The 241,082-nt window shown below is 37.8% G+C and overlaps 3 protein-coding genes across 5 annotated transcripts; 2 read left to right on the top strand and 1 right to left on the bottom strand.

Moving 5' to 3' along the window:
• Positions 1–6,617: 6,617 nt before the first annotated feature.
• LOC148122228 (orexin receptor type 2) lies at positions 6,618–17,062 on the top strand. The gene is made up of 4 exons (XM_087905380.1): positions 6,618–7,180; positions 10,293–10,414; positions 12,397–12,619; positions 14,984–17,062. The coding sequence occupies exons 1-4, from the start codon at positions 6,936–6,938 to the stop codon at positions 15,036–15,038; spliced, it is 645 nt and encodes a 214-aa protein (XP_087761506.1). The 5' UTR covers positions 6,618–6,935; the 3' UTR covers positions 15,039–17,062.
• Positions 17,063–33,555: 16,493 nt separating this feature from the next.
• Positions 33,556–82,982, top strand: Gfral (GDNF family receptor alpha like). 2 transcript variants are annotated; one of them, XM_048424109.3, is made up of 9 exons: positions 33,556–33,577; positions 37,997–38,131; positions 40,899–41,051; positions 50,869–50,925; positions 51,749–52,079; positions 55,206–55,456; positions 79,947–80,039; positions 80,493–80,565; positions 82,821–82,982. In XM_048424109.3, the coding sequence occupies exons 1-9, from the start codon at positions 33,556–33,558 to the stop codon at positions 82,882–82,884; spliced, it is 1,179 nt and encodes a 392-aa protein (XP_048280066.3). In that variant the 3' UTR covers positions 82,885–82,982. The 2 variants fall into 2 exon arrangements, with proteins under 2 accessions (XP_048280066.3, XP_085544653.2); XM_085688527.2 differs by lacking the exon at positions 50,869–50,925 and adding an exon at positions 46,844–47,254.
• Positions 82,983–112,318: 29,336 nt separating this feature from the next.
• On the bottom strand, positions 112,319–236,648 carry Hmgcll1 (3-hydroxy-3-methylglutaryl-CoA lyase like 1). Of its 2 annotated transcripts, XM_048424054.3 has the most exons (9): positions 236,285–236,645; positions 198,382–198,462; positions 198,072–198,179; positions 179,154–179,249; positions 177,282–177,430; positions 165,870–165,933; positions 163,191–163,379; positions 118,705–118,830; positions 112,319–115,280 (listed from the first exon to the last, which is right to left on the bottom strand). In XM_048424054.3, the coding sequence occupies exons 1-9, from the start codon at positions 236,390–236,392 to the stop codon at positions 115,170–115,172; spliced, it is 1,032 nt and encodes a 343-aa protein (XP_048280011.2). In that variant the 5' UTR covers positions 236,393–236,645; the 3' UTR covers positions 112,319–115,169. The 2 variants fall into 2 exon arrangements, with proteins under 2 accessions (XP_048280011.2, XP_085545525.2); XM_085689399.2 differs by lacking the exon at positions 118,705–118,830 and having other exon boundaries at positions 236,285–236,648.
• Between the last annotated feature and the right edge of the window lie 4,434 nt (positions 236,649–241,082).

The following is a 241,082-nucleotide window of genomic DNA, read 5'->3' as shown; positions in this document are numbered from 1 at the left end:
AAAGGAAAGCTTTCATTTTAACATAGTAAAATTACATATAGCAAACAGTTATAAAGCAAGAATTATAGTTACAATATCTATATCTATTTTAACTTTCATCATAATTAAGGAAAACTATAACTATAACTAACCATTCTTCAACTCCATCAAAGACTCCAGAAGGATATAATATTACCTAAGTAAAAAAGAAGTAAGCAACTTCCAAAACTCTAGAAATGACAGAGACATCTCGCTGCCTGTACAGTCACCCAAAGTTCTTTTGTACCATTGGGGCATCCATCTTTGGCCTACAGGCCCATAGTATCCAGCAGACATTTACATGAAGCAGGAAATTTCAAAGGCAGTTCAGTCACTATCTGCTGTGTCCTGCAGAATGTCTAGCAGACTCTTTCATGAGTCAGGAAACCTGAAGGATCATCTCACCTTTAGGCAAGTACACCAGTCCTCTCTCTATGGGTTCTCTGTGTCCAGTTTATGCATCAGTCCAGGCAAGAGCAGTTTCTTGCCCAGATGTCTATCAAACTCCATAAGTAGCCTCTTCGATGCCCATCTTCCTCTTGAAGTAGATTGGTGCTCCCAGGAGCAGACGTGTCTCATTGTCATGAAAAGCCCTAAGTTATTAAAACATTTAAAATGCCATATTCTGTAGTCTTTGAAAGATATGAAGAATGCCTATATAACTGAAATATATCTCTATATATCTAGAAAAATCTAATTAACATGACTACAAGCTTGACTATTATCGATGATTATACATTAACAATTTATATTTCCTAATTATACATTACATTTTTAAATGAACTACACAATCACAATACCTTAATCAAGATCAGAAATACATATACATATAACAAAATTGACCTTAAACTTGTATCAATAAGTCAAGATTTATACCAATGCAAATTATTCATACCTATATCATATCCCCCTTTAAATGTAAAAGAACATTTATAAGCAATATTTGGGAATATGGGCACAATTATTTCTCTCCAAACTGCTTTGTGCTGAATGGGGGTGCTGTTATTCAGGGCTTTCATGGTATAACCTGTGTGCTAGATTCATCTCAGTCAACAGTTGAGCAAAGTAATTTCTTGAGGGTGTTTACAGCAACCTTTCAGGAGGACGGGGTCTATCATACCATATTGGGATAGAAGCAATCCACAGGGTCTCATCCTCTGTGAAAACAAAAGAAGACCCTCCTTTCCAAAGCATCATATTCTTAGACCCAAATCCTAAAGTCAAGATACCTTTAGAACATATATGTTGGTTTAGTTTTGCAGTTCATACAATGAAATGTTTTTCTGTACTTAGCTCCTTCACCGTCAAAAGTTTTAAAGAAAACACAATGTACATAATCCAGACTCTCTGTGAATTTTCCATTTTTACGTGGCTTATTTTTCTTTATTTCTTTTAATCTATAACTATCTGTACTTTGTCTCTTTAAAGACTTTACCCCTTTTTTTAAGGCATTAACTTTATTCTCTATATTCTTTTTCTTCTCTCTCCCAAGCCTACGTATGTCTAAAACTATGATCCATTTAAATGTCTTTTATGTCTGAATCTGTCCTATTATGAATCTGTAATTCTTTATTATCCAGGAGCATTTCTTAAAATGTTAAGCACTTCCTAAAAACTTTAGTTGCACCATGTAGAGATAATATGGTACTGCCTGTTTACTGCCAGTCTAAACCTTAATTGCACTGTTATTAGGATAATTATGATAGTTCGTGCCTGAGACCAGCACAGTTCAGCAGGGCTGAGCTGAACCACTCCTGCCTCAGAGCCTTTTGGAGCCCCTGAGCCACGCACAGTTCCAGGCACACAGCAGTCCACATTGTCATCAAGCAAGCCTTAGCACTTTACTTCAAATGCTCCATTCAAAAGCTCAGACAGAGATTGCGATGGCGGCACAGCCCAGGAAGTGGTTTTTCAAAACCGCCACTTTCTAGTAGACCTGGTCCCGCTGCCTACTCAGGCAGGAAGAGCCGAGCCATGGGCATGGTCTCAGCTACTTTATTCCCGACCCGGAGTGGGCACACAAACGTCCGGGCCCAGAAATGCTCCATAGCCGGAGTTTGCACCAGTGGCTGGGCCCAGGAAATCGCATTTTAAAATGGTGCTTTTTTTCTGCCGATAATGCTGAAACAGGAAATCTCTCTATAGAACGCCCTAGCAAACAGCAAAATCTGTGTTAAACTCTCTTTCCCTTATTTTTAAGCCCTCTCAGGTTTTATGTGGAGTTCATTACCATGCTGGGCGCAACTCTGTAGAAGGAGCAGTGGGCTGATTTTCGTCCCGCCCTGGCTCCTGGTCGCCTGGCTAGCTTTACCCAAAATAATTACACAGAAACTGTATTAATTTAAACACCACTTGACCCATTATCTGTAGCCTCTTCTTGGCTAACTCTTATATCTTGATTCAGCCCATTTCTAATAATCTGTATGTCACCACGAGGTCGTGGCTTACTGGGAAAGATTCAGCATGTCTGACCTGGCAGTTTCATGGCAGGAAGCTCTCTGACTCTGCCTTCTTTCTCCCAGAATTCAGTTCTGTCTTTCCTGCCTACCTATGTTCTGATCAATCAGGCCAAGCAGCTTCTTTATTAATTAACCAATGAAAGCAACAGAAATGCAGAAGACCCTCCTACATCATTATTTCATTTCTTTCTTTCATCATTACATGCTGTTTTGAGCTAATAATTATTGCTCACATTTCCTTTAGAATATATTTTTATATTCAAGATGGTTTACACTGTTTATATGCAGTGTAATGAGCATGTCATACTTGTGGTCTACTTTCTAAAGTTAAATATTATGGAACCCTCAGTGACAGATTGGTGAAAGACCTTTCATAGGGATAATCTTGTGGAATTTGTCTTTTCTGGTCTATTTTTATCATTATTACTACTTTAGTGTATTAAGACATGTATTCAAAATTCTGAGGCCTGGAGTGATAACTCAGTCTGCAGATTGCTTGCCTTCCAAGCATTATAACAAGACTTTAATACCCCAAAAATCGTGCAAAAATATCTGGATGTCATAGAGTATACTTGTAATGCCTGTGTAGGAGATGAGGAACCACAAAATCCCCTAAGGCTAACTATAATGGGGTTCAATTAAAGATGCGACAAATAGCTAAAGGGGAGCTAAAATCTGAGGTTAAAGATGTTTACTTACAATGGGATTCTCTGTCCATTTTTTTATTCTACTCTATATTCTCATTTTTTGCTTGTCTCACTTGTTATATATACTTCTATCCATTACAAAGATTCCAAGTCATATATACCCTTAAAACCAGCAATTCCTCAGCCCTGGCAGGTTCCAGGGCTGGAATTCTTTTGCCCAATAACAAACCAGATAAGTGTTTTTACACACACAGAGACAGATCCATGGGAGTGGCTAGTACACATTGAATGAGCTCCTCAATGAAGAAAGGTTATTAAATCATCAACGAATTGAAGAAAAGAAGGTTAATGTGGTACACTACATTTTTAGGTGATAGATAAAAGGTTTATTTCAGGAAAATTTTGAATATCACATAGATTGTTTAAATCTGCATGCCGTATCTTTTCTCCCAGTAAACATAGAAGCTATCAGGTAACCAGGCAAACTACATAAACAGTTAGGAAGTGTAAACAGAGACTACCCTTCAGTTTCCCAGCTGCCCAGACTGGAATAATCAGACAGAAACTATATTAATTACAACATTGTTTGGCCGATGGTCCAGGAATATTTCTAGCTAGCTCTTATATCTTATATTAACCCATTTCTATTCATCTGTATATATCACTACAAGGCTGTGGCCTACTGCTAAGGTTCTGGCATCTTTCTCCTTCAGCAGCTACCTGATGTCTCCTTGACTCCTCCTACTTTCCTCTCTCTGTCTCTGTTCAGATTTCCCACCTAACTTTGCTAAGCCATGGGCCAAAGCAGCTTTACTCATTAACCAATAAAGGCAACATATATACAGAAGGATATCCCACATCAAGATAGAAATCTTGGCTTTTAATCAGATAACACATACATGAGACCTGCAGGTTTTACTGGCCTTGGTCTGGAGATAGACTTACTGCTCTTAGCAAAGAAGAGACCCAGACCTCCTAATTATCAGTTCTGGTCTAGGCTGTTATCAGTTGTTCTGGTCATGGGGTAAAACCAGAACAACAGCGTGGGCAGGTAGTAATTCTATGTCCTTGGTTATCAGTGACTATCTTAGATGAAATGCTCTATGCCTGGACCCTAAGCACTGGCCAAATGCCTGCTGATAAAGATAATTGCAAAAAGGTAGATCTCTCCGCTTACTTAGGTGAGAGGAATGAAGACAGTTTAGTGAAAACAGTTCCGAACTGTGGGAATTAATTCCCAAATATATAAAAGAAAAGATATCAGCTAGAGCAAAAAACCTACAGCAAATTTCAGCCACTTACAAAGCAATAATGTCAAAGACCCTCCATAGTAAAGAGCACTAGCCTTTTGTTTTAGCCTTTATCAGTTCCCTTAGTTCTGATAAGCTGATCGTGAAAAGGTGGCTGAGCAATTACTATATAATGTTGTGGCTTGTAGCATAACTAGCCAGACAGCCTGGCCTACTTGACAAATTCCAGGCCAATGAGAAACCCTGTCTAAAGAATAAAATGAATATCAACTAAAGAATTTCATTCTAGGTTGTCTTCTGACCTCTAGTCCATGTGCACACACATGCACATAAACAAAGCCGAGCACATACATACACCTGAACAACGCACAAAACTGTTTACTCTCTTTACAATTATAAAAGGATGTGTTTTGAAGTTCATACAAACTAAAGGTATGATCTGAAGTAGTCTACTGCACTTAAGGACACACTGAGCAAGACTTAAGGTCGTGTGCAATTCTTGAGGGTCAGTTGTTGTAATGACTCCAAATGAGTTTTCTGCTGTCCCCCTTGGGCTGCTCAGGTTCTCTGCACAGTTGATAAGTGGAGAATGAGTGGAAGGATTAAGCATCTTCTGTCTCAGATCCTTATCTCGAAGTGGCATTGCCATATTTCTTTCTTCTCATTGCAAAGGCCTCAACTCTGCCCCCCTGTGGCACTTTTTCTTCAAGGGAATGTTTTGATGCTTGAAGAAGTCATCGGGAAGAAAATTGGCTCTCTCCTTCACAGGAACACTCAAAAATAGAATAATCTTTCTGGTTTTATTTAGAAACCACTTCAAGACCACTTAAGCAGGTACTTAACAGGCTTTGTGATAGAATTCTTCTGGGACTTTTTAAGATCCATTGCTATTTTTACAAAAACGGTTCCTAAAACTACATTTTATTTTTTAAATTTATTTATTTATTTTTTATTTTTTTCCATTCAAAAATTTACACTTCCTCCTCTCCTCTCATTTCCCTCCTACTCCCGCACTTCCCCTCCTCCCTCCCCTTCCCTCCTTAAGAGAGGTCAGGGAACCCTGCCCTGTGGGAAGTCCAAGGCCCTTTCCCCTACATTCAGGACTAGGAAGCTTTGCTAAAACTACATTTTATAAGGAGAACCATAGCACTGGAGAGATTCTCAGTAGTTAAAAGCACTAGCTGTTCTTGCAGAGGACCTAGGTTCATTCCAAGCACACACTCGGCAGCTCACCACTATCCAATTCTAGTTCTAGGGAATCCAATACCTTTTCCTGACCTATGCAGGCACTGGGAATACATGTGGTGCACAGGTAGACAAGAGAGAAAACACTCATATGCATAAAATAAAAGTTTAATCACTTTTTAAAAAGTTTTAAAAAGAGAATCACAGAAGAGGGAGAACTTTTAGCTCTTTGTCCCCCAGCGATTTGGTGAAGTGGCCCTGCCCAGATGTGAAGTGTCTCTGTGGCAGCGTGGGTTTTCCTTTGCATCACTGATCTCCTTAACTGAGAATATGGTCAAGTGGGGTCTCATGTAATGAGACTCATCTGTTTGGACCTCAAAGCAAAGCTCCATTCTCAAATAAGCGATTCTCTAACAGACTTTGATCTTGTAGTGTAAACAGCCACGAGTTCCATGTAACCTTCATCCTGAGAGGCCACGGGAACACACTGCTCTGCACAGTGTGCAGCGCAACGATCAAAGTAACAGCTGAATAATTATAGCAGAATCAAGCTGTCTCGGTGGTGTACTTATTGGCACATCTTATCAAAAAAGAAGGCACATTCTGAATTCTGATGTTTTGCGAAGGTCTATCAATTTTCAAGAGATTGTAATTAAGAAAATATTATACTTGGCAGAACTTTCTGCTATTATCAACTAACTGAAAATCAAAGGAAAAGCATGTTGTGTAATGTAATTGCTACAAATTGTGGCTATTTGGAATATTAGTGTAAGACCTGGAAGGATTTTCATTGTATTTGTGTGCTTTATGGAAGGACAAATTGCAAAATTAGTTTCAGGCAATTTTGTAAATGTGAACAGTAAATCACAGAGAATAGTTTGTTTTGTTCCCTCTACACATAGATTTGTTTTGTCTGAAGGAGACACAGGTGCTATGCCTCCGTATGACAGCAGATGGCAGTAACGATGCATCAAAAATTCATTCAAGCTTTTGTTTTGTTTTGGTGTGTGTGTGTGTGTGTCTCTGTCCTTCTATCTGAGTAGTGTTTAAACGTATGTGACACCCAAATCTAGAATTTATAATGAACATTTATAGTTAAAAATTTTCTTAGTATTCTTTTCTCCTTATTTTATTTCTCTTTTTAATAAGGGCCTGTATTCTCTATTGTTATCCTTATACTTTGAAAAAGTCGTCATGCTTTAACAGAACAACAGAAACTTATTTTTAACTTTTTCCCACGCAGACGCTATTTGACATTTGACCAGAAGAATGCTAAGGACATACAGCCAGGACAGTGCTCTGGAGAAGTGGGAATTCTAAATTCCAAACTTCTGTTTCTTAATCTTCACTTCCATGTGGAAATTTGCTAAGTACCAATGAGGGATCCCCTCTCCTTTCAGATCCCAGGAACTTCTTCTGTGGTTCAGAGAAAATGGAAGCAGCAGCAACATGTTTCTCAGCCCCGAGGGTCCGGACAGCAGAGCAAGGCCCGGATTAGCGCTGTGGCAGCTGAGATAAAGCAGATCCGAGCGCGGAGGAAAACAGCCCGGATGCTCATGGTCGTTCTTCTGGTCTTTGCAATTTGCTATCTCCCAATCAGCATTCTCAATGTGCTAAAGAGGTAAAGCCCATGTATTTATTTGAAAATCAGGCAGCTTGGCATTTAATTAAGAACTCCTTTCTTTCTAAACAGACAAAACCCTCTCCTAGGTACTTTATCGGGCCAGTCAACTCAGTTGTTAGAACACTTAAGGCAACATCAGCCTACTAGCAAGCTCGGTCAGTGGAGATTTTCAGTTGAATGGTAGATAAAATAGCTGTTTTCCTAACCTCTCGGGGTTGATTGCTAAGCCTTAGATGGAGGAAACATTCTAATAAAAATCGTGTTTCAATAACTAATTTCATAAATAAAATTACACATTTGAGTTCTTTTTCATGAGAATAAATGGGTTTCCAACATTATTCTCAAATATATAAATGACCACACTACAGTCCTTTCTGTCAAAAAAAATATTTTCAGAATAAAAAGAGATAAGAACAATTTATTTGGGGCACTAAACACAGCAGCCATGAAGTAGATATTTTGTGTTCAACATTAAACCTAGAGAAAGATGTTCATTTCTTGAAATTATTGAAATAATTTCAGTATCGATATTAATATAACATATGTATGTGTTATGTTTATATAATGTAGTATAACATTATATTATACATTCTACATATTATAGAATAATATGGTACCATGTTATATTCATGACAATATAATATATTACCATGTTGTATTGTATCAAACCTGTTGCACACAGACTGGACCCAAGGCAACCTTAATTCTGTTTCTAAAAGTCTTCAAACTTAATCTGTTCCTTTTCCCAAAGTCAGAGTCAGTATCATATTCCTCACAGCTGGGGACCTTAGGGACAGATAGGCTTGGCTAGACTCAGATAAAAGGTGGTATAACCAGCTGAAAAGATTGGCTCTTTATGTTCGTTTAAAGACACTTTTAATGAAGAAGTAGAAAATGAGCTTTTGTTCAGAAACATCATAGCCTTGTATATTACAAGGTTTTGAGAAACCCTGATCTTGAGATCTGTGTCCACTCACAGTACATCATTTCCCCTTTACTTCTGCTAAGTCTCTCCTCTCATGTTATTTCTCACAGAAATCAAATGCAAAAAATATTGTCTTGCTAGTTTCTGTTTCTAATATTGAGTGTAATAGAATTGAATGACACTGAATAAATAGATTCTTCCTTTCTCTTCCCCTCCTCCTCTCTCCCCTCCTGCTTTTTCCTTCTTCCCCTCCTTTATTTACTAGTCTAAATGAACTAGTTTAAGAATGGATTTAGCACTCTGTGAGGTGCACATTTGAATTTCTTCTATCTCTGCTCTTGACCTCTGCCTCTAATCATTTCCAAATGCCATCTTGTCAATAATACTCAGCTTATTATTCTGAATTGAGTACCTTCCTTTCCTGGGGAGAAAAATTTTTATGTTTAATGTTAAAATGTTTCAAGTTTTGAGCAATAAACCTGTTTGTATACACAAACATTTTAAAACAATTTTGAAAATTGTGTTTACTCATGCCATTTTTTAAAAATATGTATATTTAAATTTAGCCTTGCTTTGCATATCAATTTTGCTTTCATTTATTTTTCACACACTGTAAAGTCCTGTCTTCTTTTTCTTGAAATGTAGTCTTTTGCCTGTTTGATTAAAGCTAACTTCCTCCAAGTGATCTAGTATTTCAAAGACTTTGAACTCGCACTTGTATCTTATTGCAGACTGAATTTGTCCACATTCTTTCATTCTATGTGTGGTTTTACAAACTTTTACGGCTCTGTAGAGCATCACTGTGTCCAAGAAATTCATCACTATCATGCACCTTTCTCTTTGGAAAGCAGTCTAAGCTACAAGTCACATGGTCATTGATAAGGCCTCCAGGAGGGAACACATCTCTTCATCCTGGGACAGAGTAGCTGCAAGTGTGTGGCTGGGTTAGTGGACATCACTGTTAAATTCTACCAGAGAAGGGAGAGGGAGATTTCTAAGAATAGAATGTGGTGGGCTTGACTTTTCTTTTTAGTGGTGTGTGTGTGTGTGTGTGTGTGTGTGTGTGTGTTGCTGCACACATATCATAACACAGGTATGAAGGTTAGAGGACAAGAGAAAAATTGTCGGGAGTCAGTTCTTGCTTTCTGCTCTTCATTTCTGCAGCTGTGCTGTGTATTCCGAGGTAGCCGGGCTAGGGGCTTCCAGGAGATTCTCCTGTCTCCACCTGCAAGCTCACAATATGATTGTTAAGATTACAGATGTGCTCTAATATGTCAGGATTTTTATGGGCGTTCTGGGAATCTGAACTCAGGTTAATAAGTCTTTACAGGAATTACTTTTACCCCCTACCTAATCACCCCACACCAGTGAAAGACAACGTTGAAATTGCTCAAAAATGGCCTTTGAGTGTACTGTAATACATTTTCAGTTTAACATAATATATGAAAACTTGAAACTCATGTACCTAAAGACTATCAGAATCTTACTCATTGAAAACCTGTCACTTACTCTATACAAAGATACCTCATGAAAATTTCAATGAGACTGGGAACATTAGAGATTAGGAAATATACATTCATCAGTGCACAAGTGAACGTGGGAAGAATTTAGCAGTCCAATTTTGAACTGCTAATTAAAATATGTGCAATGGGTCTGGGAGATGGCTTAGTGGATAAGAACAGTGGCTGGTCTTCCAGAGGACCAGGGTTCAACTCCCAGCACCTACATGGCTGCTGACCACCATCTATAACTCCAGTTAAAGGAGACCCAGCACCCTTCCATGACTGTTGTGAGTACCAGGCATGCACACAAGTGATGCACAGACTGGTACGCATGATACCATCCATGCATATAGAATAAATTTTTAAAGGTGTACAGAATGGAATAGCAACAAGGTTAGTCAATCCATCTAGAAACAAGAGAACAGGATGGAAAGTCAGCTTCTATCTTGTTGACAAGAGATTTGCGTTTCCTGATTCCAGCCTTTTCCTCTGAGCCGACTTGTATTTTTTTATGTACCCTGCGTACCCTAGAGGTTCTGATGGGTACCCAAAATCATTCTGAAGATACGGGGCTGTCAGTGCAGAGTTCAGGGCCAGTTTATTGCTGTGAAGTTTGTTCACCTTTGAAATTTCAATTATTTAAAGATCCCTCTTGATTTTGTTTCTGTTTCTCTTCCTACAGAGTGTTTGGGATGTTCACACACACCGAAGACAGAGAAACTGTCTATGCTTGGTTCACGTTTTCCCACTGGCTTGTGTATGCTAACAGTGCTGCTAACCCAATCATTTACAACTTTCTCAGTGGTGAGTGTCCAGTGTTTCGTCAGTAGCTTCTCCTCAATGGTGGAGCATCCAGAGCAGATGCTCCGGGACAGTTCTGAAGAGAGATACAGAAGTTAGTGTCTGTTGTGGGAGCTATTGCAGCTCCTGACTGGATTGGTTTTGGATTTCTTCTTTTTGAAAGTGAATACATGGCACGAAGCATTTCAGAGGACGCTGTGCAATATTTTCTCAGAAAACTTAGAATAAGTAGTAAATGGACCAGTGAAAATTTTGAGTATCATACATTTCTTTTATCAAACCTGTGATTAAAAAGTATGAAATACCTTTATCTGTTTTGCATTTATATGTTATTTTTTTGTCAAAATGCATGGCATAATTGAAACTGGATTGAAACCAACCCACTTTCAGATATTTGTATACTTAAGTTCCTTGAAGAATTCTCACTCGCCAAAAAAAACCCAGGATTTCTCACAAATAAAAAATACACATATAAAGCTGATTAAGCACACCTATGCAATATATTTTGCATATATTATTATATATTATGTATATGTATATGCAATGAAATAGGATATCATCTAGCCCCACTTCTTCCCTTCAAATCCTTGTCATGATCTCCCAAACATACATATACCAAGTTCATGTTTGGTTTTGATTGTTTTAATAGTTCACTAAATTCATATAGAACTGCCCATAAGTGTGTAAGTGTGTGCCATCCCCTGGAGCTTCGGAAGCCTACAGGTGGCCTCATCAGAACTATGCTGCAATTATCTACATTTTTGTACTGTTTTGTTCCCAATTACTTGGCTATGTATTTGTTTCCCTTTCTAACTATATAGTCATTTTTATGTTCAAGAAAACTATTTATTGTACATTTAATAAAGAGCATGTGCCTTCCAATTTCATATTGACTTTTTGGTTTGCATGATTTGTCTAAGTACTTAGAACATTTAGATAGAGAAAGACTTGATGGGGAGATAATTACAAATAGAAGATCTATTATAGATCTCAAAAGTTAAAAAATAAAAAAAGGATTTTGTGGTTTTGCTATCAATACATAACAAATGTTTGCATCAGTTTAATTACATTTAAGCTTTGATAACTGCATACATTTACTGAAATGTTACATGACAATCTAGAAATATAATTTTTTATAATTTCACGAATTAAAAAAGTTTAGTTGGTAAAATAAAAGGACAACCAATTTTATTTCAGAAAAGTAAGTTTGTCACTTTTTAAATAATTGCGGCCCACACCTTGGCTGGTGCTCTGACCTGGCACTGGGTAGCTGAAACCTGTACAGAAGTTGGGAGGCAAGTGTTTGAAGCGGAAGGCACAGACCAAAGCAGAGCCCTGGTATGAGGCTAAGTTGGGCCACAGACTATGATCTGGTGTGTGCCTGCCATTGTCCTAGGCCTGGGAATGGTCACCACACTTAGTCCCTCAGAAGCATAGGCCCAGAGAAAAGAAAGAACAGTTTCCACGAACAATCTTCACTCTAATAAAGGTAATCATTTCATCATCTTAAATGCCTAAATCTCACTAAGAGGTCAAAGATAAGTACTTGCTAAGATTCTTCCAGTTCCTTGCTTTTCCTATTTTGTCACACATGGGATATGGAAGCAGGATTTTCATAAAAACTACAATTTATTTTTCCTGTTTTGTGACCTCCCATGGTTTCAGCATCTTTATATTATAGCACATCTCTGTTTATTTACTTATGCACAACGTAGATAGATTTAATTGCTTTTAAAGCAATCAAGTGCCTTACAGAGTTAAAAACTAATGAGAAACACAAGGGTTTTGACTTTAAAGAAAGAAAAAAAACGCCAAGTATTACATAGGAAAATACTTCATCGTTTAATTTCCTTTCTCTATTTCCTTTATTGATACAAAATGCTCCACCTCACTGTTAGTGTGGCTCAAAGGAACCACCTGTGCACTCGGCATTGAGAGCTGTTGATACATAACTCACTCTCTTTTCATTCTCTCTGATCTGCCAGGAAAATTTCGAGAGGAATTTAAAGCTGCCTTTTCTTGCTGTCTTGGGGTTCATCATCGCCAAGGAGATCGGCTCGCAAGGGGACGCACAAGCACAGAGAGCAGGAAGTCCCTAACCACACAGATCAGCAACTTTGATAACGTATCAAAACTCTCAGAGCACGTGGTGCTTACCAGCATAAGCACACTCCCAGCAGCCAACGGGGCAGGACCGCTTCAAAACTGGTAGAATATTTATTGCTATGATGAGGACACCCGACTCAAACTATTCTTTTATACAAACTCTATGAATGGAAGTTTTAGTATCCAGTTGATCTAAACCTAAAATTATTTGTCAATCCATTTTTTTTGAATCGATCACTCTTTGGAAATAACCAAATTTGAAATACTTCCTGAACCATTTACTCGAACATGTTTTACCTTTAAACTGCAGTTGGATATATTTTAGGCTATTTCTTCTTAGTTTTTAGAACTGAAGTTTGTGGCAATTAAGGGTTTGAACATTTCTAATTCTTTTTATAACTCCTTGTTATTTTAATTCCACAACTCAAAATGGTTGCTAAAAATCGCAGAAAATCAATCATTTCTTTGACTGATAAAATAGGTAACAATTATTAACTCAGTTAACAACAGACATATGTTAATTGACTTAATATTTTTTTAAAAAATTCACAAAATCTATCATTACAATGTGCTAACTGGGAGACTATGTCTGAACAGAATAGTATACTATTTGTATATATTCAAAATTTATCGTTGAAAATCATATGAAATATATACTCTTAAGCTTAATTTGCCACTAATTTTATCTTTCATTTACTAAATGTTCTCAGGTTTATAACTTTACAAAAGCTAAGATCTTTGTGTGTGTGTGTGTGTGCAATACAGAATCAAAATGACTGTATTAAATTAAAATTTTTTCAGCAGCAACTACTAATACCTAATTATTTTCATCTCTGGGAAGGATTTAACATTTAAATTAAGAGCTAAAAATCAGATTATTGTATTCTTCGAATTAGGGAGAATGAGTTAGTCAGCCTGGCAGGAGAAAGAATGTGAAGCCATGGTGGTGAACATAGGAAGTGAGGGAAGGGCTGTAGACTCCAGGTCTGGGACAGGGCTTCAAAGCTGAGTCTCAAGCGGCTTGCACTAGGCTAGAGTTTGGTCCCCATCACTGAAAACAAACAACAGCAAATAAATGATACAAGGCTTGTTGTCGTCTATGAGGGAAAAATGCTGAGGATTCTCAGGCCTGGCGGATTAGTCACACAACCAAAGACAGTGGTCCCCACCACACACTGGCAGTACTGTTACAACCCCCAGTCCATCCCCATTAGGTTATACTATACTCTCTGTGTTAGTAATTTTAGCATGCCTGAGGCTAAGAGATGGGAAGTTAGGAAAATAGAAGGCTTGCTACTAACTTATTCACAAATAAAAAGTATAGAGTATACTTTGTATAAATGTAAGTCAGGGAATTGAAATGATAGATTTTTTTCAAATTTATTCTCTGTAAAATTATTCTGATGAAAGTATTCACTTCTAAATTAAAAGTTTGTAAGTATACTTATAACGTTGTTCTCCATCTCATACTGAACAGTAGACACTCTGATTATATCGAAACAGGATGTATTTAATATTTAAGAGAGATTTTATTTGAAAATAATTACATTGTCACATTGCCTTTGCCCAACTCTTCATTCTCAGAGAAAATACAACAAAATTATCCATACTTTCTTTTCAAAAGTTGAGGATTTTGTTACCATGTGCCTTTTAGTACTCTAAGCCAGGACTACCCTCTTACATGAGGTTTATCAAAACTATATGGCTGAGTATTGTGATGTTCTCTATCTATGAAAATGATTACTTTCAGTGTCTCCTTTCTCCCCTTTGAGAACTTTGTCTACCACGTACTACATGAAAGGAGAGCTGTAGTTTTCTGATTGTGGTGGCATTTAGCACTTTAAGATTTGAAAATAAGTTCAAATCCTCTGGATAATAAGCCTTAATGGCCTTGAAACTCAATAAAGATGATATATTGATTTTATCCGATATACTTGGGCTTCATTAAGTCTAAGCTGTTAGACAGTATTAGATCCTAAGATGCCAGTTCTTGTTATATAAACAAGTGGAGAGGTCTTGAGTGGGGATGGGGTGGAGAAGGATGGAAAAATAGAGAAGGAATGGGAAAAAGGGAGGGAGGGAGGGAGAAAGGGAGGAAGAGAGAGAGACAGAGAGAGAGAGAGAGAGAGAGAGAGAGAGAGAGAGAGAGAGAGAGAGATGGAGTAAGGAAAAGAAGTGGGATTGGTATGGTCAATCAAAAGTCAGAATTTTTTTGTTCTAAATTAATGATCCTTAATGTGTCCCTGAACCACCAACACCTGCAGTTCCCAGGAACTAAGATTAAACATGTATCCCAAACTTACTGAACCTGAATGAATGCCTTGGGCTTTATATCCAGAAGTGTATGAGCTTACAAATTCTACAGGTGATTATGACGCACTTTAGCCTTGAGAACTACTGCTCTAAATGGTGTCTCCATTAGCCCAACTTATTAGCCCATGTGAAATAAAGTCTTTTACTGCACAGGTATCTACAGCAGGGAGTACCATCTTCACTACTGTCGGCCTGGCTGGAGGTCTGAGAGAAGAGGCTGAATGTCCATGTGGAGTCTCACCCATGTCATCTCAAAGAGATAATGGTTTACAAAAACAGCTGCCACTGTGTTCTTAGTGTGATGTTAAAGAAGATGGATTTTAAGGCACTTGTGCGCTTTATAAGGGACCTGGATGACTGGAGATTTCATTAAAAGTTCTCAGTTACCGATTTTATTTACTAAAGTTTCTGTTTTATGGAAGCAGCTCATTTTCAAGAATAACTATTGCCTGGAAGAAAACTGTTGAATAAAACTGATACATGAATGAAACTCTGGGAATGGAATCATGAAGTATGTACATATTTCTCAACATTAGGGCCCATGAATTCTGAGTGATTTGAATTCATATGGTGACCTTTGTAGGAGAAATGGTTAAAAAATAAAAGGCGGCCCCAAAACATAGCAGTGTTATTGGGGTGTTTAACTACTTACCTCATTGTGTGCTACTGGCACAGATGAGGGACTTTATTGGAACAGTTTATTTTGGAGCTCAGTTATGCTGAACATTGGACATTGATCTGCCTTTATTTCTATTGTATTTCAAACCTTCAATGTGAGATGTTAATGTCATTAATTTTGTCACTAATAAGGATGGTGTAATAGTTTTATCAAATATATTTGAGATTAATGATTTATGAATTTTTATTGTATCATAAACCTTGACATTTTGAGTTTATTCATTGGGGCTAAATATCATCCCAAGTTTGTGAGAGAAAAAATGTGATTCCTAAATTTTCCACAATGTGGAATTAAGTAGCTGTAAATTATTGGTAAGTTTAGTGCAAAAGTGTTAGGCACAGTAATACTCAATCTTACCCCAGTGCACATTGATTCAGGAAGAATAGCAACTATGTTCATCAGTGACAATATGAATGTGTCTAGAGATGTTATTAACCATAACTGAAATGAGGGCTATTAGCACTTTGATACAATGTAACAATATCAGGTTCGCATTAGCGATGAATCAAACAAGCATCAACGCCATCTCAAAATACATAGATAGTCCTTACAATTAGAGACATTTCAATGAAACTCAATTTTCAACAGGTAACTCTTCTCTTTCATGTCACAACCAAAAGCATAAATTCCATCAGATTATTTTCAAACAGTTTTCACATTGCTTGATGCAAAATAATGAGATTTGGGGGCATCATTATATAAGTATGAAAGTTTTAATTTACAATCCATTCTATTACTTTATGCACAGCAGAAAGCAACAGGAACGTGAAAAGCACTGTTAGTCCTCCAAGTTCAAAGGGAATGTTTTTCCTACAGTTTTCTGCTATTGAAAAGGGGAACAAAAGACTCCCCAACTTGCCACGTATTTCTATTCTTTTAAATTTTCTTTATAGACTTTGGAGTTAGGAAATCTACATTTTTCATGAAACGTGTTTCTATTATTGTATCCATGTATGTATCAGCATGTCAGTTGTTCAACAAGTATACATTTAAAGTCCTTTATGCCTGATTGTACTGTGTTTTCATAACTATCTTTCTTATTCAAACAATGTGGCTATATGTCTCCCATTGTGAAGGTCGAATTATGTAGTTTTTAAGTAAAATATTGCTGAGAAGTCCATAATCACATCTACATTGTCCTGCTGTACTGTGTGAAAAATTATGTTGTTGTTCAATACATAAATTGGATATTTGCTCATAATTATTGTCAAGTCTTTGCAGGTAAGGATTGAATTAACCCTGATGCTGTACTTGATGACCAAAATATTTTCCAATAAGTTTATATAACCAGGGATAATTATGATATAAAGGGTTTTTAATATTGTTTCTAAGAAGGAGGTACTATAATAAAGGCTAATGTTAAATACACAAATATTTCATAAAAGCTATATAAAGCAACAAACTTATAGAACTAAAAATTGAAGCTTTTATCTGAGTCAGAATTTTCCTGTGTTTGTGACTTAGAATATTGATCCCCTTAATTTTCAGATTACTATCATAGCCTGCAAATGCATGAGTTAATTTTCACTAGGTAATTAAACTTTTAAACTAGACCTCTAGTTGACTCTTCTTTTACCCAGTTGATTCTCACAACTTCAGAATCTAGTGCAAATGGTTTAAATTTATAAAATTTATTCTTATTCAAGACATTTTATACTAACCTTTGTGAAAACTTAAAATGATCAAGGTAATCATTTGACTCATACGGAAGGAAGTATGATCGAAATGGCATGTGGCTTCCCTGGAGGAAGAGAGCTATTTTGAAATGAGGTTCCAAGAGGAGTGAGTGGGAATGCTGTGGGCTAATCCACAGTCACACACTAGACACCAGCCCTGAAGAGAGGGAAGAGCATCTGGCCTTCCATTCAAGCCAATGGCCATGTGCCAGGAGTGACAGAGAAATTGTAGAGGGGTACTCCGGTCTTGTCCTCTTCACCTGATTCTGGTTGGTCACCTGTCCTGCTTCTTTCCAAATCCACCCTTGTCCTGCACTCCAAAGCCCCAGATCTGCTCACCACCCTAAAATCCAACTTCATCAGGCTCTCCTTGTCTCCTGAAGTGAACAATGAACAAATTTCAGAAAAATATGAATCAAAGCCCCTAGGAAATGAACATGGAAGTGCTAGTGTCTCTGCAGTAGGCTGCACAGGTCTCTGTGCATCTACCCAGGGAAAGCATAAGAATGTCCTCTGTCAGTTCTATTTTTAGCAATTTGAGGAATCTTCCTACCAATTTCTCCACTGGTGGCATCAGTTTACATTCCCATCAGGAGAGAGAGTTACTGTTTCCCTACATTCTTGCTAACATTTGATGTTTGTTTTCTTGATGGAAACTCTGATGGGGTGATATAGTAAATCAAAGTAGTTTTCATCTGCATTTCCCTCTTGACTAATGATATTGAACACTTTTTCAAATATCTGTTGGTCATTTGTGTTTCTTCTTTTGAGAACTGGAGGATGTTAATGTTCACTTAGTGTTCAAATTTTGCACGTACACACACATAAATGTATATGTGTGTGTGCATTTATACATTTATATACAGATGATGAATATATATATACATACATACATACATACATATCTATGTCTATTCCCTGTCTAATGTATAATTGAGAGAGATTTTCTCCCATTCTGTTATTATGGTGACTGGTAGCTTTGCTGTACAGATTTTAATCGCATATAGTTCTATTTGTTGGTTTTTGACGCTATTTTTTATTCTACTGGAGTTATTTTCAGGAAGCCCTTGTTTGTGCTCATATCACAAAATAAAATGTTTTCCCTCTAGAAATTTTAGACTTTAGGATCTTGATCTAAGTATTTTATTCATTAAGAAACTTTGTACAAGTTGAGATCTAATTTCCACATAAATATTAATTTTTTGCAGCAGCATTTGCTGAGAAGGCTCTTTTTTCAGTGTATTTTGACACCTTTGCCAAAAATCAGGTGGCTATAGCTGTATTGATTCACATCTAAGTCTCCAGCTCCTCTCCAGTGATCTGAAGTCTGTTTTGTGCCAACACCTTGCGTTCACCATGGCTGCAGGATAATTTGAGGTCAGGATTTATGATAGCCCCAGCATTACTTTCTTGTAGGATTGCTTTGTCTATTTGAAGTGTTTTGTCTATCAGTTTGAGGATTTCTCTACAATTCTGTGAAGAATGTCACTGGAGATTATATTAAATATGTAGATTACTTTCTGTGCTATAACAATTTTTGCAATACTCTGCCTATCCATGGGCGTGGAAGGTATTTTGGAAATCTAGTGTCCTGTTCAATTTCTTTTTCTCAGTTCCTTAAAGATCTCATTTTGCTCACCTCCCATTGCTAGATTTATTTATAGGTGTCTTGCCCTTTATATTTATTTCCTATTTATTCATATTATTTTCTTTGTTTATTTACTTTTTAGGTTCTAGGAACCAAATGCATGCTGCTGTCCTTTTTAAGCAAACACTTTACAGTGAGATAAAGTCTTAATTCTTCAATTTTTTTGTTTCGCTTTCTGTTTTGGGTGTTATTATTAATTTTAATGAGGTATTCATCCTAATTCCTTTGTTGAAAAGATGCATTACTGGTTTGTAGAAAAGATATTGATTATCGTATGATTTTGTACCCTACTTAGCTGAAAGTGGCTATCGGGTGTTAGAGATCTGTGATGGCATCTTCAGCTCCTTTTAATGAAATGACCATGTCATGACAAGGGTAGTTTAAACTTTCCTTTCGTCTTTATATTTCTTTTTATGTATGTCTTGTGTTATCTAGTGACTTGGGTCACCTTATTAAAAGTGGAGAGTGTGGGCACATGTCTTCTCCCATGTCTCAGAGCCATCCTCATGCTGGCTGTGGTTTTGTTGTAAAGAACACATAGCCTTTACAGTAAGTACTTCAGTGTATCTCTACAACACATAGTTCCTTTAGAACTTTTATCATAAAGGTATGTTGAATTTCATCAAATATCTTCCTGCATCTATAGAGATGGTTATGTAATCTGTGTGCTGTACTACACTGACCAGACCAGTTGTATATTGAACTGACCCTGTATCTCTGGGGTGAACCCAATGTGTTGGTGAAGTACAGTTATAATGTGTTCTTGAGTTCAGTTTCCAGATATTTTATTCTGAAGTTCTTCATCTGTGTTCATCAGAGAAACTGGATTGTAAGTTTTGTTATTTTGTTGTGCCCTTCTCCAGTTTTGGTTTGAGCAATACTGGCTTTGAAGAATTTGTTTAAGAGTGTTCCTTCCCTCTTTTTGGAAGGGTTCTTTTTTAAAATTGTACTCATTTCTTAATTTTAATTTATTTTTATTTAATTTTTATGAATTTCATGTTGATGGGGTTTCTGTCCTGCCAAGTTACTGCAATCAAGTTCCAAAGAAATCACACAGAAGTCTATATTAATTATAAAATGATTGGCCCATTAGCTCAGGCTTCTTATTAACTCTTATAACTTATATTAGACCATTATTCTAGTATATGTTAGCCACATGGCTCAGTACCTTTTTCAGTGGGGCAGGTCACTTCTTCCTTCTTCTGTGTCTGGGTAGGACAGCAGAGGAAGCTTCCCACTTCCCAGAATTACCCTGCTCTCATTGACCCACCTCTATATCCTGTCTGGTTGTCCTGCCTATACATCCTGCCTGGCTACTGGCCAGTCAGTGTTTATTTAAAAGATAATTGACAGAATATAGACAATTGTCCTGCACCACTTCCCCCTCTTTTTTAAAACAAAAAACAAGATCATCCATGTTGCCTGCACTTTTCTGTGAATACCCAGACCTCGGAACAGGCATGCACTTTCCCAAACCAAGCCCACGAGAATGGATGAATATCCTAAGGGTTGAAACACACAGATACAAAAAGACCTTGCTCATTCACCAAAGAGTAAATGGCAACTTTATTAAACTCAAGTCGGGTATATATACTAGGGGGCTAGAGGGCAAAAGAGCAAAGCCCCCTCCCATCAGGAGCAGTGGAAGAGGATGACAGGTGCCCAGTGCCCAAGGCCAGAAGCAGCTGTGGTGGCAGACACCTGAGGCCTGTGGCTGAAACCTTGTTTACAGGTGGAATTACCATAACAAAAGAGGGCCAAATTCTTTCTTAAGCTAAACCCTCAGGCCAGTGCAAGAGCAGAATAGCCACGGAGCCAGAGGTAAAACGGCCCTGCAAATCACCAAGAACGAAAGGGGGGAAGACCTGTGTACCTACACATCCATACTCCATTTTTTGAGAATGTGGGCATGGTTCTCCAGGCTACTTCCTACTGGTTGGGGGTGCTGATAATCTTATGCGGACCTAAAGATAATTTATAATTATGATCAAGTCCTGAATGGAATATCCTGTGAGTCTTGATCATCTCAGGCAACATCTTGAATCTCTTCTGAATGTAAAACTCTGACATCTAGGCCATCTCTTCCTACCAGAGATTTCTCAGGTGGTCTTCCTTGATCAAACCTGATTTTTCTTAACTCAGAATGAATCCATAGCCTCTCATTTTCTGTGGAAACAAAAGCAAAACCTCTTCTCCAAAGTAACATACCCTTTGATTTCAATTTTGAAATCAAGGTATTTTCAAAATACCTATCTTGGATTAATTTAGCAGCATTGATAAACAAATATATTTTAGAAGCTGTTCTCCTTCCTCAGCATTCAAACAACTCAAAGAGAACATAATAACATACAGTATCCAGACATCTGTGCATTTTTCATCTGTATGTGGCTTTATTTTAACCTCTATTCCTTTTATTTTTAATTTTTGGTTTTTTGAGACAGGTTTTCTGTGTATCTTTGTCCTGAAACTCACTCTGTAGACCAGACTGTCCTTGAACTCACAGAGATCCACCTGTCTCTGCCTCCCAAGTGCTGGGATTAAAGATGTGTGCCAACACACCTTGAACTCACAGAGGTCTGTCTGCCTCTGTCTCCTAAGTGTTGGGATTAAAAGGTGTGCACCACTACATCCAACTACTTTCTTTTTTATTTTAAGGACTTTAGCCTTTTTATTTACTCTCTCAAGCTTACAAATGTTTTTTAACATACTGTAACCATTTAGAGATTTTCTTCTTCTTTTAATCTCTCTTTACTGTGTCTCTCTTTCTCTTGACCAAGTGAGTCTATAATTTACTAAATAATATGGAGAGGATTAAAACCGTGGCTTTGACGGCTAGATCCATCCCATCCTTAGCTATCTGGAACCATGTTTATTGCCACAACTCTATGCTGTTTCAAGGTTCTTGCCAGCAAGCAAGCTGCAACAGTGTGTCCACAAGCAACACTCAGGTGCTATCTCTGTAGCCAGACCTCCTGCCTCAAAGAGTCAGAGTTTGCACTGGTAGGTTGGACCAGAAAGCTGGCATCTTAAAATGGTGCTGCTTTTTTCCTGCTATTGCTGAAAACCAAAAGGCATGCAGTCAGCTTTTATCAACACCATTGAAGTGTTTCATGACAGGACCTCTTAAAGAGCTACAGTATTTTGCAACTAAAGCTGAGTCAGGAAGCCTCTCTTAAATGAGAGTGCTTACCTCTAGCAAGCAGAGCATATCCAAGAAATTGCTGCTACCAAGAAGCCATGCTTTACTCTATTCTTTTCTGTCTAGAATTACTTCCCAAGCTCAATTATAAACTGATTGTCCCATTAGCTCAGGCTTCTGATTAACTCTTATAACTTATATTAGACCATTAATTTAGTGTGTGAATCTATATTTCCATCACTCCCTTTCCAATGTTTAAATTTATGACCTCTTATTCTTTTCTTATTATTGTTACATATATATGTTGCTGAGTTCATTTAGTATTGCTCATATGCATATTGTGGATCTGATCTGATCACCTGGGATTATATCAGGAAGAAAATAATAGAGACTAATTCTTGCCAGCTCTGAAAAGTGTTGACCATGGCGCTTTTTAAAAAGTTTCCTGAGGGTAAGAAGCAGTGAATCCATCTGGTATTGTCATTTCCTTTATGCTGTGACATCTAATTATCTGTCCCATTGCTTGTTGAGGACCTATTTGAGCTGTTTATGTCTTCTTGATTTAATTTCAGGAGATCAAATGTGCTTAGGAATTTATCCATCTCTTTCTGATTTTCTCTTTTAAAGGGGGGTGTAAGTTTACAGCCTATTTCTTCTTTAATGAATCTTTGCATTTTTTTAGCCTTTAAAGGATGCTTTTATTTATTTATTTAGTATGTGTATTACAAGAAACAAAACAGAAGAAGCCAAGAACAAAGTCACCCAGTTTCAAGCTCAACTTGATGTGTCCTAGATCCTACAAGAGTACATACATTTGGGTGACTGAGATTGCAGTGCATGTGTCCTGCTTTCCCCACTTTGTGAATATTCACCAGCTAAAATCCCATGCTGCATGAGAATGTTGATAACCAGGAATACACCAGGCCATCTCAGTCTGTCAGGCAGAATTGCAATCCTTTCTTCCTTGGAAACAAAAATTTTTCTGTATTCAATATCTTTTTTATCAAATACTGTAAGAGCTATACCGGCTTGTTCCTCATTTCCATTAGCTCTGTAGATATTTTCCCATCCTTTCTCTCTCACTTTGCCCGTATGTTTGCCTCAAGGGAGCCAACAATTTCCTCATTTATTTTAGAACATATTCCATTCTATCTCAAGGAGAATATCTATGGAGCTCCCTTCCCATGTCTAAGTGGAGTTGAAAGGGTTTCTTTCTAGTCCTTTCCTTGTTTGGTTTCATAATGGCCAGGAAATACTCTCACTTCTGCATTACCTAAATAATACAGCTCTGCCCTTCTTTAGTCATGTGGCCACATTCTAGTCTCATATTCATATTCACAGCTGTTCTTTCCACTATAAATTTTCGACTTAATATAGTTTATTTTAAAATTATAAGTCAAAAGGAAACTTTCAACCAAGATCAAATGGTGTCACATGGGGCTAAGTTTGCAATGGATTTCCAGCTAGTCTTTCAGAAGTTTACTGTAGATACAAAAAACTTAAAGAACTTATTTCTGTCCTTTGTCATCTCAAGACCTAGCACAGAAAATGGCATCGTTAGAGGATTTTCTTTGGGGTAAGCAGCTCTTTTATGACTCTTCAGGTATTTTAGAATTCATCCTACTATTAACCACAGGACAAACTGTCTTCTATTACAGAAGAAGTGTGTGTGTGTGTGTGTGTGTGTATGTGTGTGTGTGTGTGTGGGTGTGTGTGTGTGTGTGTGTGTGTGTTTATTTTGTATGTATTTTGACACCATAACAACATTCTAAGGAAACATTCTTAGGGCTGGAATAAAACAGGAGATCTGTAGGCTACTTAATCCCACATTTGTAAATATATAAAATGTATATGGTATGTATAATAATTTTCATTCAGCTCTTCACTTTCTCATAATAGCTTTCTTTGCTATCTTCTTCCATTTCATGCTATTTTATTTTTAGATTGCATTTGATACTAAAATTATATTTTAATAAATAAATGAAGTCATGTAGAAACCCAAGAATTAAAATGTACTGAAAATTTAAAGAGATGAATGTTAAACTGTGAAACTGAGAGGTAAATTCACTGTATTTACATACATGTAGTTTCAGAAAATAATTTCTTTTTAAAGTTACTAAGCCTGTATTATAGACATAAGACTTTATCTTTTAAGATATGGGTAAATACAAATGGAGATTTAGGGTCTCAGTCTCAAAGAGTATGACCTGTGCAGATAAGATTGGTCAGATCCAATTCCAAGGATAGGATAGGTTATTTTTGTCCAGGCCTCGTTGGAAGTGTGAATTGCTTTGGTTTATGTATCTCAGGACTCCCAGATGTGATCAGGTAACTCTATACACCATGATAGAGCAGAAGGATAATTTTTACTTGGAAATATTTCCCATAAACCATTTTTGAAATTTCAGATCTATTTTTTTATTTCTTAAGTGTTTTTTCCCCAAATTTTGATGTACATCTCAGTTATTATAATGGTTAGTGTTAACTGTCAAATTGAATAATCTGAAAGTTGGGTCTCTGGGAAACTGCCTTAATTTTGTTAACTGATTTGAGAAGATCTATCCATTCTGGATGACAGCATGGAATGATACAGAACTGTATTTCCAGAGAAAGGGGACTGAGAAACAGCACACACTCATTGTTCTCTGTTCTTGTGGATGGAGCCCGCTGCTTCAAGTTCCTGGTGCTTTCACTTCTTCCACCATAATACACTGTAATCTTAAACTTCATGCCAAAAAAGCCCCTTCTCCCATAAGTTATGTCCATCAGGAAGGTATATCAGGAAAAGAAAGCAACAAGACAAGAATCTAAAACAGGATTTTCTTAAGATTAACAAGTAAGCATTTTGAAAAATGTAAAATCATCTTTTAATGTTACAACATCATTGATCTCTTTGGTGTCCTGTGTCCTTTAAGCACATCATAGCACCAATTTTCTCCCCAAGTCAGTGTAGAACTGGGCCGTTTTTCCCTCTTTTTATTTCTTTCTTTCTTTCTTTATTAAAAATTTCCACCTCCTCTCATCCTCCTGTTTCTCTCCCCTTTCCCCTCTCCCTCCCCCTCGCTCTCCAGTGCTAAGAGAAGTCAGGGTGCCCTGCCCTGTGGAAAGTCCAAGGCCCCTCCTCCATCCATGACTAGGAAGGTGTGCATCCAAACAGACTAGGCCCCCAAAAAGCCAATATATGAAGTAGAATCAAAATCAAGTACATGAAGTGTCATTATCATTGGCTTCTCAGTCAGCCCTCATTGTCAGCCACATTCAGAGAGTTCGATTTGATCACATGTTTTTCTTTCCTACTGAGGTATAGTTACCTGCAGAGAGGTGCCACATTCTATTCGAATGATTCTTGTGCCAACCAGTGCCTAGCACAGGGCCTCTCAGGAAATCTAAAAATCCCTTTCCTGATTAACTAAGGAAGTGACAAGATCTCTGCACTGCATTTCACTTTATTGAATTTTGCAATTCTTAGGGACAAGGGGAGATGAGGTCAATGTCCTACTAGCATTATTTTAAAGATTTCTTTCTATTTCTACATATGTGTCTGTGTCTACATGTGTATGGACCTGTGTTTGGGTTCCAACAGAGGTCAGAAGAGAGCATCAGATCCCCTAGAGTTGGAGTTATTGGTGGTTGTAAGACACCTAATATGGGTGCTGGAAACCAAACTTGGGTCTTTTGGAAAAGCATCAAGTCTTAACCACTGAACAATTACTCTAGCCACCCTTGGTAGTGTTCACTACGGTTAACTTCAATTACTTAAAAAAAATGTATCCTGATTGAGTAAATGTCTTTATCAGGTTGGTCTGTGGACATGCCTGCGATGGATTGTTTGGATTGGCTTCATTTTACAGAGTCCTAGACTACCATGGGAAGTATAATCCCTAGGCAGATCATCCTGGATCGTATAAGAATGTTGAAGAGCATGAGCCAGCAAGCAAGCCAGAGTGAGCCAGCAAACAGTATCCTCAATGACTTAGGCTTCAAATTCCAGCCTTGAGCTCTTGCTCTGCTTAAGCTAAGAATTCCCCTTTCTCTCCAAGTTGCTTTGGTTAGAGCGTTTTATCAGGGCATCAAAATAAAATTAGGTAGTTAACAACAAAAAGTAGTGTTTCCTATTTAGCTAGATATTATATGAAAAGATGTATGATCAAGAGGGTTCAAGTCTCACCCATATCCACCCAATGCAAAAGAATATTTGAAGCTAAATCAAGTTTTTCTTGTCAGAGATTAAAGAGGGGAAACTTTCCTATTCTGCGTAGAAATGCTTCCTTTGAGCTTACCAGCAGATGTAAGGTAGGCTGGTCTGGGCAGAAGCAACACATTGACATCGTGAAGAAGAACTGATCCTATTGCCAGGAGTTGCACATAACTTAAAGAGAAACCAGGCTCTAGCCGGAAATAGCGTTGGGTATGTAAAAACTAATGGGCAGCAAAAGCAAATTTGAAAGTCATGCAATGAAATAAGTGATAAACAACCAAAGGATTGTTAAGGTAGAATTGCATTCTAGAGAGCTTAATAAAAGCCATGTCACCCATGAGTTCGAGACCTGACGTTGCTTTATTGATTAGGTATCAGATAGGTTTCCATGAAATGGCTTATTCTTCTCTCTCTCTCTCTCTCTCTCTCTCTCTCTCTCTCTCTCTCTCTCTCTCCATATGTGTGTGTGTGTGTGTGTGTGTATTTGTGTATTTTTTTTCTTTTTTCATGAGTGTTTTGCCTGAATGTATGTCTGTGCACCACATGTGAGACCAGAAGAGGACATCGTAATCCCTAGAACTAGTGTAGCTGATCCCTATAAATTGCCATAATACCTGGTCCTCTGTGTGAGCCATCAGTGCTCTTAACCATTGAGCAATCTCTGTAGCCTCCTTAACAAATACAATTTGCATCTAAAACAAGTCAGTGGCAACAAGGTTGAAAAATACAAATTTCGTCTAGGTAATTTAATTTGGGGTATACGAGCAGTCATATTGTGTTTGCAATGAGTCCTGGCTATGATCCACTTTAGCAAAAGTGCTCCTACAAGAGCTGAGAGCGCCAAGAACTTCAAACGCATTCACACATTTGTCATTCTTGTTAACAGCTTGCTTTCTTCCTGTGTGGACAGTGAGGCTGAGTTATGAGCTCAGGTAGAAGTTCACTCCATCAAACTTCCTTTCTCATCTTTTCTCCAATTGTAATACAACCTAACCTTTTTCTATCGTGTGCTGACACAATCACCAGAAACTAGCCAGTTTGCAAATCTTATAGCCGAAATATGCTAGCACCTGATCCACAGCTGCCTGCTCTGCAAGTTGCTCTCAGTAATAGTGGTGTTTCTACAGCAGTGTAGTGGATGAGACTCTCTTATTATCTCTCTCTCTCTTTCTCTCTCTCTCTCTCTCTCTGTTTCTCGGTATGTGTCTTTTTCTCTGTGTCTGTGTCTCTGCATCATCTCCCTCTCTGTCTCTCTCTGGGTCTCTTGGTCTCTCTCCTCCCCTTTTCTATCTCCTAGGAGTGTTTTGGTATATTACTATCAGCAAGAGGAAGACAGACACATTTCCGTGAGTTCTCATTGAGGAGCCTCTTACATCAAAATCTGTCCCCAGGTTAAGTCTCTGAAGCTCTTTAGCAGGGCAACTTGTAACAGTGCACCTTCCGGTCTGCTGACATGTTTACATCACACTGTATATCCTACCTTATAATCCTAAACCCTTCTTAGATTTTGTGTATAAGTGGAAAAAGAAACTGTGGGCAACGGATCCAGAAAGGTTGACAATTTGAGACAGTCAATCAATCTAAAAGAATGCTTTTCAGGAATATTGTTAAAAGTACTACTAAATACTGCTCTAACAAGTTCTAAAAACAGTAGAAAACAAAGACAATGAGTAAGCAGCAGCAAATCTTGATATCCAGATTCACAACTTCAAACTGAAATTCATTATTTACTGGATAGGATTCACTTTAAATGCAGAATACAAAGTAGAGTGAATGTCTTAAGGAAGCTGGAGTCTATTCACCTTTCACACAGGGTCCAGAAAAGGGGCTGTGTCTTCACAGTCTGCAGGTGATTCGGGCCTTCCGTTGCAGTCACAAGATTAGAGAAAGTTCTCAGGTTTGAGACTACCCAAAGTGTTATTGAAGCTATATCTGCTAAGTAGAAGTAGGAGAAGAAAAATGAGGAGGAGGAATAGGAGGAGGAGGAGGAGGAGGAGGAGACCAGAACATCTATGTTTGCACTTTTCAGTACCTTTGTGGAGATAGGGACCACTTGCTTCAACTGTCAGTGAGGCCACAGTACAAAGTGTTTAACTGATACCTCAAGTGAGATTTGGGGAGAAAAGTCTCCTAGATATCCACGGGAAAATCAACACTTCTGCAGGATTAAAGTGGGTGTTAAAATACTTGATAGATTGAAAGTTCAGGAAAGTTGTCAGAAAAGTAGATATCTGAGTGACAGAAGTAACTCAAGGACTGGAGAAATGATTCAGCTTTTAAGAACCCTTTGAGAGGACCCAAATTCTGTTACCAGCACCCACCCATATGTCAACTCATAATGCCTGTAATTCCAGCTCCAGGGAGTGTAATGCTAGTGGTCTTCCTTAAGACATGCATTCTCGTGCATATACCTACACAGGATAACTAAACAAATAAAAATAAATAATAAAAAGCAATAATTTGAAGAAAACTATCATGTATAAGAAAATGGCAACAAAAGCATCAAAACAAATATATATTATAATAAGACCAAGTAGTTGACCAACCATACTAAAATTCTAGTTACCAATAGTTTATAACAAGTATATTTAAGTTAGTAAGAAAAATTCTAAATTAAAATTATAAGCAAAGATACTCTGACCATGTACAAACAAAAGTATAGCTAGTGTTAGTTAGGCAAAGTAAAAATGAGGTAAAAACGTGAGAAGGGAGCATTAGGCCAGGATTAAATGTGCAACCCAAAGTCATAAACTTCTACAAATTTGAGAATATATTAACAAAATATAGACACTGTAAATATAAAACAACTGTGTAAAATTCAAATGTTATATAGGAAACTTAAGTAATTACATGTGTATAAATCTATTCATATTTATATATGACTCATCTGTGTAGAATATATTTTGTTCTTAAGATGTTGAAATATTTACAAAAGTTGTTAATTTATTTGGTCATCCAGTAATCCTTGATGAATGCAGACAGAGATGTGATCAGCCATTTTAATGCTAAATGACTAATGTTAGCTCATAAATAGAAGCAATGTTCTACAATGATTGTGATCAACTATAGATTAATCTCATTGTGACCTTGGAAAGTTGCTTATGTTCCATATCTGTTCAATTCCATATCATTTTCCTAATCTTAGGAAAATAATAATTTCTTTGCGTGTTTGAGTATGTGTGTGTGTGTGTACAGTGTGCTACTTATGTTGGTGAAGGTTAGACATGTGTGTGCAGCTGTACATGACATGCTTGAGTGTATGGATGGAAGAGGTCAGAGATCCACCTCAAGTATCTTCTTCAGGTGAAAAAAGGCCTATCACTTAGCCTGGCATTCAACAAGCCCATCTGACTGGCTGGCCAGTTAGCTCCAGGTAACTGCTGTTTCCACTGCACCTGAGGTTACAAGTGGGCTCCACTGTTACCGACATTTACTTGGGCACTGGGGATCCAAACTAAGATCCATATACTTGCACGTTAGGCAAGCATCCTGTTCCCCAATCACAAAAATAAAAGTTTCCACATCATAAAGCACTTTGGAAAAGTAAATGTTGCAGCATAAACCAAATGTCTCAGACCACTATAGTTAATAGTATACACAAATAATAATAGTATGAATATTTTAGCTCAAAACTTAAAAACTTTTTTTTGTTTGTTTGCTAAGAGTTGCTTTTATCACTTGACTTTTAAAACCAAAGGTCAATTGACAAGCTCTGTTCAGAGATACCCAACCTGTGTGCATCTTTTCTATCTAGTAGCATAAAGAGATGCGTTCACTCAGATTCTAATACATTTTCTCACTTATGATTACTATTTTGGAGGGTTATCTGAGAATGTGTTTTTTCCTTTAATTAAAATAGATTCTTTTTCCCATAATATGTTTTGATTACAGGTTATCCTTCCTCTACCCCTCCTAGATCCTCCCCACCTTCTCTTCCAACCATATCCACTCCATTTCTGTCTCTCTTTAGAAAAGAATGGACTTCAAATAGATAATAATAAAATATAACAAAATAAAATATAATGAGATAAAACAAAAACTATCACATTAAAGTTGGATAAGACAAATCAACAGAAGGAAAAGAGCCCAAGAAAAGACACAAGAATCAGATACCCACTCATTCACACTCTTAAGAATCATATAAACACACTGAACTGAAAGTCATAATCTATATTCAGAGGACCTGGTGCAGACCCATGCAGGCCCTGAATATACTGCTTCAGCCTCTGAATTCATGTGAGCTTTGATCGTGTTTATTTTAAGGGCCTTGTTCTCTTGCTGTTCTCCATACGCTCTGGCTATTACACTCTTTCAATCTCCTCTTCTGTAGGGATCCCTAAACTCTGACAGTAGGGAAAATGCATGCTTTTAAAAGATATTTGATTTAAAACAAAATAAAAAACTAAGTGGCATTAATTCAAAATAACTTATATTGCATTATTATTATTATTATTATTATTATTATTGCTGCTTTGTATGAGTGCACATGTGTAGAGGTGAGGACACAACTTGTTTGATTCAGTTTTCATCTCCTACCACGTGGGTCCCTGGGATTGACCTTGGTCATCAGGATTGGCTTTAAGTGCCTTAAACCTCTGAGCCATCTCACTTGTCCACAGCTCAAAATAATGTAAGGAGTGGAAGCTGGAGGCATAGTTCAATAATTTCCCTTAGGTGCAATCCCTGGGGGTGTATACATGTATGTACATGGAATGGGAAGGAAGAAGATGGGACGAGAGTGGGAGATATTGTGAATAGAGGGTGGCATAAAAGGCAGACAGAACACAGCAATAGGGAAAGAGAGAGAGATGATGATGAGTGAGGGAGACAGTGAGGGATGCTGGAAGAATCAGAGAAACAGCACGCTAAAATCAGAATACGGAAAACAGCTATACATACAAACAAGAAAAACACGTAGAATTATGTTCTTATTTCTGTGATCAAAGATCTGAATATTTATTTTAGAAATTAAAGACTTGGGGGCGTGGTGAGAAAACTTAAAATTTTCTGTAGCAAGAAGCCAGGTGTTTGTCATTTGGCGAGAGCTACACAGAACAGATTCCAATTTCATGTGAATGTTGTGGGTGCCATCCAGGAGAGTAGAGTGGAGAAAGTACTACTGATGATGTCTAAAGCCCTGGTAGAGGGCAGACATTAAAATAATGTGATTACAAATAAAGCCAGTGTGGTTGCTATTTGTTCTTATCAATTTGAGTTCACCTGTAATTAACAAAAATCCCAAACTAGAAGGATATACCTACAAGGAATTTTTGCTTAGTTTGATATGGGAAGATCCACTTCTAATACAGATTTTTGAAGTGAGAAAATACACCTTTAATTCAGATCTTTTGAAGTGGAAGACTCACGTCTAATCTGGTCCACACTATTTGCTGGAAGCCTATATAAGGACATGAAAGAAGGAAGCTTATTATATTTTCCTGCTTGCTCTTACTCTTCCTGGCATGCCCATTCTTCACTGGCCTTACAGCCTACTTCTTTAGGATCCCAGTGTATACTCAAGACCAGCTGAGACATCTATCCTAAAAGACTAAGCATCTATGTGATATGTAAAAGTCCAAGAGACCTTCCATGACAGTCATTGTTGGGTTAACTGGACCACAACCTGTAAAGCATTCTAATAAATCCTCTTCCTATACATATATAGAGAGATTCTGTAAGTTTAGTTATTCTAGGGAATCCTGCTTAAGACAGTCAGTCAATTAAGTAATGCTATTTTCTCCAGCGTGGTAACACAAAAATAATTAAACTTAAAGGTCGTTTGTTTTTTTGTTTGTTTTTTAAATGTATTTGAGGATCATAAGAAATGGGTACCAGAATGTAAAATGTGAACAATTGTCTAACATGTGATCAAGATGAGAGGAAGGTACTGAAACCAGCAGGAAAGTGATGAAAATTATATTAGAATTTATATTAAAGTATAATAACATAACAGAATGAGACAACATGAGTCAATAAGAAATCTATATGCTAAGTTTGACCTTTCAGCTATTACCTCACCAAGATATATCCCATTTCATATGCTGTGTTCACGATGGTGTGTTGGTACTTTTCCATCAGGAGGTGGGGTCTAGGTCTATTCCCCGTTGGAACTCAGCAAAATTTTGCAGTTGCCTCCTCCAGAACACTGCAGTGAATTATGTATCCTGATTCTGGAGGCTACACATGAGAGTCACTGCTATATTTTGTGTATCCTTGAGATTTGTCCCCTCTGATTTAATTCATGCACTCAAAAAGAGAGGAGATTAATTTTTATGGAACTATATTTCTCCTATCAAATAAATCACTGGGTGTAATATTGCCATTAGCAGACTTCTGTTTTACAAAACCTACATACAAACATAATATGATTTATAACCATGATGTAATCAATCCATTTTCAGAGAAGTAATGTCTGATATTAAGTCGTTTACTTAAATCTACAGAGATAATTTATAGTGTTTTAATTTCAGTTCATTGGGTTTTAGTAAACTGTATGCATTCTGAAAATAGAATCTGATTTCTCCATAATGTAAAATGAACATTAACAGAATGTAATAAAAAAGAGTAAATTACGAGGCAGTGGGAACACTGATGCCCCTCTTTCATTTGCCCCTCTCTTTTTGTTAATTTCTCGCCAAAGGTAATACTTTAAGTTTACTAAACATAGATATTAAAAGAGATCAGGGTAATACGCGTCACTCAATTTCAAGGAAGTTGTAGATTAAAGTGAGGAATAACTGACGATGTGGTGAATAGTTAGCTTCCTGTGGAGGATTTATGCTTCTCTGAAAGGACTCTTTTTCCACACTGTGGCTGGGTTTTGAAGAAATGGGGACATGCCACAGAAGTGACATAGTTTTTAGTCGTCTTGGGGTTTGAAACATTTGCAAACATGAGACATATCTGTCTCACATTTGAATGCATCTTGGATTTACAATATTTTCATGGGTTGTTTACGCCATTTCTCATTTTCTATGTCCTGAAATTATAAGAAATTGACTTAATGAGACATATTCACGAGTAGGGGCTACCCATGATCAAATGTCTTGGAAGACTGTTATATCCAGGAAGCACAGCTTAGAATTCTAGTCCTTGTGCAGAGAATGCATCATTTCCCCTGTTAATCGGTTTGCAAGCTTTTGTGGAAGCTTAATATCCTGGGTTCACACACTGAGGAGAACAATTGAATTCTAATATAATTAGGAAAGTTCACAGCTCAGAACAAATTGGTGAGGAAATGGTGACATCAGAAGCTGACTCTGACTGGTGGTGCTCTTAGGAAGCAAGAGCAGAAACAGAAACCTTATTTCGGAAATTTCAGTTGGAAAGTTGGTTGGAGTCAGCACTTCTGCCCTTCTCCCAGGTGAACAGCAAAGTTGTCCAACATGATAGTGTTCATCTTCCTGGGTAAGTGAGCTGGGCGCCTAGGCCTGAATTTATTGCAATATCAACTCTTGGTAAACTGAACGCTGTCCGATCTAGGTTAAGCTTATGAAAACAGCCATAAGAAATGCCAATTATATTACCAACGTATGCTTTGATGTTATTTACTGCTTTTGAGAAATGTTCATTTACCTGCAGTCATTTGTTTCCAACTCTATGGAAAATACAAAACAGGAGCATTTCATTGCTCCAGGACATTGCTCCTTCTTGTAAGTAAAATGGCCTAGATGATTTTGAACCACTTATTAAGATCTATTTTCTATATGTGCAAGAACCTTTGAAAAATACACCTATCCAGTATATACTCATAAGTTAAAGATGACAAAGTTTTATTTTTCTATTTAGCTTTAAAAGCAGATTCAAAGGAGAGAGAGAGAGAGAGAGAGAGAGAGAGAGAGAGAGAGAGAGAGAGAAACAGAGACAGAGAAACAGAGAGAGAGAGCAACATAAATTTTCCCTCTAATTTTCAACCTTAATAACCAGGATCAGCTGAGGTGAGCAAAGCTGCTGAACTCTGTATTAAATGCTCTGTCTTTTGAGTAACATTTATGGCCTATAGGTAAAATGTGGGCTCAAGTTTCTTGCATTGGGGCATTGTAAGAGGTTGGTCCAAATAATTTTCCCTTAATATAGAGCCCACAAAAATCTACTTGGTAGATACGTGATTGATGAAGATTAATATTTTCTTCAGGATATGTTAGCATTTATGTATTAATTTCAGAATGAGGGAATAATTATGATTATACTGGATATTAATAAATAAACTGGAATATTTTCTTTGCTATAACTATAGTTGTTGATGAATGGGTCTAAATAAGAGCCAGAAAATAATGTAAGCTATACCAAATTACATTAAAAAGAAAGGGAGAGCAAAATAAATCAATTTCAAGAAAATTAGCCGGGAAGTAAAGGATCATTTGTACATTTTCAATCTCTCCATGGAAATTCTTGTGTTGAGAGGCTTTGCTTCTTCTTCTTCCTATAATGTTTCCTTATTTCTTTATTAGTTTCTAGTATTTATAGCTTCGTTATATAGAAAACTCTAGTAGCTTCAAATTTGTAGCAAAGTATCAGATCACACAAACCATGTCCCTTCTTCCTCAAGGCTTCGGCTGAAAAGGCTATTGTCATTTGCTGTCATCTTTTATTTATTTATTTATTTATTTATTTATTTATTTATTTTGCTGTCATCTTTTACTTCCAAATTAACACAGAAACTAGGTTGTGTGAGAAAAGGAAATTGCTGTTTATGACTGAATATTTCTCTATACATCCCAGCTCTTGTTCTGTATTATATAATTACGTGTTATGATAAAACAAAGTCCTGTTGCCCAAAACTATAGGAGAAATGATGAATTTGTTAATGAACTGTATACATCCTTAAGAGGGTAATAATATACTTTACAACATTCTTTGTCTTACTACTTTTAACATGACTTTTTTTTATTTTAACATCGTAGAATTTTTAACAAATCCCATTTCAAATATCAAGCTGTAAATCATAGCCAGGAATAGGCAGAATATGGGAAGAGAAAGCTGGGCTTTGAATTCTTCTGGGTCAAATTATTGAGATGATTTCTTTAGTCCATTAGGTACATCATTTAAGGATAGAAAATGGTGCAAAATTCAAGTGGAATACTCAAAAAGTAGTTAAAAAGGAGAAAGACATAAAACACATTTGGGGACGAGATCACATAGGATCACTACAAAGAGGACCTGGGGAGGGTGACATGCAGGCAAATATGAGTTTCCTAACTGAGTTGGTCATATGTGCCAACATGACTGCAATATCAGCTTTGGGGACTCTGAGCTAAACACATGAGCCTACCCTCTTAGTGTAGAAACTCAGGAAGAATTATATGGGGCCCAATTAGTTTTCTTGGATTCTTAGAAAACGAGGGTTGCAAAGAGGTAACACAAAAGAAATTTACTTTATACGTTATAACACTATATTGCCACAGAGAATCACAATTAATCCCCTCTTGTGAAATAGGTAGACGCCTTGACTCAAGCAAAGCTTGTAGTTCACATATCTGACTCTACTCAAATTCTTATATTTTTGCATTTATTGAAAAGGCAAGTATCTGTTTTACATGTTTGATAAAAGAAATTGATTTAATTGTAAAATACCTAAATTAGGATTGCTATTTTCTTGATTGCTTTCCGAAAACTTTCCTGAAAATAACTTGTAAATACCTGAATGATTTTTTAGTTATTTATATATACCTCATCTGTTAAGAGCTAAACTGATGTAAATCAATATATACTAATTGAATGCCTGTAAAATGCATCTGTATGTTGAGAATACAACCCTGAATGGTTGTATAATAGACCCTATTACCTGTCTAGTAAACCTAGAGAACATAGTGTTGTAGAGAGGCCCATGAACACACAGTGCAGGGCAAGAAATTCTACACTTTTGGGATTTCTAAGCTTCCAGGGAGACAAAATAGGGGTGCGTGCTCATTTTGGTGATAGAAAAAAAAGTAGAAACTTCAGAGTTTTCCATAACATGGATAATGATCACAATCAGTTTTAAAGGACAACATGTTATCCCAGAGGACAAGAATTAGATTGCTCACTAGAGGTCAGAGGGTAAACTGCAAAGAGGAAAGGCAGCTTGGACCACTGCAGAAGGTTTTATGATGTCTGGGTTGCGTGTGATAAAGAATATGAAAATCATGTCATGAGGAACCACCCAAAGAGACTAAACAAAGAAATGGCAGTGCTAAAAGTGTATTCCATACATAAGGTAACATAAAGGACTGTTCTGAGTCAAACAAATCCAGAGAGCAGGCAATTAGCCAGGGAAAGATGTTCAAAGTGCAGAGGCACAAACTTTGCAGGGAGAGGGATATGGGGCATGAAGTTGGGGATACATTAAGGCATCTTTCATGAATTGTTTGGATGCCTATCCTATCAGTGCCACTGTTGATGAAGTGCAGGAATTCACCATAGAGGATTGATGGAAAGGATAAGGTTAAAGAAATCTGAGTCGGGAGTCTTGTCTACAGCCTGCCTATACAGGAAATACTCTTTATCTAGGCTTCGTATTGAAACTATTAGCATTAAATCATATATTTGAGAATCTTTAGTCTAGATTTTTATATCAAGCCATGAGAGAAAGAGGATTCTCCCTGAAGAGTATGAATAAAACCAAGAAAGTTCTGGAAGCAGAACATAACATGAAAATATATTTTAACTGAGCACTAAGGGGATGACAGGTCTCAGCGGATGGTATAAGGTGGTGAATCATCAAGAGATCTAGAAGAGACCATTTCTAGAGGAAGTGGGAGACTCTAGGCAAACAAATCACCCAAGTGACCAGACACTGACAGATGAGACAAAGTCTTAAAGTGTCATGTGTGATGTTAAGGGAGTGATAAAAGAAATTTGTTAAAAGTGGTTTAGGGACTGGAAAGATGGCTCAGAAGTTAAGAATGCTTGTTGCTCTTCCCAGGTATACAAGTTGGGTTCCCTATGCCCATGTTTGGCAGATTGCAATCACTTTAAAAATCAGCTCCAGGAGATCTGATTCCCTCTTCTGGCCTCCATGGGCACCCCCCCCACACGTACAATGCAATTTAAGTGCACGTACACATAAATTGACATAAATCTGTTTTTAGAAGTGTTTTTGATGAAACAAAATGAATAAAAAAAATCAGAAGTCAAAAAGCAAATAGAAAGTAAGAATGCAGAGCTGGGAAATCATAGACCTTGTCTAATAATCTTACCACAGCGCAGCAACAAGTAAGGACGTGTAAGTATATCTGTGCTCTGTGGGATTAGAATTCTTTGGGTAGAGGCCCAAGAATGCTAGCGCTCCATCTATCTTCAGGATTTTGAGAATTTTCCACACCAATTTCCACACTCCTGCCAAGAGTGTGTAAGGATCTTTCTTCACGTTCTCACCACCATTTGTTGTTTGTTTTCTTGACAAAAGCCATCCTGCCTGATGTGAGATGCAGCACCAATGAATTATGCATTTGTACTTCCTTGATGACTTAAGGGGACTGAACATGTTATCAAACAGAGGGACCATGTGGCGGGAGGAGGAGGATAAGGGAGAAGCCATACAGAGTCAAATAAGACTAAGATACAAGCATACGTATGTATGAAAATGTCACAATGAAATCCATTACACTGTATGATAATTAAAGCAATTAATGAAAATTACCTATTTACAGTAGAGAAATACAGAACTATGGGGAGTGGGGAAGAAAATTTATTTCAGCCTCCTAATAGTTCTGCCATATAGTATTGCCCATAATTTTGTCTTTTGCTGTCAATAGCTTAGATTTGAGGGAATTCAAATTTGGACACCAAACTGTAACCCTGCGAACATGTTGTTGTTTTCTTCTTGTGCTGCTGCTGTTGTTAAAGTTGCGAGGCTAAGCTCAGAAAATGAATCCTCTTCCCAGACAAATGACTGTGCACATTTAAGGCAGCAATGCTTGATTGATACGAACGGCTGTGAGCAGTCATGGAGATCAATGGAAGACACCTGCATTGTTCCAGGTAAAGCCTAGTGTATGAAGTCCAGTTCTAACCATGCTAGTGTCTCCGTCAGAAGAGCTCGAAGGGTTCCACAGGATATTGTAGATGACTTCTCTTCCCTGCCTGGGAGAGAGAACAGAAATAGTGACACCCATAGGAAAGTGACAACTATCTAACCCAGTGCTCACACATTTGCTCAGAATAAAATATTTTAAGATGAGTTCAGAAGATGACAAAAAAAAACCCTTACTTGTTTTGATGATGAAATGCCTACTTGACTAGAAAACATTAAATGTTGTATTAAAATATTATACTTAATATGCCATAAATCAAAAGTTATTTAATATGTTAACAAATAAATGAGTTATTTGCAATACATTATGATAATATTTGAATAATTATTTTATATGTGAAGTGGGGAGAAAAGTACCCAAGTATACAAATAAATAATTCAATTATGTTTTAATGAAAAAACATTTTTGGTTAGAGGCAAATTAATTTTTAACCAGAAGAGATACTGATAATTATAAATGGCTTATTTATTATTCATAAAATGCTAAGTGTTAGGAGAACTTTAACTTTTCATAAAAAAGTTTAGAACCACTTGCATATATTTTAATATAGTTTTAGTAAGAAATACAATAAAATAGGTTACAACAAAAGAGCAAACAAAATAGTTAAACTGACAGGATAACTGAGACTAAACTGCACACCAGTCACCCCATATAAAATCAGTATGAAAATTATTGAACAGCAAGCGTGTGGAGAGCATCATTTAAAACACAGAAAGCTTTAAAGTAGTTTGGGAAGCATTCTATGGGTGAACACACATACACACACACACACACACACACACACACAAATATTTTGTTTAAAAAGTTGCTTCTAATCTTTTCCACAATAGACTTCCTGGTATTCTGACTCTTGCAATCTTTCTGCTCTCCTCCCACATGAAGCTCCCTGAGCCACAGATGCAGGAACTGTGATATAGATGTATCTGCTGGAACTATCTGGGATCTACTGGGGCTGACTGCAGTCTACTGGGGCAGACTGGGATCCGCATGATTTATTGATCTCTGAACTGTATCCAGTTGTGATTTTGTGTGATAGTATCTATTAACTGTGAAGAGGAGCTCCTTGGGACTGGAGAGATGGGTCAGCAGTTAAGAGCACTGGCTACTTTCCAGAAGACCTAGGGTAGATTTTAAACACCCATATGGCATTTCATATTTGTCTATACCTCCAGTTCCAGGGGATCTGATAACTTCTGTTCTCCATTGACACGGGGCATGCATGTTGTACACAGACATACATAGAGTCAAAACACTCAACACACCACACAAACACACACACACACACACACACACACACACACACTTAGAGAGAGGGGAGGAGGAAAACTTCTTTGATGAAGAGTTAATAGCTACATTTATCTGTGGGTAGAAGGATAAGATTTAGTATGTAGTAGGTCTAGCAAATTCAGTAGTGGATATTCTTCTAAGATCCATGATCTCATTAGTCAGGGGAAGTTAGCTAGGTTTCTAGTAACAGGCACGACTGCTTTCCTGTTGAACAGGTCTTCCCTCCAATTAGAAAGCTACTGGGTACACGTGAGTGACACTCACTACATCTTTATGAATATCTTTCCAAAGTCTGTTGGCAAAACAATCTGCCACAGAAATGGCTGTATAAACAGGATTTGAACAGTGGCAAGACTAATAGACACGCTAGTGAGGAAGGGAAAAATCTCAGGAGAATCACTCCTCTAGAAGGAACTACAGGTACCTTATGACTGCTGAGAAGGGAGAGTTGGTCTCTTCAAGAGTTGAGGGGCATAATTGATTGTTCAATACAAAGTATCAGCCTTGAAACATATTCACACAAGCAATAAAAACACACTCAGTAGATTGTTTTTATAAATCTGTGCAAACACATACACACACACACACACACACACACACACACACACACACAGATAACATCGTCCTCTCTGTCTATGTAACAAAACAGAGAATAAAAGACTATCAATTTGAGAGTGGGGTAATTGAAAGAGCAGGAAAGAGAGGATTTGAGAGCAGCTTGAGGAAGGGAAGGGAAGGGAAGGGAAGGGAAGGGAAGGGGGAAACAATGCAATTATATTTTAATAAAAATGAACCTGGAGTCCATGTGTAGCTCAATGGTAGTACATTAACCTGATACATAAGCAGGCAAATTATACTCCTCTTAGGAGGGACGAGGGAGGCAAAATAGAATGAGTAAGGTGTCCCTAGGCGTTGTGGTCAAGTTTCTCTCTTTTCTGTTTGGTATTTGTAATTTCTATGCATTGGAGGACTTCTTAGTAATTACACTAGTAACTCTACCCTTGATCCAGATGCTTTTATATCAAAACCCCTCAATGGTGGATTGCTTAAAAACAGAGTCCAGAATTTATGAGTATTTAACACATCCTGATTCATTCTGATTCATTCAGTGTTTGGGGGACAAACAATATGACTTCTTTGGCAGTTTCTAGGTAACTTAAATACCAAGGGGCCTGGTACTCTGAATACTGTACCCATATCAAATTTAATATTCATAAATTAAAAGGTATCCAATAGCTAATAATATTTCTGTTGACTGTTAAAAATCTTGAGGATAAAGTCACTTTGATGATCCTTTAGCAAACCAAGATAATCTTTCTAAAGTCATTAATTTCTTGGGTTGATGCATTAAAAGCACTTTGGGAAGAAGAACTAAAATTTATATTCAGATTAATATCTTCAGTATTATATGTGATTATGAAACCCAGGTGACTCCTGCAAAATAAATAATTCATCACATTGTAACCTGAGTATCCAGTCTTTGGTGGAAAAAGATTTCCGATTTAAAGAGTGTCTTTGTATCAATGACCTCCACTGTTCAGTGAACAGACTTGTTGGGAAAAAATGCATCAATAAGACAGGTAATATTCGTTCAATCAGTTCTTTATCTCAAACCTAAATCCTCCCCAGTCATTGTGCATTCATTTTTTGTAGCACATTTACTTTATTTCAGTTGCTAATATTCTATTGATATGTATGAATTCAAGCAGGATATTGATATATTTTCTTATGTTATTAATTTTGTTATATGTCTAATGCTGGCTGTTAAAACTAAGTTGAAAAATGCTCTCTTTTCTACACTCTAGAACCGAGAAAGACCTGAAGCTCTTGCTTTCTTCAGTTACTGGTTTGCGTAGTACAATAGCTGCACAATTCATTACGTGATACATAAAAAAGTAAATTTGTATGATTAATTATTATATAATTGACCTAGTTTTTAATGTCACAAGTGAACTTTTGTAGCTTATCATCCATTTTATGTACTTATATTATAGTTTTTTTCCCATGTGACTATGACTTATATTTCTGTAGATCTCTGTAATATGCTGTTCTTAATAGTGTCTGGTTGTCGATTTCATATGTGTAGAAGTTGTACTGTTTTTGTTCATGTGTTGATCTCTCTGTCTCTCTGTCTCTGTCTCTCTTTCTCTCTCTTTCTCTTCCTGTGTGTGTGTTTCTCATATTTTGTGGGGTTGTTCATTTGATTATAGGTTGGCCTTCATTTTCAGCTTTCATTTCTTTAACGCAAAATGATGACAAACACTCACCTGTGTATGAATCAACTGTAAAACTCTCACATTGTTGTTAGATCTTGTATTCTTTGGCTCTTTTGGCCTTTGGTGGCCCACAACCCAGCTCTCAAATAAATCACATGGAGTCTTATTCTTTCTTATAAATGCCCAGTCTTAGCTTGGTTTGTTTCTAGTCAGCTTTACTTAAATTATCCCTTTACCTTTTGCCTCTGGGCTTTTACCTTTCTCTATTTCTGTATATCTTTTCTTTCCTTCTTAATCTGTGTCTGGCTGTATTGCTGTGTGGCTGTCCCTTTCTTTTCTTGCTTATCTATCTTCTCTTCCCAGATTTCTCCTCCTATTTATTCTCTTTGCTGCCAGCCCCATCTATCCTTTCTTCTGCATTGCTATTCGCCACTCAACTCTTTATTAAACCAATCAGTTGTTTTACACAGGCAAAGTAACACAGCTTCACAGAGTTAAACAAATGCAACATAAAAGAATGTAACACATCTTTGCATCATTAAACAAATGTTCCACAGCATAAATAAATGTAATAAATTTTCAAATAACATTCTGCAACACTCCCAAATCAAGGCTCAGGGAACATTGAGGAACAGAGAGTAGAATGACTAAGTGCAGGAGGTGGAGAGGAGGTGTGAAATGCTGCTCTCTGGACATGAGATAGCTAATGCCCATGTCAACTTACACCAGCCATGGTTGCCTGCATAAGACCCACATAAAATAAGGCCTTTTGAAATTCCAGAATAGGTGGAGAAGAAGCTCCCAAGACCTGATCCTTAGCAGAGAAACTATTGGCATTTGATGGCTAATAAGGAAGGGCAATGACCTTAGTTTGGAGATACTGGTGCTAGTAGTTTGTCCATGTTCCCGTGGATATTTCCATGTCCATTTCTCAAATAGAATTAATTTGACTGAGTGATCTACTACTACTACTACAACTACAACAACAACTACTACTACTACTATTACTACAACTACTACTACTACAAAAATGATATAAGAAAAAGAATAGTAATAAAGAATAAAGAAGGTGAAATAGAGTCTGGAGTGAGACAATGAGACAACTTGGTAGGCCTTATGAAAAGTCAGAGAAACCTGTAGGGTGTGGATATGATCAAAATACATTGTAAACATGTATCAGAATTTCAAAAAATAAATAATTATAATAATAAAACTTAGTAATACAAAATAAGAAAAATTTACTTTGCACTCAGTTTTAGCTCATTTTATAAGGAGTCTAGCTAGCAACACTTTTTTTCATTGAATCAATTTGTTCCTTGACAACTTACATACTTCTTTTTCTAAGAGGGAAAAAACAAAACACAATCACAATTAGATCAAAGTAAAATCAAACTCCAACAGTATAATTAATTGTCTCAGTGTCTAAGTGTCTGGGATTCATTCAGAGTCTTCTGACCTCCAAATTGCCTGGGAAATCCACATTTTTGATTCTGCCCTAAACAGGACACACAGCCTCTCTTAGGCTTATTCCATACATACTGCTGTCTTCGGTGGACACCCTATAGTTCTAGCATCACTAATATGCTGGAGCCCCTACTGTAACTCCATAAATAGTCTTCTTCTGGTCCCTCTCTAGGTATTTTGACCTTAGTACCTGATGACAAACATCAGTTTCTCTCCATGATCTCTTCAATCCTTGGATCTCTATTTCCATTTAAGCTGAACCTTTACAAATGACCTCCTGGCTTCTCTGAAAGAATTCCATCATTACCACAGGGTGACAAGCCTCAGCTTCTCTCCATGACTGTTTTGTGCCTTCAAAACCAATACCATGTGATAGCCTCTCACACATTACCAAGCTCAGTTGTCCTCATGAGATATAACCTTTGCTCCCTGAACTACAGCATCTTCTCAGAAGAGTTCACCTGAATGTCCTTTCAAATTATTGTCTCCTCTGCTTCATCACTCCTTTAATGTATAGTTCATTTAAAGGTTGTTAATTGTCAGACACCAGAGCTGTACCTTTCTTGCTGATCTTTAGTTTAATTCTGAAGTCAAGAAACCTATTTCAGACTATCTCAATTCTAATGAAATTAAAAATTTCCAGGCATCACTTTTACAGTGTGCTGTGTGCTATGTGATAGCTATGCACCCACCCACAATGAACATGCACATAGAGTATTTTACAACACAGCAGAGGAAATAATTACAACTTCAAACACTTCATAGAACTGGTAGAAATTCAGTGACATGGGATCCTTAGGGAGGAAAAAAGAAATAAGTGTTGTAACCAAAGGCAATAAAAGGAAATAATAACCATTTGAGGAACAGAAAATTCTTTGCTGTGCTGTATTGTAAGATGGAACAGTATCTCAAGATGATTCGAGAAAGAAACCAGAAGGTATAAATCAGAAAAAGTTGGACTTTCTTGCTTTTCTGACATGATTAGATTTAATGTTTTGCTGCTAGGAGCTGTTGCACATTTTAAACAGAGAAATGCAAAATTGACCTTTTTTTTAAATGTCTCTTTGAGGAATTGGAAGAGAATGAAAAAAAAAGTGAGAGATCACCCTTGTCCAAACTAATGAGAGGTGACACATTTTCAAACTAACACAGAAGTCCTGAGAGTTATAAGATATACTTCAGTGAAAATTGTGAATTATAATCATGAGTACTTGGTGACCAGTTGGAAACGTGTGCAAAAGCATCTAAAAAGTCATGAAGAATAGTAACATTTGTTGGTGAAATTTCACAATCTAATTAAAGAACCCAGAAGTTGACAAGTTGATGAGAAACGCTGTGGCTACTGTAATGCCCTCCATCTCTAATTAATCCCCTTCCTTCCCATCTCCCTACAAATTCTTCTCTACCATCCATATCATTTTCTATTCCTTCTTTCCTTTAGCAATAGGGAGAAAAACTACAAACTATTAAATTTCAAAAGCCAGAATAAAAAGAAGACAGAGAGATTCGTCAACCATTCTAGATGGAAGAAATTTGTACCAAAGGGTGTGGAAATGACATTATTTTGGTAATTAGTGTGTCTTTCTTAGTTTTAGGTTGAAAGTAGACGGAGTTGCAATCATTTGAAATGTTTGTTCAAACAGTGACTCATTTTTTTCCAAGACAGTAAACTCTTCACTTAATGGCTATCCTCATGTCCTTTTCACAAAACATCATCAGTTAGCAAGTGCAGACAAGTTCAGAGAGGTTGAGCTCATTTCACATGAAAAAAAAAAAGTGTTTTTCACAGAAAAGAAATTCGTTTAAGACTGCAGTGTGAAATATGGACAATCCAGGCAAGAGAACCCTTCTATCCAGTGACCTGGAGGTGGAAACTTAAATGATTCCTCAGGTGCATTTTGTTAGGGACCTTTGTAGCGGGCTGCGGCTACAATGAGCACCTAAGAGACTGCTTACGGCTCAGCTTCCAGAGCAAAGGGACACGATAGCTCCATCTCACCATTCATTCTGTTCCGGGCTCACGCTTCCTGCAAACCCTTTGATCACACTGCAGGAAGAAGCATCTTTCTCTTTCCTAAAGCACTCCCCAGCATTTACAAACCTACATGATTAAGTCTGTATATTTTTGATTATGTCAAAGTTTCCAGAATAGTACCTGAACTTATTATACTATCATCAAATTTGTTGTGTAAATACTTAATTTCTCAAAGTTTGAGCATATGTTGATTCATAAAATAGTTAGATTTAGATAATATAGATAGGCGTATCATAATCCCTGGTTCAATGGACATAAATCTTAGTAAAGCCATTTAGTAGCTAACATCATAGAGTTAAACAGACATTCAGTAGAAGTATGTGATTTAACTTGATTTATTTCATGTATAGTTATAGAATTATAGCAAATATATTTAAATAGATGCAAAGCTTATTAGAAAACATTCAATGACCAATATAAGAGGAGCTAATTGCATGAGGCCAGACTTCATTCACATATATTTCACAATGAGTATTTAGGCTTGCACGCTAACATGGTCTCTGTTCTTATTAAAGACTTTGACTTACAGCAATTTACTGTGCGCTCTTGTTTGGAAAATGTTTGAATTCTACAATAGTGTGTGTTTCAAGACATATTCCAGAATTATAATCAAGGACAAGTTTTTATAATGATGCCATAAATAGATTGTAAGTAAACATTTACATAGAATGAAATTAGGAATATTGTGTTTATTTCATATACCTACAAAGCATTTGAAAAAATGAAGCTGTGACGAACACTTGTGTAATAAAACCAATAAAAACAACTTAAAAATAAATAAGGGCAGTATAATTCACTAGAAAAAAGACCACTGAAGGAATACCAATATCCATGATGCTCACTGTGGAAGTCATCTGAGGTACCTTGGAGGAAGATAAACATTTTAAAAACAGACCCCAAAGCCTATACTAAGTGTACTCAACTTTATAATGAAGTTGGATTTCTCATCTTCTTCCTATGGAATGAAAGTGTTATAGGTTACTGGCTCTATGAATAGACTCACAGGAAGGAAAATTACTACTTGAGTATGGCAAAAATATTTTACTTTACTATGTGTAAATATATAATTTTTATATATATTATTTTATAAAATAATAACATATTTTATTACATATAAATTGTAAATATGTATATATTTTTGTTTATCTTGTCTTATTTCATGTGTGTGGATGGGAGTGGATAAATATGTATGGAATTAAATTGTATGAGGAGCTAAGGAAATTAGGGGAAAATACCTAAAAGGAGAGAAATAAGAAAAACATCTGAGAAATCTTTCAACAAAGGCACATTTAAAGAAGGAAATGAAAAGTCTTAAAAATGTATGGGGAAATAATGTATTAAATTTACATATTTAAGGTAATTAAAATTTGTGTCAATTATCAAAATGTAATGAAGACAAAAGCAAATGAAGAGAAAGTATCTCCAAGAGAAACTCAGTACTCTGTTATGGATGTCTGCAATTGAAAACTTGCTGTGTCAATCTTCCTAAATTTCAGATCATTTGAAGGAGATCTTTCAAAATATTTTTCCAATATTTTTGAAAGATATTGAAATATCTATAGAATGTATCTATATTCTTAAAAATACATTAAAGAGTAATGACCACATAAAGAGTAAATTGACCTATTCTTAAACCATTCTTTTACTTTATTCATAGAGCTGGCACTGCCCTCGAATTTGGTGCCACAGTCAAATGTCACAGGAGGGCTCCAGAGGAAAGATGATCCATCCTTAAAGGTTGAAAGAAAGGGTGACTGTGTCACAGCAGTGGCGGCCTGCCAGGAATCCCAGCACTGCACTCTGCTCCATGAGAGCTTTAAGAAAGCCTGTGGCAAAGGAGCAGCACAATGCCACACCCTTAGTGGCCGACTGTTGTGTGTAGCCCTAAGACAGAGCCTGAAGGAGACAGTTTTGTGGGGCTGTGAGTGCACGTTCCCTTTCGAAGGAGACTGCATCCAGATTTGGAAAAGTTTATTTGAAGACGTTTGCATACAGGATACTCAAATCGATCAAAATCCTACCTTCAGTCGAGACAATGAAGATGGACTCAAGGAGGCCTTTGCTTCAGGTTGGTCTTCAGGAGTAATTTAGAAACATTGAACTAAATCACTGACCAAATGCTTAGGAAACATTTGCAATGTGTTAGGTCTATGTAGTGAGAGAAGAAAATCTGTCTTTCATTGAAGAAAATCACTATATTTTAAAATTAAAGAAAGAGGCTGGTGCAGTGGCACATGCCTTTAATTCCAGAACCCAGAAGGCAGAGGTAGGTGAATCTCTGTGAGTTCGAGGATATTCTGATCTACAGAGTGAATTCCAGAAGAACCAGAGTCACATAGTGAGATGTTTTCAGAAAGAGAGAAAGTGAGAGAGAGAGAGAGAGAGAGAGAGAGAGAGAGAGAGAGAGAGAGAAAACAATACATAAAACATAGCAAGAAATAGACCTTAGTGTTTCTACCTTCCCACGGTAAGTTCTAAACCCCTGAGACAAAGGAGCAAATAAACAAAACCACTGCTCTCTAGAAAGGAGTTTTCATGACACCTTTTTGAGAGACAGGCTGTGAAACCCATTTCCATGAATAGGACTAAGATGAATACTTAGCCAAAAAGAAAAAAACATGAAAGGAACATACAGGAAATGATAAGAGAAGCTGAAATACAATGTGGTTGCTACAAGAACTTAGCTGCTTGCACACAACACTGGACTTGCAGAATTTTCTCCTGTTAAGGCAAGGGACTGATCCTTTGTCCTCCTCTTGTGGATCTCTAGTGGATATGACTATTGTCCCAGGTAAATCAGTAACCTGCCGGTTAAACACAATATCTGGAAAAGCACCAGTTAAAATGAGCCCTCACTCAACTATACTCACAACTGTTATATGAGACTTTAATGTTTGTGCAGCGAATGTATGTTGGATGATAGACCAACATAAAAAATGTTAGATTCTAAATAGATTATATTCATGAATCACATGAGATGCATGAACAGTAGTTGAAGTTGGTCCTAAAGTTTTTTGTTCATTTGGCTAGTTGATTTTTTTTTGAGTCATTAACTCAAAAGATACCACTGTCATTCCTTTCATTAATATGGAAAGATTTTGGAAGAAAAGGCTTTAGTGGGGGACAGAGGAAATATCCAGATCCAGATGTGTGCATTTTTGAGTTTCAGTGTTTTCTAGATAGCCAAATGATGACCTCAAGTTCTGAGTATGAAATTTATGTTTGTTTCCATATATGGCATAGGGATATGAAATTTGCATAGAGGGTGAGAACTGAGAGGAAGGGATCATTCATTTATAAATTAAGAGCCTATTGGACTAGTCAAGATTAATACAAGAGGTTTATGGTGTCTTAGATCAGAATGATAGCACGGTGAGATGATGCCAAATTGTCAAGCTGTTGGTACAAGTGGGTCAATGAGAGGAGAATACAGAAGTTGATAAAATCAACAAACATATTCTAACCTGATTCCACACGAAAAGTAAAGAATCATCCATAGCAAAGCAGGGAAGCAGGATGGAGAATACCGAGGCTTCAGTACAGGAAAACCCTCTGTTCCCTGGCTGATTCTTGAAACTGCCTTTGAGGACTTTGTTTACATTAAGTATTAGTAGAGATACAGTCTTCTGTTTTTCTTAATTTGATTTATCATCCATCATATAGAAATACATCTATCAGTTTACTATAAGCATATTATATGAGATTATAATATTTAAATCTAATATTTGAAAGCAGTTAGTTCTAGACAGTGTCATGTTAAGAAACAGAAGACAAATGGGAGCCATTCTGACACTGATTTAGGAAATGCTGTGTAGTTGTTTATGCATTTGTATATGATTGTATAACTCAAGTGAGGTCTGATTGGTGCATAATTGTTTAGCCCCAGGACATACTGACTTTTAGCTGTTATTCAATAATGAACCTACTGTTTAAAATATGCAGGCATAGATATGTATACAAATTTACACACTGCTGAAACGACGTGAGGTTGGCATTTAATATACAGGCATTTTATTGTACTGCTTATGTAAATAGCATACTATCAGAAATGAAGTCCACTTGTTTTATACTAAATGTAAATATTTTGCTGTTAGGGTAATAACTACTCACACAATGAGTTGGTTGTTCTATGCAGGCTGGGAACAAAGCCCCATAGATTAAATGACCTTGAGGGAAGAAGCTTTATTCATCACAGATTGGAAGCAGAAAGCCCAGATAGCCAAGGGTCTTCTCTTGAAGAAGTCTCTCTTCTTCCTTGGCCTCTTGCTATGTCTTTAAGTGACCCTTTCTTGATGTGTGCTAAAGAATGGGTATGGGAAGGGATGGAAGAAGTGTATGGTACATCTTCTTTTAATAACAGTAGCCTACCCAATCAGACCTGTTTCTCATTAGCATGGCCTTATTTGTCCCTTAAAACACCATACACACACATACACACACACATACACACACACACACACACACACACTTGGTATTAGAGCTTTAATATTCGTGCTTGAAAGCAGAGTATAAACATTCAGTCAATAACAATAAAGTGAGTTTGAGTTGTTGGGTAAAAGGTAGTTTCCTGAATAAGCTTTAGTCTATATCATAGACTTGCCAGTTTGTCCAAGTAGTGGTGCTTACTGTATTAATATGTCCATGTCTTAGAAAATCTGTACGACTCACCAAAATCTGGTCTTTGTTCATTTGTTCGCTCTTTGGAGTTTTATTCGATATGGGTTTGTCCCACAGAAATAGAAGTCAGCTCTTCCTCAGAAAGACAGGAGGTTGGATCTTGAAGAAATGATGATTCTTGACCTAATCAATAGAAAAATAAAATTATACAGTTCAGTTAGGGCAGTGCAGCGTCTAAGGAGGTTAGAGCTCGCAGCACTAAGAACTTGCCTATTGTTGTACAATAGTTTGCTTGCAGTGGGCTGATGTGCAAGGACCATAGACGTTCAACAAGGACAAGTTCAGTCTTGCAAGAATGCTTACATCAGAAAAAAGGTTGATTCTTAGTAACAATTGCAAAATAAGTACACTAAATAAATGTTTTAAGATGAAATTCTGATCACATTGTTTTCCTTAACACTCTTTCCACAGGCTTGTTGTTGCTTCTTGTGTTTTATTCTGGCTTTAGTTGTGTTTATTTCCTAGGAAGCCATGAGGTATCAGTCACAAGGACTGCATGTTGCTATTCCCAATATGCCACCTGGTACCCAGTCAAAACCCAGCTAATTCTTGTGGAATCAATGATTCTGTCAATAAAATTTTCTAATTCTACCTGTATGAGTCCCAAGAATTCTTAGAGACTAAGATAATCAGAGGTGGCAATGATTGTAAAACTCCATTTCTACCTGATTTATGGTACTGTTTTTATGAAAATTTCTTTTCCTTTACTTTCTTTTTCTTTCTCTCCTCTCTTTTTTTCAAAGAAAACTCCTTTTTTCTTCAGATATTATTTTCTTTTTGCTTCACTGTACATGGCCTAGAGATGAGTATTAATTTATATTTTCAAGTAACTGAATCCACAAAGCAAGACTTTTTCAATTTTCTGCATGATCTCTCATTATTTTTAAATATCAAGGGTTAAACAAGTGTCATACACATATGTACATATTTGGTTGACTATGCATGCATAGCTTATAGGAAATTTTGAAAACTATTCAATAGTAAAATGGTTTGTTTTCTTTCCAGATAACATGAAAAAGGATAATAAATACAAATGGGATCTAGCGACTCCTTTATACCATGGTAAAGCGTATAAACTATCTTTATATCTACATCATAAACCAGATGATACCATTTAAATGTTATTATCAGAATGTTTAATGATATACAGATATAAAATAATTTGTGTAGTTTAAAGATTGTATGAAACATGCTGCAAAATCATGATATTCTTTCCAGTGAGTATTATGAAAACAATGGTTTTGCCCTTCTATCCTCTATTTATGAAAGTTTTGAGAAATATTCTTCTATTAAAACAAAAGTTTGGGTCAAGTTTAAGTATATTTTGATTATACAAGCCAACTAACTGTTTTTGTGTATGCCTGTAGTGACAGCAGAGGCAGCAGTTATATATGTGATATATATATAATCACATGATATATATATGTATATATATATATATAAAATTAGAATGTGAACATCTTCACAGGCAGAACTATGTAGAACCTTTGCTTAGAATTTCCTACCCATCCCCAATTAACTGTGACCAAACAATGACTTTGACTCCTGACTGTGAGCTCACGATAACTTACATAGTTCAAAACCTATTCCTGAAGAGCTGTTACTTGTTTTTGAGAAACTTAGAGTTAGAGATTTTTTTTCCATTAAAGCTCCATTTTGGTCCTATCCATTTCCCACCAATCTGGGCCACAATAAGCATATAGTATTGATGAAAGATGATTGAAACCACCCTCAAGCCTCAGTAAATTTATACTTTTAAAGAACTCATAGAACCCTGCTACACCTTTGTACTCAGCTTAGAGAATTCTTATAGTTTTGTTTACAGGTTCTATATGTACAACCTTATGCTCATTTTTCTATGACCTAGGCATTTTATTGCTTTCAGGATTCAAACAGATGCAGTCTTGTTTGGAAGTGACAGAGGCATGCATAGGGGATGTGGTTTGTAATGCACAATTGGCCCTTTACCTTAAAGCATGCTCAGCAAATGGAAATCTGTGCGATGTGAAACACTGCCAAGCAGCCATACGGTTCTTCTATCAAAATATGCCTTTTAACACTGCCCAGATGTTGGCTTTTTGTGACTGCGCTCAATCTGATATACCCTGTCAGCAGTCCAAAGAAACTCTTCACAGCAAGCCATGTGCTCTGAACATCGTTCCACCCCCCACTTGCCTCAGTGTAATTCACACTTGCCGAAATGATGAATTATGCAGGTGAGTAAAAACACACATACCTTGCTTTCTTATTTCGGCACTTTATTTATTATAGTCCAGTCCTAACATTTGATCTCCTTCCATTGCTGGAGTTCCCACCATTGTCCAAAACAGTGTAAATAAAGCCAGACAATTCTCATTGTGAATCTGTGGTACATGTGTGGCATCCTTTTTTGAAATTCAAATTTAAAATGCAGAGTAGGATTTTACAATAAAAAAAACCCACTGTGTTGAATTGTGATGGCCTGCATATTTTTAAAGACCGTAGTGTGTGTGTGTGTGTGTGTGTGTGTGTGTGTGTGTGTACGTGCAGACAATAATTTTCATAAATTGGTTATCTTCTTCCACCAGTGGGTTCTACAATTTTAGCTCAGTTTTTCAAGCTTTTTGAAATTGTCTTCCATTCATCTATCTCACTGATCCACAGTCAGCTCTTTAATTAGTCTTTTTTCTTAATGATTTGATTACAGAATCTCTGTTGTTGTTTGGGGTTTTTTTTTAAATCTGTTTTAGATAAGGTCTTCCTATGTATACAAGGTAAACCTTTAGTTGACAATTCCTCTGCCTCAGCCGCCTGAGTACTGTGTTACCAGACTACCAACACGCATGGCCTGTTGTGTTGAAAAAAGCTGTTAATTTTGACAAGGTGACTCTCCAAAATTCAGAATAAATGCTTTTTTCCTCAGCCTGTGAATTGAGAAGAACAAAGTACCTCTGACTATGGCATGAGTATTCCCAGCAAACCTGTGTACTCAATGTCAGAAATGTATTTCTTTCCTGCTTTCTCTAGCTCATACTGTCTGTTATGAAGGAAAGTAAAGCTAGCTGTTTATTTGTCCATTCAAAACATATATGAATTAGGCATCTCTCTAGGCATCAGTTAGAAATGTCTGCCCAGCCGTTTGCTGCAGTCCAAGGAGACAGTTCGTTAGAAAATGTGTAACATATAGAGTTTTGAGTGATGTTCAGATTAAAAGGGTTCTGAGGGAGAAATGTGATACAGTTTAGATATTTGGATCGAGTTTGTTTTCTCAGCCAGATCAAGAATTAAAAGACAGGGAAAAAAAAAAACAGGTAGCAGCAGAGAAAACGCAGGCACTGCAGACAGAATCAGCATTAAGGAAAAGTGTTTACCGGGAATGAGGAAGCACACACATGCAGCAGACACACAGATAAGAGCCTCCACTAAGCAGATGAGAAGCTCGGGAAGCCAAAAAACTTCCAATCTCTTCTTGGGGGCTGGGTTTTTTTTAAGTCTCTGAAGAGTTTTCCTTTCATAACTTAGGGACTGGTCAGTTTAAAGAAGCCAGTCATCTTGGAAATTTACTATGGCACCCTCTGCCTAACTGCCTGCCTACCAAGGAGTCTAACTCCTTGTCTCTCAAAATGAAAGGGAAAAACTGTTGTAAAAATAGGGTCACCTGCATCATGAATGATAACAGAAATGTCATAATTAAGTTGTAACCTCAAAAACAAACAAACAAAAGAATCCAAGAAGGACAGTCAAAAAGTTGCAACTTAAAGAACGCCCCCAAAGGGAGTATTGGCGCTAAATGAAAAAAACGACCGAGTAGTCCTCTTAAATTACTGTCTGAGAGGGCACAAAGCAGTCCAACAGGCAAGACATTGCAATGGCATTGAAAGTGCATGCTTTACTCTACAATACTCTGCAATACTTTGCAATACTCTGATGGAGGATTGGAAGCAGAAAGCGACAGAAAAGGAAGCCAGAATTTAAACAGGGTGAGGCACCAGGGCTTGGGGGCTACTGCCCTGGAGAGGCTCTTGAAGATTTGGAGTGACAATATGAGTAATCTGCACCCTCTTCTAAGACTCCCATTCTAGTGCAAGCTGACATCCAACTGTCCTGTGCAGGTACTCATGCTTAGGAACCACGAATGAATTCAATATGTCTGACTCTTGTCTTCTCATTGAGGTTCTCATTAGCACATGTGATTTTGTGTCCAAGGTGAATTTATCTTTCCAATGATTAGAAACACATGGTTATGTAGACAGTTTGGGATATGAGTAAGAAATGCAGGGGAAAAATGAGAATCAGGAATAAACTGAGAGGGTGTTTTTTACAGGTAGTCCCCAGTGATCTCACACTAGCCTAGGTCTTTCTGCTCCGGCTTCCTAAATCATGGGATTACAGGTTTGTCATGTGTACGCTATGTCTAATTTTTTTGTAATCAAACTTGGTGGTGGTGGTGGGGGTTGGTCACAGTCTATGGCCAAGCGGGGTTCAACCACTTGACCTTAATAAGTCAATTAAAGGAGTCAAATTATTACTGGAAAATAAACAAAAAGGAGACTCAGTCAATGTTACTTCACTGGGAAGAGGAAAGAAAAGCTTCAGTGAAACTCCCCACCTCCAAGTCCACCTTGGGGGAGGCTGAAGCGATATTAACATTTAAATAGAAAACCAAGGTTTTTCATTTATAAGCAGCTCTGATCAAGCTATTGTCCTGCCCATCACTGTCTGACTTCATTCTCATCTGGTAAGGTGACTGGACAGGTCATTAGCATTTGTGAAATCTCTTTTGGGGAGACATGTTCCCCAGCCTTATTTAAATGTCTCAAAATAATTTTGTAAATTCTATTTGGTATAATTAGGAACATGGAAAAAGAATAAAGTACGGTTGAAGGGGAGAACAGAGGGAGGGAGGGAAGCAGAGAAAAATGTAGAGCTCAATAAAAATCAATAAAATAAACTAAAAAGAATAATGTGCATACCATTGTGTAGGAAAACTGGATTGGAAATGCCTTCTTTAAATTTTCCTGGTGGGGGACAGTGTCTAAATTATATGATTAGCTCCAAAATCATATAACCTTTAAAGCTTTTTAATAAATCTCTCAGGTAGTTGACACTGCAAATCATCACCCATTGTGATAAATATATAGTAGTAAAGGACGTCTGCATGAAAGGACAGTACTTTGCAGTTTCACTGCTTTTTTTTCTCCACATTCTGTATAGCAGCACTTGAAAGCACAAAGTTAGCTTTGAACTGGAACCTAGACCTCATTTTGACCCATGTGAGTGTTTCACTAGGTGAGAGAGCATGACATACTAATGGGAAATCTCTCTATTCATAGGCTAATTCCAGTTTCTCACTCTTTTCCTAGGACACACTATCGAACATTCCAGTCAGAATGCTGGCCCCGTGTGACAGGGAAGTGTCATGAAGATGAGACCTGCATGGGCACATTAGGCAAGCAAGATCTTACTTGTTCTGGGAGTGACAGCTGCAAGACCGCCTACCTGGGAACCTTGGGCACAATCCTTCAAGTGCCCTGTGCTTGCAGGAGCATTACGCAGAATGAAGAACCTTTATGCATGACTTTCCAGCACATGCTTCATAGCAGGTCATGTTTCAGTAAGTTATCCAATTGAAAGATTGTTGGGGAGGCTGCTCATCTGTTTCTGGCTGCTCAGTCCCAAAATAATCACACAGAAAACTGCTTGGCCAATAGCTTAAGCATATTTCTAGCTAGCTTTTATACCCTAAACTAACCCGTCTCTATTAATCTGTGCATCATCACGAGATCGTGGCCTATGGCCGAATTTTTGTACCCACAGAGGCGTCTGTCTCTGGCAGCAGCTACATGGCTTCTCCCTGACTCCCCCTACTTTCTCTACATATCTCTTTCAGCCTGGCTTTATTCTGTTAAGCCATTGGCTAAAAGCAGCTTCTTTATTAACCAATGACAATAAAACATATTCACAGCATACAGCACCTTCCATATCAAAAGATTGTCTGTTTAATCTACTTACCTATACACACATCTATCTTGTTTTCTACAATACCATAAAAATGGTAACCAGTCAACCTCCACCAAAACTGTTTATGAAGACAATTGCATTTACTATTTTGGTTATGTTCTGGTTTTGCTTTCTTTCTCATTTATCAGAAAGTGATACACTTTTTAACTTGATAAGCTACTACTGATTATTATTTATTGATTTTAATATGAAAAACATATGACGCTTCATTTAAATGCTAAAAATGTTCATTAGTCACAGTTACATAACAACATTTTTTTAAATTTCCATGCATTTTTTAACTTTTATTATTATTATTATTAAAAATTTCCACTTCCTCCCCTCCTCCCATTTCCCTCCCCCTCCCCCACTCCTCCTCTCTCTCCCTGTTCAGTCCAAAGAGCAGTCAGGGTTCCCTGCCCTGTGGGAAGTCCAAGGTCCTCCCCGCTCCATCCAGGTCTAGGAAGGCGAGCATCCAAACAGACTAGGTTCTCACAAAGCCAGTACATGTAGTAGAATCAAAACCCAATGCCATTGTCCTTGGCTTCTCGGTCAGTCCTCCTAGTCATCCACATTCAGGGAGTCTGGTTTGATCACATGCTCCATCAGTCCCACTCCAGCTGGCCTTGGTGAGTTCCCATTAGATCAGCCCCACCATCACAGTGGGTGGGTGCACCCCTCGCGATTCTGACTTCCTTGCTCATGTTCTCTCTCCTTCTGCTCCTCATAAGGACCTTGGGAGCTCAGTCCAGTGCTCCAGTGTGGGTCCCTGTCTCTATCTCCATCGCCGCCAGATGAGAGTTCAATGATGATATGCAAGATATTCATCAGTGTGGCTATACGATAGGGCCAGTTCAGGCACCCTTTCCTCAGCTGCTCAAGGAACAAGCTGGAGACATCTTCTTGGACACCTGGAAACCCCTCTAGAATTCAGTCTCTTGCCAACCCTAAAATGGCTCCCTTAGCTAAGATCTACAGTTTCTTGCTCCCATATCCACTCTTCCTCCATCCCAACTGTCCCATTCCCCCAAGCTCTCCCCATCCTCACTTAGCTGAACAGATTTAATCACTGGCCTTCGGTGCATTGTGGGGACACTTTTGTCTAGATTTGAGCATGTAGTGACACTCAGACCTCAGGACTCTACTGATCTGGATTGTTCAAGATGGTTTTTAGCAAGCATTGTTGGCTGGTATAGCCTAGCTCTCCTCTGGTGTTTCCTTCAGCAGTACAACTGGTGACGGTTGCATGGTGCAGCAGAATTCCTGGTGACTGAGACCAAATATGCAGGCATTTATTAAGTATCTAACTTTCATACTGTAAATATGCCAGTGAACAACGCAAGCTACATGTCAACCTCAGAATGACTGTGGAAACAAACTACAAAAGCATGTGGTTGTCAAGATGGACTCAACAGGGTTTGTTGATTTTAGATAGGATTTAAACTGTTCTGTGCCTGAAATATATCTTTCCTTTGATTTATTTTTCTCTCCCTTTGGACTTAACAAATCTGTTGATTAACCTCTAATGATAAGATGAAAATTAAATTTCTTTTAAAGTTAATCTTTAAGGTAAGGAAAAGAAAACTGAAATTTAAGGCCTGGGCTTAGTTAGGGTTGGGTATTCTGTCAACATTCTCTTAAAATGCTTGAACTGTTTTATGAAAACAGCTCATGGGACATCCCGGTGAAGCTTGGACTTCAGCTCATGTGTGTTCTGTCTGCTGTCATTCCCTTTTCACCATTGACAGTCAGTTTCCAGAGAGTGACCCGTCTCCCCTTGGTGCCCGAGCCTTACACCCATCTAGTCCAGAGAAGTTGCCTGTGCTCACTGCTTCCTTTCCCTCTTGCACGCTGAACTGTGCACTAGATCTGATGAGGCTTTTGCAACCGGAAGTACTGTGGCACTGCTCAGTCTTATCTCTTACTCATGGCCTATAGCCAGTTCTACTCAGTATTCGAGCTCACATTTTAATCCTCTCATCTCTTTTAGAAAAACTATTGAGTTTCTATCTCAAGTAACCATTCTTATTAGAAAACTTTACATAGAGCCAATGTGGAATAGTCAATTTATAATGTCATTCGCGCTGTTTAGTAAATTGTCCCATCTGAACTAGAGTAGTTTGGATGTTGACTCTCCCTTTCTTGTTGGACAGAATTATTGGTCTCTGTAGAAAATGAAGGCTTTGTGTCTTCCCAGACTCCAGTAGGCATTTCCCACCTACCTGACTGCTGCGTATTCCTGCATAGTTGATGCTTATACTGTGGCAGTATCCCACCTCAATCTGCACATTTTTTATACAGATATCTATATGACTAGTTTCTTCGACTCATAACACCAAATATCAGTAGATTAAGATGGATTTAATTTCTCTCTAACATAAAATAATTATGAAGAGAACAGTTGGAATGAGAATTGAAGTTTATTGAAATTCAGATGTCACCAAGCTATTTAGTGTTCTCCTACTAGATGACTGAATTCTCCTCTGAGTTCATAGAATCCATCCAACACATCCACCCTGCTAATGAAGAAGAATACAGAAACTGCCCTGAATACTATGGTGGGTCAATCCTAAGGGCCTTGTACATCACTTTCACTTTGACGAATCTGCAATGGAAGCTGGGTAACACAATTTACTTCTGTGTCTGGTAGGAAGGAAAATGAATTTGATATATATTTAACCTATCTCTGCCACTGTAGCTCCAACAAAATATATAAAGCTATGACTACCTAATACTGATCCAATTCATTTATCATTATACTGGGAAGTACAAATTCATGTTTGAACATGTCTATCACATATGTCAGAATACAAAGCATAGAGCAAAGGATTATGGGTAGTAGTCTATTTGAAACCATTTTTGAAGAACAGGAGGAGTCAATATTTTGCACAGACATAATAGTATTCTTCTAATTCATTAAACTAAAGTTTGCTCCTTTTGGATCATTCTACAATGATTTGTAAATATACTATGAGACTATGTCATCTTGTCCACTAGAGCAGAATATTTCTTTGCATGGATATAGGGATGGTGAAAATAGACCCTCAGACTTACATCACCTAACCAATTAACTTTACCTTGTTATGGAGTGCCCACTTTCCATCACTAGTATGTATTCTTCCACACACCACTCCCCATCACTTCAATGTTTACAAATTTCCGTATTTGTACTTTTAAATCATAGACCTAGAAATGAACCTAGAAGTAAGACTTACTTCTCGACACTTCTCTTTCCAGACAAAGCAAAATTGATTACCATGCACTTACTGCCTGCAGAAAGGGTTTTTCTTCCACACTGTTCTCTAGAGTCGCCTCTGTTTTTGCAATGTGTGGAAGATGTCCATGAACAGTAATCAGTGACACACGGCTACACTCAACTTTTCCTTGCGTCAGGTTCTAGCTGATCTAATAGTATCCAATAGGAGATGTATTTCAAATGACAAGCAGACCCTCTGTGTGCCATGACCTTGTTCCACAACACAAGAGATGTGTCCTGTAGTTACCCTAGGGGAGCTTATCAGAGACTGTACACTGCACTGAGAAAGAAATTCAGTGTAGCAAGTGACAATTATCATTATCCAAACACACTACTTTAAAACTATTGTTTGGGTTTTAAATTTAAAACCAATCTAGTAATTGGGCTTCCAGGGTTTTGTTTCTGAATTTTTCTCATACCTTACAAAGACTATACACATCTTCAAGATTTTCTGTTAATTGTCAACAAAAGTTCCCCTAATTTTATTTGAAATAATTATTTTGTTATAATGAAGACTCTGATAGCCACAAATACAGCTCCAAGCTGACGGGAATTAATTGACATTGAATTTTTGGTTCTCCAACTTGAAACATCCTCAGAAATATCAACAGAATTTCTTATATAAAACCCATCTCACCCAGATAACTCTTATTGTCTCCAAGTTTGGGAGCCACTGCTCTTACCTTCATGTGGAAAAGTTCAGTCTGCGCTGTTCAGTCTCAGAACCTCTTTAATACTCACTTACAACTCTGAGAATAAGACAGATCAGTGTGTGAAAAGACAAGACTGCTAACAACAAACCCATGCAGTTCCTCAGGAGGCACATTTTGCCCAGTCCTCCCAGATAGCTATGGATACACAATACCCCCTCTAAACAAAACATGAAAGGGTGAATCAATATACCCATAGAAGAAGGAGCATAGAAGTATATATTGTTCCTAGGCAGCAGCCCTGTCCTTGAAGGCAATCAGTGTTCTTTCCTTGTTAGAATTCTTCTAATAATGTTTCCAATTAAAAGCCTCAATCTCTTTTTTTAGAAAACTATGTTTTTTATTTATATTTTAAGAAATCAGATAATATTAACCAGCGTTTTGTAGATTCAGCAAAGATGTAAGCATCTATAGTATTCAGATTATGAGCAACATACACCTTCATTTACATTTTGGAGAATTTTCAACATCACTACCTACCTCAATGACAGTTGAAGTAGTGACATTTAATGAAGGACATGTCAGACAGTACTTAACTCATAACATCTACCAGGCACAGATACTTTATTAGCAGATCTTATCCTATGAATAAAAACTGATTTTTCCTCATGGTTATAAAAACGGCTCTTCATGTGTACTTATAGATAGAGTTAACTGGGTCCTTCTAGCAAATGAAAGTAAGTTCCTTTGAATAAATGAAGCATAAATGGGAAAGGCTACTTAAGTATAGTGATCTCTGTCTCTGGGCATCATGTTTATTGATTGTCCTACATTTAGGTCAGGAAGGAAGGTCTTACCTTACAGATTGTAGAGACTCTAGAACTTACCTCAGTCTTTAATGTTTCATCTTAAGACTGAATTTTTCAGTTCAGATCGTTTTTTTAAAATATTTATTTATTTATTTATTTATTTATTTATTTATTATGTACACAGTATTCAGCCTCCATGCCTGCAGGCCAGAAGAGGGCACCAGATCTCATTACAGATGGTTGTGAGCCACCATGTGGTTGCTGGGAATTGAACTCAGGACCTCCAGAAGAGCAGTCAGTGCTCTTAACCTCTGAGTCATCTCTTCAGCCCTCAGTTCAGATCTTAAGCAGAAGAACCAGGAGCTAACAAATGCTGCTGCCGCCGCACATTGGAATGCAAACACTGGCTGTCTTTGCTTCCTAACACTGCTCTTGCACGCTGGTCTACTTTCCTAAGTTCTAAATAGTAAGTGTCTATTTCAAGTTAATACTTGGAATCATGTCAGTACTGAAAATAGGCCACTATGCTAAAGCAGTTATGTTCTTAAAAGTGTACATCACCTAAGCTGCCTATGTTTTGACTGTATCTACCTGAAAAGATAGAAATGGAAGAAGATTATTTTCAATATTTCTACATTAAGCTTACTTTTATAAAATATTGGGTGCTTATGTATTAATTGGATACACAGTCTTAAGAAAAGACCATTCTGGCCATTCCATACTCTAGCATTTAGTTTCATTTTATAACCTCATTTCTTCATAGCTATAGACATCATAAACACGATAAATAAATGGTTTTTATTTATCATGTTTATCTGCATTCAATAGATAGAAGATTTATTCTTACCTGACAGCATTTGTCTGCTTCTTTCTCAGTGAAGATCTAGCTCCAGAAAACCATTTCATCAGTCTCTGTATCCAGAGTCAGTCTTTTAAACCCACCCATGTATGTGGGATGGTGTGTAGCTCATCATTGTACATTTTTCCGTACTCATAAAAATTTGCTCTCTTTAAGAACAACAAAGTCTGTGAAGATGAATTAATGCAGGGTCAAACTTATCTTTTAAAATATTTGTCTTAATCTTTAGTGTCATGAAATCACTGTCTCGCTGAAAAGGAGGATTATACACTAGAAATAAAATGAGGAGCAAAGTGAACTGCGGAAAACATTCCCATTCGATTTTATCTGTCTTTCTTCTCTCCTCACACACACATGCATACACAAAACACACATACATGCACGCACACACACTCACGCACACAGCTATTTCTTATAGCCAAATCATAAGGCAATGTTCCAGGAACTTTATGTTAAGTTCTGTCTTTAAATAAACCTCTTGAACAAGCCAAAACCACTGACTTTTTCTTGGTGTCTACACAAAACTCTAATTCAAGTTTAGTTTCCTTCAAATTCAGTCCAGGTGCTAAAACAGTCTTCTGGTTTTCAAGGAACTGTCTACAGACCTTCTCTAGTCTATATTAATATTTACTATGCAGTTGCTAAGCATTCAAATATGTTGTATTTTCTGGATTAAAGTGGCTCCATGCTTAATTTGTAGGTCATCAAATTCATAGACACTCGCTTATAAATTTGTTTTTTTCCTTTAGAACTCTGTGATTATTCCTCTAGGATCTTGTTTTCATTATTCGAAAAGGCCTTTGTGTTTTTGAGAGATCAAGCATGTGTATTTTAAGTTAGCAATAAAAAAATAATAAAAACAAACAAACCATTTCTTTAAAATGAATTCAGTTACAAATCAATGTAGAAATGTATAGCCATGGTAAATTCTGTAAGTTTTTCCTTTAATGTATTTTAATTTAAGACTTAGAATTCTAATTGTTTCTTAGGGCTTGGATCTCAGGAGAAAACTGGTGTTTCTATATTTTATTTGCTTTCAAATATAAAATATAAACAGAGAACCTTCTTCTACTTGCTTTCTTTTCAGGCCAACTCTTAAATGTGGATTAGAAACCATGATCAACACAAACAGCACTAATGGTTTATTGTCAGGTTTGAAAATTAATAGAGTTTAGTGCAGAGCATGGCTTTGGAGAGGTAACCCAATACAAGCATGTATCTATTGGGCATGATCGTCATCATCTTTAAGCCAGAATGCTGTCACAAAAATTGTAGAGACAATTCATGGGAAGTATCTGAAACTCAGTGAACAGTGACTTGGTGTAAACTTGAGAAATATGGAAAATCACAGAAATCCGCAGTCTTGGCATTTTCACAGTGATATTGTAGGCTGGTGATAATTTCTACAAACTCTAAGAAGTGGCTTCTGAAATACGGTGTTACAGTTGAGCAACTGTATGGCACGTGTTCTACTGGGACTAAACAGAAATACGTTTATTGTGTATGAAATTATATTTTATATTTATATTTCTGAGGTAAACAGTGAACACTGAATCACTGTTCACTGAGTTCCAGAAACTTTCCTACTAAATCTTCTTGAGAAAAGTTGAGACTGGCCTCATACTCTAAGAAATCCTTCTGCCTCAGTCTTTTTTATTATTATTATTATTTTTTTGTAATTTTATTAAATTATAAAAAGTTTCCATTTACGCCCCTCCTCAAAATGACGAAGGACTGCGAGGGATACTATCACCCACTGATACAAGGGGTCGGATCTAATGAGAGTTTTCCAAGTCTTTTTTATTATTATTATTAAAAATTTCCACCTCCTCCCCTCTTCCCATTTTCCTCCCCCTTCCCCCACCCCCTTCTTCATCCCTCTCCAGTTCTAAGAGAAGTCAGGTGTCCTGCTCTGTGAGAAGACCAAGGCCCTCCCCGCTCCATCCAGGTCTAGGAAGGTGAGCTTTTAGACAGACTAGGCTCCCAAAATGCCTTCATAATATTGGCCTGTGATTAAGTCTGCAGAATACTGTCTTGATTACTGATTGAAGTGGCAGGGTCTAGCTTCCTGTTGGCAGTACCATTTCTGATAGGTGGTCCTCTGTGTTATAAGAAAGAAAGTAGAGTAAGCCATAGGAATCAAACCAATAAGCAATATTCCTTCATGATTTCTGCTTCAGTTCCTGCTTTGAATTCCTGCCCTGACTGACTGTGATGTGGAAGGTCACAGACAACCATAAGACACTATCATACCATCTGCAAATAAATATCATTTGATTTCTTTGCTTCCTCTTTGTGCCCTTTAATTTTCTTATTTTGTCTTATGGCTCTAGCTAGGGTTTCAAGTGCTGTATTGAGAAGGAGTGGGAATAGTGGACAACCCTGTCTCATTTCTTATTCTAATGGAGTTTCTTCCAGTTTTTCACTATTTAGGGTAATGTTGGCTGTGAGTTTTTCTTTTATATATAGTATTAACTTTATATTTATTAATTCGTTTAAGTTAAACCATTCCTTCATCTCAGAATAAAGTCAACATGATTGGGGTAGGTGACTGTGCTTATTAGTTGGTCAACTTAACACAAACTAGAGTCGTTTGGAAAAGCAGGGCCTTAATTCAGATGTTGCCTCTATCCGATTGGTCTATAAGTAAGTCTGTGGGCATTTTCTTGATTATTAATTGATTCAAAAGCGTCCAGCCCAATGTAGGCAGAGTGTTGGCTTGTATGAAAACAAAGCTGAGTGATCCACTGGAAACAAGCCTGTAAGCAGACTTCCTCCATGGCCTCTGCTTCAGGTCTTGTCTCTAGGTTCTTTCATTAAGTTCCTGCCCTGACTTCCCCTCATAATAGACTGTCAGTCATAAAACAAACTAAAGCTTTTTCTCCTCAGATTACATTTAGTCATGGTGTTCATCGCAGCAATATGAAAGCAAACCAAAACAATGACCTTTTTGTTTTACTCTTTTTTTAATTGATTTTTTTATTAAGCTCCACATTTTTATCTGTTCCCCTCCCTGCCTCTCTCCTCTCCTTCTACCCTCTCCCAAGGTCCCCATGCTCTCAACTTACTCGGAAGATCTTGTCTTTTTCTACCTGCCATGTAGAAGAGATCTATGTATGTCTCTCTTAGGGGTTTTATTGTTGTCTGAGTTCTCTCAGATTGTGATTTGTGGGATGGTTTTCTTTGCTTTATGTTTAAAAATCACTTATGAAAGTTTCTCTTAGTATCCTCATTGTTGTCTAAGTTTTCTGGGATTGTGATTTGTAGGCTGGTATTCTTTGCTTTATGTTTAAAAACCACCTATGAGTTAGTACATATGACAGTTGTCTTTCTGTATCTGGGCTACCTTACTCAAAATAATGTTCTATCTCCATCCACTTACCTGCAAAATTCAAGATGTCGGGATTTTTGTTTTGTTTTGTTTTGTTTTTTTCTTCTGTGATCTAATCTATATGAAAAAAGACAAGATCCCCTGAGTAAATTGGAAGCATGGGGACCTTGGGGGAGGGTTGAATGGGGAGGGGAGAAGCAAAAAGGGGAGCAGAAAAAAATGTAGAGTGCAATAAAAATCAATTAAAAATGAAGTTAACTAGAATAAAATGGTCTGGGATAAAAAATAAAAAATAAATAAAAGAAAAAACACTTATGAGTGAGTACATGTAATTGTCTTTCTGAGTCTGGGTAACCTCACTCAGTATGATGTTTTCTAGCTCCATCCATTTTCCTGCAAAATTCAAGATGTCATTATTTTTTCTGTTGTGTAGTATTCCATTGTGTAAATGTACCACATTTTCCTTATCCATTCTTTGGTCGAGGGCCATTTAGGTTGTGTCCAGGTTCTGGTTATGACAAACAATGCTGCTATGAACATAGTTGAGCACATGTCCTTGTGGCACAATTGAGCATCCTTTGGATGTATACCCAAAAGTGGTATTACTGGGTCATGAGGAAGGTCATTTCCTGATTTTCTGAGAAATTGCCACACTAAAATCCAAAGGGGCTGTACCAGTTTGCATTCTTACCAGGAAAGCAGAAGTGTTCTCTTTTCCCCACAACCTCTCTAGCATAAGTTGTCATCAGTGTTTTTGATCTTGACCATTCTTACAGGTGTAAGATGGAATCTCAGAGTTGTTTTGATTTGCATTTCTCTGATGACTAAGGATGTTTTATTCTTATATTCAGTAATAGGCTTTTGATTCTTGGGCCACCAACCAGCTCCCCAGTAATGACACAGAGACTTGTTATTAGTTATGACTGCTCAGACTTATCGTACGCCTTTTGCACTAGCTCTTATAACTTAATCTGTTTCTTTTTATCTACTTTCTGCCTTAGAACTTTTTAGCCTTTCTTTCTGTATATTTTACTTTCACTGCTTCTCATGTCTGGCTGGCTTGCGGCTGCCTGGCTTCTGACTCCAGGCATGTCCCTCTCTTTCTCGCTTGTTCTCTACTCCTTCTTCTCTCAAGAAAAGATTTCTTCCACCACTTAATTTCTCTTCCCACCAGCCCCTCCTATTCTTCTCCTGTGTAGCTATTGGCCATTCAGCTTTTTATTAGACCAATCAGATGTCTTAGGCAGGCAAGGTGAAACAAATGCAAAACATCTTTACATAATTAAACAAATGCAGAATAAACAAACATAACACATCTTTACATTATTAACAAAGGAAGCATAAGCACATATACACAGCTTTACACAGTTAAAGTAATATTCAGAAACATAAACAAATGAAACACATCTTTACAAAGTTAATATTCTATAACATATTTGGTACATTTTTTAAAAAACTGTTTCAAAAATATTCATTAGAGATATTGGTTTGTTCTATTTCTTTTTTTATCTTCACCTGGCTTTGGAATTAGAGTAAGAGCAGCTATATAGAAATTTAGAAGTGCTTCTTTCACTTCTAATTGTCTAATAATTTGAGAAGAATTGGTTTTAGTTCTTTAAAAGTTTGGAAGAATTCTATGAAGCCATTTGGACTTGGACTTTTCTGTAGTCTGAAAGCTTTTTATTACTGTTTCTATCTTCTTATTTGTTATGGTCTGTTTAAGATGTTAATATGCTCTTGGATTAATTTTGATGATTTATAAGTATCAAGAATCCCCATGATTTATTTTAGGCTTTTTAACTTAAGTATATGTTTTCAAATCCTAAGTATTCTATTCTCTTTCAATTTTCATTGGTGCTTGTTAGAGTGTTCCCTTACCAATCTATAATTTTATCAATATGGATCTTTTCTTTCTTTGTTTTGATTAATTTGGCTAAAGGCCTATCAATCTCATTTATTTTTTCATAGAACTAGCTCTAAATTTCATTGATTGCTTGAATTGTTTTTACTTTTGTTTCTACTTCATTGATTTTTTTTGCCTTGGTTTTATTTCTTCCTATCTCTGGTTTGGGATTGGGTTTATTGTTGGTTTTCTAAGCTCCTGAGGTATATCTTTGAGGTATTTATATGTGCTACATTTGATCTTTTAATACAGGTACTTAGTATAGTAAAGTTCCCTGGTGGAACCACTTTCAGTGTGTCCTGGTGTGAAGGCATAAGTCACAAACAATCCCACACCAGCTTGGAATTATGATTAATAGAATGGTTATTTATTTAAAGGGGAAAAACTTACAGATCTTTGTCCCAGACAACAGCCCTCTGCACCATCAGGAAAGGAGTCTAGGAGCCAGAAGCGGAGCCGGAAGCCAGAGAGGGAATGGAGGATAGCCACTGCTTTTTTAAAGAAAGAGAGAGACCATGCATAGTATCTCAGTGGCTATTGGCTGAAGGAGAGGAAGGAGTCCTGCAGCACCTGTGTAGGAGGTCCTTCTGACTATGTGTTGCTTTCATTGGTTGAATAAAGAAACTGCCTTGGCCTTTTGATAGGGCAGAACTTAGATAGGCGGGGAAGATGGAATTGGATTCTTGGAAGAAGAAGGCAGTTTGGCAGATACCATGGTTCTTTTGCCCCAGATGGATGCTGGTTAGAATCTTTCCCTGTAAGCCACAACCTCATGGTGATACACAGATTGGTAGAAATGGGTTAGATCAGGATGTGAGAGTTGGCCAAGAAGGGGCTAGATATAATGGGCCAGGAAGTAATTTAATTAATATAATTTTTGTGTGGTTATTTTGGGGGTTAAGATAGCTGACGGTGGGCCGTGGCCTGCTCCCCCTACTACAGTGTCCCACGGGTTTTGGTCTCTTGTATTTTATTTTCATTTATTCCAGGAATTTTTTTCCTTTTTGATTTTTTCATTCATCTTTCTTTAGTGTGTTATTTAATCTCCATGAGTTTGTGTTATTTCTTATATTTTTGGTTGTGAGCCTAGCCTTTAATGGCTGAGCCATCTCTCCAGCCTAGAGTTTGTGTAATTTCTAAATATTTTTTGCTATTGATTTTGAGCTAAATGAGTCATGGTTGGGGAAGATACACTTGGAATTACCTCAATTACCTCTATTTTCTGAGATTGTTTTATATTCCAGTATGAGAGCTATTTTATAAAAATTTCTATGGGTTCCTGAGAGGAATGTTCAATGTGTGACATTTAGGCAAAATGTTCTTTAGATATCTGTCAATTTCATCTGATCTATGATATCTTTTAACTCTATATTAAATGCATACACGTTTAGGCTTATAAAGTCTTCTTAGTTGATCATTCCCATAATCAAAATGAAGTCTCTTTCAGTGTTAGCTAAAGATAGAATCTAAATTGAGAAAGCACCTTCATAGAATTAGTCGTAGGCAAACTTTTAAGGCATTTTATTGATTGATAATTGATGTGGCATAATCCAGATCACTGTGGTTGGTGCCACCCCTGGGAAGGTGGTTCTGGGAAGGATAAGGAAGTCTGAGTAAGCCTTGAGTTATCAAGTACTCCTTATTCAGTATTCCTCCATGGCCTCTGCATCGGTTTCTGTATCCAGGTTCCTGCCTTAAGCTAAGTTCCGGCCCTGATACCCTCTGATGATGGACTGTCATATAGAATGTGATTAAAAGTGTTAGGGAAATAAACTGTTCATGATATAACCTTCCCATTGTAAAATTGGGCTTGGATAAGAAGTGCTCCTATATTCTAGCTAATATTACATGTTTGCACATCCAAAATACAACCTGAGAGATTTGAGTATGCCTTAATTGCTATGGTAACTCTTTCAGCTTGATAAGATCCTATGGTGCTGAAGGCTATCATCTCTATTGGAGCTCCACAATAAACAAACAGCCAAGAGCATTTCCTTCTAAAGGCTAAATCAAATTTTAAGAAAATTACATCATTTCTTTCTTTGACTGTGTAAAAATACTCATTCTTCCAGGTAACTGAATTGAAATTTGGAGTAAAATGAATGTTCTCTACTGTAGATTATCTTTGTTTTTAAAATTATGAAAATCGTTGTAAGTATTTTGCTCTATCTCCTAATAGCACATGCTAGTTTGTTTTTATTATATGTTTAAATCTATATTACATACTTCTTAATAAGAACCAGTAAACTGGACAGTGGTGATACAGACCTCTCATCCTAGTACTCGGGAGGCAGAAGCAGGTGAATCTTTGTGAGTTTATGGTCAGTCTGGCCTACAGAACTAATTCTAGGAAAACCAAGGCTTCTCAAAGAACCTCTGTCTTTGGGGACAAGAAGGAAAAGAAGGAAGGAAGGATGGAAGGAAGGAAGGAAGGAAGGAAGGAAGGAAGGAAGGAAGAAAGGAAGGAAGGAAGGAAGGAAAAAAAGACAGTTATTTCCATCTAAACTTACTTAGAAAATGGAGTAAAGTTTTGCCATCAGCAAACTCAGTAACTTTACGATTATGTTCCATTATTGCCATATTTTGCTGTCTATGTTTGTGGATTTAAGTCAATGTGAACATGCCTCTTGGTTTTTTATTTTGAAAATATGTGCATAGAAGGCACGTTTTGAGAAACTAGAATCCAGGTTGCATAAAGACCCTGCATCTCCTTACCTCCGAAATTTGACTATGAGTGACAACATGCTAGCTTGGTTTTTAGTTTCATTGGAAAACACTCCAAACAGACACTCTAAGGAATTATCTGGCACATTTTATTTGAGGTTCTTTCAAAATTCAAAGTTCTTTCCAGATAAGATAGATGGAAGGGACAGCCCAAAGACACGTCGATTCCAGTTTGGAAAAATGCTGGCTTTATTTTTGCCACTAACTTTTCTTGCACACAAACTTTTCCAATCAGATCCAGCTGGTTCACATTTTGTCTGCAGACCTGAAACCCAGTGAATTTGGCTTGGCTTCTTATTTTGCAGAAAATGTTTCACACGACTCAAATCTGGAAATACTGAAATATACAAACCCTCAACAGGAACAAGAGGAGAACATCTGTCTCTAACCTTCACTTTTTCCCAACTCTGCTCTTAAAGGCTTAGGTGTTTTTAGGGGAGAAGGAAAAGTCTGCCACCAAGCATGAAATGATGCATGAATCATCCATGACTACCTTGGCTGTGTGGTTATGCCAAAAAATAAAGATTAAAGAGTTGCCACTGATGAGTGAGACAGCTCACATTTTGGCATCACTATAGAGGACAGAAACATTTAAGATCATGGAGGGAAATAAGGGAAAAAAACAAAACAATATTGTTACAATTTGAACAATTACAGTCTTTGTTATGTGAAGGCATTATGTTATCTTTTCCATTTTCCAGCCTATGCTTTCACTGGCTTCATCCAGTCCCCTTATTGCCTATAATTGTGGATGGAATTCAGGCCAAGCCTGCATAAAACAAGCAATCTTTTCTCTATACTTTCTCTGCATCAAGGTTGTGTATGTGAAGTCATAAAAGTCATTTATTATGAGCGTGTGTATTCCTGGCTTAAAAGCCAAGTATTCATGTGACAGCAACATAGTAGTATCAGACTCTTCCCATAAAACACCACATGTGGGCATTTAATAGTTACTGCTCTGGCACCTACACTTGGGGATAGTATCTTAAACGGGGGATTCCTATAGAAAAGGATATCTGGTACTTAAACAAATTCAACTTCTTTGATGAGGCCAGTAAGCAACAAGTAAAGTTTTGCTAGGAATTCACTGGTAATGTCAAAAAGTTTATCGCCTGTTAGTATTAGGTTTCCCAAATTTTCTGTTGGAGTACTTTTCATGAGCCCATCAAAATCCCTACAACATTAAAAGCATTGCAAGAATATTCAAAAATTCCTTCACTGCCCTGTAAACTGTGAGAGCGCTCAAAGAGCTTTTATTCTCTTCATTCATTACCTTCAACAAATCAGCTTTCAAGCAAGATAAAATAGCGTGGGACGGTCTAAGCTTGCCTGATGACCTGCAGGAGTTCGTAGGGATGTCTAAACAATACGCCTCTGTAACACAGACCACAGACACTTTCTCTTCCTCGTTTTCCTCTCTGCAGGTTGTGGGGCTTCTTTGTTTGGTTGGTTGTTTTGTTTTGGGTTACCACCAAGGCTGCCGAAACTTTCCCCACCATCAATATTCTTTGAGTCTACAAAAGTTGGGCTTATAGTCTGTTGTTGCAGCAGCACCTGGGCTTGGTGGCTATAAACTCCCCAGAGTCTTGTGTTGAGGACTTTCAGAAATAACTGTTACTTAAGACCCTAGAGTTCACTAGTTTCTGGTTGTGTCGACTTTGGTTAGAACGCCAGGCACTCTGACAAGTGAAAGGCCACATAAATCAGTTGACAGGGCTTGTCTTCAAGCGGCAATTGGCCATACTGAGCCACTGTGATGTGTTTTGGGGTTCTGCACAAGAAGACTTTGCTGGTGGTATTGTAAGTGTCCAGGCCGCCATGATTCACCCCCCTGATCCTCAGGCTCCCTTCTCCTAGTGCAACAGACTGTCTAAACCTTACAACGGTATTCTGTTTATGCTACATGTGGTAGCTATTACCTTGAAAACATACACGAAGCATGTGTCTACAGCCTTAATAGCTACTTCCAACACTTCTCCACGCCTGCTCTGAGCCAGTCAGTTTCTCTCACTGTTGCATTCTAGCACTTGTACCCTATAATGGATATATTGTTGCTTTTAATTGTTTTTATTCTTTAAATACTGCCAGGTACCTGGCTCAAAAGAACCTTCAACAGGGCGCCATCTTCTACTGATTAGGTACTGGCTTAGTACCCAATAGGATTTTACTATCCCTATGTCTGATTACATGTCTCTACAAATTACGTGGTTTTTGACTCCTATTTTAAAAAACTTAAACCCAGACTTTTTCCTCTCCCTGTCCTTTCTCTACCCCCTCTCTTATTAAGTATTTTAATTTCACTAGCTTATCATACTGAGAGGTTTATATGGCTTATGACAATTTCTCTTTTTTAATATTTTATTTTTTGTGACATTCACATTTGAATACTGTATGTTTGTCATTGTCCCTGTCTTTTTCCTCCCTCCAACTCTCCCCATGCCCCCGACTCCTCAAATTCATTGCTTCTTACCCATAGTTATTATTATTGCTGTGTATGCATACATATATATGCCTATAAATACAAATTATTGCGTTTATTTAGTGCCACTCATATTATATTTTTATAGGGCTGATCAGTTAGGATTGGATCACCCTGACACAGACCAATTCTTCAGTCTTTAATGTCTGTAGTTCTTCATGTCGGAGTGGGACCTTGTAAGAGTTCTCCCACTCACCTTGGCTGATTTGCTTTCTTTCACTCCTGAGCCGTGTGTTTTCAGCCACATCTATTCTGACTGTCCTGAGAATATCAGAAGAGATTTTCAAAATTGCAAATGCCTAGTATCCAACTCACTTTTGAACTACTAAGTCAAAACCTATAATGGCAGGACTTATGAATCTTTGTGTTTAAATACCCCATAATCAACACTAAAGTGTAACTACTATTAAAACATACTTGTCTAAAGAAGAAAAAATAACATGGCTTCTACTTTATGCCAATATCTATATGCTGCCTTACTTAATCTTCATTATTAGCTAGAAAGTATTATCTTAATTTACTTAGTAGATACACTGGATAAAGAAGACTTAAAAACAAAATTAAAATTAGTCCAAGCCAAACATTTAGCAAATTATCAGAAGATTTTAAGGCTAATATAAGATACCAATGGCTGTGTCACCCCTTGCCTCACTAACTCTTATCTATAGTGCTACAACTTATTTTTCTTCCCAATTAACATTAAATATTTGTAGGCTTATGTAAAGTAACATAGTAGTTAGAAAATGCATATTTACAAAGATATCAAATACCTTGAGATACAACCTAAAGAATTTGTGAACAACCACAATGTGATTCTTTTTTTATTGATTTTTATTGAACTATACAGTTTTCTCTGTTCCCCACCCTACCACTCTGCTCCCCTTCAACCCTCTACCAAGGTCTCCATGCTCCCAATTTACTCAGGAAATCTTGTCTTTTTCTTCTTCCCATGTAGATTAGATCTATGTATGTCTCTCTTAGTGTTCTCATTGTTGTTTAGGTTCTCTGGGATTGTGATTTGTGGGCTGATTTTCTTTGCTTTATGTTTAAAAATCACTTGTGAATGAGTACATGTGATAATTATCTTTCTGGGTCTGGGTTACCTCATTCAAAATGATGTTTTCTAGCTCTATCCATTGTGATTCTTAACGATTGGGTTTTTCTCTAAAATTTAAAGCTTATATCTGTATAAAATGCCCTGTATGAGCATAATCAAATATATTCTAGACAAGAACCTGTGTAAAGTTCTCTAAAAACTAACAGCCCACATTTCTGCTTCTCTAAACTCAATGCATTCATTTTCTCCCACTGAAAAGTTAATAATACACGTGTACTAAAGTTTTTCCAGTTCCTTATTAACACTGTCAACAGACAAAGGACCATACCTGTGAGTGTTCCTGAGACACGGAAGTGACTTAGGCTGGAGACTTTAAATTATCCAAGTCCAGTATTTTAAAATAAAGTGAGTTACCCAAAGGGATCATGGGCCTCTCAGGATAACCCCTGCTTTGAGATATGACTGGTCTTCTTTTTCAAGTTCTCAACCACTCAGTCTTTAAGGGCCAGTTTTGTGGCTCAGCACAAGAAAGCACTTGCTGCATAGCCTGATGACCCAAGTTTGATCTTTATAACCCACATAAAGTTGGAAGAAAAGTATGGGCTCTGCAATGCTGTGCTCTTATTTTCACATCTGTGCTGTGACATATAATCAAGAGCGTGCACATGGGCATGCGAGTGCGCGCACGTGCACACACACACACACACACACACACACACACACACACACACACACACAGATTATATGGTTTCCTAAACAGAGAATGTCAAGTCAGAGCTGAACTGGGGTCCTCATGATTTCACAGGGAACGCTTTGCTGACTGAGCTCTGACTTCAGTGTTTAAGTTAACCCTGGCTTTTGGGTTTGTATTGTCACACTTAATCATTCTTCTTATTGATTCCCCAAATTCAAAGTAATAACAAATCCTAAATTTCCTACACAAATCTAGAAGATAGTTTGGATAACAACAAATCTGTCAAAATATTATTTAAGACTATCTTTTCTTTATCCCCTAGTTTGGTATAAAGCAGGAGTAGCAATGTGCATTTATATGATTGATTTGCTTGGCATCAGAGACAGAGAATAGAGTCCTGTACAACAGTGGCTAAAAGAAAGAAAAATCATGAGGCAGGTGTTTGTGTTTACATGTGTCCAGTAAACAAGATTTAAAATTAGTATTTATATTCATGGAAACAGAACATTAAACATGGTATCGTCCTTCTTTCCATTGACCGGTTAAAAAATAAGATTCCTCAATGATTATTCTGTCTTCACCCTAACACACAAATGCCATCCTACCAGTTACATATACCCATGGTTTTCACAATTTTGTTCTTGGATTCCATGATATGCCACCTCGAGAAATTTAATTTTAATTGATGTGTTTCAGTTTACGACATGTACACACACACGTGCGCGCACACATACACGCACACACATTGAGAAACACTTGTATCATAGAAATATGCATGGTTTGTTGTCTTAAAGCAGATTGTTTTCTATCAATCTTATGGTTATGGTGCCCTATATCTCCCAAGTGTGTAAAGATATACAGACCTAGTGTTATGGAAAATAGTTTAATAGTACTGTCTCCTAAAAATCTTTTAAAATATCCTGCCTTTTGAAGTCAGGCTTCTAAAATAGATGACAATGAATCCACTTCAGTAAAATGGTTAGGGAAGATCTCTCCAAGAAGCTGTTCTTTGAGTAGGCACTTGAAAGGGAAGTCTGCTCTAGAGAGAGGCCAAATCAAATGTCAAATGATCTAGCAATAAATGCCATGTTTTTAAAAAGTAAGGAGAAGAAAGGAAAGGGAGGGACAGAAGGGAGTGCTAGAATAGAATAGGCAAGGGTAAGTTGTACTGAAATATCCATAGTACCTGTTGATTAGAGGAAAGAAAGATAAGATATAGGAAGATAATTTGACCATGCTAGGAATGTTTATCAGTGTGGTTCAGATGAAATACAATGATGGTTTTATTTAGTAGATAAAAATTGAGAGTAGAATTCAGATATGTATTTTGGTATGATCAGCACGAGTAATTAGTTAATGTGTCATGTGCTTGAGAGAGAGAGAGGAAGAGTGAGGGTTCTTTCCAGATTTTCTGAGTGATATTGGGTTGTTGCATCATTTACTGAGATAAAAAAAAAATACAATGAAATCAATTAGCTCAGTGTATGGAAATTTGAATTTAGTGTGGTATTAATGGTAGTTGTATGACAAGTAAATGAATATGAAAGAAGACAGCTGGACATGTCTGCAGTTCACTTAAAACCATCTTTTTAGTACTGAATTTCACAGCACTCTGGCATTTAAACCTGAGTGGTAGTAAGAAAAGCCAATAGTGGAAAATAAAGGAAAAATGGCAGTCTTGACAAAAAAATTTCACTTTAACAGCTTACATGAAACCTTTGATACTTGAATTGAGTAGCATGGAATTTTCTGAAGATGATTGCATGAAATTGCATGGAATTTTACAAAGATATCTGAAAATGTATCACTAAGAGTGAGAATAGAGGGATGAGGGCATTTCCTGAGACACAATCACCTAGGGATGGCAGCAGGCTTAGGCATGTTGTACACAGTGTTGAAAAGGTACATAGGATCAAGAACACACCTCCAGTGTCTGTGAGAATTCTGAAAAACAAAATATATAAATTTCCATATTTCTGCATAGAATGTTATTTAAATTTGTTTCTTAGTATAATGTTAAAGTAAATCTAGATTTACCACCAAATATACAAAAATTTTATAATGTAATTAAAAACGTTTGCTTTCTCTAAAATGTAGATTGTGATGAATAAGACAGATGATAAGGGGCTGAGGTAACTATCAATCTCCCAACTTCAGTTTTGTTGTAATAAACCCCCACAATTTATAAACATTAAGGAAGACTGTCAACTTGGCTTCAGTAGCCAAGAAACCTTTGATAACACTAACCTACCTTTCTCATCGACACTCAGTGTCCTGCCAGGGAGCAATATTTAAGTAACATAGTGACTGGGAGATACATTTGCCCTGGGATCCTATCTAATATATATGTCACTGACCTTTTAGATTTTGCTCATGAGTACCATGGGAATGAAATTTAGTGAACGAAATATTTTCTTCTATTTTTTCTAGCCATTAGTAATTATCTTAGTTCTATACATAAAAGACTGCAAGGTTTGTCAGAACAGATTTTTCGTGTACAACGAGTTAAATTGTGATATCAAACCAAAGCAAGGATCCCCAGGAATAGAATTTCCAAAAGGAAATTCATATTATTTGAACAATTAATCAGCCAATGTATATGTATGTATATATACAGAGTCCATGACCATGCCTAAAACTACCAAAATGCCATAGAAGTAACAAGAATCATTTGTTGTTCATGTCATTATATATTAGATATAATTGCATTATCATTTATTTTATTGAAAGCCGATCAAAATTAATTCTTTTTTGTTTGTTTGTTTGTTTGTGTTTTTGTTTTTTATTGTTTTATAAATGATACCATTCAAAATTGCCACTTCCTCCCCTATTTCCCCTCCCTCTCCCCCTCCAGTCCTAAGAGAGAGCAGGGTACCCAGCCCTGTGGGAAGTCCAAGACCCCCCACTCCATCCAAGCCTAGGAGGGTGTGCATTCAACTAGACTAGGATCCCAAAAAGCCAGTACATGCAGTAGAGACAAATCCCAGTGCCATTATTATTGGCTTCTCAGTCAGCCCCCATTGTCAGCCACATTCAGAGAGTCCGGTTTGATCACATGTTCATTCAGTCCCAGTTCAGCTGGCTTTGGTGAGCTCCCATTAGATCAGTCACACTGTCTCAGTGGGTGGACCAAGCCCTTGCGGTCCTGACTTCCTTGCTCATCTACTCCCTCCTTCTGATCTTCAGCTGGACCTTGGGAGCTCAGTCCAGTGTTCCAATGTGGGTCTCTGTCTCTATCTTCATCCATCACCAGACGAAGGTTTTATGGTGATATTCAAGATATTCATCAGTATGACTTTGGGACAAGATCAGTTCAGGCACCCTCTCCTCTGCTGCCCACAGACCTAGCTGGGGACCTCTCCTTGGACCTGGGAAACCCTCTAGAGCCAAGTCTCTTGCCAACCCTAAAATGGCTCCCTTAACTAAGATATTTTCTTCTATGCTCCCATATCTGCCTTTCCTCCATCTCAACCATCCCACTCCCCCAAGCTCTCCCCAATTCTCTCCCCTTCCCCCCCAACCTCATGCTCCCAACTTGCCTGGCAATCTTATCTGCTTCCAATTTCCAGGAGAAGAGACACACACGTGTGTGTGTGTGTGTGTGTGTATGTGTGTGTGTGTGTGTGTGCGTGTGTGTGTATGTGTGTGTGTGTGTGTGTGTGTGTGTTTATTTGAATTCACCTTACTATTTAGCTTCTCTAGGATCATGAACTATAGGCTTAATGCCCTTTGTTTATGGCTAGAATCCCCTAATGAGTGAGTACATACCATATTCGTATTTTGGGGTCTGAGTTATCTCACTCAGGATAGTGTTTTCTGTTTCCATCCATTTGCATGCAAAATTCAAGATGTCATTGTTTTTTACCGCTGAGTAGTACTCTAACGTGTATATGTGCCACACCTTCTTTATCCATTTTTCCATTGAGGGGCATCTAGGTTGTTTCCAGGTTCTGGCTATTACAAATAATGCTGCTATGAACATAGTTGAACAAATGCTTTTGTAGTATGATTGGGCATTTCTTGGGTATATTCCCAGGAGTGGTATTATTGGATCTTGAGGTAGGTTGACTCCCAATTTTCTGAGAAACCGCCACACTGATTTCCAAAGTGGTTGCACAGTTTTGCATTCCCACCAGCAATGGATGAGTTCTTGCCCTCAAGGACCATTAGTATAAATGGTTCAGTGTATAACACAAATAACAAAATTTGCTTCATACACACAGAAAATGGAAAATACCTAAATTGTACATCTGCTAACTTTGTATTCTGACAGGGTGTATTTTCAATTTCTAAGACCTGGAGATGAAAAAATGATATGAACTAAAAATGTTTTCAATGAATTAGAACCTAGAAATCCTGAAAATAAGTTTCTAATGTCAAATCATTGCTTGCATATATTTGTCTTCTTTGGGCTTTTTCTTGTTCCACCCAGAAATTTCTGTTACTGAATTTTCCAGTGAACTGATGGTTATTAAGGGAGAGCTTACAGGCCTGGCAAGAGGCTACGTGGAGTGCAGATTGGCTGCAAGTCTTCGTATTACATCTTCTCATCTACCTTTCTTTATAGGGACTTAACCTTAAATGTCATTGGGTACAAACTTCCTGAGTTTTCTGAACTATACTACTTTTTAAAAAAGAAAACTATCTATTCATAGTTATATTTTTAGGTCCCAAAATGCCTGATACAATCTATAGTAGAGGACAGCCAAGCCTTCCCGTGTGGAGGCTTTCCTTTATCCCCTATTTCTTAAATGTTTGAGTCATCAGACAAATTTGCTTGTGTATTATTCATTTTGCATTCTTATTTCTGTTGATGCTATGTGTGATGAATCAGCTGTAATAGATTCATTAATATTTTATTTTATTTTTTTAAAAAGAAAACTATCTTTTTTATTTTACATACTCATCCCATTTCCTCCACCCACTATCCCCACCCCACCCCCCAACCACTCCTCAGAAAGGGTAAGGCACACTGCTTTGGGAAAGGTCCAAGGTCTTCCCTATTATATCTAGACTGAGCAAGGTAATAAATCCATTAATTAATCATCAGGATTTTATCTTCTTCATGGGTAAAAGTTATTGAAAGCATCTCTTTACCCCACAACCTCTCCATTAGGAAACAACCTTCCTCAAGACCCAGTAATACAACTTTTGGGTATATATCTGAAGGATGCTCAATCGTGCGACAAGAATATGTACTCAACTATATTCATAGCAGCATTGTTTGTCGTAGCCAGAACTTGGAAACAACCTAAATGCCCCTCAACAGAAGAATGGATAAGGAAAATGTAGTACATTAACACAATAGAAAAAATAAAGACATCTTGAATTTTGCAGGAAAATGGATGGAGCTAGAAAACATCATTTTGAGAGAGGTAACCCAGATACAGAAAGATAATTATCACATGTACTCACTCATAGGTGGTTTTTAAACATAAAGCAAAGAAAACCAGCCCACACATCATTATCTCAGAGAACTTAGACAACAATGAGGACCTAAGAGATTAGATCTATGTGATCTCCTGAGTACACTGGAAGCATGGGGACCTTGATAGAGGGTTGAAGGGGAGGGGAGAGGCAGGGAGAGGAGCAGAGAAAAATGTTAAGCTCAATAAAATCAATAAAATGTTAGTAAAAGCAATATATGTCACAGAAAATATATGGTTTTTGACCTGGCCACAAAGAAACATGTCTTTTAGAGTAGTGAGGCCAGCAGCATCTAAAAGGACTGAATTTCTCAGAGATGCCCTTGAAGATTATTAACTCCACGGAGAAGTCAGCAGTAGCCCTGCAGGCAGATAAAAGCCAGTCTCAAGGGCAGAAGCTGGGAGTCTTCAGATTGGGGAGGGTGCAGAGGAGACATGCCAGGGGAATGAAAGCAGCCTGGTTTCAGGTCTGAGCAAAGGGGCTCCACGTGTTGGGAGGCTTTCCTTTGTAGGAAGCCGTTACCAGTGGTTCTTTGGAAAACATGATATCTTTAAAGTACATTGAAATAACACTCGTGTAAAGAAAAACCTTCTCCAAGGGCCAAACAGGAAGTCTAAATATACGGTCCTCTCCATGTGCAAGGCCTATGAGTCTTCCTATAACATGGAACCTCTTTTTCTAATTATGGCCTGTAGAGAAAAGATTTCTTTAGTGATATTGGCTGATTAAATATGACAGGGACACATTATTAAAATTTTAGCATTTCCATATTCATATAAATCTTTGGATTTATGAAATAGTGTTATAGAAGTAGATTACTTTCATTTACTATAGTATGAAAAAATTATCATAATTTGATAAATCTAAAAGATGAATCTTAAATATTCAGTATCAATTTTTATTATTTTCTTTCAGATTACCCAAGTCCTAATGTCAAAGACATTTCCGCATATAAAAGAAAGCATTCAAAGGAAATTACTCTGAGTGGGTTCAAGTCTCCCTTCAATGGTCAGTTAAAGAATCTCTACGAAAATAATGCTTATTGTCTCTAAAAATCCAAAGAATTAAAAAATATTTCTTTTTATTGTTTTGAGATCATAATATAATTACATTATTTCTCCCTTTCCTTTCCTTTCTGCAAACCTTTGCATACACCCCTCCTTGCTCTCTTTCAAATTCATGACCTGACCTCTTTATTTTATTTATTGTTGCTACATACATATAAGTGTATGTACATATATTACTAATATAACTATCTCAGTCTGTATGTTACTGTATTATGTTTTCAGGATTGGTCATTTAGTATTGGAGAGCCGACTGACGTGCTCTTCCTTTGGGAAGACCATTTTTCCAGCTCTCAGAACTCATTAATTGTCTGTGATTCTATAGATAGGTTTGAGACCTTCTGCTCCCCTCATACACATCAGCATACTGAGTGATTTGCTGATCTTTTCTTCCCAGGAGAACTAGTCTATGTTGTTCTGTGCATGATAACTACCTGTGGAATTCTTTTCCTGGTGATGCTCAAATTGAGGTAAGTAAATGTAACTCAGAAAGGGGGTGGGCAGACAACACCCGAGCCTGAAAATGAATGTATTACATATAACTTTATGTGGGACAGGTCTATGGGAACATTATTTAGACTTCAAATGTAAAGAAAATGACCACGGGGGTTTGGTTTAATGATACAATTACAGGTATATATGGATTATGCCCTTCCAGTTAAAATGTTTATCAGTCTTTCACCTGGGCTTTCAAAAAAACCTGAACTATGTTGTTTATAGTTCATGTTATTTAGAAAAATGATCAACTCAGATAAGGTACATATTGTATGATTCAGTTACATTTATCTGAAGACGTATTTTTCACTGTAGCTTCCTATGTATTGACAAGTATTGCTCAAGTTTTAATATATATTCATTGAAAGACATATTCAATGAGACCTCATGTCATACCAATAAAAAGAATGCACCTGATAGCCACCATCTGATATTAATGTACTCTTTGGAAATCCTTTTCCTTAGCTGCTTTCATTGCCAGAATGTGTTGATTTTTATAATTCTCTGGATTTTAAAATATCTTCACTTGTTTAGTATTCCTAAGTAAATAACTGGCTTACTTTTAATTTAAAAGAACAACTGGGAGAGAATGCAGTTGGTATGTTTTATATGAGAGAATAAATAAAAAAAAGTAAAGTGTCATGCTCATTTGCTCATTCATTATACATGAATGCATGAGTATGCTGAATTTGAATATCAATAATCTTTATATGTGCTTCTCTTTGACATTTGGTAACTATAAATAAAAGTTTGCTCAATCAACTTCACAGTACATGTACACATATTGATTTCCCAGAAGCAAACAAAGAAACCTAATTACTGGACTTGACAACCATGCAGGAATAATAAAAACTGAAGTGAGGAGATGAACAGCTATAGCAAGGGGCCGTGTACATGATGACTGAATGCTTTGCCAAAGGACACTAAAATTCATTTATTTTTAAATGCAGCAAAGTTTAAAAATGTAACTACTTCTCAGTTTCAACCCTTCTAATCATTTAACATTTTCTAAACATGTAATTTAACATCTACCAAAACCAATACCACCACAGGCTGCTCCAAGACATTGAATATTGTCTATGAAGATACTGGTTCTGATATATTTTTGGAGGCCAAATAATTAAAAAATAATTTTCTAAGGGCTGAAAAGTTCAGTTAATCAACTTTCCTTTATATAGCTTTAAATATTTGAGAGCATCACTCAATTATTCTGCTTGCCTCGATATTCCACGACAATCACACTGTTTTGAAGGAACGTAGTTGGCTAGCCCAGTGAAACCCATAGAGTTATGGTTCTTGATATTACTTTTTAACCACATACAAAGTTGACATTGGCTAAATGGGCTCATGAGGCCTCAGATACCATATACCACAGATAGACATGCCTTTGGTGTTCCCATGAGTTACCTATAATTACACCTCTATTTGTTAGAAAAAAATACACATTTCTTTTTTAGAGGACAGAGTGTTGTTATTAATATACATAAAATCTTAAATTTACTCTAATATTCATTTTGCTGGTTTGGTTTTGGTTTTTCTGTGGTACTAAAGATTGAACTTAAGTAGACGACTAAGGCAAGGGTTCTACCATTGAGTCACAGGCTTTGTTTTAATGGATATATTTAAGGAAATTATTCATACTACTAAGTAAAAAGTATTGCCCATGTAATTTAAAATTTACACTATACTGTAATCAGACCTAGAGTTAAGAACATGGTAAAAAATCAAAGATAATATTAACAGAACACACACCATCAACCACTAAGCCTCCCCTGGTACTCCTTATAAAGAATCAGACAATGTTTCTAAAAGATTTCAGTCACATGTTTCTGACTGCCTGTCTAACCACTCTTGATACTTACCCTAAGTCACTATGAAGAGTTTCATGTGTGTTTTATATAGTCATACTAAATTAAAATACTCTGTCTTAAGATAAGCTTTCAAGAAACTTACAGTTTTAAACTATAGAGCTCAATATAAATCAATAAAGAATAAATAAAAAGTAAACTTACATACTTGAAAATGGGCCATTAATTAAGATTATTTGAAAACCACAGTAAAATATATGATAGTCCTCAGAGAGGCCTTAGGATATTCAACTCTTGAAACTTTACCTTCAGGAACTTCATTATCCCCATCCTTCAACAAAGACTCCACCCACAAAGATAAGCAACCACATTTGTAATGAACTGACACTGGAATATTAACTTTTTCGCTTATTTTTCTATAGGATAGCAAGCAAAAAAAGAGACCCCTCACCTATTGAAATAGCCGGAGGTGTCATCACTCAGTGAGTCACAGAGCACCATGAACTGCAAGTCTTTGTACAAAAACCAAAGCAAAATTACATTTGCCAACAGTATGATTTAAGATGGATTTGATGATATTAGGTCATTATATACAACAATGCCTGGTACAATAATATAGCATAATGGTCACAGAACCTGTTTTTTTAATATTATTTGAGTAATTTGATGTCATAACTAGTTAATAACATTTCTTTTGAAGGCAAAAAGTGTCATCTAAAAAGTTAGCATTTTTGCTTGAACAGTATCACTGAACATATCAACATCTCTTATATGATTCAACATAATTAGAGCTTGCATTTTTTCCAAACACTCTTATAGTTTCCCATTAACTTGATAAAATGAAAATGCTAGTGAGAATGTTGAATATATTTGATATGTGCTTATTCTAACTCAGTGTCTGATCATTAAACAAATCATTAACATCAAACATATTTGGTTGTATGATTGGTTGCAAAAATAATAACTGATATCCTATGAATTTTATAATTTAAATAGTATTGAATTTTACTTTTAGTCTGGTGTCTAAATATCCATAAATACATAAAGCAATTACAGTGGCTGAAAACAGTCAATGTTCCCTTCAATAATAAATACATAAAACAATTACAGTGGCTGAAAAAAGTCAATGTTCCCTTCAATAATGATGCATTCTGTGCATTTATTTTTCTTTGTTGATTAATCATCATGAAACTCTGTAATAATAAAGCCATACTTAGGTTGCCATTTTCTATATTTTTTATATTGCTACTTTTGTCTGGCTTGCCATTAATGTAATTGTATTTGAAAATATACTTATAAGATAATGAATAAATGCTTTAGAAATGCATACAATTGTATCAGCATTCTTTGTTCAATATCTTAAGGTTGACTTGTCTATAATCATACAAAAATATAAATATTTAATAACCCAAGAACATCATGCTAGTAATTGAAGACACATTTGGAACTGAAGGCAAAATATTTTCCTCTTATTTGGTTTCATTTTTTATTAACTTGAACCTAACATTTAGCTCTGTATATTCAGGGCAACTGAAAAGTCATACTTTACATTTGAAAACAAGACTTGGTAAATCACAAATAACCACAAAGGACTGCCAAATAGGCTACTGCTGCAGTTCTCAACCTGTGGGTCACAACCCCTTTGGGTTTTTAGAAAACAAACAGCAAACAAACAATCCCCTATAAAAACAGGAAACACACATGCAGACTCATATACACTAAGAATTAAAAGCTATAAAAACAGAATTGAAAACCATAATATACAAACACAAGACCATGGAGGTAAATAAATGCTTGAACAAAGCAATATGAGACAAAGAAAAAAATCTACAAAAATATCATTCCTTTCATTTTGTTGAAAATCTACTGCTGAGCCTAGAGTCTGCCCTAAAGTGTGGTTTGTGAACCCAACGAGAGATGCTACGAGAGGAAACTCATTCTTCTATTTCTAAGCCATTGTCATTAAGACACAGCTTCTTGGTAAGGCATGGGAGATTTTACCTTATTGCACCTTTCAGCACTGGTGCCCATCTAGCTTGGAACTGTTCAGGTACCGTGCATACAGTCACAGTTCCTACAAGTTCCTATGTACATCAGTCCTATTGAATCTGGAAGACGTGGTTCACTAGGTGTCCTGCATACTCTTTAGCTATTAAAATCTTTCCACCTTCTCTTCTACCTATTTCCCTAAACCCTGAGGGGATGGGTTCAATGAAGACAAACCATTTGGGACTGAGTATTCCAAGACCTCTACACTTTGCACATTGTCTACTTGTAGGTCTCTGTATTACTATCCACCTACTGCAGGAGAATGCTTCTCTGATGGTAGCTGAGCAAAACAATAATTGATAGACATAAAAGAATATTATTAGAAGTCATTGTGTTGTTACTAAGGCAAAATCTTATCTCCTGGATGAGAAGGGCAATAAAACAGGACAACAGCAGAAGGACACAACATCCAACACTTTAGAAAATTTAAAGTCACCTGTCTCTAGAATATGGTACCTAGCTATTGAGACAGTAGATGTCTGAAACACAAAAAGCCCGTAAAGACTGAAGAATCATCATAAATGTCACTTGAGGGCTCTCCCATATCATAGCTTTCTTTTTAACCCTATCAATTCTTCTGTCCTTGGCAATGCCTTAAGAAACATGCCTATTCTTCTCTGGACCAAGGACCCTTGCTCAGTGTCTCTCTAACACTTAGTTCTCTTTCCCCTTAGACCACTACACCTCACTGTAGCTGCTTCTTCATTGTTTTTCTCAATAAATTGCAAGTACCAGTTATTGCATCTGTGATTTCTATTCCTTAACATCTAGTATACATTCAGTAAACAGTTGTCCAAAGAAGAGATAGCTTCATTTGGAAGGCTCTGGAATGCTATAAATATGTGTTTTGGAACTCTATTCACAGCCTGCCATGACATGACCATTGTCTACTTAAAAAGTCAGCCAACATTTCTCAAAACCTTGCATAAAGCTAGGCCCATTACTTTCAGTCATGGGGCTGTGACTTACAAAGCCATTCCCTTTGGAGGGACTTATAGACAGTTAACAGTACTAGAGAACAGAAATTATAAAGTCCATTGCTCCTGAAGGGTGTGTAGATGCTTGACCATTGCTGGGACAGGGAGTTCTTCCAGCAGTGGTGTAGCTGCCTATAAGCCTCCAGCATGTGTGTCATACTTTCACACACACTCTTTGAAGTAATTCTAGCTAAACTCATTCATTCACCAAACCCTTTCTTTGGTCTGTTGTTGTACCCTATCTGGGATGAATGGATATTTTCATGTCTCCCCAGAAAAGACTGACACAATATGAAGTTTAAAAATAAACAAATTAACTGACAAGATTTCTGAATGAATAAACGTGAACTAGGAAAAAATGTAAACAAAGGGTTGGAAAATTCCAAGACTTACCTCTAGAAGGGATTATAATATTAATCTCATAAGAAACATCTGCAGTTTAGATTCATCATTGGGATGAGTTTGCTCTGACTCGCGGCAGAAGCCTGACAAGGAGGAGCTCAGACATCCCTTGTCCCCCTTGACTCCCTTGCCACTCTGCAGGGGCTAAGCCCTCTCGCCTCCTAGCCCATCCCACCTTTCATCCAGGAACCCCTTCCTTTATTCCTCCCTTCCTTCTCGGGGCCATAAAATCACCCAGCTCAGCTGGCTTGCAGGCTGGGACTGGGCTGGAAATGCAACCAGGCAGGTAGGAGTGCCTGTGTTTCAATAGCCTACCTGCCGGTGGTGGAAAGGTAGGCCCTGCATCAGCTCAACAAGAATCCTGGCCATCAAGGGGCACTGATCCTCTTGCAGAAGATTCATTAGAGGGGGGAACCTGACCCAGTACCAGAAGATCCATTAGAGAACATTTGAAGGAAGAGATGGGCAGATGCCAAGGCAAGAATTCCTCCAACAATCTGAAAAACAACATGAAAACACCAGATCCCAGCGATTTTACCACAGAAGGACTTGAACACCCTGTTCTGGAAGAAGTGGAAAACAGGGTCATTATGAAAGCAATAGAGTCCCTTAAATAAGGTATGAATAACTCACTTAAAGAAGTGGAAGAGAAGTATAACAAAAAGATTGAAGAAATGAGTAAGGAAATGGAAGAGAAATATAACAAAAGGTTTGAAGAAATGAGTAAATCCGTAAATGATACCCTGGGAAACCAAGAAAAAACAATCAAACAGGTAATGGAAACAGTTCAAGGACTGAAAGCTGAAATGGAGGCAATGAAGAAAACACAAATCAAGGACCGGCTGGTTATGGATAATCGAGGTAAACAGAGACTTCAGAAACAAGCATAACCAATAGAATACAAGAGATAGAAGAACGAATCTCAGATTATAAAGACACCATAGAGAAAATAAACGCTCTGACCAAAGAAAACAGCAAATCCAACAAATTCTCATCACAAAACATTCAGGAAATCTGGAACATAATAAAAAAAAACAAATCTAAGAATAATAGGGGTAGAAGAAGGAGAAGAATTGCAGATCAAAGGTACAGAAAATATATTCAACAAAATTATAGAAGAAAACTTTCCCAACCTAAAGAATGATACTCCTATGAAGGTTCAAGAAGCACACAGAACACCGAGTAGACTGGATCAAAAAAAAATCCCCTCGGCATATAATAATCAAAACACAAAGCATTCAGATTAAAGAAAGAGTATTAAGAGCTGGAAAGGAAAAAGGTCAAGTAACTTATAAAGGCAAACCTATCAGACTTATACCAGACTTCTCTATGGAAACCATGAAAGCCAGAAGGTGCTGGATAGAGGTACTGCAGAAACTAAGAGGCCATGGATGCAAGCCCAGGCTACTATACCCAGCCAAGCTATCGTTCACTATCAATGGAGAAAACAAAATATTCCATGATAAAAACAAATTTAAACAGTACGTAGCTACAAATCCAGCCTTACAGAAAGTATTAGAAGGAAAATCACAACCCAAGAAATCCAATATTCCCAACACTGCCTACAATAACTCAGACAGCTAGCAACCCTTCACAAGCACAACTCAAAGAAGGGAAACACATACACTCTACTACCCACCCCCCAAAAATAACCAGAGTCAACAACCACGGGTCATTACTATCACTTAATATCAATGGACTCAATTCACCTATAAAAAGGCACAGACTTAGAGACTGGATACAAAAATATGATCTAACATTCTGCTATTTACAAAAAACACACCTCAACCACAAAGACAGACACCTACTCAGGGTAAAGTGTTGGGAAAAGGTTTTCCCAGCAAATGGACCTAAGAAACAAGCAGGTGTGGCCATTCTAATATCTAACAAAATCAACTTCAAACTAAAATCAAACAGAAGAGACGGAGATGGACATTTCATACTCATAACAGGAACAATCCATCAAGAAGAAGTCTCAATCCTGAATATCAATGCCCCAAATATAAAGCCACCCACTTATGTAAGAGAAACACTTCTAGAACTCAAGACAGTCATCAAACCACACACACAAATAGTAGGAGACTTCAACACACCTCTCTCACCAATGGACAGGTCAATCAGACAGAAACCTAACAGAGAAATAAGAGAATTATTGGAGGTATTGAATCAAATGGACTTAACAGACATTTATAGAACATTCCCCCCAAAGAGGAAAGAATATACTTTCTTCTCTGCAGCTCATGAAACCTTCTCGAAAATAGACCACATACTCGGTAACAAAGCAAACTTCCACAGATACAAAAAAATATTAGTAACCACCTGTGTCTTGTTAGACCACCATGGATTAAAGTTAGAATTCAACAACAACGCTACCCCCAGGAAGCCAACAAAAAAGTTGGAAGTTGAACAGTCAACTACTAAATCACCCCTGGGTTAAAAAAGAAATAAAGAAAGAAATTAAAGTCTTCCTTGAATTTAATGAAAATAAAGACACAACATACTCAAACCTATGGGACACAATGAAAGCAGTGCTAAGAGGAAAGTTCATAGCACTAAGTGACCAATTAAAGAAAACGGAGAAAGCACACATTGGAGACTTAACAGCACACTTGAAAGCTCCAGAAAAAAAAAAGAAGCTTATTCACACAGGAGGAGTAGAAGACTGGAAATAATCAAACTGAGGGCTGAAATCAACAAAATAGAAACACAGAAAACAATCCAAAGAATCAATGAAACAAAAAGCTGGTTCTTGGAGAAAATCAACAAGATTGACAAACCCCTCTCCAAACTAATCAAACGGCAGAGAGAGAACATGCAAATTAATAAGATCAGAAATGAAAAGGGGGACATAACCACAGACACAGAGGAAATTCAGAGAATCTTTAGATCTTACTACAAAAGCCTGTATCCTACAAAATTGGAAAATGTAAAACAAATGGACATTTTTTTAGATAAGTACCATATACCAAAGTTGAACCAAGACCAGGTGAACAATCTAAATAGGCCTGTCAGTCGTGAAGAATTAGAAGCTGTTATCAAAAATCTCCCTACCAAAAAAAAAAGCCCAGGACCAGATGGTTTCAATGCAGAATTCTACCAGAACTTCCAGGAAGAGCTAATACCTACACTCCTTAATGTATTTCACAATATAGAAACAGAGAGTCATTGCCAAACTCTTTTTATGAAACTACAGTTACCTTGATACCAAAACCACACAAAGACACAACCAAGAAAGAGAATTACAGGCCAATCTCACTCATGAACATCAACGCAAAACTTCTCAATAAAATACTGGCAAATCCAATCCAAGAACACATTAGAAAAATTGTCCATTATGATCAAGTGGGTTTCATCCCAGAGATGCAGGGTTGGTTCAACATATGCAAATCTATCAGTGTAATCCATCATATAAATAAACTGAAAGAAAAAACCATATGATCATTTCATAGGATGCTGAAAAGGCATTTGACAAAATTCAACACCCCTTTAAGATAAAGGTGTTGGAGAGATTGGGGATACGAAGATCAGACCTAAATATAATAAAAGCAATATATAGCAAGCCGACAGCTAACATCAAATTGAATGGAGAGAAACTCAAAGCCATTCCACTAAAATCAGGAACACGACAAGGCTGTCCACTCTCTCCATACCTCTTCAATATAGTGCTTGAAGTTCTAGCAATAGCAATAAGACAACATAAGGGGATCAAGGGGATTCGAATTGGAAGGGATGAAGTTAAACTTTCGTTAATTGCAGACGATATGATAGTGTACATAAGCGACCCCAAAAACTCTACCAAAGAACTCCTCCAGCTGATAAACACCTTTAGTAATGTGGCAGGATACAAGATCAACTCCAAAAAATCGGTTGTCCTCCTATACACAAAGGATAAAGAAGCAGAGAGGGAAATCAGAGAAACTTCACCTTTCACGATAGCCACAAATAGCATAAAATATCTTGGGGTAACTCTAACCAAGGAAGTGAAAGACCTATTTGACAAGAACTTTAAGTCTTTGAAGAAAGAAATTGAGGAGGATACCAGAAAATGGAAAGACCTCCCCTGCTCTTAGATTGGGAGAATCAACATAGTAAAAATGGCAATTCTACCAAAAGCAATCTATAGATTCAATGCAATCCCCATCAAAATCCCATCAAACTTCTTCACAGACCTTGAGAGAACAATAATAAAGTTTATACGGCAAAACAAAAAACCCAGGATAGCCAAAACAATCTTACACAATAAAGGAACTTCTGGAGGCATTACCATCCCTGACTTCAAACTCTATTACAGTATTGAAAACAGTTTGGTATTGGCATAACAACAGAGAAGTCGACCTATGGAATCAAATAGAAGACCTGGATATTAACCCACAAACCTATGAACACCTGATTTTTGACAAGGGAGCTAAAGGTATACAATGGAAGAAGGAAAGCATCTTTAACAAATAGTGCTGGCATAACTGGATGTCAACCTGTAGAAGAATGAAAATAGATCCATATCTATCACCATGCACAAAACTCAAGTCCAAATGGATTAAAGACATCAACATTAATCTGACCACTTTGAACATGATAGAAGAGAAAGTGGGAAGTAGTCTACAAGACATAGGCACAGGAGACCACTTCCTAAGTAGAACCCCAGCAGCACAGACAATAAGAAAATCAATGAATAAATGGGAGCTACTTAAACTGAGAAGCTTCTGTAAAGCAAAGGACACTGTCAGTAGGACAAAAAGGCTACCTTCTGACTGGGAGAAGATCTTCACTAACCCCTCATCAGACAAAGGTCTGCTCTACAAAATATACAAAGAACTCAAGAAACTAGACACTAAAACTCTAATTAACCCAATTAAAAAAATGGGGTAGTGAACTGAACAGAGAATTCACAACAGGTGAATTTCGAATGGCCAAAAGGCATTTAAGGTCATGCTCAACCTCCTTAGCAATCAGGGAAATGCAAATCAAAACAACTTTGAGATACCATCTTACACCAGTCAGAATAGCCAAACTCAAAAACACCAATGATAACCTATGCTGGAGAGGATGTGGAGTGAGGGGAATACTCATCCATTGTTGGTGGGAATGCAAACTTGTGCAGCCACTGTGGAAATCAGTGTGGCAGTTTCTCAGGAAACTGGGAGTCAACCTCCCTCAGGACCCAGCAATTCCACTCTTGGGGATATACCCAAAAGATGCCCTATCATACTACAAAAACATTTGTTCAACTATGTTCATAGCACAACTATTTGTAATAGCCAGAACCTGGAAACAACCTAGGTGCTCCTCAATAGAAGAATGGTTAAAGAAGGTTTCGTACATATAAACATTAGGGTTTTACTCAGCGGTAAAAAACAATGACATCTTGAATTTTGCATGCAAATGGATGGAAATAGAAAACTCTTTACTGAGTGAGGTAACCCAGACCCAAAAAGAGGAATATGGTATGTACTCACTCATAAGTGGTTTCTAGCCATAGTTAAAGGTCTTTGAGCCTATAATTCGTGATCCTAGAGAAGCTAAATAAGAAGGTGAACCTGAAGAAAATCATATAGTTATCCTCCTGGATATTTGAAGTAGACAAGATTGCCAGGCAAACTTGGGTGCGTGGGGGGTGGGGGGTGGAAGTAAGGGGAGATGTTAGAGAGAAGGGAGAGGGGGAGGATTGGGGATGGCTTGGGGGAATGGGATGGGGGGGAGGGAGGAAGGATGTATATGGGAGCAGGGAAGTATACATCTCAACTAAGGGAGCCATTTTAGGGTTTGAAAGAGACTTGATTCTGGAGGGGTTCCCAGGCCCAAGGAGAGGTCCCCAGATTGTTCCCTGGGCAGCAGAGGAGAGGGTGCCTCAACTGGCCTTGGCCCATAACCTTACTGATGAATATTTTGCATATCACCATAGAACCTTCACCTGGCAATGGATGGAGATAGAGACAGAGACCCACATTGGAACACTGGACTTAACTCCCTAGGTCCAAATGAGAAGCAGAAGGAGGGAGAATGTGAAGAAGAAAGGCAGAATCAGAGGGAACCTTCATCTGACGATAGATGGAGATAGAGATGGAGACTCACATTGGAGTACTGGACTGAGCCCCCATGGTCCAAATGAGGAGCAGAAGGAGGGAGAACATGAAAAAGGACATCAGCACTGCGAGGGGTGCATTCACCCACTGATACAAGGGGACTGATCGAATGAGAGCTCACCAAGGCCAGCTGGACTGGGACTGAACGAGCATGTGATCTAACCGGAGTTTCTGAATGTGGCTGACATGGGGGCTGACTGTGAAGCCATTGACAATGGCACTGGGTCTTGTTTTGTCTGCATGGACTGGCTTTTTGGGATCCTAGTCTGTTTGGATGCTCACCTTCCTAGACCTGGAGGGAGAGGGGAGGAACTTGAACTTCCCATAGGGCAGGAAACCCTGCCTGCTTTTAGGACTGGAGAGGGAGGAGGAGTGGGAGTGGGGTCGGGAGAGGGAGTGGGGGGAATGGGAGCATATGGGGAGGAGGGGAGGAAGTGGAAATTTTTATAAACAAATTAATAAATAAATTTTTAAAAAAATTCATTCAGTTCATCTTTCTCACTTGAGATTTCAGAAGCATGTGTGATGTTTGGAAGCTGTGGCTGCTTCAACATGTTGCCTAAGGGTCCTGTTTGCTTTACTTTTTTAAGTAATGAAACTTATTTGTTGTTTAATGGAGTGACTCTTTGTGCTTTTTTTGTGCTTTCTTAGAAGAATCTTCCTTGTTTTTAACTTCACGGGGCATTCTAATAAAATGTGTTTTCTGTTGTTTATGAAAAAAAAAGAAACATCTGCAGTGATGAATTTGCTCAACACTCATTTACTGAGCAAATGTGAAATGTCAATCAGTATCCTAAGAATTGGAGGTACAGTTCTGAACACATCAGATCTAAACAAACCCCTCAAACATTTAAAAAATAAAGATACACAAAAGGGTTGTATATGTGCAGTTTAGTCGGAGGCTGCTCGTTTGTTCTTGGCCACCCAGACAGACCCAAAATAGCCACACAGAAACTGCATTAATTAAAACACTGCTTGGCCAATAAGTTAATCGTATTTCTAGCTAGTTCTTGCATCTTAAATTAACCCATTTTTACTATCCTACACATTACCACATGGTTGTGACCTACCTTTAAGGTTCTGTCCAGCATCTGTCTCCTGCAGTGGCTACATGGCATCTTTATGACTCTACCTTTTCCCTCCTCTATCTGCTTGGAATTTCTGCCTTGCCCTATTCTTTACTGTTATAGGCCCAAAGAAGCTTCTTTATCAACCAATGGTTCACAGCATGCAGAGGGGAATCCCACATCAGTGTAGTTCTGTAGTACGTGTATCACGAAAGCTGAAGGAAAGCTGTCCAGAAGAAGAGGAAATTAACTGAGAGGACAGAGAGGGAGAAATAGGCAGGAAGAATGTGCTAAATGTGTAGTATAGACATATATAATTTTAAATAAACAATTTAAAAAATAAAAAATATATAAACTAATTTCTGAGAAGTGACAAATGTGACAAAGAAATGAATAGGTTGGAATGATAGTAAGATACTAACAAGAAAATATTAGATGTGGTATAAGAAAATTGATGGTTTTGTAAACAATTAATACATGAAATGGAAAGGAATTGGGGATTATGCATTTGTAGGAAGTTGAAGTTATAATGATTGTTTTAAGAACATTAAAACAGGCTTTTGATGCCAATGGTTCCACCATGGAATCATTTGGAAAACTACTCCACACATGGGAAAATGAGACTGGGATTGAAAGTCCACCATGTCACTTCATCTTCATAATAACCCTCACCATCACACAGCATGGGTTTCTTGACCTTGGGTTTCAGTTGAGCTTATCCAACGGAGAAAAATGGCATATTAAAAAGATATTTCCCAAATCCCTCAGGCTATTATCCTAGGCTCTCCTCTTGCCATTCACATTCCTTCAGTGTGGAGATTTCTACATGAGTCTGTCATTCTGGATTCCAAAAACCTCTTACTTCATCTCTTTTTCCTTTCTGGTTTGTAATACTAGCATCTAACTTGTTATTAATCCTGGGTCTCAAAGTTACTGTACTGCTCATTGTGATTTTCCTACAACTACTCAAACAGGAGTGAAGACTCCTCAAATCAAGGACACTCAAAGGTCATTAAATAACTTGGAATATAATCCATCTATTTCTTATTAATTCTCTTCTTGATGATAATTCCAGATAAGAACTTGCTGATTCTTTTTATTTATTCAACTTTAAAAAAAATACCAATCCAAATTCCCACTTCCTCCCCTCTTCCCATTCCCTCCACACACCCTTCTTCCATCCCACCCCTCTCTAATACTAAGAGAGGGTAAGGCACTTTGCTTTATGGAAGATCCAAGGCCCTTCCCTCTACATCTAGGCTGAACAAGGTATACATTCAAAGAGAATAGGATACCAAAAAGCTAGTACATGCAGTAGAGATAAATCCCAGTGCCACTGCCAATTGCCCCTCAGTCTTCCCCAGTCATACAACTGTCCACAACTTTCAGAAGGACTAGTTTGGTCCTATGCTTGTTCCTTCCCAGTCCAGATGGAGTTGGTGAGCTCCCCTTAGCTCAGGTAAACTGTTTTAGTGAATGAATCCTCCATGGTCTAGACCTCTCTGCTCATATTCTCATTCCTTCTACTGGACCTTGGAAGCTCAGTCCAGTGCTCTGATGTGAGCCTCTGCCTCTGTTTCCATCTGTTGTTGGACGAAGGTTGTATGGTGACATTTAATCATCAGTCTGACCACAGGACAAGGTCACTTTGGACAACCTCTCCTCTGTTGCTTAGGATCTTAGCTGGGGTCAATGACATCTTGAATTTTGCATGTAAATATATGGAATTAGAAAACACTACCCTGAGTGAGGTAACCCAGAAACAAACAAACAAAAAAATGAATATGGTATGTACTCATTCATAAGTAGATACTAGCTATAAACAAAGGACATTGAGTCTATAGTTCATGATTCTAGAGAAGCTAAGTAATAAGGTGAACCCAAAGAAAACATATATAAACCCTCCTGGAAATTGGAAACAGACAAGATCTCCTGACAAAATTGGGAGCATGGGGGGCAGGGAGTAGAAGGAAGGGGAGAAGGGGAAGAGTAGGGAAGAAGGAGAAGGTTGAGGAGAACTTAAGGGAATGAGATATTTGATGGAGGAAGGACAGATATGAGAACAAGGAAAGAGATATCTTGATTGAGGGGGCCATTGTGAGGTTAGAAAGAAACCTGGCTCTAGAAAAATTTCCAGGAACTTTCTGATTTTTAAGCCTGCAGGATATCGATGTGGGGTTACATAGAAGTCAAGTAGAAAATATGCTGAATTAGATCTGAGCTGGATCTGGTAAAATTTGAGTTTTCTACTCTCTTCCCCACATCCCTTTGCTACCGCTGAGAAGGCCGCTTCACACGGCATTCTCACTGTGGTAACATGTGGGGAAGGTTGAGAGATCTTTTCTCAAAAGACCGTGACAAAGTTCTCTCAAGAACAGTCTTAGTTACTTTTCTATCTCTGTGAAGAGACAACATGACCAAAGTATCTTATAGAAGAAAAGGTTTATTGGGGTTCACAGTTCCAGACGGTCATTTCAGGGGACATGGCTGCAGACAGGCAGGCATGGTGCTGGAGCCAGAGCTGAGCGTTTACATCTTGATCCAGACACAGCAGGCAGAGAAAGAGCAATTTAACTGGGAACACCATGCACTTTTGAAACCTCAAAGTCAACCCCCAGTGACAAGCTTCCTCTAATAAGGCCACACTTCCTAATTCTTCCTGAACAGTTCCACCAACTGGGACCAAGCTTTGAATCATGCTTTATGAGCCTGTGGGTTCATTCAAACCATCCAGGAGCTGCCCGATTACTCCAGTGATAGGATTTTTCCTTCTGCCTGCTTCTGCCTATTCTCCCCTGGTCTGTTTTCCTCCACATCCGCTGGATCTCCTGAGACATTAGCAGCTACCAGCGAGGACTCAGCACGGTCTCCTGGACAGGAGTTCAGGCAGAAGAGAATCACTGCAAAGCTACAGCTCATCTGTGTTTCCTTGTTTTGTTTTGTTTTCTAAATCTGTATCCCATTGTCACTCATGTCAAAATTATTACAAATAAATGGTGAATAGAATACACCTTTTTAAAAAATTTCTAAACTAGTCACAATTGTAAGCCTAGCAAATGTAAGAATAAAATCTAAACAACGGTGCCTACATTTCGTCTTGTACCCGTATCAGCCTGGCTTGCTGTTTCAAATTTCCACTCTCCTTAGAGCTTAAGGTGGTAACTGTCTGAACTGAATAAGGCACGGTACTTGAGTTTCCCAAGTTCTTCCCAAAATACTTCTCTGAGGCATCAGTGTTTGCTCAAATCACACTGACTGCACTCCGACAATAAGCCAGTAAAATGACTGCCGCCAAAGCCTCCTTTGTAGATAAATCTACTGTCATAAATACAGTGAACCAGACATCCACAATGCTCAGTTTTCTGTAACTTTCTGTAAAAAACCACCACAGGCCTTAACCACAGGGACTTGAAGTTTAAGTTAATAAAGATTGGCAGACTTAAATATAAACATACAATTTCATTATGTTGTGGACTTTTTCTGTCTAGTTTATGCAATTATGTTATCTATGAAGTGTAATGAATGATTTTATGTTGAGTGTAATGGATATCTGATATTTTTTGTTATAACAAAGATATAACCAGATAAAATATTTTCTAAATCTTGTATATCTAAGAGCAACTATAGAAACTCTCTGAAGTAAAATATCCATTCTTAAACCTCAAGTTTGCTTTGGATACATGTTCTCAGTGTAAATTAAGCATAGCCTTTGAATCACAAGTAAATATTTTAAAATAAAATTGGCACATGTTGTGGGTAGATATTCTTAAAAGGATTAAGAAAGACACAATATATCCTTTGTTATGTTCTATAACATGGTATTAATAGAAACTCTGTGTGCCTTTGGGGCAGAAGGATGCAAATAGACTCAACATTAAAATATTGTAAGGTATTGCTTGGCAGTTGTGGTGCACACCTTTAATCTCAGCACTTGTTAGGCAGTCAGATCTCTGAGTTCAAGGCCAGCCTAGTCTACAGAGTAAGTTCCAGGACAGTCAGGGCTACACAGAGAAACCTTGTCTTGAAAATTTTTTAAAATATATGTTGAATTTTCTACATAGATATATGTTTCTACATATGTGATTCTATATCTATGTAGAATATACATAGAATATTTTAATCCTAAAAAATTGTATAATTTTTCTATGTTTTATTTTTAGGACTGAGAATTAAGCCCAAGCTCCTGCATATGCTATCAGGCATTCTACTACTGAGCCACTTACACAGCTCTAATTATAGAATTAAAAAAAAATGGTAGTTACTAAGCACAGGAAAAAAATTTCAAAGAATCACAGTATTAGATACAAAGAATTACTAATTGAACAAATATCAATCATATTTCATAATATTCCCATACTCAAAAACCACCAACAGTTTCCTCAGTGATAAGTATTAAAGTTCTGTATTTGCTAAACAAACAGGAATACCCAATTTAAGGCTCCTATTGTTCTTTTGACTTTTTTATATTAAATTCTGTATATTAAGCTCTTGTCAACGATTTTGTTCACATTCCAAGGGTTGCCTCTGCAATCATCAAAGTGTTTCCTTTTTAACTTGGTAATTTTATGGAGTTATATTTACCTATTTTTGCTTTGTTTTTCTATGCTTTGGGGTTTTGGTCAACTCTTTTAATCACAATATACCCAATGAAGTATACAATCTGTGGGAGGAATCTGCCTAAAACAGGTGAGGTTATGATATCAGTCTACATCAGTCTACAGATACACATAGGTCATACTTGGCCCTGTTCTGTGGTTCTGAAGCTTCAATCTTTCTAAAATCACAAGGACAGACTCTTAAACAGATTCCTGGGCTCTACTTCCAAAATTTCTGATTTGGAAATTTGCATTTCCAATAGATCCCACAATATACTAACACTCCTCCTCTGGAGGCCAATGCAAGTAGATCTCAATTCTTTCTGTTCATTTTAATATTCTAACAAACTTTAGACTTTCTGATATCCTCACCCTTTATCAGAGATTATGACTAAATAGGTACATCATGGTCCAGAGTATTGGCATACTTTTTTATTTCCTGGTCTTTTGATAGATCTCTAAGGAGTGAATCAGTCACTGTGCATTCCGTGGGGAGTAAAATTATCAGTCATTTCCTGTGTATACTGAAATATTACTCAGTCCTGAGTAAAAGCCAAGTTCAACTTCATTCTTCAGTTTTGGCTTCCTGTCTATCAGTGTTCCGGTACCATGTTAATTTGACACACAATTTGCACACATCTTGTGGCTGAGAAACAAGGAAAAAGGAAGTCATAGTTGGGAAGTTTCCTACACTTTCTTAGATGCCAATGCTACTTCTAATTTCTTCTTTGGACTCAAGTCCATGCTAGGATCAACCATGAGCAGGTGCTGATGACTGAAAGGGAGGAATCAGTTGTTCAGAAGGGGTGGGGTCATGATGTCCAAGAGGGACTTCTTACCTATCTTTCTTATGCCCCACTCTCTCCGTCAAAACACCTATGATATTTTTGACTTTTTGGCATCACACCTCCTACAGTTTTTGTATTATAAATTTCAATACAGAATGACAATTCAAGTCTGCAAAAGTTGCATCATTATAGGTACAAGTTTTGAAAATTTGGAAATGGCTCTCTTTCTCTAAACAATGCCTGGCTTTCATGTGTATTTGAAAAGGCTAGTGTTGAACTCAAACTGAACAATGGTTGCTTTATTCTGAGACTGGAGTCAACCTGACTCTCCAGTGATAAGTGCTGTTCCCTAAGTCTTTTCAAAGTTGGAGAATATCATGATTTAAGGAAACCAAAATTATACATATATGGTTTAAACTCTTCCATTACTTTTCTCTTACATGCCCACAGTGGTTCAATTGAAAATGGTTAAAGTAAAAGCTACTTTAATCTAAAGTTAATAAAAAATAAATAAGGACATAAGGAAAAGGGAAGTGGGAAGAACTAGGAGTTGAAATCAGGAAGAAGAAAGGATAAAAGAAATAGAATTTTAGAGTTTCAGGATTTGCATCCTCTCCTCACTTTCTATCTTCTGAGATGTCTCTATTGCATAAAAAAGTGATGTGGGGTTCCCCTCTGTATGCTGTGAATACCATTGGTTAATAAAGAAACTGTCTTGGGCCTGCACAGAAAATAGAGGTAGGCAGAGAAAACTAAACTGAATGTTAGGAGAAAGAAGGCGGAATAAGAGAGAAACCATGTAGCTCCAACAGCGCCAGACAGAATTTTACCTAGTAAGCCACAGCCACAAAACGATACACAGATTGCTAGAAATGGATTAAATTAAGATCTAAGTGTTAGCCAATAAGAAGTCAAGCAGTGTTTTAAATAATATAGTTTCTGTATGACTGTTTTGGGGCTGAGCGGCCAGGAACCAAACAGCAGCCTCCATCAATACAAAAGACAAGAAAGTCTTATGTTATGGACAGCACAACAAATTTTAAAAAATAATTTTGTTTCTGTGTTATTGTGGTTACCTCGTTATCATCTGCAAGTCATTTTTGTATGACAACCACAGCTCAGATAGAAGACAACTCGAGGTCAAATAATTTTCCCACATTGGATTTCACTTCTGACCAGAATAACCAATTTATTAAATCCATGTGGCACAGCTCTCTGTTTAATCCAAACATTAAATGCTTTGATTTCTTTAATAAGTGACTTTTTGCCTATGTGATGGATCTACCCTGCACAAAAGGTTCCCTTTACCGTCATCACAAGTCTGGAACTCCTACTTGCAACAGAACTCACTTTGTCTAGATTTACATTTTAATTTCCCCTCATCTGCACTCATTTGCCTTAGTTTTCTCCCTGATTTGCAACAACGATTCTGATAATCAATGCATAAATTGCGTAGTGTGGATTATTGTATGGTAATAAGCAATCATGAGCTCCTAATGATTTTTAATAATAACAAAGTTGGAACTTTGCCCCTTTTGTTTGCTATCATCTTGGTACAGTTTCGCTATTGGTCAGCAGTGGTGACTTCCTGTTGCCTGACCTGGAAGGCTCGGGCTGACAAAATAACTGTCCTCTGGAAACCGAAGCTTGTGATAGTGAACATGTTTACCTTTAAAATTCCCATCTGGAAGAAACATGTGTCTTTCTGTTCAAGTTCCATTGCTCAATACAATTCATGTGTTTGTTTAAATCAGTGAGGATGGGAAGTGAGCTCGAGAGAAGCCAGGGGGATATTGGGGGAATCACAGGGCAGTTTAACAAAATAGGTTACATTTATTTAAGTAATTACTCTACCTGGCACTATTCCAAGATCCATATATTTAATAGACATCAGAGTTTTGTTTGGCATGTACTAAGCTTTTCTTTATTTTACAGATAAATAAGTGAGCTTAGAGAGTCTAAAACATGTTTCAAAGTGATACAGTTAATAAGGGACAGAGCTGGGGCCGAAACTTGATTTTCTTCTCAGTCCAGGCTCTACTGTTTATTACGCTGTATGTGCTCCAGAGCCTCTCCTGGGATGGGAAAGAGACCACACTTTTAAACATGAGAAACTGATAAATAAATGAATGGCTCCCATTAGCACTTCAAGATTAACCTAGTTTGGATGGCTCCTAGCTTCTTCTAACCCTACTTAAGAAATCAATTGCTCCTGGCCCAGAGTTGCTTCTAATAAGCGAGCAATGCCCTCTCGCTGGAAACAAATTAACTACAGCTTGTGTAAACGTATCGGTAAGGGATTCAGAAAAACAGTAAAATGTGGGATCCACTGGGAGGGGTCAAAGAGTTCAGTGACTTTTGAAAAATAAAAATTAGGTACACAGAGTCATTAAAGTACAAAAGAGGATGAAAGGAAGAAGAGAGGCCAAGCTTTCTGTCTTTCTTCCCGCCTTCCTTGTGTTAAGTCAGAAACATTCTAATTTGGCTTGGCGTTCACTCCACTGTTATTGAACAGGTGGCCTCACAGTTGCTGGATCTCATTTCTTTTGCATAAACAATGCTCTTACTTCCCCAGTGCTACTCACCAGTGTGATTTTTTTCTTTCATTTTTTGAGATTTATTTATTTAATTTTTTGTATATGAATATTTTGTCTGTTTATATGTATGTGCGTGACATGCACACCTGTGTCCAAGGAAGTCAGAAAAGGGCATTTGCTCTTCTGGTACTGGAGTTATAGATAGTTTTGAGCCATCATGTGGATGAAGAATTGAACTCCAGTCCTCTGCAAGACCACCAACTACTCCTAACCATTGGACCATTCATCTCTTCAGCCCCTGAGTAATGACTTCTTATGGTGTCACTGAGGGTGGTTAATCAAACAAATTTTGAGATACTGTTATTATTCTTGTGCAACACTTGAGTATGGCAAAGGCCTTGCTTCACAGTGATGAATGTTAAAAAGGATGACTTAGTCAGGCAGTGGTAGCACAAGCCTTTAATCCCAGCATTTAGGAGATAAAGGGAAGTGGTTGTCTGTGAGTTCAAGGCCAGCAATGATGACTTAATTACATAGATACCTTTACACTAATCACGGCAGCATTAAAACATTTTAACAGTATATTCAATTTAACTTTTCATTATTTTTTTTTGACCTGAATTGTACAGAAAAGCAATATCCAAATTTAGTCATTTTTAACTGGAACATTATGGTTAATTTATACTCTGTATTAAAAGGGAAGTATTGGTTAGTCTTGTCAATAGATGATCATTCATAGACAATAACACAGTAGGGGTTTAGAATAATTTTTAAATCGGCATAAAAACTTATGTTTGAAGCTTTTTTGCATGCTTAAATTTTTTTCCAAATCCTTAATAAAGTACATGGTAATTTTCAAAAACTGTACCTATGAAACAAATAAATACTGCTATCCATGCATTGCTATAACAAAAAACTTAAAATTTCCTGGTTTTCAATATATAACCATGTACTAAACATACCTTCAAATGTATTAAAATCTACTACACAGCCTACCATAAAACTAACAGGCCTTCAAACAGGTGGATAACATAATTTTCTTTTTCCTAATGTGTACCAGAAACTAAATTGCATCTTGCCTTCAATAGAAACCCAACCATTCGGTTATGGTAAACTGGCTTGACAGGAAGTTTATCTTAAGACTTATGTAATCCTTGCCTCTTGTGTATCTTGATATTTGGGGAATATATTTTCTGGGGAGAACATATGGTGGAGCAATCTTTCAGGTTACCTGTTCTGACCCCGAGTTTGCATCACGGGAAGAAAATATGCTTCCAATTAAAATTGTCCAGTGGGAATCCTATTCTTTATGAATTCGGGGTGAAGAATAGCTGAGGAGTCTGGGCTGTGTCTGATGCCTGGTGCAAAGCACCTCGAATCAATAAAACTCTTATTAATTCTATCCTAAGTATTTGCTATTGGCTCATATGGACATGATTCTAAGAAAAAGAAACCGTAGATCTGGGAGCTTCTAAGGCAGGTTATTGTAGGGAAGAATGTTGAATATTTCTAAAATGACCTCTGTACTGACAGAAATAATGCCAACTAAATAAAGAGTTGCAGGCCAGAAATTTGTGTATAAGAATCATAAAGAAATTTAAAGACATAATTTATTTCTCTACGTCGTTTTTCTACAAAATAAGACATCAAACTTTGAATTAAGGTTATGTAGCCCATGGCAGAGATGAGGTCCCAACTATTTGAACTCACTTTCAGATCTCATTCAGCCGCCTACACACTACTCCTCCTAACTGAGTCCTGCAGAGTTCTGAGTCTACGGACTATTCTGCAGCATCAGATAAAAGCTGCTTAAGGGAGACTTATCTAGTTTTTGTTTTCTCTTCTCAAAGAATAGTATTTAAGATTCTTCTGGATTTTTTTGTCACCCAGTGCAAAATAACATGACACAAAATCTTGTTAATTATTCACTAGTTTTCTACTGTGTGTCTCTATACTCTGTTTTTTCTGAATAATATTTTACAACCTTTTTGTTTATTATAGTGACTGGCTCTCACTAGAAAATCAGCATTGTGACTAATAATTGAGAAGGGTTGACCTTTATTCTTTTGCTGTAAGATTCTCACCTGCTGGGTGGTGGTGGCACACACGTTTAATCCCAGCATTCAGGAGGCAGAGGCTGGTGGATCTGTGAGTTTGAGGCCAGCCTGGTCTACAAAAGCTAGTTCCAGGACAGGCACCAAAGCTACAGAGAAACCCTGTCTCGAAAAAGAAAAACAAAGCAAAAAGATTCTCACTAATTGCTATGATGTGCATAAGGCTCACATGCCTTCCAGGATTCCATATATTAAAATTCAACCCCGACTGTGGGATAGCACTAAGAGAGAAAGTAAAACTGTTACCCAACTCTGGGTTTAGAAGTGTGGCTTTCAGAAGGCGGCCAGGATTAGAAAATACCTTTAAGGGCACCACTGTGATTGAATGTGGTGTTTTTTTAAAGAGAGGACAACAGAGGAAACACCTATGCACTCATAGGCCCTAGCATTGAATATTTGATGATCTAAGTTACAGCCAGAAGACCATCACCAGAGGTGACCATTCACCCTGAAACCTCCAAAACTTAATGCTTACCTATGTTTCTGTGTATTGGTCCTTTCCTTGTTGTCCCTGTGGCATTAGTTGCAATAAAACCTGGCTCCTGCAGAGATTAGAGCAGATAGTTCTCACTAGCAGCTAGTCTGTAGAAAGATGTAGCCACTGTCTTCTTTATATTAGGTATGTTCCAAGGAACTAGTATACTCAGAAATGTTTGTTAAAATAATGGTGTCTTATCAAATGGTAAAGCAAGCTTCTGTTAGCAATTCTTTAAAACTTACACCATTTTACTTAAGGAATGCACAGGTAAGGGGGGTGACTGCATGGTTTCACTCATTGATCACAATATATAAGAGATTTGAAGCTCTAAATGCAACTTCAATATCTGCCCAAATGAGTTCCTTGAACACTGTATAATTTAGAAGCTCCCTATATACTTGAGTTTACTTGTCCGTCCTTCACCCTTTTCTTCTGTCCTTCTGCCACAAACACCTTCTGTGAATTTCCCAAAATGCATTGTGTGTCTGTCTTCCAGGATTCTTTATATATGTGTTCTCTTCTTACAGAATAGTCTTTGCCTCCTCTTTTCCAATTTTACCACCTTATTCCTCATTCAGCTCTCATCTGAATCATTTAGTATGTCTCCAGGATAGGCATGCACAGTGCTGGGTTTGCACGATTTACTCTGAACTCCTTCACATCACATCATATGTGTAATTTTATTTGAGGAAAATTTCTATAATTGCCTGGTTGTCATTTTACAGGAAACTATTAGTTATTTTACTAATTGCTCTGGCTCCAACACATGATAGAAATTGGCCCCTATTTATCACACTTGACACCGTTGTTTTCCAATGATCCAGTTTCACCCACTCCACACAGGGATCTCTAATTTTGTGAGAAGTGACAATTTTCTCAAGACAAAATGCCTGCGTGTGTAGACTCAACAGTGTGATGTGATCCGGTTGTGCTCGGTTACATTCAGGGTTCCTTGGAGAGCTACAGAAAGATAGATGCAGCAAGATCGCTGCTGCCATCACCTCTCTCCTCGAATGTGAATGGAAATTTTAAGCTATAGTAGCTACCTTGGGATCATGAGGAAAACATGGAATGATGAGAGTTGACTTGCTTCCAAAATATCAAAGACAATTAAGCCAAGATGGCATTACAGAATGATGTCATCACTCACAGGAGCAGGAGGGGACAGAACTGCTTACTTACTAATGCTGTCTGGGAAGAACAAAGCACATAGCCATCCAGAACCTGAAGTGGCTTAGGTGATAAAAATAAGATGATACTGCATGTCTTTGTGATGGGAGCATCTCTGTAAAATCCTGCTAAGAATGTCTCACTGACTTCTAATGAATAAAATCAACTATTCTGAAACAGCTATCTGACTAATAACTATGGTTTCTATATGAACTTTTTCAGGGGCAGGAGTGATGGCTTAAGTAATTAAGAGCACTTACTGCTATTTCAAAAGACCCAGGCTCAGTTCTCAGGACCCATGTGGTAGTCACAGCCACCTGTCACTCCAGGTCCAGGGACCTAACAGCTCTACACACAGCCACATGGTGCACTACATGCACCAGAAAACAATCATACACATAATTTTTTGAATTTTTTTGGTTGGTTTATGGAAAATCAACAAGTCTTTTGCAGATTTTTGACTCACATGTAAAACATATTACAAAAATCAGATATATCTAGAATATTAGTTAATTTTCTGCTGGGCTTCCCATCTTCAGAGAGCTAAACAGGTTTGCAGAAGTAATATGGACTTAGGCCATTGAGATGAGGCTCTTATTCTGCTTATTCTGCCTTATACATCTCAATATTTATTGAGGATTTTATTAAATAAACTTATCATAACATTTCCAAATAAATAAGATGAAAATTATGTTGATTTATTTCTTCATCAATAAATGCTATAGTAAAAGTGTTATAAGAAATCTTCAAAAGATCAATATGGATAGATTGATATATATGGTATAATCTCTGTATTTAAAAGCCTTAGTAAAATGTTTTAAAAGTTGACACAGCACATTATCACATTGGAAAAGAACAAAATATGAATACTGCCATGAGAAGATGTTAAATAAGACTCAGTTTCTTGAGTGAGAAAGTCAGCAAGATCAAGAAAAGAGCATAGTAAGGAAGGCTGGAATCGAAGATAATAAGACTCTAAAAGCTAAAGGGCTGTCCCCAGTAATCCATTCCCTAAAGGTTTCACATCCTTCCCAAAGAGCATCACCTGCTGGAAACCAAGTATTTAAACACATGAGCCCAGGGGGGTCATTTCATATTCAAACCACACCGCCAATGGAGAAAAGAATGACATCATTATATGAATCATGTGTTATATAGCAATGTTTTCTAAGTTGAAGCAGTCCCTTCCGGAAGGAGGGATGTTCATGAGACTCAGGAAACAAGTAAACTTTATATGCATACAAAAACCAACACTTCAAGACTGATGGGGAACCCTCCCCAAAGTTATAGTCACACTATGCAAGTGATGAGGAGGGAGGGTCTTACCAGCCCAGATACACAAAGCAGAGTCCTGAACTTGTTAGCTGCTTACAGGCCATGCAGAAAGTCCCAGGGCTTCAGCTTTCCTAACTTGTTACTTGTATTGGGGTGGGCCTTATGGAAATGCAGCTGGATTTGCATCATTCCTACTCCTGCAAGGACTTCAACATCTACTTACTCCCTTGTTCATCTGCCAAAAGTATAAGACAGTTTACCAGTCTTTTGACATTTACTGACTTTGGGGGATATGGAATATAAAGACTGTCCTGATTAGTTGTGGGGTTTCTGTTGTTCTTGTTGTTTCTTTCTTTCTTTGTTTTGTCAGTATGACTCAAGCCAGGGTGATGTTTAAATAAAAAACAAGGATATAGATACATTGAAGAATGGCCCTATATACTCAAGCCTATGGGGCATTTTCTTTAGTGATGTTTGATGTGGAAGGGCCCAGCCCTCTGTTCCATCCCTGGGCAGGTGGTTTGGGATTCTTCAAGAAAAAAAAAGGGGGGGGAAGTCCGGAAGAGCAAGTCAACACACAGTATTCCTCCATGATTTCAGTTCCTGCCTTGAGTTCCTGCCTTGGCTTCCCCTAATTATGGACTTTAATATGTAAACCACAATAAGCCCATAGTGTGATTTGTCTTAGTCTGTTTGCTATTGCTATGATAAAAATCTTGATGTGATCTTTATCACAGCAATAGCAAACATACTAAGACAAATATTGAGCCTTGTGCTTGATACATGTTTAATCAATAAAATTCTTATAAAATCCCAAGGCAACTCACATTAAACACATTTAGGAGAGGCTGCCTCAGGATGCAGAACTCAGTGGATGCAGCATCCCAATTGAAAAGTACACAATTCTGTGTTTGGGATAAATTGTCTTTTGGATAATATGGCAGTCCTTTTAAAAACAACACAGCCTTCACATAAAACAGAGAGGAGGATGATCTTTTATGAGCACGTCTCTTGGGGTTAACTCATAGTAGAATAAGACTGGGCCATGAGAAAGGATAATAAAATTGATGATACTTAACATTTACTGATCACCGAGTAAGTGCCAGGCACTTTGCCAAACACATAGTATTTTTTTTCATGAAATATTTCTCTTAGCTATACAAAGACTTTTTGTGGGGTATTTGTGTGTGTGTGTGTGTGTGTGTGTGTGTGTGTTTTGCAGGTGAAGGCAGTGCCGTTTAAAGGTATTAGTTGAATTTTACAAGGCTGCATAGCATTGAGTAAAAACCAAGACTAAGAGCGAGCTGCTTGCCTCCAGAGCCTAAAATCAGGTGATTCCATAGAAGCCCCAGGAACAACAGAAACACACTGACCACTAAGTCACTTCTCTAACTATAATGACACTGTTTGCTGCCCATCCTCCTTTCTGCCAGCTGACACCTTCTTTCTCATCTACTTTCTGTCTATTCCCCCAGTGACTTTGTTTTTACTTTTATATTTATTTATTTTTTTAACAGCAGACTCCCTAGCACTCTAGATTTTACAATCTTTCTGCCCCCTCTTCTGTGGTGTTTCCTGAGCCTTGAGTGCAGGAGCTTTGTTGTAGACTTACTCACTGGCACTGGGAACCCCATAATCCGTTATTCTCTGCATTTTGACCAGCTACGGTTTTCTGTAATGGTCTCTGTCGGCTGCAAAGAGACACTTCCTTGATGAGAGATGAGAGCTACACTCCACTATGAGCATAAGGATGAACATTTAGAGTGCAGTTAGGAATTGTTCTGGGTTAGCAAAGTGACAGTAGAAAGTTCTCCTCTAAGGTCTTTAGCCCCACTAGCCCTGGCCAGTCGGCTAGGTTTCCTGTACCAGACATGATGATCTCCTATCAAATGGGCCTTAAGTCCAACTAGACAGCTGTTAGTTACTAAAACTATATGAGACACATTACCACACCTTTAGAGCTACCTTGCCTTGCTCGTTATTGTTTGAGCCATGGGTGTAACAGTTCAGTAGGAACTTGGTTGTCCCTCCGGTGTCATCTTCTATAGCATCTTCGGGTACTGTCAAAGCTAGTTCTCAGGAAGGAGCTTTCCAGGTCAGATCCAGCTTGAATCCTCCATGCCCTGTGCCTGAAATCCATGATGTCTTCAGCAATAGGGAATTTCCTTCAACTCAGGAAAGGCAACCAAGGGCAACAATAATTGACTGTATTGTTTCGGGAGTCTCTTGGATTCCTCTGATCAAGAGACAGCTAAATTGTATTCCATTCCACATTATCATATATCATCCACTGCTTGAAAGATATTTGGGTTGTTTCCATTTTCTAGCTATTTTGAGGGCAGTGATGAACACGGCTGAGCAAATATCTGCAGAGTATAATGTTGTATTCTTTGGACATATGTCAAGGAATGGTATATAGATCATATGGTAGATTTATTTTTAGCTTTCTGAAAAATTCTACACACTGATTACCAGAGTGGCTGGAATTCTGCTAGCAGTGAATAAAGGTTTGCCTTTCCCCGCATCCTTGCCAGCATTTCATATCATTTGTTTTGTTTATTTTTTATCATTCTATCTGGGATAAGAGGAAATATCAAACTTGTTTTGATTTTTTTTTTGCATTTCCCTAACAGCTAGGGATGATAAACCGTGTTCTGGGGTATTTCTTAGCCACACTGATTTCTTCTCTTCAGAACTGTAGCCTATTTTTTGAATGGGTCGGTTTTGTTGTTGTTGTTGCTCTTCTTGACTGTTTTTTGTTTGTTTGTTTGTTTGTCAATGCATTCAGCATCTTAAAAATCCTCAGCTGGCAAAGATTCTCTCCAATTTTACAGGTTATCTCTTCACTCAATTGTCTCTGTCCTTAGTGGTAAAAGTTTTTTTAGCTTCATGAGGTACCACTTGTCTAACCTAAATTCCTGAGCAAATAGAGTCTTAGTCAGAAAATTCTTGCCCACACCTGCATCTTGTAGGATACTGCCTTAGTTTTCTTCTAGCAGTTCCTGCATTTTCAAGTTTTACATTGGGTCCTTAATCCATTTGGAGATAATTCTTTTTTGCAAAGTGATATATAAGGATCTAATATTATGCTTCTACTTAAGAACATATATTCTGACTGGAAAAAAATCAACTCAGCAAGAAAGCAAATAAGTTAAAAATCTACAATAAAAGTTTGGTAAGTTGTTGAAATATTCTGGGTGGGCAGGTCTTCTGTGGGGCCTGCCTTCTTCAGGTTAGGAGCTCCAAAGTGCTTAATCCCAGGCTCACGAATGAGATTCAGGCATTCCGCAATTAGCGCCCTGCTACTTGAACTAAGCCAAGTGAGAATGAAACCAGGTAGTGGGTTACCTGTTACCTTCTGTACATCTGCTCGGTTCTGTTTAGGACTGTTTCTCTGACTGCCCATACCAAGCTTAGCATTCAACAATGATTCAGTAACTTGTAACTGAATGAATGGATGATTAGTATGTACATGCCCACCATGTTTGTGAACAGAAGCTTAAATATCGCGAGACTTCTCTGGCTAGTCCCACTTTGGTCAGTGAGTCTCAAGGGTTACTTTAGATTACACTGCAAAGTTGATGCTGAGCTCTTAATTACAAGGAGTCAGTCATTCAAAGCAGAGTTTCTCTGTGTAGCTTTGGTGTCTGTCCTAGTAGATCGGGCTTGCCACAAACTCACAGAGATTCTCCTGTCTCTGCCTCCTGAGTGCTGGAATTAAAGCTGTGCACCACCACCGCCTGGCTCCAGGTTCTTTTATCTCTTTACAATGAACAGTGGGTTTAGAGACACATCCATATATACAAGAAAGGAATGAGTTCATTACAGGAGAAAGACAGAGGAGCTTGGAAGTGTGCCAGACATCACTGTGTCCTCGTTCTAAGACAACAGAAGGAAGAGACAGGGTGGTGAGGTTCAATAACTTCTTATGGGTAACTTGCCTAGTATCTGCCTCTCCAAGCTCATACAATATTGTCTTTTTTTTTTCCCTGACCATGCTCCCTTCATTGGATGAAGCCCACACAGACTAAAAGCTTCTGGTCTTCCTTGTTGCTGCCTTTCCTATCTCCTCCTCCACTTGCCCCCCCCTTTTTTTTCATTAGATGGAACTCAGCCACCTTGTTTGAGGAGCAGGTCAAAGACACAGGTTAGAGTACGGATCTTGATAAGAAAAAATGCTATAAAATATTTCAACACACAACTTCTGATGTGTATCAGACACCAAGGTGATCCAAAACAAGCAGAACAGCCGAGTATTTACCAACTTAACTGCACAGGTCTTGTTAAAATGCAGGTCGTGGTGCAGTGAGTATTCCTTTCTTAAAAGAGAACCTGGTGACCATGAGCCTTTCAGGACTGAACCCATGGTAAGCAGGACAGATGAAGGTATTTGTGTGTTTTGAGTCTGAAGTTAAAGATATAGGACCAGAAGAGGAAGCCCCAAAGCAGTGGAAGTAAGGAAGGCTGAGTCAGGAAGGATGTAGGATATGGAGGGAATGTTATGTAGTAAAAGCAGAAAATACTTAAAGCAAGTGGGAATGTATCACTGGCTGTGTGGTAAAAATGGAGTGAGAACAGTTATGTGAGTTTCAATTTAGTGTGAATTAGGTGTAGGAGACCATCAGGAGAACAAGTTAAGCTCTGATATGGGGCGGATGCTGTTACTCATTCACCACACAGCAACCTTAGAGTGCTACCATTCTTCATGATCCTTCACTGTATAGCCTCCACCAACGCCTGGTGAGCTTTTGCTACTGCCTCTAAGAGCCCCTATCAATGGACTGGTCCAATGAATTCAAGGCCAGATCAGGATGTTTTGAAATCAAACTTGTGGACCAATAATATCAGCTTCCTGTCTTTGTTCAAACTGATCAACCCTAAATTGGGACAGAAAGACCACCACGAAGACCCATAAAAGCCCCATCCCTCAAGGAAAGACCTGCCTTTGGCTTCCCAAGTCTCCTTGGGCTTTGCAGAGTCGTTTTTCTGTTACTTGGTCTGTGTGTGTTTCCTCGCCTCCCAGTAAAAGTCCTTTTCTCTGAATGATTCTGTCTGCTGCTATGTGCTGTGTTTGAGAATTTCCCCCACTGTTCCTTGATGACATTTTCCCCTACTTTTTAATTTTTTAACTGGTAAAACAAATGAATTTGATCAAGACCTCCTAGATGACAATGCTTTCATATTAAAATCTACACCATTGAAATAAAAAATTATTTCATTTCCTGCCTGTCCCAGAGTAGTTGGAGGCAAGTTTTTCCCTTGGGCTTACAGGCTCACCTCTCTTTTGAATAACATAGCATATATTTCCACCAGAATTTATATTCTGGCCGCTCCCAGACGCGTATTTAGTCTGTCCTCCTGGTCTGGTCCTAGGAGAACAAATGTCTTTGGAAAGGGTCTGTCATGATACTCAACTCAATAAAACATGAGAGGAAGCTTGGGAAGGTGTAAGTGTATACTGCGCTTTGAAGATAACAAATCACAGGAAAAGCAGAAGGCTCTGCACACTGAGAGCTGTGTGGAATGCAAGGCTGGAGGCGCTGCAATGAGCTTGCACTCTTAGGAGCTAGGATCTGCAGGGGAACTACACCGCGGTGTGGAAAAGCCACTTGTAGCATTAATGAGTCACTGCGTTAAACACCAGTGGAAAACCAAATTCTGAATATTTGCCAGGTAAGTGAATTTTAAAAATTATTGTTTCAGGTTTTTCTGCTTACCTACCGTTTTTTGTTTTTTGTTCTTCTCTCATACATTACATCCCAACTTTACCGACAGTTTAAAATATTCTAACGAATGTGACCCATTTATAATATTTTCATACTGTTTATAATATTTATATTTTTATCATTTTACACCAACTTATAATATTTAATACTGTTACAAGAGTGCAATGTTTATGTCTATAAGGCATTCATTGCCAAAACTTAGATTGTTTTATCTTTCTCTCTTTTCTCTTCTCTCATCCTGTCCCCTCTCCTGACTGTTTACTGTGACCCTGTCTTCACACATCAATCCTCTCTCTCTCTCTCTCTCTCTCTCTCTCTCTCTCTCTCTCTCTCTCTTTCTCTCTCTCTCTCTTTCTCTCTCTCTCTCTCCACTTTTGAGCCTACATCACTCATGCACAAAACCCATATCTTCAAGTCCATGAGAGCAAAATGATCATAGATATTTACTGGACTCTTCCTTTTCTATTGTTTTAATTCATATTTGTTTCTGGTTCTGAGTCTTTAGTTTTACTTATTTACAAATATAAAAGGGACAATATATATGAATTATTTACTCAAAGCTGAATCCTTTAACTCATATTGAGAATTATGCATTTCGATGACAGAGTATTCAAAATTATCATAATTAAGAGCATATATGTAGAAATTAAGAGCCATATACGTACACCTAAGAAAGTCTTTATTAAATTTTATATTAAATAGAACGCTAGATGTAACATTGGATTTACTAGAAAATTAGCATCAGATTAAATGCTTGCTTTGAGTTCATAAATGTAAGATTTACAAAACTTTATTTTCAGAGTGCATAATCCTTTCTGCTTGTTGGTTTGTTGAGTGGGGAGAACAAATGCAGTTCCTTACACATCCTAAAAGTGATCTACTACTTAGCAACAGTGCCAGCCCAGAAGCTACAGAGGCCCTGTCTATCACTGAAGAGCAACAAGTCTTTACATTTCAAGTCTAAACATACTTCAAGTTCTAAGATACATAATATATATTTTCCTTAACTTAAGAATAGATGTGAAGAAAGATTACTGTCATTCACATTCCACTGAAAGTTCTATTTGCTTTGTCATTCTTAAGCCTTTCTAGGTAGACTCAAAGCAAAAATTGGTATCAAAGTAAGTGTGGGTGAGCTTTTTGTTTATTTTTTTCCAGGGCTCCTGCAATAATTGAAAATTCTCTTGGTTAGCTGAAATGCATTGGGAGAATTCTTCCTAAGAACTTCAGGCAGGATAGAGAGAGAGAGGGATGACAAAAATAAACTAGTTTGTGTCAATGCAATCAGACAATATCAAGGTATTTAGGAAAGTCAGCTGGTACACTGAGGCAGGGCACGTGTAACTATCTGACACTGTATCTGAGGTTTATATTTACTTCATCCTTCTAAGAACTCAGAGCTTCATTTCAAAACAACAACACTGGTCACTGCTAGTTTGCACAAGTAGTTTGCAGAAGTAGATGTTTTCCCAAATATCTCAAAACTGAGCACTCCATGACTGTGAGTGAGAAAAATCAACTTCCCAAGATAATGGAGGGATAAGCACATTTGATACAGCTGTCTTAGTCAGGGTTTCGATTGCTGTGAAGAGATGCTATGACCACGGCAACTCTTATGAAAGGAAACATTTAATAGAGGGGCTTACAGTGTCAGACATTTAATCCATCATGGTGAGACATGGTGGTGCAGGAGACATGGTGCTGGAGAAGGAGCTAAGGGTCCTACATATTGACCCACAAGCAACAGGAAGTGCTCGGAGACACTGGGCATGGCTTAAGCCTATGAAAGACCTCAAAGCCTGCTTCCACCATGACACATTTCCTCCAGTAAGGCCATACCTACTCCAACAAAGCCATGTCTCATAAGAGTACCACCCCCAGTAAGCTCAAGGGAGCAATTACAAATCTAACGATGCCACCCTGTGTGCAAGAGAGACCTGCAGGAAGATGGTACTGAAGCATATTCATAACTGACTGCATCTTTGCTGCCTCTGCTTCACCCATGTTCCAACCTGAACCCCCAAGCACAGAACTGCTTTCAGTACTCTGGAAGAAAAGCACGCTGTCACCGAGCCTACTGAAGAACCACGTTACAAACTGACAAGCTGGAGCCTTCCGTGGAAATTTATGTTTCTTTGTCAACCCATAGGTTTCTACTCTAAAGGTACTATGTGCTTTTAATGGTATTTTGATTCTAATCAATATCCTTCTTATTTTCTGGAATATTTTCATTTCAATACCTCTACTGCTTTCTAGGATGTCTATGATATTTTATGTTAATGGATGTTTTACCTGCATTTATGCCATGTACAACTTCCCTGTCTAGTACATGCAGAAGCCAGAAGAAGCCATCAGATACCCTGAGCTGGTGTTAAAAATGGTATTTAATCACCATGTGGGTGCTGGGAATTGAATCCAGGTCCTCTGGAAGGACAGTCAGTGCTTTTAACTACTGGGCCATCTCCGGGCCTTGATCTTTGATGTATTAATTTTGTTATCCCTGGCAATTGCTTATTTTGGCACAATAGATAGCATTTCTACCACTTCAACATTAAAATAAGCATCCTAAAGCCAAACCAAAATAAATAGATCTAGGGTACAGCAAGTTAATGGAAACAGAATTTTTATCAGTTAAAAATCATATTAACATTCTTTAAATCACAACAGAATTTCCTTTGCAATTCTGAAGTAAACTAGATATATGGAAATAGACTGGCGTCTGTATCAGCCTCCTGTCATCCTTGTCCCTTAGACACCAAGACAAAAACTAGACCTTAGAGTTTCTCTATGTTTCAATAACACTGAATCTTTTCTACAATTGATATAATTGTAAAACACAGCAAACTGGATGCATGGAGCAAACATGGGAGGTATGATGTATTTTCAGGATATGGCATCTTGCCATTGACCACAGCATCTTGGAGCACAGTAAAGTCATTGAAATAGTTAACAGATGTTAGCCATACTTGAAGTATAAAAGTTCTATTGCTAAAAATTATGTAGGGTCAGATGAAAATTTGGCTCTCAGTCCATAACTTAACAAACTTGGCAAATGGAAAGTCGGGATCCATAGGCAGAAAACACAGCATCAGGGCCACACACTCTGTGTTGTGCCGACGCCCGTAAACTACTAACAATATGTACCCTGTGGTAAGCTGGCTTGACGAAGGATTAACGCAGTACTGGATACTTAGAGAAATCTGAAGTCAGTTTTCACGTCGACTAAGGTAAAAATTAAATGAATTCTGTAAGCACAAATGAGCAGGCTTTGTCCACATCCAGAAGGCTGCCCACCAGGGTTAAGTCTCAGCTTGCAATTCACCCGACGGCTGGTACTGCCTTCCATCTATGTCGTGGTCTACCCAGTGATCATCTTTTCACAGCATCTCTTCTTTCCCAGATCTTTCTTTTATTTTTTTTTTAAAATTAACCTCCACTTCAGAATGAGTTGGCATTAATGATTCTGCGACGAATTGGGACTGAAATGAATCTTTGAACTCTCAAATCCTAAATTCATTCAAGTCGAGCTTTGAAGGTGGCTTGGGCGACTTTGGAGTTTGTGGTTTTATTCACCGCCTTGCAGATAAAGTCGCCAGCTTCCATCACCTTGTAGAGATTCACACCCTGGCAAGGAAAAGGGAAGACACTGAATGGGATGGGAAATTAGAGTAACAGAGAAGAGAGATGGAGCAAATCCTTTTCCTCACTAGTAGTTGCTTACCTGATTAAAATTATGAAACATTGTTTTGGTCATTATCGATTCAGGGTAAGCATTTATTTCCATAAATTATGTAGGCAGTGTTTTATTTCTCCACTTTATTAAGACATCATATGGAGGAGACTCCTCTGAATAATGGTCTAATTCACAAACACCTCTGATGTTTAAGAAGGATACTTATAGAATTTGAAAACAGCCCATAAAGTATTAGGAACGAGAAGCTAAAATAATAATGGATTGGAGAAGTTTATAGTGAGAGACTGAATTGGGAAAAATAATGTTTTTATTACATACAAAGAAACAAACTGGATTAATTTTTATGTATTCCAGGAAAGTTTTCTTCCCCCTTTTCTTTTTTTTCTTTTTTTATTTACCATATGCAGAATCAGAATTGTGACACGTATGAAATGGGGAACTGTAAGTCAGAGAAAATAAACAATATTTAGAATACAATTTTATTTATAATGGCACCTTCTGTGCCTAACACTTTATCTGTGTTAATGATAAATAAAAGCAACTGAGGTTTAGGAAAATCCATGAATGACAGATCAGAGTTGGTGTGAAGGCCAACTTCAAAGCACAATCCCCATCTATGGGCCTTGGAGTAATAACAGTGTTCTGCCCAGTACTTTTTTGTGTCTGGGGTCACATATATGGGTGTGTCCACCATATATTTGCCTACATGCAGCATCTCAAATGCCTTTACATCCTTCTTCAACTAGAAACAGTGAGACAACAAGGAAAATTAATCTTTGCTGGAAAACTGTTAGTAGCTATTTTTAATATGTATGGAAACTGAGTTTCTCCTAAAATTGACAAGAATAAAAATTCACAATGCTTCATAACATGGTCATTTTAATGTTTCTTTCTAGAGATGTTTCAGAACACTCTTTTTATTACTCTTTTAAATAATGGCCAAGAAAATGTTTTGTAAAATGATTCTTTAAAATTACTTTTATCTTTTTTAACATTATGAATATATTTTCAGGGTAGCAGCCTTCTTTTTGATTCGAGAAATTGTTTTTGTCATGGAGCATCCGAGTCTACTTTTTAATTTAAATTCCTAATCCAATGATAGCTAAATAGTTTCATATGTCTTACATTTATGAATTAGATCCAGCAAGGGTTTCATGGAATATTTCAGTCATTAATGTTACTCTAAACTTTGTAAGAATTCCATTTCTAACAAATATGCATAGAATATGCTAATACTATCTCAAGGAAAATTTTTGTTTTGGTATTTCTCTATAATTTCATTTAATTAAGGGATGTGATTATAAAAATACTGTATTTAATCTTAAGTCATTTATCAGATGTCTAGAAAGTAATACTATATTTCGTGTGATTTCACATAGATTATACCTTATTTTGTATTCATGAAGCTTATGTGTACATGGGCAATCACAGATTCATAATTATAAATTTCTGCACTATACTTAAGTCTACGAAGAGAGTATGCCCATATTATTAAAAAGACCAAGTAAGTCATGAGGAAAGAGTAGAAAGAATGTGCCATGGAAATGGCTGTGGAGGTACCGTTCATGTTTTATGTCGTAGGAATAAGAAGCCTCAATAGTCACTGCAAGCAAAGAAGATCAACATCAAAGACCTAAAAACTGGCACAGTATATATGGAGCATGGAAAGAGCCACAGTGCATATGGGTAGCAATGGGCAAACCTGTCACAAATGTTGTTTGTAATGGAGAGGGTACCAAAGGGCCAGAGTGTGGTATGCAGCAAATCTTCTTTTGGAGGAAATACAAGCTCACTGGTAGTTGCTTAAGCAGAATCATAGTATGTGCCTCCTTGCAGTGCAGATAAAGTCTTAAGGTAGTGATGAACTCAAATGCAAGTCTGGAACCACAATTATTACAGGAGATGAACACTTGGCAAAGAGCTAAGATTCTATAATTACTTGCTCTTATAAGTAACTGGGACTGTGGTTCATAGTGACTATAATGTTCCTTAGTATTTAAATCCTCCTCAACTCAACCAGGGTGACATTTGGCTTTCTGGAATTTGGCACTGAAACCTAAACTTACAGGATATGTTTAATGCTATTGTTAATTAGATTTAGTTCATTTCATTTAAGTTCTAAGAAAGGATCCATTTCTCTTCATTTTCAGTCTCTGCCTTCTAAAACAATGATTAGGCCACTGTGTAAATAAGCCAATACTTTTCTACAGAGAAGATAAGCAATAGATTTTGTTGTTTATAGACAACAGCTGTTAGTGTTTGGTGCCAGGTAAAATCTCAATGAATATTTATTGAGCATCTGTATGTTACAGACACTGAGCAAGAATAAGCTATAATGACTGCATTTTGACTGTCCAGAAAACTAGAAGAATAAACATTATCATGATACAACTCTAGGAGGCATGAAGAAATAAAAATACAGAATTCCAAGGACGCACCAAGATCCTTACATCATTACCTGATGATAGTCAGAGTGATGCTAGGAATGGACCAGTTGTTGGTACCTCACTTTCTAGATAAAGTAAGGCATGATGTAAACGACCAGTCAGAACTACATGAAAGCATAAATGAGAGAAGCAGTGAGGAACAGAATGTAATGGCAGATGAGTTGGATGCCGTGGGATATTTGGAGTAATTACAGTGAGACTGGAGAGAAAGCAGGAGAGGGGGGATTTATGTTGTAGCTAACTGATGTTTTTATGGTTTGGATATACAATAATCTCAGAATAGTTTTCTTACATTTCCCAAAAGGTAGAATCTCTCCTATGCTAATATATTTTGTTATAAAGAAATCTTAGTGTTGGTTTCAGCCGGTGTTAGCATAGAAGACCTAACCATTGAATGTACTAGAAAGAGGCTGTTCCTGCCACCTAGTGTCTTACATCTCAAGCTTAATTAACCTTTGCTTTTCCACTGACCATTTGCAAAGTGTCAGAAGTCCGAGACCAACATAATAATCACAGCCTGCCTGGAGATCTCATCTTCTCTGAGGATCCATACAAAACAAACAAACAAACAAACAAACAAAAACAAAACTACAAAGCATTGTAATCACACAACACAAGCTCTCACACAGGAAGTATGCAAAGTCAAAGCGAATAATATTTGGAAAATTATTTCGGAGTTCATAAAACTTTATAGCATGGAATGAGAACACGATTGGTGATTGAACTATAGCAACGAGCACTAACTAAGTCCCTGACATGCTTTCATTGTATTTTCCTTCTGTGCCTTACAGCAAATAGCAAACATGTAGTAAAACTTTGACCTCTGCTGCTTTAAGTTTGAGAAAGTATGCCTATTTGAACCTGAAAAGAAAGCACGGATATTTAAAAGTATGTTAAAAGAACTTACTGTATTGAGTCCTATGCCATTAAGCATATATATCAAGTCCTCAGTGGCTACATTCCCAGAAGCACCTTCTGCATAAGGACAACCACCTAGCCCAGATACAGCAGAGTCCACCACATTAACTCCCATCTGAAAAACAAACCACAACACCTAAGGCATGCACATGTGGAATATGAATCACTCATTTCTATTCAACCAGTCGTGAAGAAATAGCAAGCAAATTTTAAACCTTCTATCTTAACATAGTCACTATTCACTTGATGCTAGAATAGTCCCTGGGCAGCCAGTCCCTTTTCTGAGTTTGTTTGACCAACAAACACTCTGCTAAAGATCTTTGCATCTGTGTCAGTTTTGTACCAAGATATAAAAGTTGGGGTTTTGACTCTGTGTTCCCTATAGCAGCACAGTTGGTGGGGCTACAGCTTGAAGTAAGGTTAATTCATTTATGGTTTTGCATATTATCTGATATCTCTGAAGCATTGCATGAATAACACAAAATATTGCCAACACCACAGCTCGAAATCAAAGTCTCAGAAGACTGGAAACTGTGTGTGGTAGTTAGGGCTGAGGCTAATATCTGCAATAGGCTTGGTAGACCCGATTTTCCTATCCAATTTACCAACGTTATTTTGCACACAAGACTCTTCCTCTGAAAGTAAGAGGTGTTTAAGAGGCAAGGTGTTCATCTCCAACTACAGCAGTTCACACTCATTGCTATCTATCAGTTCTAAGGGTTTAGGTTCATAACTCATAACTCTCACCAAAACCCACAAGAGATTCTCTCATAGCGTCCCCACATCACAGGGAGGAACCACAGGGAGAGTGGGCTCAGGGAATCTGTGTAAGTGCATGGTCTTGTGCAGAATTCTCGGTCGCCAGAGGACCACTCTGCCTCTATCCACAGCCTCTGGAAGCCACACATTTGTGAGGATGGAGTGTTTGGACTTGGGGATGCAGACGACAAAGAGCTTATTAACTGAGACTGTGGAAGATAAAAGCGCAATGATGTCAAGCAAAGTCCCAGGTATCGGCTGTTGATAATAAAAAACAAAAGCTGGATGTGCCATTCCTCTGGGAAAACTGACAAGTCGGCTAATCTATTTAGGGGAATTTAACCCAGCATCCGATGAGACAGACGTTTCAACGGTACCCACTAGAATTATCTATGGTTCCTTAAAAGTGTTAGTGGCAAGTCCTTCCCCGCAAATTAGTTAAACCAGTTTTCTAATATGAATGCCTCCTGCTGTGTCTTTGAGCTGCTCCTGGTGACTTTCTGAAGCCAGAGTCCTTATTCACCCCGCTCCTTTCGATCTTGGGCATGTGCCTGTTTTAATTGTAGGAACGTTCTGCACTCTGCAATACCAAGATGCTAACCATGTGGTGAGGACCAAATGCTGGTCCAAGAAAGGCAGAGGGACGTGGGAGGATTTGAGGTTGAAGAGACTCAAGGTTGTGAGGAGTCAAGGGCAGATAAGGTGCTATTTACCAGCACACACTGTTAGGCATGCAGCAGCCTGCATGTACCTAGGCACATGCCGACACATATGGGCTGCACACAGGCAGACACAGGAACACACAAAGGCCAATGCACTGGCTTCTTGAAAATAGACACATAGGCCTACAGACAAGACACACACATGCACTCAAGCTTCTGAAAGTAGAAGTGAAGGTTTCTGACATCAAGGTCATATTGGTACAACACACACAAAGTGGCATTCTGCCAGGAATAGCTATATAACAGATTACATCACTGCTAACTTCGGGGGTCAATCTGGTATAAGTAACATTGTGATGATTCATAGCCCCTCAGGTGGCTACTATTATGTATCTTATCTAATACCATATAACCACACCAAGGCCATGCTGTTCAAACACAAACTGAACCTTACAACCTTCTGTTCCAAACACTGTTGTAGTGAAAGGAGCGGCGGGCTGCATTCCCGCCTGGCTCCCGCATGGCTAGCTTTACACCCAGAAAAAACAACACATAAACTGTATTAATTTAAACACTGCCTGGCCCATTAGTTTTAGCCTCTTATTGGCTAATTTTTACATCTTGCTTTAACTCATATTTAGTAATCTGTGTAGCACCATGAAGTGGTGACTTACCGGGAAAGATCCTAACCTGCATCTGTCTTGGAGAGGAGAGTCATGGCAACTGCCTGCCTCTGCTTTCTTTCTCCCACAATTCTGTTCTGTCTACTCCGCCTACTTAATTTTCTGTCCTATCAAAGGGCTAAGGCAGTTTCTTTATTAACCAATGAAGGTAACACATAGACAGATGATGACCCTCCTCCATCATACTGTGGTCCTTCAATATTTCAAGTTAAGTGGTTTTAGAAAGAAGAACTATGTACAGGGTAAGATAGAAAAAAGACAAAGCTTCTAGCACGATGGGTGTGAGGTGACACCAGCCTACCTCTTGAATGATTCATTCTTGATGCGTAAAAACCTTGAACCCCACTCATTTTCTAGCTAAAAAGGATCTGGACTTTGTAAGGACAGGTGTCCCAGAAGAAAACACAGCCTATCAAAAACAAAAGCAGTTTTTAATCTTGATTGCTCTGTAGAAGACAATGAAAAGACAAAGTACATTCTTTTTTACATTTCCTTTTTAAAAACTATGCATAGGTGTTTAGCCTGTATCTCTGTATGCACACTGTGTGCATGTACTGTCCAAAAATGAAGACTAGAAAAGCATAGTGGATCCCCTGAGACTGGAGTTACAGGCAGTTGTGAGCTGCCAAGTGGATGCTGGGAATTGAACTGACACACAACTAAACATAAAATAAATGAATAACTTAATGTATAATTTTAAAAGGAAGACTGTAAGAACTGAAAATCAACAAAATTCTAGTTACTGGAAATTTAAATTGAAATTTTATGGTGAACAATTATTATCAATATCCAGGGTTCCAGAAATTCGTTACCAAAGACATCCTGTCCTGGAATGTTTAACATATCATAATGTATAAACAATGAGCTGATTAAAATCAAGTAAAAAGAAGCAATCATCTATGGAAAATTCATCACATTTCTAGAAGGAAAATTATAAAACAATTGAAATGTCACATTAGGAGCAACTTAAAGTGTGTCTATAAAACCGAGTGACAATGCTGCATAAACATAATTAAGGGAGAGAAATGGGCGCTAAAACGAAGCACACTACACAGTCATGATCCCACTTTCTTAAGAATTCGTATGACACACACACACACCAACATGTTAGCAGCATTGGCAATCATACACAGGGTGGTTATTCATTTCTTTCGCCGTTTCCTGTCACCAGGCTGGTTTGGAACTCCACTTGCAGTGGGACATGACCTTGAACTTCAGAACCTACTACCTCAACCACCTGAATACTGAGATGACAAATGTGCGCCACCCGTCCTGGTTTCGTGTGATGCTGGAGACCAAACTTGGAAATTCCCACATGTTAGTCGGGCTTTCTACCAACTCCATCTGCAGCCTACATGGAATCTCTTTTCACTTTAATCCATTGGTTTTATTTTTGTTGTTGTTTTGTTTTGTTTTGTTTTTGTCAGTGACTCACACTGTTCAGTGCATACAAGTAAATAGAAAACAGATCAGTTTTTGCACAAGCTGGTTAGTCAGTATAGGATAATAAAATGGAAATGATTTTCATTAAAAATACCCTGAATTCTCCAGTTAGCATAATTTTGCACAGACTTTTATCTCAGAGTCTAAGACTGCAAGGAGAACCCCCAGCATGCTCCAGTAAAGACAGACGTAACTGGGTTAAAGGCAAACTGGAGAATGCTCTTTGCCTTTTTGCTAGTGATCAAATTAGCTCTGGACACAAATCTCAGGAAGCTATAAACTACAGAGTATATACCAAGTTTAAGTAAGCAGTTTAAACAGAGTTCATTCTTTATATTACTGTTTAAGAGAAATCATCAATATTATATCCCACACTGGGCATAGTGGCACACACCTCTAATTCTAGTCCTCTGAAGGCAGGTGGAACTCTGAGGTGTAGACCAGCCTGGTCTACATAGCAAGTTTCAGGGTAGCAGAACTACATAATGAGACTCTGTCTCAAAAATCAAGTCAAGACAAAACAACCCTCCCTCAAGCACTGAGATGGCTTATCTGGAAAAGGCACTGACCACCAATCTGATTTTGAACCCTGGTAGCCACATAGTGGATGGATTAAAAAAAATCCCAAATTTGTTCTCCGACCCTCACATGTGTGCCACAATGCATGCACCACTCCCCATAAATAAATGTAATTTGAGGCTGGAGAGATGACTCAGTGGTTAAAAGCACTTCTTGTTCTTCCAAAAGACCCATATTGTGTGCCAGGAACCCACACTGAGCAGCTCACAACTGCCTGTAACCCCAGCTACAGGGGAGCTGAAGCCTGCTGCTGGCTTCTTCAGACACCTGCATCTCCATAGCATACAGACACACTTGCAGGCACACAAATAAAAATAAAAAATTAAGAATTGGAGAGCAGGAGAGATGGCTCAGTGGTTAAGAGTGTTGACTCCTCTTTCAGATTAACTAGACTTTGTTGCTAACATCCAAACCGTGTGATTTGTAGATTGTAATGCCAAGATGCCCTCTGCCCTCTGTGAGCACCTGAGCAGACATGGTATACACAAACTCACATAGACACACATAAATAAACAAGTAAATCTGTGATAAACTTAAGTCCCTCTAGAAAATCTTTTTCTTTAAGAAGTGTAACATGACTTTGAAAACTACTTTGTGTCATTCAATAGTCCCTAAATTCTCTCTCAATTATATGTAGTCTTCTAAATAAAAGGCTTTCCAGTGTGAAGTTGGGATGATTAATCTCCATTGCCCACTTGATGGGAGATGCTTGGGAAAGATTATAAGTTTACTGAAGTGAGGAAACCTACGGTGGGCAGCAACACTCTTTAGGCTGGGGTCCTGAACTGAAGAAGGAGGAAGAAGTGAGTCGAGCTTACATCCCTTTCCTCCCTGACTTTGAACACAACGTGATCAGCTATCTTGGCTTCCTGTGTCCTTGACTTTCTTACCATAATGTGTGTAAAGATAAACTTTCTTCTCTTCACTTTTTTTTCCTCAGGCACTTTTGATACAACAGCGAGACAACTGATACAGTAATTTTATCCAGATACTAAATTATACTCAGTTACAGCAATTTAAAATGTAGTACATATGCATAATGAAATACACCCCCAAAAGAATGACATTGTGTCATCTGCAACAACACAAATATAATTGCAGATCTTTTCAAGAAATGAAGCAAACCAAGCATGGGAAACAAATACCACAAGATCTCCTTATGCATGTGCAGGTGACACAAAAAAAGAATTTCCTAGAACAAGGTAGTAGACTGGGAAAGGTGGGGATGAGCAGGGCTTTGATCAATGGCACCAGACTTCAATTAAATGAGAGTAAGAAATATTGTGCAGGATGTGATTACAAATAAGTGATAGGTGTTTAAAAGACAGGAGAATGAATTTTTGAATGTTTTAAACCATGAATGGTGAATGTTGGAGAGACAGATATATTTAATGTGATTTGAACATTGCACAATGTTAGGCCATGTGTGGAGGCGCCTGTCTCGATGTTCAGCACTCAGGAGGCAACTGGTGAATCGGGGAGCCGAGAGCTCTCTAACCGACATAGATAGAATGACTTGTGTCAAAAAGTAAAATGAAACAAACAGAATCGCAATTTGAATACATATTCAAACATTACATGCTACTGCATAAGTATCAATTTTATACACATGTTAAAGTAGAAACAATAAATAGATTACATGCTTTTACTTCTAAAAAAGCTATTGAAGAAATTTCTAGTCAAATTTTGGAAGTGGTGATACCAAACATGTAGACAAATAACAGACAAAGAAACATTTTTTATTTGATTTGATTGTTTTTAATAAATTGAGGGAATATGCTTAGAGTTCATAACTAAAATCCTGTCATCATGCATATTTGAAAATAACGTACAAACCCCTCTTATCTTTATTTCAGAGAGATTATCAGCTTTAGAGGATATCCTGTCTCTCATTAAACACAAAGCTTGATTTAGGACAGGTTCTTGATGAGTGTACAAGGTTATGTGAGTGTGTGTGTGTGTGTGTGTGTGTGTGTGTATAGGGATTGTATTTGTGACATGCATACAACAAGCTTTCGTTACACTGCAATAAAAGCAAAGTATTTTTATTTTCTTATCTCATAAGCAATGTCCATCTTGAGATAAGCAGCCACATGGTGGCAGTATAACATCAGAATCCCCAAGTTCACATGCTGTATCCACAACCCACTGGGTTCCAGTCAGAGAGGATAGCTAATATGTAAAACAATCCATCAAGTAAACAACTGTTTTACATTTAAAACAAATATAAGAGCAATAAGGCTGCAGAATGCATAAGGACGCAGTTAAAATATTCTTTCTGTGTTTGTTCACTTCTTCCTCTGACTTGGAATATTTATTAACTGAAACCAGGATTCCAGTAACTAAACATAAACTCCCGGCAGTTGTGGAACTTAGCATTAGAAACAAAAATGATGAAATCCTATGTCCTATGTGCCAAGAGGTAACTTATGAGAGTCAAAGGAGACCCCAGACCTCAAACACAAAATAAAGCAAAGCAAATAATAGCAAAAACACTCAATTGAAATGTCCTTACGGCCCCCATTTACTCCTTCTCTGACTAATCAATAAACCAACCCTATGACTTAAGCTGTGTTTCCCACCTGCTTGAGTTCTGCAGATCTGTGTGAAATCGATATTAACTGCCATCTCTGGGAAGCAATAAATTGGGCATGGATATATTGTAAGCAGATTGTGCCTTTTCTACAACAGTGGTTGAATTCTGAGGCATGTGGAGTTCACACAACACTCAGACACTTCTTCAGACATGCTAATTAAAGAGGGGTTTATTCTGATGTGGTGCTTATAAGCGATCCTCAATCAACACATATGTGTGTCTGCATAATGGAAATAAAACAAACCATTTTGAGAAATTGAAAATGCATCCTATACTGTTTTCAATAAATCCCATGTGCTCTAAGCTTTTAGGTATTAAAGTCTCAAGGAACACAACATTTTGGCAATGTCTACTTTTTTGAAAAACCATCTACTATTTTGCTCTTTAAAAACTAACTTTCTTTGAAAATTAGCAAAGATATCAGATTTAAAATAATATTTCTAATATTGAAAATTATTCATTTTTGGTAAAGATTACTCAGGGTTAAATGTCCGTACAGTATAAAATAGCACAACTGTATCCATTGGGCCAGGAGAGACAGCTCGGTGGTGAGGTTCCTATTCCAGAGTGCACGACTTTGGATCTCAGCACCCATTCTGGATGGCTAACAACCACCTGTAACTCCTGCCCTAGGGAATCTGACACCTGGTAATTTGACTCCTTGCCATGTTCATCATTACCAGTGTTCTCTCTAGGAAGGACTGCAGTCACCAGTATTATTATTTTCACTAAACCAGACATCACTAGTGGATCACAGCATCCTTTTCAGAAAGACCAGATCTTGCCAAGAAATAATTCTCAGGGCTGGAGAGATGGATCAGTGGTTGTGGTTAAGATCACTGACTGCTCTCCAGAAGACCTGGGTTCAGTTCCTAGCACCCACATGCCTGCTCACAACTGTCTATAACTCTAGTCCCTCGGGATCTGAAATCCTTTAAAAGGGAAAAAAATGCTTCTCAACCGAAAACTTAAATTGCTACTCCATGTTGAACTATGGTACCCCAGGTGACTCCCACTTATTATGTGACTAAATTGTGAAGATGATATAATGCTATGGGAATCACAGATGGCAAACAGTTGACACCATGAATAGTGCTCAATGTCTGAAACAACTGATGCATGTATCAAAACTAGTGTATCAGCCATTCTATGTATATGCATGCAAGTATGCCTCTACATTGAAGAATGGATATGGTCATTGCTAAAGCTTTCATACAACAGACCTCATCTTTGAGATAGAATTTCTTAAAGTTCTACCTCTTTTGTTATAGAAATGAGTTAGGTTATATCAAGCCTTCACAGTTGGCATAGTCATATTGAAATAGAAATTAAATAGGTGTGACTCGGCGGAAAAAATGTGAAACAAGGAAATTCTCATTTTGATAAGACTGAGAATATAGCAAAAGTATTAACAAATATAGAGGCTTATTTTTCAAAGGGATTGTCAACTTCACAATAGCAAAAGCTCCACAACACCAATGTGAAGTGGCTAATAATACATGCCCACTGGATGGATGAAAAGATTTGAGACTCACAGAAGGCAGGTGATGCCTATCACTTTACACATTTAGTAGAAGATAGCCTAAGGAAGGGCCAGTCATACACCGGGGCTGATAGTACTAGTTCATACTAGATCCTCACAGACACTTTACACCCATCCTTTAGAGCGGAAGCATAGGTCTGAGCCCTGGTGTGGGCTGAGAGGTCAGAAAGTCTCCCCTTTCTTGTGAGACTTCCTTCTTCGCAATGTCATCAAGACATTCCAGGGAAAAAAACGCTTGCCCTACTGATTGCATGTCTAGGAGGACAGCCCAAGAAAATCTCAGAGAAGGTTTACATAGAGTTATGTTCAAAGTTGAACATTCTTTGTACTATTTTTTGTAAGTGCGAAATCAGTTCTTGTGTTAAATGTACAAAAAGGAGAAAATAGTTAATAATTTATGTAATAGAAACTATCATGGCATGGTTAATACTTTCAAAGAATACTTAAAGTTTAAATTAATTTTTGAGGAGATAAAAGATAAAATAACAAAAACTCTGCTATAAATTTGCATTTCCAGACTGTACCCAGTTTTCTATAATTGCACGTCCCAGGTACTCAGGGCAAATGGACTTTACTGGTGACTTTACTCTATTCACAATTCTCTTCTTCTGGCAGTACAATAATCACAGGAATATTCTGACCTAGCTAGGATATAGTGAGGAATATCCACTCACGAAATTCAGTTCTGCATGTGATTGTTTTCAGTCTCGCCCATTTTCTCCTTTTAAATTTGTGTTTATCGATTGCACACTACAGTGAGCATCACGTCAGTGTACATGTAAAATACTTGTATACAGTGAATTTTAGTCATACTAAACCCTGTTGTATGCTTGCTCCCCTTACTGTACAGAGTTATCTACTTTGCTTCTTCTTGAGCAAATATTATTAGTTCTATCTCTTTGTTTCCTTATCAGTCACCCATGGTTTCTAGCTAACAAAGTTAATATAAAATATCTATACCAATATCCCTTCAATATGAAGGAATTTAATGAGTGTTTGGTTTCTGTCAATAGATAAATATAAGGCAGTACCTAAACTTCCACACCTTTAACTCTTAAATGATGACTAAGGTTCACGTTACTTCAGTAGCAAGAGACAGAACCGACATAAAAACATCATACATGTCAACACTGAGATGCTAACAAATGCTACTTCCTGACTAGCATGTTATTTCTTGAAATAAGAATATTTAAGTGTCAAAATAGTCTGAGGTTCTAGTTTAATTGAGGATTTCTGTGTTCTATGCCAAAAAATTCAGCATTTCCTCTTATGAACACTAAAAATAAGCATTATTTCAAATCCCAAAATGAAAGTTAATGCATAAACAAGTTTGGATACCCATAATCTTTTGATCCCACAGTGTAAGAATTACAGGTCATTGTCGCTCTTCACCGAAACTCTGTTTCCTCTTCATCCAGGATCCGGCTGCACACTGGCAAACTGCTGCTGTGGCTCAATGCATGAGATTGTGCTTGAGCAGTAGCGTGTGAGCGACTCCATACACGCCATTTCTCATAGCATGTGAGCAACTCCATACACGCCATTTCTCAAACAAGTTTTTTTTTTCCTCAGAAACTATGCGGCTTTTTCCTTTCAAATAATCAAATGCAAATGACATTGAGGCCCTCAGAAATGGTGAACCATAAGCAAGAAAACATCTGGGGTCCTAGATGAGCACAGACCATGCACAAGGAACGAAGAATAGGAGAAGCAAACACTGAGCTGTTATTCGTTTTGACCTAGAGTATGATTTCAGAATATCCAGCTAGAACACAGTTACTAAGCTCTCGGCTACCATCTGCTGCTTGGCTCATTTCTTTTTATTTCCTACATTCTTTGTTTCCTTCTTTTGGATAACTGCTCTTTTGTTAATTGCTATTTTTATGTGTATATTTTGTCTATGATGGTAACAATATTTTTACTTCTAAGTTACTTTGTGAATGACTCTATATGTGTGTGAAATTGTAAAAAATTAACAAGGCAAATAAATTAATAATAAAACAAAAATAATAATATCCTATAACACCTGTAATACCCTTCTTTAATTATAATTACCTTCTAATGATGTAACAATAGATGGACCTCGGAACAATTTGCTTTTAATTTCTTCTTTGTACTTTCATTTATCTTCTTTTTGTTTACATTCCCCATTTTTCACTTCTGCATAGATTATCCCATAATATTTATTCTCTCTCTCTCTCTCTCTCTCTCTCTCTCTCTCTCTCTCTCTCTGTGTGTGTGTGTGTGTGTGTGTGTGTGAATATGAGTGTTATTGCTCACAGATACTAGGAGAGAGCATTAGGTCCTCTGGTGCTGGAGTTACAAGTGATTGTGAGATGCCATGTGGGTTCGGGGAACCTAATTCTGAGTTAATGCCCTTAACTACTGATCTGTCTCTTAGGCCACTGTTAGATCAATTAAATCTCTAAATTTATTTACTATTACATTTCTGAGCTCTCTAAAGAACTTGTATAGGATAAGAAAGGTAGAGACAAGGCTTTGTCTTGGTGAAAACTCATTTGTGTGTGCGTGGGGAGCCGACCAAAAAGAAAGTTAGTTAGGAAAAAAAGTGAGTTAGGGAAAGAGAGCATTAGAACCCCGGAAAGAAAATATTCCCTAAACATTTACAATTCAATAATTAATATTACAGAAAATTAAGAAAGTGGCATTAAGTGGTGGCATCCACTGGTTTTCCATCATTGACAGGCTCTGAAATAGATAACGTCATCATGATGACAGAATACAGCAGAGCTATCAGTAGATTTAAAGACAGATGAAAAGCACACAGCCTAGTGTTTTATCAAGTAGTTTAAGAAGACCAAAACTTTGCAGTGGGTAGCAGTTAATACAGAGACTCATAACTAGTCATGGTGCTGAAAAACACAACTATAATGCTCAGCCCTGAAAATAACATCCATTAAAAAAAATCTCCCTCTGCAAGGATCAGAGTACATCACAGAAATGACGGATGCTCATGCAGGAAGGTGAAAGTGGGGGGAGGACTAGATGTGAAAAAGGAGATCACAGAAGTGGGGGGGAAAGGGTGATGGGGGGAATATACCCATAATGCCTTGTGTACATGTGTGAAATTGTCAAAAATTAAAAGGGTAAATAAATAAGTGATAAAGTAAAAAGACAAACTTCTGTTTGGTAACCTCTGTCACTTGTTGACCACGTCATTTTAATATTGGTGCTTTACCTCCTGGTTTCCCTGGTTGTAAAATGAAGAAGACTGCAGTGGTTTACAGAGCTGAGGGACGTGCTGACACACAGTTCAGCATCTAGCACTCAGCTATGTAGAAGAGGGGTCAGAAAGATCCTAATAACCAGAAGTAGTGGAGGATTTTAAGGAAACAGACACAACAGGAAAGACGCACATAGGAGCTCAAAGAGACTGTGGCTAAGGCACAAAACCTGCACAAGCTCAAGACAAGCAGGGTCCTGACAAGGAGGAGAAGGCAAGGGTGGCAGAAAGTCCCACCCCTAACCTAGAGGCTATTCACAATTGATAGCTGCCGAGAGAGGGAAAGTCGATTCTCTTCAATAGAGTGATGCTGGGCTTATCATAAGCAGGCTCAAAGTCTAGGTGAACCTGAAGTTGGTTGGCCAGGGACTAGGAACAGGGGATGGTTTGGACAATGGGAAAGAATATGATTTTAAAAATTATTGTATGAAATTCTCACAGAATAAATAAAAACATTTGAAAATTAAATAGAAATATGTATGGCATGCCTCCTGGGAAAGAATTATGCTATGCCCAAAAACAAGAGTCATGGATGGAGCTGGCATCTCCGAATGGGAGGAAGGAAGATTATGGACAGCATTTAAATTAGACACCATAGAACAGTTCAAATTCAAAGTATAGAATGGTACCTTACACAGGAAAAAAAATAACAGAGTTCTTATGACGAGTGGCCATAGGACAAACAGGAAGATGAAGAAGTAAATTAATAAGGGAAACTATTATTTGAGATCCTGTGGGGCAGGCAGATAAAAGTTCAGAGCTGTGATAAAGAAACAAGGGTCCTGGATCTTTTGAGAAAAATTGGTGATCAACCTAGTCAAAAATACAGTACTTGAGTCGACACAGTCAGAGTACAGAAAAGATTTGACCATTGCATTCTGGCTCTCTGACGCAAGCTCTCAGCCTAGCTTTCCACTTACAGTATTCCGCTGAGTTTGTGCGAAGCTGGGGGAGGGGTGAGTGACATAATGAAGTGCAAGGAAAGAGGACAGATCTGCATAGCTGTGCAAACTCCCCCCAGTGGTGTAGACCACTGCATGCTTTTATAATAATCTAAAAAAAAAAAAAATCACAGGGCTTTACAGTCAGGTAATCGGCAAACCTCCTGTGCAACTGATCAGTTAACTAATGTTAAGTGAGTCGAGCTGCTCTAGGAAGTTACAGGGTCACAAGGATTTCAGCTACGGGCTGATTCAGAACAGGCCTTATTTCTGGACTGTTTCTGGTAAAGAGGTAAATAGCTTCCAATTTTGAAACAGATGCTGATGTGAGGCCCCTAACAGTTACAGCTGAATGCCAATAAACATAAGCAAAGAGTGGAGCAACAAAGATGGGAACTGATTAAAGGAGAAAAGAACTGGAAGTGCAGTGTTTTTGGATAGAGGGTAAATAGTGCTACCCGTATTGACAAACCAGAGAGGGCCGTGAGGCTATGCAGAGCAGCTGTCTGGAAGAAGTCAAAGCAGCAAGGAATATATTGGCTTGAACATCACTCTTCTGATCCTACACTATATGGCATGATACCTAGACTAAAACAAGCCCTTGTGAAAAGTACTTAAAGTATAACTGGTGAAGTAATTATAGAAATACAAGATATACAAACTCCCAAAAGCAAGCGAGTCTGTGAATGGAGCAACTGGGGTTGATCCAACTCACGAGACAGCGCTGCATATTTGAGGGTAGGAAAAAATAAACATTTATGTTATTTATTCATTACCTGTGTTTACACCCTGTGTGTTTGTGTGTGTGTGTGTGTGTGTGTGTGTGTGTGTGTGTGTGTTGTGTAATGTGGACTGAGGTTGATCACTCCTCACCTGGGGCCATCATATGTTCCACCACAGATTTGGAACAGAGAACAGAGGCAAAGAAATAATCCATTTTTGAGATCTCTTGCGTAAGAACTACTGTTCTTCTAGTGTAAGAAGCACTGTTTCTGTGAACACTGGCAACCCTATACCTTCAGTTCTCTTAGAAAATAAAAGTAGATATATCTACAATTAATTATACATGAAATAGTAAAGTGAGTTGTAAACAAAACAGCATATTCAGAAAACATGTAATTAATGTATGAGCTAATTGTGCATATTTTCTTAGAAAAGACAGATGTAGATGAAGAGTTTTAGTCACATAATTTAAGATGTTTATGTGGTCAAGAAAAAATTCTGTATAATAAGAATACAGAGGAAAATGTAGATTTTAGTTGATTGTGAAATATAACTCTGACCACCTCGTTCTTCTCAAATGTTAGCAACTCAAAATAATTATCTCTCCATTTCTGAAATACTAGGACAATCTAAACTTTATAGAAAGAATTACTTCCATAATGATTGAGGTCATCAACTTTGAAGGCAGACTTTCTACTACTACTAACTACTGACTTTAGTTTGCTCAATATATTATTACTTCTCTATTGCTATGATAAATAGATAGATAGATAGATAGATAGATAGATAGATAGATAGATAGATAGATATAGATATATATATCTAAGAAGCTCAGATCTTATGGCTTTTACAATCTTTCCATTGCACTGATCTTATGTTACCTGAGCCTTAGGTGTATGGGAATTGTTATGGATGCACTAATTGGAACTGGATACTTCATAGTCACTTATTCTTATTCTCTGCATTTTGATTGGTTGTGAATCTGTGCAGTAGCCTCAGTCAGGTGTAAAATGAGGCTTCTTTGATGAAGGAAGAAAATCATATTTATACATGGATATAAAGATAAGTGTTGAAAATATAGTCATACACACACACACACACACACAAACTCATACAGTTTAGGAAGACAGTAATAGTAGTTGTTTCAACTTTAGGTTCTATGACATCTACAGTCATTGGGTAGCTGACAAAGTTTTAAAACCAACTACGATTTCTCCCTTGTTGAGAAAGCCTTAAGCCCTATTAGACAACCCTTAGTAATACTCTAAGTACCACTATACTTAGTGATCTAAGTACCACTATAGCATCATTGGGAGATCTTGTCAGTGCTGGTCATTGTGTTTCACAGGTTTATAGCCGGTAGGACTATGGGTTATTTTTCTCCTGGAAGCTCACATAGTACTGGATGTGAGAGCAAGTCCTCAGGAAAGAGGATGCCAAGTGAGCAAAAGGTTGAGTCCCTAGTCCTGCGTCAGAAGTGTGTGGTATCTTCAGTAATTGGGTCTGATCTTCAAGCTCTGGTTGTTAGCCAGAGGCAATGACAACAGTCTATATTGTTTGGGGGATGACTCTTGGACCAACTTCAACAATTTGAAGGGTTGTTATCCTTGCACGGCACTGAAGTATTTGTTATAAAATCTACAACACCTATGGGAAGCACTATCACTCTGTATGCTGAAACTCCACTAAAACAGTAAATACACACACACACACACACACAGATATATGTATTTTAAACAAACTTAAAAAAATAATATTTCCCTATAGTTTTTTTTCAAAATTTCAAAATTTGTTACTGTTAGTTTTCTCTCCTTCCTCATTCTCCTGAATTTTGTTTTGTTTTGTTTTGTTTGTTTGTTTCTTTGTTGTTGTTGTTTGGTTGGCTGGTTTAGGTTTTTTTTGTTGTTGTTTGTTTGTTTGTTTGTTTGTTTTTTCGAGACAGGGTTTCTCTGTAGCTTTGGAGCCTATCCTGGAACTACCTCTTGTAGACCTCAAACTCACAGAGTTCTGACTGCCTCTGCCTCCCAAGTGCTGGGATTAAAGGCACGTGGCACCACCGCCCAGCCTCATTCTCCTTTTGCGTTGCACCCCCGTCTCTAGTCAAGCCATCCCATTCCCCCCTTTATATTCCGTGTCCTATGATCTCTTTTTCTTAAACACAGTCTTGTCTTCCCTCATAGTCCCTTTCATTTTTTGACTCCTATGATAACTTCAGGTTCTGTACTCAAATATAAAGATTTGAGCTAGGATACCCAAATAGGAGAGCGCACATTTATGTTTGTCTTTTTGGGTCTGAGTTACCTCAAGCAATGGACCATTTTCTAGTTCTGTCCTTTAATTGCAAGTTTCATTATCTCGTACTTTTGCAACTAAATAAGATTCTATTATATATGTAGACAAATACAGTTATACCTATATAGCTCACATTTTCTTATTTTTTGTTTTTTATTTATTCTTTTCTCATACAACACATCCTAACTGCAGTCTCCCATCCCTCCATACTTCCCAGCACCTACCTCTGACCTCCCATCCACCCCAGACACACAGATCCTCAGTTTCCCTTCAGAAAAAGATAGGCCTCCCAGGATATCAATCAAACATTACATAACAAAATGCACTAAAACTATGCACATATCCTCATAATAAGGCAGGATGAGGCAACCTAGTAAGAGGAAAAGGGTCTCAAGAGCAAGCAAAAGAGTCAAAGATACCCCCAATCCCACTGTTAAGAGTCATTCGAAAATCCCTAGCTAAACAGCCACAGCATATATGCAGAGGACCTAGCTCAGACCTGTACAGGCTCCCTGATTGTCACTTCAGTCTCTGTGAGCCCCTATGAGCCCTTTTAAGTTAATTACATGGGCTGTGTTCTCCTGGTGGCCTTGACCCCTCTGGGTCCTTTAATCCTTCCTTCCTGTCTTCTGTGGGGTTTCCTGTGCTCTCCCTAATATTTGGCTGTGGGTCAATATCCATTCAGCTGAGGGATATTTATGGTTTTTTTTTTTCCCATTTTCTAATTACTGTGAATAGAGTGGCAGAGAACATGCCTGATCAAGTGTCTGCGGAGTAGAAGGTTGAGTCTTCTGGGCATGTGCCAAAGAGTGGTATAGCTGGGTCATATCCACTTTTACCTCTGTGACTTCACACCTATTTCCAGAGCGGCTGCGAAAGTTTGCCATCCCACCAACAATGAGCGATGGTTCTTCTTTCCCCACATCATCGCAGGATTCGTTGTCAGCAGTTTCTGTGATCTCAGCCATTCTGACTGGAGTGAGATAAAATCTCAGAGCAGTATTAATATGTATTTCACTGGTTGCTCAGGCTGTAGAACCAAGCACTTCTTAATATATTTCATAGTCAGTTTTTACTTTTCTTTTGAGAACTCTCTGCTCAGATCTGTTACCCATTATGTAAAAAAATGCTGATAATATCTTATTTATTTAGTTTTATTTATTCATTTAATTTTTGGCACTTATAACTTTTAATAAAGATTGTTCTTTCCTCTTGAGGATCAATCAGTGTTTCCCATTGATATGTTTTGTTGGCTGTCTCAAACTCAGAGACATCTGCCTGCCTCTCTGTCTCCCTACTACTAGGATTAAAAGCATGTGTTATTATGCCCAGCTGATTCCCAGTTGATTTTAACTTTAGTTTTTTGTTAGAAAAATATATATATTATAAATTCCATCAGCTTGGATATTCATTATGTAGATAACAGATGATTGGCATTGCAATCATCAAAAAAGTGAAAATTTTGTCAGGAACTGACATCACTGTATTGTTTTTGTTGCTGTTATTGTTTGTTTTCCAGACAGTAACGACACTGGGTGTCTGTTCCAGATTTCTCTGCATACAAACAGTTTTGCATTGCACGTTACTGAGTTGTTAAGACCAGCGCAGGGATCAGTACCACCACTTTCACTGTTGAGGACAGAGGCTTTTGAAAGTGGTCCTTATACGGTTATTAATAGTTTTCAGCGTATAAAACCAAGTGAACTTTAGTAAACACCCAACAAAAAAGCACACACATTTCCTTTGACAAGTATTTCCCATGGCCATTGTTCAAGAATTCTTTTACACAAAAGTCTTGTTTGGGTTCCGTATTTTGTTCCACTTTATAAATTTTGGCAGAAATGTTGCTCCATGGAATCACAAAAGCCCCTGGGTACCCAAACAATCCCAAGCAAAAAGAACAGCACTGGAAAGATTACCATTCCAGATTTCAAGATATATTACAGACTCATTTTTAATTGGGTTGTTTGTTTCCTTGATGCTTTGGGTTTTTTGTTTGGTTGGGGCTTTTGTTGTTTTGTTTTTGTTTTCTTTTAGTTCTTTTTATATTCTAGACACTAATTCTCCATCAAATGCATGGCTGGCAAAGATTCTCTCCCACTCTGTGTGCTTCCTCTTCACTCAACTCCTGTTTCCTTTGCTGGACCGAAATGGTTTAGTTTTATGACAATTATAGTTTTATTTGTCAATTGTTGGCCTTAATTCCTGAGTAAATGGAGTTCTTTTCATAAAGTCCTTTTTAAAATCTATATCCTGCAGAGCACTGCTTATGTTTTCTTTCTCCAGTTTCAGAGCTTCGGGTTTCATTTTGAGACCTCTGATCCACTTGGAGTTTATTTTTGGGCACAGTGATATATAGAGATATGAATCTAATTCTATTCCCCTACATGTGCACATCCAATTTTCCTGGCACCATTTGTTGAAGATTCTGCCTTTTCTCTACCATGTGATTTGAGACTTTATCCCATGTATTTAATTACATGCATTCATACATGGGTGTTTTGTTTTGTTCTATTGGTTTATGTCTGGTTTTGCATCAGGATTTTCTTTGTTACACACTATCTTTGTTATCACAGGTCTATATGTAGCTTGAAATCTGATACGGCTATCCATCCCTTCAGCATTATTCTGTTCATTCAGGTTTGCTTCCATATGAATTTTAAGACATTCTCCTATTTCTGTGAAGACTATCATGGGAACCTTGAGTAGGATTGCCCTGAATCTATAAATTGTTTACAGTAGAATGGTCATTTTTACAATATTAATTCCACCAATCTATGAACACGGGAGGGCTTTCCATCTTAGTTTTCTTCAGTTTCTTCAGAAATTCAAAGTTTTCATTGCAGATGTCTTCCATTCCTTGTTCAGGTTTATTCCTAGATACCTTCTTTTCTAATATTATGAGGGGAAGTTTTTCTACAATATCTCTCTCAGCATATCTGTCTTTAGGATACAGAAAGACTACTGACTTTTAATGTTACTTTTGTATCCTACCACGTTGCTGAAAGTGTTGATTATGTCTAGTTTTCTGGTGGAATCATTTGGCTTCCTTACATACACTGTCATACCTTCTACAAACAGGGATTGTTTCACGTCTTCCCTTTTGTGTATGCCTTTAGTTTCCAATTTATTCTTATTGCTCTATCCAGGCCTTAAAGAACAATATTGAAAATGAGTAGAATAGTGACTAGCCTCTCTCCTTTTAATTTTGATGTCACTGTTTTGAGTTTTTAATCCATTTAGGATAATGCTTTCTTTATTTTTCAGTATCATCCCTCTGGTTCTAGTCTCTCTAGAATTTTTATCATGAAGAAATTTTGGAATTTTGTCTTCTTCTATTGAAAGGATTATCACATTTTAATCCTTAAGTTCATTTATATGACTCATTAAATTTATTGATTGTGTATGCTGGTCCATCTTTGAATCTCTGGGATAAAGTCAACCTGATCATGGTGGGTGATCATCTTTTCTATATTCCTACATTCTGTTTGCAAGTATTTTATTGAGAACTTTTGCATACCTCACAATACAAAGGTAAGTTATGCAAATGTCTATAAGCTAGACATATTTAGATTTTACATGATGGTCACTTTTAATTTGTCAAAAGAATCTTGCACAATATTAGGTTTCATTATGACAGTTTTCACATAAACTTTGTTTTTGTTGTTTCCCTACTCCCTGATTCTCCTCCCCTGTCCCGTCCTCCCTTACATCCTTCTGTAGTCTTGTCCACCATAGACAGGACGTATACATTAATTGATTGAAGTAACATATTTGCGCTTCTGGTAGATTATTTTCCAAATAAAAATTGTGACTGTTTCGAATGCACTTCAAGACAAGGGCACTGCTTGTCATGCTGAAGGTCTCCATACTTCTCAAGAAAACAAAATTCTAAAACAAAGTTCATGTTTGTAAAGCATGGGATCTTTTAAGACCTTGTAGAAAACATTATACACTCTAGGTAGGGAAAAAAACACACACAGAGACACACTTAAAATTATTTACATTGATCTGATCTATGACAGAACACTTGCCTAAACAAGGCATATTGAATTCATTTCATGTTACCATTATCCAAAGTGGCAGGGGCAACATTGACTATTGCTTGTGAGTTCGGTAATTCATGTTTCTTAACATCCTTCAGTGTTGGGGCTCTTTAAACCAACATTTTCTATTGTTTACTGTGATATTGAGTTTTAATGCCAACATTATTTATCATCATAACATTAATATCATTTAGACATTTATCTATGCAAAGTTAGAACATTTCTGTGAGACATAAAATATATACTATAACTTAATTTCATGAAAGAACACTTCACTATGCTTTATTAGATTTTTCCTTGCATGGTGCTTCTACAGAATTTCGAACCAAAAGATCACTTGACTCTTATACCCTATGTGAAAAGAAATACACAATATAATTTGTAGTCAAGCAGTGTAGACATCCTAAAGAATAATAAAAGTAAGTTATTTTTTGTCATCTACATGTTCTTGTCATCTACATGTTCTTTTTAAGCAGTAAAGGGTTTTTTGTTTTTTTTAAATTAAAACAAAAAAGAATGTGGGATGAATTTGTCAGCTTTTTGAAATCTCCAACAGTGAGTGGCAAATGCACTATGCTTTGAAAGTTTGAAAAAAAATGAAACAAGAAAGGGAGCTCACATTGCAGTTCTCCAAATGAAATAACACATTGCGTGCAACAGACTTGACCAATCAGCACTGGGACTGGATGGAGTTGGAGTGTCATACTGCTGGGGTGTGGGCAGAGGGGGAGCAGCTACAATCAAGTACTGTATCTGAAGGTATTGCTAACTCTGAAATGCACAAAAGTTAATTTTGGCATATGGTCAAAACACAATTGTAAGTAATTTTCCTTTCTCCATGTTCCTTTTTCTATATACTTATAGAAATTTAGATTGTTTTGGTATTCTACATAAAATTAAAATCTCTCTTTAAAGATCATAAATTAATAAGCATATTAGTACTTAAAAACTAGCCTAACTTAAACATTTCTATTATAAGATTAGAAAAATATCTACAAAGAAATCATTATATTTTAAATATAGAAACATTTCTTTTAACTATTTAGATTTAAGTAAAAGTGAAGAAATTCTTATTCATATATATGTACATGTATATGTATAACACACATACACAAATAATGTTAAAATGAAGCTACCCTATAACAGTGCAAAAATGTCCCTACTAAACACCAGAGACCAACAAATAAAAAGTCAAGTGAGTTACTTCTTTTGTGGTTATTGGACAAGAGCGCCCATAGACCCACAGACACTATAAGTTATTGTCATTGCTCTTGATTATACTCCAGCCCTTGAAAGAAAGACCCTATCTTTGAACACACTACATACTTAAGTTGTAGAATATGATTAAATCAAACTGGTGTGAACCTGGAGCTAAATCCCTACTGAAGAGCTTTCCTAGTGCTGGAAGGCCTGTGCAAGCTGCCCGTGAAGAAAAGTAATCATCAGTTATACCCAGCTATAAACCCTGAAAGCTACAGTAATGACTAACATGGCCAGGTATGTTTCTTGTACAATAATGGCATGATGTCTTTGAGAGTCAACCAGTAGAAAAGAAGCTCCCAAGTCAGTACTGAATTGATTTCTCCATGCTCTGTGACTCAAGTGTGTTGTGTCTTCAGCAGTAAGACTTACTATTATGTTCTGCAAGATATCCAGGGACAATGACAAAAGCCTGTAATTTGGGGAAGGCTATGGAATTCCACAGGTCAACAACTCAAAAAGAAAGAATCCTGGCCCCAGGATACTTTTTGTTTCTATTTTTGCTAGTACATGGTATCTAGTTAGCATATTGTGCCCCTATTTTAGGGAAACACAATATAAACAATTTTTATATATGTATATGTAGCTTGGGAAGATCCTACAGTAAAAGGTTTTCTTATGACTGTTTCAAAAGGCCTGTAATGTTAGTTATAGGCCTCATTTCCTCTTCAACTGTGTGTTCCCATCATCTACTCACTTAATCCTTCCTCTAACTATTCCTTTCCCCTTTTAATGCCACTGTACTCTATCTCACCTCCCTTGAAAGCTATGACTATCAGTATGAAGGTTTCTCAAAAAGGCAGAAATAGATGTACCATACGATCTAGCTATACCACTTTTGGACTCCACAGTTTACCACAGAGGCACCTGCTCTTCCATAGTCATTATAACAACCAGGAAATATAAATAATCTAGATTTCCATCAACTGATAAATGGACAGTGAAATTTTTGTCGATTGATACAATGATATATCATTTAACTCTTAGGAAAAATGAAATTATGAGTTTCGAGGGCAAGCAAATGGAATTGTAAATGATCATGCTAAGTAAGATGGCTCAGACCCAGATAGACAAGTACCACATATTTTTTTTCATATGAGGATGCCAGCTTTGAACCTTTAGATATATGTGTGTCTACTAGAACAGCCATAGACCCTAGGAAACTAGTAAGGAGCAATGGGAGGGGAAACCAAACACTGACTTTTATGGAAAAGATATATTTTGAAGCCATTTCTAAATATTTGTTTATACCCATAGTGTAGTGCTGCCCTCAGATCTGGTCAGAGAAGCTTCCTTTTATGCAGATTGACAATGAATTCAAAGACTCATAAGTGATGAAGGTGATAAACATACATTGCTACTGAGTGCTTAGTCCTAAACACGACATTGACAATGCCTCCTCCAGAGCTAGGAAGTGTCACAGAAAGAAGTTATGGAAGTGTAAGATTCAGAAGATGAGAAGAAATGTGATGAGACCATTTTCTAGACATGACTGCTGTGCTTACAAACCCACAACATTTGTGAATGCTTTCCCAAGACCTGCCCAAGACTGGACATGTGAATACTCCCTTGTGGATGAAGAAGAACTCACAAGGCCCTACCCCTTTATGTGAAGCTGTACTTTCTATGAAGTCAAGTCCCGCTCTGGTATGGCCACTGATAAGTTGCTCTGACTTAAGTAAATAATCCTTCATTCATGCCACAAGAGTAATCCCTATCAGTGTGTCCCAAGGAGGAAAAGTGTGATTGGAGGGGTAGCTGTTGGGAAGAACAGGTCCAGTGGGACCAGAAAGAAGATAGGAAGATAAAGGGAAATGAACATGATCGAAGTGATTTTATATCTATACAATTGTGGAAGAATAAATATATTAGTAGATCCTATTTGTAATGGTTTGTCTTCTTAAACTATTCCACATCTTCTTTTGCACACAAAGTCCCCCCCCCCCTTTCCATTCATTCACACATAGCGTCATTTGATGCAAGGATTCTCTGGCTTCAAAACCATTGCAATCACCCTTTGTTGCATGCACCACCACTCCCCAGGGAAGAGACCATGTGACTCGGGTATTTTTGAGACTTGGCTTCTCTGAGGCCAAGTAGTGAGGTCCTGCATCCTACTCAATAAGTATCTATGATGAGCGAGATAGATATTTGACTGTGTTGTGTCTCACGTGTTTTGTTATTTTGACTATTATAGAACATTATTACCAGATGTACGTGGAGGAAATTAGTTCTATGAGAAGTTTGATGAGAGGAAAAAAAACAAAGTCTCAGTTGAGGGCGGTAAATGAGGCAACAATGCCACTGGACTCAGGTGACCAGATACTATTCTCTGAGCTGAGCTGACGATTTGCTACAAAGACTTTGTTTGGCCTGTTAAGTTTCTACTCTCTCCGGCATAGTAGTGAACTCTGTTTCTGCTGTAATTGTTTATGACTGGATACATGTGACAACCCTGGATCATTGTCCATTGACTGTTCATGCTGAAGTCATGGGTCTCAGCTCTATTTCTCTCCTCTTTCTGGCATTCATATTTAATCACTCATTATTACCACTTTAAAGCACTGTTCCTGTATGATTGCACTATGTGTGCCCTTTGCATAAGGCCTTCAACATCCTTTTGCAGATTTGCTAAAATCTTCAATTTCATTTGTTTTGTTCTACGCCATGTTAATATAACTTGTAAAGACATGATAGATGCAGGATTTTTCACAATATGAGTCTAAGATGCAAATATCTGCCTCCCACCTAAAACTTTTTTTGGTTTTTAGTCAGATCACCTGAAAGATAAAGTGCAAGATCATCATCCGTTATCAATGAAGCCTTTTAGAATTTGGATGGACCAGAATATACAGTCTTGCCTCTCTGTGTCTCATGTTATGTACGTTTATTCAGAAACTTGCCATTTTCCTGAACTTCATGTTTCAGTAACACAAAATTCCTTGAGCTTCTTCTGCAGTGCGCCTAACTTTCTTGCTTGGAATCCCTGCCGGTGTCTCAATGAGTTTCTTCCTCAATGTAAAGCATTGGCTTCTTTCAAAACATAGTGTTTGGAGTGAACCTTTGGGTTCAGCTAGTAGAGGTCTCATTTTTAAAAGCTATTGCATGTGCATAAGACAAATTCATCCTATGGACTCCCTACACCTATAGTTCAGCTATACATTTAGCTACACAATGTAAGAGACACATCCTGTATGCAAATATTTTCAGCTTTGTTTTCTCTTTTTTTTTCTTTGTTTTTTTTTTTCATGAATGTGTCAGCCAAGTGTGAGGTGTCAGGGAAGACTTGTGTAAAAAGAGTTAGGACTCAGTGGCTATGCCACCCGACAGACTGCATTCTTTCTTTACCTTAAACTGAATGCCAGCTAGAACCACATTTCAAATGAAAACAAGAGGTCAAGTGAAGAAATTCATGAGACCTAGAAGCTGAGGGCTTTCAGTTTTAAACAACTTTGCAAAGACTTCCAGGGTTTGACTTTAGTGGCGAGTGCGCTACTCTCCACACAAGGAAATCAAGTGGGTTTCAAAAACCCCTAGAAGTGATATAAGAAATGAGAGCCTCAATTGCAACTGTTTATCTTGACAGTGTATCCCATTCCTTGCACATAGGTAATTAAGCTTAAGCATATATGCTAGATTCTGAGATTGAGACTAATACTATAATGCACGCTCTTCCTCACTAATCAGTGCTGTAGTTCAAGAAAGGAATAGAGAAACTGTGGGAGCAATGAGCCAGATGACAATAGGTGAGGGTGCCTGTAGTCCCAGAAACAACTGCTCAAGAACTCTTTCTTTTTTTTAATTTAAAATTTTTATTCATTTTACATACCAATCACAGTTCCCCCTCCCTCACCTCCTCCCACAACTCCCTACTTCCACCTATCCCATCCGCATCCACTCCTCAGAAAAGGTAAGGCCTCCCATGAGGAGACAACCAGGCCTGGCACATTAAGTTGAGGCAGGACCAAGACCCTCCCCTCTGCATCAAGGCTGAGCAAGGCATCCCCCACCATAGGGAATGGGCTCCAAAAAGCCAGCTCATGCACCAGGGAGCCCTTCAAACAGACCAAGCTACACAACTGTCGCCCACATGGAGAGAGCCTAGCATGCAAGGAATCTTTCTAAGTTGCAACTTAAAGAATGAATAGGAGTTGTTGAAGTAGAGTGGGGTGAAGGTTGCCATGGAGAGGTACCTTTGCCAATACCTCTAGTACAAAGAGTTTGGTAGTTAAAAAGGACCATGAAACACAAAGCAGCAATGGAAGTTAGCTGAGGTCTATCAAAAACTTAGAATGTTTCAAGAATATGACATTAAGGATGTAATGGAATAGCAAAAAGTATCCATGCACAATCTGAGATGAATCTGACAATACACACTGTAAGTTTATGTTGGATGAAAGTTTGGGGAATTGTTTGAGAATGAATTGTCCAGCATTATCTCCTACTCATATCTCTGAAAAGTTAAAAAACAGTTGAATCTAGAACCTAACACAGTACAGTGCCTTGATGTGATGCTCAGTAACTGTCAGGAGACCTCTTGTGAGGAATACAGCAAGAATCTTTCACGCACAATGTTGCCTGATCCAGAATGACTAATGTTGGGAAAATAATTGACAGCAATTGCTGGCGAGGATGTGGAAGAAAGGGAGCCCTCATTCACTGCTGCTGAGATTGCAAACATAGTGCAGCTACTGTAGAAATCAGTATGATGAATTATCAAAAAACTAAAAAGAGACCTACCAAAAGGTCTTGACATCCTATTTCACAGATACTTGTTTAGCCATGTTCAAAGCCACATGTTCATAATACACAGGGAATGGAAGCAAACTGAGCATCTTTCAGCTGGTGAATAGATAATGAAAATGTGGTGTACATACACAATGGGATGCTATTCAGCTGCAAACAAATGAAATCATGAAATATGCCAATAAATGGATGGAACTAGAAAATATTGTACAGAGTAAGGCAGCCCAGACCCATGTTTTCTTATTCATAGATCCTAACTCTGAAATTTTACTTATGAGTACACAACCTGGAGTAACTTCAGATAACAGGAAAGTACAAAATACCAGAAAAAACTGGGAATGGTGGTGCAAAGCAATAGAATAGAGGTAGAAGGGTGTGGCAGGATAAGAATAAGAAGGTCTAAATCTACATCACTCTCCAGGTCTGATGAGGCCATGGGCTCTAAAGAACCCACTACTATCACTTCTCTAACCCAGCATAATTTCTAACTTATTCTAAATATTTATCTTTATACCCACACATATCAAAAGAATTTCCTTTTTCCTCAGAGAACTTTACAGAAATCCACACAAGTCAAAGTGCAGAGAACAGGTGCCCATTCCCAACTGTCACGTCTACAATACAACCCCTACATTTATGGCTCAAAACCAACAGAGAAAAGGGTTTGGAAAGATGGAGGACCAGATGTCTTCTCCGAGGTGGTGTCTTTTATATACAACCAGGAGGCTGCATCCATGGAATCTCAACAACATGAAATATACAACGCAAGCTGGCATGCCAATGTGGAAGGGAAAAATGCCACTAGTCTTGCCTCTAGAAGAAGAGTCAATGGAATCCAGTGGTTGCTGAGAGAAGTAGAGTCAGTATTCTCCAGGGATGAACCCTCTGATAGGTTGTACAACACCAGATGATAAGCCCTACACACATGTACACAAAGTAGCACTACATTAAGTTATATTTATAAATTCCTGTGTGTATTATATGTAACAATAATAATTAAGCAATACAAGCCCATGATTTTGAGGAGTGGTGGAAACATGGGAGCAGTTACATGGAAGAGAGGACGGGACAAACAACATAAATATAGGACTCATACACTAAAATCTCATAAAATTAAAATATAAACTCATCCTTTAGATTCAGTACAGACTTCAGAAGCCAGCCTTCTATTGGAAAGATAAATGATATTCTTGAGTGATTTTATTGGTTTCAGCTATGGAGGCAAAAAATTGAGAGCTGAAGAATGGAGTCAATGGGAAAAGGCAAGAAAAACCAACACTCCCAGAAGCTATTAAAATTTCAGCTTTACGTATGAGAATACACAGGGAACAGGCAACTTTGGTAGTTTGTCCAAGATAACAGAGTAACATTTAGATCTTAGATGTACATGTTTAAAAGCCCTGCATTTAACCATCATGTGGCATTTTGCTTTTCAAAGGTTAAAACTCAATAGACAGTAACAAAAGGAAAAAAAATTTAGTTTGTCAGAAATGATTGCTATGCATTATTCTCTTTAACTTATATATTTATAAGTGAATTTCTTTATTAATATATTTTTATCTAGACATCATGATTCTTGGGATTAGAAAAGAAAGACTCTTGAGTAGTTTATGTCTGATGGGTAATTATATAGACCTACATTTATATTCAATATTTCTTTCATATTTTTCTTTTCTGAGCTTAAATCCATGGTATTTGTGGTTAGTATATAAAAATTTCAACACATATATTCATTCTGAAAAGAAAGACCTTGTGACAGAAGCACTGGGAAAAGAGATAAACCTGCTAGAAGTGAAAGCCACAAAGCATCGGGAACACAAGATGGGAACAGCAGAGGGACTGACACAAAGTAGGAGAGCTGTTGACTGGCTTCCTTATATCACTCAAAAGTGGCCCCACCCACAGTGGTCTGAGCACTTCCACATCAGCAATTAATCAAGAAAAGGCTCCTGAAAACTCGCCTATGGGTCAATTGATGGAGTCACTACCTTAACTGGTGTTTCTCTTCACAAATGACTTAGAGTTGAGAAAAACAAACCACACAAACAAGGAGTTGGCACCAAGCCCTGTTCTGGGATAGCTTTGTGCCTCTTGTAGGGGCTACAAAATTTAAATCTTTTCTAGAATGTGTTGCTTTTAAAGACAGATGTTTATCTGTTTAGAGACAGAGAGACACATACAATTTCTTACATGTTAGCCTATTCACATCCTAATATATCTATGTAATAACCCTAAAGGTCATTTATCGACATTATAAAATATTTAACTGCTCTGTTATTTGGTTTCTTGGTTATTTGAAATATATAATACAATGAAGGAGAGAAAGGGAGGCTCCTGATCCAGCATGGAGAGCAACAGAGGGAAGAAGAAGAGGGGGTGAAGAGACAGGGGATGAGAGAGCAGCAGTCATGTGCCACTGTTTGCTAATTTTCATTGATCAAATGAAACCAAAGTAAAGGTTGACAAACTATAAAACGCAGGTATAAACAAAGAGTGTCAAGACCACTTCGGTCCCTTCGTCAATGCAGGTGCATATTCATATTTTGGTACCATTGGGAAATAAAGTGCTATTCTGTATTCAAATGCCATTAGGTTATTTACAACTAGATCTGGAAGTTTCATATTTATCATCATGAAGCTTAAAGCCAAATGTCCCTTGTTCAGGAGCACCAAAGATTAACAGATTAGAATGTTTTCCACATGTCCATTTTTACTGTCAAGAGAATTTTAAAGACGTTTTCCAGCTTCCGCAGCTGAACCAGATGTCAGTGGATCCCACAGAGAGATGAAATTGGCAGAGTAGCCTTCTCATAACCTCAGGGTTGTTTTATCAGGGATAAATGCTTAATGTCTAGGAGCCATTTGTTGCTGCAGGCTATAAAGTTTTGGGGTCCCATCTGCCACAATTAAAATATCTGCTGACTTGCGAAACCAGGAGTCTTTCTTACAACTGTTCCCACACAGCACTATAACTGGTGCTGATGTTGGCGTAAGAACTGTAAAAGGTCTCGTTTTCGCCGTGTGTTTCCGGTCTCCGGTTTCAGAAACATCAGCACAGAATATTTCACTAGCCACAGACTGTGTTGTACAAACACATCCGGGGGGCTTTATTTACTCAAGTGGTCTCTTCATTGCATTCTCAAATGTCTGAAGGATCCGATGGGCACTGGCTAGAATAACTTTTAGGGGTAAAGATCAAGTTTTATTAAATTTTCATTGATAGCTTTGTTCAGAAAGTCACGGCCAGAAGCTCAACTGTGACTATAAAGGAATATTTTATCCTCCTCTTTTTGTTCTGTAATTTTAAATTTCTGCCGCTTTAAGTGTGGAAACATATTTTTAAATTAAATAATTCAATGAACATACTTCTACTCCCTACGCAGTTTGGGTAAGTGGAACATTACTAATATGTTGAGTTTTCCTGTAAGCTCTGCCTGGTCATTTACCCCTTTCTTTCAGAAAATTCCAAAAATAATTCCATGTATTTACATAAAGTCCTTTTGTCGAAGGATGGAGATAGAGACAGAGACACATATTGGAACACTGGACTTAACTCCCTAGGTCCAAATGAGAAGCAGAGGGAGGGAGATCGTGAGCAACGAAAGCAGAACCAGAGGGAACCTTCATCCAACGATGGATGGAGATAGAGACGGAGACCCCCCATTGGAGCACTGGACTGAACCCCCAAGGTCCAAATGAAGAGCAGAAGGAAGAAGAACATGAAAAAGGAAGTCAGGACAGCGAAGGGTGTGTTCACTCACTGATACAAGGGGACTGATCGAATGAGAGCGCACCAAGGCCAGCTGGACTGGGACTGAAGGAGCATGTGATCAAACCGGATTCTCTGAATGTGACTGAAATGGGGGCTGACTGAGAAGCCATTGACAATGGCACTGGGTCTTGTTTCGTCTACATGTACTGGCTTTTTGGGATCCTAGTCTGTTTGGATGCTCACCTTCCTAGACTTGGAGGGAGGGGGGAGGAACTTGAACTTCCCACAGGTCAGGAAACCCTGACTGCTCTTGGGAATGGGGAGGGAGGAGGAGAGGGAGTGAGGGGAGTGGGAGAGGGAGGGTATTGGGAGGAGAGGAGGAAGTGGAAATTCTTTAAATAAATAAATAAGAAAAAAAAAGAAAATTCCAAAAATAATTCCATGCATGTATTTACATAAAGTGTTGCAATTTAAAATATTTGAGTGGGGATTTTTTGTCTTATTTGTTCCTTGCAGATTGGAAATACTGCTTTATATGTCCCTTTGAAGTTTCTCATGACATCTTTCAGGTTTTTACTCTTTCCTTTATCATGCCAGCTTGCCAAAAAGCCTGTCTAAAACACCTTCATTTCTGTTAGCATGGGATTATTTGTATTATTTTCTCTAAACTATGTCTTAGTTTCTGTTTTCATAATCCTATTATTGTACACACTGTCTATGTCTAATCATACAATGTATGAGTCATCTAAGTCTGACTTGGTAACTCTTACATTTCCATGGCTATATTAGGGCATTTGTCATATAGGACATCCTATAACAATCATAGGATCTGCTTATAAATATCTACACAGAGAATTGACATAGAATTTATAATTTTTGCATGAATAAATAGATCAACTTAAAGCTGTCATTTGTTCAAATGTTAAGTCTTCCATGCCAGAAATTTAATCTTTCCATGTACCTAAATATTAGTTTTCTCCATAGTATTATTTTACTTATGAAAAATCGAATTTATTGCTAGGTAAGTATCTTATTATTTGATATTTTAATGATTACATAGTGACAAATTTAGTACTTCATCTTGCAATGAGTTTTTGCAGCTAAGCATACCCACACACATAATGATTTTTATGTATTGTGCTTGTGTACTGTGACCTTGTTGTATTTATTGATTTTAATAATTTTCCTAAAATCTCTTTGTAGATTTTGAGTATAGAAATAGGATATCTGGAATGAAAACTTTTATTACAGATTTTTCCTTCTATGTCTTATACTTCTGTTCTGGTTAGAATCTCCTACTTTGTTAAGAATGTCAATGATTTTCTTTGCTTTCATACACTATATTTTGATCATATCACCTTCCCAAGTACTGCCATCTTCATGGCAATAACCAACTTCCTGTTTTCTATCTCTCCCTCTCTTAAAAACAAAATTAAAAGTGAAAATCATTAAAAAAAACAGTAAAACAAACAAAATAAGCAGAACAAAAATTCTCCCTCCCTCTCTCACATGGAGTCCATTTTTTGTTTGACTTCTGGAGATGATTGTGTGAGCGATAACCCAGTGACACTCCTTTGAAGAAAATCGATTTTCCTTTCGGGTATAAATTGCACATAGATCTTAGATAAGGGTGGGAAGAATGTCAATGATTTTCTAAATCATTAGAGATTATCATAAATCTTTTTCTTTCATTTTATTGATAAATTAGTTTTACAACCACTGTTTCTGACTATTTCTACTGATCTATCTAAAAACATTTTATGATTTTAAGAGTCAGAATATCAGAATGTCTTCTGAAACAGTCTTTTGTAGAAATGGTTGCATAAACAAGACCCAAACAATGGCAATTTCAATGGACATGCTAATGTGGAGGGAAAGAAAACCTCATGGATCTTTCCTCTAAACAAAGAACTACAGTCAACAAAAGACTGTTGAGAGAGGAAGAATTAGTCTCTCCAAGGATGAGTGCCTTAATTGGCTATCTAATACAAAATGGCCAGACCTGAAATCATATACCTATCAGCAATACTTTAAATTGATTCTAAAGGCAGATAGAAATGTAGAGCTCAATAAAAATCAATAAAAATGGTTGTATTTATATATGTATGCAGATGTATGCATAACAACAATAATTAAAGAAGAAGAAGCTGTCAATCTGGAGGTTTTGAGGAGTCCAAGGGAGAGGTTGAGAGAGGAAATGTAACAGGAAAATGATAAAATTTTATTTTGTTTCTCAAAAAGATAAAAATTAAAAATGAATAAATTTGGAATGTAGAGAGAAGAAGAATACCTCATGACTGCATTAACATTACATTGGGGTTCTCTGCATCAATAACTGCTTCTAAAGCAGCTTACAAACTTTTTCCCCTTGGCCTAGGGACATGGGTCAATCAATAGAGTGGACCAGGACTTGAGTTTAGATTCCTAGCACCACATAAATGCTAGACACAGCAGCATGCTTCTGGGACCACAGGACTGCAGATCCTGTGAGATACCCTGTATCCAAAAATATGTGGAGAGCAAACAAGAAAGACAAGCATCAGTGACCTCAGTCTTCCACAGGCATGCTCAGATACATGTATGTACAGTTGTGCACATGTGCAGGTACATAACATACAAGGGGAGGGGGATTGTCTAGGAAATAGTTTACATATGGTTTATCTTTCAATGATATGACAACTTCCAAATAATTTGTGGGGAAAAAATTTAGCTCAATGTCATTGACTCATCTTATGTGAAAATCTTGTTCACTAGACCAAGCTTTATTTAGACAAGCTTTCGATGGCATGTTACTGGCTGATAGGGGATTTCAGGTCAGATTCTTTTCATGCTAAATGGATATACTCAATATATTTAGGGGAAGTATACCTTTAGAAAATCATTCCTCCCTAGTATCCTCATATCAAATTTAATGCCAGTGTCCTTGTTTCTCTAACTGAACTCTTTTTCTTGCCTATGACAATGACTTGTGCTGTACAGACCTTGAAGCAAGTGCCTTGATCTCAAGTCTACTTAAGCTAATATGGACCTCAGACACCATCACCAAATTGACCTCTACATTATCTAACCAAAAAACAAAGGATAGAAGGGCCTTGTTCATCTGGCTTGCTCTCCACAGGTAGATCATATATGATGCAACAGTCATTAGTTGCTTTTCTCAATTTGTGATGGAATATCCCAGAGAAGAGAACTAGAAATGTTGCAAAATAAAATGAGTAATAACTGCCACAGCCTGAATACTACGCTGTCTTGGAATTTCCGCTGCCAAACAAAACAGTTCACTTCTTAAAGCAGCCCAAATGAAGCTTTCAGCGCACAGGAAGAACATATTCCATTTCTTTGCCAGAATATAACATAAAGGACCTTTAGTGTACTTCATGATGGAGTCCTCATTCTCCTCTGAAACCCAATAGCCTGGGTCATCATGACTAGCCTTTCTATTGGCATTTTTTTCTTTTGCTTTTCTTCTGGAACTGCACATTAACTCTGCCTGTAGCACTCTGCAGATGCTATAGTCTGCGGTTGCAATATGTTCCACATTTCTCCAGCAAACTAGTTCCAAATGCTCGATAAACAGACAGGTTTCTTATATCCCATTTCTCAATATCAATTGTTTTGTTTTGTGGTTTTGTTGCTGTTGTTTTTCTGTGTAAGGTTTTTTCAGATAGGGCTCATCTGTGTAACCTTGGCTGTCCTGGAACTCACTATGTAGACCAGGCTGGCCTCAAACTCAAGAGATCAGCCTGCCTTTGTCTCCAGACTGCTGGGATTAAAGGCATCTTCCACTATATCCAGTACCAATGATTTTTTATTAGTGACTTGTCATTGTGACTGATTACTTAACAAAAACAACTGAAGAGATTCAAGACTTTCTCAGGATCTTACTCAGGATCTTGTACATTGTGTCAGGCAAGGTGTGGTGATGGGAAAAGGCCCCAGCTGTGGTGACAGAGTGTTAGCTTGAGGGCGGGACAATTTGGACTAAAAGTCAAAACCCAGAAACAATCCTCCAAGCTCACTCATATGAGCTTATATCTTCCAGCTAAGTACCCTGTCCAAATAGTTTCACAATCTCCCCCAAACAGCACCATCATTACGAAGAAGAGTACGAATGTGTGGGCCTGCAGGGAGCATTTCACCTCAAACCTGACGAGCAGGGACAACCATTTGTAGCCTTTCTACATTCTTTACGATGGCCTTTACTATTCAGTCGGCATGTGATCTGCTGAGAGGCTCATTGTAAGCTCATAGCCCGTGTATTGCTGAGGTTTTTGTTAGCTTGACACTGACTACTACCATGTGAGAGGAGAGAAATTCAATTGAGAAAACGCTGCCGTGAGACTGACCTTAAGATAAATCTGTGGGGGCATTTTCTCAAGTAAGAATTAACGTAAGAGGCTGAGCCCACTGTGGGTGCTGGGATCCGGCAGGTAGATTTAGTATGGAGAGCAAACCTGTGGGCAGCATTCTTCTTTGGAAGTGCCCGCCCTGACTCCTTTCACGACAGACTATAAATTGTATGATGAAACAAACCCTCTTGTCACTAATTTGATTTTGGTCCTGGTGTTTATCATGGCAACAGAAGCAAAGCAGGACAACTTGCATTCCTTCCTAAGAGCATGCCTCTATATCGACGCTGCCTCTATGCTTCCATTATAACACTTCCCGCTTACGTTTGAACCCACTTGGTATGGCTCCCTAAATACAGAGTATCAATAAAAATCTGGACAAATTTAATAAATTCCCAAACTATTTTCATGGAACTACATATTCTTTTCCACTACTTTTTCTTAGACATCTTTTTCTGCCTTAAAAATCTTTGTGTCTGTATGACAGCTGTGTAGTGAGGTATGTGTGCCATGGCATGCATGTGGAGGCCAAAGGTCAGCCTTGGGTGTTGCTCCTCATCTTACATCTTGTTTGAGTTGGAATCTCTTGTTATTTGCCACTGTGCAGACCAAGCTGGGGGCTGACAAGCTTGGCATTCTGCTACCTCTGTGACAACGTTGACATAGGTGTGCTGGGATTACAGATACACACTATTATGCCTAGCATTATATAGGTTATAAGTTCTGGGGTTCAAACTCAGATACTTCATGGATGTATGACAATCTTTGTCCTGGTTGAACCATATTCCTAACTTCCTCTCATTTGTGTATTAGTACAGAATTTCATTAGAAAACACAATGTTATCTATATTTATTTGCTTAAATTGAATATTGAACCCTGGAAATTGATCATGCCAAGCAAGGCTCAACAACAAATCATTCCTTAAGTCCCAAGTTATTTATTTTTAAGAAAGTCCTTCTACTTCAACCATGGAAGTCTGAATTTTAAGAGGGCAGGAATAAAAATAATTATAATTATCCATATGTAAGTTAATTGTGCCTAATTCCTTGATTCAATTGAGCTCATTTTAATCTATAACTTTTGCTAAATTAATCAATGACGTACACCTTCATTAAAATCCACTGTGCACTGTGTGATATCTTCAGCAACAGGGATTTGCCTTTAATTCTTGGAGGTGAGTAGGCAATCAAGAGTAGTAGCAACAGCAATAACTAGTTTATATTATTTTGGGTGTCTCTAGTTTCCCCTGCCCCACAGTTCAAAAGGAGGTTTCTCATGCCTGGTACTTGAGGTTTTGGTTTTTGATTTTTGTTATTGCTTTTGTTTTTTAGACAGCCTATGGCTCTTCGGGAGATTATTATCACCTCAACTGGTGTCACTTCATTTTAGGATATAGGTATTCACACACACACACACACACACACACACACACACACACATATACAATTTTAAGAAAATATAAGATAATGATTCCCTATATATTTTTCACATTACCCTCTCTCTTTCTATCTATCTATCCATCTCTATCTATCTATCTATCTATCTATCTATCTATCTATCTATCTATCTATCTATCTATCTCTCCCTCCCCCATCCCTCCCCATTACCCCATTCTCCCCTCTATATCCCCTATATCCTTCTATTTCTGTATGTGGGGCTCTTTCCAACACAGTCCATTTTTACCCTCCTGGTTCTCTGGTTCTGTAGTTACCTCAGGTACAATACTCCCACCTGACGAAAGGGAGTTAGGAACCACAGATGAGAGGGATGCTGTTTATCTTCCTGGTTTGGGTTATTTCACTCAACATATTTTCTAATTCCATCAATTTATCTAGATAGTATCTTGGTGGTAACCAATAGCTGTCTAATTGGAACCAAAGTCTCTTAACAGGGGGGCAATCATGTCTGGCACTATAAATGTAGCCAGCTATATGTAGCTGATAAGGCCATGATCCCACAGGAGAACCTACTACTGCCTCTTTGCTAACCCAGTCTAATTCCCAACTACATAGTAACTATGTATCCTTACACCCACAGATAAACCTAGATCTCGTCCCTTAACAAAGAAGTTTCTTTTTGTAGCAGAAGGAGAGCATTACAGCTATAATTGCAAAACAACTCCAACACCTAAGATTCAGAGGACATACTGGAAGAGAAAACAGAAATGTGAAAAGAACCAGAGGACCAGGAAGTCTGCTCAGAGACTATATCAGGCTGCCTAAACAAGTCCTAAACAATTTCAACACTGGTTAGCATCCCAGCTGCAGATGGTGGCCCCATCTAGATGAAGGTTACAAGCAATTAACGACTGTGAGAATAAGAATTACTACACCCCAGGGAAGAGACCCTGATTGGTTATCCTATGCCAAGTGATCAGTCCTAGAAACATACATGCCAGCACCATTGAATGGACTCAGGCTTGTATTTTTATCTTTATTGGACTGATGTCTTAGTAATAAAAATGACATATTTTGTGGAAATGTAAAATTCATGCTTTATTGGCTTAATCTGTTATCTTTCTAAAATTATGTTGTCTTTCTTACAGCGGAAGTGCATACTAATATACTCTATGGTTACTGGATGTAAACTCTCACATTATTTTCAAGGAGAAGTGCTCCAATATGTCTGTGTAGCAAAAGAAAAAGAGTGCCGGAGAGATGGCTCAGTGGTTAAGAACACTGGCTGCTCTTTCAGAGGACCAGGGTTCTATTCCCAGGACACACACAAGGCAGCTCACAACTGTGTGTCAGTACAGTCCCAGGGGATCACATGCCCTTTTCTGACCTCAAGAGGCTCCAGGCAGAATCCTCACACACACACACACACACACACACACACACACACACACACACATATATATATATATAATTTTTAAAAGATAAAGCAAAAACATGTTGGTCTTTACAGAAAATCTATTCGTATAGGCTCAGACTTTCAGTTGCAAACAGTAAGTTTGAGCTATCTAAACAAATGTCTCCAAGAACGCTTACTGAAACAAAATCACATCAAGAGCCATGAACGTTATTTAGTTTTCTGTAGTTGCCCTGAGAGCAAAGTAAAACGGAAGTAGTCCTCAGACACACTATTTAAAGCACATTCTTCTTTTTTTTAACCCCACGAAATTAGTCTTAAAAATAGTTTCCACATCCTACAGGGAAAAGTTTTCCCCGAGAAATTTCTCAAGGTATCCACATGTTTAAAATAAGTACATTTTAATATTTTATACATGAATAAGCACAGATATCTTAGCTTTATTATTTGGATAATATTCTCATAGATGGCCAGACTGTTTCCAGTCCTGATTTGACGAGGTGGAAACAGTTTACAGTGTTAGATTAAAAAGGTTCAGTATTTGAAAGCAGCCTCACAATGCACAATGCCAGTATTTATTCATTTCACAGTATCAAAGAAGGTTAAATTCGAGTTGGAAAGGCAGTAACAGAGTTCAGTAATTGCAAATCACACACTCTGGAATCCTTCCCTGGAAGCAGCCAACGTTTCCAGTTCTTTATAAATCTCTTCACCATGCAATGGATTCTTCAGTACCAATTACTTGGGTCAAATGTGCTGAGTTATTTCAGGTTGCTCATGGAATCAAAGTATTTACTGATTGACTTCCATATGGTAATTTGTATTCTAATAGGTACAGAGATAAGAAAAGCATTTTTATAGAAGTAAAAATCATTTTACTTTTCAAAATATTAATTTTTATTTTTATTATGTGTATATATGTGATGTGTGGGTGTATGGTGTATGTGTGCAGATGCTGGTGGGTCCCCAGGACCTGGAGTTACAGATGCTTGTAAGGTATCTCACACGGGCTTTGGAAACAGATCTCAGGTCCTCTGCAAGAGCGGCAAGCGTTCTTCAGCACCAAGCCATCTCTCCAGACACATCATTTTCTTCATCATTTAATGAGCTTATGTAAAAATCAAGTTTTACCGCAGCTTATAAATTTAAGTTGTACTGAATTAATTTTTAAATATGTTCAAACAGAATAACTGCCTACTAATAACTTTTCATATTAAATAAATTATTTTTCAGTGGTTTTGTCTTATGCTATCACAAGTACACGTAATTGCTCAGGAAACGTGAAGATTAGAGAAGCCTGTGAAATCAAGGTCCTAGACATAATTTTGCTTTGTTTTGTTTTTACCAATTAAGCAGCGTGGAAGCCTCACATGGTACTATATCCCTGTAATCCCGGCACACAGGTGGAGGCCTTTGCATATTTAAGAAGTTTGAGACTAGCCCCCAATACTCAGGTACGAGGTCCTGCCTGGTAGCAAGTCTTGTAACCTCAGCCCTGGAGAAGTGGGACAGGTGAATTCCTGGGGTTCAATAACAAAGCAGGCTCATGGTGAGCTGCAGTTCTTTCTGAAAGATTCCTTCTCTCAATAAACAAGGTATGAGGAGGGGAGAGAGGAGGAACTGTGGATGGTATGTAAAATGAATAAATTTTTTAAAATAAAATAAATAAACAAGGTTTAAAATTAAGAACGTAGGAAGCAGCTTGTTACTGCCTGTTGAGGAGAATAGCAATATTATATGGGGCTGTCCTTTCCCACCTAGTTTCTTCAAGACTCTTACCATAAAGAGATACAATATATTGTGTCTGTTGAGTCCTCTTTGCAACTTTGGATTAAAACCCATTTAATAATGACATAAAATCATTTAATTGTTCTACTGAATCAAATTTCCAAGTATTTCATTGAAAAATTTTGTATCTATACCCATTAAAATAATTGGTCCAGGATTTTTCCTTTTTTTTTTTTTTGTCTTCATCATTTCTTTTCGTTGTTGTTTTTGAGAGCTTTTCTGGAAAAATCATATTGGAGTCAGTTCTCTGGAGGGTTGGTTGAATTTGGCAGTGAATCTATCTGTTCCAGGAATATTCTTGTTGTGAAATTTTTCATTACTGCTTTAGCCTCATCACTTGTCAGACTATGCTTGGTTGCTTGGTCATCTGCACTCTCTTGGTTCATTTTAATAGGTCACATGTGTTTAGAAATTTATCTGTTCTGTGTTTTTCAACTTGTTGAAATAGTTCAAAATTTTCTCTAATTATTCTCTGACAAAATCTGTGAAATACCCTATGATTTGTCTCCACTTTTATTAAATTGGACTTTCTTTTGACTAGTGAGACCATTTGTTGATTTTGTTATTTTCAAAGAACGAATTCTCTATTGATCCTTTGTATTGTTCTTTAAGCACATTTCTGCACTGATAATCAGTTCTCTACATCTATTAAGTCCATGTTTGGCTAGTTTTCTTTTTCTATGACCAAGAATACATGACTAGATTGTTTATTTGAGATCTTTTTTAAGATGCACTAGCACAAAGACAAAGATTTCCTACTTTTGACCACCATCATTGTGTCTCACAGGTTTTCCTTATTCATGTTTCATTTTAATTTGTTGCTAGGATTTTACAAAAATCATTTCTCCCCTGTTTTCTTTAGTAGCCAACCAATCATTCAAAAATATATTGTTCACTCGCCATAGTTTCTTTTTGTCTCTCTGTTCTTTTAACAATATTTATTCTTGCCTATGGAAGGATACCTTGCTCAGCCTACATACAAGGGGGACGACCTTGGTCCTGCTTCAAGTGATGTGACAAACTTTGTTGACTCCCCATGGGAGGCTTCACCCTCTGTGAGGAATAAATGGGGGTGGGTTGGGGAGAATATTGGGGTAGTATGGAAGAACTGGAAGCAGAAGAAATTGGAATTGGTATGTAAAATATGATTGTTTGAAAAATAAAATAAAATAAAAAAGATTTAGCCTTACCAGGCTTTCACAGTAGTGAAAGCTTTTGTTTATCATGGAATGTCTTTGCTTCTCCTTCAGTTTTTTAAAACAATATTCTGGGTAAAACAATAGTTTGGCAGCCTTGATATATATTTGTCTCTTCTTTCTTTGCCTGAAATTTTCTGCTGAAGTTTTGGTGTTACTCTGATAGGTTTCTCACGATAGCACTCATGTCTCACAGCTTTCTGCTGCACACTTAGATTTTTAATAATTAGATGCTATGGAGGAGGCTCTTTTGGTCTTCTATAGTGAAGAATTTGTCCTTTAGTCCTTCACTTAAATAACCTCCTCAGGACATTTCCCACTTTTTGTTGGTGACTTTTTACCCCTCTGGGATCTGTAACTCTTTTGTCACTTCTTCTTAATTTTCTCTCTCTCTCTCTCTCTCTCTCTCTCTCTCTCTCCCTCTCTCTCTCTCTCCTTGTGATATTGGCTCTCCTCTGTGACCTTACCACTTCTTATTCATGGAGTGGCAGAAGAAGCTTCCCATCTCACCTAAGAAGTCCCCTGCATCCTTTCCCTTGTTGTATATCTGTTTGCTTAGCTGTTTAAAATGCATCAAATGAATGAGCAATATAGAATGTATATATTTATAAATATATTTGCTACCCAATGCTCTGCACTATGTCTTTGCTTCTAAATAAGATACACGCTAAAAAAGAAAAGTGCTGGCTAAGGCAGTAATCGCAATTAAGTGTCACGAGTCTGCCAACCAAGTGTACCAGTATCAAGAAATTCTTCTGGAAATTCTGTGACTTGTCTCAATTTTGCACAATTACATCCTTTGTAACAAGTAGGAAGTGAAAAAAGAGAAAGACTTGGCTTGGTAGTAGAGGAAATCGCTTTAAATCCTCTTTGAGAACCACATAAACCAATTACAATAAGAAAAACTTGTAGTTTGGTGGCATTTTAACATGGTTTAGTAAGAGTCTACATAAAACCATGAATGCTTTTGATGTAAAATTAGGTTAATAATTTAGTCTTTCTAAAAGAGAATAATAAACATATGGAAAGCATTATAAGGAAAGGCACACTAGCTAGAGGTCTATTAAATTTAAGAAAAAGCATGTAGTATTTCTTCATGAGAAATATTGGTCTTTCTGCTTTGTCTCTATGCTAGCAATTAACATGTGACTGTTATTTGTAGCACTGGATGTTATTCGTTTTACCCTACTTTACCCAATTATGAAGGCTCAAAACATTTTAACAGAGAAAAATGAGCAATTGTTTTATATTAAGTAGTTTAACCAATTTGTTAAACTGGTGTTTTATTTAGGGACTTGGGGAATATGAAACAGAGGAAAACTCAGTTTTTACATAAAATTGAAGACACATATATAGGTCCATGTATGTTTCTTCCATTACTAAATTATTGTACATTTTATCACCTTGTTTTCTTGCTCTATTGCTTTTGAGTAGTTATAAATATCCCACACTTATATCTATAATCAGAATAATTTCTCTACATTAAAAATATCTGATAATTATGAATTATTAATGTCCATATACCCATGTGGTCCTATGAATTACATGTTTAAGCAATAAAAAAAAAAACACAATAAAACCTGAGAATCCAGGAAAGGCTCCTCTACTAGTTGACTCACTCTGCTTTCCAGACTGAGGGGGACATTCTTTTTATCACGCCCCTTTGTTTCCTATCACAATAGCCAAGTTTCTGTTTAGTACATGACTCTTCGCCTAATAGTAACTTCTAGTTTGGAACACTGTAAACGGTTTCTCCACCCCTGAATTAAAGCAAATGATATCCACTCCAGCTCCATCACAAATTTTACTAAAAACCACTTCAAAGATTCCATTAAAATGAAGTATGGCCACTGCCTCCTGAAGCCAAGGTTAGCTGTGTCCCTAATGAAGCTGGGCCCTCTCATTTCCCCTACACTGAAACATTAAGATTTTTTTCCAAGATTTTTGGTTCTTGTTATCTAAATTTAAACCTGCTTGTTTTATGGTTGTTGCTGCCATTTCTATTAAAAGTTGGGGCTAAAAATAGTCTCTGATAGATTTTTCTTCATGTAGGACTGTTAAAGACCAGCACCCACATTTGTCTACAGAGACATCCCAACTACACCCATCTGTTTTCAATGAATTTAAAATTATAAAAGACTGAAAGATTGTCTGAATTTTGCACAGCCCCAGAAAGTGGGAGTGTATGTCTTCCTTTAGTTGTCAGTATCTCATCAAACTGTATGCAACCAAAAGTAAAAGTGATACACAGAAAAGAAAAATAAATAAATGATTTTGAAACATTAGCTTCCTTTGCCCACCTCCACTTTTGACCATTTTCTCGATAGTTCACTTAAGCACAATATATTTCTTAATATACAAATTGCTGTGACACTTTTTAATCTGCATGTTTACACTGAAACTCTAAATGAAGTTCTTGGATTTTATGGAGTTGGAAGAATACGACTCCTTTCCCAGGCCCTCTTGCCTCCCTCTCTCTTCTGCCTTCCCTATATACATAGAGCTTATCTATATTAGGATGGGTACGACAGAATATATAATCACAGGTTCCTAGAGCTTTTACAGATTACAAAATCCATTTCTTCTCTGATAAACACACACACACACACATACACACACACACACACACGCACACACACACACACACGCACACAAATTGCCAAGAACTTAGCTTAAACAGAAATAGATTAGACTCCTTTCAGAATGTGACTAGAAATGAAGGCTATGAAATTTATGATGCACAAAGAGAGGACTTCTATCTATCTTCCCTTTATAGTCAATGCCATGAAACATAAGCATGCTTATATTCCTTGCATGGGGAGAATCATGCCATTGTTACTCATCCTTTGATTAAGAGTGTGTTCTTTTGAGGAGTCCTGGACACATAAGAATTTTTTTCATGTTCCCTATGTGCTTGGATATAATGTATAATGTTCCCCTATATGACCAGCATGGGATTCCAATGTACCCCAACGTATGCAAGGAATGCAGAGTATGCCACCCAACTAATCAAGTTCTCTAAACCTCAATCTAATCATCTTTCACCCCATCTTCCCAAGATATTTGCCTCAGTGATTATTTTTTGTGTTCTTGAAACACACACATCCCTGGGAATTATTTCTTCTTATTCTGTAGGTTAATCTTAACAAGTACAAACATATATAATGGCATTCTGAGAAATGCATTGTGACTAGGTTCCATCGCTGTGCGTCATATAATGTATTTACACAAACCACAGAATGGATCACTCTGCATGGCCTCTTGATTTTGTAAAATGAAATATATGAGGTTGTACAAGCATAATATTGCACTGATTCTCAGTGGGTTTTTTAATAAACAGAAGTAAAAGTAAAGCAGCAGTAGGGCTGAGCTTACTACTCAACATTAGAACACCGGCCTAGCATATATGAGGAATCCCCAAGTTTGATGGCCAGCATAAAACACACACAGGGAAAAGAAAGGAAGAAAGAGTATAAAAATGCATAAATCAAAAATATTTGCATATTTTAGTTCTCAACACTAGTTGTAAACACAATATTTTTACAATCATATATCCAAGTATACAATATATTTATACGCACTAGACATGACTTCTGTGGTGTATTGTTATATATTAGCAACATACATGTTTAATAACAGCAGCATCAAAGCACATTAAGGCATCACAATGACCACCAGATCCCTTGGAGACAATAGCTGCTTTTCAGCACTAGTATCATTACATGAGAACATTACTATATGTGCAATTTGTGGTTTACTTAAACGTTCTAAATATTTAATATAAATATAAAATAATAGCAATATATAATATTACTATAATTCTGCAGGTGTGCTTTTCTTAACAATTAAAATCACAATATATATATAAATATTTAGTACCTAAACAAGCAGTATTAATAGGTAGACAATAAAGAATTTTTGTCTATATTCTGAGACTCTACACTAAAAACCTTTATCCCCAATAACCAAACTACCATCCATAGACTAATAAGTATATTATATAAATAAGTTACTACTCATAATGTGAAAATATAGAAATAATGAGTAAATATCAGACTTGTGGAAAAAGCTTAGGGATGTGCTTAGGAGCACATACCCTGAAAAATCATGAGATAATTGTTTTATCTTCTCACATATATAGCACAAGTCAAATAAGCTCCTCCCATTATCTTTAAACATCTGTCAATTACTGTACATGTTGAAATTGTAACAGAAAAATTTACAAACTGACTTTCAGTCTTACCAAAACAAAACTGTAATGGTATTATCTCTGTCAAAATTTTAGCTGTACAAATATCAAATGAGTCTATTTTTATACAATTAAGAAAATTTTAAAATAAAATCATTTAAACTTATTCTTTAGATAATCACACTTAGAATAGCATATAATTTAGTGGTTCTTAGTACTCTAACTTTTTATATATTTTTCCTTAAGCCATATAAAGGGATCTATTTGATTAAAATAAACAAGAGTTCTATTAAAAGCAAGGTTGTGGATTCAGTGGTGGAGTGCTTGCCTATCACACATAAGGCTTTACGTTCAATTCCTAAGTGTGTGTGTGTGTGCATGCAATGTGAGATTGCTAACTTTAGAAAAATGCTTTAATAAAATAGTCTCTGCTCCCACTCCACATATATTCATCATAGAGCAACCCAATTAACAAGAAACCACTTGTTTCATGATCACAACAGTCCATGCTACTGTTTTGTGTCTTTACTACTCAACATGTCATAATATTCAACTACATTAAATTTTATAGTTGAGGTGCATAAACATGGAAATTAGAAGTCATAGATCTAATAGAATTCATACTCTAAAAAATTAAAGACCAGCAACTTGGCCAAATCACAGTAATAAATAGTAGTGAGACCTCCATTTTCCTAAAAAATTATATAGCATTTACAAATATTTCATGTGTGTAGCTTTGTTGAAACATCATACTCACAGAATCTTAATATAAACTATACAATACATATTGTGTAAGCATTACATTTGCATTTAATAAATTTATTTCACTAAAACTCTCAACATATCACATCATATCATAAATAACTCTACATGCCTAAAGCATAGCACACCATAGCACGAGACTACCAATACCTGGAGAGCTGTTAGGATATTTGCGAGGGCTTGTCCATAGGTGTCGTGGCAATGAACAGCAAGAGCCCCTGGAGGGATTTCTTTCATGACACTTCCCAGCATCGTCTTCATGCTGCCTGGAGTGCCCACTCCAATAGTGTCTCCCAAAGAGATCTCATAGCAGCCCATACCATACAACCTTTTTGAGACCTGTGCAAAGGCAAACTTCTGGTAAAAAAATGGAAAGAAGCTGACTCCAACTCTGGGAGCTGTGAGTAAGCATCACCTAAAGATAAAAATTACAGCGATGATGAGTTTGCTCGTGGAAGGTATTTGCTTCAGTTTACCAGTCCTCTTTTATGGTTATTTCAGTGTTAAACCCTAGATCAATATTCTGGATGAAATTGTTGTTATATTGTCTATTCAAGTTTGTTTTCATATATGCCCACCCATCTATCTATTCATATTTAAACTGTAATTTCACATAAATTTCTCAACTGCAATTGACAAGAGGCATTGAAGGTCTACATAGGAAGTATGTGTTTCTTTGGGTATTACATCAGAGGTCATGAAACATCAACAGTAATTTCAACCCTGATGTTAAGTAGCTTAGCAATAACAATCACTTATTATTCCTAGCTTAAATGTTCTATCTCATGGGTGAAGGTGCTCATGTCAGATACATTTCAAGTTATCTTCCAGCCTAACAACCAAGGCTGCAACGAGGAGGCAGTGAGGACTGTGAAAAGACAGCATGGTATTTGGGCAGAGGTTATATAATCAGGCAAGTGCTGATTTGATTATTAGCTCCCACCCAGATCATCCCTTTAGTACTGGGTTGATCATGAGAATAATCTACTTACTGGTGCTTCAATTACTAATTTACCGAATAAAGATAACAAAATGTCCTCATCTAGAATGCTTTCCCAAGCCTTGAGAGTATGTTCTCCATACTTACAATAATCAAGTCATGCTTGGCTTCAAAATAAAATAAGGAAAAGGCTTTCTGTTTATTCAACTTGTGCTTGTCCAGAATCACCTTATTCCAGGGTTGTAATAATAATAATAATAATAATAATAATAATAATAATAATAATAATAATAATAATAAGGTAGCTGATAAGAAAGCAGAGAGGACCAGGACCAGTTGTTTGTTTGTTTGTTTGTTTGCTTGGGCTTTCTTGTCAATATCATGAATATATGCAGAAATCAAACTAAAATAAAACTCTGGACAAAGAAACAAGAATCTGTATCATAGCCTAAAGGACACTGGCCACTGGCCTAGAGCCGTCAAGTTGGGGGAGGAGGGTTTGAGAGCCTTGAGATAAAGTAAGCTTGTAAAGGGTGAGAGGGGAGAGTCTAAAACATGTTTGGAAAAGTACACACACACACAAAGGTTAGTGGGTTCCAAACCACTGACGTGTGAAAGGAAGAGAGCATTCCAAAGCAGGGAAAAAGTCAAATGTTCAAGAGAGTGCCATGAGCAAGCAAAGAACAGGAGCATTAAGTGTGAAGAAGGCTGAGCGTCTGCAAAAGTAATCACATCTCAAATAGTCATTTCAGAAAGAAAAGAATAAATTCACAAAATGTATTAGGCTAGCACAAAGACCTCTGCAGTGTGGCTGCTGATCGTGATTTTTTAATACTTCTAATCTGTCTGCAAGGCTTCAGCAGCACCCCAGTTGTTATGATATAAAAAAATGAGTATGTAGCTCTTTTTTCATAGGGGGACAAACAGTCTGGTGTCTCCAAGAAGTGGACATAAGTCTTAAGGCCCAAAATTAAGTCTTTTGGAAATATTCCTTTAAAAAGACAATATATAATGGTCTGTGCAGATGCATAACACAGTCTTGGATGCAAGTAAAGTGATATAAAATCTAAGCTTCATCATCTCCTAATATATTTGCCTCTGTAATCAAGGACCTTTAATAAAAGACATAATGAGCTAGTCTTCATTTGAAAAATCTTCAGTAATCTTCATAGTTCCAATGAGTGAGCAAGGAAGGAATTACTTCATGTGGACTAAAAATTCAATCTACATAACTTGGGGTTTACTAATGATGTAACATTTACTGTTTCAGTGTTATATTACAAAATTTAAGAAAGTTTACAATCTTAGCAAAAGCTTACATTAATATACTTCATCTATATTTTTATAATTTCCAAACTCATTTCCAAAGTAGAGTATTTGACATTCATTTATATGAATTATTGGTAAAGAAAGAGTTAGAATACAATAAGTAGATTTAATGATCAAATATGCAGATTCTTAATGACTACAGTCTATTTCCATAAATTTTTGTCATAAGAACATAGTCTGTATAGTAATGAAGATCACAAAGCCTAAAACACATGCTATATGTAAGGATGAAGGAGAAAGAGCTGCACACATGTGTGTGCACAACTGTCTGACACTGTGATGGGAAGTGGGAAAGTAGTTCTTTGGCTAAGGTCATGCACAAGCAAGACAGAATTCTTTACTCTTTAAAGTATCTGAATTATGACTCAATTATCACCCACCTTTAACGGTTATAGCTGAGAGGTCTATGTTCAAATGAAATGACTAGCTAAGTAACAAAACACATCTTCAGTGAAAATCTTTTAGCCATACTTCTCTTTGGTCTCTGATACTGAAATTCAATAAACAATAAACTGTCTAAGTTTACCAATACTCATCATTCTACTGGAGATATTTCTTACTTCTGCGACTTTCCGGGGTGTAATGCTTCCTTCATACGGACAGCCCAGGGCACAAGAGACATACCTATATTGAAAATACAGAACAATATGATCTTTCATTTCCAAATTTCCAAATGAATAACAAAAATACATCAAGCTATAGCAGTGGTTCTTGACCCGTGGGTCTTGACCACTTTGATGGATGGAAACCCTCTCCCAGGTCTCCTAAGACCATGCAGTATATCAGATGTTTACATTATGCTTCAAATAATCGCAGTATGGAGTAGCAACAGGAATAATTTTGTCATTGGGGGTCACCACAACATAAGGAACTGTATTAAAGGGTCACAACATTAGGGAGGTTGAGAAACACTGTACTATAGCATCACATAAATATTCAAAGCAAGAAACACTAGTTAAATGTATTTGTTCAGAATGTTGTAAATTACATATTTAAATAGCCAAGTCTCTAGAATTATATAGAGCTAACATACAAAAATGAAGTTTCTCTCCATACATCTGTCTGGATATTCTGACAAAAAATAAGATACAGCCATTATTCGTTTCCAACCTCAGGAAGCAGTCACCACCCCAGAATCCACCTTATTTCTCTCATGAGCTTATCTAAATTGTTTCAAATAGAATAATGTCTAACGGGTTTAAAGGTTCTAGATAAGACATTCTGTGAGCTTCCTCAGGAATTCATTTCCACTTAAAGACGGTGATCCCTTTCCATATTATTATCAAGCTCGATGACAAGACTATTGTAACTATTTTTAGCTTATCTCCAACTCCACTTTATCAAAACATCCTCAGACACTCTTACAATGGAGTGTTAAAATAATGCATCATATGTCTGGTTTTCAGGGTGAAGAAAGACACCTGGGGAGAGGGGGATGATGGAAGTAGGGTTGGATCTACAGCTCTTGGTCTAGGATAAGAAAGCTTCTAGATAGCACATGCTATGTTTACAAAGGAGGCTAGACTTTGAGACTATTCAAAACTATTCTGAGGCACGCAGAATATTCAGAAAAGATCCTGAAAATGAAATTTGATTTATAGAAATCAAGTTTTCATAAAGTGGCCATCAGAGGGAAGGTAGGAGCAAAAAGAGAACATGCTACCATGTTCATTGATCTAAGCTGTGATTCATTAGAAAACTCAAAATGAAATTTCAAACAGAATTTAGATACACACTGAGTGGGCTAGTACACACTGGTTGTCAGATGTAGCTTCATTTGGAGGTATTAATATACATAAAATTTAGGTTTAAGGAATAGAATAGACAAGATGTTTAACAAGCCCATCACACAGTTCGAAGGACAAGGAAGAAGAATTCAAATTTGTTGAAACGTAGCTTGTGCTTCCAGTTCTTATATAAACTTTATCAACATTTTAGATAATTCTTAAAGTATAACCAAGATACATGATAAAAATGGCATAGCACTAGAGAAAGTTGTATAAAAGAGGAGAAATTCCAAACCAAATGGTTATTACAGTATTGTGCAAAAACTGATTGATTACATTTGTTCTAAGTTCCAAACAGTAATATGTGACTAAATATAAGACCTAATAAGATCTAAGGTACCAGTTATATATTTTATATTTTATTTTATTTTATTTTATTTTATTTATTTATTTCTTTTTGACAAGGTTTATCTGTCTAGCTTTGGCTATCCTGGAACTCATTCTGCTGATCAGGCTGGCTTTGAATTCACAGAGATCTGCCTGTCTCTACCTTACAAGTGCTGGGATTAAGGGCATGTGCTACCACAGCCTGCTTCATATTTTCCTTTTAACTAAGTTAAATAAGAAAAATAGTGTCAATAAACAACAGTAAATTCAAATTGTTCAAAACACGCATCCCATGCTTATTCAGCTTGTTGCTAGCTGTGAGTCTGTCCTGCTGGCTCCTAAGGCCTAAATCGCTATATGGGTATTTTCATTCATTTCTCACCAGTGGGCTTCCAAGGTATAACGTTTTCTGGTTTCCCCTCCACTGAACTTTATTTTCATAGGACCTTTCTCAATTTTGTGTGTGCCTTCTTTGACTTATTTATGCAAGGAGTTATTTACTACAAAACACATGCAATATTCCACAAACTATGTCTTTATCTGACTTTAAGATACTTAAATTGTACAATGGGAGAAAAAGCATCTTCAACAGATGGTGCTGGCATAACTGGATGTGGACATGTGGAAGAATGAAAATAGATCCACATCTATTACCATGCACAAAACTCAAGACCATGTGTATCAAAGACCTCAGCATAAATTCAGTTACACTGATTCTAACACAAGAAAAAATGGGAAGTAGACTTGAACACATAGGCACAGTAGACTACTTCCTAAATATAATACCAGTAGCATAGTTACTGAGAGCAATAATTACTAAATAGGAACTCCTGAAACCGAGAAGCTTCTGTAAGGCAAAGGATATGGTAAATAAAATAAAACGGCAGCCTACAGAATGGGAAAAGATCTTCACCAATCCCACATCCGACAAAGGGCTGATCTCCAAAATATATAAATAACTGAATGAAATAGGCATAAAATACCAAATAATCCAATTAAAAATGGGTACAGATCTAAACAGATAGTTCTCAATGGAAGAAACTCAAATGCCAAAAGATATTTAAGGAATTGCTCAACATCCTTAGCCATCTATGAAATGCAAATCACAAAATGACTCTGAGATATCATTTTATACCTGTCAGAATAACTAAGATCAAAAACACTGATGACAGTTTATGCTGGATTAGATGTGGATTAAGGGGTATTGGTGGGAGTGCAAACTTGTACAGTCACTTTGGAAATCAGTATGGCAGTTTCTGAGAAATTTGGAAATCAATCTACCTCAAGACCCAGTGATACCACTCTTGGGCATGTACCCAAGTGATGCACATTCATACCACAAGGACACTTGCTCAACAGTATTCATAGAGGCATTATTCATTAATAACCAGAACCTGGAAACAATGTAGATGCCTCTCACCCAAAAACAATGGATAAACAAAATGTGGCACATTTATACAATGGAGTATTTATTACTCATCAGAAAAAAAATGCCAACTTGGGATTTGCAAGCAAATGGATGGAACTAGAAAAAAAATCCCAGACTCATAAAGATAAACATGGTATATACTCACTCATGAGTGGATAATAGACATAAAGAAAAGGATAGCCAGACTACAATCTACAACTCTGAGAAGCTAGGTAACAAGGAGGACCCTAAGAGAGACATACATGGATGCCCCTTGGTAGGGGAAATAGATAAGATTTTCTGAGTAAATTGGGAGTACAGGGGTTAGGGGAACTGAGGAAAGGAAGGGACAGGTGAAGGGGAGGAAGGAGAAGAACCTAGGGGAATGGATGGTTGAGTTGGGGAGGGACAGAGAGGAAGAGCAAGGAAAGAGATATCCTAATAGAGAGAGCCATTATGGGGTTAGGGAGAAATTTTGTGCTAGGGAAACTCCCAGGAATCCACAAGGATGATACAGCTAAGACTACAAGTAATAGTGGAGAGGCTGCCTGAACTAGCCTTCCCCTATAATCGGATTGATGACCACCCTAATTGTCATTATAGAACCTTCATCCAGCAACTGATGAAAGTTCCAAAGCTAAGCACTGGGCCAACCTCCAGAAGTCCAGGCTAAAAGAGGGAGGAGGAATTATATAAGCAAATGGGTAAGAAACATGATTAGGAAACCCACAGAGACAGCTGACCTGAGCTAGTGGGAGCTCACTGTCCCTAAACTGAGAGTTGGGGAACCTGTATAGGACCAATCTAAGCCCTCTAAATGTGGGTGACAGTTCTGTGGCTTAGGCAGCCTGTGGGACCACTGGCAGTGGGATCAGTATTTTACCCTAGTGCATGAACTGACATTTTGGAACCCATTTCCTATAGTGGGATACCTTGCTTGCTTGATGTGGAGACAGGTTTGGTCCTGCCTCAACTTGATATGCTAGATTTTGTTAACTCCTTATAGGAGGACTTAGCTTTCTGAGGAGTGGATACACAAAGAGTTGGGTGGGGAGAAGGTGGGGGAGTGGAAGGAGGGAATGAAGGGGAAACTGTTTTGGCATGTAAAATGAAGAAAAAAACCTTTTAGATAAAATATTTGAAAGAAAAAAGACAATTACTTTCAGTTAAAAAGAGAGAGAGAGAGAGATACTTAAAGCAAAGTTAGCACACAAAGGCCCATACTCCCAAGTATGTTAATCTCTTTTCTCAGATGTTCTATTGAAGACCTCAACATAAAACCAGATACACTAAACCCAATAGAAGAAAAAATAGAGGAGAGTCTTGATCTCATTAGCACAGATAAAAACCTTTGGAACAGAACACTGTTATCACAGGCACTAAGACCAACAACTAATAAATGGAATCTTGAAACTGGAAACCTTCTGCACCATCATTCAGACAAAGTGGAAGCCTATACAATGGCAAAAGGTTTTTCCAACTACAAATTCATAGAGGGCCAATATTCAAAACTATACTTTTAGAAAGTAGATATTAAGGAAACAACCTAATTTTAAAATGGAGTACAGATCTAAACAGAGAATTCTCAAATGGCTGGGAAACACCTAAAGAAATGTTAAACATCCTTAGTCATCTGGGAAACACAAATCAAAACTACTTTAAAATTTCACTTTTTTGTTGGAAATAGATTCTTCTCTCACACAATATATCCCAGTGACAGATTGCCTCCTCTCCACTCCTTCCAGATCCCCCAACACCTCCCTTGTCTCCCAGATCTACTTGCCCTCCATTTCTTCTTCAGAAAAGAGCAGGCTTGAAGAAATTATAGCCAAACACAACAAAATAAGATACAATAAGACAAGGCAAGAACCCTCATATTGAAGCTAGATGAGGCAACCCAACAGGAAGAAAACAGTCCCAAAAGCAGGTATAAGAGTCAGTGACATCCTCTCTTCCACTGTCAGTCCCACAAAAATACTAAGCTAACAGACATAATATATACACAGGGGACACAGTAAAGACCCATGCTGGCTCTTGCTCCCTGCTCCAGTCTCTGTGAGCCCCTATGAGCCCTGCTTAGTTTATTAGGTAGGCCATGTTCTCCTGGCATCCTCAATCCCCTCTGACTCCTTCGGTATTTCCTCAACCTTTTCTATGGGCTTCCCTGATCTAAACTACTCAGAAAGGCTAAGATCAATAAAACAAATGGTAGCTCATACTGGTAGGGATGTGGAGTAAGGGAACACTCACCCATTGCTGGTGAGAGTGCCACTATGGAAATTAGTGTGGCAATTCCTCAGGATGATAGGCACCGATTTACCTCAAGATTCAACTATACCACTCTGGGGCATATACCCAAACGATGCTTTATACTATGACAGAGACACTTGCTCAACAATGTACATTGATGTTCTATTCATGATAGCAGAAATAGAAAATAACCTAAATATCCCTCAACAGATGAATGGATAAAGAAAATGTGATACATTTACACAATGGAACATTACTCAGCCATTAAAAAATGAAATATGCAGGTAAAAGTTGGAACTAGAAAAAAAATTATCCTAAGTGAGGTAACTCAGACCCAGAAGAAAAATTGTGCTATGTACTCACGTATATGTGGATATTAGTCAATGATAACCAACATACAGTCTGCAGAGCCACAGAGGTTAGGTATAGGGTAAGAAACTAGGGTTAAACAAATAGATCTCCCTAGGAAAAGGAAATAGAATAGATGGTTATGGATGGATGAGGGAGAAGGTTGGAACAAAAAGGATAAAGTGAAGAGAAGAGAGAAGACGGAGACAAGAGGGGGAATATGGGAAGAGATGGCTAAAACTAAGGGTCATTTCATAGGTAGTATGGTAACCTAATATAGTAGAAACTTTATATATATATATATATATATATATATATATATTATTTGGTGATTTCATTTCTATGTATATCAGGTAAATGAAATCACCAAATAGTAGAAACATAGAGAAGTTGAGTTTGTACCTGTAAAGAGCCTTAACCCCTATGTGTTACCATCTTTGGCACAGGAAGGTAGTCTGTGCTTTGGTAAAAGGAGAAAACTAAACACCAACCCAACTACAAAGCCTTTGATCTGCAATGGTGACCTGCCTGCATGATAGTCTAGTGCAATGATGACATGAAGCTTATGGAAGTAACAAAACAATACCTGATTTGACTTAAGGTCCAATACACAAGTGTTGACAAAGGTTTCTGTCCCACCTGGTCTTGCAGCCATTTAGTCCCAAAGAAACACACAGAGGCTTAAATTAATTATTAACTGGTTGGACTATTAGCTCAGGCTTCTTATTAACTCTTATATCTACATTAACTCATAATTCTTGTCTGTGCTAGTCATGTGGCTTGGTACCTTTTATCAGTTAGGCATTCTCATCTTGCTTACTCTGTGTCTGGGTGACAACTTCAGACTGAGCCTTTTCTCTTCCCAGAATTCTCTTATTCAGGTCACCCTGCCTATACTTCTTGTCTGATCACCCTAGCCTATACTTCCTGCCTGGCTACTGGCCAATTAGCATTTTATTAAACCAATACAAGTGACAAATCTTTAGAGGGTATAAGAACATTGTTCTTTGGGGTCCTGCCAGCAAGCTCTCAAGTAAATACACATGGAGTCCTATTCTTACTTGTGAATGCCCAGCTTTAGCTTGGCTTGTGTGTCCCACAGCACACAAGATGGAACCCATTCCTGACTCTGTTTAGGTGACCAAGAACCTGAGACTAGACAGCCCAGTAACCTAGTATAAAACATGTACTAGTGTGTTACTGAAAGAATGTAGTAATAAAGTGACTTCTAATGACATCCTGCTATATTCATAGGTCAGCACCTTGTTCAGCCATTATCAGAGAAGCTTTTTCCTGCAGCAGATGGGAATAAAAACAGAGATCTGGCAGCCAGACAATAGGCAGAGATTGAGAGACCTTGAAATACTCAGCTCTAAAAAGGAAAAGAGGAAAAATAGATCAAGGGGCGAGAAAAGAAGGAGCCAGCTACCCAGCCACACAGCCAGACATGGAATAAGAAGAAAAGGAATAATATTAAGAAACAGTGAAAAGTAAAAGCCCAGCGGCAAAAGGTAGATGGAATAACTTAACTAAAGCTTGGGTACAAACAAGCCAAGCTAAAGCTGGGTATTTATGAGTAAGAATAAGACACTGCGCACTTACTTGGGAGCTTGGTGGCAGGCCCCCAAAGAACAAAGAGTCAAAGAGTTAAGAAAAAAAATGAATGTCTCCATCAAATCCCCCACTCCTTCTGGTCTCTGTGTCTATATCTGATATGGTATATGAAAAAAATATTTTCAATAAAAGGAGAAAGAAAGAAGAAAAACAAAGCATGGTGGTACATTCCTATAATTCTGGGTGGGTGGGAATTAGAGGAGTTACACAATTTTGAGGTCAATCTTGGCAATTTAGAACAGACAATAACATAACAAGACCTTGTATCCAAAACACAAATCAGAAAGAAAGAGAGAGAGAGAGAGAGAGAGAGAGAGAGAGAGAGAGGAAGAAAGAAGGAAAGAAAGAAAGAAAGAAAGAGAGAGAGAGAGAGAGGGAGGAGGGAGGGAGGGGAATGGAGAGAGGGCTGGAAGGAGGAATGAAGAAAGAGAGAGGAGAGAGAGAGAGAGAGAGAGAGAAACTGACCATCATCCATCCAATCTGAGTCCCCTATTTTACTCTGATGTTAGGTTACATTCATTTACATGAAATATTGGTGTGGGACGTTCTTCTGTCTATGTGTTGTTTTTGTTTTTACTAGTTAATGAATAAAGAACTGGCTCATTCTATAGCATGGGAGGACGAAGGCAGGTTCAGAGAGAAGCCAAGGAGCTATTGAGATAGACGCTGGGAACTTTAGTTGGTAAGCCACAGCCACATGGTGCTATACAAATTAATAGAAATGTGTTAAATTAATATAAGCGTTAGCCAATAAGAAGCTAGAGCTAAGGGGCCAAGTGGTGTTTAATTAATATGGTTTCTGTGTGGTTATTTTGGTTCTGGGCAATGAGGATGAACAAGTGATCCCTCTTCCAGCAAAATATAAACCTTTAACCTTTAAGTAAATACTCTACATATGAAAAAAATACGTCAAAGCAGATGTCTAAGTTTTAGTTTTATGTACCATATTTCAGTAACCAATTATTTCATGTTCTTTTGCGGGCCAAAATCTAGGTCTGTTTAATGGTGGAAGGTAAAAGGTAGCTTTATAAGCATCTTCTGCTACTAGGAGATGGTGATATATACACAAGCAAGTTCCTAGGAGGGAGACTGTACAGTGGAAGCCATTGTACAGATAGTCATTCAGAAGCTGCCCACTGCACACCTAAAAACAGAGCTCTGAATAAAGAGACTCATTATCCCTCAAAGTAAGGTTGCCCTCGCCTTCAAGGTCAGAATCATAATCCATGTGGCATCCAGCCTCAGGCAGAAACAAGGGCAAGACACACAAACTGTGCAACACGATTTAGATAGATGGCTTGGCTAATTCAGGTTGAAAACTGGATGTTTTGAATAAATGTGTTGGGCTATAAATCATTCCTTGAAGTGAAGTTGGGGGAAACTACCTTTTGTTTTTGGCAGTTGGGGAAGTTGCTGTTCTAAAAGTTGAATGTTCAACAGAACTGATCAGCCAATTGGAAAACATTGCATAGTGGAGGAACACCTTTACCTTTACAGTGAGTGTCTTCCACTAAGAAATAGATCACTAATATCTCTGATGCAATATATTTTGGAAACAAAGCACACTTGGTTTAGGTTGCTTTTGATTGACAGGTAAAAAGGTAAATAAGGACTGCACTGATTGTGATTGGAAGAAAATCTTATGTCTCACCTCTGTTTAAGTAGTAATAAATATTATTTACATTATCAGAACAAGTTATTAAAATAAAACATTAGATTACACAATTATCTTTGCTTTCTGAACTTAAATAAAATCTATAAGTTTTTAAATATTGTTTAATTAATAATTTGCCTTATTCTTTAGTCTAATAATTTCATTTTAAATTTTTTTTTGGAAAGTTGAGAATAAATGCCACAAATGCTGTTCACAGATATTTATTCTTGCATTTTGTAATGTTTTGAAAATAGATAAATGAATTAGGCTCCTAGTAAAAAAGGGAGTGATACGCTTAAACCTCACATAGCTCAGATGTCAGAGGAAAATGACAGCCCATATCAGTCTAGCCAGACACATATCTTTCATGTTTTATGCTTTGAACTAGACTTTTTATTTATAATATACATTTACAAGGACATGAAGTTGGGAGAGGCATGCAAAAGTGAAGAAGAGAAAACGGGATTTGGAAATAATGGGTGATTAACATGATCAAAGTGTGTGTGTGTGTGTGTGTGTGTGTGTGTGTGTGTGTGTGTGTGTAAGAACTAATAAAACACAAAAATAAAACAGAAAAAGAGAATCTTATTTAAATTCAATGCAAAGTTAGGGAAGAAAATAAAGTACTCAAACAATTAAGGATCACACTGCTATAGTTATATTTCTACAAATGGATACTCCTGTGAAAATTTCAGAAATAAACTTCAAATTGAGATGAAAAAAAAAGCAGTGTGTTGGGAAGTCCACATTTTTCTACATTACAACTCTGCAATTAAATATCCACAGTAGTCCACTGATATAGTTTCATGCTGAGTTTTATTAACTTTTCAGTGAGAAACACTTTTCTCCAAATATTGTTCACATTATGAAGTAGACAAAGGTATTTGTATGCCCTTTGTAAGGGTAAGAAATGCAAAACAACTCAGTGGATTTGAATTTGAAGGTTTATAGACTTTTCATTGTGGTTTTATAATTTGATCTTAAAATAAATACATTATTATGACGATTGGTGTGTATTATCTCGGATTTAAATTTTCTACAAGCTCTTCACATGAAAATTATCTATTAAACTACAAAGATAATTAGATACTTTTTTAAAAAGCTTCCTGGTAGAGAGTTGAGAAGATAAATTTCAATAGAAAGCATAGTGTGGTATACTCTAAGTCTGTTTGTTCTCCAAATGACCTAGGCTTAACTCCAGTCATCACAACTTCCTTCCTCAAAATGTCTTTAACATTCCACTGGTTGGTTTTGTGTGTCAGTTGGACACAGCTAGAATCATCAAAGAGGAAGGAGCTTCAGTTAAGGAAATGGCTCCATGAGATCCAGCTAGAAGACATTGTTTTCAATTAGTGATCAGTGGGGGAGGGCCAAGCCCACTGTGGCTGGTGCCATCCTTGGGCTAGTGGCTCTAGGTTCTGTAAGAGAGCAGGCTGAGCAAGTCATGGGAAGCAAACAATAAACAACTTTCCTCCATGGCCTCTGCATCAACTCCTGCCTCCAGGTTCTAGCCCTGTTTGAGGATCTGTTCTGAATTCTTCCAATAGATCTAGAAGTGTAAGCCAAATAAACTCTTTCCTTTCAACTGGCTTTTCGATCATGGTGTTTCACTGCAGCAATAGAAAACCTAACTAGGACATGCTTTATTATTATTTTTAAATTTTTCAGTGCTGGTGATCATTGAGCCAAACATCTTCTCTTATTAATTATTGAATTTTTATGCCACTATGGATTTTGCTCACCTCAACTAAAAGAATTACAAGGTACAGTTAAATCCATTTCCCAGAATTAATTGTATTATCATCATATCTGAATATTTATATGATTATTAGAAAGTAAACTACTGTCTTTCTTCAATAACAAACAATTTATTGCATTTTTTGCCACGTATAGGAACAACTCCAAATCTATGCTGCATCTGCTCACCTTGGAAGCAGGCAAAAACAAGTGCCGATTTTCCCCTTCCTTTGATTCCACCATGCTAATGGCCTCCTTATCTTCCTGTCTCTGTTCTCTACTACCCTGTTTTCTAATGGTTTGCACACGGCTCTATTGTAAGAGTCCCAGGACAGTGAATTCAGGAATGACATTACATGATAATGTCATTCAGAGAAGCCATGTAAACTCCTAAAAGAGAAAACTGGCTTTTTGATCTATGACAATTTTTCTTCCTCTGTTGCCCTTAATGGGATTTCTTATAATGAAAGCCAGCAATGTAGATCCAAAGCAATACAGTTCCTACATGAAAAGCCAAAGGGTAAGGATCTCAAATACACCTGCGTTTACAGAAACAGCTCTAATTTACTGACATATGTGACTCTGATACGACACATAACTACATCTGGATAGCTGAACCTTAATGTCAGATTCACATCCCAGCTCCCCTGGTATCAATCCAATTTCATATTCCATAGGCTAGAAACATGGTAATTATTACTAATGGGATATAATTACACAGTGATTACTATAAATAAATACGGTTCATAGTGTGTGTGTGTGTATATATATATATATTCATAAATGGTGGTTTGTAAGTGTACTCTAAAAACAGATACTAATGAAATGAGTTGGGTTTCGTGAGTACCCTCGTACTGGGATAGCCATGTGCCTTGCTGAGCTGATAACCTCCTCGAACCTTCCCATACTTTCTTCAATGGAGCAGTTAATATTCTTCTTGCTGAAAGATTCAGAAGCAGCACCAAAAACTGCTATCTCAGTGGCCCCAGCGGCAACCTGAAAGACACAGTGTACAACCCAATTCTAATATGTTCTATGAATGGTAGCAGGAGAGAGACTACCCTAATGGCAATTCTGTGTTCTCATGTTGCCTTAAGATTTAAAGCCAGATTCCTCTCTTTTTGCCACTTACACTGTTTTGAAATGGAAAATATTTTGTAGTAACAAGAATATTCCACAAACTAAATATTCTTAAGATTATGAGACACATAGAACACAGTGATGATGATGAACCAGCTAATTCTGTCTTTCATCACGTTATCCTCAAAGCACTTTAACCATAATTATGGAGGAAAAACATGTACCCCACTAACGCCTGCATTTTTAGGAGATTATTTTAAAACCAATTGTTGAAAGAGAGCAATATAAACTACTTGTTTTTCTTTTCTTTCTATAATCCAGCAGAGAATGTCTTGCCAACAGAAAATATTTTCTCAATTCATCACTTAGATTTTGCTGTCTATTTCCTTTGCCCCTTTGTTGTATTTATACCACCATACTACTACACACGACCACTGTGATAGTAATTTCAAAAGTCAAGCTCCCAAGATTTATAAGATTCATTGACAAAACATCATTTTAATGTTTCACTCACAGGCCCTCATCTCTGATCGCCTGTTAATACATTAAGAAGAAAAAGAATTTGTTTTTCTTCCAACATTTAGTTTTTGTTCCACTATTCAAATGTGAATTTTGAACAAATTAAATAAAAATTCTATTTCATTAATAGAATTAATTAATATTCTTTGCCAGTAATGTTAGAACAGAACATTGCCTGCATTTTTTGTAATCTAAAAACCTCCTGTAACTATTATTGGGCTCATTTTACAAATGTGGCACAAAGTTGTTTGTCATCCAATTTCAGGTATTAGTAACTTTCTACACCACGCTTTGATTATAAACCCACAACTCCCATGACAATATTTATTCTGTTGTTAAACTATAGTTAGGATGTATCCTGAGTATTTTGTCTAAGATAGAGATCTTCTCTTCTTTTTGCAAGATTTGATGATAGCGATACTCTTTAATTTTATAATGCCATGAAATTATATCAAATCAAATGAAGGATAAACAGTTCTAACAGGATATACACCAACAGTAGTGGACTAAATAGACTCATATAACTTCAACTTCAGGCACCATAGAATCAGATGGAGAGTTTCAAATACTAACTGACACAAGGAATATATATCAGAACATCTTAGCAACAAACATATGGAAAGGTTTTTGCAAAAAGTAATGTGACTCTTTGCTTATGTGTGCTCATTAAAATTCTTATTTAAATCATATAAATCTCTAAAGCACACAGAATCATAATAAATAAACAGAATAGGGATAAGTAAGTCACTAGAAGCAGATGCAATGACAGTGACTGGTTTTAAGCCAAGAGGAGAATCCATAGAAACAAAAGACTAGCCCCGAGATATTGACAAAACATTTATTTCAGGAATATTAGCAATTATAATGCTTCATCAATAAATGTTTAAGATATACTCTATATTATACTCTTAGGGATGCACAAAACAAACTTTCAAACTTTCATCCAAAATAGAGAATTATATTTTTATTGTCAAATTCTTGAATAGTTACACTTAGCAAGCAATAAGGGGAGCATTTTATGTCCTAACAATGTCATGGGGAATCTTGAGCTCTATGTTTTTAGCTTTTTAAGCTCTTCAGAACAATAAAGGCAATTTTAGAGAAACAATAGCAGACTTACAGCATGGTGAAAACCCTGAAGATTTGGTACAAGGACAGGATAGCGAACTCCTGGGCACTGATGAATGCCTCTCATCACTTCAGTGTGATCAGCCATCTTAAATATATAATAGTTATATCTAAGTATGGAACTGAGCAAGGTATCAAACACATTATTAGCCTTCTGCATGAGTTACAGTTACATAGAAAACGTGTTCTACAAATTAATGTCTGAAATGAGGTATTCATGTGTAGTTACGGAAAAGTATTTCTCACTAACATTTGTCACAACACATAAACAGTGCTTTGCCTTTCAAATTCTCCATACTATCATGAGTGTCTGATTCTTGGATTATCAAATTACTGAAAAAAAATTGGTTAAAGAGAATGGCAGAAATCCTGGTTTTCTGTAATCACCCCTTTAATCAGATACTGCTATGTGAATTAGGAAGGTCATGCCTCATTATAGTGCATTTATGACAGTGGACTAAGAACTAAGAGCTTGAACATTTTGTATTACAGTTGTGTGCTATTTTAAATCAGCCATGATGCTATGTCTGGTTTCTTATACTTTTCCAAGTTCTCTTCCCTGTTGATGAGGACATAGATTATATTTATCCATCTGTTTGAAGGTGAGTATACTATGATTGTTCTAAAAAAATACTTAGAACAATTATAAGTGTTCTTATAGTGAGGACAATATTATGTGATTTCTAAAAATAGGTTATAAAAAGGAGACACAAAATACACCTGATATTTCAGGAGAAAGCCCCAAATCACCTATGCAATGACCTTAAGATGAGGCAGGCCTCCATGGAAAATATACATGAAGATGAACAGAGTCACCAAGCCAACAACCAGGGTGAGTCCCATATCTGTATTAAAGCAACTTCAGATGACTCTAGCCCCAAAGAACTCAGTTTATGGCTGTGATCCTAGAAACTAAATACAACATGTATTTATTTCTACCACCTAGATCTCAAATAACTCATTACATAGTAGAAAAGCTAGAACATTGAAAAATGGATATGGTTGGTAGAAGGGATACATGTGGCAGCAGTGTAAACACATAATTTGTCATGAGGCTATGGACATAAAGGAAGGTGATGACCATACTCAGTGGCATGTCTTTGAACTGGGTTTATATTAGTCAGAATTGATTTGTCTTGAAGGCAACATAAAGGCAGAGAATGAGTATTGAAATAGTGAAATGACTGAAACAAATTCAGAATCAGAAATGAATCTTAGGGAGGTATAAAAGTCAGCCCATTGTAATGGTCTGTCCTTTCCTTTAAAGAGACAGGCCCTGCTCACTCCCTCTCCTGTCCACTAAGGCAGGCAGCTCTTCCTTCCTGATTGCAGCCAAAGTCTCTTCCTTTTCGTCTCTCTCCCAAAGATATAGCTGCTGCTGTGGCTCTTCTCCTACTCCTCTCCTTTTCCCCCATCTCCCCTTCTCCCCTTTCCCTTCCATAACCCACTAAATAAATGTCCAACCTCACTTTGCATGGCACACTTGTCTGTCTAGGTCTCTCACCCACCACGCAGCTCCCTGCCTGGGTCTCATGGCCCACTGCCCACTGCCACCACTCAGAAAACAGTGCTGTTTTATTTTTACCATTACACCCATAAAGATGGGAGACAACTCATGGGCAAATCTGAGAATCAAGTGAGTGGTTAGATCTGCTGTAAAGAAACAACACATGACCAAGAACTCATAAGGAAAAATTATTAAGACTAATAAGAGGTGCATTTTACTCAAAAACTTAAGCCATACCATTTCACAGCCTTTAAACACACACACACACACACACACACACACACACACACACACACACACACATTAACAGTAAAGATGTCTGAAAAGGCCCTTGAGGTATCTTATTATTATCTACATACCTAAAATTACATATAATACTCATAAGTCAGCTTGTACATTACAGTTTAGGTAAAAATTTCACATGTGAGCTGACAATGCTCTTTCCAAAAGCCAAAGACAATACAATAAAGACCTGAAAGCATCCTCCCTGAGGTCTAGTTTTCATAGTGCCAGAAAGCTCCAAGGAAAATTTCAATGGAGGAAAGCAATCAGTAGTCCTACCCAGCTATGGTAATTATGAACTAAAATAACAATGAGAAAGGCATGATATCCTTAAAGGTACAATAGTGGTGCACTTAACTTAGTGGCAATGAATAGCCCTCAGACTGGACTTAAGGCCAGTTCAACAGGAGGGAACTAATGCCTGGGACTGGAAACCAAGTCACATATTTGAGGCTAGTGAGACCATGGCTCTTGGAAGAGAACCTCCAACCCCACTAAATGAGTGTAATTGCTAACTATAATCTAAATATTTATCCTTATACCCACAGATAAGTGTCGGTCTGACCCTTTATCAAAGAAATATCTCTTTCTATCAGAGAGCAACCATAGTAGAAAACTACACCCAGAGTAAAGGGAACAACTGACCATACAGTTACAATAAACCAAATGTAAATTTATTTTTAAATTATTTTATAAATATATAATTGATTACTTATTAAAAATGTAAGTATATTTGCATAATAATGGGATAGGTATGTTAAATTATTTACACATAAAAAGTAATGATTTACTGAATATTTGCTGCTGCCAGTTATAGATAAAAAATTTTTAATGCTTTTAGAGTTGACTAATATTTTAAATTCAAAATAATTAATGTTGAAAATATTGTTTTTCATGAATTCATAGCCCAAAATTTCAGAAATAAGTTAATTATCTTTTCAGAAATTATTATAGATTCTGTATATATCCTATGCCAAAATAGAAGTATTTTATAAAAATCTAGTAAGCTACTCAAAGAGCAATTATTTTTTTATTGATTCTAGGTATTAAACTCAGGACATTGCAGATATTGAACAAAAGTTCTACCACATCAAATGTGTGTGTGTGTGTGTGTGTGTGTGTGTGTGAGAGAGAGAGAGAGAGAGAGAGAGAGAGAGAGAGAGAGAAATGCATGTTTGCTGAGAATATATAGCTGTCTTTTACTGTCTGCCCCACTGAGCATGGAGCTAACTGACTGGGCAAGGCCAGTTGGCCAGTAGGCTCCAGCGATGCTCCTGATTCTACCTTTCTGATGCTAGGATTACAGATACATGCCACCCATCCAAATTTTTATATGGGTGTTGAGGCTACAAACTCAAGTCTTCATGCTTGCACTGTAGGCATTTTACTTTTTGCTGTATATACCAAACCTCCTTCAAACAAGTTTTAATGTCAAACACTTGGTGTAGGAGGTTCTGCTGTCTTATGTGTTGCTTTCATTGGTTGAATAAAGAAACTGCCTTGGCCTTTTGATAGGGCAGCACTTGGGTAGGCAGAATAGGCAGAACTGAATGCTGGAAAGAAGGACAGTGTGGCAGATGCCATGGTTCTCCTGCCCAAGACGGATGCTGGTTAGACTCATGCTGGTAAGCCACAGTTAAGTGGTGATACGCATTAATGGGGATGGGTTAAACTAATATGTGAGAGTTAGCCGATAAGACGCTAGAAATAATGGGCCAGGCAGTGATTTAATTAATACAATTTCTGTGTGATTATTTTGGGTATAAACTAGCCAGGCAGTCGGGACAAACAAAGGGCCCCCTCTCTCAACAAACACTCAAATGCAGTACACCCCAAATGTATAGTTATTTGATACATGCTGAAGAACAATGGTAGGAAGCTGTTTGAATGACCTGTTGTCAAAATTTAACTCTCAGGTTTCTGTAAGAGCAAAGACCTTTGTGTGCACAATAAAAGGCAGCACACATTAAGCATACAGTAAGCGTGAATCTGAGTGAAGGTGATCCAAGTGGTATTCATTGGTATTTAATGGTAGGATGGCACACGTGGCAAGTGGGCATCTCAGTGTTCACATCCAAGACTGTGGCGAAATTGTGCAATACCACACAGAGAAGAGCATCCAGAGACATTTTAGCTTCATGTGTGTTTGAATTTGTGTTCCTTTGGTTTCTGTGTCCTTAGAAAATTTTGCTGTCCCTATTTGTTTTATGTTTTGTCTGACTATTGCCACATTCAGTCATACAGACCCAGGTAGGCTTATAAAACACAGTTAAAGAATTTGTGATCTAAATAAATGCAAACTGTTAGAGCCACAAGTGTTATTCAGCAAATGTGTTGTGGGAGTAACTTCCGCTGCCTCAACCAATAATCACTGAAGCAGGAGCCCACAGTGCAGCGGGGAGCGACTTCCACTCCGTCAGCCAATAGCTGCTGAAATACCAGCCCACTGGGGCGTGGTATATTTCTCTTTTAAAAAGAGAAGCAGTTCCGGATAAGGGCTCTCTTGGTTCCGGCTCTTGGTTCCGGTGCTCGGTCTCGGCTGCTGCTCCTGGCTCCTGCTCCAGCGACTAGGCTCCCTTCCTGACGGTTTATGGTGTATGTAAGTTTTACCCCCCGCCAAATAAATAGCCCCTTAAAACATAACTGGTGTGGGATTGATTCGTTAATAGCCTAGCCCATTATATCTAGCCTCTTATTGGCTAATTCTTACATCTTGTTTTAACCCATTTCTGTTAATCTGTGTGTTACCACGAGGTCGTGGCTTACTGGGAAAGATTCAGCATGTCTGACTCTGGTGACTCCATGGTGGCTCTCTGTCTGCCTTCCTCCTCCCAGCATTTTGTTCTGTCTTTCCCACCTAAGTTTCTGTCCTATCAAAAGGCCAAGAAAGCTTCTTTATTCTACCAATGAAATCAATACAAATACAGAAGGACCTCCAGCACCACCCATTCCCCTCACCCCAATCTCTATTGTGATAACCACCAGCTTTGGGGAGGCTCAGACATGTTTGTCAGTAAGGGCAGGCATGCTGCCTTCCTATCTTTGTGAAATTCCTGTGTAGTCTATTTGCAAAGTTAGTTGTGGGGGATTGGTTTTATGTGGATTTGATTATTAGAACAAAGAGTGAATGATATCTCTCTAAGGCCCCATGGAAGGTCATTCTGTTGCCTGTACTGCAAGACGTTACACTGCTAAGGTATTTGGGGGAATGAATCCCATTTTGAAGGGGTGAAGAGTCATGGCTTCAGAAGGTTTCTACAGAATTGACAGTGACTGTCCAAAAGACAGGTGAGTATCCAAAGTTCTGCAAGTCATGTCCCCTGCAAGTTCTATATTTGTGGATCTGTCTAAGAAACAGTCAGCTGTACATTTGTATTGCAATTATTAACGAATCAATCCCACACCAGTTATGTTTTAAGGGGCTATTTATTTGGCAGGGGGTAAAACTTACATACACCATAAACCGTCAGGAAGGGAGCCTAGTCGCTGGAGCAGGAGCCGGGAGCAGCAGCCGAGACCGAGCACCGGAACCAAGAGCCGGAACCAAGAGAGCCCTTATCCGGAACTGCTTCTCTTTTTAAAAGAGAAATATACCACGCCCCAGTGGGCTGGTATTTCAGCAGCTATTGGCTGACGGAGCGGAAGTCGCTCCCCGCTGCACTGTGGGCTCCTGCTTCAGTGATTATTGGTTGAGGCAGCGGAAGTTACTCCCACAACACTAGGCAGTAATCTAATTAATAGAAATTCCATGTGGTTATTTTGGGGGTTAAGCTAGCCAGGCAGCAGGACACAGCCCACGGTTCTCATACTACAAATGGGTGAGCCCAGAGTTCAGGGACTTCAAGACTAGTGATCGTATTTAATGGTTTAGAATGCGAGGTGTTTCCCCTTGGATGCTAGTCCTTCCCAGGTGGTGTCACCTTTTCCTGGTACACAGCTTTATCGGGTTCTATCTTTTTTTTTATGATTCTGAAACGCATGTTGATACCATTAGTAATGTCTGTGTGAATTATAAAGACTGGGAACCTCATGGGAGAGGGAACAACGGCAAGGGCAAAACAGGAAAAGCAAAGAACGAAGAACAGCATGATCATTAGAAAGGGCATAGAAAGAATAAACAGAACGTGATGAAAGGATTTATGTGAGTTAATTTATTTCATTTATTCTCAGACCTAATTAGTCAGGTTTCACCTGCTGTAGTGAATCTTTTTGAATCCTGAAAAGTTTAGTGGGGCCTAGCCCCAACATAAACCTGGATAACAAACCTTTGAAATTTTCATTATACTTGGTTGGTAACATATTTCTCTCATTTTTACCAGCACTTTGGACAGTAGGAATATACTCCAAAGGTGTGAAAGTTTCATACAAAGATGCAGTCCAAAATTAGTGATGGTATAGACAACCAGAACTAGGGAAATGGTCACAGAGAAGTCATGGAGAGAAGATATAGATCTGATTTCCTCATGTCAGACATGAAACTCATGATCAGTCCATATGTGAGTTGATTTATCTGGCCTCTGTTTCATGTGGATTCTGGGAAAATTTTCATCCTGAGGAAAAATGGTTGATTAACAAAGGCTTCAGCTGGAAGGCAGGGTAAGGAGTGATGTCTACCCAACAAACTAAGGTACTACAAGCTTGCTTACCTGAAACAAAGATGGCACCCTGAGAACTTATTCTTAAATTAAATAGTGAGTATACTACAGTGCTTCCCTGATAATACCCTAATGAAATTATGATGATAATTTAAGCAAAATTCAAAGAAAAACAAGAATATAGATAGATGAGAGAGAGACATGCAGATATGCTATCTTATATCATATTCACATAATATAAATGAAGGTTAGAATGTCTGTGTTCCTATGTGTGAATACAAGCCCAAACTTTGCAGCTTGGTGGAACTCACAGTTTCCACACTCTTCAAGAATGCTAGCATAAATATTCTCCTCTTTTTAGAAATATGAACATAGAACAGAATATAAAATTTAACATTTACCTTACCTTACATTACAGTGGGGAATTGAACCAAGTCTGAATGTTTCTGATGAGCATAATCTTTGGCACCAGAAATACATAATAATTAAAGAGAAAAAATATTCAGTGTGTGGAACCTGCTGACATATGAAAGTTTGTCTGAATATTATACATGGAAAGGTTTGAGCAAATCGGTTTTTTACAATGTTTGTCAATATCACATGTGTACACAATGCACTGTAGTTACAGTTACCTTCCAGGAACCTCTTCCATCCCTTTCTCATTAAGTCCTTCTTCTCAGTGACCCCTCCTCCTCTCTTGTCTCCTGTACTCCCTCTCTTCCCTTCCTATTCTCATGTGTCTCCTCTTCCACTCTCTTTCCTTCTTTCTTCTTTAGACCCTGTGCAAGCAGCCAAAGCTGTTGTCTACTCCTGCCTGCAATGGTGATGCTGCATCCAGAAGACAGCACTTCACTGCACTCTCCTTATCCTTTGGTTCCTACGGTTCTTTTACCAGCTCTTCTGCAATATGCCCCCAGCCCCAGAGGGCTGGCAACAGTCTTCTTCGGGCCAAGCACTTAGCAGTCCCTTACTCTTACCCTCAGCATTTCATCCAGTTAAGGGTTCCTACTTGGACAGGTGCCCATTGCTGAAAGAAGCTTCCAAGGCCAAGGCTGAAAGGTGCACTAGTCCATGGGTATAAAAGTAAATATTTAGAGGGTGACTTTCCTGCATGTGCATTTGGCAAGACATTGGGAGCAAATTACCAAATAGGTCCTGTGACCAACCATCTGTTTTTAACTATGCCTTGAATGCCAGAGGCATAAATATCTCCCTAATAAGCAGACCTCATAACCAACCAGGAGCAGTTGATTATCCCCAAAACATTCGTGTCACTATTGTACCAATTAGTACAAAGCTGTGATAGGCAGAGCTGTATTGCAACATGCAAGGTCTAAGGAGTGGGACTCATACCCCAAAACAATTATATCATTGTGGCAAAATACCAGTACCCTCATCTATCCAGACAGTACAATATTGTAGTATGCACCATCTATAGCTAGGTTTGATGTTAATTCTTCTCCAAAAATCGGCATATCACCTTCTTTCACTAAGAAAGTATTAAAAAGCATTGTCACACAAAAAGGCAATTAATGCACAAACACTGAAGGAAATATTTTACAGAATGATCTCTCACATTCATCTCAGTTTTTAAAATTATTATCATACTTAATTTACAGATATGTGTCATATTTATAAAGTTTACATTTCTGTAATATGAGTTAACTTTTATCATTAGAAACTAACATTTTGTTGCCATACCTAAATAAAATCTGGTATCATAATTATTTTTATGAAAGAGGGTCCTCCAGTATCATATCCTCAGGAAGGAAGCTCCTTACCAGTGGGTGTTATTTATTCCTGGTATGTTCATAGCATTTCTATGTATATCTAGTTATTAATTCTTTTAACATACTATCTTAATTTTTTCCAGAAACAGACCTATACATAAGGACATATAGCTGTCCTTTCTCCCTGCTGACCAGTATCTTGAAGTATTTGCTTTTGTCTACCATCAGGACAGATCAGTATTCAGATCTTATTGAAATAAAATAGTAACGCTGGAAATTTTCGTTTAGCGTCTCCTCTGGCCAAGGCTGCCAGGGCTACTTTCTGTATGCAGGGATATAGTAAGTGGGGAAAAGGGGCAGATAAGAGAATACGCAGTTTCTTCAACACATGCCATCGATTAGTGGAAAAACATAAATGATGGGGTTTCAGACCCTATAACTCAAAACTCAATATGAATAGTAATTCTTCTTAAAGGTAACATTTGGAAACTTGGTAATGAGAAAAAAATGAGACTCGAGTGCTTCCTGACAATCCTGGGTGAAAGTGCTGAGGCAGCTATGAATAGCACTGTAGCCTGGATCCTATAACCACGTCCCATTCATAGACGCCTAGCACAAACCTCATCTATCTTAGCCTCAGTAGCACAGGGGAAACCTTGGTCTGCTTGAAGAAGTAAGACACTCTTAATAAATCATAGCCTTACAATAACAAACACAGGAAATCTCTGGAAAATTGAACATCCTTTTTTTTTTCTACCCAATACCCTGCTTGACTGCCAAAGCTAAAACGATCTGACACCAATCTCACAAAACTCAAGTCCAGAAGCCTTAAAACTAATTTGGTCTGGTGTATAATTTCCTGTCCTTCCTTGTTCAACTTAGCTTTTGTATGCAAAGGACCTTTGTAGTGCCGTCTATTGAGTGGAATGTTGATGTGTCTCAGAAGCTTCCAAGACAACCACCCCTCCTCTTCCCTTGTGAAAACGAAGAGATTCTAATCATAATCCACTGACATCTACAAATATTCATTTTTATATTACAAGACAAACACCACCTACAGGAATGGATTTGTGGGCTAAAAGCTGTAACATTAATGTCTAAGAGGGAAGAAATGAAAGTCATTTTTTATTCAATAACATTTCCCAGTTCAGGAAGATAAACATAGCAATTATACATTAGTTATTCTTTATTAGGGTCAATGCCTTTGGACCACCTGCCTGCTCTTCCCATATTAAAAATAACATGTTCCCAACATCATTCTGAAGTAGGAGCAAGAAGTTCCAAACTTCCCAGTATAGTTTTCTTTCTGTGCTTGTACAATTGTGTTGCCTGTCATTATTATGTACTATGTACTATGCCTTTTATATGTTAATAACATTGTAGCCATTGTTATTTCCCTTGCATGGAAGCATGAGGTATTTTTAAAGTGGGGGGGGGGTAAATTGCTATCAGTGTGTTTTGTTAGTAGAGTTTTGCATTCTTAACACTTTAAACCTACAAACTGGAGAGCTGCAGCAGAGAGGATAAGCCTGGGTTACCGACTCACTGCTGATCAGACATTATCAAAAGAAAAGGTTACGACAAAAGTAAGGTCTCATAACCATAGAAAGCATTGCTGTCACTTGTAAGACTGAGGCTTGGTTATGATATGGATGCTGGAGGTTTCTGCTTTAGTAAACAGTGAAAGCGGATCATCTGAAGGTGCCAGGTTGCTGAATGGCAACCTGCTCAGCATATGCTAGCTAGGCAGTTCTACCAGATTATAACTCATTCATGCTCACCTGCCTTTAAAATCCCTTTGTGTGTTTTCATTTTCCCAGCAACTGTATCCCCCATCCACTTTAACATTATAATTGCAGTGTTATGCCTACACTGTTATTCACTTCTGAGTCTAACAAAGAGCTCTATATAGTTTTTTATACAGAAAAAAAGTGAAAGCACTAAATGGGAGAATGAATAAGTGGAAAGGATCCAACACATAGAGAAATGAAAATGCCTTGCCACAGCATACCAGATATGAGTAAAAATCAGGTCTCAGATTCTCTACTTCATCAGAAAGCACAAGTTAAACAACAGACATAATGGTATCGCCAAAGTGCAGGAAGCCTGGAGGATATGGGGAAGGGGTGTGTGTGTGTGTGTGTGTGTGTGTGTGTGTGTGTTCAGATTCCTGGTTAACACCATTCTTTCTTTTTTATTGTTTTTATTGAGCTATATATTTTTCTCTGCTCTCCTCCCTTCCTCCCCACTTACCTTTTATCCTCTCCCATGATTCCCATACTCCCAATTTACTCAGGAGATATTGTCTTTTTCTATTTCCCATGTAGATTAGATCCAGGATTTTCTCTCTTAGGATCCTCTTTGTTGTCTACGTTCTTTGGGATTGCGAATTGTAGGCTGGTTTTTCTTTGTTTTATGTCTAAAAGTCACTTATGAGAGAGTACAAATATTTGTCTTTCTGGGTCTGGGTTACCTCACTCAATATAATGTTTTATAGATCCATCTATTTGCCCACAAATTTCAAGATGTCATTATTTTTTCCACTGTATAGTACTCTACTGTGTAAATGTACCACATTTTCCTTATCCAGTCTTCACTTGAGGGGTATTTAGGCTGTTTCCAGGTTCTGGCTATGACAAACAATGCGGCTATGAACTAAGTTGAGCACATGTCCTTGTGGTATGATTGGGTATATACCCAAAAGTGATATTGCTGGATCTTGAGATAAGCTGTTTCCTAATTTTCTGAGAAATTGCCATACTGATGTTCAAAGAGTCTGTACCAGCTCGCACTCATTCCAGAAATAGTTGCATCAATCTAAGATTAGTAGTGTCAATGCTGGAGCATAATTGACATGAATTTGCTTCAACATATTTGTATTTCAAAGAATATATACATATAATCTATAGTCTTTTTCATGTCAAATTTGAACAACAAAAGAGCTCAAATCCATTATTCTGTTATTCTAAAAGGTTTTCAACACAATTATCTCAATTATTATTAAATTACTATGGTACACCAGAAGTCCCCAAGTTATTTCTTCTGGGTCTTGTGTCTCCTACAGCCCTCTGCATGTAGGAGGCTCAGTCTGTAGACTCTCCAAAGGAGATAAATCAACAAAGCTGCCAGAGTAATTCCAAATAGGCAATGTAAAAATTCAAAATCAAATATTTCTGAGAGAAAATAACATTCATTGAATACATTTATGAAACTGTGAAAGAATTTAAACGAATTTGAAATGTATCCAATTAGATACAGAAGTGTCTTTAAGGAAACTAAAATGTTTTTGAAATTTTATCTCTATGTTTCATGGGGAAACAAAAATTTTGATAAAGACAACAAGCTCAAAAAACTAAATATAAGATGAGGTGCCATGTTTTATTATAGCATTTCATCTTGATTACTTTTATACATTCAAAGACAAAGGAAATCTAATTTGTTAATGGAAAGGTAACTAATCAAGTTAATTAATTATATTATTGAAAATCAGAATACATAAATTTCTGGGTAGAATAAATTTTAGAGTACAGGAAGAAAAAAACTAAAATAAAATTGGATTATACCTATGCTTAAACATTTAAAGAGCTCAACAATAACATTGCTGGAATCATGTCTGCTTTGCTTTTCCTTTGACACAATAATTAAGGTACATCTTAGAGAAGAAATTACTATTTAATCTATGTGTTGGGAAATGTCGAATTCTTGCCCAATGGATGTGGTTAAGAAGGCCATGCCTATGATGTGCCTTCATCAGCTTCTCCCCTGTGTCTGCCTTAACCTAAGCAGGTAAAAATGAACAAGAGATGGGCTGTGGAGGCAGGTTTCCTCCTCATTTGGCAACCTGTCATCGTGCCAACAGATTTTATTCACATATACATTCAGTTGTTTTTAAGACAAACAATTTAATAAAGGAAATGTGCTAGAGTGAGGAGAGTATGAACAGCCCAGGACTTATCATGCTAGGGCTAACATCCACTTTCTTTTAAATTTAGGGGTTTTAGATTGCAGGCTTTGTTCCTCTGTTGATTGCATTTACCTTTTAATCACTACCATGAAAAAGAAAATAGTTAATTATTTCTAGATCAGTTTTGAAAATAAATCTGTGACACTTGAAAAGTGAGAAATCCAATGACAATCCCTTTGTCACCTATCTTCCAGAAAGCCATACTTCAATTAAAATAAATAGTGGTGTCTTTCTTCCTTTTTTGAAACTTGTTGGGCTTCGTAATTGTCTCTACTGGCAGGTTATGCCAGAGCAATGCTATATAGATTACAAGCTTAGCTATACAATGCATATTACTTGTGAAGTGTTAAGCATCATCTTAGATGTCTAAAAGCACCACTGTGGATGACCTCGTAGAGAATTCTGAAAACTCTTAGAAAATCAGTAACACCCAGCCAGTCCCAACTCCCTAAGCCCCTTGTGCCCTCAAGTTTCGCTCTAATCACCATCTATTCTACCACACTACTAGTCCCTAAAAAGTCTCTGGAAGGCTTAGTGCAATTTTAGCTGAATGGTTTATGATTAAAAGACATAAGCAAAACTTATTGTTATTTTAAGTCACTGAATTTGTGGAAAATGTCTCATGTACACTGTGAAAACCTGTCTGATTCAGCTATCGGGGAGAGGTGATAATTACAAGTGTTTGAGTACAAGCATGCAGACACATTTGCACACACAAAATACATGCCACAGCGTACACATTCAGTGAAAGAAAACATATTGTATCCATTAAAGCAATCTACAGGATCTGTAACTTGTCCATTAAATACTAGAAACACGAGTGAGAGGGCAAAAACCATCTACTGTTTTCAATTTTCTTGAAGAGCCTGCATTGCGCCTTTGCAGGTAAAGGTTTTCTAGAACACCAGGAAATGGGTGCTAACATCACCAGAATTCTCCTAGCACAATTTCTCACATTTAGTCTCAAGAGTCATGTAATATCATTTGCATCATATCAATTAGCATCTTTACTCCTACCCACAGGTAAACATTGACTACACCTATGTATTTGACAAGTTTAAAAAAAACCCAATACGCTCATGTAAGCTGAGAAATAAAACAATATAGTCATTTAGTCTATGCCTCTAAAGAACATGTACAATTGGATCTTTTTGTAGCAATTATTTGAGGAAATATGATTAATGTTGATACCTGGGATGCCAGTTAAGAGGGGAAAATAAAATATGACTATCTCAGTGAATATTCTTGAAGATTGAGATGCCTGCTTGCTAAAGCTGGCTGAAGCCATTAAATGGATCTATCTCTATTACAGAAACTTGTATAATACGTACAGAGTATGATAATATTGGAGGGTTATATGTCACCATGTGGCTTTGACTTCCACGTCAGTCTCTAACAGCACAATGCTAAGCATAGAAGTTTGTAATCCATGTAGTTGTCCTTTTTGGAAACATAAAACTAAACATTTCTACCCTGTAGGTTGTCAGACTATGCTTTGAGGTAACACCAGGGACTTCTGGGTATAACCATGGATTCCTGGAAAAAAGGATAAAGAGGGTAACACCAGGAACTAGGAAGCATGGTCTTGGTTAATTTGGCCAGGATTCCCTTTGTGGAAATGACAGGGCCCAGTATATAATAGACCATAAGTAGAGTGAACATTCTCTCACGGGAATCATCCAAAGATGTTTCTGTTGCCTGGAAACATGACTATGTCTCAGAAACCAGCAATGTGGAGGCATTCTGCCCCCTTCCCCTCCCCTCCTCTTCCACCCTCTCTCTTATCTCTACAAAATTATTTTCTTTCTACCATCTACACTCCATAAGAAGAACAAAACCACAAAGGCCAAGGCAGAACAGATACAGAAGATGTGGTCTCCTATATTTCATAAATGCACATTTAAACCTGGTATGCCAATCCAGTAAATATACCTGCATTTCAATAAAGACTGAATTGTCCTCCACAATAGAATGAACATATGGAAAAAGGCTACAGAGATCTGGTTAATGTGTACCTTGATCCGACTTTTAAATGTTAGAGTGACTTGCAAAAAAATGCTACATTTTTCTACGCATAATATTTTCTAATCTTATTAAGAGTTAATTGGGAGCATGGGGACCATGGTAGAGGGTTGAATGGGAAGGGGAGAGGAATGAAGGGGAGCAGAGAAAATGTATAGCTCAAGAAAATCAATAAAAAAAACAAAAAAAGAAAACATAAGAAAAACACACTTCTTTTCCTTCTGGGAAAACTTTTTCCCATTTATTCCAATAGGTTGAAGCTTCATCAGGAACAAATAATATTTTTAACCAATCTATTTAATAATATATATATATATATATACAGTGTTGCACACCTAATTTATTCTTATTTTCAAAATAACATTCATTTTAATTATGTAGATAAAAGTATTTACAAATCAAAGGAAAAACTTAATGACTAACACAAAAATTTAGATCACTTTCAAAATTATGATAGTCACAATAATTTAAATAGCTTACTGTTAAGAGACACATGCAGGAAATCTGTTTTTAATGTGTTTTCTTTCTCATGCTAGTGTGTGTTCCATCTAACTGAGGGGCTACCTGGACTAATTTCAAAACTTCTTATATTGCATGTCACTCTAAGGAAATCTTTTTCCAGATAAGCTATAAAGAACATGAATTTCTTAATGGCAGGCTTTTTATCATCTGTGATCATTTAAATTATAGGTGCAGGATCCTGTTTTATATGGCACCCTGCTACCGTGGAACTTTTCTTTAAGCTATTTGAGTTAGCAGCTTCTGCCAAACAAAACAGTAGGAGGGAAACTGAAAAAAAAAAACTTTAAAATGCTAAAAAAAGAAGTAAGTGAAGAAGCAGCAATCTAAACATAAACTGGAGAACTTATTCCCATGACCTACATCTGAGACAGAACTGACTCCAGGGAAGCATAGAACTCACAGAATACCAAAAGGAGCCACAGACATTGTCTTTGGAACCAGAAATCACTCCAGACAACATATAACAAGTTGCTATACCAAAATTTACTGTATGCCAATCTCAGGCATTCTTTTGACAGTTTCTACTATATGATGTTCTTTTAAAAGATAATTTAAAAAGAAAAGTTTTTGAATGAAATGTCAGGGAAATCTAAAATAGCCACGCAAAGATGGTCAAACTACAAAAACATGGGTTACCCAAAAGACTGGCTTTAGAGACACATTTGCTGTGTTGTGTGTAATGTAAGGCAAGGCTAGGTGACTTTGAAAGACGAAATTTGTGATATTTGTCTTTGATTCGGGCACACTGCTCTTTTGTGGCTATATGATTTATATAAATCACTTTCTTCTTTAGATGCATGTAACCAGATGAGGCTAAAAGTGAACACATATTGATCGAGTCACTATAGAACATACTATTGAACATTAGTCTGGAGGTAGGCCCTGCCATCATGCATACACAAGCACCATTGATGTGACTGACCTTCTGTGGTTACCCACAACCATCCTGTGCTGCAAGCATCTGTGCTAGAATTTCCAAGGTTCAGAGAGGTTAAATCACTTACTCAAATGCATGGCACACTCTGGATAAATGGCACAAATCTAGAACCATCTGTTCTCAACACAGATGTTCTCGGGAGCTATGTGAGACAGTTCAGCCACTTGTTTAATATTACTTTGAGCTGAAATGGACTCATTAATTTTCACAAATTCAACTCAGGACCAAATGCAGGATAAAATCCATCAATTTATATTTTCATCATGTATATTTATTTAAGCAAGGCCAGGAGCACAATCCTGTTCCTACTTATAAAAAGACTGTATTTCTTTTTCTTTTGTCTATATTTTCTTGTCATTAACTATAAGAGAATAAGTAAAACCTTTTAGGAATTGTTCTATCTTTATTCTTTCAGATGTCTCCATGACCATCATAGGTGGGTCTAAAGGATAGTCTATTAAATAATTTCTATTATCATATAATAGTAGTAGCATGAAGCCATCAACATTATCATATGAGAAAATATTTTGGAGGCACCTTTTTAAATCACTGGAAAATTAAAGAATCTTGAAAAGAGCAAAACTTAGTATCCGAAGTGAAATTTTGGTTAAAATTTATTATTAATATTAACAAGATTTAGAGCTAATTTTATAACTATGCCAGTGTGTCCTATCTCTCTCCAGCTATAATCAAATATGTGAAAGAGCACAGAATGGGCTGCAAACAGAGCAACTTTAATCTTAAAGATGATGAAACTTTCTTGCACCCCTTAAAATGAATGACAACTAGTGAAGCACAATTGTTTCACAAAATAACCAAGGAAATGTGTTTCTATCAAGTGATGCTTTCTAAGGAAGACAGCTGTATATTTAATTATATAATAGCAGACATATAGATAAAAGGCTGGGTCAGTTGCCTACGCAGATAATTGAAATTATACGTTATAGTTCTTTCAAGCAGACCTGTTCATTATTCATTTCACAGTAACTTGCTGTGTATCTACTAACTATGGCCCAAGCACCGAGGATGGTGAACAGAAAAGACACGGACATTATCTTCAAGACACAGTATGAATAGCAAATAATCAGAAATTTATAAGTATATAAAGAGTTTATGATTATAAACAGCAATATTGAGATGAATAAAAATCATTATCTGATAGGGAATGAGAGCAACTCAGTAAAGAGTGAGTTATTGCTGATTACACGGTGTTTTCTTTCCCATCAAATACGTTGCAACTGACGGGATTCATTGTTTTCGTTATCTCACATCGTCCTGTTAGCGCTGGAAGAAAATACAGACACTGAGGGATAGCTAAGCAAATGTCTGTGTAAAGTGCCATGCAGAAAAGGACCTGTGTCTGGAAGCCAGGAAAATAAGAACGAGGATCGGTTCAGATTAGCAGGGGTTTCAGCAAAGCAAGCTGCATCAATGGAGCTTATGATGGACAGGAAAACTGGGGTCCCAGATACAAAGACTTGAACGTGAATTTTCCAGCTTCTTTCAGTGAGAGTGGAATTTTTAGGAGTTAGAATGTGTTTGTTAGAGCTGATATTCCTAGAAGCCTATTTTGGTCACTTTAAGTAAGATGTGTAAGAAAGGAAGAAACAACACTCATGTATTCCATGTAAAGGAATGTACAATCTGTGGTTTTGTGGGTTGCTAATATGTCTGTGGAAATGAAATGGAAAATAAATATAGAATATAGTAGATATTAGTGTATTGCATAGTTATTTGTATGTGGGTTTGTTGTGTGTGTGTGTGTGCACATGTGTATACACATGTGTAGGTGTGGGTATGTTATAAAGTGCAAGAATTAGTTCTGTTCTTTAACTATGTGGGTTCTGGGGGTTGAACTGAGGTTGTCAGACTTGATGCAAAGTTCCATTACCCACTTAGTCATCTTGCCAACCCCAGAAACATTTTATGGGCTTTTGTTTTGGTTTTATTTTTGTTTTACTGTGGACTGAATGCTTGCACCACCTCCCTCCAAATTTCCTTGTATTAGTACCGACAAGATCGTGTTTGGAATGGAGTACTCTGAACAGTCCCTACATCATCAAGACAGAGCCCCAACAATGGGACAATGCTCTTGTAAGAGGAGACAGGAAATGGTTTCCTTCCTTCCTCTTCCGTCTACCAGATGAAGATGCAATGTAAAGATGGAGATGTGAAAACTGGAAAGCAAGACTTCAAAGACAATGTAAGTGTTAATATCTTGAACTCAGGTTTCCCGGACTCTAGACTAGATGTCTATGAACCACATTGGTACTCCATTACTCTAGCCGTCATTAAACAGGACAGTAATTGATTTCATATACAAAGCAACCCTTGGAGAATCAAGCAGAAGATTCTGAGGGGAACCCAGAATCTTGTTATATACAAAGCAGTGTGTGATAATGGCGAGCCTGCATTTGAATACAATGAGTCTGAGATGACAATTTCATATTCAACTGAAGCTTATCAGACAGATAAACCTTCCTCAATGAAACAATTGCTGGTAAAAAGAAGCACAGTGAGGGGAGAGAGTTTAGGCATGGAAGAACATGAAAAGCAGAGTGTCAAGGGAACCAAACTTTAGCAGGCAAGACAAGGTGTTCACAGATAAGGAAAATAGGATGATATGAAATCGGCTGAATAAAAAGAATAGAGAATAATGGAGACTATGGAGTGGGATCAAAAGTACCAATGATATGAAGTACAGGGGTTGAAGTGTAACATGAATATGAAGTATTCAATGATATGAAGTATGTTAGGGGTTGGAGTGTCGTAATGATACCACTGGGTTATGAAGGATGAAACTATACTGGTCACTGATTACTAGTTATGCTTCAAAAACTCTAATCAAGCAGAATGTAAATGGCGTCTCTCTTCTTGTGTGCATCTCCCACTTTACACATCAGCAAATATGAGTGATAAAAGAAACAAGAGAAGAATCTCCTCTCGTCCTCCATCTGCTAGTGTGAGTTCTACCACACCTGAAGATGCTCAGGTTACTCGAAATGTCAGTCATAAATAGTAAGTCCAAGGCAGGCCCCAAACCTGCTGTTTAAGAACTTTGACCTGTATTTATTCTTTTGGATCATGTTTACATAGTATTAGCATATGATTGGAGGTTATTTTTAAAACTAGATTAATACTGTATTAATTCTTAGAGAGTGTTAAGATTCAATTCATATATCAAGGCTTTTCAAATGCTATCAGAAATAAACTAATAATTTATAATACATGGAAATTATGTCAGATACATCTGATTTTATACATATATATGTATGTATATATATGTATATATATATCACAGTGCTCACTAAACTTAAACATGTTAAATTATGCAACTATGAATTAGAATACCTGTGGTACCCATTTGGAGGACACAAAACTGGTAACTTCTATTACAGACAAGCCAGTTTGGGAAAGTTGATTGATGAATTCAATTTTTATATCCGTAGGAACTATAACCTAAAAAAAGCCATAAAACATATTGTATAAGTAAATTGTATAAGACCTATTGAAGCATAAAGTATTACTTCCTAATTGAAATAAAATACAATATGCCTTAAACATTCAAATTGTAACTACACACAAATATTGTTTAAAATATAAAATCTGCATATGATTAAAACTTTAAGGAATACACTATGTAAAACTAATACAAACCTACCTTTTCATTCTGCAATCCATCCCTGGGTCCAACTTCCACTATTTTCACATATTCGGGGAGTCCAGATAACTGGGATACTTCCTGAAACGCAAGGCATGAGTGCCAGAAAAAGAGATTACTTGGATTGCCACTCTATTTATAGAGGCTGGACTAAGAATATCCCTCATAGACTTGGTCATGGAAACACTTGGTCCCCAGCTGGTTGTGCTACTTTGGGAGGTTTGGAGATGTAACCTTGCCGGAGGAAGCTTCTACCAAAGGCTGGCTTTAGGGATTCATTGTCTTGCTCTAAATTCAATTTTCTCTCTTTGTCTCAGGTCCTGACCCCATTCCTGCTGCTTGCTGTTGTGCATCCTGGTGGAATATTAACCATCTAAACTCTGCAATATACCTTGGTGATGGTGTTTTGTTGCAGCAATGGAAAAGGTAACTAATGTAGTAGTTGGTACCAGAGAGTGGGCTGTTGCTGTGAAGAACCTGCCCTTTGGTTTTGTTGTGGTGTTGGAGGAATTTTGGGAGTTGGGACTAGACAAGTGGGTAAATGCTGAATGTAGAGATTAAAGCACTAATCTAGTAGGAGCCTAGAAGACGGTGCTGCACATGAAGCAAATTGTAGAGGCCTGGCTCATGAGGCTTCAGAGGGAAGCAAAGCCTTTTAACGGCAACTGGGCTAGAGGCCATTTGTGTGATATTTTGGCAAAGAATCTGGCTGCCTTTTGCCTGTGCACTAAGAGTTTAACTGAGGTAAATTAAAAAGTAATGGGCTAAGTTTTTGTCAGAGGAAATTTTAAGATGCTATAACATTGAGCCCAAATCATGACTGATACTGGTAATGTTTATGCAGGTCTACAATGAAATAAGAACAAGTGGGGCAGAAAGAAATACAAAACATACAGTTTGGAGAGGAAAAGCACAAGGAAGCTAAAGATTACAGCCAAGGCATGTGCTGGAAGAGAGGCTGTAGCTGTGAAGGCGTTTAGCCTGCAGAGAGAGTCCCACTCTGCACCATAGTAAAGGGAAAGACCTCACCCAGCTAAGCTTCCAACTGGTGTCAGAAAGCCCGGGGCCTTTTCTGAGAGCAACTGAACAGAAAGCGTTGCTGCTAATGTGATTCAAGGGGCCAGGGCCCAACCCGAGCTGGCAGCCTAACTTGGCAGTGTTGTGCACATGGTTTGGGCTTTGGAGACACAAAGGATGAAAGAACTAAAGAGGTCTTGGATTCTACCTCTGTGGTCTCAGAGAGCCACTGAGGCCAGATGGCACCTGGCAGGGGAGTCCCTTCATGGAGGTCTTCAGAGTGGCGTATGCTTTGAGAGGCCACCGCATGAAGTTGTGGAAGGAAAACCTGAGTTGCAATGAAGACCCCACAATGTTGGAGATTTCAGAACCATGGCCTGTCTCCCAAGAACAACTGCAAACAGGAGAGGACCTATCCCAGGAGACATGTATATTGCAGACAGCCAAGCCTGAGGAGCAGACCGTCCAAGCTATTAGACACCAGACATGGAGCTACAAGACTTGCTAGGTTTTGGTCTTGCTTTGATCCAGTATTTTGTAACCATGACCCCATTCTTCCTTTCTGTGTCATCTTATGTTTGAAGAGTTTAATGTGTTCTTTATTTTAATTGGGGATTATAATGAAGACATTGCCTTGAGTCTCAGAAGAAACTTTGGATTCTTTAACAGTGTTATATTTCAAAAGTGGGGACTTTAGGCATGGACTAAATGCACTTGAATTATGATACAGCCATGACCGTGGTGGTCAGGGAGTGAAAAGTCATAATTTAAGTGGGAATGTTCCCCACTGGCTCGGGTATTTGAAAATTTGTTCCCAGTTGGTGGTGACATTTAAGAAAGTTTAGATGTGACCTTTGCTGGAGAAAGCATGTCACTGAGGACAGGTTCTGTGAATGTATGTTCAGTTTGGTCTGTTTCCGGCTTGTCATTGAGGATACGAGCCCTCAGTTTCCTGTTCTTGACTCCATGCCTGCTTCTTGCTGCTAGGCTTCCAATCATGATGGACTCTTCCTCCACTGGAACCGTGAGCCTGAAAATTCTTCCTTTCAGTGGTTTCCTTGACCATCATGTTTCATCATAGCAGCAGAAGAGTAACTGATAAACTAGTTTATTATTAGGGTTAAATAATTATACTCTGCTAAATAAATTCTTGCTCCACAAGGTTAAAACAGGAAGAAATCAATAGGATATAATCATGATATGTCATGTATACTATTTGCAACATTGAAATAATTCATTTATTATAACTTCTTGATATGTATTGATTGAAATTCCAAAAGTCAATTTTTGAAACACTCAATTTAATTGTTATAGATCATCAAAAATCACTGCAAACTAGTCATAGACATTAATATCTACACTAAAGAATTCAAAGTAAACCAGAGTGTCTGGAGGAAAGAGTGTAAAAAACACCAAAAGAGCAAATAAATTAGTCAATATATGGCAAAAGAACTTAACACTTCTCAAAGTCAGAAGCACAAATGCTCAATAAATATAAGAAAAAACTGCCCAACAATCTTAACAACTTTAACCACAAGGAAAACTCTAATTAAAACTGCACCGCAGTTCCATCTTACCCAAGTCCGAATGGCTGTCAAGGTAAAAACAATTTTGGGCATGGATGCAGGAAAATAAGAAACATTTACCAACTATTTGGTGGTAAGTTAGTCCAGACACTATGGAAACAGTACAGTGGTTTACTAAAAGGCTAAACATATAACTACCATATGGTCTGATTCTAAACCACTCCTGAATACATACTCAAATGAATCAATGCCAACTCACATTATAAATACCCACATGGTCAGGCATACTGTTGCTGGCAGTACTTAGAACAGCCAGTCAGGAAACCATTCTAGGTGCCCATCTACCAATATGTGGAAAAAGAAAATATAATCTCTATATTTTATCCATCCATAAAGAAAAATAATGCTATTTTCAGGGAAATAGATGGAAATGCCTGCCATTGTGCTATGCCAAATAAGTCAGTTTCACAAAGACAAACATCATTTTTCCTCCTGACTTTACTTGGGGGGGTGGTAAAATGATACTATGAGAAATATGGAAGTAGAGAAAGGGGAATAAAAAAGGATAAAGAATATATGAAGAGACTCCAATTCAAATATATTATATCTATGTATAGAAACATTATAACAAAGCCAGAACATTGTACAGTTACCTAGTGTATTGCTTTAAACATAGATTTTTGTATTAAACGATTTCAATCACAAAGGGTCAAGCTAGAAGCGACTACTATTCCCTGAATTCGAATGGGGATTGGTCTTTTGTGCATAGACAACTAGGGGAGGAAGGAGAGGGTGCCCCTTGCTCCTTTTCCTCACACATCATAGATGTCAACAAATGCAGCTTAATGACATTCGCTCTCCAAATAGGACCCAAAAAGCCTTGCCTGCCCTACTATCCCTCCGCAGCTGAGACACAGAATGATTTGGATTCTCTAGTTTCTGGGTCTATGGACTTAGTATAGAAGGTGTATTAGATTGTTAATTATCATATTTGATAACTAGATAATAATTAATAAGAATATGTATTGATAAACATATTAGAAGAACAAATTATGCTTAATTATAAGGTTCACATTAAATAAGAAAAAAGAATTAGGCTTTACAAAGTTTGTATAAAGTTTAAATGAGATAGAAGCTACATCTTTCAAACAATACAAGCATCATAATTTGGTATTTCTGAACTGGGTGTGGATAACTCATCCTGTTTTCAAATGAGTAGATGAACTCAACTTAGACACTTAGGACCTGCACTAAGTTTTGAGGGTTTTTTGTGGTTTGTTTTGCTTTTTGTAAAATACAATGCACTCAAATTGACCAATTTATATGGTTTATTCTGTCCTTGGGATATCATATATATTCAAGGAAGAGATGACTTTTTAAAAATTATTTGAGAATTTCATATATGAGTAAACTGCAATTAGATCATTTTTACCCCTTCTTCTCCTCTGTTAAACTCCTTCTACTCCCCACTTCCTCTTGAATCATGACCTCTTCTGTTGTAATTATGTTTATTATACATACATAGCTACAAATGTGCATATATACACACAGCCCAATTAGTGTTGCCCACCTGTACAAGTGTCTACAGCTGACTGTTCTGAATAAGGGGCTCTTCTGTGAGGAAAACTGATTCTCCCTCAGCATCCACTGATTGCCTATAGCCTTGTGAAATTTTGTTCCACCCATGTTGACATGTTGACTGGTGTAGTTATTGCAGGTCTTGTATAGATGATCATAATGTTGAGATTTCAAGGATGCAATATCCTTGTCATGTCCAGAACACAGTAGAGCATAGTATTCATCTAATATTGAGTCTTTAACAATTTTAATGCTCCTTCTTAAATGTCATTTGAGCTTTAAAGGTAGGGGTTGTGTTAGAGATATCCCATTTGGGGGTTGGGCACGAAGGTCACTTGCTTTCTGCCTTTTGATTAGACATGGATCTATGTATTGGTCTCTGCATTCTGCAAAAGTAAGCATCTTTTCTGAGGGCTGTACTGCCTATCTACATCTTATATGTGGGATGTACTACCTGTGGCTATGAGTATAAGAACTGAGAATGTAGTTAGAGTTTAGAGTGTTTTGGGAAAGTGACCAGAGCAGGTTCTCCTTTAGGGTCCATGACCTCTTCAGTCAGTAGTTCTTGGTTAGGTTTACAGTAGCATGAATAAGTTTCCTCCTATTGAGCAGGCCTTAGATTTAATTAAACATCTTTGGTTAGCCCAGGATATAAATGCCACTTTACACCATTGGGACTATCCAAGCAGTTAAAGTGACTCTTTTTGATGCAGGTCCCAGTGTGTGTGTATGTGTGTGTGTGTGTGTGTGTGTGTGTGTGTGTGTGTGTGTGTGTTAGAGAGAGAGAGAGAGAAGGAAAGAACTTCACTGTCTTTTTTGCATACAAAGTTGTGACTGGCTTGGTTAGTGTTCTGTGTTAATTTCCTGTAAGAATCCAGATAATCCCTGACACAATTCTACCAGATCATTTTTGACAAGTTTTGGGAAACTACAATTCATTAACAAAAAAAAATCAAGGGGGGGAGAGAATTTTCATTTCTGCATCTTGTTCTCTGGTTGTGAGGCACGGGATTATCTTGGGAAGGTGTGGGGGCTGAGAGGGTAGCAGGGGATCCTCCAGTTCAGTTGTTCTGGATGACAACACTGAAATCATGCCTAATGATGGACTGGTTATAATTTGATGAAGAAGTAAGAGGGATGGCATGAACGGATGGAGTAAGAGGAGACACTCCCTTCTTTTTATGAACTCTCTTCCTCAAATGGAAGAAATGAGACCAGAACAAAATCAAAACCAGGCAACTGTAAATGTGATCTCATTATCATTGTTTCCACTGCCTTTTCTCCATGGATTATCTCCAGCATACATGGACAAAGAGTGCTGCTTTATTAAAGGGACTGTTTACTCAACGAAGGAACATGGTGTTTTGAAGGTGACAATTATCTGCATGTACAATTAAAAAGCTGGGTGTTATTCTTTGCATCGGTGTGATTTGGGTGTCATTATTCACCAGCCGATGAAGAAAAGCAAAAATAATGACCATTTCAATCAAATCAGAGAACCTTCTTACTGGACATGCTTTTACTTTCCTCTTGAATCTAATTTCACTATTTCTAGTCAACTCTAATTAAGCCAATGACAGAAGCAATTCCCTAATGTCATCAACATATCCTCATTGCACACAGACCTTGTATTAAACAATAAGAAGTTATAAATGAACAGGTCTAGTAGAAGCAGTAAGATAAAAGGCAAAATATAACGCGTGATGGGTCATCTAAAGTTCAGTAAGCTCTTGAGGGGAGACAATGAATGACATTAATTTAAGCCCTTGAATTCTAAATACTTGTAAATTTATGTCAATTATGTTATGAGGCTTTGTCTGCATATTTATAAAGCTTCCTAGAAATTCAATATATAGGGAGGTTGCTTGGGAGAGACTAAAGATCGCCAAAAGAGGGCTTTTATACATTTTAAAGCTGAAAGATGAATAAGACACTGGAGAGCACAAGTGTATGTCTGCACAGGAAGTAGGCTTCCTTCCTGGAAACTCACTTGAAGAGCCTCAAAATTCCATGCTATGTAGTGAGAATTATCTATATTTTTCCAATACCATCTGTTAGACCAACATTATTGAAAAGATCAGCCTAAGAGAGACCTTACTTCCTAAACATGTTAGCATGCAAGACACCCATGAAAATTCCTTTCCCAGTGTTTACTAATACCAACAATAAGTTAACTTCTCCAACTCTATCCTTCAGCAACCGATATTCTGTTTAACATCTACTTGGGAACTCTTCAGATAGAAGTATAGTAATTTCATTATTATATTAATCTATAACCTAATAACACTTTATAAATCTCTATTTTAAAATATATCTGCTAGTCCTTCTTTGCTTACCTGTCCAGAATCGACATATTAACAATTAATTTGTTTATTTTTAAAAAAAAAATATGAAGGTGTTGGTCATTTAAGTCATTCCTAAAATTTAGAAAAGTAAAATCATCCTTTCATTTAGCCAACACATTAACCAACATTTTTATAGTTTTTCTGTAGATGTAAAGAACCATACAAACAAAGCTCTCTGCCCATAACTTACTACAGCACATGGCAAAGGCTCTGCGTGCTGCGCTGGGGCAAGGGCTGTGGTGTATTCCTCTCATACATGGAACATGTGAGAGTCAAAAAATGATTAATAAGTAACAATAAACGAAGATTTTAAAACGTTACTTTTTAGAAGTGAGCAACAATGTCCTTAAAAGAATCTACGGTATATCCACTTAGTGTGCAGAACAGTGTCTGACAGTACTGAAACACGAAAGATGTGCTAGCCAGCATGGGCGGGTCAAGAGACTGCCCATGCCCGTATTTGGCAGCAGAACCTTTGGCAGCAAATGTTCTTTCATAAAGAAACAAAAAAGAAACATTAGGCGAAATTTGCATGTTGATTTCGTTTTCCAAGGAGGTTTCCTATCTACTTTTCACATATGAAGCTACACTATTAGTTAAATAGAACTGGAAAAGTTTAGATGACTTGGGTTTAATTTCCTAATATGCCTGACTCTCACCCTAGTCTTTTTTTTAAAATGAAATTAAACATATCATCAGCTATTGAGCTTTGGTTGAAAAATAAAATGAATCACTTTCATGTAGAACATACATGAATTACGTGACCCACATTTTCACTTACACATAAAATTAAATGGAAGTCTTATACTGGTGATATTTCTCTGCAATGCTTAGTGTAAGGATGAGCATGTGAATAGCATATGTGTTTTCTATTAGCAATAATTGGCAGCTTTTTGTAGTCAATTCCCTTCATGGTAATATATAAGATTCTTGAGTATCTGCCATTTAAGTATTCATATTTTCTCTACAAAACACCATCCATCTTAGGCAGATGTGTGTATGTTCCACTCATTTCATTTCTTCTTTATTGTTGTTATTTATTTTCTTATTTTTGCATCCTGATCTGTTTCTGCTTCCTCCCATCTTCCAAGTTCTTCCTCTACACCCTCCACTGCCCCCCTTCTGCATCCACTCCTCCTCCGCCGTTTCTCTTCAGACACAGGCTGCCCATGTATCTGGATGGACATCAGCCAGCCATGGTGTATCCAGTTGCAGTGAGTCTAGGCACCTCTTGTCCTATTAGGGCTGGATGTAGACAGAAGTTTCTGTCCCTTTTGGTCCCACAGTTATTCAGTCCCAAAGAAACACACAGAGGCTTATATTAATTACAACCTGCTTGGCCTATATATCAGGTTTATTACTAACTAGCTTTTACAACATAAATTCACCCATAATTCTTGTATATGTTTAGCCAAGTGGCTTGGTACCTTTTATCAGTGAGGCATTCTCAACTTGCTTCCTCTGCATCTGATTGGTGACCACATTTCTGCCTTTCCTCTTCCCAGAATTCTCCTAGTCTGCTTGCCCCACCTATACTTCCTTTCTGGCTACTGGCCAATCAGTATGGGTGGTAAATCTTTAAAATGTACAAGAGCATTCTCCCACAGCACTAGATGAGACAATCTTAAAAATAATATGTTATTAATTCTTTAAAAATGTCAGTCAATGTATTTGGTCATATTAACATGCCTCTAGTTATCCCATAATAACCCCCACCTTGCTACCTACCTGTCTCTGAATTTATCTCCCTCCTCCCAATGGAGTCCAATTTGAGTAATCTTTGTATATGTAAAGTCTTCCCAGATCATTGAATATCCATTTTCATAACATGCATCCTTATAGAGAACAACTATAATAGGCAAATCAAATGTCATCACTATATATATGTAAAAAATCTGGACCTAAAAATCGATTTTCTTTTGGAATTAAATTGGGCTTCTTAAGAGGACATTAGAGATCAACTTTCAAAAAAAATCTGTTATTTTTATCTCATCTGAATTATGTGCATGGTGCATTTTATGGTAATGTTAAACTCTCCACATTCTTTTTTATTATCAAATATTAATTTCCCTTTTCACCCAAAATAATCAGAAATATGTAAACCATTATCATTGGCAATAATGTAGCTATCTATATGAGCCTGCATTCCCCTAGAATGATCCAAAGACAATTCTATTTCTCAGGCACCTTCAAAGAAGGAAAGGTTGATTTAACAAAGCTGAGATTTGAAAAGTCTTTCTTCAGAAAATCCACGTACCCAGGTTAGTTTGAAGCCAATCTTTGGCAACCTAATAAAAATGACTCTGTAACCAAAAAAATAACATCCTGTAAAGGCACCTAACTCTCAATGGGCAATATTTCCATAATTTATTACCTCAGAATATTAGCAAGGGTCTCCACTTATGTCTATGCATTTGTAGACAACCAGTGGAAAAAAGCAGCCTGTAGCTATAGTTTAAATGGAGATTTGAAAACAGGTTTAAAAGTGTGATTTCTTCTCTATTTGTTTAGTTATAGAAAAGCATAAGAGTACTAAGCAATTATAACTTCTCACATATAGAAGATTATAAACCACAAATGAATAATTTAAAATCATATGAAATTATTTATTAATTTAACAAGACAAACCTCAAGGCCACTATATGGCTCTTTGGGTAAAAGAGCTTGCTGCCAAGTCTGAGGACTGAAGTTGATAGCCTGAAATTCACACAGAGATAAAAGCACAAACTTGTACTCTGACCTCCATATGTAAGCTGTAGTATGCATGTGTGCAAACATATACACACATATGAAGACACACAATAATATTTTTTAAATGTGATTTAAACAATAAACATGTGGATGTATTTCTATTCATCATTTTGCGATTTCTTCAATATGAAAATACAACTGTAGCATGTACAAGTCAAGTCATTAGAGGTAAAAGGAGAAGGTCCATAAACGTGTGTGAATATATACAACATATATGAACATATGCAACATATATAAAATCATATAAAAACTTCTAAAAACAAAGACATTGAAAAATAACAGGAATAAAAATGAATGGAACTATATATAGGAAAAAATGTAAGGGGTTAGAAACAGTAATTTAATGCAAAAATTAAACATCCCACAAAAGCTTGAAAAATTAAAAAAGGAAGAATGTTATTGTATTTATAGAACCAAGGTTGTATGCATAACTCTGCTTCTTTAAATGTCAGCTTTTACTTAGTTTCAAGAGAAAACAATTCTTTCAGTCATGGTAACTTAAAAACAAAACTATAAGAAACCAGGAAATGTGATCTCTAGACTTTTTATCACTATTATCAAGGTATTATGGACCAAGATAGAAATGAAATGCTAATCAAAACCCAAAAGAAATTTTTGACTGGCAGTAATGTATGTGTGAAATTTTTGTCTCTTTGGTATTATTCCTAATAAAACCTCTCTGGCTCACATTCTGTCACCTTTCTGATGTCACTCCCAATTTTATTTTGGAACCCATTAAAACTGCTTTTGTAATTTCAAACACAAGATATTAATTGATTGAATTATCCAATTCATTATTTTAAAATGGTGTTATTTTGACAAAAATACATTTCTTCATCAAGCTGCAGTTACTATATCTTTTGTATAACAATGACGATTTGGGAAATCAAACTGAAGATGTATTGTGACCTTCTAACTTCATAATACTCTTTCTGATGTATAATTGAACTAGTCAGCCATCTACAGGATCTGTTTAAACTTGGGGAAAACTGTCTCAGATTTTAATGAAACCCATCAAAACACTGGCATGTAATGTTTAAGTCTGATAGCTAATATCGGTTAAGATATATGCTCATTTTCAGAACTACAGATATGCATAAATATACTTAGAAAATAACAAATCAGGGCGTGGTAGTCTAGGCTACACGATACGTAAATGGTTGGGAGTTTGTTACAGAGGACTGCTGGGTGTGAAACAAAGTGTTGATAGACATACTACCACTTTCAGTGAGACCAACAAAAAATAAATATGTTGAGAAAGATATTACGGAAACACATGATTCACAACAGCCTCAGAAAATTACAGTGTCTGAGAATAGGCTTAATGACAGATGTGAAAGACATCTACAATGAAAGGTTTAAATCTCTGAATAAAAAGAGACAGAGGAAAATGAACAGACCTCCCATGCCATGAACTAGTAGAGCTGATATTATAAAAATGAGCATTCAATCAAAAGCCATTTAATGTGATCTCTATCAAAATTCCCATGATATTCTTCAGAGAAATTTTTTAAAAAAGAACATCCTGAGATTCATATGAAAGTCCCTTAAAATCCTAGATAGACAAAACAAACCAGAGCAAAAAGAAAAACAATGGAACCATTACCACACCACAAATCTGGTCTCTTAATACTGATTAGACATCTAGTGAATACAAAACCTGAAGCCACAACTTGGCCAAAGAAAATTTCTTTGGATACAGAGGTAATATTAAAGGAATAACCACCATGTTTAAACATGTCTGAAGTAGACCATTAGCCATAAGAGCATCTGATTCTAATAATACTATTGAAGCAAACCCTAGAGATGTCTTGAAAATAGTTTTATAGTTAGCTATGCAGTGCAGTAATTACAAGGTACAGATAAACACCTGTCGCATCATAAGCTATTGTACAAATGCTAACAACACATCATTTAATTGTTCTTTCTCTCCCATCTTGGCTTAAAATAGGATAACAGAATTCAGGAGAATGGAGCAGGACAATTTTAAGTTTCAAGACCAATGGGGGCAAATTAACAAAATTCTGTTTCAAAACTAAAGAAGAAAAAGAAACAAAAGGAAGAAAAATTTAAAAAGGTTATGAGTGTTACCTCAGTATTGAAATCCTAAGCTTACCATGAACAGGACCCTGTGTTCAATCTCCGGGGGCTGTACCATAGGAAAAAAAATCAAAGGAGGTGATATTGGTAATTGGTCCAAAATTCACTGCCAAGATTTATTGAGGTCATGGCTCTAAAGTGTGCAGCCTGGTGCTTAGTAAAGAGTTAACATATGATGTAGGTTATTTCTTGTCTTTAATAAAAATAACTTTAAGATGGGATGTTTTAAAATTTTAATATCTTTACAGAAAAGTTAACATAATGATTTCATTGTTCACTGTAAAATATACTTATTGATTTAAACATTTCTAACAAGATGAATTGCTGATAGTAAAGGTAGACTACCTTAAATAGAGTTCTTAACCACAGTCAAAATAAGTTATGGAAATTATTCAAGATCTTTCGGTAAATAGCTCAAAACCTTCAGAGATATTATCCCATCTGCAACTTGCCAACACTTTAATTAACCTTCAGTACTGACCCCATTCAACTCCACCCATCCTGTTCCACTAGGCCATGCCAACCTCAATCTGAGCCTCTGAGCAGCAACAGAGGGGTACTCACTTCAGCAGGAGAAAAAAATGAGAGCTTGGGTTCAAAGTCTGGCTGAATAATGTCACATATGAACACAAGGCCAGTTACTGACTAGCTGGAAATGTTTTATGGAAAAATGCTAATTTAAAAGGCAAATTAAACATATTAACAATCATGACTGGCACCAAATGCTCAGAGGCAAGAGTTCCTCAAGGAGCTCTACAAATAATAATGTTGGTTGTAGTTTCTCTTTAACTCCATAGATCTTTTAGCTTGAAAGCATAGTTTTAAATACAGATGTAAAAGATTGGTTGTTGTTGCTGCTGTTTTGTGTACCTATTGTGGTCTTTTTCTTTCTTTCTTTTTTAATTAATTAAACTTTTCATTTATTTTCCATCCCGACTGCAGTTTCCCCTCCTTTCTCTCCTCCCGCTCTGTCCCCTGCCTCTCCTCTGCACTCTTCCTCTGTCAACAAAGCATAGCATATCAGATTGAAGTAGGACTAAGGTCCTCCCTCTGTAGGTGCCACAACATGCCCTGGAGGTCAGAGGACAACCTCGGACGTCTGTCATCACCTTCCACACTGTGTGAGACAGGCCCTTTTCATTGGCTGCTACAGTGCACACCAGGCTAGCTGGCCTACGAGCTTCCAGGGATTCCCGTGTCTCCACCTGCCATCTTGACACAAGGATTGCAGCCATGCACTATAACTCCCGCGTCTGTGCTGTCTTAGGGGAGTGGAAGTCAGGTCCTCATACCTGTACAGCACGTCCTTTGCCCACTGGTCTGGCTCTCCAATCAAAAATCTCACTTTTTAAGATGCACAGTCTCTTACGCAAAGGAGGTTTTAGGTGAATAGACATTCAAATGACTACAAAAGTTTTAACCTGACCCCCAGGTTGGGCACAAGGAACTTCATCAAACCTTCATGCAACCCAGTGAGTCATTCTGTCTTCATTGTTGGGGTGAGGCACCCAGTCTAATTGCACTATGAGAAATGTAACCAAAAAAGTGTGTTGACCTCAAAATCGATTAGAACCTTCAGAAATCACATCATATGGGATTCTCCTATTTTAAGAGCCACAAGATACACTGCGAAGAGTCGAGCAGTGACAAAGACTCAGCGATTTTGAGGAAGTGACACCAATACATATGGCCCCATTAGGCACAACGTTCATCAGTCATTCCATTTGCTCAGGCCTAAGGACTTCTACCTGATCCCCTAAAGCTTACCCCATCCTTGCAACCACATTTTTAAACTGTCCGAGTCTGCATGTGGCCTCATCACTGGCTGGTTCTTTCAGTGGCATTCCACATAAGGGTTATTTGTAAATCGTGCTTTTGTTTTCTTGGAAATGATTTCTTAACTGTATTATTTCAAGAAGACAACGAGTAGGCTCTTAGCTTCCACTCTTGCCAGCTCTTCTCCGAGGTATCCAGCAGCCTTACTACCATTTCAAAACAGAAACTCACTCACATCTCATCCCTCGTCAACACCTTCTATCACTTCCCTTGTAAAAAAAAAAAAAAAAAAAAGTCTCTTTTCCATAGCTATGAATGTGCCGCATGACCTTGTATCTTTTGACGGCCTGGTAGCCTCTCCCACTTGCTCTTCACCTCAGTTCCATGACACTGAGTTCCCTGCTGTCTCCTGAACACTTGTACTTGACCCTAATGAACCACTCTTCCCCTATATCTCTGTGGTTCACTTCCTCATTTCTAACATCTTTTCATGAAATAATAAGGAAATAAGTAAAATACAACAAAGAAACTCTTGTATCCCCTGTCACCCTTAATCTTTATCATTGTTGTGTAACTTCCCTACAGCGACACAAACAGGTTTCTAGGTGCCGTAAACACAGTGCTTAGACAAACGCAATGACTCCAAGAAAAAACTAGCTTAGTGAACTTCTGGGTTTCTTTAGATAACTTACAGCGGAACAAAGAGTACCCTGAACTCAGATTTAACTCCGGGCATCTGCATCACTGAAAAGGCCGCCCCAGTGAGGGCAAGGACTCACAAAAGCTGCATCCCTGGAGTCCCCCTGTCCAACTTGCAGAGCAGCCCTGGCTGTTGGAGAATGTCCCCTCCTGGACATAGTTACCATTTATGGAAGTAACAGGAAAAGTCCTTGTCAATCTTGAAAATTTTCAGGAGCTTTTCTGGGCCTTTTAAAAAAGCAGCTGAAAAGAAAGACAGGTCTAATTTGGCAGCAAAGCCATGGTGGAAGGACTTGAGGTAGCATCCACAGCGGGGAAACAGCAGGAGGTGAAGGTCAATGGTCAGCTCAGCTTCTCCTTGTTATCCAGTCTGGCAGTGCAGCTCCCATCTCTATTAACCTAATCCAGAAAACCCACTACAGGCATGCACAGAGGCTTTCGCCTCCAAGGTGATGCTACATTTCCACACAGTGACAATTAATATAAACCACCACACCTTGTCAGCCCCAGTCCTGTCTTAGGAGCCTCCTTCCTATCTCCAGGAGAAAAGGTTTCAAGGTGGAGAAGATGCTTCCAACACTCACCCCCCACTTACCGAGTTACATATGCATAACTTGTTTAAGTTCTGTTTCCTTTCCTAGAGTGGAGCCCATGTAGATACACACACTTGTTTCAGTGCACAGCCACCTCTTAGAAGAGCACCTGGCAAGAAGTGTATCCTCAAGAAACATTATGAAACAAACGGATGTGTCTCACCCAGAATTCACAGACCTACGATTATTTAATGCCCAGTTATATAACAGAGGATGTCATGTTGGATTTCAAAATAAAAATCCATTACGCACTGGAAAAGACAAACACTGCACACTGCAAGGTGAGTCTTAAAAAAAAAGACTGGATGAGAGCTGCACGTGGCGTGGTAGCCTCAAAACAAGAGCAGGCTGGACACCTTTATTTTCTAAAGGACAGGATGCCCTTTATCTAAATATACTTGTTTCTGTAGTGAAGCTTCTACTAAGCATGGTGGGTTAACTAAGCCTTGATGTTATAGAACTGGTGATTACATACCAAGATCCTCCATATTAAAGCTCTAAAATCTTACCACTCCGTAGGGTCACTTGAAATTAGAGAAGGTAAGCAAGCATACCGGATCTTTGGACATTGCAATATAATGCTGTCATAGCCAAATACGTCAGGCCACAGTCATGGGCTCCTGGGACAGATGTTCCTACGGCTACAGGTTGGGTATCCCTTGGCGGGTCAGCAGAATCAACTGAGTGTCCTGTGGCATTCATGCACTTGACTCCTTTATTCACTTAGTGCACCTTGACACATAGCAGCTGCAGCCATAGGGGGGGCTCTTTGCTTGCATAACTCCTAGATGACACTGAAATTGCAATAACTGTAATATATGGCAGTAAAGACATCAAATAAGAGAGAGGGGGGCTGGAGGGACAGCAGCCGCCATACAGTTCTACAGAAGAAGGTAGGCTTTGACTTAGAACAAAATGAGGTGGGTGAAAGGGAAGACTGCCAAGCTACACGATATTGGAGAACAGTGGCGCAGTGTTCTTGAGTTGGCGGGGGAGAAATGGGCCCAGGTGCTAACGGTTCCAAGAAGAGCCAGAAGGCAAGGATTAAATTGAGAAGTAGTAGAAAGGATAACTTAAAATATCAGGATTGGAGATTTCAAGAGGACCCAGGGGAAAATTCTTGTTTCTGGGCAAATGCAAAGCTATGGCGGGCGGAGAAAGGGGACAATGACTCTGACTAGAGGAATGACGGAGCCTGAGGTGCATTTGGTTGCATTATCTCGAGCTGGTGAGAACAGACAAAAGGGGAGCTGAGAGGAAATGGTGAGACTACCAAGTCGGAAACCGAGAATTCCAGATGAGAGACAATAGTAGCTGTGACTGGGGAGTGCTGCAGGGGCGAGGCTGGACCCTGACAGCCATAGCGGAGGCTTTAATTCTAGCAAAGTCAGTCTCCTGATTCCCAGGCTGTTCAGAGCAGATGTGTATCTTAGATACTGATTTCCTTTAGAAGTTTAACAACGTAAAACACACACAAAAGCCAGGATATTTACGAGAGGGAAATAGTCCCAAATGTAAGAAAAAGTAAGTTGTTAAATTTATTTAAAACTTACATGTCCATTAAAGTCTTTCCTACCTTCCCCAGGACAGTACTAAATATTTTCCTACAGGAAGCCGCCCCACACTTTATAAAGTTAGATTCAGTCGCCCTAATGATGCCAACATTTTGCTCTCTCCATTTGATTTACAAGGTCTCAAAATTGAAAACTCACTTACAGACACTAATTTATACTAAATATTCTTATAAAAGTGCTCCCCCACCCCACAGCTACTTTAAATTGTATTACTGTTTAACCCATCTCCCACTGATGAGTATGTGAACCTGAGCACTTTGGTCTCACTGCCTGTAACATCCAGCCCTGGCCAACATAGGAAAACAGCCATGCCCCAGGTTGCCTGGCAACACCTCTGTGTCTCCTGGCAGAACCTCGTTTTCATCTTCAGTGGCTTCTCGGCTGCTTCGCACTGCCTTATTCCTCACCTGGCTTGGATTTCTAACAGTGACCTTTCCAGGCCCTCATTCTAATTAAAATGTGTGTTGTGTTTCCATAGCACTCTGTGCGCTGCTGATGAGGCTGCTACTGGCTTTATTATCCATTGCTTTCCAGGTGGCCTATTTCATTTCAGAGACACCGTATCTTGAACCCCAGAGGTGTCTCTAATGTTGGGAATGTAAACAGGCTGATGAGGGGTGGTCCGGGGCCACTGCATTTAAATCGTTCTTAAATCATAGCATGTGTAGTTTTCATTCCGTGTAAACCTGAATCCAGTCCTGCTTAAATGCTCTCTGCATCCTGGGAAGTAGGGGGCTACTCTGTCAACTATGTCGGCTGTACGGAGGACAGCTGGTGCCCATTGTAAAGACTGTGCCTAATTGGTTCCACAACCTTCTGTCCTAAGCAAGTTAACAAGAGTACACAGCGACTGACGTTTTGCAGGCTGCGGTCAGTCTAATGGACTCCCACCTCAGTGAGGATTGGAGAGGAACCTAGGAAAGCCGAGACATGGTACAGACTCCTTAAAAAGGAGGTCTGTGAGGTTTGAACAATGACTAAAGCAGCCAGCATAGGAATCAAGAGCACGGCCGGCCACTAGGCGGTGGGGGAGATATCCGATCTTGCACAGAGACAAAGGGCAAGTGTTTATATTACTCAGACGTGTGTTGGGTTACCTCCTAAGGTTCCCTTTTCTATCAGAATTTATTTAACATAGGATTAAAATTAAGCTGCCAGGTGAAAAGGCGCTGTCTGAGAGAGGTGGCGGCACCTCCTGTCATGTGACTATGATCCCCCCATCTATACCTAGATGTCCAAGGCAATTTACCCCCCTTGACCCTCCAAGTATCAATTTTTTAGACTATCCATCACATTAAATTTAATAAGGCTATGATCTGAAGGAAGACAGGCTTAATCATATTATAGAGCAATTCTAGCCCTCCAAGAGCACAGAGCCTTCACAGAGCCACAAGGCCAAGGTATCAACCTACCATCCATCCGTATGATTATGGCCAAGAGTGAGCAGTCACAAGTAACTAAAACCTTCCATACAGCAATCTTTCATATGAACACCCCGGAGACAGAGCCCCTGCCAGCCACTGCATATGTATATGTCTACATTTCCAGAAAAAAAAATGTTATACATAGGATAAACTTCAGGCAAACATGAAACAAGAGACTTGTTTCCAGCTCTGCATTCCCCAAGATTTGATCCTTTTGTCTTTTTAAAATTAGCTTTTTTTTCCATTCAGCTATGATCTATCACCACCAGAGGCATCAAAGCTGCTACTCTATCTAAATCCCACCGATGCTTGTTACAATCCTATTATAATCGGAAAGAGGCACGCAAGATCTTGGCTACGAAGATGAGATTTTTACCACAGGCTATCTTAGAACAAATGTGGGGCCTGCAAAGTTCCAGACTTCTTACTATCGACGTACCTAACTTCACTCACATTTTAACAGTCTGGAACCTCTGAAATTTTGACTGTTCAGACCCATTAATCAAATAATTACCCCAAGGGAGAGGGAATGCAAGTATAAAGCGCAGGAAAATGTTGAAGTAGAGTTAACTAAGATTTTTTTTGTTTGGTTTTGTTTGTTTTTTGAGACAGGGTTTCTCTGTGTAGCTTTGGAGCCTGTCCTCGAACTAGCTCTTGTAGACCAGGTTGGCCTCCAACTCGCAGAGATCTGCCTGCCTCTGCCTCCTGAGTGCCAGGATTAAGGGTGTGTGCCATCACCACCTGCCTTAACTAAGACTATTTTTAAAGCACCATACAAAGTTTTGTTCTTCTAAAACTCATGCAACATACAAGCTCCATATATAACCATCTTAACGATCTCAGTCCTTCTGTCCTTGCCCATGAAAATTCCTTTTATATTTGCTTACTATAAAGAAAAAGAGCTGTGCTCTCTGCATCTGCCCCCATCAGCTGCCAGAGTAAGCTTCTCTAACGGTGATTGGGCTAGGCACCAATATTTGAGCACAATAGAATATCATGAATCATTTTTTTGCCAGTCATGTTTGTCTACCCTAGGTCTCTTGGGCCATCCAGCCTCCAGTTCTGTTGCAGGATATTTGAGCACTGTGTGAAGATGGGTTGCTGTGATTGGTGTAACAAAAAGCTGAATGGCCAATAGTTAGGCAGGAGGTATAAGAGGGACTTCCAGGCAGAGAGAGAGAGGAAGTCAGAGGGTGAAAACCCAAGAGACGCCAGGAAGACACTGAAGAGGCCAGATATAACGTATAGAGTAGAGCTAACTGAGCCATGTGACAGAACATAGATTAATAAAAGGAGGTTAATTTTAGTTAAAAGAGCTAGTGGGATAAGCCTAAGCTAATGGCCAAACTTTTATAATTAATAAGAAGTCTACATGCTGTTACTTGTAAGCTAGTGGCCTACAAAAAGGTTTACTACACAGTTCCTGGCCATTCAGGCAGTGTCAGACATGGGCTCCCTCCCTTAATGTGGGTCTCAAGTTAAACCAGTCATTGCTTGGTCACTCCCACAGAACATCATGTTAGTTCTTGAGTGCCATGGTAGGAGGTAGATTTGTCTTTTCCTTGGTCATCACTCAGCAAGTTAGAGAGGACCCAGTGAAGAGTAGGAACACAGGAAGAGCCTGGGTCTCAACATCTTCCACATTAGACTTGAACAAGAAATTGTCCATGGTTATTCAGATGCAGGCTTGGGTGTTATAGACGTTAGATGTATTGGCTAATCAAACATGAGAAACAGAAACGTGGCGACTAAGCATTATATTTTCAAAATCCTAAAGTTTAAAGGCCCTCTAAGCGACTGCTAGGAACAATGCCTACAGCCAAAGACCCTGATTTCTATTCTGCTGATACCTATTTGAAACGTCTCATTTTTCTAAGATGCTCCAATGTCTGGCACAAAAAATAAAATCATAATCAAGGGCAAATTTGATTTTGCTTTTAAGGACAAAGGCGATCTTGGGGGAGAGTTATTACCTCTTTTTCTAAAGAGAAACATATCTTATTCCTTTATTCATTAATTAACTCGTTTGTCCATTTACAAATGAGACTGGACAGGAAGGCCTGGTTGATGTTGACAACAGAAAAGTCTACTCAAAGTATTTCAGAGCAACAGCACTGTCTGCTGCATCATGAACCAGTTAGTACCATGCTACTGCTTAAACAAAACTACTCAGTTGATCAAAGCTTTGCTCGGACTTTAAAGCAGGGCCAATATAATTGGAGAAGACTATAAAGCCGAAATAGGAGGATGTCTTTCCAGATCTAAATATGGTCTCCAGGGGCCCTGAATAACTAGACATCATCATTGTGCTTTACGGTTCCAAAATACTGCTTCCCAGTGTGCTCTGTGTTCTGTGAGTCTACGCTCTGTTTCAGGCGTACCTATAAGCTGTTCTGAAAAACATCCAACTCTCACCTTGCCAATTCAACTGTGATCTCCAGCTCCTTCTGTCTTTTCCACAATCGCCCCACTTCATGTTATATCCACACCTTCGGTGCTTCCTTCCCGCCTTCACGTTCTAACACCTCCGTTTAATCACCTCTTAATCATTTGCCTGAGAACTAAACGCGCAGTCACTTATTGTTTCCTTCCAGATGCTGCTGCGGAATGACTCCCGGCGGGCCTCACCTAGCCTTCCAGCCCTGCTCATTTGGCTGTGCAGGCCCTGATCCCAGTGCTCCGAAGCTTTTAAGCGCTTTCTTTCCAAGAAACCTCATAGCTAGCGCCATCATTTCCTCACAAAACAGGGAACATCTGCAGACTGGAGCATCAAAACAGCAACAAGATTTTTGCACAATTCTTCGAAACTTGGATGAAGACTTTATCAGCCGTCTTGGGCTATAAATCAACATTCTCTTCAGTTTCCAGTAAATAAACCATAGTGGCAAATTTCAACTTCCTCTCGAAGGAATAATTAACAAACATGTACTTGCAATTACTAATTAGTTTCCATGTCTCCCAGCTAAGTGAGCTAAACCTTTTGGAAAACCAATGTCTTACACAACCATCAGGTTGCTCTAAAGTTCAAGTTTATTCTTTGTATATACAGTTGATTTAATTGAAGAAATAAACTAAAATGCTCCACTGTGCTGCTTATTTTATGTGTGTACTTTGTAAAGTTTACCAAAATTATTTATTCCTAGAAGACATTAGTATAAATAACAATAAAAGTAAGTAAACTATGTTATCTTGCAAAAGATTAAATACAACTTTGGACCTATCCGACAGTTTCAGTAAATGAAGACTCCTTTGACAGAATAAGAAAGTAAGGCCTTTACAGAGCAGACTGAATCAAGCCTGTACCTCTAAGTTCCCAGATGTTTCCTGCATAGACTGTGATGGTTTGTAGTCGTGGGCTTTCTCAATCAGGGTTCTTAAATTTTTAACATGTGTTTCAGCCTCCTGTAGAGCTGGCTAACTCAGCTTCCCCAGGTCAGTTACAGACAAGATGATCCATTAGGTCAAGCTGTGTGCATGGATTTATTTTTTAATTAGTCCTCAGGAGTTGATGCCACTGTAGATCAGAGTACCACAAGTTGAGAAATGGAGTTATAGTTTAAGCCAACTTTGTAAAAAAAAAAAAAGTATGATTATGCTTAAGCAATATCCATCACTACCAACTGGAACATGAGTTAAATTCTACTATCAATATAACACAGCAGAAATTAAAAATTAAGGTCCAATGCTTGCAAAAATAATGCATTCTGTAACATAGTTTGACTAATACTTTCTCAGTTCTTCCACTAAAGGTCCAAAGCTACGCAAGAGAATTATCAGGTAATTTTAAAGGACCATTTGACAATTTACTGAAATTATAATTTTAAATACGGCAAAAATAGATTCTGTAATCAACTACAGGTAGATGACACAGACTAGAGGAGGCACTATGGTAGCCGGTGTCCTCCATTGCTGTCCCTACACACCTGCTTTTGAGCAGTCTATCTCAATAAATTGCATACACAAATGTTGTCGATTGTTTGAAGACCTAAATTCTAGGTGATAAACTCATTAATTCCCTCTGAATACTCAGTACTCTTCCCCAATAAATTGTGTGTGTATGTGTACGTGTATTTATATATGCTACTATTGACTAAACATTAGAAAGCCTATCCTTATACATATACATAAGTTAGTATATTTTATACACAATGTTCTAATAAATAAGTTCATAATTATGAATAAATGAAATGATAAACAATATTTTTATGCCAGAATGGATAATTTATTCTATCAACTATCTATTAGCTACATTCTTGGTATGTCTGAATCATATCTAGACCCAGAAACACTTTTATTCTAATTACATACAAATATACTTACTAACCTGAATATATTAAGAACACTTTCAAATATCAAGCAGGTATTTAATATAAAATACTCCTAATTAAGTATCCCTGAAAAAGAATTTTGAAAACGTATTCATAATGAAATATCATATAATTGCAAAAATGCATGATAGCCATGCCCACCTTATCTTTTGTCATTTAACAAGGGCCTTTAGATCTCAATCTGCACTCTTCTCAACACTTTATCTTTATTTAATTAATTCATTTACTTTACATTCCAACAATAAATGTTTAACCATGTCAAAAAATACACCAACTAAAGTATATAGACCCTTGACTAATAGTCATGACTTTAGTGATAACTAATAATTTGTAAATTAATTATCTCTCATAGTTTTGATGTATGCTGTTAAAGCAGAAATTGAGAAGAGGAAAGATAGACTTCATAGACCCAATAACAACATCCTCTGCCGCAGCTGTAACACAGACCTGTGTCAGACACTCTTGTTTTCTGACTTTCAATTTCTTTAACTTGAGCAGCACACAGAAACTGTGCATTTTACATACTATGCAAACTAATTTTATAATTATCTTTAATAAAGTGTAATTATTTTAGCATATCTCAGTTTATTTTATTCATAACATTTGAATGTAGTAACTGTTCTTCACACTCATTCCATGCTCTCCCTGACAGAACATGCCTGCAACTGCACGCAGAGAATCTTCATACGGGAAAAACTCGCCGCTCGACTCGGAGCAACTAGAGATCCTGACAGTGAGTTTTATTTGTGGCTTTATGAAAGCCAGTCAAATAGGAGCTCACACAAAGTCAGTTATTAAGATTATAGGTTATTCTCTATTCCCAATTGATTGAGGAGTTTCTGGGCTGATGTTCTTTCTTTTAGACCAGCAGTTCTCAACTTGGGGGTCATGACCCCTTCAAACGACCTTTTCACAGGTGTCATATATCAGATGCCTGTGTTTCAGATATTTATGTAGCAGTTCATAACAGTAATAAAATTACAGTTATGAAGTAGCAACAGAAACAATTCATGTTTGGGGGTCACCACAGCATGAGGAACTGTATTAAAGGGATGCAACATTAGGAAGGTTGGGAACCACTGTTTTAGACAGAGAAGACCGCATGGTACCAGCCATCGTAAGCTGTAGTTTGCTCAGAGCCCCGGGTGCAGCTTCACCTGACACTCCTTTTGGGAAGGCGAGGGAGGAACTACTGTAAAATGGGAAGACCCCAATATGCCAATAAGCATCAATTCAGCAGTCGTCAGAGAAACACTGGGTCCAAAGAAAAGACAGAAAACCTTATGCAAGTGTATTTTGTGATCCATTGATTCAAGTATTTGCCAGTATGTGCCTGGCTTGGGTTTCTGTTTTTTCTTGGCTGCAATGGGCACACACAGAAGTTATCACATGACAGGGAGATTTTTGGGCTTTAGTACCACTGAGCTGTTACCACCCTTTCATTCACACATACCATCTTCTATATCATCTATCATGTAAATTTGTTTCATTGTGTTGCTTTGTGTAACTATACTTTAAAATATCTTAGTAATACCTACCTCAGCCCTACCTACCTGTAGGTAAATGAAGTTTGCCTTATTTGATCAGTTGCTTAACAGTGATTTTACTCTAAATGCTCTGATTTGAGTGACCTCTTAGAACAGTGGTTCTCAACTGTCCTAATGCTGTGACCCTCTAATACAGTTCCTCACGTTGTGGTGACCCCCAACCAAAAACTATTTTATTTCTTCTTTATAACTATAATTTTGCTGTTTATTTATGAATCAGAAATATAATATAAATATCTGTTTACAGGATATCTGATGTGCAGCCCTTGAGAAAGACTTATTCGACCCAAAGGACTCACAACCCACAGGTTGGGAATCATAGTGGAAGAACAAAGATTCAATGGTTAAAGAAAGTAAATTTTCATAGGAATTTTTACAGGAACTTTAAATTATGTGTGTGTGAAGTCTGTTCTCAATATTAGGAATGAGTATAAGAATATACTTCATATAAACCCCAACTTTATACTGATTTGAGTCAACTAGATGTAGCCTCAATTTTAGCTATCTGCCTGTAAGTCTCTTTGCTCTTAAAGACCTAGAATGAGCCATTTCTAGGGGCAGCGTATTGAATTTATCCATGTTTCTACCAAGTCAGGTTTGAAATATTGGATCCCAAAGAGAATTAATAATGAAAGACAAATGGCAGTGTAGGCATTTGTAATCAATGGAAGTTTCTTTCCTCAAAGTGGCAACATAATCTGGAACCTGGTTATTGTTCTTTCTATATAAAACAAACATCAAATGATAGATAACTAAGAACTTTTATTCCTATTCTGCAAGAGCCCAGAAACTTCTACACAGGTGACTGACAAGGTTACTACTTTTTCAATGCTAGTCCTACTGGGCAGGTCACTGCCGGGATATGACAGAAATAAAAGATGGTTTGCTTTTGACCTAAGCTTAAGTCCTGTGCCTCCAGGTTAATAGCCTGGGGGGAGATTTATTAACTCTCAAGTTCTCTGCTGATTCATCTTAAAAGTGAGAATAATAATGATTTTGCAGAAATCGTATGCTATATTTAAAAAGGCCACTGAAATTATTTAAATTCTCTGATAGATCCATCATCATTATTATATAATTACATAAAATCTCGTTACTAATTTTAATATTTAATATATCTGCCATTTTTATCACGTACACTCTTTGATCTGTCCTATGTAACAAATCAGTTCCGAATCCACAGCAAGCATACTAAGATAATACTACTTTTATATGTAATGCATTTTGATTAAGACGATCGACATTCGGTTTAATAAATCATCACTGTATCTTTCCCATTAAAAAGGTCAGCAGCTGTATAGCTATTTCAAAGAGCAAGGACTCTGGAGAGATCTGGTTCTCTACGGAGAAGCTCAGCAAGCTTTATGTTCCATCGTCTTTAGCTTAAGTCTTTCTTTCCATATTTCCTAGAGCATGCATTCAGCAGAATTAAATTAAATTAAATATTAAAATCATGTCATAAGGGAATGAGGGCTAAGTGATAGCAGACATTCACGAGCAAAGTCCTGAATCAGTACATCTGTTTCTCCACGGGCCTTGGAAATGTCTTTTAAACATACCCCTAAACCTGGGCAAATGGAGCGCCAAATTGCCCTGGACTGTAACGTCTGAGCAAGTCCACGGCTTTCTGTGCAGTGTAAGGTTAGAACCGTTCCGTATCACTTTAAAAGTCAGAGAAATCTTGGCCCCTAAATCAAAACTCTCAAAAAGTAGAAATTGTGTCTAAGGAAAATAAGATTCCTATTTTGACTTCAGCATTAACCTATGATCAGTTTCCATTTCCCGGTGAAATGAATACATATTGAGGGAAGAATTTTAAAAGTGAATGCCAGACTCTGTACACCCAGTGGGTTACAGATGGAGAAACGCGGTGGCAGAGAGCCACTCTACTTCCTTTAAAATCCAAAAAACATTTGGAAGGAAACCCCAGAAGGAAAGACGTCTGACAGACAAATTCTCCGGGGTTTTCAGCTGCCTCGTTTGCCAAGCTTCCTAGACCCCGTTGCTTGTTAATAAAGTTCAACAAAGAGACTTTATGAACACTGATGTCTCGGAGTGAAACGTGCATTAAAGGAGTTTGTAATGTAGTTGAAGTTTCCTGCCATCTGTATTTTCCTACTCCACAGATCCTACGACGCGTGATTTAGGAAACCGTAACCATGAGGTGCTGTTTGCTGAGAGTACATCGACCGAATGCTGAGCCCGACTGCTGACTCCGGATCTGTAGGCCACAGGTTAAGCTCAGCATCGGAACAGCGACTAGGCTCACAGGATTCCACTACAGGGACTTAAGTGTTTCTCTTCTGGTGCGAGGGAGGGGAACAGGGAGATAAAACGCTGCACACTGTATCAAGTAACTCAATATAAACACCGCAGTGGAGAAGAAACAAAACGTTACATCCTAATTTGTCTGGTCCTTACAACAATAAGCCACAAGAGGAAAAAAGGAAACAGACTTCTTAACTTAGGTTTCACTAAGACTTAAAAATAAGTAGTATATGAAAAATAGTAAGAAAAACCACAAATTCTAGCTTAAAATAATATACTTAATAAATTTCAGAGCTACAATAATAGCAATATGTTTCATAAAAATAGATATACGTTTTCCAATAGAAAAGAAGAAGTGCTATGCATGTCTGTCATTCCAGCAGGAAGCAGAGGCAGGCAGATCTCTGAGTTCAAGGGCAACCTGGTCTACAGAGGGAGTTTCAGAGAAACCCTGTTTTGAAAAAAGAAAAAGAAGTAAGAAACAATTATCATTTATATCATGGAAGTGCTATGCCCATCAGACACAAACCATTTGCTTCTATAAACACTTAATGAAGCTTTGAATGTTTAAGTCCACTAAATAATAGAAAGAAAAGTAAGACAAAGCAGACACTATTGAAGAGTTCAACCCAGTGATACACAAATCATATATTTAACACGGAGATATTTTGATCTGTTAAACCATACTCAGTAGGGATTTCACTTTCATTACAGGATACAGGGATGGTACCAGCAAACATGCCTCCTCCAAATTGGGCTTATTTTTATAGATGTGTGTATGTGTGTGCCTGAGTGTACACATGTAAATCATGTGTGCAGGAGCCCAGAGGTGTCAGACAAGGGCATCAGAGCCCCTAAAATTGAGGTTACAGATAGTTGTGAGCCAGCATGTAGGTGCCAGAAATTAAACTGGCTCTTTCGCAGGAGCAGCAAGCACTGAGTCATCTCTCTAGCCCTACACACTCTGGATATTTTTAAGAAACAAATATTTTGGCAGTGCCATTTCTAGAGCTGATAAAAGGAAAACACAACCTTTCACTATTGGTTGAACTGTAAAGTTGAGCAGTTACTAGAGAAATCAGTGTGGCTGACTGCCTCTCTAAAACTTAAAAGAGAACACATGGCCCGGTTATACCAGTCCTCAAACAGAAACCTGGAAGGAGAGCTGATGCAGAGGCTGTGGAGGGGTACTGCTTATGGGCTTACCCTCCATTACTTTCTCGTCCTGCTTTCTTATACAACCCAAGACAATGGACTGGGCCCTCCCACATCAATCATTAAATAAGAAAATGTCCTACAGACTTGCCAACATCTCAATCTTATGGAGGTACTTTTTAAACTGAGGTTCCCTCCTCTCATATGGCCTTAGTTTGTTTCAAATTGACATAAAACAATCCAGCATAATATACCCTCTAAAATGGACACATAGGGTGACAATCCTAAATGCTCTCACAAGAACAATAGATTATCTAACAAAAACCCAGTACCAGAAATGAGAAAGCTCCATTCAAGTTGTTGATTAGGGTAACCCAAGTGACTTCCAAAACATTGTACTGCCCTTGCCCTTGGTTATCTCTCAGAAGTTGAAGGTAAGCCCCTATTGCTAAAGGCATCTCATAGTTAGGACACAGGTTTGATTTGGGCTGGATCTAACCTGAAAGCCTACTTCCTATTGTCTTGCTTTGGTACGAGAAAGCACTATGCAATCTGCCAAGGGAGGAAAGCGATCAATAGTCCTATCCAGTTGTGACATCGATGACTCACAACAATGACCAGCATGGCAAGATATCTGTCAGGGTACAATAGTGGCACTCACATGTTGGCAGGAACCACAGCTCTCTAAGTGGACATCCCACTGCACAGGAGGGAAATCACGCCTGGTACTGGAAACATAGCCAACTATACAAGGCAAGTGGGGTCATGGATCTTAGAAAAGAACCTACTACTACCACTTTACTAGACCAGTATAAGTCCTAACTATTCTAAAATGTATCCTTATACCACACATAGTGTAGCTCTCACCCCTCATTAAAGAAACTTCTCTTTCAGAAAACCCCAATTAGATATAATATGCAGATCAATAGATCATAGAGAACTCCATCCCAAAGAACACACCTTCAACACAACTCCTACATCTAAGAATCAGGAAATGTATCAGAAAGATTGTAAAAGATATAAGGCCAGGAAGTCTACTGCAAGGCTCCTAGAAATGACTACCTATACAAGTCTGCAACGATGATGATATCAATACACATGCTAAGGAAGAAGTGGGGGGGTCTCATAGGGTTTCTCTCCTACGAGATCTATAACTATAGACAAATAACTATAGGCAAAACATGCAACTAATGGCTGCTGAGAGGAGAACTAGCCCCTTCCAAGAAAGACCCCCTAAGAAATTAACCAACGCAAAGTGGTCAAACCTGAAATTATATACACATAAACAACAATGAAGCCAGCAGATTACACTTATATATTTCTACATCTTTACACAAACAAACAAACAAACAAACAAACACACATTAACAAAAAATGAGTTCAATTGGAAAGAGTGATGGAGTAACATGGTGGGGGTTAGACATGAAAAGGAAGGGGGAAATGATGCAGCTATAGCAATTATATTTTAAGCAAAATATATTTTAAAAAAGAAAGAATTCTCCATATTTCTTTTCACTAATTCTGCAGCTTATTCTGACCAGATATGCATTCTTCCCTACTCAAATTTTACATCACTCTCAAATCTACCACTTCCATAAGAACTGCTATTCCCATGTACTGGATTAAAACAAATTTACAGACTATCATTTTTAATGCAATTACAGGGGCTGGCTAAGTAGCTTAGGAATTTAGAGCATTTGCTTCTCTACAGAAGACCTGAGTTTGGCTCCCAGCATTCACAATGGGGCAGCTCACAACCATTTGTAACAAGATATCAGAGACCCTTGCTAGACTCTGCTGGTACTTGCGTTCATATGCATATACCACCACACAGACACAGACACAAATAATTACAATTAAATAAGTGTTAAAAATGTTTAATTGCAAGAAAGAATTGGAAAACAATGATATAAATAAAAAGCAGAAGAGAGGGGCTATATTTTAAAGGAACACCATGTTGCAGAATAAAAATGTAACCTTGGAGAGCTAGAGAAATCCATTAAATGGACTGGATGCTCTTCCAAAGGATCCAGGTTCAGTTCTCAGAATACTCACAACAGTTTGTAATTACAGTTTAAGGGAATTTCACACCTTCTTCTGGCTTCTGGGGGCGCCAAGCTTTTACTGTGACAGAAAACATAGGTTCAAAACAGACAAAGGCTGAGAACTAAGAAGGGGAAGTGGACACAAAGTTCCACCCATAACTAAGAAGCTATTCGCAATTTATGTCTGCTTTGAAAAAGAATATTAGTTTTCTCCAATGAAGTGTCACTGTGTGTATCAACCACACTCCAGGGTGGACCCCTGCCCAGGAGTAGGGTCTTCTTGGTTGATTTGGTGTGTGTGTGTGTGTGTGTGTGTGTGTGTGTGTGTGTGTGTGTGTATGTGTGTGTGTATGTGTGTGTGTGTGTGTATGAAAGAGAGAGAGAGGGAGGGAGGGAGAGAGAAAGACTGTAAAATTTGGTGGATAGGGAATTAGAGAGGATCTTGGAGGTATTTGGGAAGGGAAAAGAATATAAAATATAGTTATAAAAGAAAAAATAGTTCACAGCTTTGATCCCTCTATGACTATGGAGAAATGATAGAATAGCTTTTAAATTCCTTTTTTAATGCAGGGAATTAAAATTGGAGCTTTTCCATACTAGGCAAGGGGTCTCTACCACTGAGCTACACACAAGCCTTTTAAGTTTATCTATTGAATGTGTCTAATTACTTGATACTAACATACATTGTGAAATGGCAGATAAATTAAAATATAAACCACATAGATCTGAATAATTTTAAGAGTCTTGGTGTAGAACTATTTTCATGTAAAGTCTTATTTTGGAATACATGTTCTGAGAATAAGATTCACTAATCAATATTTCTATAAGAAAATATAAAATGAGTTATAAAAAGTTTCAATTTAACAAAGGAAATTTAAAAATTTGAAAACTAGAAACATTTTGAACAAATTCATCATACTATTCCCACACCATTGTTCACCAAACTCTCACTGTCCACCACCAAAGATCCCCAAAACAAACCTTTCTGAAAACAAGGGGTAATTTGGTGCCTAAGACAGTTAGAAGGCAAATGTGTATAAAGGTATTCTTTTTTACCTACATGTTTAAGTGTAGGACAATCAAATGTTTCCAGGGATTAAATTTTCTCAGCAAGGCAGCAACTTATCTCTCCTACCTAGACCGCTAATTGCCAGCCTGCTAGTAGGAAACCAGAATTCTAAAAGCTGCTTTTGCTCTTAGAACTTTAACCAGGCTTGACAAAAACTTCCAAATCCAGAATCCATTTAAAATGATCCAAGCATGTGTTCTGATTTTGTCTCTCCAACACCACATGTCACCTGCAAGTGACCCAAGACGTTTCTGGGTCCATGATGTCTGGCCTCCTGGTTGACTAGGAAAAATGAAAAAGAAACAAAACTAAAAGCTAAGTGAGTAACAGGGTGGAAAACGGAGAAGAAAGGGTCAGGGAAAGTTACAGCACAGAGTGAATAACCAGAAGAAAATCCAGGAGACTTGGAGGAACTTGAAGTTGGTGGGGGGAAAAACAAGATCACACAGCTCACAGCATAGGGGGAAGGAAGGATGTGAAAGCCAGCTGGAATCAGACAAAGCAAGGAATCCAGGAGCCAACAGAAATCCAAGGACGGACAGAAAGTATTGAAGATTGAAGGGAACTGGAAATTTATTGGAAACCGAGTTGTTTTTCCTTTTGTATCCAATGCAGTTCTATTCCAGACTGAATTCTACTCTCAACCTCCGAGAGGGCAGAAGGGAAGTCAAAATTCATAGCAGTCCTCTCCAACCTGCACCCCATGAGCAAGAGTCAAGAGCCAAGAAAAGACACTGAGAAGGAAGGATGATACTAGCCCAGGCTGACTACAGTTGGTAGACAGTGGTAGCCCCATCTAGCAAAGTGCTGACCAAGGCAGCGTGAAGGGAACACAAAGACAGCTGGCAGTCAACTGCATGCTCGAGCTTCCAGTATATTCAATAAACTCCACAAGTGATTCCTCTCATGACTACAACGGAAACAGTAGTAGAAACTCAATGTTCTGGAAGTGGAACTTCCTGAGTTCCCAACCTAACTCTGCTCTTTGCTAGCTGCTGGCTATGAGTAAGTTATTTAACCATTGTGTGCCTTACTGATGAATCTAATAAATTACTACTGTAACAATTTAATAAGCAATCAGGTGACACCTGGAATGTACTTAGCATCCAACAGCGGTAGCTATACAACCATAAAAAATGTGCTTGACACAGAAAGTCCATACAAAATAATATAGTTTGATTAAAGAAAATGAAGATATGTTGTAGAATATTATTTTAAGATGTGTTACATTTTTTATGCTGTGGAACATTTGTTTACTGATGCAAAGATATACTGCATTCTTTTATGTTGCATTTGTATAGCTCTATGAAGCTGTGATTCTTTGCCTGTCTAAAACACCTGCTTGGTCTAATAAAGAGCTGAATGGCCAACAGCAAGGCAGGGGATTAAGAAAATGTAGTACATTTACACTGTACTAAATTAAACTGTGTTAAAAATGTGGCAGTAGTAAAGCCCCCTCTAGGATCCATGACCTCACCAGTAACTGATAGTTGTCTAGGTTTACAGAAGAAGCACGAATTCCTTCCTATTGGGCAGGCTTGGAGTCTGATTAGATCCAAAATAATCACACAGAAACTGTATTAATTAAATCACTGCTTGACCCATTAGCTCTAGCTTCTTATTTGCTAATCTCTTACATATTAATTTAACCCATTTCTAATAATCTGTGCATCGCCACATGACAGTGGCTTACCGGCTGAAGTCCCCAGAGTCTGTCTCCAGCAGCTCTATGGCTTCTCTCTCTGACTCCGCCCTTCTTCCTCCCAGCATTCAGTTCAGTTTTTCCTACCTACCTAAGTTCTGCCCTATCAACAGGCTAAGGCAGTTTCTTTATTCATTAACCAACAAAAGCAACACATAGACAGAAGGACCTTCCACATCATTTACACAATGGAGTATTACTCATTGTTTTAAAAAAAATGACAATGACATCTTGAAATTTGCAGAAGTCACTGTGGCAGGAGCTTGCATCGCATCCACACTCAAGGACAGAGATAAACAAATGCATTCTCATAATTTGCTTGCTTGTGCTCAGTTCCATTTCCCCACTTATATAGCCCAGAATCCCCTTTCTAAGAAATGGTGCTGCCCACAGCAGGCTGGATCTTCCATAGCAATTAATTATATGAGACATACACACAGATTAACCCAATGTAGGAGATCCTTCATTAAGACTCTCTTCCCAGGCAATTCTAAGTTGTGTTAATGGGATAATTAAAACTAACCATCATACTGTCCAAGCATAAGGACAGAGTTCAGGTTCCTAGCACCGACATAAATGCCAGGCTGTGGGTATGAGGCTCTGTAATCCTATAATTCAGGAGGCAGAGACAGAGGACATCCAGATCCAGCTAACTAGCAAAAACAGCAGTAACAGTAAGTTTTAAGTTGAAGTGAAAGACCTGCCTCCATGTATAAGGTAGAGAGAGACAAAGAATGACACATCAACCTCTGGCCTCCAAATAAATGCACACACGCGCACATGTACCTGCATATACGTGGGCATACACACACCATAAATACATTGCACATACATACACACATAAAACTGTGAAAGCGAAAGTTATAAAATCCAATAATTAGACTGACACTAAAACAAAGTCTAAGAAGGAACTGGTGCAGAGGAATATAAGAAGACAGTGTACCTACTGAACATGGAAAGGAGAGAATAAAAAATACAGAAAGAAATGTGAAATATACACAAGTATCTAGTCACCAGAATCACTGCACACCACTAACTAGAAAAATGAAAATAGTTTCAATATATGTGATTGGAAATCAAAAAGAGAATGAAAGGTACATTATTATCAGACAAGAAATAAGACAAACAGCTGATATTACTTGTTAATCTTTTCATTGTAACTGCTAAGATATCTGCATTTTGTATGGCTTCTAGGTATTTAAATTATTTATTAATTTGAATTCTTTGTGTCTTAAGTGTTTATACTAAGAGTCACTTGTTTCTATTGTATTATATACACACATATGTTGAAAGAAGTAATCATTGCCTGCTTTTACACAAAATAAATAAATACATTGTTTGTGTGATACTGAGGACTGAACTCAGAGACCCATGCATGCTAGATTATCGCTCATTCTTTCCTGTTCTTAACCACTCTAACACTTTTTTTGTGAGAGCATTTCACTGAATTTCCCATCGTCTCACTTAGTTTCCTCCTTCCTCAGCCTCTCCAGTACTTGAGCAACCAAACTGCTGTTTTTCTTTTTAAGTTTTTTTTAAAAAAATTACATTTATTTATATGTTCATTTATTTATTTAATGTCTGTGGGCTGTGTGTGAGAGTATATATTTGAGTGAGTGTGTGTGTCTGTGTGGAAGTCAGAGGACAACTTGTAGGACTTGGCTCTTTTCTTATACCAGGTGGATCCCAGAATTAAACTAAGGTCATCAGGTTTGTTTGCAACTGCCTTTGCCCACTAAGCCATATCACAATCCTGCACACCCATGGGTTTTCAAAAAAGAGGAGACTGAAATGAATACTCCTGTTTAATGAAAATAATTCCAATGCAGGACTGGAAATGAATAAGAAGAAGAGAAAGGAAAATGCATGCAAAAATAAAAAATTAACAGTGACTGAGTAAACATATTTTCTAAATATCTCATGTGGAGAATAAACACATACAACAAGAAGTATCAAAAGCCATTTGACAGCAGTGGGTTAAGTGTTACAGCTTCAGTTTGCATGTTACAATACCAACCATATTATAGTTTAGTAAGTCAAGGTTAGATGCTGACATATTATGGTTAACATCTATGAACATATTTTTTAAAAACACATAACTGACATGTTAATTCCATGGAAAAATTTAAAATACATTATTCCAAAATAAAGCAAAAATGAAGAAATGAAAGGGAATAGTTAAGAAAGAACACAAAAGAAATAGAAATCAGTGAGGTTGTTTCTTCTTCTAAAAATTCATCTCCAGTCCTCTCAAGTTGTTTGGTAAGGATGCTAAAGCTACAGGGTTGCAAAAAATATGTATAGAGTTTAAATTACTCTTTCACCAAATTTAAGCAGAAATATCACATATAATTTAAAATAGAGATAGGTATTAAACTTTACTAGACTGATAGATTGATTTTTAAGAGGTTATCTCTAAATCATCAGGATGTTTTATATTTAATGTGTATAGAGAAATTTTATAGTGGAGGCAGGCTACTTTATGCACAAAGTCAAATAGTAAGATGCACAGCACACTGTGATACTTGGGGAAGGGAGAAATGGAGAAAGGCGGGAAACAACTTGGTTTCTAGCCTGTTGGTAGCTAGCATGGCATTCTTTCACATGTAGACGTTTCTATCAATCCCAATTGCAAGCAAGTAATGCATCCCCCAGCTCTGTTTATCATATCATCTAACAAATTCAACAGCAAATGCGTGGCAAAGTTCCTTATGGTTCATTTACAGTATTCAAATTTCATTTTCAACCTTTCTTCACTATCAAATCCTGACTGAGGTCTTTGTAATAAAAAGACAAGTCCCAAACATTAACAACAACCCCCCTCATACTGGTACTAAGATTCAAATGATAACATGTGCTTGGTATCACTAATTTTGAAATAATTTAACAGTTGTGTATTACAAACCAATGTGCGCATCATTGTTTTAGAAAGATTTTCCCAAGTAGGAGATGCATGACTTGTCCTCTGTACAGATGAGCAGGCCTTTATTTGCTTAACAAGTGCATACTGATCGTAAGAACTAACCAGACATTTTGTTAGGTATGGTAAGTCCAATTATGGGTTTTTTTTCTGGTTTTATTTGGTCTTAATATTAATGGCATAGAGTTATATTCCAAATAATCACCAAATCAATAGATAACCCATTTTATATACAATAGGTATATAATACAGTAAAATCAGTGGGAGGTGGTGGCACACACCTTTAATCCCAGCACTCGGGAGGCAGAGGCAGGCAGATCTTTGTGAGTTCGAGGCCAACCTGGTCTACAAGACAGTCTCCAACGCTACAGAGAAACTCTATCTCAAAAAAACAAATACAGTAAAATCATAGCCAAGACTAACAGGAAGAGTTCATGAGAATGTGACATTCACATTGAATGCTGAAGAGTGAATAACAGCCTATTGAGAAATATCTTCTAGTAGAGGGATGAAACAAGGAAATGGACCATGGTTTATAGACAGCAGAAAGAAGGATACTGTGGCAAAACAAATGGACAAGAACAAAGTGGATAGTTTAACATGAGGTGAATGAAGGACTGATGGAGGCTTCAGAGACCCAAGTCAATGTTTCGTTCATCAATTTCTGAAAATAATGGAATTCACAGATGGTTACAGAACAGGGCAATAGCATGATTTTACTTGAAATACAGAACTTCTTGACTATCTACACAGTGGGTAGGCGAGGAAACATGGAAAGTAACAAGGGGAAGGCAACAGTTTAGTCACTTGGAGGTCACAGAAAGCTATTTTAAAATTGAAGTGCTGATGAAGCTGGAAAATAGATACATTTGAAAGGATTTCAAGAATGAGGTTCCAGAACTCTGTAATGCTTTAAAAGTGATGGAAATGGAGGGCAAGGAACCTTCTACTTGGACCTTGTAGAACGAAACAAAGCAGATTCTTTGCAACAGGAAATCATGGGGGAAAAAAATCCATGTTTGGAAAGTGTTTTAGTAAGGGTTTTGGTGGTTATGATAAAACACCATGACCAAAATCAACTTGAGAATTTATTTTAGCTTACAGTCCATATCACAGTCCGTTACTGAAGGAAGTCAAGGCAGAAACCAAGAGAGGAACCAGAAGTCAGGAATTAATGCAGAGACAATGGACAATCACTGCTTTCTGACTTGATTTTCTTGGCTTGCTCAGACTACTTTCTTATAGCACCCAAGACCACCTGCTCAGGGGTGGCATTGCCTACAATGCTGAGCCATTCCACACCATTCATAAATCAAAAAGTAATGCACTACAGGCTTTTCCACAGGCCAACGGGGTGGGGGCATTTTCTTAAGTCAGGGTCCCTCTTCCCAGATGACCCCCAGAGTGTATGGAAATCCATCCAATGGCTTTGAAGGACTTGTGCATAGAACAAGGGTGATTTTCCAGAGAACTTGCCAGCACAGGAAGAGAGGACAAAAATGCAAGTTGGAGATGTTGAGGATCAATTTCTGTTGAGATAGCTAAGTGCAGACTGACACTTGGAAGAGAGAAGAAAATATAAAACCAAGAACTGGGATACAAATGATAACCAGGACTAGGAGAGGAGATACGCTATGAGACAGACCAGCATGATGGCCCAGGGAGGCAGAAGCTACTGAGCCTCGCCAGGACACAAGGATGAAAGAGCTGAACCAAAGAAGTGGTTTGCAAGGTGTAATTAAGGAACAAATGGGAGGGTCACAGGCGGAAGAGTTGGAAGGTGCTAAAATGTCTTAGAGAGTTTTCCAGAAAAGTACACGAGTCTGAAAGCCATGTCCTTTTAGTGCCTCATCAGTCACCCGAGCAATCTTCCTTTTCCCTGTTTCCTCATCTTAACAGATAAAGTAGAAACCATCACCCATTGTCCTGATGTTAGTCACCATCCACAGAGCCCACAGAATGTACATACGCACATCTATAAGGATCACCTAAGCAATAAAATCGTGCGATTTCATCCAAAAAAAAAAAAATGTTAGGGATTCTTGATTGTGTAAAGCAAACTGACTGTTAGAGAATGTTGGTAGCAACTAGGACGTTCACGCGAGACTACGTGGGAATTATTCGTGAGGACACGGGAGGAGATAGAGCATGACTTTCCACTTCGCCTCTGTCACCCCTGGGTTTCCATCGGGGGACCCTTATCAATTCTTTTTGCCTTTTGATTAATACATATTACTTGTAGAGAATAATGGATTTCGTCATGACACTTCCATGTGTGCGTCTTCTATACTGCAATCATACTTACTGCCTCGTTACCCTCATTAACCCTCCTGATCCTCTTCATTTCTCCCGATCTCTGCTTTCATTGTTTCTTTGTTTCATTGTTTCTCTTTCTCCCCCGCCCCTGGGGACAGGAAACATGCAGGGCTAATCTTTTCAGGCTCTGGCTCATTTGACGTGACATGGTGACTTTCTGTTGCAGGCACCTACCTGCAAATGACTTGATTTGGTTCTTTGTTCTGAATAATAGCCTGTTGTATACATACGCCATATCTTCTGCATTGTACCCATCCATCAGTTGATAGATACTGAACCGATTCTAGGACTCTTGTGCATAGCCCTGGCCGTATTCTAGTTGGTAAGACAGAAACTATCTATTAAGAAGCCCACAAATTCTTAGTCCTACTTGTGGATTCAAGGTTTCAATTTCACCTGTTGGAACCCTGGACTGAGACTGCGCAAAACAAAAACAAAAACAAAAAAAAACCCCTACTGTTAGAATAGTTGGTGCAGCATCTCATAACAAAACTAGACTAGCAAACTAAAATAACAGGAACTTCTTTGTTCACAAGGTGAACAGGCACCTATAATTAAAGAAGCTAATAGCTAAAACCTTGTGGAGTCCATGACTCATAATAGGCTTCAACAGTTAAAATGATTACAACTTTCAGGAAAATACAGGAAAAATTTTATTCTATAATGGTTTTATTCAAATTTGCAAGTTTGTTTGATTTTGTTAAAACACAAAGACATTAGAGATAGTCACCGCTCTGACCTGACAGGTGATTTTAATCATAGTGTGCCTTCCTAGTGAGTATTCGCTTCATTCCTTTTTCTAACCCACAAGATGACATGCTTATAGTCCGTTACACACTACAAGGTGGCACTGTCCTTGAAAGAACGCCTCTGGATTTAAATTACATTAGATAATGCATCCCCTCCAAGGGAAAACACACAGACGTGATCTCTGCCATAGGCCACCTGCAAATAGTCCGGAATAGGGAAATTGCTAGGCCTTAGGACTGGTCTACTGGTTCACGGCAGGAAGAATGAAACGCCTTTTCAGTTACAGAGCAGCACACTGACAACAGAGCTGCTGAAGGCAGGGTCCTGACATACAGAGGTGACACAAAGGGGATTAGGGTGAGGTTGATAGGGAAGAGGCTGTGTCAGGGGGTGGGGGCGCCCTAGGCCGCGAGGTGGTACCTGCGCGGGGTCCAGCGCCCCTGTCACTGACTCTCCGCTCCACAGATGCTCGCGGAGAAGCTGGTGGTAGCTGAGGCAGTGCTTCGCAGCAGATGGTAGATTCCCCATGGCGCAGCCTGGGTGCCGCCGGCGATGCTGGATCCCAAGGCCTGAGCCACAAACGCTTAGGAGCCGGGAGAGAGTCCCGCGGGTGCTCGCACGCACGGGGTCCGAGCTGCACTGCGGCGGCGCGGTTCCCGGGCAACGCCCAGGCAGGGGTGCAGCTGGCACCTGAGTCTCGGCCTGGAGACCCAGAACCCGGATGGGAACAGCAAAGTGAGACAGGGTGGCACATATCCATCCTCCCTCCCCGAACGTGGGGCTCTTGGGGTTGATTGTCTGCAGGTGCCCACCCACCTACTCATGCCTGAGTCAGAGCTGTGGGGGAAGACAGAGGCCTCTGAGAGGAAGGAGCACAGACATTCTTTCATTTCCAGCCACAAACCTGTAGGGTTGTCCCTCCGAATTCGTTTGATTTTGTTTTGTGTCAAAACTCTATTAAAAATTGCTGAGGCGCTTTGCATAAATCCTATAAAAGAGGATTCTAAATTAGGGGAGATGCTGTAGGTAGACAGCCCAAGAAGTTGTCAGTAAAGCCGATGGTGCAAGATAAATGTTAAAATGCTGAGTTCTTTTTGTTGGTTTACTTTCATTGACTTTAATGGTTCTCTGCTTCCACATCATGAGAGAGTCAGGAAGAGACCTCAGAGTGGTGGTCTGGCCACAAGTTCCTTACCAGCTCCCTGGGCCTGAAGAATTTAAAAAGAACTTTAAAAGAAATGGCACAGTAACCAAGGCCCTAAAAAGATAGATCCATTCAAACAAACAAACAAACAAAAAAACAGTTCTTAGGAGATTAGGGCTGAGGAGTTATATGGTAGCCTTAGGACCAGACAAGCCCCGCTTCATTCTGCTGACTTCACAAACGCCCTTGGACTGCAACACTGTGATATTCTTCAGTGTGGAGACTGGAGCCTGCAGTTAATAAGACACAGCGGGCGGGGAGTAGTCTTGGGCGGCGGAGTAGGGAGGTGTCTCTGCAGTCTCCCAGAGACTCAGCTAAGTGTCTTCGGCCAAGATGCTAGCTGACCATACTGTCTCCCCAGGTAGTAAGATCAGCGTGGACTGATGCACATGCTTGCACACATGATGGAGTGCACAAAGATCAACTTCTGGAGCATAATAGGAAGAGACTTCAAAGGGATTCACGATCCAGATCTGTTGGAGAATACTTTTATTAACTCTCTGAGAATTCCAAGAAGGCATTTGAACAGACTCACTCCATCTCCCCCTCAGCCACCCTTTCCACCAAGTTTAAGGTATCTCTTACCATTTTCCTTCCTCCATCAAGTCCGGTTTGTGTTGCGCAGCCATTCTTGTGAATGGGACCTGCCCTAGTGTGTGTTCGACTGAGTCTCCCTCTTCAGGGAGTTTCACATGCCAATAGCTCCTCAGCTACTGGTGGGATTTCATGCTCTCCTGTCCCTACACCAGGAATCTGTCCTTCTGGAGCCTGTGCTGGTCCGATGTATGCTCTTAGAGCTGTTATGAGTTCGTTTGTGCAATTGCCCTGTGGTACCCGAAAAACAGTATCCTTGATGTTATTCACTACTCCGGGATCTTACTATACACTGTCTCTTCTCTGAGCCCTGGGGCTCAGAGTGGGATATGGATGACCCATTTAGGACTGAGCACTCAATACCTTATTTTCTGCATGCAAGCCTTAAAAGGTCTAGAGAGCACAGAGCTTTGAGGCACACTTGTGTAGTTCGCTCTCCTCATTTGGCAGGTTAACTAGGAGTCCCGGCTCAGGAGAGAATGCTCCTTGGTTAAGGGTTTGTGCAGTTCTCACAGAGGACCAGAGCTCAGCATCCATGGAGGATGACTCACAACCACCTATGACCTCTAACCCCAGTGGATCTGACTCCTCTAGCATCAAGGGAACCCCTACGCATGTGCATATACACATGGGATTTTGTTGCTGTTGCTGTTGTTGTTGTTTTGCTTTGCTTTTCAATGAAAGGAAACAGAAAATACATTTATTTGAGTTAAAACTTATAAAAATAAGCTTGGATTCTAAGCCTAGTGTCGTACTGCTTAGGAAGGTAAGCTAGAAAGATGGCCATTAGTCTAAGACCAGCCTGGGTTACGTAACTAGCTCTAGACCATCTAGGTCCACAGAGAAAGACCCTTATCACACCACCAAAGAAACTTGGGCTTCCCAGGCTGATAGAAACACCGCTCAGCACTCACATAGATGTCTAAAGCCGTATCTTGAACTCTATTCTCTTGAGACCGCATATGACTAAACTTTTGCTTCAGTGTTTCAAATAATCTAAAAATAAAAAGGTATAAACACCCATTGGAAATTGAAATGAATTAAGCTTCCTGTTTTCTTCAGTGATTTTATTGATTTTAAGTAATGTCTCAAAGTACCTGTCTTTTCTTGAATCCTACCTATCTTTTGTGAATTTTTCTTGGCTCCTTTCTCTCTTTAAGGCTACTCTAACCACCACCCAAACCAATGTGCCTACAAATATTTCAGACATCTTCACACAATACTGGCCGTTTTCCTGCCCATGCATATTTGGAAGACAACGCCACAATTCAGTGGGAAAGGTTTTAGATCACCTCCGACTGGGGACCCTTCAAAGGACTGAGTGACCTGGGGCAAATGTTTTAGATTCTGATTTATTGTCTGTAAGGGGTGATCATGAAAATTCCTAGTGATTACAAATTTCAAATAAACTGCAATATGTAAAGTGTTCAGTAGACAGTCTCCAGCCCATGCAAAGTTTTCAGTAGACAGTCTCTAGCACATATAAAGTGTTCAATAGAAAGTCTCTAGCACATCCAAGGTATTCAGTAGACAGTCTTTAGCATATACAAAGTATTCAGTAGATAGACTCCAGCACACACAAAGCACATACTGTTGATTACATCTGCAACAATAGAAAAACATAATTCATATTTTTCATCCCCAGTTATATTTAAAATTTTGAGTTTTACAGTTCTTTATTGCAAGGACTATCCTGTGCATGATAAGATATTAACTTTTTTATCTTATCTTCATGGGTGTTTTGCTTGTATGACCATGTCTGCACCACAAGTGCGCAGAGCCAGTAGAAGTGAAAAGAGGGTATCGGTTCTTTTGGAACTGGTGTAAGAGTCAATTGTTAGCCACCGTGTGAGTGTGAGGAACAGAACTTGGGTCCTCTGCACAAGCAGCCAGGGCTCTTAATCATTGGGCCATCTCTCTAGCCCCACATGAAAAGAATTGACCCTACCCACTAACTATTAGCTGATATGTAAGACCACCATTCCTAATAGACAGCTGCTGGTTGGCTGCTGCTGCTGCTGATGCTGATAACAACAACGATGATGATGATGGTGATGATGATGGTGATAATCGTGATGATGACAACAATGATGATGGTGGTGATGACATTTGCTGAGCATTTATCACAGGTCACATACAATTCTAAGCACTTTCAAGGGGTGTTACCAATTGCACAAAGAAGACCCTATAATTCCCATTTTACTGATTAAACTGTCTTTAAGCCACTTGCAGCACAAACTGCTTAGTGAGAAAGTCGGAATTCAATGTCATTAGTTTAGCTTCAGTCCACGTCTTTTATCGGACGCTGATGCTGTCTTGCTGAAATCACACACCACCAAATATACAATATTTGAGGCATAACTTCTGTTCCATTATTTCAGGCATTTAAGCATTAGATGAGACTTATTAGAAATTTAAAACCTCTCAACATAAAGTAGCTGACTCCCCTCTCCACAAGTTGTTAAAATCGCAAAAGAAACCAGAACACTCAGGTAAAGGTCGAAGTATTAGGTGGGGTTAGAATCTTGGGCCCTCACTTCAACCATAAATATCAAAGACTGCTGTGCATCCTATTACATTACACCCATTATTAGAATATCAACAGGTCTTATCATTTTATCACCAATAGTTCAGAAGTAATCTTTACACTGTTAAATCCAGGATTCGTTCAATATATCACAGCACTTGTATCTTTTACTTAAATCTGTTCACGAATAGCATCAGAGGATCGAGGTATAGACCAGGGATAGCGGTATCTTAGCAGATGCGAGATCCTGGATGCAGTGCCCAGTACTACAGCCATCATTATCATCCAGCAAAAACTCAGCTTCTTTCCCCCTCTCTATATTAGCCACATAAGGAATCTTCATATTTCTATGCAAAATATCCAAATGTCCCCATTAGAATTGCTATACATTAGAAAAATGTGATTTTTCCCCTTTCATTCTAAAACTTTGTTTTAAATAGTTCCAGATTGACCACAGACAATTAAAAAGAATACTATCAAGTTATAGAATTTTAAAAATCTAATCAAAACCAAAATAGATGGAAAATAGCAATTATGGTAATCTATACTTAAATTATACTTATTAATTGATTTCCACATACAAATTTTCATGTGCTAACCCATGTAATCTTAGTGACAGCCACCTCACATAGGCTTCTCTAATACAGCCATTTTAGACATGGAAAATGGGAGTTACACCAACATCGACCAAAAGTGACCAAAGTGACCCATCTCTCCAGTGACTCAACTATCTATAGACTCAGTCTTGAGCAAAGTGATTTAACAGGTCAATGATTCAGCTGCCATATAGATCCACCCATGGCAGACGTCATCTATCCATCCATTGACTCGGCTGTCTATAGTCTCATTTATGACCAAAGCAATAGATCTATCCAGTGATTCAGATGTCTATA

The sequence above is a fragment of the Myodes glareolus genome, chromosome 4 (genome assembly GCF_982192425.1).
Source record: "Myodes glareolus chromosome 4, mMyoGla1.1, whole genome shotgun sequence".
Lineage (NCBI taxonomy): Eukaryota > Metazoa > Chordata > Mammalia > Rodentia > Cricetidae > Myodes > Myodes glareolus.
This window is presented reverse-complemented; position numbering and strand designations above follow the sequence as displayed.

Coding starts and splice junctions, on each gene's coding strand:
- LOC148122228 (XM_087905380.1), top strand. CDS start 6,936: ATGAGGGATCCCCTCTCCTTTCAGATCCCAGGAACTTCTTCTGTGGTT. Junction 10,415..12,396: donor CATTTACAACTTTCTCAGTG/GTGAGTGTCCAG, acceptor CTGATCTGCCAG/GAAAATTTCGAGAGGAATTT. Junction 12,620..14,983: donor GCAGGACCGCTTCAAAACTG/GTAGAATATTTA, acceptor TTTACTGCACAG/GTATCTACAGCAGGGAGTAC.
- Gfral (XM_085688527.2), top strand. CDS start 33,556: ATGATAGTGTTCATCTTCCTGG. Junction 41,052..46,843: donor AAAATGCATCAATAAGACAG/GTAATATTCGTT, acceptor CTTTATTCATAG/AGCTGGCACTGCCCTCGAAT. Junction 47,255..51,748: donor CAAGGAGGCCTTTGCTTCAG/GTTGGTCTTCAG, acceptor TATTGCTTTCAG/GATTCAAACAGATGCAGTCT.
- Hmgcll1 (XM_048424054.3), bottom strand. CDS start 236,392: ATGGGGAATCTACCATCTGCTGCGAAGCACTGCCTCAGCTACCACCAG. Junction 198,180..198,381: donor ATGGATTGCAGAATGAAAAG/GTAGGTTTGTAT, acceptor GGCTTTTTTTAG/GTTATAGTTCCTACGGATAT. Junction 177,431..179,153: donor TTCAGGGTTTTCACCATGCT/GTAAGTCTGCTA, acceptor TGTGTCTTTCAG/GTTGCCGCTGGGGCCACTGA.